We start from the raw sequence: 213,410 nt of genomic DNA on the forward strand, positions 1-213,410 counted from the left end.
GAAAGCTGTTTACCCCCAGTCAGGGGCTGTGGAGGGTGACTAGAGACACCTGAGTGGGAGTGTCCCTCCCACCTAGAGACTTCCAAGTTAAAGAAACTAGAAGACTCAAAAGACTAATTCCAATCCTGCATTCTAAAAGGAAATCTCAGACTAAATTATTATGGAGCATTTTTAGCAACCATTAGCAGAAGAAACAGTATTAAACTGTGGGTACTATGGTTATGTACTCTCATCCCAACTTTGGCATTCCTATCTCTGCATGAGTTGAGGGATTTCATCCCTCAACAGTTAAACAGTGAGTTTACCTGTTATTTCACAAAACACAGAAATATGAACCTTCTTCACTTCCCAAACAGTGGAAAAATAAACTGGAAATGTCAATGAATATTTGAACAGGTCCTCATTTGAATCCCACATTCTTTAGATTTTCTAAGTCTGTTTAAAAAACAACCTCTTTACCAAAAAAAAAAAAAAAGGTGTATTTTCTTAATTCTCCTCAAAGTGTAATGATTGAAAGGACTGGGGACTATCCCTTTTAATGCCCAACCCTGTCAATATCTTTAGGGGTAAATTTAACAGCTAAAAAAAGAAAAATATTCAAACAATTTTACTGAAAATCTGTCTTTTGGGACTTGCAGATATTTTCTTTCCCAGACATGCAGATTATTTTCATTTTTTAAATCTCCATTACAAATGTTTTTGTCCAGGTTTACTACAAGGTAAGAAACAGATAAAGGAGCATTTTATCACAATCAGAAGTTTTATTGTTAATTGTTACTAATAAAATAATGACTACTTTAAAAAGTCAAATAAAACCAATATAAAACCATGGTTATTAAAATATTATATACATAGCAAATCAGCTTAATATCAGTTTTCTATTGTATCAAAGAGCACATACTTTAGTACCTAGCAAATAAAGATTCTGATTTCAACTTCAAATAGTCACTTTATATTTACAAAAATAATAAGATTTTTGAAAAGCAATCCTCAAGTCCAGATATAATCTTAACTGCACAGAAAACAGAACTTTTGGGAGCTACTGTAAACCACAGAAGGAACAAATTCTTTCTGATGCAAATTCTTATCCATCAGAAACAGACTGGCTTCCTAATCTCCAGGTTCCTTTTGAATGCCAAGTACATTTCCTCAGTTTTTCTGGACTTTTTCATCCCCATATCTTGTGCAAATAAATGCCCCAGAAGGTTTCACATGCCATTTCTAAAGCCTCCTGCCTTCAGTGTACCTAACACAGGTATCAGGTGCTGACTTATAATGCTACAGCAGCCTGAGTTTACAATCTTGTGAAAGATATATTTGGTGAAAAGGTATAAGGTCACAGCAGTGAGTCCCATTTGGAACCTCATTCCCAGGACTTCCTACAGCACTTTGTATGGCATAAATACAGTAAGCGTATTGACCTTTCCATACTAATGGCACTGACACAAAAGCACTTCAGAGTTAAACTGTACATCTGGAGAGAGGTATTATTATGATTCAACTGTGGTTCATTAAAAAAAATTAAAAAATACAGGACTTAAGTGCAGCTTCCTTTACATAATGTGCATAGACAATGCAAACCATCCTTCTTCTTTTTGCTTTTCTACCTGCAAAAGAAGAAATCAGTTAAAATTTAAATATCATAAGTTTCCCACAGACTTGCTAGCCAACAAGTAAGATTGCTGTCTGCCATCAGCAACATGGAGGGAGTCATGTCACCTACTTCAGGCACCCAGTTTAAGACACCTAGTTAAGACCCTAAGAATTCCCAATTTCCCTTCTGGTGATGTATACTTTGCTGTCAGGACAGGGAGTCTTGGACCCTTTGTTTCTCTTTATCACTCCTAATTTAGGTTATTTTGGACACCAGGAGTATAGGTTATTAGTGTGTCCTCACGCTTGCTTTCAAGCATATAAACAGATCTATGACTGGATTATCAGACTGTACTACTGCCTGGAGTTCCCCATGAGAGCATCTCACTGCAAGCTATCTTTCTCTTTGCATGTCAGGAATCAGAAATCTAGACTGGGGATATTTCTTCTTGCCCATTGTCCATAATCCAAACTGCCATGAATCAACTACTAACAGCCTCAGTACAGAGCTCTCCCCCCTTCATCTCTCTTGCTTTTTCCTTATATGACAGCATAATCAGATTTTCTGGCTGAAGATTTCAGTCTCACCTTTGGTCTTTGGCTGACAGAAGTTAATTTCACACTTTCTGACGAGGCACTTGGGGGTGAACAAGGTTTGCTTGAGTCTCCTGCAGACCTGGGGATATTCAAAATGAGTCTGAAGGAGTTGAAAATGGAAATGACTACAAGAATCATATCTCAGATCGTGAGCTAGGATTCCTCATCAATAGTCTTCAACAACCCACGTCATCTGCATTGTGTCACATTGCAGATATTTTAAATACAAACAATGGAGGTTGTGAAAAAGCTATTGGACCTTTATCCCACTTCCACATACTTTAATGTGATAAGTCACAGAAAATCCATGAAGCCAAAGAAAAACATGGCAATTTTTCCACTGTGTTCAATTTCTGCTGCATGGGTAATCAAGACACTACAAAAGTGAAACAGTGAAGGGTTAACTTTTACCTTCTTATATTGGTCATACTGGCAGAGGAATCCCCCTTATCCTTGGAGCTGTCCACACTAACTGCCACAGGAACAGACACTTCAACTGTCCTCCTTTCATTTTCTAGGCAATAAATATTAGCTTGATTCTGATGAGAACACAGCAACATTGCACAACATTCATTTCACCTTCCCACTGAGGGAAGGGGCATCACATACCTCTTCACAATTGCATAGAATATACAGACCAGAAATAAAACATCACATTAAACATCAACCTCATACCCACTTTCTTAAAATGACTGGCATTGAAATCAGATGCTCAGAGCAACTCTGGTCAATGCACACACAATATGGAATGATTCTTCCACGGTTAAGTTTTCTGGGCTTTTTTGGCAGTCAGAGGCTTACAGAGTTCTGATTTCTCTACTTTCTTCCTTTAAGATTTTACTTACCATGCTGAATTGATATTACAACAGCCAAAGAAGCATTAAAAGTGTTATGATCCAACCCATGAGTCACTGCATATGCATGCATATGCACGCACAGGTGGTCTCTCCTCCTCCTTCCCCTCTCCTTCAAGTCCTTCCCCCTTTATTCATCATGTGTACAGGGTCACGTGCAGTTCTGCCTGTAATGCTAATGACTCCATGAAAAGATAAAGCAGCCCTCACCCCCTGGAAAGTAACTTTGTTTGTAGTTACACACATTGCAGCTAATCTATGAGTCTTGAATCATCAAGATATTCCTTTAGCTAATTTACCTCTTCAGGTGACTGGAAGCTCCAGTTACTCCTTTCTATTGCCACTGGCAGTGACTGAGCAAAGTAGTCTGATGGAAAGAGCACCCAAAAGACCAAAAACTAGAAGATGGTTGAGAACTGGATAACCACTTTGCCTTGATTTTCAAAAGCCTGATGTAAATACTTTGGTCTTTTTTATAAAAGATTCTGCATGATAGAGGACTGATTAAAAGCCTAGTGCTGCCTACCAGTGACTATCACAGAATCAATTAAGCTGGAAAAGACCTCTGAGATCGAGTCCCACCTATCATCAAACACCACTATGTCAACTAGACCATGGCACTGAGTGCCACGTCCAGTCTTTCCTTAACGTTGTCCAGGGACAGTGACTCCATCACCCTCCTGGGCAGCCTGTTCCAGTGCTTGACAACCCCTTCTGTGAAGACATTCCTCCTAAAATCCAAATATAGCAACTGCTCTTCAGACAAGAACGTAGCAAAGAACAGATTTACCATGAAGCACAATACTTCCAGCAGACTAATTACTAAGAAACTAACTTTAGGAGAGGTTTAGCTGCCATGTTTTAAGCTCTCTGAAGTAAGGAGTGTTTGTACGACACAGTCATTGACAGCAAGTGTACTGCTGACCACAACCACTCATCCAGTAAGATAAGGACACAAAACTCTCAAAAGGAGAAAACCACTGTCTTACTAATTTTTGTTTCCCCTGAAGCTGGGTACTTACCAGTACAATTCATGGATGGGGGAAGAACAGGAGACAGCATTGGAGGGACCATATCAGCAGCAGCTAATTTTTGCTGGTCTATTAACTGCAACAGTTTATCACGTGCTTCTGTACTCTGGCGATTCAGCTCTGCTATTCTTTCCTCCAAGCTCTTTGATACCATGAGATGAGTCTACTTGGATAATGGGATAGTTACTTCCAGCGAAAAACTGGCAATTTGCACCGCCAAGGAGAGCATACAATATATTTCAAGTACTGCTATGCATTTAATTTTCAAACTGAAAGTGAACATAATTATATAGCACCTCCCATGAAAAAATTGATTTTTTCCCTCCCTTTCACTGTCCTGTATCTAAGTCCTTAATTGTCTAGACACTACAATACTTTAAACTGATCTTTCAAATAGGGAAAACACAGCTATTGTCCATATAATTTAAGAAATAAGAAGAACAAATCCCAAAAAATCCCACCAACCATCCAGCAATTTACCATAGTTAAGAAAATACTTAATCAGAGACACGTATTCAGGAGGGTGTGGGGAAGCAAAAGCAGGTTTCTAGCAGAAGTGTCCTGGAACTCATCTTTAAGCTGTTTTCACCTGCTTTGACCTCTTCAACTCCCCCTCACTCATTACTTCCACAAAAACACCACCTTCTAAAAGTTTACATGGTCTTGTACAACTAAATACTGACTAAATATTACACAACATAACACAATGTGGAAAATGACAACACTCTCAGCCTACGTTTACATGAGGAAATTTAAAGTCTTTAGGATCCTTAATTGAACAGTCAATTAGCCACTGTGATGAACTAAAGTAAAAACAGAAGCAAGTGTAGGGATATTTCTCTGTTAACTCCACTCACTTGGGTGTCACTGAATAACTGCTTAGTTTCAGGTTAAAGTTCTTCCATGTGAACTGAAGCCTTCAAGGTCTCTCTTTCCCAAAGATTTTGGGATTTTCAAAGAACAGGACCGATAAGACAGACACAACAAGTACATACGCTGTTGTCAAGTATTTGCAAGAGATAGACCTGCGCTAACTTTAATCTCATGGGCTTCTGGATCACAGTTGCAAAAGAGGGGTATGATGTGGATTTAAATATGCATCTTAAAAGCTTGACAAGAACCTGTGAGTTGGTGCAGTGCTTTCATTGTTAATATTATCCAAGCTACAAGAACAATATCTGATCACATTGCAACCACACCTCTTCTTGCAGAATTACCTTATCCTAAACCTATAAATGTGCTGCACACTTTTCAGCACTCGTATATAACAAAGGCTAATGTGAGAAATCTGCCTAGCGAATGACAAAAATCACAAGTCTCCAAGCAAACAAATTAAAAGAATAACAACTGACAAGAGGAAAGACACAAAAGCAGCAGTAAGCCATGGGAAACCAGATCAGCAAAAGGGGGATTCAGCCTTCTTCTACTAAATTCTCACCTGTCCTTGTGAAGAGTCTGGACTAGGATCTGCATTTTGTATTGGGTCTGGCTGATTTGGGCAGTCACTTGTGTCTCCAGAGGCACCTCTGAATTTGCTCAGTTGAGCTTTGATTAGAGCGTTCTGCCGTGTGAGCTCAGCTATCTGTCCCAGCAGATCACCACTTTGAAATAACTCTTCAGCTGTGCTGTTTTTTCTAGTGTCAGCTGGGCAGGACAGATTGATTTTCTTGTGGGAACCCTCCAAGCCTTTGTCTGCAGAAGGAATTGGTTGCCTTCGAGAGATGAGACAGTTTTCCTCAGTTGTGCTCTGTGCCTTCAGGGAGGAAGGTAAGCTCCTTTCCTTGCATGGTTCTCTTTCAGTGTTTTCAGGAGACTGAGAAATGGCTGTAAACACTATGAACAAGAAATAAAGGAACAGTAAGGACCCAGGCACGGGATCCTCACTGAAGAAACTAACAGCGACTTTGTTGCAACACAGCACTAATAATCAAGAGGGAACTTGAATTGTAACATCTAGCCTGAATGGTGTTACCTTACTGATCAAAACCACTCTATGCAACATCCTGCTACAAGAACTCACCAGGTTTAGGATCTCCTATTGCAAGCAGCCTTACATTTAAATGATTTAATCAGAGATTGAGAGAGAAGTCAGTGAGGAGAAAATAAATTGTTTTGAATTTCTTAGCTGACAGATCAAATACTATTCCTTAGTTAGTCCTCCATTTTCCAAAATCCAGTTACCTTAACAGTGGTATTTATATCGGATTGTTACCAACATTTTCAGGATAATAAAATATTTTATCATAATAATAAACTAGATATTTAGTCAGCCCCCAAAAAGGGGAAGCACTGTGGCCAGCAAAAGTAGTTAGGTATTTTTTTGTGATCATCATCAGCAAATAGATAATGCACCACACAGACATGACTAAATAAGTTACAGCACTGTCAGCTGCTACATGCTAAGTCCAAGTTGAATTTTGTGACCAAAACCTGATTTTCTATGCTTTATATACCAAATAGCCCATTCCTTCCCAAGCTATAGTTTTTGCCTCTTGAGCAGAGAACATTTAAAAATTTACACTCAAGCGTGTTTTATGAATCATTGAGCATAAAGAAAGATTCCATCAGTTTAACATTTGTTGAGCTGTTTAGCATCAGTCTTGAAAGAGTAACAATATATTTATCACATAGCTAAACTGTGGAGAAGTCTAGGAATGTAGTTCTATATTCTTGTTTCTAATGACAGACAACATCTGACAGTTCCCAACGGGACTGAAACAAGTCATTGCTCTTTATAGAACAAGACCTTTAGTTCACTTCCTCCAGATTTATTATGTACCTCCTCACAGCACAGCAGCCCACTAAATGGCTGAACTAGGTATAAACTTCCAATTGCCCTGCCAACTCCTTAAAAATCAAAAGGACTTTTGGTTATTTTTCTGACTTGAAAAAGGCTTACAAAGCAACACAGCTGAAAAGGGAGGAGAAAAGAGCAGGGAAAGCACAAACCCCCACTACTGTACCCTACTTCCTTGTCAGCAGCCATCAAACCAGCCATAGATATAACTATCTGCCTCTTAATAGCAGTGTTATACAGGGTCTGGCACGTAGTTACAGTGACAGTCGCTGGAGGAAACAGCTAATTTTGAGAGTCACAAAGCATCCTCCCTTCTGCTCACTTCAAGAAGTTTAAATAAGAAATACCTTCCCTAATTACTGCTGACGAACTTTCTTCCGCCCAACAACCAGAACTGAGCTACCAACCTATGAAACTCCTAAAGCCTATAGATACTGACATAAGATGGAGTTATCTGGTTATCTGGCACCACATAATTTCACCCAAAACTTCCTCAAACCTTTCCCATGTATTAAGTGAAACTCAATAATGGAAATCTGCCCCTAAAGCCTTCTAAAAAACCCTTTGCTGGGAAGATTGGCTCAAAGCAGGAGTACACAGCCTACAGACATCCTGGTTTGTCTGCAACATGGGCTGCAGAAGCAGTGAATTTCCAGATTTCAGTGGTCCCACCATTACAGGTGATGGAGGCTGGATTATACTATTGGCAGATGGAAATCTGAGATGATGTGCTGTGCATCACTGACAAATAGCTACAGCAGTCATACAGGAAAGTAACAATCAAAAATAGTACAAAATAGAAGTGTCAGTCTGAATTGCCACTGACAGGACTGCTGACCACAGATGGGAAACAGAAAGGCTGAAGGATACCTAGCAACAGGCACAGTAAGAAAAGAAATGTGTATATGGATGCAGCAGTCAGAAATTCCAGGTCTGGGGCCAATGTGCCCAAGCATACAGATTCTTACAGACTGTGAAGTCCACTACTACAGCCAGATGGATCTCACCATTCTGGAGGGAAGACAATTCCTGACTGCTCTTCTGCTGTGGGGGTGACAACAGCACAGCTGGCTGGAAGATGTGAGCTGGCAGGTTTCTATCAGATCCCACACCACATGAGGCACCTGGCCCTGTGGGAAATGTGAAAGGAAGTTCTTCCTGGGGAAATTTCAGCATATTTTCCCTCTTGCCTGCCTCAGTCCTGGGCTCAGAATAGGTCACATCAGGTTTTTCTAAAGGAAAAGACAAAGCAGGGATAAAAGTTAAACAAATGAATAAAAAAAGAGGGAAAAAACCCAAGTTTAGTGCAATAGGAATGTAGGGAAAAATCTCAGTAACAACTCAGATACCTGAAAAGACAAGAGTAAGTTATGTTTCACAAACAATCCTAACATACTTCTGATCCCTAGGTACAGAATTCTTTCACTCAAGCATATTACAAATATTTACTGGCCATAAGAGCAAGAAAAGCTCTTACATGAAGCCTCACAATCTCAGGATATTAGTATGAGATCTGTTTGCAGCTCATGCTCAAGAGTTAGAGACACGACTCATGAAGAACAGATATTTGAGGTGCATTTGGTGACATTCTCTTGAGACAAGAAGACCTACACACTTGTCCTAATGCCCAAGTAGAAAACAATTCAAGGCTTTTTCAAGCTCTTTGATGACTTTTACAATTGTATTCAAATAAGACATCTCTTCAATAAAAAAGTTATTCTCCTGCATTTAACTACAACTAGTTTGTGTGTATGTTGCCATCTATTTTGAACATACCAGAGGCACACAATGAAAAGCATGAAATTCAAGTTGTAGCGAGCCGAGATACCATAGTAATTTTAATATACTTATATGCACTGATCCGTCAATGCCATTTTTGCATTCTCCCTTCACAATTTTGTTCAGGACATTTGTACCAATAAGAGAAGTTAGTGGAAAATTAAGGAGAACATATCTGATCCCAAAATACAGAAAAATACAGAAATCACCTTCAATGACAAAGAGACAGAAGAGACTGCTTGCATAAAATACTGCTTATTGTTTACTTTACTCAGAATTTAAATTTAAAACCTGCCACCTGCTATTCAATGACCCTGGCAAGAAATAAGGTCCTCCTGCTCTGCTTCACTGTACAGAACTGCAAGTATCTCTCCCACTCCCCTCTCACCCTCCTTTCCTTTCTCCAGAGACCTGTATTAGCTTACAAATGCTTTCTGTGCTAAAAACTACCTAGCTCAAATGTTTCACATCCAGACAGATGCATTAAGGGTTCAAGAGATCTCCTTCTGAAGGAGGAGGAGAAAGAAATATTTTTGTACTTTAGGAAGCTTTCTTCCCAGGAAGATGGCTTTTCCTGAGAGCCAACTAAGAAGATTTGAAAATTCTAGTCCTGCAGGAGTGTTGAATGGTAACATTTATTTTTGTTTGGTTGGTTTTTTTCTGTGGGTTTTTTTTGTGTTTTTTCTTTTAAATGAGGGGTGTTTTTCTGATAGTTTGGATTTTATATTTTGGGGTGTGATTTCTTTTTACTTGCTTTTACGAAGCCTGGGTCAATCACAAAAAAAAGAAGTGACCTTGCATGTGGCTTCTTCCTGAGAAGAATATTCTTCCAGAAAGAAAGTTTTTAGCTATAAAAACATCCACAAACCCGACAATTAACTATGAAATACAAATAGCTTAGAGGAATCTTGGGATTCGTAAGGATTTACTGACCTTGACAGCAAAAACAATTAATTTAAACAACCGATCAGGCAAACAGCTGGGAGAAAACTCCACGGTGAAAGAAGGTTAAAAGTACAAGATGAATATTGTTTGGTTACTTTGGCCATCAAAGCTACTGGCTTAGCTTTGCCTATCTCCATATCACTCAATTGGTCACTCACCTCTCACATAACATCACAAATACCAAGTCCCAGACCTCTGCCTGATTGTTTCTGGGCCTCAGCAGCTGCTGTTTTGTTCAGCAGCGACCTCCAGTGCCTTATGGAAGAACCAATCTCACAGTGTCAGGCTGCCTCAGCAACAGGAAGGCAACATCCTGATTCTGTTGGGTTTGGTTTCTTTGGTTGCCTAGGGTTTTTTTAAAACCCTCAGAATAAACCTGACTTTGTAAGCCAACTTAATGGGGAAGGCTACTCCCCTCCTTTTGTGCTTGTGCTCAGGGCAGAACCCATGGCATACGGATTTACTGAAGTGAGATTCATGCTCATGCAAGAGGTATTTATGCAAGCAGACATCTATTAAATACCAGATTTTCCACCACAGGGATAAACTAGCCACAACTCCTGTTTCATCCTTCACACATGCATGTACACACCTTGGCTGTCTGCTGGACCTTTTCTTGCAATTCCAAAATGTTTAGAGCCTTGTTCTCTTTCAGGTTCTACCAAAGGGAGGCCTTTAAATGCTTGTGTGAGAGACATCAGCTTTTCATCTGTTACTGTCATGTACTGCTGAAGCTTCTTCTAAAGGAGGAAGGAAAACAGAGATACAGAAATATGTATTCTAGCAATATGATTTAGAAAATCATATACCACAAGCAGCCCTGAGAAGTAATTTGGCCTCTTAAAAACACTGCATGGTTCTGTAGCATTCCAGGGAGGTATTAAATAATATTGTCTCCATGTTTCTTGTTTATAAATTATTTGTTTTCCCTTTTCCTAACTCAAGACACCAATTCCTGCGTGAGGTTGCTTGATCACTCCATTTCCAAATGTAACCATTGATAAATCTACCTTCACTGAAAACTGAAAAAAAGAAAACACACAGTATTACATCTAGTCTACTCTGTTGCTCCAGCAGAGTTAACAGCATAGAACTGAGAAGGAAGATGCTTAAGCTTTTAGATAGATAAAGGAAAGCCCAGTTTCACTTTCTCAGGCCTTGAAGTTAAAATAAAGATAAACTAACAACCTTCCAAACATTCCTTCCCCGCACCTGCTATCATAATTCTCAAGCTCCTCTTTCAATTTTATCATTTTTTTCTGTTTATTGTTAAAATCTCTAGAACATGAGACAATGCATCCCAGCCTACATTTGGAACAGAACTCAGAATTCTATCAAGTCATCCTGATGGGTAAGAAGCGAGGAGGGCTCAGTACCTGCATAGTAATGTTTTCTTCCCTCACTAGAAGTACTTCTGCAGTCAGAGCATCAATCAGTTCTCTGTGTTCATTCAACATCTCCTCCTGCTGCTGGCTCATCACCTCTTTCTCATGAAGCTGCATTTCAGTCTAAAGAGGGAGAAAAAGTTAAAAACCTACTATAAACTAATACATACTCGCATTTGAAAACAGGAATGAGGCAATATGACATCAAACTGTAACAGCTCTTCCCCCTATTGCTAAATTGACTTCATTACTTTCATGACAAAACCCAATTGTCAGGGCTTGAGAACTGCCAGAGAGCTGTTTTTTCTTTGTTACTCCAGAACACTGTACAGAATTCTACACATCCTTGTTCTCCTGCCTTTAAAACTTTCACAGGTTGTAACTACAACCATTGTCTCTCTGCACAGATACAATTTCTCAAGCCACTGAATCTTCACCGGTAATCAAATAACTCCACATGTGCTAATGCTTGTCAGTATCCCGTGCTACTTATGCCTATTCTTTAGTTTACCTTATTTATTAATGAAGACAAATTTGACTAAACAAAGGAGAGAGTACTTGCTTTCTAATGTTTCCCATCAGAGAAAAACTTCTAGAGGTTTTCAATTATTTTATTTTTTTAAAGAAGACAAAAAAAGTTTATTTGTTAAGTAATCTACTTGAACATGAGGCAAACAACCTTACTGTAAAGAACTTCTTGTCCTCAAAAGATATTGACAGTCTATTAGGATAGACCACTGCAATAGTCTGGTCTCCTGTACAAGACACACAAGAGTCCCTTCCACTTCTAACGGATAAATGGAATACATAACTGCAACTTTTTGGACCACCATAACTAAACAAGGCTACAAATCCACACATATAAATACAAATAAACACATCAATATTAGCAGATGGAACCCTTCCCCAGATGGATGCTTGCACTTACTCAAAGGAATCCCTGAATAAGAGAAATAACATAAGAGACCCTGAAAAGCAACTGAGGTATTTTTTTTTGCTGCCAGACAAAACTAGAGCATGAGCTGCCTATAACATACCTTGAATTATTTTCTGCTGGTATTGAGACCAAAAGTGAAAAAACATTAGGATTTAGATAACATGCTCTATTAAAGAGTGCAGGAACTGTCATAATCCAGTTTATAATGTCACATAGGCCAAATGAATCTGTGAGACATTGCCGCATCTCGATAGCTCTGGGGTACAGATGAAATAAGGCATACTTTTTTTTCCCTTTTTAAAAAAGAAGTTCTATATGGCTTATAGGTAGTGTTTATGGAATTCCATTAATTCCCAACTGTTCACTGCTACAATGAGCACTTCAGGTCATTCTTGCTTAAGGCAGAGTTGCTGTTATGGATAGAAAGAGAGCTAAGGAAACCCACAAAGAAAATTGGGGATTTGGGTCCACTGCTCTAGTGACAATAGTGTTGCTTTTGGGAGGCAAAGGAAGACAAGAAATTTGTAAACAAGATTGTAGTTAATATCCTGCTACAAGTCTGAACATTTTAAATAACAAATTTTAAATTATTTCAATTGGTATTTTCTTCTATTAGACACTGAGAGACTAACTCCTCCATTTTCAATCCGGATAGCAGTTTCTAACAAACTAAAAGTTTTAATTCCTAATTGCAAGCAAATCAAGTAATAAGCAATAATCATGTAAAATGACTGGGAGCCAGAAAAGACCAAAGTTCACATCTGTAAAGTAACTTTATACCCTTCTTCATTCACTCTACAGAAGGAATTCTAAGTCTTCTCACCTCTTTGAGGTATCTCATCAAACGACATAGAGCGTTCACCAGTGACAATGTAAACCCAGAGAGGCCTTCACTTCCCTCTTTTTTTTGAACCTCACGACCTGTACATCGCTCATATTCCTCCAATTCATGCTCCACTTCATGTATCATGTGGTTGAGAACATCTAGGCTGGATTTCTTGTCCCTCTGAAGGTCAATGGGGTTTAAATTAGCTGGAGAATCATCTCTCCTCTGTCTTGCAGAGTTCTGCGCAGCTTGTTTTCTTTTCACTGAGAGGGGAAAAAACTGTCATTGGAATTTCAACTTGTATAGAAAGCTTTGCAGTACCAATGAAATTACACTGTTTATTGAAGTAAACCAAAGGAAAGGCCCTCTCTTCCCGTAAGCTGAAATGGACCATCAAAAAATGCCCCCAGTCATTGCAGCAAGTTTCAGATAATCAAAAAATACATTTTCTGCCACGACATTAGTACCTCTCAAGTATGACTGACTGGTGCTTTCATCTTGGACATCTGTCTGTACTTTCCTCTTTCTAGTCAAAAGCATGGAAACAATTTGCTGGTGAAAAATAAGCTGCTTTCTCATATTCAGTAAGTGACTCTTTTACAACAATGCTTTCATGTTACAGCTTGTATCTACGTCAGTCCCCACACACAAACGTGTAGAACATGCAGACTGAAATGCATCACAAGTCTGTGCAGCACAGAGTACAAAGCTGTATCAGAACTAGAAAAGCCCCACACAGGAGAGAACTCCATGACCTGCAAGGTAATGGATAGCATCAAAGGGTCACATTTATGTTCCCAGATTCCTATGGGCTTGGCTTTGTCAATGAACATGCAGAACACAGGGGAATACACCAGATAAGGAGCTGTGGAATGTCCATCCTTAGATATCCTCAAGATGCAAGAGTCCCCTTATCAAACGTTGGCATTAGCCCTGCAATGACTTCCAAAGATCCCTTCCAACCCACACTTTCTTATGACATGAAGGACCTTGGCCCAAAGGGTATATTATTTTTAAAAGTACTAAACTCTTTGCTGCAATTTGCTTTTGTTTCCTGGAGTTCGGGTTCAGCACTTGTCTCACACTGTCAGTGGAGTCTACAGTTTCTTCATCTTCATTCTGAAGTCTTGAATGGGTTCTCTTGATTACACTGGTAGCATTGAGGGCTGATTTAACACAAAACAAAACAAAAAACACACATCTGAAACACTTTAGGCATGTTATGTGAAGTAATTTTATCAGAAGAGCCAGCTTTTTAGTTTGGAAATTCATCTGAGCCAAATTAGCATACATCTCTGCCTCTCAACCCCCACACAGAAAAGGAATTCCTGACAGGATCCTGTGAACAGCCTCACAACCCTCAAGAGGCTGTGATTTGGCAAATCCAACCTGACTGATCCAATGATGGAGAAACAGTTGTTGGAGTCAAAGGCACATTTGATTCCTGTGATAAGGTGGGTTTTCTCATATGCTTTTCGGCCCATAACTGAGAATTCACCGAGGAATTTTCTTGTCTCAACAACCGAAGTAGCCTACATTGAAATCAAGCAAAACAGTGAATTTTAACAGGACAATAGTATGATTTTAAATTAACTGTTCAGTCTAGATAGAGCTTCTAAAATTATCTGCAATTGCTCAGGTGAGTTCCCTGCTCATGTTCATTCCCAGCCTGAATGTTACAACAAGGCCTGTCCTAGAAATCTGAGATAAGGAAAGAAGGACAAAGGGAAACAGAAAAGCCAACTTAACTATACCGATGCAACACCCTCTTAACTCCATCTATTTCCAGTGATAAGCAGGTAGAAACCAGAATGGATGGATTTGTACTGACCTGTCAGAATTGATGCTGGATTTGAAACCTAAAGAATTAGGGAGTCCATCTTCTAATAATGCTGCTTCTTCGTCTTCATTAAGAGCCTTTCAGGAGACAACAAAGAAAACAAAAGGGACTTCAGAAAAATTGTTTCAAGAAAAAACAAAAACACTTGTTTCAGTCTCCAAAACAAAATTTAAGGAAGAACATACACATTAAAAAATAAAAAACAAAACCACAACCAAATTCACACCCCTTTGTGGGAAGTTTTGGGGCACTTTAGCACCTAAGAAATATTGATACTGACAATTATCTCTGAAAATAACTCAGCAAGTTATTATCCAATATTTTCTTTGGATGACTTACATTAAATAAGAAAGATCACATAAACTGGAGAATAAAATAAAACTTGTAAAGACTATCAAAACAAATGCAGAGATATAGCAGGCAGAACATGGAAAGAGCAACTTGAATCACAGCATTTGTAAACTTTCATCCAGCTGACGTTACAAGGTAAACAACCTTGTAATGAGACCTTACATTTTTGTAAGAATGTAAGAAAATTACATTTATCTTCTGTGTGTAAAATGCAACCTGACCAAAATACAATACTGTGGACCTCATTTATATGAAAACTTAAGCAACCAAATTTGGAATTAGGGTTCCTCAAACTACCAGGTTTCTGAACTTCTATGTAGGTTTCACCAGATAGCCTTTAACTATAATTTTCATAGGCACATAAGAAAAACTCACAGAAGCTTGCCAGACAACTATCAATACATGTTTCTTTTTAAAATTTCAGCCTATCTTGCAAGATGCATCCAGTGACACAGCTTCCAAAGATGCTGCAGTTAATTCTCATATTAAAAAAAAAAAAAACAAAACACCACAGAAACAAATACCACACCGAAATACATGACAGAAGTATTACAACTCAAATTATAAATATTAGTGAAGGATAGTAGGAAACAGGAGTAGAGAAACATGAGAATATGACACCATCACTTTTGCTCCCACAAAGCCCTTCTGATCTTCATTAGTGAGCTGTTTTCTGGGAGCATCATATGCCTGTTCTCAAACCACAGTGAGTATTCCCGGTACAACTTATGTTACGAAAAGAAAACAGAACACAGAGGCTATCTAAATGAAATTTTAAAGAAATTTAAACAATTTAAAAAATTTTAAAACAAATCTGAATAAATGCAGAATAACAGGAAGTATGAAAAGTTAAACTAGTAGGACTAATCAAGGCTATGGAGCGAAATGGTCCCCATATATGCAGACATAATTGGTAAATCAGAGACATATTTTGGAATGTAGCGATTAGTTAAGTAATACAGGAGTTCTTCTCTTAGACCGTAATTACCTTGTTCTCTTCCTGATAATTCCAGAATTTAAAAGGGAGGGCAGGCTACTATGAGAAAGCTTCTACAAGACATATGATGTTTGTTTTTCATATCCGAAGGTTAAGAAATCAAAAAATCATGATTCCCAGAGTCTCACAAAACGAACTCACCTGTTTAACTTTGTCTTCTGTGAATGTCATCAACATGGTATAAAACACACAAACCCCAGGTTTAGGTCTCCCTGGAAACTCTACCTTTAAATATTCTTACTTTGTGCAAACAAAAAAGCCACAGGGTATGTATGGAACAAAATATACATTACCTGGGAATCCATGACAGATTCACTAAGGATGGAAAGCTGACTGGGAGGATCACATTTTTGTACAATGGGTCCTTGAGATGATTCTAGGTCACAGTTAGGAGCCATTGTTACATTAGGGAAACCTAGAGGAATTAGAAAACACAGGGAAGAACACAGAGGACTTGGTCTGTACTCATGTTTCAAGACTTTGTATGGAAATGCAAGTTCCTGTACTTTGCACAAAAAGGGTCACAGGGATGTTATGTCGCTTTAAACAACGACCAAAGACCAACCATAGAGTTATCTTAACACACTTGGCCATGTACTGGGCTTTTGTCCTCCTCACCTGTGCAAATACACTTGTGCAGAAGCAGCATGCACGATTAAACAGTTATTAAGAGCAAAAGAAAATGGCAGCCTACAGAGAAAAAACCTTAAGATTTCATGTGCAAACAGCCAGTCCTGCTTTCCAGCAGCACAAGGATTCACAAGCCAAGCTAAGAAAAGGAAAAGCCTCAATCAGCAATTGCTGATAAATCTTTAACAATATCCAAGAGCAGGCAGTCAGCTCACGTAGTAATGAGAACCAGAACTACTACAGTGGTGTTCTGGTGTTCTGCATAGGCCAGTAGCTTGGCTGTTGAATGGTGAGTGTGAGGTGTTTCACACTACAGGATGTGAAATTCCACAGTGGACCAATACAGTGGAATAACCACTGCCCTGCCATGGGAGGTGTTATCCTCATCTGTGTTCCATCCAACATGAACAGGATAAATTGTACTACATTAGATGATGAGATGAAAACAGTTAGAAAGAATACTCTGCAAAGGAAGACTATTTATGAAAAGCAAGGAGATAACCTTAAAAGTACTACCACGTATAAATGAGATGATCTACCTGTTCGTGTGCGAGGAGCATCCCCAAACAAGTCTTTTGCCACAGCAATAACCTGATCAGATCGATCCAACACATCTTGCAAATGGTATTGATCAGACAGAATCTGAAATTATAGTGTATAAGGAAACACTTCACACTGAGCAAATTGATTTTTCCTTTTTTTTGTGTGTATTGTTCTTCTAACAGTTATTAAGGGAACAGCTCACATGACAACATTTGCAATGTTGGTACTGTGTAATTAGATCCTAATTAAGATAGATCAGAAAACCATACTTCACTCTGAGTCACTAGAATTCACACTGTTTTTCTGAAAAATTAAACAGTTATTACTTCTGGGGTCCCCATCAGTCTGACTCTTTAGAACCAATCGTCTCATTCCCTTCTCCCTTCTCCTCCCAGCCTGACACAAACAAGAAGCTGGGTGTTTATGACACACTTATCAAAACACAGACGTATCTGGCAATTAAAAAAAAATCAGTATGCATTCTCAAATCATTTGATCTCAGTGTTGTTGAGTCATAGAACACTTATCTACATCTGACATCCAAAAAAATGGATCATTAGAAACAAAGCAATTCAGGTAGACTTGTTTCATTCAGCCTTGACTCCTGAAAATCCTACCTAACACTTAAGCCATATACCACCCAAAAAGTTTCAACAGACATAAACACAGCTGACTACATCTGCCATTGGAAGACATTTTGGGAATCTCCACACATTTCTCACAAGACACAGCTTTTGTATTCAAGTCTCTCTCCCCTAGTGTCTGAAGTCCATCGCAACAGCTGAGTCCTAAGGAAGGAGGTCTTGAAGTGCAAAGCAAGAGGCATCCAGCTACTCTGAGCCAAATGGAGCTGACTGGGGATGCAGCTTCGTGAGCAGAACACAATTCAAAACTCCTCACTAACTCCTCAAGTTATTCACAAAGCTGGAAATGGAAAAGCAGTAAAATTATAACCCTCAACCTGCAGAGAAGGTAGTTATTCCTAAACACCAAAGAGGAGACCAGATATATAAGTGACCTCCACTTCATCATGGTTCATCAAATTGATCCAGGGAGACTGTAAGTACTTTAGAAGATCCCACAAAAAAGTCAGGCTCACATATGCCCTCCTACTCAAAATTTAAGAACCGAGTGACAATTTTTGGTCCTCCAGGAATCATAAGAGGGACTGTTTTGCAAGAGTTTCAGAGCACTCTATGCCATTATCTCCACAGAGTTTCTTTCAGTGTCCATTGGTAAGTTTGCTGGCTTACATTCAGCCTCATACAAAAAATTCTAGGCAGTGGCATTTCACCTGTTTCTCCCCAACCCCCTATTTTACTACACACTTTGTTATGTCAAGAAGTTTCCCTACATATCTGGTTTCCATGCCTTTCTAGTTTTCTTTTGAGCTTGAATTACTCTGCAGTAAATTAGGCTTCTCCTCACAATTTATTTAGCAAATCAGCGAATATTCATCTTTCAATCATCTCACGTATCTACTTTTCCAGATCACTATTCAGTTTTCACATTTGATACTAACTAAATCTAGTCTTTCCATTTAGCCATCTGATGTCAAAACAATGCAGGCTTTAGACAAAGCTATGCCAGACCTGCAGAAGAAAAAAAATATAGAAAGAAAAAAGGGAATAAAGAGTTTATGTGATCCCTTTCCCTAAGGCAATTAAAACTAAACTGATGTGTACAATCAGAGAAAAATTACCCTGATTAATTTGTTTTCAACCTCCCTACATTAGAACATTTTCGGCATCAGCAGGTTCCTAAGCTTTGCCCTCCTGCTGAACATGTTATGAACATTTCTAGAGCTTTGCTCCCAAGGTAGATCAGCTCACCCTTGCTTGTGATCAGAAGAAAAAATTATATCAGCTTGTAAACCCCTCTAGGCCCATTTACACGCCCTCAACAAATTCACCAGAGGGTGTACTTTGCTCCAGTTTGCTATCACCTATGAATTTTATTAAAAATCTTTTTTGCTCCTGTTTCAGATTGTTATCAAAGATAAATAAAATGGACTAATCCTAAAATCTCCCCACTACAATAATCCATTCACCACTACCCTTTGGTGCAATACACTAACATTATTTAAAAAATAAGTCGTTACAGGACCCATTAGTGTGGTACCTACACATTCACAGCCTGCAGCTACAGAGGTGAACTTATTATCATTCAGATTTTCAGGCAGAAAAATCATCAGAATAATACAATTTTGCTTGTCCATTTTATAACTTTTGCTCTCTTTCTCTTCAACCTACAACTACAAGAGAAACCACACTAGTAGCAGCACCTTCATAGCTTTTGCCTCTGAGTCTTTGGCAGTTGAGCAGGATTCAAGGGGCTTAGGAAGTTACACTCACAGCAGTAACTAAAAAGATCACCAAGGAAACAGAGACAAGGAGATAATTCACAGTGGTTCTGCTCCACTGGGAGACACAGAGTCCCCCTAGTTACTCTGAATAACAGAATCTGGCAATTAACAAGATTTAAGCTAAGGACAGGTCAAAATGGTAACTCTCTTCCATCTGTTTTATTATTCTCTACACACAAGAAGCTGCCAGTGTTTCAAACAGCAACAGCCAGATGGGTTTCATCTTGCCTGGAATCATTTCCTTTTGTCTTCCTATCTGGAAGCATCTTTTCTCTAATTGAGAAGTAGACTATACCGAATAAAGTAATCTTTTAAATTATAAAGGTAAAGCCATTCAGGAGGAATTGAGATTTGTGCACTGTCATCAGAAACAGCAACAAATATAGAAGACTATTTCCTAAACATGAGTTTCACAAAGCCACAGCATAGGTAGTCCAGCCAAATCTTAGAGAGGGTGGTGTAATGCATCTTTGTGATACATAATTTGTTTCTGCATGGAAGTCTTATTGAAACTAGCCTGCTATTACATTAGTGAAATTCATATAGAAGTCCACAGGTCTTTTGAATACTCTGCTGAAATGCATTTGGCAGGAAAGTATGAAAGTAACAAAAGTAAAAATTAAAGTTTGAGGCTTAATTAGCACAATATCCTTAACACAAAAATTCTACCGTGATTGCAGAGAAACAAGGGTCAAATAGGGAACTAGGCGGTGATCTTCAGTTCTAGGTACTTTGATTTGTGTCTATCTATGGCTGAATGTTCTCAGAGATCAGAAACAGACTTCTGAAAAATTACAAAAGATGAAACAAAGAGGAGGTTTGTGATGGTTAATCCACTGCACATTTATAGGACTACCAGATCATGTTTAACTGCTAGGCGAACATTGTTCATAATCATTCTTTACCTATAATTCTCAGTTTCTTCAAGTACAGAGGTCTGAAAGCTAATTTTCAGATTAGTTTTCATAACATACGGCAAGGAGTGACCTGCCATGTGAAACAAAGGAGATCTACCACTGAAATACCTTTTCAGACAATGACAGCTACTCACTCTGTTGGCTAGGCTTAAATTTACTGCTACAGTTCAATATTCAAAAGCAAATTAAATAATATACTTTCAGTCAGAGTGCTTTAGAATGCTGAGAGAACAAGTTTTTTGATCGTCAGACGACAAGCTTGTCAGTCATAGCTCCAATCACTACATATGTGCAGCACAGTGTGTCTGCATACATGACATCAAGTTATCCAACAAGAAGAGCAAATGTTGCCATATGTGCAAGAGCAGTTTTCCAATACTGCTGCAAATCACCTGCAGGCTGGAAGTACAGATTTAGCTCTCACCTCACGCATCAAAGTCAATTTCATTTTCTCCAAGGAATCAGCATCCAGTTGCTTTTGCTTCTTCCATTTTCTGTTCAGTGCTTTCTCTTGCAGTTCCAGATGTGCCAGTGCTTTGTTTTTTGATTTGTGTATTTCACGGCGACGCAGCTACGCAAATACAAAGGAAACAATTTCAAGATCAAGAGACAATCTAAAGCAAAATTTGCAGGCTAATGCTAACAAGCTCCTCTTGATTTTAACATTCATGTACTGAATATTATTTACGTTAGTTTCATGGTAATACTAAGGACAGTCCCATAAACATCCACAAGTGTAAAATGCCATCACTATCAGCCAGACTTAGAGCAGCTCCGAAGGTGAATGGGGAAAGTCTCACCATTTCCATCTGCCTTACACCACTGACTCAGCAAGAGTTTCTTCAGCTGTAAAGGGAGGCAAAAACTAAACACTACAACCTATAACATGCATAAAAAGACATAAGGCATTTTCCTGTTTTAACACTGTTGGGTCACCACAGATATTCTCTCTCTTCTTCTAACAATGAGATATATAAAAAGATAACAGTCTAAATCCAAATTAAAGAAATTAAATGTGAGGTGCTTGCTAAAGTCTCTGGAAGCTACCAAGTCAAACATTTACAGAATCAAGTCTCTATTGTGCCCATCTGTCTTGACTTCCCTGCCAAAATTTATAAGCAACAATAGCTCATACTGTCTATTCCATCCTGGTAATTAGTGCTATCAGGAAATATTAAATGCAATGCACATATTTTGCAATGAACAGATCCTTTAGCATAAAGAAATTATACTTAAATTGTTTAAATGAAAATTTTTTTCAGAATTGGAGAGACTCCTCAGATAAAGCACTTCTTTCAGTCCTTCCAGCAGAGACTTAACTTCAACCAATCGACTGAGCTTTTACGTATTTACGTTTTTATGCATTTATGATAGCATACAGTTCACTGAAACAAAAACTATGGCTACTGCTTCCCAACGGGAATAGAAAACAGAAGAACACCAACTGCCAGACCTGGGGATGCTCAATATCATAAAGAGCTAACACTAAAAAGCCAACATGTTCAGAAGCTTAAAAGGGAGATTAAACACAAAATATCCCTGTAAGTGTGGTAAACACTAATTTATGTCAGACAGGCAGCTAAATGTCCTTGCAACAGGGAAAGAGAGGTGGTTGCTATCAAACTTACAATATCCTCAGGAGTTGCACGGTGCACTGTCAAGTCATGGACGGTACTCTGTGAACAGGAACCAGGGAATTCATCAAAAGTCATAACTGAGGACAAACCGTTTGGTTTTTAGTTTCGTTTAAAAAATCCCCAAACAACTCAACTCCTAAATTACAATTTAATCAGCATAACACTATTCAGCGGTGCATCCCTATGGCGCTGGGGAGCATTCCACCCCCGGCGGGAGCCAGCCAGCAAAACGGCACCGCCCCCAAGCCCCGGTGCGCTCTATCCCCTGGACAGGGAGGAGGCCTAGCATCCAGCAGGGCCATGGAAGCCAGCGGGGACGTGTCCCCCCCCGCACACGGCGTGTCCGCCCGCCCAAACCCACACGCAGCCCGGGGATCTCCACGGACGAGCCCCTACGAGGACGATGGCCCCCGGGAGCTCCCCCAGCCGTGGGGACGGAGGCTCCCCGGCCCTCCTCCCAGTCGAGGCCGCCGAGAGGAGGGAGCACTTACATCCCAGTCCCGCTTAGCCGCCGCCGCCTTCCTGGAGCCCTTCCTGCCGGCGGCGCGGGGCCGCGGCCCGCGCAGCACCGACATCACCGCCCAGGGAAGAGGCGGGAGCGGCGCCGCGGCCGGGTCCGGCTCTATTCCCCGTTCTCTCCGCCCCTCGGGAGGAGCGCGGCCTCCCCTCCGCCCTCTGCCCTCCCCCGCCCGCCCCTCGGGCCGCGCTCCCGCCGCCGGCCCCGCCACGCGAGGGGTGTAGTGACACCCTCTGTTCTCGGGCTTTCCGTGAGGAAGCAGCCTCTGCCCCCGCCCTCCCTCAGGGCTGCAGACGGGTGTCCCCCCCGCCCCGTCGAAGTAGGTTAGTGCCTTGGCAGCTCCAGCCAGCTCCACAGGGAGATGCACGTGAGCCGCTCCTGGCATTGTGACTGCACGTGTCTTCCATCTCTCCTCGCCTTAATTTTTGCACTTGCTCATTTCATTAATATCCCTCCTCGCTGCACAATGCCCTCCCAAGCCATCTCTCAGTGTCCCTCTGAGGAAGCCTGGGGAATTAAATGTCTTTCAGATCCTATTATGAGTGATTGAGAGCACAAAGTCACACAAACTATGAAATCAAGGCGATATCAAATTAAAGAGTGGCCCTTGTTTAAATTTAACACAGATTTCGTTAGCTGTGCCACTGAGGAGGTGGCACAGCTCCCACGAGGATTTCTGGTTTCCACAAAGCAACTGGAAGTTCTGAAACAAGTAATTTAACTTACACATAGGTGCAATATATTCTCTATAGACTTACTCCACAGATCCTCCACTTCCCTGACACATAGGTGAAGACATTATGTAAATTACTCCGAAAGGTTAAAATCAACATTTTATGTTAGAGAAGGAACATAATATTTTGTCTGTGGGAGCTGGAAAGTGAAAGCAGAGTGTTTATCAGACTTTCATTCAAAACTTTTTCCTTTCTTAAAAAGAAAAATTCTCTTTTACCAAGATTTCCTGTTGCTTAAGTTCCTCATCAATGTAATTCTGGCTTTGTCCAACATCACTGTAAAAAGATTCACGTGAAGGTGCAGGTGGTAATGGTTCATGTATTGAGGGAAGGAATTGTGTTGCATGTGGTACAAAAAGAACATTGAAATCATGAGGGGAGAAAAATGTGATAGAGTAATACTACCACCAATTGCCTCTGATGAAGTGCTGAAAATGTGGAGGTTGTACCCGGAGTTCAGTTTCCATCTAAGCACTCAACAAAAATACCACACGCAACCTGAAAGCGAACATTGGAGTTCAGCCTATGGGAAGAGAAGTTCATGCAAGGCAATGCACTGGATTCATTAATCTCTGTTTATTTGGAAATTTGGAACCCAAAAGTATAAATCAAGGGCACATTTGGAATTATTTCCTAACATGGCTTCAAATTGTCTGGAAGAACAAGGTCTACTGAAGAAGAAAGAAATAAAGGCACAATTGGATCAATACATTATCCACTTTGAAACCTCTTCAACCTCTCTGCTATTATTAATTACAAACAAATATAAATGTTATATACCTAATGCAAGCAAATATAGTAGAAGCCAGAGACACTTCTCATACAAGCAGCCTATTTTCAAATACTTTAGCCACATATGAGAAAAGTGAGAGTAGATTCTATCAGATGTCTTTAAAGCCTGTCTACCTTTCACTTCTTGTTGCTCTTCACACTGCATTTACAGCAGTCTGAAAATGTGACATTATCTCTGCAGAAGCCAGCTGAGCATCTACAGCATCTATTAACTCACAGAGGAGCTTACATAAGACAGAGACTACATCTGCAAACAGCAGTGATTTAAAATCATCAGGTTTCCAAACAATGTGGTTTGTTATACATTTATACTCTTTCCCCTTCTAAGCTAGTATAATTTGGGGAATTCCTTTGTAATTAGATTTCTCCTTTATCCTGGATGTTTTTGCAGCCCTAGTTGCTAGGAGAAATGTAATTTCTTTATGTGTTTTTTTTCCCCACTAGCAATGAGATTTTCTTTGTGCTATAGAGGAAAAAAACCCAAACCCACAACAACCCAAAACCACACTGTTGTGAGCCTGTGGTTCAGCACAGTTCCTCATTCCCCTGAGACACTCACAACCCAAGGCTTTGTTTATACTGGAAAAACAGGTCCTGTTAAGAAATATATGCCCTCCACACAGCCAGAGGCAAGGGCCCCAAGAACATCATCCCCCTTCCTGGAGGTCTGGCACCCTGGGTTTGCAGGCAACCTAGAGATAGCACAGCTGAGGGCTGCCCCCCTTCCCTCTAGTGACCTTGAAGGCAAGTCTGCAGGGAGACTTCAGCATGGGCAGACCTTCCCCTCTCAGGGGAGCTGCATTTCAGGTGAGGCTCCAGTGCTTGGCTATGCTTGAGCTACAGCTACAGCCCTGTCTGTATCCCACTGACCCAGGACCTGCTGAACAGCTTCCAGGCCAGCCCTCACTGTTATAGGGACTTGCCTGCTGATGACAGGACTGTGTCTGTCCCTGATTGCTGTCACCAGACCTGACTCACTGATTTATGTTCTCATCTTGACCTCAGACCTATCCCATTGCCATGGACTTGTCCAGCAATCTAGATTCTCTCTTGGTTCCAGCTGCCACCTCCAGGCCTGCCCTGCTTGCCTTGCTCAGATCCTGTGGGATGGAGCCCTGGCCAGTGAGGTCCCTGCTCTGCTGGCTGTGTTATGGCATTCCCTGTTCTTCAGGGAGCATCCAGCCCCTGCTGGCTCCTGATGCCAGAGACCTGTAGCACATACAAGAATACCAAACCACTTCCACTGATCCAGACCGATAGTCTATCTGGATCAGCATACAGTCTCTTACAGGGACTAATTCTTTCCTCCAGAATACACGCTGCCCTTCAAGAACAAGATCCAGGTGTAATCAAAAGGGAAAATGGGCTACTTATCTTTATCAAAGGGTCTGAGTCAAGTGTTATAAGGCAGCCAACCTCCATTTGTTATCTGGAAAGATAATGAAACAAGCTGTTCGGCAATCAGTGTGCAAGCAACCAAGTGATGAAAAGCAGGCACTGTGCATTTGTCCATAAGAAATCATGTCAAACTAACCTAATTTATTTCTTTGCCAAGATAACTGACTTAGTGAGTGCTGAAAGGAATAGATGAAACATATTTTGACTTCAGTAGGGCTTTTGACATTGCCTTGAACACCACTCTTATAAAGGCAAATCGGTCTCAAATGGTTATTAGCATGAGAGGAGTGTATGATTAAAGAGCAATTCCCAAACTGGTGCAGTGGATGTTTTCCTATCAGTAGGAAGGTATATCAAATTAAGAGATCTGATCTGTCTGCTAGGATTGATTACTTTCATTAGTGACTTGAAAGGTGGAGTTGACTTTTGACTTCAAACTTTGCAAATAACACCAATTGGGCAGTTCTACACTTCAGAAGCAAAGACTGGAACAAAGGTTTAATATTGTTAAACCACAGAAAGAGCCTCAAAATAGTGAGATGAAATTAAGATAAGAACGAAGGATTATACTTAAAAAACTTGAATTCTCAAATTAAAAATCAGGGAAAATGTGTAGCCTTCGGTAAGATACCATAATGTACATCCACTCAGGGAAAGTACTTTAAGAAATCCATAATTCTGCATTGGAAAACGTGGACTATATGAAGATCCACTTCTTTGTCATAAAGACAACACAACTAGGGAGGGACAGTGCACTGATCTCCCAATCTGAAATATGCACAGCACCAAATGACACAAAAATTATTTGCAGCTGCCACACCTACCATGGTTTGCAGAACACCATCTTTGTGCCTTTGGTCACATTGCCCTGACATGCTTTTGCTTTGCCATACCTCTTCCCGTTTGCCTGAAGCTTCTCCTCTCTGGGAGAAGGCGTGTTTCCCAGTCTCCTCCCTCCAGCACATGCTAGAGGGCTGGTGGCCCTGAGAGGGACCTGTGGGTCTAGAGAGGGCAGTGGGTGAGAAAGGAGCTGTAGGATTCAGGAGCCCTGGGCTCTATGGAGTGGTGAAGGGAAGCCACAAGTCTCTCAGTGCCACCACTACTTGAAGTCTCCCAGGACAAGTCACACCATGTCCCATTAAGAGGCAAGATAGAGTCACAAGGTCTCTTGGTCTGTAGACCATGATATTCCAGGCTGACAGGCAAAATCTTGGTGTTGGAGTGTCCATCTTCCAGCAAACCCCTAATGTTTTGAGGTTTTTCATCCTTAATAACACTTCTTGGGACTCTGACAAAAGGTAAGGTGACTTAAACAGCACCCTGCTTCAAGACGAACACAGCAGTCACTGACAATTGTTTTTTTTTCCTCTTGGCAGAGATCACACAAAGGCCCAAAGATCAAAATGGCAGCATAATGCAACACTGGCTCCTTTTGCTGAGCTTTGCAACTTTTCCTCTAAAGACAATGAGTGACCCTCCAGGAAATCTCTCAGCCTTGAAAATAAAACCCACAATTTGGAAACTTTCTGTGGCCAGAGTCACTGCAGTTGGAGACTGCAGGCTGACTTTATAAAACTGTGGCTCCTAAAAGTTCATCCTCATTCTGAAAAACCTCTCTGTTTGCTTTCTAGCGATGCTCTATCTTCTCTGACTTAAAAGTGCATCCTTACACCATGAAATCTGACACATTTCCCAGGCATGTCTTCAACATAAAAACATAGGAGAGTTAAACCATGAGAGATCTCTTGTCTTTTCACAGCCCAACTGTATCGCTCTCACATTTTTTAAAAGGTTAAGAGCATCTCAGTATTGTTTGTAGCCAGTTTCACAAACAACTCAAAGGATCTATTAATGCACCGAGCCATGCTGAAATTAACAAAATGACATTTTGCCTTTCACACCTTTAGGCTGAACTAAAAGACAAACTTATCCCAAAGTTATGAGCAGCCAAAAATAAAGGTTGAGGAGGGCCCTATGGAAGATCGCAGGTGCAAGCTGCCGGTCCAGCAAGCCGGCAGAACACGGAGCAAGGACGCCCCTGACTCGGTGGGCCGGGAGTGTCGAAGCCCTGTGGACGCTGATCCTCACGTGCTTGACGATGCCGGCGTGTCCCTGAGCTCACGGCACCGCTCCTGGAGGAGAAAACCTCGCTTACAACCGTCTGCCAAGACCGGCTCAGAATTCGGGGCCGGGCACAGAGAGGAGACCCTCCTCCCCTGGGCTGGCCAGCCCGCCGACCGGCCTCCCTTCCCCTCCCTTCCCCGCCCCGCCGGCCGGCGGAGGGTCCTTCCCTGGGGAAAGTTGCTCGGCGCCCCCCGGGTGAAGGGCGGGGGTGTGCGGGGCTGACACCCGCTTCCCATCCGCGTCGTCGAGCTATTTATTTAAATCGCAAATAAAGCGCCTCGCCGCCCGCCCTGCCGGGAACACGCAGTCCGGGCGCCCCGCGGGGCCGGCGGGACCGAGCCCATGGCCGGGAGCGGGGCCCCGAACCCCGGGGCTCTGCTCTGCGCCCTGCTCTGGGCGGCGGCGGCAGCAGCGGGGGGCGGCCCTGGGGGCAGCCCCGCTCCTGCCGCCTTCGGCCGCGTCTACCGGGGCGCCGTGAACATCAGCGCGGAGCGAGTCTATGCCTTCGCCTACCGCAGCGAGCCCGGGCAGGTAGGAGCGACCCCGGGAGCGCCGGGTCCCCGTGGCGGGGGAATGCACCGTGTGCCCCTCGCCCTCCTGGGTGTGTGTGTGGGGGTGTGTGTGTGTGGGGGGGGGGGTGTGTGTGCGTGTGCCCGGGAGCTGCCGCCGCCGCTGCGGCTCCGCCGCTGTGCGGGAGCGGGCCGGGCTATCCCTCTGTCCTGCCCGCATCCTCCCGCCGCCGCGAGGGTCGGGATCCGCAGTGCACCTGCGGGCTCCCTTCGCCGTTCCCGGCGCTTCCCTGGCGCGGCCAGGGCGCTCCGCAGCTGCTGGGTGGGAGGGTGGCGGCGTCCCAGAAGGCAGGGGGTGGGCGGGTGGTTTGGTGCCCCCTCCCGAAGGGGCATTTGGTATCCAACGCTTCTAACAGCAAAATGGGTTTGAAGTCTAGAAGAGAATTATGAAGAGATTAGTACTATATGAAAAAATCAAAACTCAAAAAAAATCCATAATAAACCAAAACAAAAAAACAGAAAACCCCCACAAAACCCAGAAAAAAACCCAAACCACCAAAAAAGGTGTGTGTATGTGCGCACTTAATAAGTCTTCTTAAATACCGTTTTTCATGCTGTGTGTTTTTTGTAGCATCAGGGTGCTGTCCCCTGGTAACCTGGGAGGTGAGGCAGGGCTGTGCAGGTGAGTAGGCTGCAGGGCAGCACAGCCAGGGCCATGGCTGTTTGATGGTGGAAGGAAACCTGTCATTTATGTATGCCTAGTTATTGCGGGTTCCCCCCTCCTCCCTTTTTAATGTCGTGTTTATCTCAAGTAGCTGAGTGGTACCTTGGAAACTCTGCCCCCGTTGTTTGGATTGGGCATTAATTGCTGAGTAAGATGTTCTGATGTACCAAAAGATGGTGAACCAAGCAGATGAATCTTCCCTCCTGTCCTCAACTGTGCAGGACAAGAGAAGATGGAAAACATTGCTTTTTTCCACACTATATTACTAAAGCTTCAATATGAAATGGAGGTGGTAGAGAGGATGTTGAGGGGGAGGGTAGGGGCAGGTGGTGTTAATCGTCCCTTGCTTTACTGAGAAATTTCAAAAGATCCAGACTTTTAAAGACTTCTCTTTCTTTTATTATGTGTGTTACTATATAATAAAATGCACCTGGTATTTATGGGGCAGCAGTTGGGTGTTTGGGCTATGATGCAACTGAGCCCAGCATTACTTAACTGTTGGGTGTCACCAATGATCTCAGAAAGTCAAAAGCACACTTTGGTTTTGAGCCTCCCTTTAGAAGCTGGTTGTGGTGTAAGTTAGGCTTCTTCAGGTGTTACGGGGTATTACAATGAAGGCCTGTTGACAGGACCAAATGCTGTCTGGGGCTTGTTAGCAGAGACAACATGAATATCAACTTCAGGCAAAATTAATCTAGTTCCTACAATTTAATGTGCTCTTTGAAGTTGTATGTTTTTGCTGGACACCTTCTACAAAGAATTTTTCTCTCCTGGAGAACTAGGGTGAAAGCAGAGTGGAGGAAGGCAGAGAGGAAGCATACAGCTGCTCAGTGGTGTTTGCGGGTATCTAAAGGCAACTTCTGGGCTACTTTTAGACACTGGGCTGTTCCTGTGGCTGTGAAGAGCACTCGGTACACACTACTTCATTTAAACAGAAACTTTAGCAGACTCGTCTCCATGTTCCTGTGTGCTGGAACATGAAATCTCTGCAGAGATATGGTCAAGAACATACCTAAGAAGGGAAAATTCAGGTTTGAGGCTTAATATTTTTTTTAATGTGGAACTCACCAAACACTGCTATGAATATGCTTAGAGAATCATGCAACCAGTTCCTGCTATGAAAAATAATCTGGACAACAAAACCCATTGAAATGCAGATGGACTGTTATAGGAAGCTTTCTGATGAGGGGTGCCCAGAACAGGTTCTGAGGATAGAGAAGATCCTAAAGAGAAGGCTCCAGGGAGACCTTATTGTGGCCTTTCAATATATAAAGTGAGCTTATAAAAATGATCAAGAGAAGCTTTCTACAGTGTTCTGTAGTGACATGACAAGGGGCAACAGTTCAACAGTTTTAAACTGAAAGAGTGTAGAATTGGGTCAGACATAGGGAAGAAGTTTTTTTTATGGTGAGACACTGGAACAGATCGCCCAGAGAAGTTGTGGATACACATCACTAGGAGCATTCATAGTCAGGTTGGATGGGGCTTTGAGCAACTGGACCTGGGGAAGATGCGTCCCTGCCTGTGGCAGGGTGTTTGGATTAGATGATCTTTAAAGATGATCTTCCAACTCAAACCATTCTATGATTCCTCTGGAGCTCTACAGGTGCCGTTCCTGAGCTGAACCAGTGGAAGCCTGCAAGAAAGTGTCTGATCTAATTGGAGTAGTTGGCTGTGGGTGTGTGTAGCCCCTTCCCCAGCTGCAGCAAACATGAGAAGCAAATATGACGAGATCTCCTCTTGCTGGCTTGGATGGAGGCAAAGGTTGAGCTGTCCTGGTGGTCCTGCATTTTCCTGCAGTTGAGGATTGCTCAAGATTTAGAAGCTTGCTAGTGGAAATCTTGACTTTAATGTGGAACTGAGCACTTGTGGGCAGGGTTTTTCTTATGCAAGAGTTGGGAAGATATTTAGGGACATGCTGTCCTCTGGGTAGTTTTGGGTCTTCTGAAGGAATGCAAGTCCTGCAAAAACTTAGTGTGGTAGTCCTTGCCTTTCACTGCAGTCTTTAGCCTCGAACTCCTAGCGAGTGCAGCATTAGCCAGTGTTTGCCAGTTGCCTGCCACTTGTGAGCTCTCTGCTCTTCCTGGTCTTTTCAGTCTCTTCCTGTCTCTGTGCTGATGGCAGTTCAGCCAGAAGCCTCTGAAACCTCGAGGCAGATACCACATGGACTATTAACCTTAGTTACAGGAAAGTTAATTGAATAAAAAGAGCATTTTCCATGTGGAAGGGCTGCAGTGGGTGAGTTAATTGCTTTCCCTCTGAAGCAAAGTCAAGTCTGGAGTGGTCTGGCTCTGAAGACAGAGAATTTTTTTTTTTTGTGATGCTGTGAATTCTGGTGTTTTCCTCTCTCTGCTACTCTCTCTCATGAGGGCAGACCTACAGAGCAAGGGAAAACTTGGGGCCAAGGACAAGGCATGAGGCTGGCTTGTGACCCGTCAGCCCTCTGTAAGTGTTCTGGTTGCTCACGTTTTATGGCTGCCCAGGCACATCTGGAAATGCAGCTGAATAGAGCAGTGCTTGAATGATGGATGAGGGAAAGGAGGGAGCAAGACTATTACTCATATTAGGTGCTTTAGAGACTTCCTGCTTTCTGAAAAGTGTTGTGCTTGCCTGATCTCAGAGGATGTTCTTCATCCACATAACCTTCCTTAGTCCTTGGGATACAGGGATGCTTGCATGAGGGGAGGGATACAGCAAGTCCTATGAGAGTATTCATAAGCAGCTGTATACAAGATAAAGAAAGTACAACTCAGGCCTCTGGAGCAGAGCTTCTTTGAGATGGGCAAGTGACTTCTCTTCTGTGCAACTGATTGGTAAAATGAAAATAAGGATACTTAAATGCTGACAAAATCATCTAGTTGAAACTCTTATGCGTATATATAATGCCAGGTCTCTTCTCTTTGCCTGTGGAGGGGAAAAAACCCTCTTAAGTGCTGTGCAGAAACACTTCACCTTGTGTTTTGAGGCAGGGGAGCTGTCAGACTTTTATGTGCTAGGATTTAGGCCTTAATTCCTGAGGTGGAACTGTAAAAGTAAAGCTCTGCTGAGGAGAAGCACAGCCACCTCTGCTGCAAGGGTCTTCTAGAGCTGGCCCGTGAACAGAGGGACGTGACAAACTCCCTCCTTGTGTGAAAAGTCTTTGTTTGTAATGGGGTAGTCTTACTGCTTTTTGAATTCCCTTTTCCTCCTTCTAGCTGCTCTTTAAAATTTTCTGCTCTATGCAGCTGTTTGTTTAATGTTTAACTGTGAGTGTAAAAAATATAGAAGAAAACCAGCTGTTGCACTTGTTACTATGCTGTCATGCTCTAACAGCAAAGGCAGATGTGCACTATTAGAAGTCTGGTAAACAATTAGTTGGGCAAACAGGATTATCTTATTTTAGGATTGTTTCAACTGGAGACATCCAGGATGGGTGAAAAAAATGAGCACACTCTTGAGCATCTCCAATTCCACATATTCAATATGTTCCTTCTTGTGAAGGAGAAAGGAAGGAGAATTGATTTGCTGGAGCTAGCTGTGCAGTGTGTTCCTGCTCAGAAGACTTAAAAAGAGTTGTAAAATGTTTCTGCTGGATTTACCATTGACTAGAGAAGGCTTTATGTGTGAAGTGAGAGAACATGCTTAGTTCCGTGATTGCAATAATACAGAGGCTTTCAAACAGAGAAGTGTGTGGGAGTACTGAAGTAATTCAAAGTGAATGACTCCTTCCACCACTGTAAGCTCTGGCAGTTGCTAATGGTTAATTTGCTGAAAACACAAATTACACTAATACTGTGCATGTGGATATGTCCTGTACCAGGTCCTAAGCAGTCCAAGAGAATATCAGGAGGAAGAAGACAACAGAAGTTCTTTTTCCTAATTGGAGCTCAGATCAGCTGAATGTATGATTTGGGAAATACTTGGGCTATATTTATAAAACCAAGTATGTCTCAGGAGAACAAGTTTCCAACTTTCTATTTGTAGGAAAGCTGCTGCAATCCAGACACAGGTCTTGGACATTCATGCAATGCATGTTGGTTGTGATAGGCTCAAAAGCTGAGCAGTGGGATGCACCTATTTCAGGAGAAAGAGTGGGTGATATTTTCCTCCTCCTCCCTTGCCAGGACTAGGAACAGAGCCCCAGTCTCAGTTCCCATATGACCCAGCTTACTGTAAGTTGTGATCGGCAGTAGATTTAGCTGTGGCTTCTCTGCTGAGCAGTTGTGCAGTGTGAGGACGTGTAGCCCTGGAGTGACTGTTTTGTATGTGAAGTTTATCTGAAGGGTGATGAGTAAAAAATTACTCTCAGTCAATGACTGAGAGGGGCTGTGTGCCACCAGGAAGGGTTGCTGCCATCATTACTATTCCTTTTTTCGTAATTGCAGATGGGAGAAAGTTGACTGACCTAAGGGGGGAAGAGGGATATCAACACTAGCAGAATGATCAGAAGTCTTTCAGTTAGATGCTTGTAACCTTGTGACCAAGTGCCTTTTCCAGCCCAAAGAGCATGATGCACTTGTGTTCCTCTGTCCCCTAGTGAACGGGTCTCTTGGATTCTAGGTGTAGATGGCACTTGCACTTGCTTTTTCCGATGCAAGGAGCCAGAACTGGAATTCACCCGTATGTTCCTCTGGCATTCTGTGATGAGTCACTTGCTCAGACCAAAGCCATCTGTCCTGGCTGCAGGGAAACTCCTTGATCTGCTACACAGGGCAACCTGGTTTAATCAGTGGCAGTGATCAAGTCTGTGTTCGCTGTTCTCTGCTGTTTGACATGCGAATGTAGGTTCTGCTCCAGCAGTAACCATGTCTATTTTAACAATTCTAGGAGCAATTTTTTCACCACTTGCTTCTGAGCTGGTTTTGGATTTCACATGTAGGACCCGTCATGCTGGAACTAAGCTGCCTCAAAGTAGTCCCGTGGTCTCCTGCGCATATTCTTCATAGTGTTAGTCTTGGCTTCAGCCCAATTTCCAGTCCACAGCTACACCATGCATGCAATAGAACTATAGTCTACTGTTTAGAGAAGGCTGAACCTGAGCTATAGTGAGCAGAACAGGTTAGGTTCTGTCTTTCCTTAATGCTGAGTGGAAGCCCACCAGTTTAGCCACAAAGATTCAGGTAAAAAACAAAGAAACTGGGAAGACTATTTGGATGAGATCTCCTGAGGTCAGTAGAGCTGCTGTTATTGCAGGATCTCCAGGGCCTCAATATTGTTGCTTTTTGGTTGCTGGCTCTAGTCCGCTCACCACAGTACACTGGAAGGGCCTCAGCATACCATTTCTGGAACCTAATAGTGAGTGCCTTATGGGACAGGAATGTAGGCACAATGTCAAATCCAGAAAAATCAAAGCAAGTTATAGTATATGATGTCTGAAGCCAAGCAAGGTTCAACAGAATCCCTTTGGATTAATTTGTGTATTTAATTTATCTTTTTTAAAGAAAACAACCAACCCTAGGAGGTGACAGTGTAGGCAATGTAGAGCACACAGCACTTGGAATGTGCTTGCTGCTTCTCAGTGGGTTCTCTTGACCACTCCTCACTCTGCCCAGTCACATGGAAAGCCCTTGCTTACAGGGGAAAACAAAAATAAACTGAGAGAAGTGGTGTGGGGATCTGCTGAAAACACAAGCTTGGCCATTGTTTTTTGCATCAGAAAATACAGTATTGAAAACTGTCTCTGACAAAAGTGGGATATCCTAAGTGACAGAATGGTGTGGGAGGTGGCTTTGCTTTGAGCTGGGGTTAGGAACATGTGTTCAACTGAGATCTCTTTGAATTTAAATTATTCTTTATCTTTCTAGGATTTTGCTCTTTGTGGGTTTCCCTTCCTACAGGGGCAAAACAAAGTACATTTTGACACAGGCTATCAGTTTGCAGGCTTTAGGAAGAAAGCCTGAAAGCTGCTCTGGTTTCCTGCAGGGTAACCTGCAGATCTTCAGATGGTGGCTACAGTACTGGCAAGAATTTTATTTTTATTTCTAATGTGTAAGCTAATGCTGTCAAGCTCGATAACTTGTCCTTGAATTAAAGCATCTCTTTTGAATTTGAATGTCGTTCTAAATCTTAAAATCACTCTCTCTTGTTGGGCTGTCCTGTTGTTTAAAATCAAAGCTGATCAGGTTTTGTCGTTCCCCCTGCTGCCCCCTCCCCATCTCCAAGATGTTTAGATTAAAAAAGAAAACAAATTCTGAAGAAGAGTAACTTCATCAAATTGCCTCTCCTCAGTTTGAACTCTTTCCAAGAACAGTGCAACAATTTATCACACATTTGCATTATAAGTAGAGGCTGAAATGTCCTTAAATAACTTGTGCAGAAGTTGTTGGGTAAGGAGGTATGATTTTCCTATATGGACCTCATCTGCTATTTCAGGGGATATTTAAGGAATGAAAATGCAGACTGTAGAAGGTATATTGCAAGGGTGTGCCATCTGCTCAGTTTGAAAATATAGTTTAGTATATTTGCATAAGCAAACATAATTTCCTGCTGTGTATACTTGGAGAACCACAGAGGATTTCAGAAACAGCCTTCCTTACTTTTTTTAAACTGATGTTTTCCTTTGGGCATAGAAATAGCTACTTCAGTGTGGTTTAAAACAAATGAGAAATGGTTAAAAAAAAGACAACATTAATTACAACACGTAATTCAATCCATATCCAAAATGCTACTGAGGTGAAGAACTTGGGAACCAAGAGAGAACCGGGTATCCATGTTCTGACAGCAGTCCCTGGAGTTATTGCTATGAGCTTGGGGTTGCAGAAAATTTGGAAAGGTTATAAATCTGTTTGGTTCAAGGGCTGTCCTGGTTCAGAGTACCAGCTGCTGTGGGTTAGGAAGATGCAATTATTGGAGAGTAGTTTGTTCCTTAACTGCCTGTTAAAAAAGGATTTGTTTATTTTTAACATCTTCCTGAAGCATGAGGGTGTTCAGAAACAGGTACCTATTTCATCTGGCAGGGCAGCTCCTAGTTTTTCTTTCTGGCTATCCTGGAGACTCCCTAGTGACTTTGGTCAGAGGACAAAATTTCAAAAATGGAAAAAGATAAATATTATTATGCTTTGTATTTGTCTTACTTCCATTTATGCTTCACAGATACTGTTGCAAACAAGTGAACTCATGGGAAAATCCATGCCAGACTGTAAGGCCACACAGCATGTTTGCACAAAGTGAAATATTTAAATGAAAAATACTAATTCTGGAACAATTATGTTAATGTGTCTGAGGCTGTGCTTGACATACCCAGAGTCTGTCACTTAATTTATGCTGCTTTGGGTATTTAATACTCCTGGCAGAAATGCTGGAAGAAAACTGCAGGCCAAGATTATTGGACAGATTGCTTTTGGCAATTAAGACTTATTGACATTGGAGCACACAGTTAGACAGAGAGGCTAAAAAGGGAATGATCCTCTGAGCTCCACTTATTTTGTTGTCAGACAGGAGAGCTGCTTATAGCTCATAAGAGGGCAGAAAAGAGAACTCACTGTCTCATAACTATTTTCCGTCAGGGTCTCAGCTTCCCCCAGTTGCATTGTCAGTGGGAAGAGCAGCCGAGTTCAGCAAGGACAGGTATGTGCTTCAGTGTCTCAGTCGCTCTAGCCCATCCAGCTGAATCCTACTTCACTTAATTTCAGGGTTTATATAAATATGAAGCACCTCGTTCTTGTGCAACAGCAGGCAGCAGCAGTTTGGTGGCTTTTGTACACATACCCTGCGCTGAGACCTTTCCTTGTGACTACAGCTGGTGTGTTTGCTTGCCGGATGTGTTCCCTGCCCACTGGCTTGGCTTGGTGCCTCGTCAGGCCCACAACCAAGTGCTGTCGCAACGTGGACTGATAATCCCCAGCGGCCTCACAAGGAGCGGCTTGTGTGTGGGTGTGGTGGAGAACATGGTGGAGCCCTGGTGTGATTCAAAGGCTTTGCCTAGCAAGAAGTTTTGGAAGGGAACCCACAGTGAAGCTCTTGAAAACCTTTGCTTGCAGCAGAAACTGTTGTTGCAACCTCCTGCCTGCCCTTAAATTCACATACCCACAGCCTTAAACTGGTGTGCAATCTCTGTGGGAAATGCAGATTTAATAATCAGTCCAAGGACTCTTTCATGTCAACAAGAGCCTGGTTTGTTTTGCTTAATGTTTGCAGCCATGTTGGTTCTGTCCAGCTGTGTGAATTTGGGACCGGCTCCTTTCTCCTGTTCCCATCTAGAAAATAAAATTCAGTTGTACTTTTTTTCCTTTCTTTTTTTTCCCCTCCCCGTCTCCATGGTGGTGGTGGAGCTGAAGTACAAATATTTGTCTTTCCTGGTGTAACGTTTTTATATAGTGCTGAGAGCTCTCTCTTTATTCAGCTGTTTTAATGCTCTGTCCACCTTGAAATACAGAAGAAACCTCAAGGTCAGTCGTCTGAGAAACAAAACTATCATGATCTTGTTTGGTGAATAGCCTCTGCACATGGCAGAGGCTTGGCGCTGGGAAGGAATGTGAGGAGCAGAAGTCTCTGAAGCAGTCCTGACCCTGCCTCAGCCCCACGGTGCAAAAGGCAGCAGTATGGTTAGTGATGGCAAATATTTGTGCAGGGCCTGGCTGTCAAAGGGAGCATTTGATACACAAGGTTGTTTCCCAAGATCCAGCCTGGACTGTCGAGGCTGCAGGGATTTCAGCTTGGAAGGTACAGATGAAATCTAGCACCATATTATAGTACCAATATAGACAGCCTCCTTCTCTGTGTGTACAAGGAAGGGGAAAGTGCAACTAGCTTTCTATGATGCTGGGAATGGTCTGCTACAAAATGAAGTCCCTCAGCAGTGGTGGAGAGGCAGGAGTGACAACAGCCTGGTTGACCCTCTTACTGCCCAGGCAAAACTTCCTCCTCGTTTCACCAGTGCTAAGTGCATGAGGATGGATGCAGAGGAGGCTCATAGTCTTTGTGATGATTATAATTTTAAATAAAATTATATAATACTTTTTAGCTGGAGTTTCTCTTGTCTCTACATACAATATGAGATCACTCTTATGTGATGAGAGCCATAGTTCTGTAGCAAGGAGGGGTTCTTGCGTTAGAACTGCCTGTTTTTAAAACGAAATAACCTTTGGAAAGGTGTGGAGGGGGAAACATGTTTGAAGTAAATAAATCACCTTTTTTTCCTTCACTTCCTGATTTTTTTCCACTCTTTTAAAAATACTTTGCTTGAGGCAAATGCCAAATGCTGACTTTCAAAGGGGAAGATGGGACTACTAACGCTGGCTTCCTTGTAATTGCACTTAGATTCTGCTGAACTTTGTTGCTCTGAAATCTCTGAGCTCATTTACAAGTGCTGAGAAGGATCTGGAGGGACCATTACTTGGCAGCTTCTTGCGCAGGTTTGGCCAACAGGCAAATCCCACCTGTTTTATTGCTGTGTTTGTAGCTGTGTCAGAAAGAGGCCCATCAACCAAAGCTTTGTGCTGCTGGGAGCTGCTGCTGTATCCCTGAGACCCGAGAGGGGGAGAGTAGAACTGCATCCTAGGACTGGATCTGGCCCCTCCACTGGAAGTGCAGGATCTGCTCACAAGAGGCCCTGTGTTACTGTGGTGATGGCAGCAGGGTAAATAACTGAAGACAATGGAAAAAGATTCCAGTGTCTGCCTTTCTGTCTCAAAGGGGATTTTAATTGAATTATTTATTATTTTATTTTTTGTTGAAGCCTTTTTAATTTTTAGGAAATGGTGGCTGTAGTCTCTGTGTTGTGTTGATAATGGGAGGAAATTTGATAATGATTATGGCTTTGAAGGAGGTGTTTTGTTCTACTAGGCTAAACTCCCATGTGAGCTTAGAATCGTTGAAAATAAATAGGACATTTTCTTTTTGCCTTGTGGTTGCAAATGTAAACCCTTTGTCTGAAATTGGTGTCCTCCGTGTAAGAATAAGCTGCCACCTCAGGTAGCTCCCCTCCTGCTACCTTTCTAACTTTGGATGTTTTATCAGAAGGTGAAAAAACTTCTACCCCTTCTACCTTTATTGTTCTTGGAGGGTATAAAGTCAAAATATCTGTGAAAAGTCTTTCACTAATCTGATGGGAATCTGTTCTAATCTTTCAAGATGTGTTGGGTTTAAAATGTGTGTATCTTACCTGCTTAATATGCTTTCATTACTTAAAGGCATCTAATCAAGATGTACTGTCTCTTACAATGAGTTATGCATTCTCATACTCTGTTTTCTTCATCAATGTCTGCATTCTGGAGGGAGAGCTGAAGGGATGTTCTTTTCAAATGGAAATGGTGACATTTCTATTTGGTGCAGACAAACTGCTTGCTGGCTTCTCAAAAGGTGAACTGAGGGTGTTATACCCCACAGCTCTCCTACCTCTGCTGCCATGTCGTGGCCAGGTAATGTTTCAGTTGCTGGTGCAGTGGGCTGCATTAAAACCCTTGCTCACAAGGCAAAGCGGCCTTCCTTGTCCACTTGAGGGCACTCAGCAGTGTGTTCCTGTTTTGATAGGTGGAGTATATATAGGTTATGGCTAGTTAGGTATCATTTACATCAGAGCCAGGTGCTAGCTGCTATCCTGCTTTTTTGTCCTTGGCTATTGATGTAATCTCCGTCATATTTGTGACTTTCCCAGTAAGTTGATAGAGGAGGGTACATAAGAGTCCAAGCAAGAAAATTTTCAGTTGTAGCTTTGGGTCTACGTTTTGTGTGTGTGTGTTTGATTGATTTTATAGCACAAGTTATTCAGGTTGCTCCTAGCAGAAGCTACTGAACTCTCTTCTTATTATGCCTTGTGTATTGGTCCACTGTATATTATCTGACAGTCACCTCTGACTTGGGTGCAGGGCTGTGGTTCTGGGTTACAGCATCAGCAAAGAGGCACTTCTGTAAATGACCTCTGGATCTGAATAACCAGTCTATTGACAAACACTGTTGATCTCCCTGTGGATATTGTCAGCATCTAGGTTAGACTGAGGAAGGGGGACAAGCTCCTCCCACTTAGATTTGGAGCTGTCTTATTCTTTACCTTCAGCTAATACTTACCTGTGCTCTCCTTTCTCTTCCCACAGGTGGATGCAGTGCGGGTGTATGTGAACAGCAGCTCTGAGAACCTCCGATATCCTGTGCTGTTTGTAGTTCGCCAACAGAAGGGAGTGCTGTCATGGCAGGTCCCACTAATTTTTCGAGGCCTGTAAGTACTGAAGTCTCTTCTTTGTAACATGCTTGTTTGCCAGCTTATCCATCATCAGCTTTCCTCAATTGCTAGGTCTTGTAACCTGTGTAGACTGCAGGGCTTGGTAGCAAAGCGTGCTTGATCACTGTCAACAGGAAGACCAAGATTTGGTTGGTAACCTCTTACTTGGCAGCCTGCTCTTGTCTCTTAGTTTCTCAAATATGTACACAGAGTACCAGGAGGCTTGTCTCCTGGGAATCTACCACATGTCATTGTTGTCATTCCACAGTTGCTTACCATGTGCACAGGTAGTTCTTGGGCTCTAGTTTGGAGCAGGGTTTGAACAAGCTTTTGAAAGAGCACTCTGAACTGTTGTGTTACAGTGCATTTGGGAAATAAGGGCTCTCCTCTGTTTCTCACCCCAGGTACTCCCAAGTGTTAAGTCTATTCTGGGATGGTTGTTTGGGGGGTGTTTTCTTTTCAAAAGGGATGCTGCTTTATACCTTCATCAACCTCAGAGCTCTTTGGGCTGCAGATATGGAGACTTTGCAGGCTCCTTAGACCATCCGAGATATGAGGCTTTGTCCTGTGACTGAATCCTGGTGCTGGGCAGCAGATACCCTGCAGTGTTTTGCGTGACAAAGGGGATGGTTACAGCAGTGGCTGCTCTGGGCTGTCATTGTTCTTTGCCTCCAGTAAATGGCAGATGTTAAAGATCTACAGATGGCATGGGCATCCTCGAGGGAAGTAAAACATTAGGGATGACCAGTCCCTCGTGTGGACCCCAAGAGACAACAGAAGTGGAGTTTGAGCTCTGAATAAAATACTGAATGCCGTTGGCCTTTCAGATTACAATTGCAGTTATGCAAGCAGGGGAAAAATGATGTCATTCTTAGAACTGCTGAACAACTTTTTAACTGCTCTCTCCATCCAACTTTCCCTTCCCTCCTTCCCTTTGCTGTTGTAGCTATCAGAGGACCTACAATTACCAAGAAGTGAGTCGCACCCTCTGTCCCTCTGAGCCGACACCTGAAACAAGACCCTCTGACCAGATTATATTTGTGGATGTTGCTTCCATGGCACCATTTAACATTGCCTATGAGCTGCTAGTCACCAGGCTCGAGAACTTCCAACTTGAGTAAGTTGAGATGTGAGAATACAAATATAATTTCTTCATGGATCTCTTATACAGGGATTTGGTCCATCTGCCTACTTTTCCCTTCTTTTTCCTTCCCAGAAAAAACAAAATTTTTTCTTTTGTTTACTCTGAGGGTACTTTGTGTGTATTCCAGCTCTGAAAGTTTTAGACTTCAACATACTGGCATTTGTTTTCTAGGACCAACAGAGCCTTTAACTTCACTGCCAGCCCTTCCCAGCCCCAGGTAAGGAGGAGTCCTGTGTAGCATTATTGCCTGTATGTTTTACCACATCGAAGTGATTGATGTGATCTTTTCTATCTCTATAGAAATAGAAAAGATCTTACGTGACTAGGTTGTTTCCCTCTTAGGATGCAGGGAACCTTCCTTACTGTTGAATTTTCTGTGGATATAGTGAAGAGGTAACTGTTTCAACCCCTCTAGGGACACATTGGGGTCCTCTTGCAAAGCAGTTAAGTGAACCAAAACCCATGAGCAGAGCAAATGAATGGTATTGGCTCTTCAGGAAATGTCAGAAATGTACATAAGTCCAGAGGCCATTGGTCTACTGCACTTCATGGGAAGTAAGGTGGTGCACACCAGTGTCTTGTTCCAGGCAGTGCTGGTTCAATTGCCTGACTGTGACTTGTCAAGATGCAATCTTTACTGGAAAAAAACCCAAACCCGAAATAAAGAAGCTGTAAAGATGCAGCAGAACTCAGACTGCTATTCCTTGCTCAGGGCAGCAAGTCAAGTTGTGAGGTGATAAATGAAATGCCTGATATGTCTATAAGTTCAGAAGGAAGTACATATGTGCAGCACCTCCAACTGGACAGCCTTGTTTAGAGCCCTGCAAATACAAATCCTCTCTTGAATGAAAATGCTGTTAGCAGTAGCTATAGAGATAAAGAAACTTGTAGAGCTCGAAAGTATGTAATTTACCCAAGCTGCCTGTTACTCTGTTTTTGTTGTTGCTTTCACTGTTAGTAATACCACTTAATTTTAGGTTTCCTATTACCAGGCATCCCAGCTAATCTTTTTTGTTGTGAAATGTCTGAAGCTGGTTTGCAGATACATGCAGGATTTTATACTATAGGAGTGTAGAAAATGGTGGTGACTCTTTAGAAAAAAAACACTCATTACTTAGGATTTTATCTTTTGAATGTAGACTGTTTAAGGTCTGGCCTGGAATTAACTTTGTGACTCTGGTCTGGTTTTTTTGTCACAATTAGTAATAAGAGATTTGGGACTTTTAATTAAAAACCGGCTGTATGGAGTAGAAGATGAGTGCCTCTTAATTGGTATAATGCTGAGATTTTTGTAAATCAAAGTATTAAGTAATCTACAGGAGGAAGAAAAAAAAAAGATGATTCAGGATATAAATGGCTGTTGGAAAAAGACATGCATAACAATTGAAGGAGGTGTTTTGTGGAACACAGCTCGTGCCTGAGGGCAGAAGCAGAAATTGGATATGCTTGTATGGGTCAGAAGTGTTGCTGGATATGTTTATAACACTCACAGTCTCTGCAGCAGAGAACTCTGGGCCTCAGTTCCCCTTGTGTTAATTCTGTGCTCTGGTGTGAGTGTGGCTTAGAGAAAACTATAGAAGAGTCCTCACGGGTGACTTCCTCAAGGACCTGAAACTTTCCAAGGGCAGTGTACCTGGGAAACCCAGGAGCTCAGGCTGCCGGTATCCTTGCCTGGTGGAAATAAACCACGCTTGGCTAAAGAAACCGGCTTGGTGAGTTTTCAGTAAGGACTTGCAGTTGGAGCCAGCGCTCCCTTAGCAGCAAAGGCAACCTGCTTGGAGAGGGTGATGGGAATAATATGCTTTAGTAGAAATGGGCTAACTTGAAAAAAGCTTGCGTGAGTTCTTGCTTTTCCATGCCCTTCCAGTAGGGGGCCTTAATTCCTTGGGAATGGCATGTGGGAAGGGAAAAGGGAAATAGCTGGCCCTTGCTCAGCACTAAGGTTTTATGAGACATAAAGGGAGCTCTACAGTTGGGAAGGTCTTAGGACTTGGGAGCAAGAGCTGTGGTAGCTTCCAGTGTGGTGGCAGTGGCTGCCTAGTGACCATATGGAAGGAAGGAAGGAAGGTGGCTGGTGGCAGTCCTCAGCCTTGTGTCCCCTCTGAGGTGGGGTGAGGTGTCCATCAGCCCCTCTTGGTAGCTGTAACAGCTCTCAGAGTCTGGGCTCCAAGCAGGATAGTGGGACCCCTTGCAACAAGCCTGCCTGCTGGGGCAGGCACAGAAACCCTACTTCTCCAGCAACTGGTTGGGGTAGTACATCAAACTTTTTACTGGAAAAATATACAAATAACGATATTCCCTGAGACATCTTTTGCCCAAATCTGAAAAAGCCCTTGCCAGGACAAGGAGGGCACTTTCTGACCCCACAATCTGTCCTGTGGGCCTGGTCAAAGCATGGAAGCACAAGCACACCATTCCTTGCCCCCAAAGGAAAAGTAGGAATATTGGCAGATGTTAGTGTCTCCCAATGTTTTTCAGAGCTACAGATGAGTTATTTGAAAAGCTGAAGTAAGAAGAGAAACCCCCATTACTGTTTGCATTGGAAACAAAAAAATCCTAAATCCTACAACTAATATCAATCATTTTTTAATGAAACTCTTGACAGAGTTTCAGCCATTTGACCTAATACTTTTCACAGTCTGTCTTGGAGGCAACACATTTGAGGTAAACTCCATTATGTGTTCCATATATAAAGTACAGCCAGCAGTATGGAAACAGGTGGAAATCGCTCATATCAACATAAAATGGAATGGGGTGTAAAATGAAGTCACTTTAGTTTCATCAGGTGGAAAAAAGCTTAAAGAAGCAAAAGCTATGCTGTATTTTGCATGTTGAAGATGTTTATGTCTAATAGCATGACGTGCAAGGGGGAGAGTTGTGTTTAATCTGCTCTTCTGTAGTTTAAGGTCCTAATGTTTGAAATCTGAATTTTTGTGAAGGCCATCCACATTCAACTGCAAAGCCTAGCTAGGCCTGCACAGGCAGTTTAGGAAGGTGCTGAAGCTACTGCCAGGAGTGATTTCTGGATCATAACTCTCAGCTCTCTGCTTTCTCCTCAGTATTTTCTGTACAAATTTCCTCAGGATGTCGATTCAGTCATTATTAATGTGGTGTCTGATGCAGCGTACCCATGCTCGGTTGTCTCCGTCCAGGATATTGTGGTAAGTCTGAGCAGAGGAGGGTAAGGAGCTGCCTGATGGAGTTCTGGATCCTGTTGTGAGGAGTCTGTGCCCTACAGAGAGAAAAGCCCTATGAAGGACTTCACCCTAGTGGTGGTGGTGGTGGTGAAGGGAGCCCCTGAAAGAGGAACGAAAATTCTGTGGGAAGGAGGCAGAGATGCTGCTCATCTGGAGATTTTTGTTGCAAATAGGTGAACAAACTGTTCCTTTCCAGCCTGTCCATAGGGCATTTGTTATGTTCCCCTTGAGATGTTCCCTGCTACCTTGTGATGTAAATCTGTCTCTCCCTGGAGCAGCATTGGATGAGATGCTGGTGGCTGAGAGAGGAAACAGTGCTGTTCCCTTGAGTTTCCCCTGTCTCAAGGCAGCTTGGGGAACTTCTGATTTTCAGCAATAAGGTCTCCTTTCCAATTCAATTTTCTCTCTATGTTATTACTCATCCACTTTCCTGGGAAGGGGAGAATGGCTGTTGCTTGCAGCTGAGAAATAGCATGATATTTATCCTCCTTTCCCACATCCCTGAATGATGCAGGGACCTGCAGTGCAAGAGCAGCAAAATGGCAACAGAGGTACAAGATGCCGTGGGTGCTGGCTCTGAAGCCCTGGAAGTTGCTTTTAATACCTGGGGTGAAGAGAGAAGTGGATGGCATCAACTCTTGCTCACATCCCAATGTTTAAATGGTAGAAGGGCAGGAGGGGAGACTGTGATAGATGATTCAATCTTTCAGGTATTGAAAGTAGTGGGAAAGTAAAATGAGGGCAAGCACTTGGCATATAGCACACACTGTGAAGTGTGTGACACAACCAGTGTACAGCTGAGTGTTTGCACTATCCTGCGGGAATGGTGGAGTGATCAAGCTGGCTGAATCCTCATCTGGCATTAAATTGCAATCCACTTGTGAGAACACCAAGATCAGTGAGTGCAGGCCACAACTGATGTCTTCAGAGAAGTCTAACTTCTTAATGGATTCTAGTTGTTTTGTTCCCTTTTGATACCTCAGCTTGGGCCGCCTTCTGCTGTTCTGCTCTGTGTTCTCCAGCTGGCTTCCTTTGAAATTAGTTTGGATGCTGTCCCTGGTTTAACTCTTAATTGTGTCTGTTTTAGTGCCCAGTGTATGACCTGGACCATAATGTGGAGTTCAATGGTGTTTACCAGTCTATGACTAAGCAAGCAGCCATAACAGTGCAGGTGAGATGCTGATTTTTGTCCCAGTGTTTTTTGTAGGTTTTTTTGCAGTGGCTTTTTCTATGCATTCCTAGTTTTCTTTTGATGATCCTCCTATGGGTACCAGCCTTTGCTTTTATCAGGTCAGCCGACGTAAGTGGAAGAAGTGACATTACTTATTACTACAGAAAACTTGCTTACATTTGCTTAGGCAAATGTTTTGGGTGCTGAGGCTCTAGATCAGAGTAGCTGAAGCCAGGTGTCTTCTGTTTGAACCTTGACTCTTCTACCACTGAGTGGTAGTAGTAGGCCCTCTATAATAAGCAAAGCTGAGGTAGACGGTTTTCACTAAATAAGTAAAAAAATAAATGCATCAGTATTGGTTTGCTTGTACTGGGGTGCTGCTGTACTGCATACTGGTGTATGCAGCTTATTGTCAGCAGGGATGAGGGGAGCATCCCCAGAAGCCAGGCTCTGTCCAGAGTAGGCGGGTCTCTGTAAGGCTGGTGCCTGTATAGCAACTAAAACCTGACCTCTGGCCTTTTGGAGTGCCACTTGTGCTTTGCATTGGAGGGAGAGGCTTCATGTCTTGTGGATTCTGTCTTGTTCCATCCTCTTGTGCAGAGAAAGGACTTCCCAGGTGAGCAGTTCTTCGTTGTGTTCGTCATCAAGCCGGAGGATTATGCCTGTGGGGGTTCTGTGCCTTCTTCAATTCATGGTAAGTTGTTCTGGGAGGTGGATTTGGTGCTGCATCTGTGTGATGAAGTGGGTGTCCTTTGGGACCTTCCTGTGGGATGACAGGGGATGGTCATATAGCTCTGTCTTATCCAGGTAGCTGTGATTCCCACCCCCCACCCGCCCCAATTTCCTCATAAGGGTGTCTTTCTCTTATCCTAAAGCTGTCAGCAGAGCTGTACTGGCCAAGTTTGCTAAGCTGTGGTGAAACATAGCGAGTTTCTAGCATGACATCCTGCACGGAAGTGTTTTACTCACAGAGATTTGTCCGAAGGCAAAAATGGTGTCCCAGTATCTGTAATGAGAGCATCTGTCCTTTGGGGACTAAATGAATAGAAGAGATGCCTTTGCAATTCAGGCACCCAGATTTCAGCAATGTATGGAAGGCTGAAGCAGGGATTTCTAGTCTGAAAAATAGGTTGTGGATAGGGAGGAGGGGGGAAACATTTGGAAAAGTCTGTATATTGACAAGTCTGAGAGCAGTTTAAAGCAAAACCACACAAAGACTGCAATGAAAAGCCAGATCCTGTTGTTTTTGCAAGTTCAGAGAATAAAGATCAGAGCCAGAGGACATTAATGTTTGATTGTTTTTATATTTGCTGTACACTTTGCCTCTCACAGGGAATGCCAACCGTACCTGGAACCTGCAGCGGACAAAGAACCTTCAAGTGACGATTGTGCCCTCTATTAAAAGTCAGTGTCTTTGGGCAGAGCAATGCAACTTTATAGGGGAACTTGGCACTTCTTAATAGAAGGGTATGACTGGGCCAGCAGCCTCTGATGGAATGGTGCTGAAAGCACCAGCAATTGGAGCCCTGGTCCTTTCCAGGAAGTGCTGTGTGGCACAGGGTGATCTCATGGGCACATCAGCTAGCACTGGGGGTGGAGAAATGGAGGGAGATCTGGCAACAGTTCTGGTAACTTCTTTTGAAGAAAGGAGATGGGTTTTGAAGGCTGTTTGGGACTGGGCATTTTCACCAGGTAGTATTGGGAAGAGCAGGACATGAGTGGTGGCCCTGGGAGGTGCTGTCCTGGCTGTGACTGATGTCTTCTTTTTCCTCAGAGTCCGTTTATGTCCAGGCCATGTTCTTCAGCTTCCTGGGTTTCCTCTCCTTTTACCTGGGCTCAGTGATTGTTGCTTTTGTGCACTACGTTAGGTGAGTTGAGGAGCTATACAAGAATAGCCTCTTAGGGATACCTCACCCTGCAGTACATTTGGGGTGACAAGCATCTGAACAGAGCAGCAAAAGAAGTCCGTGACTACCCAGTGGGCTCCTACTGACCATCAGCCAGAAAATTTTTCTTCCTCTGCTCTGGGGACCAATGCAATGATGAAAACCTAAGGGTCTGCCCTTCAGATCTTGTAGTGCCTCAACCCTAGGTTTCCTTATATGAGGACACTGGGGCACAGATGGGAATTGTGATGGCGGCCAGTCTGGGATATGGAATGCCAGAGCATTGAGGAACCAAGGTACTTTCTTGCTGGACTGATTACTGCAATAAGTGGCAGTGACACATATGGGGCCTTGGAGTCCCAAGAGTGCTGGTTTCCTTCCTTACCTGCCTAACCTGCCCCAGACTTTGGTGTCTGGGCTTGTGTTGAGAAGAGTATCTGCATAAGGTGGTGGAGATGGTGGAGTTTGTTGGGATCATTCACTGCTGGCTGCATAAACAGTGAAAATCATTGAGCAAATCCTTTGTCCAGACATGTGGAGGCTTGAGAAGAGGGAGGCCCCTTCAATACTCCTTCCTGCCCCTCTGGACAAAGGTTGGCATGGGAAGAAACATATAAAGCTCTCATCAAGTAGCAGGTTGGTTTTGCGGGAACAGTGCTTGTCAGCCACCTCTTCAGACCCCAGTGTGGGAAAGAGTTCTCAGCCCCTTGAGAACAGGGAATCATCAAGACTCAGTGCTCTGAAACAAATGAATTTCAAGATGGGGACATGGCTTAACTTCAAGACACATCAATCAAACAACATTTCATTGGAACAATTCAGTGAAATTACTTAAGTGTGTGCAAGTGTGCGATCTTCTTTGCTGTTATTTTTTCTTTGTTGTGGGAATATGTCGTTGTTGGTTTTTTCACCATCTCCTGCTTGACATCTGCATTGAAGGAGGTGATATGGGCTTCTTAAGCATCGTGCTGATGAGCACCTCTAGCTCCTGCTGCCCTTTCAGTAGATTCTTATGTGCTTGGTTCTCTAAGTGGTGAAGCTGGGTTTGGGAAGGGGGTGTGAGGGTCTCTCCCAACATGGTGAGCAGTGTAGGATGGGATAGGCATGTAACCGGTTGTCCTGCCTCTGCTGGGTAGGTGAAGGCATAGAAAAGCCCTCTGTTGCTTTGGAAGTCAGAGTGGTGGACAGCAGTTAGTCATGGCTAAGCTGTGTTTCGTGCAAACAGTATTTTTCTTCTTTTGTTGTTATGTGTGTTTCTTTTGTGCTTATTTTTGTTGGGTTTATTTGTTTTTTAGAGCTTGCACCATGTTTACCTATTGGTGTCCTAGATAATCCTGCCATGGCTGGCAGGTGATGGGGTTTGTTGGGTCTCTCATGAGTGCTGTCTGTTCCTTTTCAGGGTTCAAAGGAAGGCTTCTGCTGGGAGATTGAGTCCCGAGCATGGTAAGGTTTCTTTTCTGTTTTGTGACAACTTTAAGCAACTTTAAGTGAACAGCAGAGGTCCTAGGCCAGGCAAGGGACAGGCTGTCAGTCAAGTACCTTCAGTCCCTTCGAGCCATCTTTCATGTACATATACCACAGTCTCTGGTGCTGATGAAAGATGTTAGAGCTTCCTCACTGCCATCATAAGAGAGGGCATTTGAAGCCAGCTCCCCTGAACTTAGTCCTGACCCCTGCCCTGAGGAGCTGGCTTTTAAAGGGGTGGAGGAAGGTCAAGCCTTGCTGAGACCTAGTTACAGGCTAATGTTCCTGATGTCATGTCTGTTGATTTTAAAGCAAGGCACTTCGGGTATATCTTATGCTTTAAGAGCTCCTCTGCATGAGGTATTTTAATACTCTCCTTAAGCATGAGGTATTTAAATTTTTTTAACTGGAAGTTGCAGACAACCAGGTGAATGAATGACTAATAGTTAGGTAGTGGTGTTTGTGATATTTACTTTGGCATTGGATTCAATTTACTTTATGCTGCACCCACATCTCAACATATTACAGCTTTCTGCCTTTTAAAAACATAGCTGCATCTGAGAAGCTACCAGCGAGAGATGGAAATTTTTGTCATGTGGATGGGGAGCACTGGGAGTTTCTGTTTTCTGGTGAAGTGTGGGAGTCTGGCCTTTTCATTTTGATTAAATATTTAGTGCCTGCAAAGTAGTTCAAAGCACTGGTGATGAGGTCATTTGTACCTCTCTCCTGGAGGAAGGGAGGATGTTGTTTTGGCACTATTAAAAGGTTCTTGATGTGTTCCCTTTTTTCATGCCCAGCTTTTTCAGTCTCTCTGGTCTGTACATATCATCAGATAAGCATACTAGTATAATTGAGCTGTGCTTAAAGGATCAGCAGTGGAACTTCACTCTGACCTGGCATTACTTGGATTAATATTTCTGCTGAGGACCTGGGGGCATTTGGATTCTCAGGAGTGGCTTCTTGCTTCTTCAGCCACTAAGATCTACATATGCATCCCTGTGCTTGGAATATGTGTGAAAGATTTTCTTCAGCACATGAACAGGAGACTGTAAAAATGTCCTTAAATATATTCTTATTTTAAATCATTTGGAATAGATCCTTTTGTAAAACAAGAGCAAGTCTTAGGGCACTGGAGAAATGGGAAGGGCCTGTGTACTGGGGAGTTGGGGGAAGCTGAAGAGACCTGGCTGAGGCTGTGGAAGAACTCCAGGGTGGTGACAAAGGATCACTGGCTAAGACAAGGAGGCACAGTCTCAGCCAGGTGAGACCAGAAGTCCTAGGGAGTGCTACTGGTGCTGCAGCTGAGGTTTAATAGGCTGCAGGCAGCTTAGAAGCTGCTTTCTGAGATGCCCTGGTGAGAGGTGGAAGTTAAATTCTGGTGCTTGGGAAGTTCCCAAAGAAGTTGCAGGGCACAGATGCTGTTCTTAGTATGGACCTGGAAGGCAGAGAACTGGGTTGGTGAGTGGGGAGGATTGCTGAACAGCATCTCTGTGAAGGGAAAGAGGAGCACAGTTCCTGCACAGATTTCCTCCCAGAGGCATCTGCTGCTTCTGTGAGCTGTCCTTTCCCTCGTAATCCATGCCACCCTCACGTGTCTGGCACTGCATGTTATTGCTGTGTCCGTTCCTCTGGGGAGGAACCATGTACTGTGTCCTACCCATATACTGTTTCTTTCTCTATTGTGTTTATTCAGGGTGTGTCTGACTGATGCCTATAAAATGGTAATTAGCATCTTCCCTGTCTTCCAAGTCACTCAGGACATGCTGGCTTTTTCTGTTTTTCTTTCTCCTCTTCCCACCCACTGGAATTTCTCTTCCTCCAAAGTAACCCTGGGTCTTACCTTCATCACTCCTCATTCCTTTCCCCTTCCCCACCAAGAAACTGTGGATGGAAGTGCTGAGCAATCTGTCTCTGCCCTTTGTCCTTGAATATCCTGCAATTCCATGTGCCCCTTTGCTCTTGTCATCCATCATATGTCTGGCTTCTGCGGTTCACTTTTTTTTTAATCCTGTGGCACACTTTCCCTTCCACATCATCACTGTCTGGTGGAGGCAATAGCTGGAAGAACCACGCCTGGTACATTTACTTTGCTGACTCACTCACACACTGGGAAGTGGGACTGAAATTAGTGGGTGAGTTGGATCCAAAGTGGCTGTTAGAGACAGGGCAGAATGCCTTTGCTCCCTGGCTTCCCTGCTTTGTCCAGATTTAAATCTTTCTTTGGTTACTTGAGAGAGAAAGTTTGACAGCTCATTTTGAGACAATAAAGCCTGGTCCAAAATTAGGAGAGAGCATCCCTGTGGGACAGGGCTGACAGGACTAGGATTTGTGCATGTGCCTTGGCACGAACATGGGGAAATGCTTCTTCCCAGTGATCTGGATTTCCAAGTGATTTTAAAGCAACAGGAAAAACTGCCATGAGAGAGGGAGTTTGCATGGGAGCTGATGAGTAGAAGCTGGATCTTGTTCCTGCAGTTGACTTACAACATCTTGCTAAGCTCAGCTCAGGGCTCAAGGGGTGGGCTAAGGTGTGCCAGCACTTTCCCTCTGGTGCTCATTCCATGCCATGTTGTTTACTTCTGATGCTCCTCTGAGCTGTTCCTTTGCCGTGTTAGAGGGATAGGGCAGGAGGGTAGAGGAGCTGAAATTGAGACCAAGTATTAGCCCACAGCGCAACAAGCAGAGTGAACATGCCAAAGGAGAGCAGTCACTGGGACTTGAAACATCAGATGTCATTGCTGTAAGGGTGCTTCTTTGATTTGGGCTCGGGCAGGGACAAGTTTTAGGTCCCTTTACATGTGTGGCTAATGGAAGTGGTATAAAAACCTATGCAAGGTGTTACAGAAGTGCCCAGAATTTCCAGCTGGAAAGAGGAGTCTGCCTCTGCTGTCTGAGACAGATCAAGTACTGGGAAGCCAGAGATGCAGCTTGAGAAGCCAGGCCATTTCCAGGCTGCAGTAAGGTTGCTTGGCTCTAAGTACTGTGCCACGTTCATCGCTTTGCTGCTGACTGACCACATGATGTTGTTGCAAGGGTGAAGTTTTAAAGTAACTGAACCTGTCTCATTGTTTGCCACCACTGGAAGACATGGTCCTGCTCCTGCTGCTCTTTCTTCTCTCTGTTTTGGTGGAGATGGGTGTCTCATCTCTCAGTGAAGGGATTCAGCGGGCTCTGTTTCCTGCCATGTTTGTCTGCTGCCAGTTCAGCTGCTGAGCTCCACGATGGGAGGCAAAAAAAGAGGGAATGTGGAGGCAGGAGGGTACAGTCCCAGTGTAACCTGACTGTGAGGTACAGTCCTCATTGCTTCAGATCTGTGGGCAGGAGGCGGGGACTCCCCAGCCCTCGAAATCTTCTGCTCTTATCATCAGCACAAAATTATGGCCACTTTTTGCGTGGAGTATCTTTTGCCTTCTCCTTGCTTGGTTAAAACTATGTAGCAGCTGCCTTTGCTAAAGTCTATGACTCTTCCAGGGGTGTCTGGAGGTAGCAATATTTGGAGAGGTCAGTTGCATGAAGATGGGAAGGAAAAGAATTAGAATTCAGAAGAGTGTTCAGAACATCATGAGACTTGTTCTAAAATTTACTAAGTCCTGCAGCCCTAGTGTGTTCCCTGCACGGTGCTGGAGAGGGGCTCATGCTGCCAGTCTCACTGGCAGCCTTTCTGAGGAGGCTGAAGGGAATGGGTTTGCTTCACACTGCAAAACAAGGGTTTTCCTTTTGCACAGTATGCTCTAGAGACTGCCATCTGTTTAGAGAAATTTTGCTTTTCCCAAGCCCCTCCAGCTCTTCCAGCTGTTTGTATTTACCGCAGAGATGTGTTTTGAAGCACTGACATGAAGCTAATAGTCCCTCTTGGGTCCGTTTGCATTGCAGGATCTGGGATTATGACTTCTTCACACCCCATCTCAGCCAGCACTCCTGAGGGAAGCAGCTATGGTGCTATTGGTACAGTATATTCCAGAACTGGGGACATGGGGAAGGTTCTGCCTGGGGGAGGAGAAGGCACTTTTAAGGTGGTTTAAAGTCAGAAAGGAATAAAGCTGCAAGCTACTTTGGGAGCATCTTGGAAGTACTTGAAACAAAATGATTGCAGTTTGGGAGGTTTAGATTACACTTCAGGGAAAAGCATCTACATGATAAAGGTGGCAAATCTGTGATAGAGGTGCCCAGAGAGACTGCCACAGTCACCTGAGAAGTGTTGGTGACAATGCTGCTTCAGACAGCACATTTACTAGGGACTGACAAAGGTCCCTTCCAAGCAAGCTTCTAGAAGCCTGCTATTAGCTCATCAAGCCTGCCTTTAGACCAAAGCATGCCTTTCCCTGGAAGGCTGAACGGCTGTGTACTGCAGTGCGAAACAGGATTGAAGCTTCTTGCACTCCAGAGGTTTCATTAGGGAAGAAATAATGTCATGCTGTCAAGAGGTGAACCATGCCCTGGCGGCAGAGGAGGAAGAAAGTTCCCAAGGGTCCCGCTAATCTGAGATTATGGGAAATTACTTCCTTTGCCAGAGTATTTCTAAGTCTCCTCCTTACAGCAGTTTTCCCTCCTGTGAGGGTGTTGGCATTGAATAGCTTAGTGGGCTTTGGGACAATCCTTGAATTTGACAGCTTGTGGACCCAGATTGCAGGGTGAGGCTGTGCAGGTACAGGGCAGTGTGAGGCAGCTGCTCAAATGAGAGTAGAGCAGCTCTGTGTAATTTTTGGTCCCTGTTCAGGATGCATTTGCTCACTGTTGTGTAATAACAACCCTGGCTCTCCAAATACCATCCAGTTGTTGGACTGTGAAGGTGTGGTATCTCTCAATGTCTGACAAAGAAACATGGAACTGTTTTTTCGTGAGATTTGGGAAAAATTCAGGAAGATATAAGTCCTGGAGTAGAGTTGAGGGCTTCAGCACCACCCTACCCCCCCCTTCCCCAATTACCAAGGAAATGCTTTAAAAGCATTTGGGAAATCAGGAAGAAACTTGTGTTCTGTCCGTGCCAGCATGGGCAAGGGGCTGGGAGCTTGGCCAGCCTGTGAGAAGTGCAGGCAGATCCTGCTGACCTGCAGGTGACTGATACTGTGAATGCAATGGGAGCAAAGTTGGTGCTCTGCTTGCTTTGAAAAATCAACTTACTTCTTCTTTGGCTTTTGTTCTACAATATTTTTAGAAAAGTGTATATATATAAATCTTACATAAAATCTGAAGGTTGACTAGGTCAGTGTGGTTTTGACCCCTAACAGTCTGCTGCTTTCACTAGAGCTTTTTGGCTTGTCTCAGAATTCCAGATTTCAGAACCCAGAGGGGGAGATGTTGGTTATTGAAAGTGCTCTTAGATTATAATTTGATACTTTTAGAAAGGTTTGGAATCATGGAAAAACTTGTTCTTTGAAATGGCTGTATCAAATTGAGTGCAGCTGGTTCTGGGACAGCTTTATTCTTGCTGTGCATAGAGGGATTCAGCCTTTACCCTGCCTGTTTCCTTCTCCCCACTCTGGTCCAGATGAGTCAAGCTCCAGTGGTGGACGTCAGATGTCCTCCCCTGAGCACAGGCCACCAGCTGGTTCTGACACAGACAGCTCTGTGGAGGAGGAGAGTGACTTCGACACCATGCCAGAAATTGAAAGTGATAAGAACATCATCCGCACCAAGGTATGGCTGGTACTGCAGCTGTGGCCCTGGTACTGGGCCATGGGCATATCCAAGCAAGGACCAGCACTAGTCACCAGGATTTTGAAGTTTCCTTTTCCCTGTTAGGTGGATTTAATCTCCTCAAGCTGAATGTGCTTCTTAGTGTTTTTTCAGTCACTGGAAGTTTTCCTGCAGTACTAAGTGTTCTGCTGAAATGAGTGATTTAATATGGAAAATCAGAATGTATTGGGGACTATTGAGAAAGGAGGAAGAATCCCAGAGAGTGTCCCAGAAAGTCCAAGGAGATATGACAGATAGTGAGAAAATAATCTGCAATAGTAGGTAGTTAATCTGGTACAAGTAGTGTGACTACAGTGGATGTACAGAGGGGCTTTAAGCTAGCAGCTCTCAAGCTGTCTCCTTTTGTCATTCTGCACTGTTTTGTGTGTTTGGAGCCATTCCTGGAGGTCAGAGGATTTTGCAGAACTCAACTCCATAGAATCAAGGGACACAACAATCTCACTGCATGAAACCAGTCCAAATAGCACCAAGCTGTACGTTGTCCAAATAATGTCAGGATCTTCTACTGGCTTCTGTAATCTTCATTAGTTTTCTTCTGTTTTCTTCCCTCTTTCCCCATCCACTAATGTTTTAGGTGTTCCTCTATCTATCAGACTTGTCTAGGAAGGACCGAAGGATTGTCAGCAAAAAGTACAAAATCTATTTCTGGTAAGGAGAAGGCAAACTGGTAAGACACAAGCTCTGGAAACTGTCTCTGGTTGTGGATTTTGTCCACATGCCCTTTTTAACTACACTTTGGACGTGGGGATATTCTTTGAACCATCCTGTTACATTTTCTCACCCTGTTCCAACCAGTAACTGCAAATCCCACATACCTCAAATAATGATATTTGTGGACCAGTGCACACATGATCCTGGCACTGGATTCTGGTTTGCATCATTGCTTTTAAGTGTGGTAACAACTGGTGTGCTGGAACACAGTGGGGAAGGGGAGAAACTGGCACTCAAACACAGGAGCTTGTGGTCAACATCCTGGCTTTTCTTGTGCTCTTAATATTTGCCTCGTTTGCACTAGCACATGTGCTCTTCAGCTTCAGGGGAGCATAAAGAGATCCTAACCCCAGAGAGCAGGATCTGCGCCCTTGGGCACTGAGGTGTACACATTCCTCCACAAGCACCGTGGGCCCCTGTCCCAGGTATGCACTTGTTGTTTTGGTGTGTGTAACTGCTGCTCCTCTCTCCTCTCTGCAGGAACATCATCACCATTGCAGTGTTTTATGCCCTGCCAGTCATCCAGCTTGTCATCACTTACCAGACGGTGCGTTTGACTCTGTGGCTGTCCCCTCTTGCCTTTAAATTTGCTCTGTGGTTGTGCTGTGTAAAGATGACAGTTGCAGTGAAACTGGGATCACCCTGGAATTCTGCTCTGTCTGAGTGATGGTTTACCTTAGCTGCTCTCTCTGTACTGTGTGTTACTGCATGCTTGGCTTGCTCAGCTTGCAATTCTGCTATTTCTGCTGGGGAAGTGGGAGTGCACCTGTTTTCCTGCTCAACTGATGTCTCATTTGGGTCCCGTTTCATTTTAGAGACAGGAAGAATCTGCTGTTATCTGTAAAAGACAACTGAAAGCAAGTAGGGTTTGCTGTGATACAAGTGATCTCTCCTCCCTTCTCCCCACCCTTGCTATCCTGCTGTTAATCAGATGTCTGCAAGAGAATCTATTAGTGGTGGGGTTGAGAGCACACAATGTTACCTTTGAAGACTGTTGTCAGGTTTGTGGCCTTTGCCATCACCTTGTCCCACCCTAAAAGCTTTACTAGCAGATGTCAATACTCCCCTATGCCAGTGCTAGAGCTAGGCTGTGTCCTGGTATACCTTGTGTACATGCAGCGTTTGCATGAAGGAAACCCCCAAGAGAAGGGAGGATTTGCTAATATTGGTTTTCCCACCTCCTCTCTGTCCAGGTAGTAAATGTGACTGGCAATCAGGATATCTGCTACTACAACTTTCTGTGTGCTCATCCCCTTGGGGTGCTGAGGTGAGTGAGCCCTGTGGTCACTGCATTATTGTCTCATGCTTCTTGAGTGTTTGTGCTGTGCCCACGTCAGGATTTTATCCTTGTCAGGCTCATAGTAACTGTGTTGATAGGACCACTGGGAGTTTAGGACTTTGAGCTTTCTGTTTTTCTCAGCAGTGGCACTCTACTGCTGTGAGACACGTGCACCCAGGAACATATGGCACCTGGGTGCCCCTAGCAAATCTATGACACAGCAGTGAGGTGCTCCCGTGCTCTATTGGATGCTCTCACTTGTATCCAAGGAGCAGTAGCTCTGCAAAGAAGTTCAGATCAGTCCTTTCAGTGCAGCATTTCTCTAAATTAATGTGAGAGTGCAAAGAAAGCCCAGAGTTGGGCATCTCTCAGAGGAAGTGCTAAATTCACTGGGGTAAGTGAGCTACTCGACCTACAATTGACGTCCAGAGAGTCAAACTGGCAGTTTGGCAGCTGCTGAGGTGGAGGATGGTGGGGGGGAGCAAAATGGATTCAGCTTATCATGGCCCAGGATTCTGCTTTCTGCTGCTGTGCTGCCTTTGTCTTAAACCTTCTTCTTTCCTGCAGTGCCTTCAACAACATCCTCAGCAATGTGGGCCACATGATGCTGGGCTTTCTCTTCCTCCTCATTGTGTTGCGCAGGGACATTCTCCACCGTCGGGCCATGGAGATGAAAGATATCTATACCCTGGTAGGAAGCATGATTGCGTGGGGCTGAGTGGAGGGAGGGAAGACAGGATGAACTCAAAAAACAGAGTGATACACAATGTGTTTCCATTTGCCTTCCTTGCTGGAGAATTGAATCCTCCTCTTTTTAGCTCCTATGCAAAATGGTGTAGGTGAGATGCTTATGTTCTTGCACACCCCAGTATTTTGCTACGTATAGTATGTCCACACTGCTGTGGTGATCCAGCCTGGGCTTACGAAGACAAGGAGGTTAATAGAGGAACAACTCCAATGGCTGTGGCTTGTCCACTAGTGCTCACTGTGGAGGAACTGGGGCGGTAGGAGTGTCTTAGGATGCTTTAGTTGTAGTGAAGTAGTTGATTTGTCTTATACAATTAAGAGTTATTTCCTGGCACTCTTGTTAGCAAGAGGGGATAGAGATGCCTATGAGAACTCAGAGGAATTTGGTTGCCTCTACTCTGAAGCAGAGCTGCTTGTAGCCAGAGCTTCTGCAGACTCTTCTGGAAGAGGAAGGAGAAATCTGCAGCCTTGTGGGCAGTGGTGCTGGTGGTTCTGGAGACAAACAGCTCTGTTTTCATTGTCTTGGTAGCAAGTAATGGCCTTAGCAGTTGTAAGGGTCTGCTGCTTGTGGTTTTCAGATGATACCTTGGCCAAATTGTGATGGAAGTGCCCTCTGATGGGCTCTGCTCCTCAGGTGCTTCTAACCCTACTGACCGCAAGAACAATTCTGGGTCCCCAGTCTTCTCTCAGTTTTGGGCAGGATGTAGTATGGCATGAGGTACAGGACAGAGATTTTCAGTCTCACGATGTTGGTACCAAGACACTGAGGTCTTCAGACCAGAAGTTTCAGCATGATTAGCTTGAGTTTGCTGCCTGTGGATTCACTGTCTGTGCCATGTGGCTAAATCCAGAGCCTGTGGTTGTGCACAGCACACTGTGCTGCACTGCAGACTAAAGGACATGCGTAGGAGTCAGGAGGGATGAAGTGATGGAGAGTGGAAGCTCACCTGTCATCAGGACAGTGAGGGTACTTACTCTGCAGATCTGTTCTCTTCCAGGACTATGGGATCCCAAAGCATTTTGGTCTTTTTTATGCTATGGGCATCGCTCTGATGATGGAAGGGGTGCTCAGTGCCTGTTATCACGTCTGCCCTAATTACTCCAATTTCCAGTTTGGTAAGCTGAGTTTCCTTTCTCCTTTTGAGCTGGAGCTAGGAATTGCTGTGCTTTGTCTCCTGCTGAGTTACTGACATTTCCCATCCTCTACCCTTGCAAACCTCCCTGGAGACTGCCTGTTTCAAAGCTCAGTCAGGAGGCAGTGAGGCTTTGGATTCTGGGGACTAACACACGTCAGCCTCCTCTCCAGTCCTTAGGACTCTGGTAGTGCAGTGCTGGCAGGAGCTCACATTGCTTTTGCAGCTCAGTGCTTGAAGGTAATAAGTGCGCAGCCTGAGGAGCAAAGTGTTCAAGCCTAGGAAGCCTCTGTGACATCTCAGTGGAAATTTTGCTCTGTGGGCTCCTTCCTGGGGAAAAGGAGACTCAGGCAGAATCTTGTCTATGAGTGTGAATACCTGATGAGAGGGAACAAAAATGAATGAGCCAGGCTCTTTTCAGTGGTTCCCTAGTGACATAACAAGAGGCAATGGGCACAAATTAAACCACAGGAAACTCCATCTGAACACAGGAATTTTTATTTTTTTTCTTCCTTTGAGGGTGATCACAGACTGAACAGATTGCCTAGAGAGGTTGGGAATTCTTCTGTGGAGATATTCGAAGCCTGACTGGACATGGTCCTTGACAACCCTCTCAAAGCTGACTTTGCTTGAGCAGGGGTTGTTGGACTAGATGACCTCCAGAGGTTACTTCCAGCCTGTACCATTCTGTGATTGCCTGCCTGTTTCTGTGCTGCACTGTGGGCACTTATTTTCTGATCCCCTTTAGTTTTTGTTGGCCCAGAGCATGGTACATGTGCTGCAAGATGGCAGAGCATGAAGTGCTGTACAATGTAGTGCAGGATCAGGGATTTGTGCCTGCCAGGCTTGGGTTTGGCCCTGCTGCTGCACTACTTTGTATGCACTCAGAGGAGCTTTCTCAGCCCACTGGCAGTACCTGTTTTCACTGTTTGTTGTGATCCCTCCACAGACACCTCCTTCATGTACATGATCGCAGGACTGTGCATGCTCAAGCTCTACCAGACCCGCCACCCAGACATCAATGCCAGTGCCTACTCTGCCTATGCCTCGTTTGCTGTGGTGATCTGTCTGGCTGTCCTTGGAGTGGTATGGCTCCCTCTTACCTGCTTCTCTGGGAAGGAGATGATGTGGCTGGGAACATAAAGCTTAAGTGGGGAAAGCAGCAGAGTAGGGTAAGAGTGTGTTAAGCAGCTGTCAGCATTTGAATTCTCAGTTCTCTTGGGTTTTCCTCCTCTCTTCCCCTGGGCTTTCAGAGGGGGAAGAGCAGAGCAGTTTCCTCTAGGTAGGGTCTTTTTGGGCTTTCCCTACCACATACCATCCTTCTCAAGAGAAGGAATTCACACATCCAGGTGTATGTCCCAGCATGCAGATGGTCTTCCTGTGTGGTGACTTACATTGTTGAGGACCGGGGTGAGGCTGGATGAGCTTCCAGGACAAGTATCTGATACCTAACTGCTTGTGCCTATTTCTCCCCTTCAGAAAACTCCATGTTGTTGGACACAGGTCCTGCAGTTGGCCTTGCAATCTTTGGAGAGGTGGGGGGCTAGGATAATGTCTGAGGAGCTCCCACGTAAATGTGTGGAGTACCTGCCTATGGAAGGGCACTGTAGCAAAAAGAATCAACCAGAGTCGCTGGACTGGTACAGGGCTTTGCCCGTTAGCTCACAGCATTGCAGATAGGTGAGCCCAGCTCAATGAGTCCCCATCCTGTCCTTTACTTTGGAGGTCTCTGCTTCCCTTCTTTTGAAGGACTCATTTTTGTTCATCAGTAACCAGGCAAAATCCATTGAATTCTTGCTCTGAACTAGCAGCTGGGTCCCACTGGGCTGTCAGCCCCTCACTACCACACATAATGTGGAATACCAATTGATACTGCAAAGGTCTCTGGGTAAGAGACTCTGGGATAAGGCGTGCAGGAGCAGCTGGTGAACTTGGGACTTCCCAAGAATCTCTTGATAGGTGTGGTAGATCTTGACAGCCAGGTTCAAAACACTGGGGCCTTATTATGGATTGCTGTATCTTTTCTTGAGGGATGCTTTGAAGCATATAAGCTACATCTCCCTTGTTTGGTTCATGTAGAGGTGGCTTTTCTGCTTGCTTTTTGGTGTCGGGGCTTTTTTTGTTGGTTTTTTTTTTTTTTCCCCCACACACATAAAGGGGAAAGTTCATGCAAGTGCTTTGCCCCAGGGAAGGGGAGTGCTCACAGCCAGATAGATCGGAGTTTCTGGACTCCTTAATGTATAACTGAAAGCTTAAGGTTTTAATATAGCTTTAACATGCACTTGTAGGTCCCTTCCAGTCCTTAAATAAAATGAAAGTGTACAGTAGAAGCAATTGCCTACAGAGCGGTTTTGTCCTTTTTGTTCTACAGTACGCTTATTAAAGTAATAGTTGGTTCCCTTACTGCCTTTGTGAAAATACAGCTCCTGGCCAGAGAGCTGCTGCCCAGCTCAGCAGAGAGAGCTCACCTGGCCTGGGTGTCCCTGCATTTCTGCTCCCTGGGCCAGCCGCAGCCCTTCCAAGCTGCTGCTTTTATCTGAAGGAGCATTCAGACAGAATGGTCTCTCCAGAATGCTGAGCTCCTCTTGCCTCTCTGGACTTTGTTTTGAATTCATAGATATGTTTTCAAGTGGGAAGGTTTAGGGGGTTCTTTTCCGTATTCAGTGAGGTTATCTAATGACCCATGGTGATATAGGACGGGAAAGGATTGTCCTGCTGCACAGGGCTCAGTTTGCTTTTAACGTGTCTTTGCTTTCAGGTTTTTGGGAAAAATGACATGTGGTTTTGGGTTGTTTTCTCAATAATCCATGTTTTGGCCTCGTTGGCTCTCAGCACCCAGATCTACTACATGGGCCGCTTCAAGATGGGTAAGTGCTGTGACTGATCCATCTTCTCCTGGGTGTGCAGGTGCCTCCTGTCATCACCTGCGTGTCACCTGTGCAACGTGTCTGTCAGCACAATCCTGTGGCCTGTGTTCTGGGTTACCCTGTCCTCTCATCCATCTGATGTCCTTCCTGGCCTCTGAAATCCTTGTGCTACTGCTTCCCAGACCAGTGGGTCTGTGGAGGCAGGAGAGCTGGGCTTTGAGGGAGCCTGTCCTTCAGCTATAGCTCTCCCTAGTGCACGCTCCCTAGTGCTGTGCTCAGAGCAGAGAGCTACACACTCTGTCACAGGGTGAGGGGGAGGGGGTCTGATGGGGAAACTGTGTCTTGTGCTCTGCTCACAAACATATTTCTCCTTCTTCTTCTGTCTGCCTCAGATGGCCCTGACTCAGGTAACTGTCTGCAGCTCTCCTTTATCTCTGCTGAGTTGTGCAGTGGTGTGGCAGCCAGGGGTTGCATGGATGTGTGTGGGGAGGCAGGCTCATGTGCCACCTGGGGTCAGCTCTCCAGAAGTGAAACCACTTTGCCAGCAGCACTGCCAGTCCTGCTCCTTGGCAGGAAAGGGGTGATACAGCACAGGAGAGCTCTGATCTTGGCGCAGGAGTGTTTTCAAGCTCTGCATTTATAGCTAAAGAAGGGCATGTGTGTGCATGTATGTCCATCCATCCCCACTGCCACTGATGGCTCTGCAGGGAAGCTTCTGCAATGATTTTGAGAGCCAGAGTGTCTTGAGTGCACTGTGCCCCTTTAGGACCCTCTGAGGGCTGTGGGATCTGTTTCTGCTGTTTTCCTGCTCTGGCAGCTTGTTCCATGGATGGTGTTTTTCCTGTTCCTGCACACACACATCTTTTTTCCAGAGATGGGGTTGCAAAGTCAGCCTGTTTACATGTACAGACAGGGCCTGTTTGAATTCTGTGTAGTGCTAGTGTTGAGAGGATTTTTGTTTTGATTTTTTTTTAACCTGTTGTTCTGCCAAATGCCATCCACATCCTGTGATGGCTGTTCTGCTCAGCACAGACTGCTCCCAAAGGGCAAGAAATGCATCTGCTGACACCTTGGATTCTCTGTCAGCTGGTGGGTGTCTGTGTCTTTCCCCATTTTGGAGCTCACTCTGCTGGCTGTTCTGGCTTTTTATCCTCTTCTTTGACAGACCTGGGCATATTTCGACGAGCAGTGATGGTGCTATACACAGACTGTATCCAGCAGTGCAGTCGACCAATGTACATGGTAGGTGACTTCTTATCTAAGCAATTGCTCACCCTTCAGGCAATGTGCAGAGGAAAGAGTCTGGTCTATTTGAAAAAACGATGTTCCCTGCTTCCCTTGTTCTCCCTTCCTCAGAATGGTGGGGTAAGTGTAGATCTCTGCTAGAGTGGTTTACCCCCAACCTCCAGACTTCCCCGATCTCAAACTTGGTGAATAAAACATCAAAGCAAAGGTGATACAAGCATGACAGGATTTGCCTTTGCACTTGCTCTCTGGGGCATCTGTTCAGAGGAATGGGTACGAGGCTCTGTGCAGTGCAGCCTCTCTGGGGAAGGCAGCAACTGTTTTGGCTCTGTGGTTTAAGCAAAAGCAATTGCCATTTCTGCAGCACCTCGGGGCAGACAGCAGAAAAGTAAGAAATGGTGGCTGTTACCTTGTGTCCCACTGATGGCTTTCTTCTTGGCGCAGAGTGCTAATTAAGGATTGAAGCCAAATGGGGTTTTTATCCATGAGCATCTTTTTTCTTTCTTTCTTTTTTATTTATTCTCCCACCTCTGAATAAACAAATGCAGTCCACTCAGGCAGGAAGTAAGCCTGGCCAGCCTGAAATAGCTACATCATGAAAGCAGCTGTAAGCATAAATGCACATGTCCCACAGATGTAAACCTCTGCCTGCTGTAGTTACAGGGCTTCCCTAGCTAATGGTGAGATAGGGGGAAAAAAGCGTCTCTAAATACATGTGGGATGCTATCCAAAGCTTCCCCTGCTGCGTCTTTCAAGCAAGTCCTTGCTCTCTGCAGTAATTTTTCTATAAAACGGTGGGAGGGAAGGAATCTAACTAGAAAAACAGTAGAAGCAGTCAAAGGATTTGCAGAACCTCCTGAGGCTGATCCCTTAAGTGCTGAGCTTGTTCTTTTTTAGATGTTCAGTCTCCTTCTTGCAACTCTTTCTTAAAATTTATGAGTCAGAGCAGTTTCCATCTGATAAAGCTCCTACAGAGCAAGCTACAGAGCCAGGTGCGCGTGTGTTTGCAGGAACCAGACTCCAAATCCTCACATAATGATATCCTGAATTTCTGAGGCAAGGGCCTCTTTTAGCATACCCTTCTGATTTTATATGATCATCAGTGCCTTTCCTCCAGGACAGGATGGTGCTGCTCATTGTTGGAAACCTGGTCAACTGGTCCTTGTAAGTAGTTACATCTTGGTGTCCTGTGTATTTGTGCATGTGGGCAGCAGGATTCAGTACTGTAACACAGGGGGCCTGGAGTGATGAGAAAATGCAGCAATGTCTGTGCAATAATCCTGTGCTGGGGCCCTTCTGACATGTTTTGGTGGGGAGCTTGATCTGAGGAGTGCTGACAGTAGGCAGATCCATAGGAGGCAGTGCAGCATTACAGAACTGTGTGAGGCATCCCTAAGTGTTTCAGCTGGGGCTGTCTCATGGCTCGTCTCTAAGCAAGCTTGTGTAGGGCTGGCTTGGTGCTGTGGTGCTGCGTTGTGCTGTACACCTGCTTCCCACGTAGCTGGGAAGTCTCTGGCACAGCCAAGGTGCAGCAGACCTGACAGACACTCATTAGTCACAGAGCCTGGCTGAGCAAGGAGGTATTAGCTCTTAGATGAGACCTAAAATCATTGCCCCAGGCTCTTGCTTTTCACTAAAGCTGCTTCTCAGGGCCATGCTTTCTGCCAAATGTACAGGTCTGGGGCCAGCTCCTACCCAGTGAGATGTGTTTGGCCATGGGTTGGAAGCAACGCAGGGCCCTTTACTGTCCTCTGTGGTCTCAGTTGCTTCAGCAGCTGACCGTGGCTGAGTTTCCTTGGCTGGGGGCAGTGTTGCTGTGTCCTGTGGGGCAGTAGGTGGCTGTACCTTGGCAATTTGGGGATGTACCCTGTCCCCAGTGAAAGAGGCTGTCTGATATCCCTTCTTCCCTCTCTCTCAGTGCTATCTTTGGGCTCGTGTATCGGCCCAGAGACTTTGCCTCCTACATACTGGGAATCTTCATCTGTAACCTGCTGCTGTATCTGGCTTTCTACATCATCATGAAGGTAGAGGGAGGCAGCTGTAGCTGCTTCTGGGGTGCCTATCTCCAAAGGGGAAGGGATGGGCCTCTTTTCTGGATGCAGCTGGGGTTCCTGTGGTGCTGCAGAGGGATGTGGAGGGGCTGTTGTGGGGCTCAGGGTTGGACAAGGTGTTGGGGAGGGATGGTGTGTAGCCATTGCAGGGGTGGCTGGGTTGGGCAGCCCTTCCCAGGTGCAGGTGGTGTGTCAGCCCTGTGTATAGCTCTGTCCCCTGTGAAGAACTCAGGGTGTGTTGTGAGGCTGTGTCCCTGTCTGCAGCTCCGCAGCTCTGAGAAGCTCCTGCCCATCCCCATGTTCTGCATTGTGGCCACAGCAGTGGTGTGGGCAGCTGCGCTCTACTTCTTCTTCCAGACCCTCAGCAGCTGGGAGGTAAAGTTCCCCTTTCCCTGTCCTTCTGTCCATCTCTGTCTCATCCTCTTTCCTTCCTGTTGTTTGTTTTGCACAAAACATACTTTGCAGAAGAGTCTTGGGCTGCTCATGGAGAGCTGCTTATTTTCAGCAGACTGTGAAGGGAATGTGGGAAGCTGTGCTGAGCCAAAAATGACTGTATGCATGTATCTGTGTATAGGCTATTTATGACCCAGGTATCTGGAGGTGACTGGTCCTCACCAGGGGACAGAGGAGGAGCTGGGGATCTGAAAGCAAAACTGGGCAAATCATGACTAGTACTGGATGGAAGACTTATCCCTGGAGCAGATGGCCAATGGGGGGGTAACTTGCCTGGGATTGTGAGGGCTCTCCATGACCTGGGAGACTGGATGTCTTCTAATGGGATATCGCATCCATCTCGATGGAAGTGAGGGGCTTGCTGCAGAGTGGTCTGGTGGAGGCTGTGCAGCTTGTGCTATGCAGGACCTCAGATGTGGAGAGCAGAGGGTTCTCCCCAGCTGTGGGTTATGGCCCCAGATCCATTTTCAGGTCTAAGTATAACATTGCATTCCTGGCCTGCCCTCGCCCCATGTCTGGCCAGCATAGCACCTTTTCCTGGGTTCTGCTTGGAGGGTTAAGATAGGTTGATCTTTAGAGGGTCCAGTGTGATCAGCAAGAGCCCTGTCTGAGTGGGTATCAGGTGCTGACCCTCTGCCTGCTCCCCTAGGAGACTCCAGCAGAGTCCCGGGAAAAGAATCGGCCATGCATCCTGCTGGGTTTCTTTGATGACCATGATGTCTGGCACTTCCTCTCTGCAGCTGCCTTGTTCTTCTCCTTTCTGGTGAGTCTTGCTGAGTCTCCCATTCTGCTGTATGGCCTCACCCTCTCCTCTTCCACCTTGCCCCTCTCCATCATGGACCTGTGACTGCTCCAGGACCCCACAGAGGTGCCCCAACTCCTCTTCTTGGCTCTGTCTCCAGACATCCTTTACAGTGGGATGCTCTTTGTCAGTGGGATCAGGTTTTCTCCTTTGCCTTATTTATCTCCCTATGCCTCTTGGCCTCAAATTCCCTTTGGGGCTGTGGGTCACACAGCTGTTTTGAGACAGCTGAGGGGCTGCTGCTGTGACCAGTGACTCATGGATTTGTGAAGACCTCCCAGGAAAGCAAGACCTGAAGGTCTGAAAGGTAGGCCTGCCTGGCCAGCAAGACCTGAATCTGCCTTGTACTTTCTTCCTCAGGTCCTGCTGACCCTGGATGATGACCTGGATACAGTGCGCAGGGACAAGATCCCGGTGTTCTAAGTCCCCAGGGGACAGGGGCGCAGGGGCGTCCCAAACCGCTCAGCCAATGGCACTGGGCCGCTGGTATCTGTGGGGAATGAGCCTGCTTCCGTGGCCAACAACACAGTAGGAGCAGGGGAGCTGGATCCCACAGCAAGCATGAAGGGGTGCTGTGGTAACTGAGGTGGGACCAGAAGGGAAGATGACGTTTACTCCTTTCCCACCGCATCCTCTGGGGCAGGCACAACCCAGCAGCCAAGGCCAGTGCACAGCCCTCTGGCTCACAGGTGCAGTGGGTGCTGGAGCCAGTGAGGGGGGAGGAAACAGGAGGGAGGTGTGTTTGAGACCTTTGCTTCTCTTCCTTCCTGCTGATGTGCTCCGCTTCCTCTCTGGTGAGCAGGCTTGAGAAGTGCAATGCTGCTCCTCCTGCACTGGGAGCTGATGCCTCTACCCTGCTGGCTGCTGCCCTCAGAGAGTCCCTTCAGCAGCACAGGGAGAGCATTTGGTTCCTGTCCTGCAGCCACCGAGGGAACAAAGGACTCCAAACTGAGGTGGCAGTGGGGGGACTGTTTTCTTCTTTTCTTCTTTTTGTTGGAGAGACTCCTCTGGTAGCTGGTGGGGAGCCATGGTAACAAGACTGTGGTATTGGAGGGGCATGGTGGACTTAGAGCTGCCCATGCGTGCTCTGCCAGAGCCTCCCGCCTTGTTCCTGAAGGCTCTCACTCACTCCTGTTGAACAGCCACACTTCCTCTGGCAGCTCTGATGCTGGCTCTTGTCAGCGTGATGGTCTCTCAGGGCACTAGAAGTGCTGTCCTTAAGCAAACCTAAAAGAGATGGTGCAGCAAAGCCACAACCTTGCATGCTGGGCAGCTCTTTGGCAGCCCCTTGGCTCTTGCTGCCTGCCTTGCCAAAGGGGCAAGGTGGGAGAGGCATGTTGTTCAGCAACCTCAGACTTTCTCCTTCAATGAGTCTGGTTTGGACAAACTTGACAAAGCAGATTCCCTTATGGACTGGGAGTGTGGAAGAGGTTTGGGGACAGTTGGGGTTGAGCTCTTTAGCTAAAGATCTGGGCCAAACTTTGTTGTCAAACTTTGCTGCATCTGAAATAAGTTTTTAAATGGCTTCTGCATTGTTTCTGATTTCTTGGTTATTTAAAAAACAAGAATGAGGTGTGAATTATTTCAGACCTTGCATCTAAATATGGGACCTGTTTTGCTAATTTTGAATTAAAAAGTGTTCTTTCAGGCCTTTTGTCCTTATTCTTGCCATTGTCTGAGCATTTTTGCTTCAGTGTATGTGCATGTACCCAGTGATGCGAAGTTTTCATTCCACTTCTGCTTACTAAAGCAAACAACTACGGTAATGTTTTACTCTGAGAGTCTGTATCTCCTTGAAAAGTTTTGCACCAGCTGATTTTTATTTTTTTCTAAGTTGAAGATTGTCAAGACTGTCAATAAAATTAATGTTCCTGGTTCCCTGCTCTGCAGGTTGATGTGAATTCTTCTTGCTCCAGCTCTCAGCAGGAGCAAGGAGAGCAGCTGGGGCAGAAGGGTGCCCAGTGGTGTCACACAGCTGCTGTTATCCTTGGGACTGTCACAGACGTTTCCTGAGCATAGGTGCAGATGACCTGCTTGTTCTATTACAATTGCCTTTGTAAGACTAAACAGAGTGAAGAACAGACACTCTTGTCAGCGTAGTCCCTTCGGCAGGGTGGGAGAGGGCTGGATGAGGAATGACACAAGTGGCTGCTAGCTGTTACCTTCCCAAGCAGAGCTGTTGCGGCTCTGGAGGTGTTTCAGGCAGGGTGTGCCAGAAATGAAGAAGGTGGAGGTGGTCCTGGTGTGCTGTGTTGTATGACAGTGCTTTGGGCATGACTCACAGGTTTGCCATGCAGATGGAGTTGTGAATGTTTCATCTTGGAAACGGGTAGGTTTCTCAGGCTTGTTGCAAAGCATGAGCTTCTCTTGCTTAACGGTATCAGCAGAGGCTGCAGGGAAGGGGATGATACTTGTTTTTGTCTGAGTAGCATCAGCAGAGAAGTATCAAGGTGAGGATAGTTCACATTTTCCATTCAGCCACCCTGCAGCCCTGCCATATGTTCTTGGTGCGTCTTAAATGTCTGAATCCAATATTAGATACTTGGGCTTGCCTGCAGCTTCCTTTATCTTCCCATAAGGAAGGACTGCCAAGAAGTCTGGGGTGCAAAAAAACCACAAAACAAACAAAACCCAAACAACCCAAATCCTTACTGCTGAGTGCAGCAAGACTGAGCTGCCCCCGTGGGGGACTCTGTGTGGGACTGTGGTGCTCTGCCAGCATGATTAGAAACATGCTGGGCAGATGGAACCACCGGGGCTTCTGTATCCAGGAAACATAGGAATGTTTGACCTGACAATGTTTTTATAACATGTGCTCATGTGCCCTCCTTGCAAATGCAAGGGCCAATATAGGAGGCCCCAGTGCTGTGCCAGACTGAAAAAGGGCTTGTGTGCCCCCAGATTTGTGCAGTGTTGGACACACATTTTCATAAAATATATTATTTCTCCCTGTGTCTTTCATAATCTGTAGTCTCAGACCTTGCTCCAAGCTCGTATTTGTTTCTAGCCAGGAAGCCGGTTATCTTCAAATTGGAATGTGAGAAAAAACTAACACTGAACAGCAGTTGGAAGGCTCAGTGTAGGAGGTAGAACAACATATGGGCTCGCTGAGCTAAGCAGAGATGAGCACAGTATATGAAGGGTAAGGTAGTAACAGTGAGGGAGAGAGAGGTTGGAGAAGGCTGGAGAACAGCACAGAACTAGCAAGAAAACCATGAAAGAAATTAAATACAAGGAAAGGCACCTCAAGCCTGAGAGATGGGAAGAAAGGTTAGAATTGTCTCCCTGCTGCTTCTGTACTTCCAGCATGATGCATCACTTTTTAAAATTTCCTCTTAGCTTTGCCCTGCCTGCTGGTTTCTGTTTGTACTTCAGTTCTCCCACCTAGTGGCTGCAGGGCCCAGCCTCACCCAACGGCTCCAGGGATCCTTCTGGCTGCTGGTGTGTCTGGCTGAGCACCCGGGCAGCTCTATGCCTCCCGGCTGTCCTGGTCACACTTGGCTGTGTAGCCCTTGGACCTGGAATGCAGCTTGTCTTGAATCCTGCTGTCCTTGTCCAGGCTGTTGCCCTTGGAGAGGAAAAACAGCTTGCTGGATAGGTGGGGGACTGTCATTCCATTTGCAGGTCATTGTTTTCTCACCTTTCTCTGCTCACTAAGAAGCAGAAGTGTAAAGGGAGAAAAGCAGAGCAGCATCTTGGAATTGTGTTAGGAAGTAGGGGGGCCTTTCTGCTGCCTGCAGGCCAGTAGTGGTGTCCCTGCTTCCCCCATCATATGCTCAGCATAAACTGCTGTCACAACTCCCGAAGGGAAACAAATGGTTCACTTTTCTGGTAAATCCCCGCCTCAGCTCACGGTAGGGGCCGTGAGGAGCTTGAAGGAAGCAGGAACTGGTCTGGCTGGAAGTGGCTGCCAGAGTACTTCTCCATACATTATGGAAGCTGTACCAGCCCAGGAACACCTGCCCTAAGCTTTCTGCAGTTGGTTATTCAATACTCAGGCTTATTTGCCAAATCATGAGCTTTGTTTGCTGTTTTCGTAAGAAAAAGAGCTGCTAACACTCAGCTCTGTATCATTTGTGTTACACCTTCTGCAACACCTTCCCCAGGCCTCTTAACATTTTCCCAAGTAAAAGCCAGTGCAGTGCTGCGGGTGAGTCAGATGATTTTGGGGGGTGCATGGCCAGAAAGTTGCTGCTGAGCAGCTTCTACTTTACCTCCCCTGTAGCAATGTGACCTGTCTCTTGCCTGTACCCTGCTCTTCTCTTTTCACAGCTCCTGGGCACCTGAAGGGTGTCTCCCCTCTCCCACAGCTCTGTTGCCTTAAGCCACAAAGAGGAGGTGGATAGAACGTTATCACTGAATCATGGAATGGTTTGGGTTGGAAAGGACCTTTAAAAGTCATTTAATTCCAACACCCCTGCCCTGGGCAGGGACACCTCCCACTAGACCAGGTTGCTCAAAGCCAGGTTGCATCCACTCTGCCCTTGAATGTTTCCAGGGACAGGGCATCTGCCACCTTTCTGACCAACTTGTTCCAGTTTTTTACTGCTCTCATTGTAAAAAACTTATATTAAAAACCCTTATATTCCATATATTCCTTGTTTTCTTGGGAAATGTAGATAAAGTTGTTGTTCTATGCAGTAAAACATGAGAGAAAGAAATAGCTTCTATATAACACTAATACCCGCTCAGAGGTTAGGAAAACTAGTGGGGTCAGGTGAGCTGACAATCTTACAATTACCACTCAACCCTCTGGGCTGGCTGAAGAGCAGCCAAGGCAGGGGGAGTACTCTGCATTGTGAAAGGGGAAGGCACAGTTTTAGGAGAAAGGTGAACTTGTCCACAAGTAGATTTTGAGCCTATTAAATCAGCAGCACCTGTGTAGATGCTGGGGCAGGGGGAGTGGAGGGGCAGTTATCAGTGACAGCAAGAGGGGGATACTGAGTTTATCCATGACACTTGCAGGCTCTGTTTGAGACTGAGGTATGCAGCCCCTGGCCATGCTCCACCTCTGGTTTAATATGAGATTAGAAACATTGAGCCAGTTTCACTTGTGCTTTTGTCTGTGGTTTTCCTTATGTGCACGTGGCCACACCAAGTGCTTGTATGAGCCCCTCAGGCCCAAGGACACCCTGGCAGCTCTCAGCGCCAAGGAATGCCAGAGCGTGGCCAAGCGAGACCTCTTTGCCCCAGGGGCATTGCTGGGGCCTCGTGGAGCCCTGCTGCATCTCCCACAAGCAGAAGCACCTGCATCTGTTGCAGCTAGCCAGCAGTGAGGGCACCCACCAGCCCATCCTTGGAGGTATTCACCTGCCTTGTATCCTGTTTCCCCTCCCCTCTGCTCTGAATGAACTACACATACTGGCTGTCACTGAAGTAGCAAAATAGAAGGTCCTCTGTTTTAATACTAAACTTTAATTTAAAAAACCCCTAAGGCCTTCCGTACAGGCATCTTCCGTGTCCGTGAGAATTTTGATCTTTACAAACAAATTTTTCTGGAGCCCCTGAAGACAATTGTTTCATAGTATTTCTGGCAACTTCTGTTGCAGCCTCCCAAAAATGCCTTTACTTTACCTTGCAACATCTCTGTACTGCTTTCATACAAACCACACCCTTTACCTTCAAACTGTGACAAAAGAACTGTCTTAGAGCACTTCAAAACCAGTGCAGCAGGCTGTGATGAGAAACATTATATAAAGCCAAAGTTGTATCTCAACTTGGTAAGCACTGTCACCTGGGCAAGGACAGCACCTGCCATGCACTATTTTGATACTTCATTATCAGTATGTTTCTTCTGAATTGTGTAGTTTTATATCTCCAAATAATGCAGTGCATAACTCTGGTCTACACAGAGAATATACATCACTGGAAAAGTGTAACTGTAAATTCCCAAAACTTTTATTTTTGCCTCTCTTGAAGAGTGAATGGCATGACTTTCCATAGGGAAAGAAGCTGTATCAACAATAAAACAGTATCCAAAGAGTGTTTTTCTTTTTTTTTTAATAAAATACTATTATGTTCATATCTATACAAATAATTATTACAACTATTAAACAAAGTATTACATTTAACAATAGAAATCTCAGAACTCTGAACAAGATCATGGTTTGGGATATTTACACCTGAATGTAACACATTTGTAAAAAGATGTCAAAATAAACAGAGCAAGATCTTATTTACAATTGGAAGATGATGTTCCTGTTCATTCATTATAGATTTCTACTGGAGAGTTCCTTTTTTCCATTACAAAATAGTAAGGACTTTCCACTGGGACTGTATCCAAGTCATTTACAGCTGTATAAAACAGAAGCACAGCAGAAAACTCTGGACTGAATATAAATAATTTACACTGTGGAGGGCAACAGCATCTTTGATTAATCTCCTGTGGCAAAATCCGTATTTGCTTCCCTTCTCACAGTGAGCAGGCAGGAACAGGGCCCAACCCACCATGAGCTCCACTGTTTCATACTTGTGATTGCTGGAACAGCAGCACAAATTGCAAATTTGGAAACCTGCTTGTAGAGATAATTTTGGTGTGGCAGAAAGAAATGCCTTTTTTTTTTTAATTTATCTCATAAAAACTGGTATCAGTATGTAATAAATGGCTTCTGTGTAACTAAGCAGAGTTTGTTTGCAGAGAGAATATGAGTTTGTATTGTCATGACCAAAAAACTCCACTACATCTTTCACCAGTTCATAGAGTAACTTGCTCTCAGTGTAACTAGTGGGAATAAAGTGTTGATGCGCTGAGGTTTTAGATTTACTTGGTATTGCAGAGGCAGTAGAAGTTGAAAACACCTCACACACAAACCTGTCTCTGCACTGGCACTCTTGTCCATGAGACTGCTACCCATGCTGGATCATGGCAGCGGGAGAAAGGGCCAGTGGTGGATGATAACAGGCCAGGTGATGATAAAGAGTGGAGCTCCTTATAGCACTGTATCAGAAAACAACCCAAATTTGACTGATTTGTTATAAATAGACTCAGTGCTATTCTGTCTTGCCAGTTAATGTAGGATCATTAGTAAAGTGATGAGCATGAAACTTATTAGGGGAATGGCAAAAGATCACAGCTCTTAGCACAGCTGACTACACTCAGTCATCCAGAAACAGCATGAGTTTGTGACAGAGTCCTTGAGCCAGGGCTGCACAAGTACCTCAGAATAACGTAAAAAGACAACAGGAGACCAGAAGTAATTAAATGGCCCATTTTCTCCAGCAATGCCCTCTGCTGCTGCCCTGCCACACAATCTGTTTCCTGCAACAGCACTACAGTCACCAACCACAGCAGCACCAGCGCAGCTTTAAAGTGCAGTAGGAAATCTGTGCAAAATTCAGGAGGCTCTGGACTAGCACAGTGTATTTACTTTTTTTCAGAGAGGTGCTCTTCCACCTGGGCAGCAGCATAGTGACTGGAGCTGGGAGCAGGAGCTGGAAAACCCATTCCAGTAAGGCTCAGCCACCAGCTCAAATCACTGCTGTTCTCATTTCCCTTAGCTGTTATTAAATGAGGTCTTTTCTCTCAATGAAAAGGTGTATAAATATTAATGCAGTATTAATACTATTTTATTGCCTGCTTTCAACTTAGCCGGTCTCTGTTCTTATTCTCCTAGGCTGCTTAAGGGATTGATCATGGACTACACGGACATACATGCAATCCAGCCCAATACTATTTGTTGAAGTCATTTAGGCCAAGCTGAAAGCCACAGCCACACAACGCTTGTCAGCTGTGGCAGTCCCACCCCAGAGGTAGTGCCCAACCTTTCCCTTCCACTGCTTATTTTGCTAAATTAAGCAATACTGAGTAGTTTTCCTTCCTTCAAAGCCAAAACAAACCCCATCTTAATATAAGTAACCTTCAAAAACATATTATGGAAGAGAAAATGGCATTCTCAGGCTAACAAATTGCAACTTTTCCAAGTATAGTCCTTTCTAATATATCTTGAAAACCAAGGGAACAGGTAATTCTTAGGAGAAAAAGGTAAATAATTGTTGTCATAGATGTTTGCTGAAGAAAATGTATTTGCTTATCAAATTGTTATCATAACAAGTACAACTGAATCATTCAATCTGCAAAACTTATAGGAGCTCCTTTTTCAAACTACTCTCCCAAGCACAGATTGAGGTAAAATGAGCCTTATCAACCCGATAGCTAAACACAACAGGTTCAACGGTAGGAGAAAGGAAAAATAAAGAAGCAATTGTTTCCACTCCATGGTAAAGATGTTGCAATTGCTCCTCTTCCCGAGAACAGAGCCCCACGAAAGAAACTGAGCCACTGACCTGTCAGTGGCACAAACTGACCTTCACGACTAAGTGCAAGAAGGGTGGTCGATATGGAATGGCAGGTGGGATTAATTTATGGTGACAAGGAAAAAACCCCAAACAATTTAATAATTAAAATCTAACAGAAATTACTTAACATCTAATTCCCTCTCTTTTGATGTGAAATATCCAGTCTCTCCACTGTTCTTCCTGAAGGCAAAAGAGAATGAACATGCGAGAAGCTGAAATGCACAGGCTGATCTCAAACCAGCCGACCAGGTCAGATTCAGCATTCAAAGCCCACCTTGAACAGGCAATTAGACCAAAAGACTGCACAACAGAGCCAATCTTTCTTTAATAAAGTTATGTAAAAGCCAGTCTGCAGCACAAATACCAGAATTTGGACGAATGTGTTCATACAAAGCTCTCAGTGAGTGGTCTGCCTACCTTTCTTTTCACAGCAGTCCTCCTGATCCCACATCAGGGCCACAGGATCATTTAGCATCACTTATGGCATGTAAAAAGACTCACACAGGTATGTGGTTGAACTTCAACAGAAATTGCCATGTTCAAGGAGGGGAATGAAATTATATTTCTCCATCCTGGTCTCGGCAGGGTTCAGAAAAAGCCCTGAGAAGGACAACAAAGTGGTGTGGTGACTACACAGGAATCGCCATGCCCTGTCAACACTGTGAGGTACAATCCTCTGGAGAAGACTGAGGGTCACACAGTAGTTACTTTTGAGCCACACACCACAAAATTGTGCAGTTCCTGCAAAATGGCAATAGTCTTCATGTGGCTGGAATGCCTATGCTGCAACTACCTGCACTACAGGTGTCCCGTGAACAAGGGTGCTATTTTTGGTTGTCTTTGTAAACAGAAAAGGGTGAAAGTTACTGACACAGTTACTGCTTCAGAAATGATGTACAGCATGAAAAAAACGAAACAAAACCACAGTTGACATATTCTATCATGAATACTCAGGATTGCATTTAACCTTGACACACCAGCAGTAAAATTAATAGTGAAATCAACATAAAGGAATAAGAGAATAGAATAGTCCAACTGCCTGATCCCTTCAGGGCTGACCAAAACTTAAAGCATGTTGTTAAGGGCATTGTCCAAATGCCTCTTAAACACTGATGGCTTGGGGCATCGACCACCTCTCCAGGAAGCCTGTTCCACTGTCTGACCACCCTTCCTGATGTCCAGTCTGAACCTCCCTTGGTGCCCCTTTGAGTCATTCCCATGTGTCCTGTCAATAGATCCCAGGGAGAAGGGATCAGCACCTCCCTCTCTTCTCCTCCTCAGGGAGCTGCACAGAGTGATAAGGTTGAGCCTCAGTCTCTGTCTCTCCAAAGCAGACAAGCCCAGAGCCCTCAGCTGCTCCTCACAGGACACACCTGCCAGCCCTTCCACCAGCTTTGTGCTCCTTTGGATTCATTCCAGGACCTTCACACCCCTCTGAAATGGTGGAGCTCAGAACTGCACCCAGCACTCTGTGTGAGGCCACACCAACGCTGAGCACAGTGGGATGTTCCCCTCCCTCTGACCGGCTGATGATGCCGTGTTTGATGCTCCCCAGGATTTGACAGGTTTGCCCTCTGGGTTGCCCAGACACACACTGCTGACTCACACTGAGCTGCTGCCCACCAGCACCCCCAGGGCCCACTCTGCAGGGTGCTCTCCAGCCACTCCTCTCCCTATTTATACTTGTGCCTGGTGTTACTTTGTCCCATGTGCAGAATCTGGCACTTGAACTTATTAAATTGCATCCCATTAGTCACAGTCCGAGGCTCCAATCTATCCAGATCCCTCTGCAAAGCATCTGTCAACAGCTCCTCTCAGTTTGGTATCATCAGCAAACCTGCCAATGGTGTGTTCAACTCCTACATCCAGATCAGTGATAAATACACTGGACAGGACTAGCCCTGGAATTGAGCCCTGAGGAACACTGCTGGTGACTGGTCATCAGGCAGATCTAGCGCCATTCACTACAGCCCTTTGAGCTCTGCCCTTCAGCCCGTTCTTCACCCAGCACACCATGAACCTGCTCATCCCACAGCTGGACAGCTTGTCCAGATGGATGCTGTGAGGGATGGTATCAAAAGCCTTACTAAAATCCAGAAACATTCCATGCCCCACTTTCTGTTCACTCACTAAGCGGGTGACCTTATCATAAAAGGATATCAAATTGGCTGGATTGGACTTTCCCTTTGTGAACCCATGCTGACCGTGCCTGATGATTGCATTATTCTTTAAACTCGTTTCAACAGTACCTGGTATAATCCCTATAATTTTCCCAGGAACTGCAGTTAGACTCACAGTCTGTAGTCCCCTGGGTTCTTCCCTCACACCCTTTCTACACATTAGAATAAGGTTGGCTACTTTCCCGTAAGCAGGGACCTCCCCAGACCTTTGGTAGATGATCAAGTGGGGTCCTGCCATATATCCTGATTGCTTCTTCAGTACTCTGGAATGAATCCTATCCAGCCAAATGGATCTGTGGACATTGAAGTGTTGCAACAGGTATAAGTTGATAAGGTCCCTCCAGTTTTCACAGATATCATGAAGTAATGTAGTTTTCCCAGCAGAGGAAACTAATGTGGTGCTGTGTGAATGTTTGGAATGAGAAGGATTAGCATCTTTATATATAATGAAGCCAGGGCTTAATTTTTCACTAGTTTGTCTTGAAAGCCAAACCCACCACTGCACAAACAATGCCATTTGAAGAGAGCAAGAATGGCGGGTTTGCTTCCCTCCTCAGAGTCCAGACAAACATGTAACGCACAGCGTGGCTGCTGCTTTGATCCCCCTGTCTTTATCATCCAGAAACCATGGAACCACTCACTGTTATGGAACTCATTTCACCAGCTGAGGCAGCCCCTTTGAGAGCTAGTGCATTAAGGAAATCAATTTGATCAAGGGTCTCACCACAGAACACCCAGACCTGCAGTTGGCTTAGTCAGCTTGAGCCTGAGGACTGACTCATTCCTAACCTTCCTGCTCTCTGCACAGCCCAGTGGCTGCCACTCCATTGGTAACTACACTTAGGCAGAGATAAGCTGTGAACTGAAGTAAATATGCAATCTATTATTTTTAAGAAACACAGAGAACTGATGTACCACTTAGATTTAGTGTCCTAAGATAAGCTCCATCTGAATTAAAAAGTGATTCCCAATCAGAATCAGAACCATTTTACTTCACCTTGCAGGAAAACATCAGACCACAGGTTACAAGAGCAGAGACACTCCTAGGACAGACTACAGACAAGGCCCAATTATTTTTCATGTCAAAGCCTCCTTACTTTCCTGGATCAGTGGAAAAGGGCTTAGCAAAAACAATGTCTGGGAAGTCAATCTATGGAAAAATGTTTCAGGTCTGTCTTTGAGTGTCCTGTTCTTGGAGATGGAGGAATAACTTCCTTTCCACCTTTCAAAGAAAAAAAACCCAGACCATAACAAAACAAAATCCCAGGGAGCCTGCTCCTCCCCATGCCCTCACCAGGGGCCTGTGACAGGTCCCAGGAGCAGCAAGACAACGTGCTGGTGGGCAACACACAAGCATTTCAAGCTTACCCTGCCCAGAGGAGAGGCCCTGGAGCAGGTTTTGCCACTCTGCAGCTGGTAGGGGGAGGATTGCATACAAGAGAACCTGAAGTTACTATGTTATTTGAAGAATCAAATGCAGTATGGTATTTCCAAGCACATAAAAATAAAAGACAAATATTTCTGCCTTGTTTGAAGAAAAAGCACAGTGCAGAGCCATTAAATAAATAAAATTTACCTAGCTCTTCCCTTTCTTTTAAAAGAAATGGGACCGAAATTTGTGAAAATACTGGAGACTCAGCCAGTGCACACACATTCACTCTATATCTCACGCATGAACAAACACATCGTCCTTCCTTGTGGTGCTCAAATCCCAGTGTCTTCCTGGTATGTTTCACTCTCGACACATCCATGTTCCTCCTTCAGCCACAATCACACAGGTTTAGATAAAAGGTGCATTCAAGTGCAGAGTACTGATAATAACTCGGGCTCGATCCGGTCAGCAATATCAAGTGAACACTGCCCCCAAGGATTCCCACTCATTTTGTGGGATGCCATAAGCTCAGTCCTCCTCCCATGTGCTGCCTGATACAACAAAGGGCTGTTGGGCTGTCACTCACAGAAACCAGAAAGCTGGTGTTTGAGCATAGGCCAAAGAAAAGGAGAGGGGGAAAAAAAGAAAAGGACATTAAGAAGGTGCTAACCAAGGTACAAAACACACCCTGAGGTAACCTGCAGCAATGAACAATGAAATGGCAACAAACACAGCTGCTGTCTCTGCTGACTGCACCAGAAGGAGTCCTAAGCCACGTTAAAACGTTGACTGAGTTCAGCAGTAACTGAAGCCACTGCTAAAACAGATCCAAGAAAAATTCTTCTTAGAAATGGAAAGTCATGGGTTAAAGAGATCTGCATTTTCTAAAACAGTATTTTTAGCTGCTGACCATGCAAACATGTAGTAATTTTAACCAGGTAAAGTCAGCTTTAAGTCAAGTGCATATGGCAAGCTTAAAACAGACAAAAGCTGCACAACAAATGCCTTTTTCAATTAACAGTGGGTTAACACAGACTTGACTTGTGTTGAGGCTCCTGAAGATATTTTACAAAAGAGAAACCCAAGCCATTTCAAGTTCCTCTGCCGTTTCAGGTAAACATATTAGAAACAAACTGAACCTGTAGCACTTGTTTCCTCTCTCCCGTACGGATGCTCTCACTCCTTTCTTTACATCCTTGTATTACTGAGGGCGGCCCTTACCTTGGAACAATCGGACATCAAACTTGATTGTTGGAAAATCAACAACCAATATTTGCACAGCTCTTGATGTTGCATCCTTACTGTTTACTAGTAAGTAAGCATTGCTTTAGGCACTGGTGCTTTAGAGTTAGTAAGGTGGGTGGAAATACAACATGTATATAAATACAGAAAGTACCCATATACATACATTTAGGCAAATAAACAGTGATGCTGTGAATGGTCTCCACTCTCTTCTTCTTAAATATATAAACAATGCATCAGACTAGAAGTCAGTCTATTGGTTTTCATACAGCTGAGCTGCAGTCATGACCTAAAATATGGCTTATGTTGTGCGCAGGTCGGTTTGAGGACTGCTTGGAAGAATCTGAAGCAGATGTGTTTGCAATGGAAAGCAAAGGCGACATTGCTGAACCATCTGGAGGAAGAGCTGTGGCTATTTCTGGAAACAAAGACGTTAAGTTAAAATTGGATAAGTGCGACGTGTTGGTCATGTGCATTGGCGGCATATCTGGAAGCAAAGGAAAACTTGGCTGAGCAAAACCAACAGGCCTGGGAGGAGACAAAATGGATCCAAATCGATTGTTTAAACTTCCACTACTTGGCTTCTCTGTGCTTGGGTTAGGAAACATTTGATTGGGAAAGTAAGGGATAGAAATGTCATTGGAGAGGGTAGGGTGGGCAGGAGAGTAAGGTGGATAGAAGGATGGCAGTGTATTCTGAGGATCAACTGGGATTAGAGCTGGTGTTCGAGTGGCACTAGGCTGAGTGACCGGTGGGATGAAAGAGGCGTTGGCATTTATTGGTGGATTCATGCCACCCTCTGGAATAAAAGGGAATCCAAAATTCTGAGAGAGAGTATGTTGGTCAGGGGCTGCGTTATCATTAGACACTTGAGGGCCATCAGACATAAATCGGACAATGCTTCCTCTTTTTTCTATTGCGGACTGCTGGCGCCCAAGGATCATACTGCCACTGGTGGACAGGGGAAGATGGGGAAGACTAGGGTCAAAGACATTTCCATGTCTTTGATTTCCAGATCGATTCCTTTCAGGCTGACGTATTTTAGAACCTCCATTGTCTTGCAGAGGATGTCTTGACCGCTGAGTAACTGAAGAATTTGGCTGACGAACAGAAGGCTGCCCTTGCTCGCCATTTCCATGAGAAACTGCAGGGTGAGGGTGAGTTGGCCTCACAACTCCATGCATGTTGCTAGAAACAGGCGTATTCATGTGGCTCTTAGTTCCATGACTGTCCGTCATCCTCATGGGATTGGACTTCTGCACAGAGATGTTTGGGCTTGTATTGCGACCCTGAATATCCCCCGAGGAAGAAGAACTCGAAAAAGGAATAGTCAAAGAACTATTCCTTGTGTTAATTGCCCCAATAGACATGTCACAGCTTTCCCTACTCTGGCCATCACCGTCTCTTCGGATGTGGACACTCTCTCGTGCTGGGGGACAGTTGTACTCTATTGTGGAGGAGGCGCCACACTGTGTGTTCCTTTGATGTTCTGGGATTGATCTTTGGCTTCCACTAACTTGATCTGCAAGGTGAGGGGCGAGCAAACTCTGCATGAAACTTTGGTGGCACGTGTTTTCGTTTTCCCTTGATGGCAGTGTATTCCCTGTTGGAATACCCTGTACTGGCTGGTAGGGCAGTCTCTTCTGTCTCTCTATGGAGGGCCCAGTATTTTGACCGATTCGGAACGCTTGCGACTGCATGCCCCTGAGGGATGACACAGAATTGCCAATTTCACTGTTTCTTGAAGCCTGAACATCGAAATTGCCCGTCGGTTGTTGATTGGGTCCAGTGGGCTTAAATGTTTGGCAATCAGAAAGACGCTGCACATCTGAGCCAACTGTGTGGTCAACAGATAAGCGGCCCTGCATATTATGAATTGTCAACCCCTTATTTCTAGAAACGTCAAGATAACTTCTCATTTCAAGCTGGTCAGAAACCCTAGGGCCTTGAAGAGATATTCCTATTCTCTGCTCTGAATTAGAGGGCGTTTTCCCAATGAGGGCCTCAGCAGAATAGCTGGAAACTCTGTTTCTTTCCTGTCTGTGAGGGGTGCATGTCATATCTGATGGTCTGGTTACGATGCTTGCCTGGGACACCATTTGCTGCTCTAAGCCCCTTGAGGTCATAAGTCTTTGCATCTGATTGTGCCCTGAAACATGTTCAGAAGCAGAACCTTGCTGTCTGCTGCTAACATCTTGTTGCTGCTGATGCATAATATCCTGATTTATATGGCTCTGAGGGTGGTTATGGTGATTTCTGCTTGTTGCAGGATTTTCACAGTTCTTTTCAGGCTGGGAAGCTCCGAAGTGCTGCTGCATCTGCTGCTGCATTTGTTGGTGGTGAGGATGAGGCTGACCACCCTTTTGCCGTGTTTGATCACTTCCGTGGTGTTTCTGCTGTAGGGAAAGCTGTGTGGCTTGCGTTCCCTGGATGAGATTCCTTTTCTTTTGCATCTGCACCTCCTGCTGTATTGTTCGCTGTTGGTGGACACTGTGGGGTTGAGAGTGGACTGAGTTTTCCCCGTGAGTGACGTGGTGCTGCAGCTGGTACAAGTGGTGCCTCTCTCTTAACTGACCAGCCTGCTGTTGCTTTAAGTATGGGTGATTACTGTGAAGGTGAGAGATGCCTTGAGAAGGAACGTGTTGAATTGGCTGCAAGTGCTGCCCTGACTGGCCTGGCTGCTCTGAAATTGGTGGCTGAGAACCACACTGAACCTCAGTTTGCCTCAAAGCTGGTGTTACAAAATTGCTATTGGATGGAAATAACCTATTGAGGCCATCAGCGTGCCCTTGATTGCTTACTGACACCACTGAATTGGAAGAATTAGGAGGAATCTGACTGACCAGCATCTGTGTTTGATCAGCAATACTCTCTGGTGTCCGGTTCATCAATGCCATCCCCTCAAGCCTTATGGGTGCTGTCTGGCACTGCTTTTGCCTCTTTGCTGTAGAAAGCAGAAGCTCATCTTGAACGGCCCGCTTGGCCGAGTCTTTGCGACCTTCGTGACTTTGATGCTTTAAGTGTGACTCCTGCAGCTGGGGAGCCTGCATGGTGCTTGCCCTAATGGCATTCAGTTGTTCCTGAGCATATTCACTCATCATAGCAGGTCCCGGAGACTGATTAATATATGTGCTAGCTGGAAGGGAGAGGCTCACAGTTGCAGGGACACTTGCAGGCTCTGAAGGCTGGGATAAACTTGAGCAACTCACCAGGGGATGGACAATGCGACTCTGGTGTATTAGATTATTGACGCTTAGACTGGTTATGCTTGGTGTCTGGGAGGTGGAAATCTGCAAAGAAGGGTTTGATGTTTCCACACCTCCTACGGAGCAGCTTGGCTTTTCAACCTGCCTATCAACATTTGCTGGTGCTGTATCGTGAGCACCAAATTTGTTTGGTGCCGCTTCCAACGGCCCTGCATTGTTTTCTTTCACTGACTGAGGTTTAAAAGGCTGTTGCTCTCTCTCCAGCGGTGCAACCTCAGCTGACTTAGAGATGGCATCCCTCGTGTTAACCTGTATTCCTCCTCCACCTTTCTCAAGGTTTTCCTGGTCAAAAATAGCTCTGGCTGCAAGAGCTACAATGTCAGTCTGTTCTGAAAATGTGCAGCTGTTACAGGTACTGGTTGAGGTGCTGCTTGTGACATCTTCTCTAGTGGTGTCTGGCAACATAGATGCAACTGAGAAGCCTCGACTGCTGCCAGAGCTGGTTGACATCGGGGAGTCTGCCTGCCTGCTAGCAATAAGGGAAGCACTGACTACTTCTGGATCAGAGATGCACGAGTGATGCTGGGAGAGAGTGTCACCTTCAGAGTTCATTAGCAAGAGTTCCTGCTTCTCGGGCAAATCAACATTTGATTCTGCTGATTTGGAGTTTTCCATAGGAAAATTAGAATGCTCCCCCTGAACAGTAAATGAAGAGGTTTTTTCCACAGCTGTTCTTTCTTTAGTGAGATCAGACAGCATTTTGGTTAGACCTTGTCCTTCTAACAAGTCTGCATCTTGCATTACCACTGAGGAATCCTGCTCAATGTTGCAGGACTCCGAAATCATTCCTGCCTTGGAACTTGCTGTGCTGCTCTGTGCTGCTGATGTCCCAGCAACCTGAGAATGTGTCACCCGTGCTTCGCTACAAGAGGATGTTAAGGTGCTGGGGGGTTCACAAGGTTTGGGAGACTCCGACAAGGCAGAGACAGTTGGTGGGTGGTTCTGAGGTCCAAGTGCCTGCTGGCGAGGAGCAGTACCTTTGGGAGCCGCTGGGACAAGTGGCAGCTGCTCTGGCACCACGGACTCCAGTGGTGAAGAAGCAGGTGCCTCTGCCGAGCTCAGCTCGGGAACAGAGGGCATTTTCACTGCCTGTTCAGAGCTCGCAGTCTCTTTGGAATGAGAGTCAGAAATGCTGACACCACTTGATGCTGCCACACCGCTTGCCTGTGATGTAGTTATAGCTTGAGATACTGCTGGAGTGTTTTTAAGCAGCCCTTCACCATTTGAATGCTTTGCCACTGTTTCCACAGGAGCACAGTCCACCTTCCCTGCATCTTTGCAAGGAACTGCTGGGCAAGACACTTTATTATTGACTGCTTGGTGTTTCTTCGTACTCGGCTTTTTGTTTGTCCTTTTTGATTTTGCACTGGATGGCAAGCCAGCAGATGATTTTTTGGGGGAAGCATTTATTGAATTAGATGCACTGGTTAGTACTGAAACCTCTGCAGGCACTGAAGATGCGACAGAAGTTGATAATGACACACAATTAACTGTGGCAATCTGGTTATTGATGGTTGCGGGATTAGTGGGGTGGCTGAGAGACAAGTGTAAGCAGCTCTGCCCAGCCATCTGCGATATGCTTTGATTGAGGTTGGCTAAAGCACCAAATGTATTGAGGGCAACATTGGTATTTGGGTCTTCGCTGGTGGTGGGTTGAATAATTTGCATAGGGGCTTGATTTGAAGCTCCAGATGAGGACATCACAGGCTGCAATGCAAAAAGCTGCCCATTTAATGAGATAGTCTGAGGATGCTGTTGATTGGACATTGTAACTGAAAATGTTTGCGTAGAGCTAGAAGATGGCAAAGAAGATGGTCTTGGTAATATATGGACAAGGTGTTTCCCTCCAAAAGTCTGTGGAAGAGAAGCATTTTGCATGGAGCTGCTAGAGTTTGCAACTGCAGTCGGCCCGTTTACAGGAACTCTTACAGAAGCAGAAGGCTGAGCTGAGAGGAGGGGAAGAGGATTCTGATTAGCAGCCTGTATAATTACAATTTGCTGACTAACATTTTGGCTGGGAACTTCCGCTCTCACAATCGGAGGGCACGGAGCGGGGTTTGGAGGCTGGAGAATGATGACATTCTGGTTAGCTGGTGCTCCTGTAACAGCTGACGCAACTGGCTGAGCCATCTGAATCACCTGCATAGCTGAATTTAATGGAAGGATATTTCCTGCAGCCTGAGTTTTAACCTGTGGCTGGCTGATTAAAGGCTGCATAGGTAAGGGTGGGCATGAGGGCAAGGTAACTACAATCTGTTCAGCTGCTTGGCCATCCCCAGGCAGAGAAGCATTCAAACTGATACTGGTAGTCAAAGGCCTGCTCTGAGCAGAAGACACAATACCAGTACCATTAACTGGCTCGTTTAGTAGTGCAGTCATTATACCAGATGGTGTTTGGCTTAGTGGCTGGACAGTATTTCCCGCCAGCTGCAAAGTGGTCCACGTGGTCTGTGTGTTTCCAGTTGAAGGCATCCGTGTAAGGCTACTCATGTTTTTCAAGTCTGAAGTGCCAACACCTGAAGAGCCTGAAAAAGACCAGCAGTTCTCTAAGGGACTGGCAGCCAGAGTGCTTATTGCCGTCACAGCCTTAACTCCTTCTGCTGCAGAAGTCGCAGGCGCTCCAGCACTGCTCACTACGTCTGTGCTTTTGAGGACATTTACAGAGGAAAAGCTATCTGCAGTAGACAATCTCACAGGTGGCACACAAGCTGTGTCTGTGGCTGAAATGACACAGCTTTCCTGGAGGTCACTCCTGAAATTGTTTGTATTTGAGCAAGTTGTATTCACCTGTTGAACTTGGGAGGCTTCCACAGAGGCACTGGAAGGAAGGCTGATTCCCTGCAGGAGTGTTTTCTTTGTTGGTTTAGTGACCTCCTCATTATTTCTACTTTTGGGGAGATTTTGATCATTCTGTGGTGCATTACTTGAAGAACACTGTAGTTCCTGTTCTGTCCCAGACTGAGATGAGCTCTGTGAGCTCGCAGCAGCAGTGGTGAGCACACCTTGCTCGTTCTCCGGAGTGGAAAGCTCAAGAACGTGCCCTGCTGGAGCTGTCTGAGCAGATGCCAGCGGAGAAACTGTAGGCTGAGACCATGGCTTATTTTCTGTGGGATAAATACCAGCAATTGTCACAGGAGTCACTATGTTGCAAGTTCTCTGAACTGGCACAACATTGGCTGTTTGCTTTTGTAAATTATGACCAACATTAAACGTTATTCCCTGGACAGGTGCTCCTTGGTTATTTCCATTGGGTTGACTCCCATTAGAATAGACAATGATGTTCTTTTGAACCTGATCACTGGGAATAACAACTGAGACCTTTGCATTTTTGAGATTTCCTTTCCAGTGGATTGTAGGGTCATCATACAGACAAATATCATTTGCTTTCAGTAGTTCGATGTATCTCCCGTTTTCCTTTTGCAGTTCATCCAACTGTTTCCGGAGTTTTTTTATCTCTTCAGCTACAAAACAGTGAGAGCACTCCATTACATCAGCAGCAGAACAAAAAATGAAATAATGTTACCACATGACTTAGAGAGTGAATACTGTGTAGTAATGAAATAAATCGTTGAAATAAATGGAATAAGTTGTTAATAATGTATGCTCTCTTCAGATGGTTAACATAATTTAAGTGAAGACTCTTATCCTGATAAGCCTCTCTACTGAGTGGGAAAGTGAACGAACTCCACAGACTATTCCATTACCAATAGCAGGGTATGTCACATTACTTAGTTAGAAAAAACTTTAGGACTAACTCAGATGAAACTGAACACTAAACAAAATTGTTTAATTGCTGAAGTAAAGACAAGCACATTAATACTTTTCTTTTCCCTACTCTTTTGCAAAGACAAACACTGTTTTTATTTAATTGGTAATCTCATGGCTTTCCAGGAGAATTAATTTCCATTACATCTAAAAATTATAAGCAAAATTTAATACAAAGCACTTGTGTAAATCCACAAAAACTGGCAACACACTTGGGAGACGGCTCACCTAACTAGGAAAACCACCTAGGTTTTTAAAATCTAATTATATTAAAAAGATAAAAATAAACTATTTAGAATTCCATTCTATGGGTAGAAAATAAAAATCACAAACCACAACATTAGCTCTGAGATTATTTCTGTCATACCTTCATCACTGTACTTTTACATATCTGTTAATGAAGATTTTATATGATGCATTGTATTTTTATTAAATGGGCCACTACAACTTCTACAGCTTTTGAAAGAAAACAAAAAAGCTCTATGAACAAAGGAAACTCCACGTTTTGGATGAAAAAAATCTAACAAAGTTTGTCAGAAATCATTCTGGTCACTACAGTAGCATAAACTGGGACAGGAGTTACTAGATGATGTCACATCACCTATAAACTCTGTAATTACTTCACGATGCGATTGCTTCATTATCTCACAGCTACATGCAAGAACAATCACTTGGGCATTCTGTTGGCTTTTTGTTTCAAGATATTCTAAGCAGCTGTTATTTTTCCTGTATGTGCAAAATGTCTTGGGATTCCCGTTTGTTGATCCAGGCTTTGTTAATCAGTACAGATAAACAGTGGAAATGAGTGACAGAAGTTCTAGAGACTCCAGCAGCATCTGTACTTACCCTGTTCATTGTTCCCTCCATTTAATAGAAGTTCATCATTCTGTCTTTTCATTTCTGTTATGTACTTAAAGGCCTGATCCAGGATCATGTTCTTGCTCTTTAAAAGAAAACATACGTATAAAATTAGGAGAAAGGTCTAGAATTGGTAGATCCAATAACAATGAGACTGCATTTGCTCCAAGAGGTCTTTACTTTAAAAATGTGCTACCTTGAATGACTCTTTATGGGTGGGTAGGGTTTGTTTTGTTTTGGGGCTTTTTTGTTTGTTTTTGTTTGGTTTTTTTGGGGGGGTTGTCTTGTTTTGTTGGTTTTTGGTTGTTTTTTTTTTTTAAAGAAGAATTACAGGTTTCATGAGCGACACTGACCCTAAAATGCTGTGAGTTTTTACAGAATAACATTTTCAGTGCTGGAGCTGACATTTTCTTATGCCCAAAGGTAGATACTACAGCCACAGAACCTGAACAGCCAGCAATCACTTCTTGCAGATCAGCCTAAAATTTGTGTTCGCTAATAAATGCATATATCACATGAAATTTCCAGGATACTGTCTTGTAAATATTTTATTAGGAAAGAAACAAACATGGAACAACTACCCAGGGAGATATATGCATAATTTTGAAAGTAATATACTGGAAAATATGGGAAGAGAAAATAACCCCTCCACCATCATCTTTTTATGAAACTATGCTTATTCTGCCTGCAAGGCCTTTGTTCACTCCTTAATTTCTTCTACTGTTCAGTAGGAACAGTCTCTGCTGGAGATAGCTTTGTCTTTGAAATAGATGCTTTTGTGCATCAACCTCAAACCATTTTTCTTGCTTCATCTTTCACAAGGACAGTGTCTTAAATTACTACTATTATTTCAGCTTCTGAATTGCTTTCATCCCATTATATCAAAGATGACAAAAATAAGCATGCATGGAATTCTATTGACATCTTATGACATTAAAGTGATCACCTGCAAAGGGCTGAGCAGGGATTGGAGAATGACCTGAAAAGAGATCTTGCTTAATCCATAGCTTTCACCACTCAGTCATCACACAGACTACATTCAACAGCATCAGTAGAAACTGGCTTTACAAACAGGAGTTGCACAATGTAACCAGCAACCCACTGACCTGATCTAACCCACTTCTGCCCAGCCTGTCACCCCTTCTACAGAGGAAATACTGCATTTATGAGTTGAGGACAAAGTCAGTCACACATCCGTGTCATACTGTTTCGTTCCTTCAGCAGCCATATACAACACTGTCAGATAAAACACTGAAAATCTGTGTAATTACATTAACATGACCTTGCACTTCCAAAAAGGAATTCTATTACAAATAGTTTTTTGAATGTAGCTAGTGAGTTTTTTGAGAATATTAATTCAGACAGTTTTACCTTCTTCATAAGACAAATGGCACAATATGTATTTATAATTTTAAAGACAAAGAAACACTCGAGCATTTTACAGGAAAGCCTGTATGCACCTCTGGGTGGACACTCACCTGCTTAAGTGCTGGAGAGCAGGGAATGAGTTCTCCAATTCTGTTTATCCCAGCATTAATCTTCTTCTTTCGATGTCTCTCCACTAACCAAAAATAATATGTACTGTGTCATCTGGTTGGGCAAGTCAGCACAACAGCAGCACAACAGCAGCACAACTAGTACAATGTTAAGGGCTCATAAATACATTTTTTCATTGCACATTGGAACCTGCAGTAACTTCAGAGGAAAAAAATTCCACTAAAGTAAGCCTCAGTTAATTAATGCTCAGTGGAATTGAGAACCATAACATAAGCAGCAATATCTTTAAAAGGTGGGAACATTCTGGACCCCTTCATGGACAAGAAGAGTTACTGCAACTCAAAATTCAGGTTTTGGTACTGCTTTCTAACTGAGTTTCCTGTCACTTTTTTCACAAGTCAGATTGATTAAATTTAGGCATGCAGAAAGCATATGAACCAAGATTATGGAAAGAATTAGTTTCAGATTTGGGAAGAAAACCCATGTCTCTTAAATACTGAAGTCAAGTTTAACATAGAAAGAGAAATAACTTGGATTTTATTAGTCTTCAGTCTTAATTTTAAATTTATATTGATGGAGCAGCCAACATTAACCATAGCTGAAGCTCTAGGTATATGGACTATCAGTTACTCTACCTAGTTTGGAGAAGGCCAGAAAATGCTTCATCTGTAGTCCTCTAGTGACATCATTTACCTCTTCACAAGTCCTGAACAGTGCCATAAAGTGTCTACACTATAAGTCTAGGAGTGTAGATACCTTTGGGTATGTTTTTTTCAGATAGTATTAATCTTTGTTTTCCATCCACCATAGTCAGCCTCTTCCAAATATAGTTCACTGTCAAGTAGATTTTTTTTTGGACTGAAATGTTTTCATGTTCTACATGAACTAAAACTATTAGATGTCTCTTCCCAAAAAAGCCAGAAAAAAGGTTCTGTTATGGCTTTGTCAAGATTCAAACCAATGTTCATTGTGCTTAACAAACCTCGTGGTTTGTGCAGTTGGGCTGCTCTTGGTGGACCACAGAAACCTGTCACTGTCACACAGTGACCTGCAGGTGACTGTACTTCATTTTGATCCTTTACAAAGGATATATTAATTTAATTTAAACAGTTTTATTTCAGTAGTCTGTCACTTCAGTTTACATTTCTCAAACAATTAAATTATTTTTTTTTGTATTTCAGGACAGACTGATGGCGTTGACAGAGACAGGTCTAAATACACTAAACACAGCAAGACAAAGCCTCTTATGCAAGAAATTTACTGTATAAATTACAGCAGCTATATAAACATTTGAACATATGATACCTGGGACCTAGTTACTATATGTCTTACTAATACATACAGACATCACAGTGCTTGTGAAGTGCTACTCTTCTGTTTTGATATTTGCCATACTCTACTCAGCTTGTCCAGATATTAATGACTAAGCAAGCTATAGGGCTGGAGGGAGCTGGTCCCCGCATCTTGCAGAGTTCAGCCCAGTAAATAAAGATTTTGGAAAGCTATAGGCAAGTAAATCAGGAACTGAGAATTAGAATGAGGCCAGCAAACTCAGAAGTAAACTTGATAAGACTATTTCCTGATACTTATTAATTCTTAAGAAATTGGCCACACCCTGAGCACAGCCTGACAAGCACTATTTTCCACAGCCTTCACATGGAAACTACTCAGTGTTTTTTCCAGCTGAGTTTGTGAAGAACACACAATAATGCTGTTTAGTGAAAGAACTGTGATCAGTTTCTTAGGATAAACCAGGTCCAAATCTGTCAGACTCCTCCCCAGCCCATCTTTCTGTTCATACTCATAAAAGATGCCGCTGTAGCTAAACACTGACTAGTTCCTGCCTGAGGGATGTGACTCCTGCAGAGACAGCCAGCATTTGCACAAATTTTCTGGGATGTCAGCATCCAGGTGGGTGCCTTAGCGACAGGCTACAGGAATACTTTTAATCCAGGGAACCTGCAAAACTCTCAGGTCAGATACATGCCTCTGTTTCGAGAGAGGTGGATATTAGTTGACTGTCAATGCCAATGCATTTATTTTCCTTTAGAATTGAACACAACTGAAATTGTTTACTTCTTAATTTACTGGCATTGGAAAGCCAGAGGCATGGTCCTACCTTTAACATTTTACTATGGAAAACAGTCAACTAGAAACAACCAAGAAGCCCTTCTGCACAGAGATTCTACACAAAGACCCTGAAAGGTGTTTGACAGGGTGTTTTTTTAAGTGTAGCTCCTCCTATAGAGGAACCTTCTCCAAGGAAAATATGTTTTACTAGTTCAAAACATCTGCGCTTATTCCCAGACCAAATAACAAAGTACAATGTTTTCTACCTGCATTATGTGTCTCCCGGTTTTTCTTTCTGTGAAATATAAAGGGAAAACAGTGATGTGAAACAGAAGGGAAAAAATCTACATACAAACAAATATTTACTATTTCCATTACAGCCAAAAATACTAAATATTATAGTCTGCTTTGTGAACAACAAAATAGCAGAAGTTAAAATGATGTTCTTAGGCACTGATATTAAATAATTTCTAACAAAACTTTGTTCATGTTCAGACTTAAATCAATTTCAGTATAACAAGGCACAGCGTAATATTCTATTTGATTATTGGTACATATTTATAGGCAAAGCTGGGTTTTTATGTTTCTGTTCAGCAACAACTGCTATACTATGCAGTGTTCAATAAAGCCAAATATTAAAAAAATTAGTTCTGTTTCTGAGGAACAAGGTAGTTAAGTATTTGTTTGAAATGTTGCTTCTACATTCACTGGATCAATGTTTTTACATTACAGAAAACAGAAAGAGAATGTTACCATGCATATTCATGTTTCTAGCCCTATTATCTTCAAACATCATACCTTCTGGTATCAAAAATGCTTCCTTTGTCAGAGAAACCAGAAATACTGTTCCTCGGCAGCTGTTCTTCTTTACTGTCTCAAAATTCTGTCTAGGTATAATTTGGGCATGTGAGGGTTGTCTTTGGTTTCAGATGTCCACCTGAAGGTCACAATCACTGTGTAATGTTTCAAATTGCTTTGCTGGAAGTCAATAAATCCCAAATGTGTATCCTACTTATATAAATCAGAAGTACTGTATACATGCAAATAAGACAAATACTTTCAGGAAATGTAGTAAAGCAAAGCACCTATTTTCTGGAAAAAGAAACATTCCAGAAAAAAAAATCTTCTAGTAGATTTCTGTCCAGCAGCATACTCTCAGTCTAGATGTGTGCCAAAAGCAGAGATGCATCTTCTGCTCTCCATTTTGACTGTCACAGCACAGTCCAGACATAACAAGGAATCTGAAGTGAGAATGCAAGATACATGTGGATGATGTGTGATTACTATGAGGCACATATCCTTTTTATTTCAAGTAACTCACCAAAAGTAGAGGGCATCCAGAGTAATTTAGACTATGATTACAGGACAGTAGTGTTACTGCAGATGGTCAGACCTGGAGACATCCACTAAGATGATCATATATACTAAATATGCACAAGAATATAAGGATTGAAGAGACCCAGCTGCCCTTTGATTCACATTACCAATACAGAATACAAAATGCTCTATTAGTGGGGTAAGAAAGAGTCACAAAATCCATAAAGACCAAAAAACTTTCTGTAGGACGAATCAGCGTTCTCTCTGAGCTTTTCCTAATCATAAATCATACTCTACATGGTCACCTAGCATAAGATGAATGTTGCATTTAACTGTGGACTGAAGCACTTCCCTACCAATCAGGTATTACTTAGATCAACATGCTACTAAAAGGAATGAAAACCAGGAAAAATTGTAATAAGTGCCAAGTAACTTTGTTACCAATTTTGGTCATAGAGTTGCTGTACAACCTCAAGATGTATTTTGAGTTCCAGCAGAGGTTTGAGTGTAATATCCAGATTCCACTGGGAGCTGAGGAAGAGATCTAAGTTACTCTGTCAAAGTGAGTATAGTTACCCCCTAATATCTACCAGGAGCCTCTGCAATAACACAGGCTGCACTCCAACCGGGGCGGCGACACATCAGAGTAGTCAGTGTAATAATCACAGAATCTCTTTTTTCAGGTGATCCAGGTAGACAAGTCTTCTGCAAATAGTTTGGCATAGCCAGGGCAAGAGAGAAAGGGAGTTTTGCAGCCATAGTTCCCAAACTTTAGGATCAACCCTGGTCAACCTTCAGAACTTCTTGTCAATACCCTTATTGCCAAACTTTCAGCTGGAAACTCCATAAGTGCAACATGATCTCAGACTACCAAACTACAAAACAGTCATTTTCCCCCAGAAACTCACCGATGTTGCTTCTTAGTAGGTGTCTCATTCTCTGTCATCTCTGGCATGGTTCCGGAGAAGAGAGCCTGAGGAAAATCACAGAAGGAATTAACAACTCCTGCACTCTTCTGAATTGTTAGCACATGACATTTGTTACATCACCTTGCCTTTCACCACAAGAAAAGGGCTGTCCTACAACGTACACAAAAGTCCATCACCCTGACTTAGAGCAGCTGATTTCATGAGCATTACAAATGAAGCACATTACCTATCTGGGTGCTTTGTGAAACCTGTTCATGATGAACTGGTTTCCGTTTCCTCAATTACTTTAAATATAAAATGAATTGTAATCCAAACCACTTTAAGGAAACAAGAAGGAAAATTAGAGTATATGATTGTTTTTTGAATGGGAGGAAGAACAGCTGAACTCTCTTTCATCAGCCCTTTCTAACTGAAAATGCTTTCAATTCCCAGTTCTAAATAAAGCATAAATGCTAAGCAAAATACAAGCTACAATGAGGACATTTTATCAACTACAAATTTAGAGTGCTATTAATGTAGGAAATTTGAAAACTTACTTGATATTGAATTGCTGTACAACTTAAAATGGCCAAAATTGACACCCCATGTTCTCAGATATACAAAATTCAGTTAAAAATAAAGTTATGAAATAAAGTTATACATAACAGTCTAATAAGTTGCACCTAACTTGTCCTCAGCTTGAACACATCAGTAGCCTGTATTTAGACAAACAAAACATTATAAAAATAAACAAAAGATGAGACTGAGTCAATGACGAATGAATACATATCTACCAGAGAAATGAATTTTAGAGAGAAAGTAACATGAAGTGTACTGTAGATGACAAGAGGGGAAAAAAAATCTGTTTTTTGATATAGCTGAGCTCCGTATTCAGTTTCACCCTTCCGCTCATTCTCTCACCAACCAACCTGTTCTTGCAACTCTTCCCATGGGCCCTCAGCCTCCTTGTGGCTTCACCTCTCCCTGGCTCCTCCTGGAAAGCTCATCGGCTTGTTTTAACAGGCTTCATATCTTTAGGGTGTATTTTTGTTTGTTTGTACTGTAAGGAAGTGGGGGTGGGTTTTAATATAACTTTCAACACCAAGCAGTTCTTAATGTAAACTGAGCCTACCATGACTGACATCAAAAACAAACCCCAGAAATAACCTCCTTACAAACCAGAAAGCCCCAAAGCTCCCAAAGCAATGAAGCATATACACTTCACAAAGTGCTCTGTGCACACACTGTGTGTATGTGTATGTCAATAATCTGTATTGTACTAGAACTGCGTTCAGATACTGCTTTCAAGTCTTTACACTCTAGAAGTCAATTGGATGTAATGCTCTCATTCAGTAAAGATTAACAGGAGGAGAAACATTAGGGCTGATGCTGTTTACCACTCTAATACTTCTTTAAGTACTTTCTCTATTCCTATGAAGACACGGGAAATGTCGGCAAACCATAAAGTAAAGCAAATAGGCAATAACCTGCAAATAGATCCAGACTGGGGAACTCAAAGTGCCTGAAGTTTTCAGGAACCTAATTCAATTCCACCTGCACAACAGTGTTCACACCATCACAAAACTGGACCCAATCATCTTAGTTACAGCATTATATTGTCCCACTGGATTTTACATACAGCCTACATACAGTCACCTCAGCCCTCCCTAGCCCATCAATGGAAGCACATCACCTTCTATTTACATGCCTCCACAGACTTTGCTTTCTCTGTGCTCACCCACCATCCTCTGCATAAATTATGAAAACACCTGACAGAGTTAACAGTCTTTTACTGTGGGAGAAAGCAGTGGTGCAACTTCAGCACTTTCATGAGCTCTCTTAAAAATTACCTTAATTAGCTCAATTCCCTAACAAATTTGTTTTCATTTATACATAGTAAGACGAATCCAGTAGGTATCCCAGGTCCTCCAAGTTAGTAAAAATTCACAACTCTGAAAGCCAGGGAAGCCAGTTTCCCACGCAAGGCACCTATAACTTATTCCTCCTGTGTATTGAGGTGTAGTGAGGTGACAGTCAGTAGTACTTACTCACTTGTTCTAGCTGCATTCGTTGTATCAGGTGATGAGAGTTTAGCTGCTGTGAGATTCTGATTATAAAAACAAAAATAAGAAAAAAAAATCTGGTTAGAGCCCAGGCATCTTTGATGCTGTTAGCAACCAGAGATGTTCACTTGAACACTGAAAGACTGAGGTCAGCACACCTCAATTCAGCAGGGTTTTTCCAGTTGTGTCAAAGCAGCCCAGCAGAATTTATACCCATTAAGGCTGCCAGAAAAGCCAGGAGCAGCAACCTGGTAACACTACACTCTCGTGTATCCATCATTGAGACAATACCTTGTGTATGGGGTGAAATAGCTATTCAAGGGGGCAATTTTATTTAGTGTATACTAAGTACTGTTTCTATTTAGTGAGGATGTGAGCACAGAGTACATGGACATAGTTCTGGTACAACAAGGCTCACAAACATGCTTAGAAAAAGGAAGATGCTGGATTGCATCTTGTGGCAGTCACACCCCCTGTGTCTTAACTTCTGCACCATCTACATGGTCAGAGTGATGTATCTGTTATTGTGCATCGCCAGACTATGGCAAATATGCTGGAAATCAGAACAAAAAAAAAAAGGAGGTCTTAGTTTTGGGAAACTTAGCATTTTTGAAAGAATAATGTATTCATCAAGCAACCATATTTTTTTAATGTTGCAAATTCATTTGCAATTCAACTTGAGAACCAAATGACTATATCTGTATTACAGTGTATTTAATATAGAAAGCAGTAATGTGAATTTAGATGGCCAGCTACCATGCAGGGGTACCGACAAAGCACAACTGTGTGAAGGTAAAGGGTGTAAAAAGCACCCACCCAAAAATACCCTCTCCCAGAACAGACACAGCTGCTCTGACTCCACTTGCTTCTCCCTGCACAGTCCAGAACACATTCACAATCCCATCTTCCCCCTGCCCTGAGTCACAGCACCCACTTCTCCCTCCTGACATGGGTTCTCCATACTCCTGTATTTAGGCTTCTTCTGCCCACAGTCTGTGTCCCCTCAGCAAAGTTCTTATTCCTCATAGCAGCATCCCTTTCTGCCAAAGTCACGATCTACACAATTTTCCAACTGCCTTATTTCTTCCTCTGAACAGATGCCTAAATGATTCAGCAATACATTGTACATAGTATTTAGGAAGACAGAGAAGTGGAAGTTTATGCAGAAACTTATTAATACAGCTTCTAAACATTTTCTGATCCTGAGAAAGGATGGGCAGTCCTTATTACATGTCAAAGACCCCACTTCTTTCTTTCTCCTCTGCCCTTTTTTTTAAATTATGCCAGTAAGCTTCTTCCAAGTGATGCTGTTCCCTGCACATTTCAAGCTAGTTGCTGACACACCAAGTGTATAAGCCTCACAGATATAAACAACTTAAAGTCTGTATTTTATATGCTTCAGGCCCACTGGGATTACAGCCCATTTCATACAGAAGACAGGGCATAGGAATGCAATGACTGTTATTCTAACTTCACTTTACTGTGGAATTACTTCAAGTCAAGTTTACCAAAGTTTGCCATTCAACCAATGTTTCCACAAAAGTTTCAAAGCACTTTTGTGGGACTGGTAAGAAAAAACAAGGCTACACACATTATCTAATTAACCATTTACTTTATTTCAACTTCCACTGAAAAGAGGTGGTTAAGTTTGTTAAACAACACTTGTATACAGCTCTGGGGTTTCTACTGATAGATTGTACCCTAAGGAATACAGTGAACTTAAGTTGTTTTTTGCTATTCTCATACTGTAAAGACAAAAAGCTTTGCATTTTACTTGATACTCCACAAAACAGTTAGAGCTGGCAACACCAGGAAGGTGGTTTTCTTAAGAGCTGCTAAAAATACGGGCTTTGTGAATTAAAAAGAAAAATGCTGCCTAGGTGGAGACTTCTGAGGGCTGATGAATAATGGTTACACTGTCTCCATTTCTTCCCCTCAGCTGTTGTATCACCAGAGCTTTGACAATGGCTTCTTCACGGCGAGACTCCTTCACCGATTCTCTAAAGTAGAAGACGTTTTTGCTTTATAAGCTCAGAGGCAAGTGTATTTTAAGTTTCCTCATGAAATACGCTCACTTAACTCAGCTGAATGTCTTCTGCAGAGAGTATGTAGCAAATCCCAAATTCTAAAGACAGGTAAAGAGAAGCAAGTCAACACTTATATTTATTTAGTATCAAGGTTTCCTCAAGCTTTATGTAGTTTATAGCACTTACAATGTCAACCTAAAATACTGATTTTAATTTAAATGCAATATCAACCCCAGAAATAAAAAAATACTTTGTGAAGATTTAAGTTTAACATAATTTAATCTCCTCTATAGTTCAGAAACATAGGGTATAAAACTTAAAACCAATTTGTTTAAGTATCTTCTTTTCTACCACCCGTCTTTGCAGGTATTATTCACCAAATTTTATGAAATCTTTTCATCAAAACATGCACTGACCAGATCTAAGAAAAAGTTAATTTAGATTATTTTATTTGGCATTATTTTTTCACTCCTTATTTAGGAACTGTTTCCAAACTTACTATTCATTTTTAAAAAGAAAATAATTATTCCAATCTGTTACCTTTCAGCCCTCCTCAAATTAGCAAAGCTATTCCATTCTTCTGCATGAGGCAGAAAGAACCTTTTTTAATATGCAGCTGCACACATTCTGTAAAAGCACCAGCAGTCCAAATCTTTCTTCCTCCTAAAATACTTCAGGAAGTTTATGCTGTTGCATTGCTACAATCTCACAGTTCTTACTGGTTTGGTATACCTCGTGAAGTTAGCCTTAATTTACAGCTAAGATCAGTTCCAAGACACAGAAAATAACTACTCAAATGCTTTTTTCCTGCAAGACAGTGTCTTCTTCATTCAAGCAGCTCCTGGAGCTCACTTTTCCAATCTTCCATGCATGTTTTAGAACAAGGCTAGCTTCAATCAGGGACTTGATCCAAGCTTTTAATCACAAGCAAGGTGCCCTTGCGATCAAGACACACGATTTACTGCCTTTTTTTTACTCCCCCTTAGAACGCTTCTATTTTAATTTTGTATTTACCTAATAAAATGACTGCAGGAAACATAACCCAAAGCTTACCTTTGTGATTGTTACCTACGTATACCAACTACTGTTGCCTATCACATTAATCTGTTATCACATTTCCTGTTATGACTACCACACAGGAAAATGAAAAGGGCTATTACTCCTGGTGAAAGTCCCTTGGATATCTTTCAGTTTGGTTTCTGAAGAAATCAAGGTTTTCTTGCTACTGTGTCCCTTAATCCACTCACAGCACAGCTGGGCCCACTGACTGACCTAAATTAAACCCCTCAAAGAGATGAAGTCCCAGATGTTTACAAAAACCTGTGACTGAGCAGAGAAGGAGAAGTGAGGTCAGTGCTGACACTGCAGATCTGGATACAGCTGGGTCTGTGACCAACTCTGCAGCACGTGTGCACTGGCTGATCAGCTGGCTCTGATCCAGCACAACATGGTCCACCTTTTGCCGCGGAAAAGGTATGAGGGATTAAAGGGCAGGAGGGAGCCCTCTCGATTTTTCACAGAATCCACTTTCCTGATTCAAACCAGCTGAGAATTTCCCAGGGCAACCAGGCTGTTCTGAGAGCTTCTGCAAAAGTTAGGAAAAGAAAACCAATATAAATAAGCTAAAACTTATTACACAGGGCAATTTTTTTAAAAGATGTTTGCAAATAACAAATAGAAAAAAACTTCACTGCTTTTATAATTTTTTCTCTACTTCTTATGTTTGTATTATCTAAACTCAAAAACATTGGTATTTTTCCTTCTGCTGACTTAAAGCAACAAAGTTTTAGTAAGGCTCACAGGCAAAAGAACTACAAAGAAAATGTCTTTTTTTTTTTTTGGTAACACCATTAAAGGAAGAAGCAGGGTTTTCACTCAAGTGATATTCCCTTATATGTACATTAGGTTTTGTTTTAATTTGTAATTTTCATAATATCAAAGATATAATTGCTGGTGACCATTAACTAACATGCAGTTTCAGGACAGCATATGTGTAGGGTCATTCTGAGAAATCCTGACCAGATCTGCTTAAGAAACCTCAGAAGGAAAAAAAAAGAAACTTCTCTATTAATCACCTGAAGATCCACCTCTCATTTTTATTCTTCTTGGTCTACTGTTGTTGCCCCTCAAGTGTTCCTAAGTAATTTATTTTTAAACCTCAGAGGAGAGGCAGAGAGAGAGAGAGATATCATGCCCACTGAACTAAGTCTCTTACTCACTGATTATGGTCTGGAAAGTATTTAAGGAGAGGTATCTCCAGACATTTTGCACCCAGATGTGAGCTGCTGCCACCCTCACACATTATGCAGATGATCTTGGTACTTACTACCAATAGACTGAAGTGGCACAGTGGAAGCAAAGGAAGATGCCTCAGTGAACTATCTCCTGTGTCATCTGGATGAATTGTTATAGGGAAGCAGGCATTTGGGAGCTAAAGAGCTGTAATTATGCAACCAGTACACAAGCTAGAATCACAAAGACAGAGCTGTCACCCCAAAGAGCGTCTTCAGCCACTTTAGATCAAACTAAGGGGCACATCACTCTTTTCTTTAGGAAATTAAAAATGAATGACCAGGGAAATCCTCATGATCCCCATGTTCTCCATGTAGTGTGTTAAGATTCACAAGTTACCACATGCCAATTCCATGAAGGAAGTGAGAAAGTATGAGGACTGTCTCTACATTGCAAGACAGTGCTCATCTCCCTGGCTTTCTACACCCAGTGATCCACAGTACACTTCAAAATAGAAAATCATTTTCAAAGAGAAGACAGGTATCTAATTATGCTCTGCTTGACAAAGGAGTCACAAGCCTGTTTTGATGGTGAAAGCTAGGGGATACAAGTGAATTGCAGACAAATTCCTCCTAATATGGGTCATCACCTCTGTGTGGGTTAGGTTACCTGCACTAGATGAAAAAGATTGCCTGCACCATGGCTGAGGCTGAGTAAGTGCTCTCACACTGCAAGAGCATCTGTTGGTGAGCCAAACCTCACAGCAGCGTGTTGCCTAAAGAACAAAGAATTCTTTTCCTCAAAAAAAGCTGTAACATGTAAGTCATCGTGGTCTCTCAATACTGCAACCAAGATAATTATTTATAACTGAGGAATTCATCCACATATGAAAGCCGTATTTGAAACACCAAAGACCAACTGTAGAAGCTATAAGCCACAGAATCACAGTACCATAGAATGGTTTGGATTGGAAGTGACCTTAAAAATCATCTAGTTCCAACCCCACTGCCATGGGTAGGGACACCTTCAACTAGACCAGGGTGCTCAGTGCCCCATCCAACCTGACCTTGAACACCTCCAGGGATGGGGCATCCACAACTTCCCTGGGCAACCTGTTCCCGTGGGAGCCAGTCTAATTCTGCCTTCTGACATGACCTTATTTACAGATGAAATCTCTATTCAAAGAACAGTACCTCATCACAGGGCCTGATAACCAATTTAGAACTACAACATAAAAACATTCACTTTGGCTACAATGATATAGCCAGAATACTACTCTTTGCTTCATTGCTTTGGTTTTAAGCTGAGCTCTTTTTGTTCTGCAACTACAAGGGATGCTCACATAGTCTGTTTATAAAACTGCATACAGTCTCGAGGAGGTATCAACTGATCCTCTGACAGCTATGTCAGACACATGCTAAACTGGCTTGCCACTCTCTCCTGAGGATCCTACTAACAAGCAGTGCAAAATATCCTAGAGCTGAAATGTGCAGGGCAGCCAGAGAGTTTGTGTGTCAAATTTTTTAATTCATCTTTTCAGATGTAAGTCATTCAGCACAAAGGACTACACAGGCAAGTTCTTGAATATTTTATAGGACTGGGGTTTGAGAAATATGACACAAAGAACTCGTTGAGGGTTCATGATACAGGAAGCAATATTCTATGGGTCTTTACTACAAAGCTCCTCTCCAATATGAAAAGAGATCGATCCTGAGATTTGGTTACAAACACTGCTCTTCCAGAACGAAGGATTTTCTTATAAATCTTAATGGGGCTAAGGGTAGAAATGGCTGAAGTAGAAGGTAAAATAAAACAGTATTTCAGTTTTAATGTATAAGCTGATCAAATGCACTCCCTAATTCCATATTAATGAGCTTTAAAAAACAAGCACACACACACTCTGCCCCCAAACCCAACAAAACCCCCACGATTCTGCAATGTACATTTTATATCCAGACTATTCACAAAAGGTCTTAGGGGATAGAAGAGGGCTCTTTCTCCTTCACAACCTCAATGAGATAAGAGGTTTTTTTCTATAGACAGTGGGTCCGCTGGGCAATTTACTTCAGTTCCAGGAATAAAGGACTCATGATCTGGATGTTTGACAGTTTTGAATAATAGCAGGGATAAAGCTGCAAACTTTTTCAATTACGTTTAACAGAGAGGTCCAAACTAAAGATAAGTGAGCCCAGATGACCAGCGAAAGCAGGCACTTTCTTAACACTTTCAAAGAGGAAATTTAAAAGCAAGATCAACGTACGTTAGACACAAGAAAATGGAACCACAAGGTGCAAATCCATAGGAAACCTGAATTCAGTAATTCCACCACTTTAGGGACTATTCATTTAGCTTAGCAGAATGACTATACATGAGCTATCAGGGGTAACTAAGTAGTTCTGAAAGTACAATGAAAAACAAATAACACTACTGCAGATATTTAGCACTGACAACGGAGAAGAAACTAAAAACAGATTTCCAACTCACTACTTTGCAGAGGTCTGAAATTAATAGATAAAGGGAAGGAACAGACTGATACCATGATCCTGCAAGTTTTAATTAATTAAAAAATAATTTCACGAAATTAAAATGCCATACCTCAATCTTCTTTTTCCATAACTGTTTGAAATTACCTCCCTATTGCCACCAAAGACTGACTTGGCAAGAATACCTTAAAGTGAAACTAGAAGTGGGAGATCTCCATAGCAAGGGACAGCTCATACAGCTTTCAGACTAGGAAACATAGGGTCCTCCCATCCTCACCCAGAATAAAACAGAAAAATCACAGACAAAGTGAGTAAGATGGACTGTAAAGCCTCGAGACAATTTAGAAGTGGGACTCCCTATAACTTGCCACCCACAGGAAGTATAAAAAAGATGACCTTGACAGACACCACTGCTTCAGATAAGGGCAATACTTAAAAATCCAAATCAGCAGCTGTTGAGATTGAGTATCACTTTTGGTCAGACTTTAACAAAAACAATCCCAAGATGTCCTTGGCTCTTTCATTTAAGTGAACATGGACACTAGGTAAGTACTCAACAGCTCCCTCCAAGAGAAATTTTGAACTTGAATCATGAAGAGCAAGACAGAAGAAAGGGTGTGCAAGAGTTATGGGCACCATTGGTTAGAGGCTCAAAGGCAGAGCTGCTGCCCCCACCTAATACTGCAGAGCAGGGAAACTGCAATTCCAAAGCACAGAGCACATGCATGCTGACTGAGTACAGGCTAATACACTACCAAATAAAAATTACCACTTTTTAAAATAGTTTGGATACAAATGGTAAATGCTGCAGTTGTACCTAAAGACAGCATTGACAGAACAATGGTCATGTAGGCAAGATGTGACTACAGCACCACAAACACTGACTTTTTTGTTTTAGGCACTCTTCTGAGAATTTCTTAGGTTCTGAAGTAGGTTATCAAAGTACAATTGAGATTGAAAGGGGCCTCTGGAGGACATCTGGTCAAGCCAGGCCACCTAGAGCCAGTTGCCCAAGATCACGACCAGACAACTTTTTAGTATCTCCAAGGATGGAGACTCCACAACCTCCTTGCACAACTTGTTCCAGTGCTCAGTCACCCTCACAGTAAGAAAGTGTTTCTTGATGTTCAGATGGAGCCTCTGGTTCTGTCACTGGGCACCACTGAAAAGAGCCTAGCTCCATCCTCTTTTCCTTTTTTCACCTTCCCTTCAGGTGTTTATACATATCAATGAGAATCCCCTGAGCCTTCTGTTCTCCAGGCTGAACAGCCACAGCTCCCTCAGCCTCTCAAGATGACCAACGCTCCAGTACCTAAATTAACTTTGTGGCCCTTCACTGAACTCTCTATAGTATGTCCATGTCTCTCTTGTACTGAGTTACCCAAAACTCACCACAGGACTCCAGGTGTGGCCTCACCAGTGCTGAGTACAGTGGAAGGATCACCTCCCACAGCCTGATGACACTACCGTGTCAAATTCAGCCCAGGACACCATTCACCACCTTTGCCACAAGGGCACATTGTTGGTTCACGTTCAACTTGGTGTCCACCAGGACCTCCAGGTCCTTTTCTGCCAAGTTGCTTTCCAGCTGGATGCCCCCCCCATATATATTGGCAGACTGAGTTGTTCTTCCCCAAGTGCAGGACTTTGCCCTTGTTGAACTGCATGAGATTCCTGCCAGCCCATTTCTCTAGGCTGTCAAGGTCCCCCTGGATGACAGCACGACCCTCTGGCATATCAGCCACTCCTCACAGCTTGGTGTTAACAAACTTGCTGAGGGCATACTCTGCCTCATCATCCAGATAATTTATAAAGATATTCAACAGGACCGGTCCCAGTATTGATCCCTGGCATACACTGCCAGTTACTGGTCTCCAACTAGACTCTGTGCCACTGATCACCACCTCTGGCCCCTGCCATTCAGCCAGGTTTCAACCTAACTCTTCTCATGTTGAAATGTGAGCTGCACAGCTCCGAAAGACAACTGTTGAAACCTGACGCACTGCAAAATAAAATTCTTTGCTTGTATTAATTATTTTACCAAATCTGCATGCTAATGGAGTCAATGAGTTACACTGTAACATATGCTAAACTAGATACCTAACTTTCCTTAGTTAACAAATTGCCCTTATAGCAACAATGGGAAAAATCTGTAAAAAGATGGTTATCCTTGCCTACTGTCCCAGCTCCTTCCAAATAGCCAGCTGAGACACCTAGCTCTCCCTCACTTCACTGGCAGTCCTCACACAGGAAGCCAGACAAGAGCATTACTTCAACTTAAAATTTACTTCATGAAAGGATCACAGACACATCCCACCCTCCTGAACAAATACACTGAAATACACAAGATTATGGATACTCCAACAAGTGAAAAATGAAGTGGTGTACCTTGTTGCTGATTTGGAGTAGGTTGGTGTTGGGCTACCACCATTTTACTATTCTAGTGAATGAGTAAAAGAGCTTCAGTACAAAGCTTTGTACAAGAATTGTGTTCAATTTCTATCTAACAACTTCACTGATGTGTGAAAGCAAAGCAGAGTCCAACTTCAAAGGCTGAAGGCTGACATGAATTGTGTCCCTTAAGCCAACCACACATTACAGATGACAGATGCAGACAGACACTCCAAAAGGACAACATTATTTTCACTTTAAACTTCAGCTACTTGGAGAAGAGCAAAACTTTAGGCTCTCCTCTTCCCACAATACCTTTACACTGCTTTTAAGGGTGTCAGCAGGCTAAAGGACAATGTTTTCAATAATCTTCTCATGGCACTGCCCACCACAGCAATAGCTAGAGGAAAGGATCACAGGATCTGAGAAATCTGCATTAAGACCTGTATGTTAACAGATCCATACTTGGATCATTCCAGCCGCACTAGAGATGGACCACAAAGAACTCATTCTGGTATCAGAGTACCAGCATGACTGAGATGTGCTTTCAGATGGCATTGATCTCATTTCATGATCTTCACCTTGGTCAGTTAACCTGACAGGAGTTCAGGTAACTGAGTGAGAAAGGCACTTGCTAGCAGGAAGCATGAAACATTTTAACAGCCTGTTACTTTCTTCTTATCTGAATCACAAGGGCACACAGCATGGTTGATGTAAGAGATTGTTATCACATGCCATGGTTGCAGAAGTAATTCATTCACCTTAGAAGACTAACGCCATAGCTTTTCATACAGGAAACAATCCTAGTTCACACACAATTTGTCAATCCTGTGCACACAGCCGAACCTCCTTCATGCTTACTCAAAGCATGACAACAGCACTACACTTGTAAGGTAGCAAAGTAAAGTACACTTTGGACACATTATATGCACATATAAAAGCTGGAATTGTATTTTAACCAGCAAGTTAGGTTAGCACTACATAAACTGGTCACTGCACAATGTATCCTAATCAAGGAGTAGAGACCTTTATACATCTTACTGCAACTTGAAACAAAGGAAGCCCTCCTGCTCAAACACACCCTCCATGCCACTGCACATTAAGACACGTACCTTTCAGAATAGGAAGGAAAATGTGTTCCTGAACGATTTAACTCAAATAAAGAAGTCAAACACAACTGCAATGAAGAATGCTAGCACAGAAACTAAATTATAAAATGACCAGTGATACTATGGGTAGACAGTCCACCAGGGTGGAGACAAGTGCTATGCTTCTTCAGAGGCCTGAAGACCATTATGAAACAACTAGGAACATTAAAGCTGTCAGATGTTATGCATGCACATGTTCTACATAAACATTTTCATTTTAACACCTGTTTGTACACACAGCTTTACTGGTATTTTCATCAAGGACAATGCGCAATATTGTCATTTAATTGAAAACTGTCTCAGCTGAAACTCTGGACCGTGATACGTATTCACTGCCCTTCTAAGTGACACAGACTCTGTGGCATTTTTACAAGCTCTTATGATGCAAATAACCATGATTCATTGGGAAACCCTTCATATCAAATGTTACACTACTTATACCTCCCCCAGCCACACGTCATTTACAAAGTTATTTTTAAGACCATAAAACCACAAGCACTACTGTAACAAAAATTAAACCACAGAATGGTTCTTATCAAATCCAGCATCTCACAGCCCTTGACTTTCTTATGTTGTCTATTTATTTCTTCTACCCTGTACAGCATCCATCTTCAACCCATACATTGTAGTAATTCACATCCAAGCCAGACATGGTTGGTTACAATGTCATATATCTTGTATCAAGGCACTTTGCAAATTAAAAGCATGCTTAGATATTTGGAATGCACTATCCCAAATCATTTTGTTGCTTAATTCATTGCACTTCAATATGTGGAAGCCGGAGGTGTTCTTACAACTCCAGCACACAGAGTGTGTAGGGTGAACCAACAACAAACAACGCTCAAAAAACCACAGAGGTGAAAAGCAGCTGGAGTAGCTTGGCCAGCAGCGTCAGCAGAACACATTCACAGAATCTTTGCCTTCTTATTCCCAAGTTGTCTTTGAAATCTCAGACTACGACTAAACCTCAGTTACAAACGAGAACCCACGATGGACATGGCAGGCACATGCCAATCACACATCACAGGGCCACTTGAGCGACAGTCACTTCAATCTATCCCTGGTCAGCTCCTCAGAACACTACTTGGAAAACCACGAATCAAAGCAAAAAAGCCACTATCTAGCACTTACATCCTAATTATCTCTTTGCAGCTGTCAGACTCCTCCAGGACCCACCACCATTTTTCATCTACTCCGTTAAAATCTCCCCATGTATCCATATCCTAAGGGAATAAGTAAGTCTCTAAGGGAATAAGTAACATTAAAATACTTCCAAGTTTGCAATGTTCTCGTACTGTTTCACACAACTGATGTTATTTTGAATGCATGCACCTTAAAAATCGTGCCCAAGACATGAACATTTTCTAAGCTTATTTCCCATTCAGTGGCAAATGTATTTTCATTTGCCAAATCTATTTCATCCCAAAATGTACCCATGAATTATTATTATGGCACTAATTGAAAGAAAAAAAATTAAAAATTCTAAATCCTTATAATAACCATTCCCTCATAGGATGCTTCTTCCTTCCCATTTGTCTGATTACTGCACACAATTAATGAGCGATAAACAACACTCTGCAGTTTGTTACAGTAACGTAATCACACAAATAGGATGGTCCCCATGAATTGTATATGAAAAGCAAAGCTAAAATCATGCTTCCAAAACAAGCTGTTGCACTACCTGACTTCTGGACGCTTAACTGTGCAATCATTAAGTTATGTCTGCTAGAATTATTTAACAATCATATGTCTAGGTAAAATCTAATAGAAGTTCAAGCTATTATGTGGAAAGCAAAAATACATATTTGTGATATTTTACCTCCTTATGGACAGAAACTCAACACAACACTATTCCCTTTGTCTTACTTCCACCTTTTCCCTACAGATTTCCATGGACAATGGGAATCATGTGCCATGGCTATATCCAGCCTTAGGTGTGTTCATGGACTCATTTCAACCCTGCTCTCTGTCACAAGGAGATGGATTCTGGGCCTTAGTGTGAGCAGTAAGTGTGACCTTCTGCGTGTGTCAGATATCAATTTCCACGAAACTAAAGACTTCAATCTCTTGTTGCTGGCAAATGTGACTGAAATTGGACAGAGAGTTAAAATGAGGAGGCAGAGGAGAAGAAAGAAGGAGTCTTCTCTCCTTAGGAGACCAAGCTGAAAACACACTCAACAGGAAAAGTTAGTTTCCACTGACCGAGCTCTAAATAAAAGAGCCGGCCTTGTACAGTGTCCTCTGACGTGGGCCAGCTTCCCGGCTGGGATGTCACACCGCACAGGCACACGGCCGGGATGCACGGGGCGTTCCGCATCCCGGGCTAACGAGACGATGCCACAACGAGGAACAGCGCCCAAAGGAGCTCCCCGAAGGGCGACCGCAGCTCAATTGTCTCACAGCATCAAGGCTGCAAAGCGATAAGGACACCTCGGTCTCCACACCTTCACCGCTGCTTCCCCCGGCCACACACACCAACCTCACCGGGGCAACCCGGGCTCGCAGCGGCAGCAGCGGCACAACTTCCCTGGGCACGGCCCGGGCACCGCCACCGAGCCGGGACCCTCCGGGGCCGCCTCGCAAGGGCCGCCCGCGCCCCCCCAGCTGCGCCCGAGCTCGCCTGGCTGTGCCGCCCCTGCCCGGGCCCCGCTGGCCCGGACAAAGGGGCACCGGCCCCCATACGGCGGGGCTGCCACCGGCGTCCCGGGGCCAGCGCGGCCCCGGCCCAGTGTGGCGCCGCAGCCCCGCTGCCCGTCCCACGCCCTCATCCCGCTCCCCTTGGGAGCACCGCCAGCGGCCCCAGCCCCGCACTCACGGTCGGGCCGGGCGCGCTGCGCGGCGGCCCCAGCGCCGGGACCATCCTCCGCCGGGCGGACACGGACACGGACACCCCGCGCCAGCGCCGCCACCGCCTCCGCGCCACAGCCCGCCCGCGCAGCCCACCCTGCTGCCCGCGCCGAGACCAATCGCCGCGCGCGGGGTGAGTCCCGGAGGCCAATCGGAGGCAGGCAGAGCGGGGAGGACGTCGCTCGCCCTCAACTGGGCGTGGCCGGGCTGGCGCGGGCCAATCGCCGCCACAAACATTGGCGGCGCGGGCCAATCAAAGACCAGGGAGGGCGAGACTGGCGTCAACAAGGTAAGTTGGCCGAAACAGGAACCGGCGGAGAGCGGCACCGCAGGCGGCCAATGAGCGGCGCGGACAGAGCGTGAGGGGGGGCGGGCGGGAGCTCTTAAAGGGGCAGGGCCGACCCCGGGGGGGGAAACTGCTGTGAGTCACTTAATGCGTGGGTGGGTTTTGCCTTCAGATGCAAAAGTGCCGCCCTGCCAGAGCGGCGGCGAGCGGGGACACGGCGCTTCGGAAGAAAACTCCGCGAAGGGGCTGCGGGTAAAGGGGCCAAGAATCACCGGAGCACCGCCCCCCCCGACACTGAAACAGTGCCCTGCGACCCGGCCAGCAGCGATCGGGACAGGAACTGGGAGCTGGGTAAAGATTTTCCAAATCCTGGATGCCAGCGAGCTGTTTTGGTGGGAGCCCAACCACCTCCGGCGACTGGGCTGTTCCAAGGTCTCTGCTGCGGCTGATCCCTTCACAGGTGTTTTTATACAAGGCTTTGTCCCACATCGTGCTCACACTTCGTTCGGGGGAGGAAGGCGCTCCATCCACCTTCCTCGGGAGTTAAATCAGAGTTTAAAGAAAGCGTTGTTTTATAGCCGCTAAATTCGGGACTCTGGGCCACTATCAACTCCCCACTACCTCAATTTGTGCTTCCTGCCGACCCCTGATTCAATCACCAGGCCTAATAAGGGATCTTCCCATTTCCAGCCTCAGCTGTGTGTTTCCACGGATATCCTGACACAGCTATTTTCTGGAACTCTTATCAAAAGTGTTTTACAAGTACAAACTGTATTTTATAAGCACATAATAGAATGATAAAGGGTTGGAATGGACCTTAAAGACCCTCCCATTCCAACTCCCCTGCCAGGGGCAGGGACACCTGCCACTAGACCAGGGTGCTCAGAGCTCCATCCAACCTGACCTTCAATACTTCCAGGGTTGGAGCATCCACAGCCTCTCTGGGCAACCTGTGCCAGTGCTTCACCACCCTCACAGTAAAAAATTTCTTCCTAATATCTAATTTACATTCCCCCTCTTTCAATTTGTACCCATTGCTCCCTTGTCCTGTCACTACAGTTCTTGACAAGAGTCCCTCTCCAGCTTCCTTGTAGCTCCCTTCAGATACTGGAAGGCTGCCATGAGGTCTCCACACATTCTCTTCTCCAGGCTGAACAATCCCACCTTTGTCATGGTACCTCTGCTTACCTGTGGGCGATAATGGAGCTTGCAGGGCCTCTTCTTTCTGAGACAACCTAAAAACGCAGAGCTGTGATGTCTGGGCTTTGTGGAAAACAGATACCTTTTTCCCAGCCATATACCTTACTAAAATACAATACAGAGCATGGACAAGTTTCTGAAGCAGTGTCCAAGAACTATTCTGCTGCTGAAATGAGTCATAGTAGCAATCAGATGTTAAAAAACCCAAACCAGTTTATTTTTAATAGCTGCCTGCTTGCAAAATAACCTTGCAGCTGACACGAAGTGCAAGACCCATTTGCTAGCTGTGAAGAAAGTTAAGGCCCAAGCTGTTTTTGCAGAGAAATTCTAAAGTTACTATAAATAGCAGCTTCACAGTGTAAATTATAAATTTAAATGCACTTTTTTGGTTTTCATAATCTTTAGTTCTGATATGACAAACACAACCAAACTGGAAGACAAAATCTGAAATACCACTGCTCCATCAATGTATTCCAATATAAATTGAAAGTTTTTTCCTCTTTAAAGGGTAGTGTGCTTTTTTGGTGGAAATTTTTAGTAAAAGACACCCCTTGTCCAAAGCAGTAAAACCAAGTTTACCTTCTGCCACCCTGTAATACTCTAGAGTGTTTGAGCTCATAAATTGTCAACACCAGAACACATCTGAAACACGGTGGCAAAAATCCAGCAGCAGGCAAAACTCCACAGGTGAAGTCACATACAACAGGAACCTGCTAAGTATCAGTAGCCTATTTCTGTTGGAGAATATAGACTTGCAATTATATGGCAAGATGCTTAAGCCAAAACAAACAGCACAAATGCTTAGAAAAGCTTTACATTAAATAGGTAACTTGGTGTTAATGTGACAGGTGAAGAGTTTCTGCAGCTGTATTTCAGATAGTCTTAACCAAGAACTTGAGCGCAGTTAGGGTTTTTTTTGTGGTTTTTTTTTGGTTTTGTTTTTTCATTGTTTTTTTTTTTAAATTCTTAGCTGTAGTGAGGTTTGAATTCAGTTCAGTGAGCAGTACTGGCCCCAGTCTGTATGATGTGATACAGCAGCTGACAGGGAATCAGAACACAGGTCAGTATGTCTTTCCCCAGTGCAGGAGTTTCTTGCAGCCTAGAGAGCTTCAGCTTGTGTTGCCACAATGCCTTCAGGCAATATGGTAGTAAAACTGAATGCTTTTGCAGTATTAAAGCACTGGGGAGGAGGAAAGAAAGCAGAATAAAAAGAGAGGGATAGAGTAACCTTTCCATTATCTATTTGAACTGATCCTCTTTAGGGGCAAGGGAAAAAGAGCATAAGGCAAGTCATTTGTCCCATACAAAGCATCTGGATTAGATGGGTTGAATAGGCTTGGAGAACCCCCATGGAAAGGAAAGTTACGCTGCCAGACGCAGATCACAACACTCACCTGACAGCTTGGTTTGGTAGATACTCAAAAGGACTTCAGAGCTTTTGGACAGGGATCTTTTAAGTAATCTAAGATACTGCAGGATCAGAGGATAGTATCCTCACAGGGACAGCAAACTGATTAAAAGACAGATCACAGGGCATAGAGTAAAAGATCAGTTTTCACAGTAATGAAAGGTCAGCAGTGGAGTCAAAGATTTGTTGTGGGGTCTATATTCCTGAACACTGTTTTAAAAAAGGAAATAGTGAGGTGAAAAAGTATTAAGAATGAGGAGTGACAAGTGAACCTTCTAATGCTGAGTGACTGGGCATTGTAATAGCAAATTATTTCCAGCACAGGTAAATATGGTGATATACACATTGGGGGAAAAAAAGCAAGAATCCCAGTTTTTCAAATGAAGGGAGTGACTTGACTTACCACTCACTCACTAGATCCTGGTGTGGTAATTGTTCTTTAAGTAATCGTATCAGTAACAAAGCAAACAGTTGTAACTAAGAGATAATAGCGCGCCTTGATTCATTACAGGGGCCCTGTAAATACCCAAGTTTTGAAAGCAGTGAGGGGAGTGTAACTCCCTGTAGAACCAGCACAGCTTTAGGAACGGGCAACACAAAGGATCAGAGGTATCTGCTAGTTCCCCTGTACAGAAGTAACTGAATTTTCTAAAATTCAACAGGTTGTTTGAGAGGTAACTGGGCTGAGGGCAGAGAACAAAAGAAACAAAAAAAAACAGAGATCAATAAAAGCTGAGTGGTTTGGAGAACAGCTGCAGCAGTTTAAGTACACCAAAAGTTTTGCAGCCTCTGCAGCTGCTGATGAGGCTGGACTGATGAAGGCTGCACTCCTGATAGCAGTTAATCTCCAGCTGTGCCTTCCCGGCCCTCCAGCAGAGGTCAGGGAAGACACGTGGTAGCAGCAGCGCAAGACTACAGACAAGTTTCAGAGCCTAAGCTTTGCTTTTGCACATTATTTTAATGAATGCAGCAACTCCATTACCGGGAAAGAAGTTTCCAAAGGAGCTTAAATTGAATAGAATACAATGTAGAATATTTAGAGAAATATTTCTTTTTCCCCAGAACCTGGGCCAGAGTGCAACTTCATCACTTCATATATGGCACTTCAAAGCAGGAGAGAAGCAGAATGAAACTACAAACAAAAAATGGCTTTAACAGAAGAGATTGGAATAGGTAAAAAGAGAGATGAGTTTTACTTAAAGATCTTTCTGAGAAAAGTCACTATGGAAGAGTACGTGCTGCATCTTAAGACCAGTTACTTTTACAAGTACAGACCGTAGTTTTTCAAAGATTGTTGTCAAGATTTGTAATAACTAGCAGCTAATTTGAATACTTTAAATTATTTAACCTGGAAAGCCCAAAACAGAGTTCTTGACACCTGGTCTGTTTGTTTCAAGACTGCTCACTAATCAATGGGAAAATATTCCAGGACAGTTCCTCTTCCTATGTTCCCCTCTACCCCATAGGACAGGATTTCTGAGGAAAGGCTCATAACTTCAGGGAAAACAAACAAACAGACCTCACTCTCCTCAGTTGTCAGACACCCTTGGCATTCATCACAGCAATCCAACATACAGTTTGTGTTAGAAATCTTCTGTGTTACACAGTTTATGAAACATCTGAGGAGTATTCTGTATCTGATTTCAGAGGGAAACAGCTGGACTGCAAAAAATTGCACATGACAAGTTGTAAATGACATAACTCAAATAGTGCACGTTTATTCTGAACGGTATTTCTAAAGAGTTTGAGAAAAACAAAAACATGCTCCTGATGTACAACAAGGGCAATGATATAGATTAAAAATGGACCATCTTATTGTAAAGAATTTGCTCCCCCTGCAACTTAACTTGTAACATTAAGAATTAATCTGTAAACTGCATAACAGCATACCTTTGACTAAACCTTAAACTCAAGAGACCAGGGGTGGTCTTAGCCAAATTAATCAGGAAGCAGTTGCAGACTCAAAAGAAACATCCAAGTCAGCAAACACTTTACGAAACACAGACTTTGTGCATAGCAGCTGACCCTGGATTACAACATGGGGGAGAATAAAACAATTTGGGGAATCAAATTTTTACTAGACACAGGGCACCATCAAGATTTAACGAAATATCACATAAGTTTGTTTCAATCGTAACAATATGTCATATTTAGTTGGCAGGTTTAACCATTAGCTGCATCATGTAAACTCAGCCAGTTTCTGTATAAACAAAATAAATTCTCTCCCTTCCCCCTCCAAAAAATGAGGGATCTCTCTTCTGGATGATTCTTTTTCTCCTGTACCATGGTTTCCTCTAGTAGGAGTCTTTTTGTAGATAATATCTTCATACTTCAACCGACATAGGACAAAACCAGTTGCAGAGATTCAGGAATAACTTGTATATACACAATTTACACTCTAAAGCTGTTAGTCACCCACATTTTTCTTGCTAGATCTTCATCCAGAACAGGAAGTGCTGGTGTTTTTTTTCCCCACTGAAACTCCCAACTTTTGAAAAATTTACTTGTTCATAAGCTGCTATTTTCAAGCTAAAGGGATGTGCTGCTGCAGCAACAACCAAAGTCGCTGAAGTTCTCTGCAGTAAGCCCATACGTCACACAATTTCAGTGTCTCTGGGTAACACCACTAAGATACAGCATTCTCCTCCCTCCCTCACCATGGTTGATATACTAATAAAATACAACTGTTTGTCATCCAGAACTACTGACCTTCACTTGCCCTTATCCATGTACAGGGAACAAAACTTTCTCTGAGATTCAGATTAAACCTTGTATGCAAGATTCAACAACTGTTTTCCAGGATTAATAGCCTGGGAAAAGGAGTCTTAGATTTGTGATTACTCTCTCTTCCACCTCCTACAAAACATTTTATAAGAAGTTACAGTGAGGCAGGTCTGCTGTGGAATAGGAGCTTTAAGAATTGTTTTCATGGATACATTCATAGAATGATGGCAGCCCAAAGCAAAAAGAGACAGAAACAAAGGTTAATCCAAGTAAGTTCAGACATCAGACTTGTGTTTTTAAACCTGAAGGAAAACCGTCTGTGAAACACACTGATTTGTGGAAGCCTACGACAACAGCAAATCCTAAGAGTTCATATCCCCACACCCATCTACCCAACCCAAACACTTACCACTTAGTTCTAGAAGAATGAAGAGCACTTTGCTTGGCACCAGAGGCAGCTATGGTCTGAGTTACAGCTGTGCTGCACAAACATCCTCAAATACAATACTATCTCTCTCTCCCTCCACATACTTCTCTTGGTTTGGTCTACAGATGGCCAGGGAAACTATGTTGGCATATGACAAGCTAATTGTGCTTCAATACACCCCCTTCTAGAAAGATGCTGGAACGGCCAATATAACCACTGTGAGCAGGTCCTAGCCCCACTGAAAATAAGCTTTTGTCAAAAACTAGGCTGCCTCTGGCCAAGGGAACCATTTGCATCTTTCTAGCCAGAGTCTGCCACTGAGTGTTGCAAACACAGGTGCTCAGGCCACGCAGACAGGCTGTTGTTAATGATCTGCCCATCCCCAAGACTCAATTAGTGCAAACCCAGCAAATTAAGTAGCTGTTTTCCAGCATAGGTCAGTCAAGATGCACTCCAACAAACGCTACATACCTCTGGGAAAGAAGGAGTAATTCCGTAGCAGCTCATGTAGTCACCCCCTGGGTATCAAAGACCACATAGTGTGCAACGAGGGGTGCCATCCCGTGCCTCACCACAACTCTTATCTTGGAATCCTTGGTTCCCAAGTCAACCTCTAATGACTGGACAGCACCTACTAACCAGATGTGTGCTGCAATGATGCGCACTGTAGGTTGGAGGCTTTCAGAGTGGATGAATTCAAGATGCAGATTTAAATTTTAAAAAGCAAACAGGAAAGGAACGCAGCTCAGCATCTACTTGGAGGATGGGGCAGGTTGGTGTTGTCTCAGCTCAGTGCACTTTCCCAGGTGCTTGGAGAAGAGTCCAAGCTCAAGTTGGTATTTATATTGGCATACATAAAATCGCTGGCAACAGTGCATAGGAAAGGAGCATGAAAGGATGCAAAGCAGAGCTTAGTACAGTTCACTGTAGCCTCGAGTTTACAGTACTAGGAAGAAGCCAGTCAGCCTATTTTCCAAACCCATAAAATGCTCTAATATATGCTGCTTTCTCCGGTGCTCCATGAACACCCTCCCACAAGAGGAGAACTGCATTATTACTACTGAACAGGGAAAGGGGAAAATAATCTTCAAAGGAGCAAACTGTGCAGTTCTTCACCACCTCTTCCCGAAGGAGCACATAAACACAGCAAGCCAAGCCAACCCCAAGCAAATCCAGGAGACCCCTGCAAAGCTATGTGACGAGGGTCAGACTCGTGTCTGCCTTCTCAGCCTTGCTGCCTGGTTTCCTCAACCCTTACCTCATCTCTAGATGTGTCACTACAGGTTTAGTAGCTGTAACAAACTGGAGACAGATGCTTGGTTATGTGATCAAAGCTGGTAAGGTGGTCACAGTCACTTTTACCATCCCAACACCACAGGTAAAACTAACTCTCAATGAGCCCTACAGCATTTTGCCCATTTTTAAAGCAAGGGTCTTGCCTCAGGATTCATATTTTTACAAGGTTACTCTTGCCAGCACCAGATCTAGCTTTTACTCTGGCAGAAGTCTGCTGGGAGTTGGGTAAATGAAAATAAGAAAAAAAAAAGACCACTCTAAACTCTCCTCTCAGTCAGTTAAGAAGTGTAGCACCAGCTTGGGTGAGGAGTATTTAAAAAAGCATTCAAAAAGATCAGCCCAGGCAGAGCGAAAAGGTATGGTAAAGTAGCCCACCCTTCTCAGCAAAAGATGGAGGAAAAAGCCATACTCAAAAATACTGGGAAGAACTAAATATACTTTTTTGAGGCGGCGAGGGATTAAGAGTGGGAAGTACTGAAGTAACATTCAAAGGTTGGGGGAGAGTAAAGTACCCTGTAGGTTATAAAAAACACAATAATGTAGGAGTCAAAGGACAAGATATTGCTTTGCCTTTTTTCCCCCCATTGGATTTACATTCTGCTTACTAAAAGAGTAATTCTGAAGGAAACTTGTCATCAGGATAACCTGCTCAAGCCCTCCACACCTCAAACTTAAAAGATATCTGCACACCTTTTCCCACCCCAACAGAAAACAAAAAAACAAGCCCCCTCAAAAAGAACCCTACCAGAAAGGAGAGCTCAAAAAAAAAAAACAAAAACAAAACCAACCAAAACCCAACCCCAAAACATGATTGGACAATCCTTGGAAGAAGCATTACATTTTGTTGGAGAGAGGTCAAGAAAAAAAAATTAAGATGAAGCGGTGGAGTAAAAAACAAAACAAAACAAAAAAAAAAACAAAACAAAAAAAACACCCTAAAAAAAAAATCAAGAGGCCTCTCTTTCCTTATTTGGCGACAAGCAAGTGCAAGAAAGTGTCCGCTGGGGTTTTGTTCAGTTGTCGGTCTTTTGCACATCTGCATTCTGGCCAAGACAAGGGGCTTTGAGGTTTTTCTGCAGCACATGGGCATCTGCGGGCTCTATCCTCTTGTAGTAGTTTTTCTTCGTCTCAATGATCTCAAAGCCAAATTTTCTGTAGAAGTCAATTGCGGACTCATTGCTGATCTGGACATGCCTGGGACAGAAGGGAAGAGAGAGAGACAGGTATCAGTATTCTGCCTCCACACCCAGAACGGTCAAAGATAAGGTAAGAAAAGGAGCTACCCAGCTCCTTCTAGCTGTTCTAGCTGTCTAAAGACAGGAAAAATGGTGTAAATTGAGGATTGGAAATTCTGCTCTTCCCAAATCAGTTCTGAGCTAACACTCAGCTCCTGGATGGCCCATGGTAACCAACAATAGTAAACGTTTCCCCTCAGTAAAGCTCTTTTAAGGAACACAAAATAGCAGAGAGACTCTAAAGCACTACTACCTCAGTAATTACAATTTTTCTTAATCTGGAAATGGCAGATATTTTGTGGAAATACATAACAGAGTTTCACCGTAGGGCCAACTTTAATACCCTGTAGTAAATACTTCTCAGATGACCAAAGGAGTTGTCTAAGTGGTGATCCCAACACACTTGCAACATAAAACTGGCAACTGTGTACACCTTGCTCACTTTTAACTACCCCTCTCTCCTCACAAAAAAGCTATGGCAGCACAAAGAAGCCCTATGGATTTACAAAGTCCTTTCCCCTTTCTTGCCCCTTTCACCTATTTCCCTTGAGTTTTACAGACTTCGCTAGCAAATTTCAAGAGTTCAAGGCCTCCAACACAAACAGGCATCAGTTCTTCATCCTAAGTGACTAGGACATCTATTTGCACAAGTTTCATTAAAAAAGCAAAAAAAAAGAGAAGAAAGAAAGGAAAAAAAAAAGTTTGGCTCAAAAGGTATTCATTAAATACTCCCAAAATTCAGTGGACACCGCACAAATTCGTGAATCACTTTGTCATGACAACACGCTGAATAACCATAGAACCAAAGCAACTCTGGAAGCAACAGCAAAACAAAACAAAAGATCTCAGTGTTAAGCCCAATAAGCATCAAATAGCTAAAAGGAAACTTAATAATAATGACAAATTAAGGCACTGATGTTAAGCTGTATAAATAATATATTCAGATAGAATATGCACAAACATCAGACACAGTAATAAAATCAATGGGCCACTAAAAGAACTTTGTTATGCCCAGTTTTCAGGGTTATTGTTATCCCAGAATCCTTATTCTGGGAAGTGTAATGAAGGATTATGAAGGATTTTGCTTTTTGCATTAAAACCAGCAAACAGCCCCTTCACTGTGCACACAGTAATATGCAAAAACGAAAGCCCCTGTCCCATTAGCAGGCATCTGAGAGAGAGTTCATTACCACTTTTGAGGCAGGAGAGCAGGAATACAAGCCAACAGCAGCTTTACTCAGACTCCTCTTTAAAACACACATTCCTCTTACAGAGATGGCACAAATAAACAACAGTAGAGGACGTGAAAGACTTTGCACCTTCATGGTAGAGGTGGACTAAGCTTGAGGAGAAAGTCACTCCATTTATAGTGGTATTGGTGTATGAAACACTCCTCACTCAGCATCTTCAACAGTCCTGGCAAGAATTCAGGGTGTAGTTCTGTGGCAGCACAAGTCCATCCATACCTGCTGTGGGACTATCCCTAGCAGTGCATTGTGCTTGTAGTGGTGTAAGCAGACAGTGATGGACAAGGAAAAAGCCGGCTCAGAGAAGTGATCAGGCAAAAAACTGCATCAGCTCACTTGGTAATTGCACAGACACCAATGCACAGGAAGAACAAGTGTGAAGCCAGCAGCAGAGAAGCATGGCTTTGGCACCTATGGATATCAGGCTCTATTTCCAGAGGGACCAATTAGGATGGCTGTCCTCTACCCCAGTGCCTGTTCTCTTGTCTGCATCATGCCAAGTGCTTGTGCAGTTGATTGAAAAAAAAAAAAAAAGAAAAACCACAGAAAACCTTCCCCAAAACCACACTAAAACGAAAAACAACACCCAGAAATAAAACTGAAAACAGCTTCCCCAGCTGGGTAAGGGCACTGATCTAGTTTATTGTGTTGCTACACAAATAGCTGACCTGTCAGTGTGCAGGAATGGGAATAGCAGTTTGGCCTTACTACTGAGTGTAAACTCTGAGTGCTTGCAAGCATCTCAGATCTGATGTTCTAACCCACAGAGTGCTGTCACAACAGACAGATGGCAAATGCACCAAAACTGCATGCAAGACTGAAGGCGACATTGTAGGATAAAAATAAAATCCTTTCTAAAAAGATTTTTTGGTAATACAGTGTAATTTTGCTCCAGAACATCATTTTGTAACCAAACTACTTTCGAATTCAGCAAACTTGCAAAAACCCTTGTAAAGCAAGCAAGCTTTTGGTTTTCTCAGCATCACACAACAAGCCCAGAAGCTTTCTTGCTAGAACTTAAAAGATTTTTGCATGACCCCACTGAAATACATACTAAAAATGCTCTTGGATCTCCCTCCCTTTGCTCCTGTATCTACTCAGAAAATGCATGGGTGTACCTTCTTTACTTACAGATAGATGTTGTCAAAAGTGCCGTCTTTTTCACAGATGTTTAAAACGTGATTCAACATTTTAGTTCCTGCCGAAAGGTAAAAAGATACTTCAGAAAACCAGAAGGGCACAATTAAGTACTTAGCTAGGTGCTTTCTTGAGGAGAGGCAGGTTAACTGTAGGTAGACCAAAATGACAGAGCTTGTGAAAAGTAGGAAAGGCAAATAAAACATGATGTGCAGGCATTTCACTGTCTCTCTGACTGCTCACAAACTTTAATTCATTGTTGCTTTGAAGAAAATAAAAAAACCCACAACAGCCCAGAAGCATATTTTAATACTAGCTTCAAGGTCTCAAACTCACCTCAAAAAACGGTCAAAACAATGTATAAAGCAGTGAGAGCACTGGTAAGTTTTTCTACCAAAGACCTAGTAAAATAATTTAAAATAAAGTTATCTTTTCATTCCAGTTTATCAAAGCAAATGGGTTACTGTAAGGTCTTGATTAATCTGGCCTATGTATTTGCAAGGTAGATCAATGAACCAAATGCAGTATAGACAGAAACCAGGTACTACCCATGAGCAGCAATGATCAGTAGTGATAAAGACAAAATAAACAGAAAAATTGTACATTTAGAAGAGTAAAGGAAGAAGCCAATGAAGGAATGTTGTACTCCATTTATGTATGACTTGCATACTGGCTACATACTGCTAACAAATTACTTCATCTCTCTGCATCAATTTTCACATCTATAGAAGCAGAGTATTTACATCATAGTATGATAATATGGTTAAAATTAAAATAATCTGAAATCCTGAATTAAAAAATTCTACAAAAAGTCCATTCCTGAAAGGCAGGGAAAAAAGAGCACATCATAAATCATACTCTTTCCCCCAAGTCCCTTCCAAAGAAACCAGTGGTCTAAAAGTGCACTAACTTTTAAAAATCTGAGAGCGCATCTAGAATGCTGCACAGCAATCTGGTTTCTCTGGTGATTCAGATACAAAAGATCCTCCTTACCTATTCCTAGCCTTCGGTAGGGTGCCAGGCATCCAAGTGTCATGATGTAGAGCCTCTTCTGGTTCTGGGAGTGATCCACCCTACAGCACACTGCTCCCACTGCAATATCATTGAAATAGGCTGCCAGGGAGAGAAACAAAGGGTTATCAGTCACAAATCTCAAACTATACATACAGGTCCTTCATTTACACCCTTGATCTTCCTTCCTCCTTCCCCTCCTGCTAATTCTCCCATCCAGATAAAATATCATATATTGTGGATTCACACTTGAAGTTACCAGTGGAGCTCTAACACAGTGGGTGCTTATTACCATTCAAACCAACCAGCAATGACATCAGGAGGTAAGCTGGCAGCACACAATTGTTTTCTGCTGGAACAGAAAACGTGCCTATTCCCAGTGGGATGTAATCTATTTAGAACACAAACCCTCTGAGGCTGGGACTGCTGCTTTTTTTGAAGTTCCCAAACAGTTATTTTTCATGATGTAAACCAACAAAATAGAAGGAGCTGCTGTTCAAAACCATTACGGACAGCAATGATGAGCACTTCTGCCACCATAGCCCACAGTTACTGGCAAGAACACTTGTACCTAATTTGGCTAGTTCGCCAACCTCCAGTACATCCTTGTAGAACTTGTCATTGTAGCTGACAGGAAAAATGACCTGGTTTAGCCTCTTCAGCTGCTTAATGTTGTGTGGCGTCACATCTCCCAGCTCGATCCGGCTACTGGAACAAATCAAAACATGCTTAACATCTGACACACTGCAAAATTTTTAAGGACATAAAAAATTAATTATTTTATTTATGCTTAGAGAACCGTCCCACCTAATCATCAGTTCAATACACATTTGAACTGCCATGTTCAACCCATACAATTAAGTCTTATGTTGATGGCTGATATAACTCCCAAACCTAATTTCAGTCAGTATTATACAGTCAGAGATTTCTCAGGCCACACTTAACACTAACGTACCGTAGCGCACATGTGGTTTCTTTGGGTGGGACACAGGAGAATACAAATCTCTGCAGAAGTATTAGCTTTAACTTTATACTGCTAATTTTCCCACTGATCATCAAAATCACAAGGGGAAAGAAAAGAAAACCCCAAAGAAAATACCAGAGGAACAGAAAGCTAGAATAGAGACCAAGGAAATGAAGTCCTTATCCATGCTTCATAGACAGCCTTAATTTTACCACCTATCAATATAAAGCATCTGCTTAGACAAAGACTAAGTCACTACTAGGTATATTTCTCTAAAAAGCAACAATACTGTGTGCAGCAAACATATTAAGCCTGTTAATATGCAAGTGTGCCCCTCTCAAGGTGGTATCTGCATCTACTATGATCATCTCTGATGTAATTCTTCCTGCTGACTGAGAGCACAATCACAACTTTAAAATACCAGTACTGAATTATACTGAGAACAAACAGACCAAGCTTCTCTCTTTTCTAATACTAACTTCCTGACAGAAACACTATATACACAGAAGCAAACCTAAACAAACCAAAGAAAAATAAATAAAGAGATCAGCTGCCCCTGGGTGAATGTAAGCAGTTTTAACAAGGACTACAAGAATGAAAAATAAAAAACCCAAGATAATCAAAATCATTTCCCAAATGGTTACCAGAATAAGAAGGCAGGTACAAAGCCAATACACATGGAATTAGAAATGCAAAGAATTCTCAGTTCACCTCGGCCCTGTTTTTACTGAATTCATATGGGCAACTAGATTGTTTTCTGCCCAAACAGCAGGAGAGACACTGCTCGCCTTTTAGAAATAAAATCAAATTCCATTTTCAAAGAAGCAGCTTTGTACATCAGGCTTGAAGTTCATTCTAGTAATGTGCTGCTTTCCATCTCCAATGTCTCTTGTGCCTAGGCAGGTTGTTTTTCAGATAGGTTAATCCCTAGGACACAACAGCACAAGTTAATTTAACTAACACAGTGACACTAAGAAGATATAATAACCAACAACTTATTTTTCTTTAAGAACTGCAACAAGCAATGCAGAGTATAATCTGTCTCTGTTTTATTAACTGACCTTGGTTATACATAAAAACCCCCTTAAATGATTAATACTCCAGATATCAGTTTTAGTTGTCACTACCAATGATGGGTGATAAATGCACAACGCTCTCTGGGCATTGTACTGCAGCCTGAAAAACTATCAGAAAAAGCTACAGGAATGGAGCCTTTAACATTTACTTCAAGAACCATAATTTACCTTCATACCTACTTTCTCTTTTTACAGCAAAGAATACAGTTTTCAGTTCTGCAGAGATATCAAGGCTCACCATTGCCCACTCTCTGGCATGACACAGATCAGACAACCGCTCTAGTGTTCCCTACAGAAGCTAAACAACTTGTAAGTAGGGCCTATTTTTTAGAGGACCACCAAGCATAAATGGATAATTGACAATTTTGTAATTCTCCATGACATTAATATGTTCGAGTTACTACTTTGAATTAACGGATGGCATTTACACATCAACTTTTTACACTCACTCCAAAGTTTAACCTTTTTGTCACACATTTGCCAAAGAGATTAAAAAGCCCCCTGATTTCAAGCATCTCGTGTCAGTACGGGTTCTTGCAAACTCTTCCAGGCAGCTCCTCATCTATCTTCCCCCCACCACACTGCACATGTCAACCTTTTTCTTCCAATTGCAAAGGCAATTGCTAAGCAATGAATCCTTGCAGTTTGTCTCCGAGCTCTGCTCAGTTGTACAGCCATCTCCTGAGAAACATCTCACTACGTGAACAGTATGTTCTCCAACAGTGACTTCAATAATGACAGAAGCAAGAGACTCCATATTCTTACATTTCATCCATGTGAAGATACACAGGCATACTATAGGCAAAACCAAAAGGTTATATGTCTAAAGTTTCTTGCTATAAGCCACTACATTGTGCTGAAATAGTCTGCAGTATCTCTTTTCTGTGAGTCCTACCACAACCAGCCCTTTGTTTCACAGCCTTTTCCATCTTCTAGATTATTTTTGCTCTCAAGATGCCTTTCTTCATGTTTGCCATTTGTGTGAGTCCCTTTGATAATGCTATTCCAACACACAATAACTTCTGAGCTTGTAAGGATGATCTCCTCACACCCAGAAGTTATCAGATGGTGGAGAAACTGTAATGCTTGCTTTATGCCCAGCTGTTCAGCCTAGCATGGCAGGGCTTCTTCAGGCACACAGAAGGCAAGTTTTGCCCTTTTCTAATCCCAGTCAGCAGTGCTGCTACTTCTTCCTCACAAAAGGCAGGAATAAAACTGTGGCATGTCTGTTCCTGGGTATATTTCTGTCTGTTAGAGAGTTTTGCTGGAGCAGACCACCTTAGTAATCTTGTACTAGAAGGGAAGAGAAGACTGAACAGCCTCTTTTGCTGCCATCTGCATCAGAATGGAAACCAAAGGGAGCACCAAAGGGAGACCAAAGGTCTCAACTGCCCAGGTAGGCCAGATTAGCTGCAGTGTAGGTCAGTGAGAGAGGAGACAAATCTCACATTCATATTGAGTCATCAAAAGTCTAGACCTCTTCTCCAAATAATATATTAACCTTGGCGATCCTTTTTTTTATATCAATAGTTCCAAGCTTCCATAGATCAGCAATGCTAGCATGATGAACTCACAGCAAAGTGGTGAACTCACAGCAAAGTTGTTACACAGGAAGTCCCTTTTGATACTTGAGCAAAAATCTCTGACATAGATCATCAGGTACTGCATTTTCAAATACTATTTTAAAATAATTAGTTACTAATGAAACAAATGAGGCATTAGAAGGCAGTCACTGTGAAATATTTATGATGACAGTGCAACAGGACAGAGATATATTATCACAGGCAGCCAGGGTAGGATGTCTAAGAAAAGGACCATGGTCAGAAGGCAGACCTTCACCAAGAAGGTTTCAGACAGACGATAAATAAATAAATAAATGCAGAAGCAGAGTCCAAGGCTGCTGGTAGCTGCTGAGCTGAGACATCACCTCTGAGGCTGGCATCAGGCCAGAGAAACAAGCTGCAGTAGTAGGTGTCTAAAAGGTGCTTGTCGACAGATTTCCTTGAGCCCTTAGACTTCCCCCCTCTATCTCTCACCACTTGCCACATTCACTGCTGCCTCCTGCCATCTCCTGCTGCCTGCCTCCTGTGCTCTGTCACTAGCTGGTTCCTCGCTGCTTGAGAGTTGCACCAGGGCCAATATTTTATCCTGGAGGAAAATATGAAAAGGGTTTGAGAAACACTGCAGGAAGCATAAATCAATATGCTAAATGCATCTGCTTAAACAGTACGCACTAAAACCATAAATTACTTTAATGTATAGTACTAGCTGATTAAATCAGCACCACATCTATTACAAACAAAAACATTTAATAAGCAAACTAAATGAGGATGTGGAAAGGAAGACCCACATCATGAGAGTTCATCATTTTGCCTGAGGACAATGTGGCAAAAGTGCCACTGTGGCCTTGAGTAAAATCATGGGAAAGCTGGCATTGCTGCCAAAAGCAGCAGTCTTGCTGTCCCCAAGCCACACATTCCTGTCTTCTTTTTGGCACAAACATTTGTGCAACAATGTGGTAAACCAACACCAATTAAAACTAACCTAGCCAAAAAAAGAAAAGTTTAGTTTCAACCCACATCAGTCCCCTGACTGGGTTCACCACACAAGTCTTCTGCCAGCATAAAGAGAAAACAAGTTGCCAGAGGCAGAACTTGTTGGTTCTTGAACAGAAGTGCCAGCCTACCCCAGTTTAACCTGGAAGCGCTGTGCAAGAGCAGTATGGGGATGTCAGCACACCTGCGAACACAGTACAATGTCTAGCCAATATGGTGCTACACTTTATCATTTACAGAACAACATACCCTTTAAGGATTTTAAAAAAACTATTCCAAATATCCAAGTCAAAGCACCTGTAACAAAGGACACAAAATGATCACTCCCTTCCTTTCACTGGAGTAAAGCAAATAGCTTTGTGGGACTTTTTGCTTTTTTGGTTGTGGGTTTTTTTTTTTCTGTTAGTTTTTTTTGTTAGTTTTTTTTGTTTTTAACAGCTAGTTACAACTAGACCTGCTTCTTCAAGCTACCTCTCACCCAAATCGGTAACATAACAGACCTTGTCAGCTAAGGTCTGATTAGGCCAGTCCTATGCATTCCCACTCAGTAGAAGGTGTATCAGAAATACCTATCCTCTGCTGTTGCAAAGAAAAAAAAATAAATTATGAGCCCAAATTAGCAGAACATAAAGATGTGTACAGAGCCTGAAGCATCCAGAAGGGACATGCCCTTCCCTAACAGATTATTTGACTCTATGATGCCAATAATATTACTAAGATGATACACACTACTGACACCCTACATCTCAAATGGCACTCCATGGAGCATGCAATAGTCAACTGTACTCCATCTTAACTTCTGGAACAAGTCAACCACCCACCCCAAGCAACTATTTTTAATGTGGCAGATTGAGGGACTCCTGGGTCATCATGTCAGGCCTCTTACTACAACAGCATTCTACAAATCTATACTCTTTCCTTGATGGAATAACAGCCCTCTGAAGCCACTTAAACGCTTTCCACTGTAAGGCTGTTCCCAAGATACCATTACTCTCATAGTTAGGCTTTCTTCCGATTTCCGTCCTAAATGCAGTCAAGTCTACCTATATGATGTCTGTAGACGATGGGTACCAATAATGCCCATCACACGTGCCTTTTCAGAGAGTTATGATCTCTTTATGCTTTCCTTCTTCTAACCAAGCTCCTGGCCTCCTCTAACACTGGCTCTCAAATCCCACTATTCTCATACTAGCTCTTCTTTACATTCCTTCAAATTAAAAGTTAATTTTCCTTAAACACAGCTAACCAAAACTGCTGATAGCACCCCAAACACTTCCTGTTGTCTTGTATAATGGCAATAAGTTTTTTCTGTCTCTACCAGAAGCCTTTTCCTGACATACCACAGAATCACAGAGTATTCTGAGTTGGAAGGGACCCACAAGGATCTTTAAGTTCAACTCTTAAGTGAATGGCCCATACAGGGATTGAACCCACAACCTCGGCATTGTTAGCACCAGGCTCTAACCAATATCCTAGGATCCTTGCATTTCTCACAACTGCAACATTCTGTGACTTGGTTACTGCGGAAAAAACACTGAAAGTTCACTAGTAAAGAGAACTGGTTCCTGCTGCGTAAGGCTGCTATCCGCTGAAAGCTCACAGCAACACTGCCTAGCGATGTTAGAGCAGAAGCGAGGAGTGATCCACAAAATCCAAATGGAAGTGTGACTTTAGTGAGGTGACATGCACCAGTTACTGAAACTGGATGCATGCCCAGAACATTGGCATTAACACTCCTGCTCTTGCATACCAGTGCCCTAGTATCCTTCAGGCACCGGCTAGAAAAAAACCTCACACTTTTTGTAGAAACAAATGCAATTCCAACTAGTCCCAATGCAGTTGCATTCCTCTACCTGCAGCTTACTATAGGCCTGTTATTTAAACACAGTCCATTTTTCCTACAGTGTCTTGAATTTATAATGGTGGAAGTAACACAGGCTAAATGAGACACTAGTGTTACTTACGCTAAGACTGCCTTTTGCTGCTCAACATATCCCAAAGGAGAACTGCTACACAGAATGACAGCTCAAGAAACAGCCAATTTCCAGAGTTACAGTTCAAGAGGAAACACAAATTCAGTTCCAGGGAATATCGAGTGCTGAATACTAGTTTAGAATGAACATCAGGGAGAAAAAAGGGGAATCTTGAGTTTCTTAATGCTGTAAGAATCTCAGTCTCATTCAACTTTAAATAGTGCAAGTCTCTCCCCAGAGGGATGTGCCTGACTGAAACAGATCTCCATGCAACTGATAGCTGGGCTCAGCTTATTGAAGGCATCTGGCGTGCTAAATTTAGCAGAGCTGTATCTGAAACTTGCAAAACTTACTGAGGTACCCTCAGTCAGGAAAGGGAGTGCAGAGAAATGAGCTCTAACAAATTAAGCGGACTTCAGAGGAGGTTTGTCACCTGCTAAGCAGCCAGCTAAGCTTTACTGCTTCTATTCCGGCTTCCAAGTCAAAGCAGAAGTCTAGACAGGATAATCCACTCATAAAATAAAACCAAACCAGAATGATGAAAGCTATAGACCTGAAGGGTGTGGCTTTGCTTAGAGTCAACTCCAAGGCCAAATGAACCTCTCCAGTGTTTTGGGTTCTGGGATCCTTGGGTTTTTTTTGTTGCTTTGTTTTTGTTTGGGGTTTTTTTAATAGATGAGCTGTCTCTAGGCACACAAGTTAGTCTAGTTCTTGTGGGCAGACCTGTATGTTTTCAACTATCTCCAAGATCTGTGGGCTGTATATCTACTCTGCTTCACTTGTCAGAAAACCAGAAGGATATGTACAAACCTAGCATAGAAAAATCTTACCAATTTGCTTCGTTAGCCCCACTTACTACTGAAAACATATATTTACACAACACCTGATACTCTGCTGGAAGTTACTCCTGGCTGTATGCTGGCCTGCAGAAGGGCACAGTGATGTACAGAAGAAAGCCAAGCAATTTTAGAATCAGAATTATCAGAAGACTTCATTCAAGACTTGTAATTCTAATGGATCTCACTGTGAACAGGTTTCACTGTCACGCATCATTATCCCCCAAGACACACTTCAGATCCTCCTTGCCTCCCTCATTTATAACAAAAAAAACCAAACAAACCAACAACAAACCCACAGCACATTACAGTCAAGTTTCTTCATTTTATTTGGATATTTCATTCTGCTTCAACCTAGAAAACCTGACCACTTACAAAATACTGGCCAGTCTCCATATGCAAGAAGCCAAGTTATGCAATAATAGCCTCACAGTTTTTCCAGCTCAAAAAAGTTCTTTAAGAGTTGTACTAGATCTCAAATCTAGGCTCAACCATGATCTCAAAAAAACCAAACCAAACCCTCCCCCGCTAAAAAAAGACAACCCTAAAGCTAAAGTAGCAGCACAATCATGAAGCACCTCAGCTACCTAGATTATGCAAGTGCAAGGGGAGGTAGTGAGGTCACTTCAACAAGTGTCAAATAAAAATAAACTTTCCTAAGAAAAGTAGAAGTTATCTCATTCTGCATCTGGATACAAAAAACAGGAATCACCACGCCCAGCTGACAGAATTTACAAACTCCAAAATATCAGAAATAAATACAGCTGGTCTACAACAGAAAAGCAGCCATACATATATAATTTTGTTGCCTATAGCACTCTGATGCTTCAGAGCACCTCACAAGGTCAAGGCCTAGATTTTAACTCTGCCTATCCCAGGTACATCAAAGTCAGGTGAAAGAGGAAACAACTTGCCTGTGATCATACAGCAGATAAAGAGCTGCCAGAAATCCCAACTCTCCATTGCTCATCTAACCACATTTCCTTATTAGTCAAGTAATCTCACAGGAACATTCAGATTTTGATCCATGATTGCCAAGCAGTACTCACTAGTTTGAAAAAAGCTTTGCTCAAAAATAATTGTGTGTCTCCGTTACCTATATCCTGAGATATCTCATAGATTACTGCCCTTTTCCATACCCTTGGTGTCCCCAGATACAAAAATTATAACCCTCACTTGCCTCCCAGGAGATCACGATCCTTCACTAATTAGTGTTCATGAAGTACCTAATGATCATCAGGTAAGAACACAGGCTCACATTCAAATTCAAAATAGAAGTGATGCTGGGTTTACAAAGTACCTTATTTACATAAATATAGCTCGAAGGCACTTCTAGTACATATATTAGACAACAAACTATAGAATTGACATATCAGGAGAAAATTATTTTCCTGCTTCACACAAACTATTTTGTAGGTCACTGAAACACCTTTTCTCACAAATGCCTGTGACCATTAGAACAATTAAAAATAAAGTCAGGTCATTATGGGTTTCCTGCCTTTGGATGTCAGTCCCAGAGTTGGCGGGTTTTTTAAGGTGTTCAAATCACACATTATATTAATAACATACTGTGAAAAATTAACAGAATGTGCTATCAGTTTTAAGTGCCTACCTTAAAACACTTCTAAAGCAACAATCATTGTAAGCACCTAACCTACAAGCAAAAACAGCTATTTCCCCCCCTTCCCAATTTTCAATAAGAAAGAATTGCTCTCAAATGAAAATTTGTGCTAAAGAGCTAAAACCAAACAAGCCTCCTTTAACTGCAATTTTCAACCTAATTTGTGATCTTTACTGACAAGTAATTTCAAGTACCATGTAGAGAAAACTTTCATAAGCCTTCAATTGCTGCCCGGGGTCTCACCCCACACTCTCAAGAGAACGTAAATACAATGCTCAGATGGTGGAAATCAGAAATTTTTCAGTGTTAGAGATTCTAGTCTGCTAAGGGCCAAAAATCACATGGAGCCTGGAAAAGAACAGGGAAAGGGAGAAGGAAGGCCAAGTGAGCTTAGGAAGTACTTCATGCATGAAGATCTTACCATGCAGCACAGTATTTTATTTTCAATTAACTAAAGAAAAAAAACCTCTGCCCCTAGGAAAATTTAAATATCTTAATCTTAGTCACCTAGTATGGGCACTGTTGTGGAAATGGTTTTAGCTCAGTTTTCTATAAGTTTTTTGTTGAAAAAAGCTTTGCTCAAAAATAATTTTGTGTCTCCGTTACCTATATCCTGAGATATCTTATAGATTATTGCCCTTTTTCATACCCTTGGTGTCCCCAGATACAAACTTTTTCTATAAGTTTTTTCTTGTTAAATGTCCTTTCCGTAATGAATTAATTCAATATGCTTTGACACAAATACACAGTTATCCCATTTCAATGCTGCGCTTCTCCACTCTCAGGTCTTCAAGTCCAAGAGTCTCTAGCTAGTTAGTCCAAGAGTCTAACTAGTTTCACTAGGTATTCTTCTGTGCATAGACTGCTTCCCTCTTCCCCTTTGCTTCCAATCTCAAATCTCCCTCCTGACAAACTTCTGCTCCTTTAGAACTCCACATACACCACTTTTTTCCTTCCCCTCTTTCAGCAGGGAGCAGAAAGTAATCCTGACATTGCCTGCCTCACTTAGAGAAGTAGGGATGCAAGGAAATACTGCACTTCTCTTATTGATTCCCAAACAAAGATCCAACTTCTGTTCTCTCCTTCCCCTCCACTAGGTAAAAATATCCAGCGCCTTCTCAGATTATTGGGCTGAACACCTCCGATGGTTGCCAAATGGGCAGGCTCTTCAAGTTCTGAATAATTTCCACTTGGATAAAGGTATTTTTCTGGCTTAGCGATCACCCATTATTCCCCATTTTAGAAGAGATTTAATGTGGCAAAGGAGGATGCATCATTTCTTGTCCTCAGGAGATGGCAGCAGAGTCTGTGGTATTTGGTGATTAACTAAAGATACTATATTTTTCATAGAAGTGTCCCAAACTAGCAAGCCAATCTATATATTAACAAGCCACATATACATGCAAAAAGAACTGAATGGTCAAACAGCACTCAAAAGCCAACACCGGGTTCTGAAGTGCTTCAATAAAATGGCCACAACCCCTATGTTACCTTCCTACCCTCCCAATCCTTCCTACTTCGTGGAATGTCTTAATCTGGTTATGGAATTAAACTCGAAAAGGGTAAGAGTTATAAATCAGGTTAAAGTACCTATAATAAACCGTACTGGGTTTTTTATAAACTCATTTAGAAGCTATTAAGCCATCTGTAAGCATCCATATAGGCAAGGTCTAAATTTACCATCCATGAAATTAAATGCAGAGAGTATAGCTCACACTTGGACACTTCTAGGTTCAGAAAAAGACTAAAAATAAACAATGAATTTCAAGCTCAATTACCTTTTTTTGTCTCCAGTGCATATGACAATTCAGCAGTTTTCTCATAAACTTGGAACTTCCTCCCATATACATTAAGCTTAGCACTGTGCCTAACGAATGGAAGCAAATCGACAGCTCTGCACAAACTCCATCATACTAACTCAGGAGAGAAAAAACTCTCCCTGTTCTCGTGAGAAACACACACAGCTTCAGGACCTTGAAAGGTTTACTTTGTGAATCCTGGCCAAACAAGCAGAGATACCAGAGTTTACCATAATGATTCCCTGCACTTTAAAAACACTAGCTATGTTTCTGTTATGTTCAGTACTCCTCAGCTCTGATGTCTCTCCTACAAAGGCAGCCAGAATAGCACTAGCCTGGAAAGCCTCTGGGTTAGGAAGGTCTCTGTGTCAGCAGATACCTGCTATGAAACATGCAGCCTTAAGGACTCTTCTGCAGCAACTGAGGACCCTCAGAAATTACAAAACCTGAGACATAACTGTAAACACATAGAAGTGAGAGGCACTCTTCCAGGAATTTCTTACTCAAAAGTAGTGGACCTTACTTTCTGAGGCAGTGCCTTAACACACAGCACTTTGCTCGCTTTTCAATCAGTTCTTCATCACGTGGCTCAGTATGTGCTGCCACATGACAATCCCACAGGTGTTTCCCATCAAAGCTGGAGTCTGGTCAATGTGACAATGCATATGCACAGGATCACAGGCACTGGGCCCTGCTCAGAACACGCACTACGTGCTCAATGTATCTGACAGTCCCAGTCACACAGCGGGTACATGCATGCAATGGAGCATGCAGGTCCTGCAGTACTCTCGTGTAACAAGGTCTTTAGGGAAGGCTGGATGCCTTAGTCTCCCAGGTTTCATCTGAACTGAAACAGCTCAGAAATGTACCCTTACTTTAAGATATCAACAGGTCACAGACAGCAATAAGCAAATGCTTGAGAATCAATGCAAGATTTTGTCTTCTCCTTAAAACCAGTAGCTTAAGGACTGTAATGAAAATACAAAACCACTGAACAACAAGTGAATCAACATCCTGAAAGCAGCAAAGTGCAGGGAGTATTATTTACATCTGCTCTACAAAAACAGCCAAATTACTACACACAGTAGAACCCAAGTCCCTCCCACTGGTATTTTTCCTCATGCAAACCCAGTTCTAAAATAGATTTTCAAATTCCAGAACTAACAATAACAACATTTAGGAATACAATAAATGAAAAAAGAAATGAATCTCTAGAGAATCATGACGCTCACCAACAGAACAGTGAATTACCTCAGTTCTCAAGCCACGTTTCAGAAAAAGAGGGAAACATATGAGACTCTACACTATTAAAATCATTCAGAAGGTGAAGATAGAGCGAACATAAAGCCAAGTATCACCAGTAAAACCAGGTGAGAGCTAATAGCAGTTACCAGTTCAGAAGCTGTTTAACTCACCAAATAAGAGAAAACCCACAAAATTTTAAGCAGCTGAGAAAGCAAAAAACTATCTCTGAAACAAGAGGTCCTTAGTAGAGGAGGTCACAGACATTACAACCTGCTATCCATTATTAACACATATCTATGTGCTATTTTGAATTCAGAGAGCTAAGAAAGAGGGCTGCAAGTAACACGTTTAGATCTGAATCCTTTAGACCTGAAATTTCAAAACGTCAGTGAACTTGACAGTTTCTTCTTTAATTCTTTCTCTGCCCAAGCAGACTCTTCATAATTAGAGCTGACATTATGTGTCTTAGCGCTCCCCAAAATCATCTCTGTCCTTTGCGGTGTGGGTTACAACACAACACATACACTCCCAGAAAAAGTACTCAGATGGAGTCAGTTTGTTCAAAAGGACTTATTCACAATTTTGGATTCAATACTAAAGACAGACCAGATCCCTTCGAGCACATCAGTTTCTGTATGTGGGGAATTGAAGCTTTAGATCTATTTTTAGAGCCATCTTCTGACAGTACTTTAGGGATCTTCACCGATCTTTGTAACTTGACAAACAATTTGGATTTGTTTCAAAGTACCCCTGTATAATTTATATATTCCTTTTGAAATATTCTCTAGTCCTTTGAGTCTCTCATTGTATTTAAATGGGGTTATTTTTCAATTTGAGTTCTGTTGGCGTATTTGCCTCTATTTGAAATTTCAGAAAACACCTGGATTCAATATGAGAATCTGCACAAGAATATGAATTTATTCTGCACAAGAACTTGCTGCGTGGTGCTAACAGTGTTTTGGCAAGACAGGAATATCTCTTCAAAGAGATGAAGGAGTACCAGAAAAGCACAGAGTCCAAAGAATAAGTCTTGAAGTTGAACCAGTGATAAAACTGCCTCCAAGTGAAAGTAAAGTAACAGAAATAAAGTTTGGTGCTCTAAAAGCAGAAGAGGGGTATGTAGGTTTTTACTCCATAGCTTTTTATTTAAAAAGTTACAAAAGGTAAAAATCTCCACAAAATGAGAACTCCTGAGCAGTGCAAGCACAGCCAGGCTCAGCCCCTTGAGGGGCACCACAGCACAGTGCACAGCCAGGCTCAGCCCCTTGAGGAGCACCACAGCACAGCGCACAGTTCTGGCTGTGACCTGCCAGGAGACCCCCACGGTTTCAGCTGGACACGCCCGGACAACCCTCACACATTCAGGTCCCAGTAACCCTGTCCCACAACTGACACACAGCCAAGGCAAGGCTAAGCTGTAGCAAACAGCAGGATGGTCAACAAAGGATAAAAGGAAACCCAGTTCTGTCAGGAGTGCCGCAGAACAACAATCACATCAACTGCCACCTCGCCTGGGCTGATCCTATTGCTGCTCTCCTCGCAAACTCCACCGTCCTCATTACAAGGTGACTAAGAGTGGGGGTGCCCCGTTCCATGCAGGTGGATAAAGAGCTGTCCAATACCCCAAACACACCTATTTAGTGTCAGCTGAGAGTCAATTTATTTGCAATCATCGCTGAGCCTCTTTCTACAGACACCTGCCAGCCCTCCACGATGTCTGAAGCTGCTTACATGCTGTAAGAAACAGCTAAGAGTCTGTTATCAAGCAGTCTTGTGTGACCTCACCCCAATTGCTAATAAGCTAAACCCCTTACCATTTCTTAGTAAAAGCTTAAGTGCTTCAGCTTCCATTCACTCTGCCTTAAGCTGCCAAACTGGAATAATAATACCCATCATTGCATAACACCAGTTTCAAGGGGACTGGTTTAATGCTCTTTTGAGAAGCAGCTGTGGAAAGCTTCCTTTGTGAGAATGAAGAAAGTGAGGTACAGGAGTGGAACGATCACATTTCATGGAGCTGAAAGTGATGCTGAAATTAATAAACATTAGGAGATTTAACCAACATTGAAAAACCTGTCCCAAAGTGACCCGCACAAGGTCAGACAGGTCATCTGACACCAAAGCAGAACGGAAAGTCTAAAGGCCTCCAGTCTCCTGCTCAAACACGGCACCTCGTTGCCCCCACTGAGCAGGAAATCAGTGTTTCAGCCAACCACGCCTGAAATCTCCGGTTTCCAAGAGCCACAGAGAAGCGATGGCAGGCCGAAAGCAGCGTGCTACAGAAACGTGACACAGAACATAGCTCGTTTGTCATCCATCCACGCCGCACAGCCTCCACATAGCAATTAAAGACTTAAAACCCGAGAAAAAGAGCTAAGAGGACATTACACACAACAGCGCTGCGAAACCACACACACCCGAGTCTGGCAGCCTTTTCGCACAGACCGAGCGGCGCTTCTTCGCTACTGCCACACAACGACGGCAGCCCGGCCGGGCAGGGGAGAGAGCTGGGCCCGCATCCCCGTCCGCTGTGCGGATTCCCGGACACTGCAGGGCGGGATCCCCCCGAGCACGCGGAGTCGCCGCGTTCCGCGGCCCCGGCGAGGCGCGCCCGAAGCCCCCGCTCCGGCGGCGGCACAGCCGGGAGGGCGCGGGGGCTCCCGCGGGGCGCTCCTGCTCAGCCCCAAGGGCTCCCGCGGCAGCACCGGCGGCTCTTCTCTCTCGAGAGGGGCTCTCCCTGCACTCGCCCCCCGCGAGCCCCGTCCCCGAGGGCGGGAGGGACGCGGCGACACCCCTCAAGTCTCGAGGCGGCGGCACCGCTCGGTGCCCCGCGCCTCCCACCCGCCGCGCCTGGCCCGCAGCGCCCGGGCCCGCCCCGCTCCCGCTCTCCGCTCCTCTGTCGGGCGCCCCGGGCGGGCGCGGCCCGGGCCGAGTCCCGCACTCACCCCTTCATGGTGCGTCCGCGGCCTGCCTGGCCTCCGCGTTGGCTGCGTGCAGGGCCCGGCAGTGCGGGTGCGGCTCCGGCCTCGCCGTGCTCAGCGCGGGCGCCTCAGTCTCCTCCCGATCCCACTCCTGATTCCGATCCCGCTCCCGCTCCACATGGGCCTCCGCCCGCCCCGCTCCGCCCCGCTGACCCCTCACCTCACGCAGCGCGCGCACCCCCGCCCCGCCCGCCATGACCCCCCCCGCGCGCCCCCACCGCGCACGCGCCTCGCCCTCCCCCGAGGAGGAGAAGAAGGGGGAGGGCCCCGCGTGACTCGAGGGCGGGGCGACGAGTCTGCCACGTGGTGCAGGACGGCCAATCGCCGCGCCCCGCTGCGCCCGGCTCGCCTTTGCTCGGAAGCGGCCTGGGCTGGGCAGGTGAAGCCCCGCCCCGAGTTGGGCAAGGCTTGCGCCGGGCACTTCCGGTGCGCGGCGCGGTCCAGCGCGGCGCATGCGCGCGGGGCCCGGCGTCAGCTGATCGAGCGCTGCCTTTGCCGCCGTCGCTGCCGGGGGGACTCGGGCGCATCGGGCGGATCGGGCGCGCCGGGCCGGCCCAGGTGAGGCGCTCGGGCCCTTCCCTCGCCCTGCACCGCTCCCCTCGCCTCTCCCGAGGCGTGCCCTCAGGGCGTCCTTCCCTCCGGTGAAGCGGGGGCTCGGCTCCCGCCATCCCGCTCGGTCCCTGCCCGGGAGCGGCGCGGGGTCCCCGCGGAGCCGCTTCCTGAGGCAGCGCGGCCTCGGCCCTGCGGAGCGGGTGTCGCCGGGGCCCCCGGGCAGCCGACCTTTACGGAGCCGCCGTGTCCCAGCGGGAAGGCGGCCGTGCGCTTCCCGGTCCTGCTGCTCAGGGAGATGAGATCTGGAAGCGAAGCAGCTCCTGAGTGAGAAACCTGCTGAGACATCTCGCAGACGCCGAGTGAGATACCCCAGGGTTATTCCGGAATCCCTTATAAAAAAGGGAAGGGGTGATAGTGGCCGGGTTTCAGTGCCGGGTCATCCCACCATCTTGAGTGGGTGGAACTGAATCTTTCTATGCCTTGACCGCAGCCCAGCAGAGACAGAGCATCAAGGTTGTGGAGCAGGAATGCTGCTGCGGGTTTCTGACTGCAGCCCATTCCTAGCCGAGAAGCCCACCTGTTGTTTTGCGGTTGAATATACTGATGGCACATCAAATGGGATTCCAAATGCGATTTCCTGTAGCCAGTGAAAAAATTCCAGTTTAGGTGAGGTGTTCCAAATGGAACACTTATCATTCACTTAGAGGCAAGGAAGAAATGATACATGACTGGATGATATTGTGCATGTTACAGTTGGCAGTGACATTGCAGTATGTGATGTGTCAAGATCCATCCACTCAATGCAGTTGCCCAAAGTGATGTGCTTTCTTAGGAAGAAGTAAAAGAAAGTAAAACCTCTCTTCCTAAGGCTTTACTGGCTTCCCTCAGAGAACTTGCACTCCTGCTGGGCATAAAAGCAATTTGGTGATACTTTTATTCATTGTAATGCAATACTTCAGCAAAGTACACTGGCTATTTGATCTAGCGCGATATTTGAAATGCTAATACCACTTGATGAAGTGCAGAGGGGCTGGACAAGGAGGAAAGCCTGCTGACAGACTGCTGGAGGTAATTTACTAGCCCACCCCTTGGTAGCACTTCAGCAAGAACGTGCCAAATACAAGTTGGCATTTGGTAGTGGAAGTTTGAGTAGCTGAGGCAGATCCTCAGTATACTGTAAGTTGCTGTATTTGTGCTGACTTCGACACTGCAGATCTGCAGTAGCTAATGTTTGGCTTTTCTGTGCAGTATTTTTAAAGGCCTTTAAACGACCAGCAAACATAAATATTTAATTGTATCAACATTTTATTATTTTCTACTTAAGAGTGTGTGAAGTGAGGTCAGAGTCTACAGGTCTTTAAATTACCAAAAATAATGGAACTTATTTTTTCTCTACCTGTTAGTTTCTTATGTGAAGTCTTCTGGAAAAGTTTTATTCTTTTATGTGGGAAACAAACTAGTTTTAATTTTGTAATCGGGTGGCAAAGCGTGGCATTCAGAAATACTAAATCACCATGGTCATCAACTTGAGAGTACAGGGAAGGAGAGATTAAGGCAACAGTGGAAAATGACTGCTGGCATCAGCTGACTGCTCGGATGGAGGTTGAAGTCTTGTGTTGCAATAGTAACATGCGATCTGTTTCCTGTGAATGCAGCCTTTTCATTTTCCAAATCAAGAATTATTTTCTACAGATAGTGATAATATAAGGGTGGAGCCATGAACAGTTAGTACTGTTTGCTTAACTCTTCTAGAGCATTAGATTAAATTTAGCCTTTATTTTGGTCTAAGTATATATTAGCAGTTTTATACCTCATTAATCTTGTCTTAAAGTCTGTAGGCCTCACTGTGCTTTTGTTATCTAAATTTTTTTCCCAGTATGACTTTGTGGATTTATCTTCCAGACTCACATGGGTGCTGGAACTGCCTGTTGTCATCCAAAGCTGCTACAGACCAGCAGGTTACTAAATGATTTCCCTGAAGAGACATTTAGAGGCACTACACTTTACCTCTTGTGTTGAGATACCATGATAGTGTCTCTTAGGATTACTGAGCCCTGAAAATTCCAATTGATGGTTTTCCCTTGTGGTTTTAAATTGCATGTTTGTGAGCTAAGGCCATGTTCCTGGTTACTCTTCTAGAAAGAGTAAAGGGATGGTGTTGACCATAAAATGTTGAATGCTATTACTGGCCAAGTAGTAGTTCCCCTTTTTCTTTCTCTGTCTTTTTAAAAAAACCCTACGAAACACAAGCCATGCAATAACCCAACACTACTTTGCCTGAAATAGTTTCTTTCCTCCATACTTGTTTCATTGGTTAAAAAGTAGGGGATTTTAGACTTGGAAATATTGAGGTATTGTTGAACAATGGTATCCACATGATTTTTTTTTTTAGGCTGGAATTATACCAAGGAAAACAGACCATTTAGTCAACTGGAATATCATGCTCATTCATTCTTATTCAACATCTTAAAACATGTGACTTCTTTAACCTTCCATCTGGGCAGAGAGAAATGGGGACCTACTCTAGAAGAGGAAGTAGAATGAATCTAAACTTTTAAACCTTTGTTTCCTGTATGGATTACAGTAGTCACCTAAAGGTCCAACATGCAAAACTGGCTTAGACTGGATATTCTGGTTGTCATTGTTGTACCTTCTTTTATGTTATGAAAAGGTTTTTTGTTCCTCTTTGATATTTCTACTGCCTTCTCCCCTTTGAGAGTGGACAGCTAAGCTTATACTAAATTCTGGGGTTTGGTTATCTCTCATGGCAGTAAGTTCTACAGTCTCAAAGATATGTTTTGTTTGGCTACTTTATTTCATCTATGCATTTATTTCTTCTATTTTTGCCAAGCTCTCAAGTTCAGCACCTCTGTGCCTTGGAAAGGATGACCCTTTGCTGCCAGCTTTCTAGACTTCCATATATTATATGGCTTCTCTAGCAGACTTTACCTTCCAAGGCTTGGCTTTACTGAAATGATACACTTACTTTGAAAACCTTTAAGATGTATATGGCTAAATCCTGAAAGTCTTGGCCTAACAGACCTTATTACTATCACTTAACCAGATGGCAGAAGATTATCAGTTTTAGGTGAATTTATTTTCTTGCTTCATCAGCTTGAGTACTCCTCTGAGTTTGTGTAACAGTAAATTTCAGTGTCACTGCTTACTCTCTTCAGAAATCATTTGTCTGACAGTGGTCTAATACATGCATGGTGCCTCTGGACAGTTCTATTTTGCCATAGTTATGCTTGTTTACCAGAGTGGTTTGTGGTTGTTCATGGAAAAGAGAGGTGGTCTGGATGTCAGTTGTGATGCTGGTCTGTGTTCTGTACCTTAAGCATGAAGAGCAGTCCTGTTGTGGTTGGGATGTCACGTGTGAGGAGGTATGGAAAGGTTATGGGAAAAGCCATTGACTTTATAGAGAGAAAACTGTGCCTGTATTGGAATAGCTTACTATAGCTGGACAAAAGCTTTTGGGTTTGCAAGTTTCATGTAACAGCCTGCATTGACAGCTTTTTAAAACTGAACAATGAAATTGCATCTTCCAAGAAGTTCAGTTAGTGGGGCAAACCTGTGTCATTGTTACACTGTATCATTACTCCATTTCCCGCTATGAAAGTAATACCTTAAAAAGCAGCTCTCTAGAAAAAAATTAGAACGGTGTTTTTGGCTAAATGCAGATAACATTGGTAAGGATGTCTAACAAGGCAGTTCTATTATGTGGATTTCCTGTAAATCCTTGAAATTTTGAGGTTTTTGTTATCATGAGATAAATTTGCATCACCACAATATGTAGTTTAACAATGTTAAAATTTAATATGTTGGAGGGGTGCTGGCTGTTCTAAAGAAGCTGTAAATACTTCATTGTATACTTTTATTGAACATAAAATCGCCAAATGTGACTTCGCTTGCTTTAAAATATAAAGGTGAAGTTTTCCATTACCGGAAAAGTCAACCTCAACGAAATATCCTTTTACTAGAATCCAGTGCCAGTATGTGTGTTGTGATTCCAACCAGGTGTTTCATTATACCAAAGGTGCTATAAAAGAGTACTTCTCTCTGTTAGGGGCATTGGATCTTTCTCAAAGACTTTCATGCAATCTTAATCCTGGTTCAGGTCTTCAAACTAGCTGCCAAATACCTTGCATAATAAACTGAAGATTCCACAATATCCCAACTTTAAAGATTATCTGAAAGTTAAGTGTAATGATGAAATACTTATTCTAAACTAGTGCTCAGTACTTCAGCTGTTACACCCGGGGAAAGGAAGTTAAGCAGTGGTGACACTTGAAGGGGAGCCCCCATCTGTTTTAATGAGCCCAAACTATTAGTATGTTTCTGTATGTAAAACTGAGCTTGACTTAAAAATCTAGCAACAGTTGTTTTGTGAAATTGCACACCTTATGTCTGTTGAGGTAAGATCTTCAGCTGTACTGAACTTTACTTAAGTTTTCTGCTGTAGTTGCTTACAGCTTTGCATTCTTCTCGTTTGAATGTTTCTTGTCTTAAAGGTTAGAACTATAAAAAGTATTTCAAGTTACAGTGCCCAATACACCTCAAAGAAGAGTGACTTTTACTTAATATAAGCAAGGATGGATTTTAGTTTGGCAGTAATGTTAGGTTAAAGAAAATTGCTCATGTAGAGGAAATGACTGAGCATTACACAGAGCAGATGGCTGCAGAACTTTTCAGCTGTAGCAGCTAGATGACAGGATCAGGATAAGAAAAGAAGGTCACTGCAGAACACCAAAATGAATATTGTGTTAGTATTCTATATTGTGATTTGGATTTCAGTTGCATTAGATCTTTCTTTTGTGTAAAAGTCAATCAAGTCAAAGAAAGGGCAGAATGTGTAGCAGGCTGAAAGGCATGTCAGATTTTTCACAGTAGTAAAATTGTGAAGCAGTGTAGCAAGTAAGAACTAAGGGGATGGTCATCTATTTCTTCCTCTGGAGAAGCCTTTTGGGTTGAGAGGAAAGAATTGTTGTAGAAAGCCCTATTATGGGAAACTATAGTTTATAACCAGTCATCTGATGAAGATGTTTTTTTTTTCCACATGAACAGTGTGGTTTTCTCTAGTAACAAGAGTATTTGATTTTATTAAACTAGAGTCTTTAGCAATTCTAGATATAGCACGACAGCTGCGTTTGATGTCCGAAGGCCAGTTATCTACTGAGCTGATCAGATCTTTAGTGGGTCAGAGCAGTTATGCAATGAATACCTTGCCAGCCTTTCTATCTAGTTTTATTTGAGCTGCAAGCTTCTTGGTCACATTCAAACACAGCTTTGTTCTGGTCCTGTTCCGGGCTAACTGAAGCTTCTGGGCCCAGCTAACTGGGCTTCTGAATAAAAGCTTGGGTACTTGACTAACAGCTTGTGATGGTAGTACGTCTTGCATGAACAGACTTCACATCTCTCCTTTGTTTTAGGAATATATGCTTATGTTGTATATATGTATTGAATATTTTTATATGTTTAGCTTGTGTGCAAGGCATGATGTTTGTTTGAAGCATCAGGCTGGTATGTATTGGCATACCCACAGGTAAATCCTTACCTGTTTTGAGGAAGAGGACAGTAGGAGCTCGTGATGGGCTTCATGAATTCCCTGTTGCGCAGTCTCACTTTGTAGCCACTTTGTACTGCGATGACAGTGGCAGCATGATTCTCTTCCCTGTCTTTTTTATTCAATACACCTGGATTTATGTGTAGATGTGCTGAGTAGAGCAAGCCTCATGTGAGAGTAAGGGGCTTTATAGTACCCAAGAAACAAGTTGCGTGAAAGACGAATTGTCTTGTAGGATTGCAGATGGGTCCACAATATGTAACTGAGCATCACTTAAGCGGGTTCCAGATCTACCCAGTGCAGAGGTGGCCTCAAAGTGCCCTGTGGCAACTGGAATAATTAATGGATGAATATCCATATGTTGAGTTTAAGAAATAATACTTCTAGCTCAGAGCTTGTGGCAAGAAGGTTGGTGCAATTAGCTTCACAGTGTCTGTGTCATGAGAAGACTGAGCCGCATCATAGTGTTGAGCACAGGAGGTGACTCCTGCCTGGTTCCATTAGAGTGCAGGTGACATAACTGGGACATGTTTGATATAGCAGAGGGCTGTGCTGCTGTACAGAGGGACCCTGACAGACTGAAAAAATAGGCTGATGGGAATCCCATGAAGTTTGACAAAGGAAAATGCCAAGTCCTGCACCTGAGGACTGATTGACTGCAAAGTGGCTTTGTTGAAAAGGACTAGAGGTCCTCAAGGGGAACATCAGCTGCCAACGTGTCCTCATGGCAAAGGCAGCCAGCACTATCCTGGGCTGCATTTGGGAGAATCCTGCCAACAGGTTCAGGGAGGTGGTTTTTCGCCTCGGTTAAGCTCGGTGGAAACCACATCTGGAGCACTGTGTCTGTTTCTGGATTCTCCAGTAGAAGACATGGCTTAATGGTGGGAGTCCAGAAGAGGACCACAAGACAGTTAAGCATTTGGAGCTAGCAGAAGAGGATGAGAGAGCTGGGATTAGGTAGCCTTGGGAAGAGAAGGCTCTGAGGATCTTAGTGTAAAGTATGTAAACATCTAATGGGAGGGAACATAGAGGATAGAGCCAGACTCTTCTCAGTGGTAAATGCTGAAGTAACAAAAAACAATGGACACAAACTGAATTACCAGGAATTCCCTTAAAATGTAAGAAAATACTTTTTACTATGAGGGTGTCTGAACACTGGAACAGATTGCCCAGAGATGTGATGTCTTCATCCTTGGAGGTGATCAAAACCCCTCTGGACATGGCCCTGAGCAGCCTACATTAGTTTGCTTTGAGCAAGGTGTTGGAAGTAGACAATTGCCAGAGGTGCCTTCCAACCTCAGCAGTTTTGCTGTTTGGTGACTGAGAAATCTGGAGTAATTTTCCCTGCTGTTTTATAGTAAAATTATAACCCTGCATAGTGTGAAGGAACAGATTTCCTGAGAATACTGTTTGACTTCCTTTCCCAGTGACCTGTGTTACTGCTCTGGGCATGTTGGTTTTTTTCTGGGGCAATATCCCAAATTCTAGATACGGAAATGTTGCTGAACTTCTGCATTTGTCTTGTAACTTAGGCGTTGACTTTTTTTTTTAATACTTCCTCTTAAAAATATCATCTGTTGGAAGGGGAAGTATAAACCATCCAAATTACAGGAAATCTGTGGTAGTGGTTATTGTATTATTTATGAGGCCCTTGCAGCAGATCTTCATGCAGCTGGGCACTGGATTTATGCACTGTGCCAGAGTCTGCTCAGGTGAACACATAGGTGTTGGGAGTCTTGATTCTGAAGCATGACTCAAGTGTGACACTAAGCTGATTGTCCAGTGTGGGTTGTAATCTTTACTATCCTGTAATGTCCAGGCTTTTATTAAGAAAAGGAGGAGGCAGGATTTTCTTTGGGAAACTTTATTTGGCTACATTTTACTGTGTATGCCTATTAAGCTTGCCCAGAAATTGAAAGCAAGGGCTTATATTCTGACTCCCATTTTTCTACACTAGGAAGTAAGCACACATTAGTCTGTTTCAGATATAGTAAAATCTATTACCTTAGTTCAAAATTACTCCAGCAGAATGAGTCTTAGCACTGGTAACTTGTTAATGGACTGCTGCTGCTTCTGAATTACTGATATTGTGCTGTTAACTACAATTTTGGTTAGTGTTTTTGAGCTTTTGTGCCAGTTTGAAGTGTTGCTAATCCTAGAACTTGTGCAGATAGTCTTGAGAAATTGTGAAGACTGCAGGGAACTCTTCAACTCAGGCAGTTTCTTGGGGAGAGATCACAAAGCTGCTCATGTTCTGTACAGCACACAGGACAATGTCAGTGCCTGTTGATCTCTGAAAACAAATTCCAGCTGTCACTCAGGCTGGCACATCACTCTGCTGAGGTGCTGGATGTTGTGCAGTTGCATCAATGCTGCTGCTAGCTAGGGGAAGGGCCTCAGCATAAGCCCCACAAGACTCTTGGACACAATCAATACTGTTCTACATGCTCAGGCAATTAGTATTACTGTGTCTTCAGTGCCTCCCTGTGCAGTCTGTTGTTAACCAGTTGTTCTGTTAAGCTCTTCCAGAGCAGAGCACACACTGACACGGCTATATTATACTGGAGGGCTGGCAAGTAAATGGATTCCAGCAGAAAGCACACATCTCCCTTTCAAGGATCTTTATGTAGTAGTATGCACCACTTGGGACATTGGGATTATTGGCTTTGTAGGAGGCCCTTAATGCAAATGCTGAATCCTTTTAATTTCTTCTGCTCGGTCCCGTGCAGTAAGGAGGGCACAGACGGGAGTTCAGCTGGGCTCTAGGTGGCTTGATTTGCTATTGCGGCATTCCTCGGTGCTGGTGGGAGAGAGGGAGAGACTGATGACTCATCAAGTCAGGTGGTTATGCCTCTGCTGTGTGGCAGAAATTTCTTTCCCCTCTGCAGCAGGCTTTCTCATCCTTCTGTGTAGGGGCACTAGAAGGACAATTATTTCGTAAGTGGTGATGCTTAGCTGCTGAATTCCTGCTTTTGAATTGGGCCTGTGGATTTTTGTTACTCCCTGTTTCTGCAAAATAAGGTAAGAATCGGTGTTTATGTGATAAAATTGTCATGGATTTTCTTCCTTGCTGCAAGAAGGCTCCTTCTGAAAATCTCACCCAAGTCTTAATTTTGAAAAGATCTTTCTGGTAAGGCAGTTCATTGTGTAGATTTTGGGTCTGATGAAATGCTTGAACCAAAACCAAGGAACCGTGGTAGAAAACAGGTTTCTCCAGCATTGAGAGCAGGGCAGTTACATTTTTGGGGTTATTGTGTAGCCAGATTGCTGTGCTGGGGAGAAACCAAGGTAGAAAGCTCAGGTTATAGGCCCTTTATTATTTAATTATGACTATAAAATTAGTGTAATAGATCACCTTTAGTCAGAGGAGATTCTGCTGCAAGTAATATTTGGGTTTCTGACACTGTTAATCAGAATATAACTGCTAGAGCTTTGGATCATGCTTAAAATAATTGGTGAACTGTTTTAGGCAGGGGAGATTCCTGTATATAAGTTGTAAAGGATACAAGATGCATCTTTTCTCAGAAGGGAATTAAAATTAAGCTAATACCCTGTGTATGTGTGCAAGTGGACTTTCGTGGAAGGGAATTGCACATAGTGCCTAATATACAGTGGCAAGAGGCCTCTGAAAGGCTGTAGGAGCTCGGTAGATTTCTAAAATGGCCAGCTACCGTTATTTCTGGGTTAAGTACATACTGTCTCCATACACATGATGATGTGTTTAGCAAATCCTGACATGCTTTACAGAATTTCATTTTCTCTGAGTACTGGCAATGAAAACATTTAACACTGTAGGTATTTAAGGCAACATTTTGGCCCTCAAGGACTTTTCCATTTAAAATGAAAATCTGTAGTGCTAATATACGAGCACAAGAAAATGATGCAGAGAAGATAACAGCTCTTTTTTTTTTCTTCATTTGTTTCTTCAGTGTTAAAAGTTGTGTAGCCTTTTAAAAAAAGGGGTCAGCTTGACTGGGTGAGCACTGGCTTTGTGGAAATTGTACTTTGGAGGTAGAGAGGAGGTGAAACAAAGGTGAGGAAGAAATCACCGCATCTTTTACACTTGGAATAATTAATAGGTATGTGTTTAAAAGCAGGTGGTGCAGGTTCTAGGGATCATAACAAGACAGGGTTTATTGGTGTGTTGCTAGGTGGTCTAGTGGAGGAATCCCCTTCTCTTTTACTTGGCTTCACCAGCAATTTGGAAAGGTAACTGTTGGAAGAGAGAGGGAACAGAGCAGCCATAGGAGCCGGAGAGGAAGGTGTGTTGAGTGTCAGGATGTTGCCACTTAACCTGCAGAATGACTACCTGAGGTTTCTACTTGCCTCCCTAAAAGATAAACAGTCTCTTCAAGCAGGCTTTGTTTAGGAAGAAAAGGTAATTTAAATTGAAACAGGCCAGTGTTCTTCCTGATTTCTTGCTTTTGTAATCTGACTCTTTCATATGGGACCCTGTCTAATTGCCAGGCAGCATCACTAATTCAGTTATGAGAGTTTATTGTGCTTCTATAGAAGATTTTGATAGTGGGACTCTAGAGATTGTTCTCTATGGTATGTTGAAGCAAATGTTTTAAGTAGATTTATAAGAACAACTGCTTTTTTCAGTAGGAACAGTAATTGTGCTTGAGTTTTGCAGTGTCTTAGTTGTTCAAAGCAAAAAAGATGAGATGGTTATGTTAGTTTGATCAGAACCAGCTCTTAGCAGCTGCTCAGGAACTGCAGATTGCTTTGTGAGGACCTCCCCTCTGCCATTTGTCAGAGGAGGCTTTTGAGAAAAAAGCAGGGAAATTAAAATTGTATTCTGGGCCTAAACAACAGGCAGTGTGAAAAATAAACTACGGTTATGGAGAGGAGAGGGATCTAAGGGATATATGACTTAGCCTTTGGTCTTGAGACCAGTCTGCTTCAGACTGGTGGTGACTGAGTCATCATCAACTGTTGGAGTGGCTGCTGTGAAATGAATCAATGGCAGCCATGATACAGAAACCACTCCAGAGAGACATGGAGCCTGGAAGAAGCTATTCCTTCAGGCTTAATAAGGGGTTGGAGTCGTGGGAGATCTTTTTCTTACAGAGCAGAGCCACTGGTTTAAAATATTTATATTGGTAAAGAGGCTGAGGGGCAGAGGACTTGTAGTGTAGTATTAAAAAGTTGGAAAACAGTTGTAAGATATTAAGAATAGCCGATGTCAGCTGCTGCTCCTGAAGAACAGGCACAAAAGTATCCTTTAATGGTGGTGGAAGGGGTGGCATGTGGTTGTTGTCTTGCTTATTGTACGTGGGGCTGTTTTTCCAGCCTGGATATGCCTTTTTATTTGCTGCCTTGCAGAAGATGTGCGTTAGATCAAGCTTCTCAAGAGACTGTGAGTGTCAACAGATGCCTCACATAGTTCACGTCCCTGAACCATGGGCCTGTGCTGGATAGGCCCTGTTGATCAGCACTGGGTGCTGGGGCTGCCAGAGCACACCTTTCACCAGGGCTGTGTCCTAAGTGTGTTAATCCGGTAGAAATGGGTAGAGAGTGACCTGACAGTTCTCTAATACTAATCAGTTTCCAAGGTAACAGCACGGTAAGGGCTCACAAAGCAAAACCATTAAATACTCATATCCAGACCAGACGCAGGACAGTCCAACTGTCGATCACAGGACAAACACGGATGGAGGAAGACTGTTTATGAAATCGTGTTACCTGTGACAGTTGTTTAGATTCTCCAAACAGGTACTGGCCTGTTGTTTAACTGTTGCAAGTTAGGGGTTTTAGTCAAGCTCAGTTCTTCTATAATGCTCCATGGGTTTCACTGGCAGCAAAGTCTGCATAACATGTAGCTGTGAGGCACATAGAAAGGACTCACGTGTTTGTGTGCTGGTGCTTGTGAAAGTGTGTGTTTCTTCCTCTGAAAACTGATTCAGCAGCTTAAGATAGCAAAAATAGAATTTTCACAATTAATATTTGTAGTATTGCTTTTTAGAGACTGGTGGCAGTAAAGCAGACCCAGAACATTCTCTTGCTCACTCAGAATTGTGGAAAACTCCATATTTTGAAGGAGGGTAGATGAGATGTGGAAGACAAGAGATATTTTCTATTGTTTAAATATCCTGTTACCAAGCTTAGATACAGTGGGCAGTGTTAGGGCAATTTTGGAGCGCAGCTCTTTCACTTAACAGCAGTTTTTGGAGCATATTATGGAGTGATGTTTTACCCCTGTGTTTCTGCAATAAGGAATCTTAGTTCTTTTGTTTAAGTTAGTTACTTTATAACTTTTTACAGCTTTAAAATCAGCGTGGTTAACGTGCTTCAGGTTATGAGTTCAAAATTCTTTCAAACTGGAAACAAGGAGAGAGCAGAGGGGAGGAAGAGAAGGAATGTATTACATACGTGTTCTTCAGGACTGACTCTCATTTTTTCCTTCTGTACAGCTGAACAGGCAAAATGGACTTCTCCAAGCTCCCCAAAATCCGTGATGAGGACAGAGAGGCTTTTGTCGGCTATGTTCATGGAGTCTCAGGACCTGGTAGGTATTATTTTGTAAAGGAAATCATAGAGTTTGTTTCATCTAGTGTCTTGTTAATCTTGTTCACTTGAAAGTGGAGAAGTATCGTAGAGCTCTGGTTGGTGCTTTTTATCTATTTTGGGGGGGGAACTTTAAGGAGGACCACTGGCTTATAGTCTGATAAAACATTAAAAATATGCTAATAAGATGTTATTAATAATTAATCTTTTTAAAAAATGTAATGAGCAGAAACATGCAGTTGAATAAGAACAACAATAATAAAAAGAAAAGATACACTTTCTGTATGAGATAAAGCTGCTTGTTCAGAAATCTGCGGGCTCAGTGTGTTAACCTTCTCTGAAAGGGTGTGAGATACATAGTCCATTCTCACTAAAATGCAGTTTGCACCTGTGCTTTCTGAAATATTTAGCTCCTGTCAGTGTCAAGCTGTTTTGTGTTACTGCACCATGGGCTGGAGGGGCTCAGCAAGGAGCTGCAAGAATCAGGGAAGGTGGCAGAGTGTGGTAGTACTGCAACTGGGAGAAGGAGCACTCTTCCTTCATCTTTATCAGCTTAAATACTTTCTTTAGGGTCTGATGGAAACAGCTTTTGAATACATGCAGACTCTGCTGGCTTTTCTGCTCCCTCCTGCATTCTCTTCAAGAGGTGGAGGAAAGAATGAGAATGTGAGAACAAAAGAATAACAAGTATTTTTGTTAATGCAGCTTATTTAGTGAATAAGAAACTCCCTTGGCTTATATCTACCTGAATAGACACAGGTTCTTTAACTGCCAATTCCTTAACTGCAGAAGTGATACTTAAAAGCCATTTTAAACTGATACAACTTTCTTTCCCAAGGAGTGAAAAATGTATTTTTGTGTAAATACGTGAATCCTGTGTGCATTACTGAGATCATAGTGTACAAGACATAATAAATTTGGTTCTAAAGCAGCTAGGCCCTCATGTATGACTGCTGAAATCTGACTCAAAGCAGCTGGAAGTTTCAAGCCCAAAACATGCTGTAAAATAGTCTACATCTTTGGAAGATATCCTAAGATAGACATCACTTTTCTACAAAATAAAATAAAAAATAGTGTTTTCTTGAAAGCTTTGTAGTCGTCTGCATTTAGCAGGTGCCTTGTCTTGATCTATCCATGGAAATAGTTTATGTCAGCATCCAGATGCCACCAAGGAAAACAGAAGTCTGAGTAACATGAAAATGCTGGTCCCCATCCACAGGTTTATGTAACTACCAGGTATCAGGCGAGTTTTGCCATTTTCCTGTGTGTTTTAATTTAGCCAGATGGGAATGTGGCCCAGCTCACTGCAAGGGAGAAGTGCCTGTGTAACCGGTCTGTCAGAGTTCACTGCCTCTCTAAACCCCTTAACATTTGCCATCTGTCAAAACAGATAAGAGAAATTATGGCATGAATTGTCTATGAGCTACTACATCTGATGGTGTCCTCTCACTGTGCTTAAAGAACATTGTGAAAAGTCCAGGGAAACTTATTCTTTTGACTTTTGAGCTAGAAATACCAGGAGTTGAGGCAGCCATTTGTGAAATGGAGAATGTGTGTCTGATTTGGGTGAATATCAGGCTTATGCTGTGCGGTTCTTACTGACTTCTGGTGAGTAAATTTCCTGAACTACAGGAGAAACATTCACCTGTGTGCCCGTCTTTTACAGTGGTCACTGCATGTAACATGGCAGGTGCTGCTATGTATGAGCTGGTACGAGTAGGACACAGTGAACTAGTGGGGGAGATTATCCGACTGGAAGGTGATTTGGCAACTGTCCAGGTGTATGAAGAAACATGTATCCTTTTCACTGATCCCTCCAAGCATATTAGACTGCACAGTCCAGAACACAGTGGTGATTATGGTGAAGATGATGAAAAAAAACTGACTGGGACCAGCCCTTGATACTTCAGGTTCCAGCAGGACATCTGTTCTGCAGGTCTTTTGTAAATTCTGGTGGTTTTGAGGTAAATCTTACCTTGTGTGGCTGTGCAGCAAAGAGACTTTTTTTTTTAACAGTTTTAAGTGGAAATGTAATAATGCATGCCTTTGGATGTAAGTTCATTTTAATTTAAATGTGATAGCTCTTTGTTAGGAAAGTTTTTTGACAAATACCAACCATAAATGGCAAAACTACCAAGCAGTATTTGTTGCATTTTTCTCTTTGCTTTTGATAAGTATAACACTTAAATAAGAAATATAAAGTGGGCAGGATGCCTTCTTCTAGGCAGAGTATTTTACCAGACGTAATAGATTACATTTTTGCTTCCGCAGTGTGCTTACAGAATCTTGGTCCAGCTATGATGCAGCATGTATTCTAAAATCTAGTTGATTTAAAATGTATTTTCTATTACATATGCATATATATGAGAAAATGTCAGAAAAGAAGCCATAAAACTTGAAGCCAGTCTGTTGTTTTTTTTTTTCACAGAGTTGGTTCTGTGTATCTGTAGAGGCTAGGAAAAAGGCTGTGGTGGCTCCTAAAGTTTTATTCTGAAGAGGTCATTGGTAAACTGGTGACTAGCTCTTGTCTCTACCTAGAAATTTATAATTTTGGATGGCATCATCTACTAGCCTTCCATCAGTACCTGGAACAAGTTTGAGTATAGTTTCCTCTTAGGTTCCTGATGAGAGGGCTCTGTTGTAGGGCTCTCTGAAGTCAACCTGCATTTAATCTCTAGTTTTGTATAGATTTTAGAGGTTTCTTTTGTATTCTCACAGGGCCTTTTGCCCAGCTGCTGGCCCTTTGCAGAGAAAAATCCATTGTGCATCTCGGAGCTTAGACAGTGGATAGACCTGACAACTTGATACCAGAGGAGGGCAATAATGCTGGTCTTAGACAAACTACCTTTAAAACTAGGCTGCTGTCAAACAGGGTGTGCAAGGCACAAGGTCAAATCAGTTGTGCTCTCTAAACAAATTCTGAAGCAAAAAATTACATATTTCATAACATTATCTGACTTTAACAGTCAAACCTGTTTTCTAGGTTTGAACACGTAAGAAACGTCTCATATTTTGTCATCCCACTGCCTGGCACTCCAGTGAACTCATCCATAAAGTTGACCTCAACAAATGATTGTAAAGCAGAATATTTGTCACTTCTTTGCCTCTCTGGAGGATGATGAACTTTGTTGCTTTAGCAAATTCCATGTTTAGTATTAAGCCTACGTGCTTCTCAAATGGTGATGTGTAACACAGTAATAGTATTACTCTAAAGTCAGAAAAGGGGTTTAAGAGTATAGTGTTGTGAATGTGATGCTTTCTGCCCTATTTCTTTCCCTTGTTCTGGAAGAACTTTTCCTCAGCAAATCTTCAGCTGGTGTCTCTGTAGGAGATCCTGTACTCCGTACCGGGAAGCCCTTATCAGTGGAACTAGGGCCTGGCATTATGGGAGCTATTTTTGATGGTATACAGAGACCTCTCTCGGACATCAGCACTCTGACTAAAAGTATCTATATCCCTAGAGGTGTCAACGTGTCAGCTTTGAGCCGAGATGTCAAATGGGACTTCACACCTTCCAAAAGTCTGCGGGTAGGTTCTGCCGAGCCTGTCTTCCCCTCTTGCTCCTCTACCACCAGGACTTGAGGCTGGAGCTGTGTGCTAAGGCTGTGACTGCTGGGAGCTGTGGTTAATGCTGTATTTAAGTTTGCAAAAAGGGATGCTAGGAGGTGGTATGATGTATGAGACTGGATGTGGATCACCAGAACTTACTTGATGTGACTTACCGTGTGTTGCTGCTGTATATGAGACATTTACAAATTTTTAATGTATTTCCCAAGCTGTAAAGAAGCTCATGGAATTGCAGGAAGCATTAGCAGGAGCAGGTGTTACCTGAGCAAAAAGAATGACTGCAGCACACATTTTGCAAATGGTGAAGATAGCCTTAGAGCTGGACAATATCATGGCCTTAGCCCTCGGTGGCATCTTTTTTTTCAACCCTGCAGGTTAGCATATGCTATCCTTTCTCTACTTAGGACATTAAATTGAGAGGTAAAAAAGAAAGGAGGAAAATTTCTTGCATCTGTCAGTAATTGCTACTGTCTGAGTCTTGAAAGGTGCTTGAGCACCGATAGTGTTGCTAGCAATGTGCTGTTATAGTAATGAGTTATGTAAATGGGCTGCTGTGCTGTAACAAAGCATTTATAAAGGGAGTAATCACAGTGCTAGACTTAATAGCTATAGTATGTTTTATGCTTCTTTGTCAAGATTCTTTTTTAAAACTTATGACTAATAGACCTGTTCTGATTTTAGGTTGGCAGCCACATCACTGGTGGAGATATTTATGGTGTGGTGAATGAAAACTCCCTGATCAAACACAAAATCATGCTTCCCCCACGGAACAGGGGTACAGTTACATACATTGCTCCTCCAGGAAACTATGACACTTCAGTAAGTCTCCCAAACAGCAGTTGCTGATATATTCCATGTCTGTTTTATGAGATGGTTGTACTCTTTCTGTTCTGCATGAGGCCAGCTAGAAAGTGTTTCATGCAACAAGGTGTCTGAGTTAATGACTGCTTCTGCTACCCTGCCTGGAGAGATTGCATGATTATCTTCTGCAGTTACATTCTGTGCCCATGGCTTCCCGATGGCACTTCAGTGTGCCATGTTTGTTGACCTCTGTGGGGATCTACAGTATCTTATGAATATATAAAATTCAGTAGCTCTTCAAAAGAATATTTTTAATGTATGCTGCATCTTGTGCTATTTTCCCCTGGTGGTATTGTAGATATGGGAAAGAGACTTCCCTTGGGAGGGGATGGTAGTGTGTTGAGGTTCCAAGAGGTCAAAGACTTAGCTGTATGGAGCAGTTGAAATGAGAATTTGTGTGCTGGTCCAGCGTGCAGCTGTTCACCTACTCCAGATGTCTGGTGTTCTCTGTTAGGATGTTGTCTTAGAGCTGGAATTTGAAGGTGTGAAGGAGAAGTTCACCATGGTCCAGGTCTGGCCTGTACGTCAAGTCCGTCCTGTTACTGAGAAGTTACCTGCCAATCACCCTTTATTAACTGGCCAACGGGTCCTGGATGCCCTCTTCCCGTGAGTACTACCTTTTATTTTCTGCTATATAAGAAATCTCTCTCCTAGGGGTAAGCAGAGGCAGGAGGCCTTAGAGCCTTAGGTATTTTTAAGGGCAAACAGACACCAAGCTTTCGCTGTGTGTCACAGCATAATCTCAAAAATATTTAGCTGAATATTGCATATTTCTGTATTTGGCAGGTGAATCCACTAGTGGAAAAAAAGAAGATTAACAAAATAGTTCTAGTGCATTGATCTAGAAAAGAATGGACATGCATGAGCTTAACATAATCACATCAAATCTGAAGAAAGGCTAGAACTTTCAGACTTGATATCGCTATTTGAATGCATGAGTAGGATCTCTTTTCATGGTCTTGAGGATGAGTAGTTCCCAATGATTTTGAAGTTGCCACTTATGAAAACCATTGCACTTAACTGTAACACAAAATGCTCACTTAAGCAGCTAAGGTGTAAGACTCTAGATTCAGTTATTTTGGTCCTAAAATATTGTGTTGCTTGTTCTTGTAATGCGCAGCTAAGTACAATTGTTCTTTTCTTAGCATTTGCATTCTGTCACTGCTTCCAGCTGTGAAAACTTCTGTGTTTCAAGCCCAAAAGTCAAGCTGTACCAGCATAAGTCACATACTTCAAGGACAGTGGGAGAAAAGGATAGTTTATTCCCTCGATTTTTTGCTTTAGTGGAATATGTCTGTGCTTCTCACCCCGAACACTGAATGTCACTCCTGTCCTTGTGCTTTTAATTAGGGAGTTCTATTAGAAAACAAATTCTAAGATGGAAGAGAGCTGTTTTTGAGTTCCTTGCAAATCAGAATTCTTTTTCTTCACTCAGGTGTGTACAAGGGGGTACAACAGCAATTCCTGGGGCATTTGGTTGTGGAAAGACTGTGATTTCACAGTCTCTCTCAAAGTATTCCAACAGTGATGTCATCATTTATGTAGGCTGTGGAGAACGAGGAAATGAAATGTCTGAAGTACTGAGAGATTTCCCTGAGGTTAGTATGGAGATTTCAAGGAGAGTGAGCCTTCTTGGAAAGACTTGCTATTGGACTTGTGTTGTAACTGAATAAAATATCTTATTGGTAAAGTGACTTGAAAAAGATCATCTTGTCTGTCTTGAAACCCTGGCAGAAATCCTACCTGTTACTATATATTAGGGAACTTGTAGCATCACAGTCATCTATAGAATAGGAGAGAAAAGCCAGATAGTGTGAACTGTTGAGTTGAAACTTCACAGTCAGAAATAAGGAGTAAAAGGCTTGGGTGTGTTGGTTGATTACAAGGTGGGAAAGTCAAGCTGAGGTGGCCTTGAAGAATGTAAATCCCAGGGGATTCATAAATGGAATTCTACACAAATGTCAGGATATACATTCTGTTGTTCAGGTGTTCATGAGGCTTCATTGGGGTTATAAAAGCAACAAAAAATTAACAAAAAAACTTACTACTGTTACAGTTTGGTTTTTTCCTTTTCTTGTGTTTTAGTTAACAATGGAAGTTGATGGCAAGGTAGAAAGCATCATGAAGAGAACAGCTCTGGTAGCAAATACTTCCAACATGCCTGTGGCTGCCAGAGAAGCCTCCATCTATACTGGTAAGATTTACAGGAGGATGAAAAAGGCTGTGTGTGTAGAGCAAGCCATCATGCTGTAGTATTTTTAGTTCCTGAGATGGCCAGTACCAAGAAACCTGCTTAGTTTCAGAAGTCAACCCTTTCAGATCTTGTCTGCACCAAGTTTTATTATCTTAATTGAGTCTGGCTTGCTTGCATATGATTACTGTTTCCAAATATCGAGTAAATTTTGTTTATAAGGTGAACTTACTGCAGCAGCTTGCATAGTTTTTCTCCATGTGTTAATTCTGTAACCTTTTGTTTGTGACTAGCTTTTTGCTGACGAGTACAGTCACTTAATGGGCAGGAATAGTACTCTCTGAGTTGGCAAGTTAGTTGTCTTTCCTTTGCAGCCTTTTAGAGTTTTTTTTTAAATTCTTTTATGCAAAGAGTTGACAGATAATTAAGATAAAACATGACCTTTTCTCACTGTTGTATTCTACTAGTTTGAAAGGGAAGGAGACATTTTACAGGAAGAAGAGTCTTTGTTCATGGTTTCAATGTGGCAAAGAGTAGCATCAGTGACATCGCTGTGTCTCTTCAAAGAAATACATGGGAATGTGAGATGAGTCAGAGTGGTTCATAAACAAAAATGGGGAGAGTGAGAAGAAATGAACAGTAGCAACAAAAAGACAGCAGGGACATGATCAAGTGGGAAGAAAGAGTAACTTCCGTTATCTGTTTCCATCAAAATGTAAACTCAAATAATTTGGCTTATTTGCATCTTACTGACAACCTGCAAACATATAGTTCCTTTCTGAACTGTATCCTGCAGCATGCTGTTGTCTTTGTTACAGGAATCACCCTGTCTGAGTATTTCCGGGATATGGGCTACCATGTCAGTATGATGGCAGACTCCACCTCCCGATGGGCTGAGGCCCTCAGAGAAATTTCAGGGCGATTGGCTGAAATGCCAGCTGGTGAGTAGTCTTTCCTCAATCTAGTCTTGTAAATGCAATCCTTTAAACTCTGAGCCCTTAACTCAATTCCTGTGTGTTGGTGTTTGCAGACAGTGGTTATCCAGCCTACCTTGGTGCCCGTCTAGCCTCTTTCTATGAGCGAGCTGGCAGAGTGAAGTGTCTGGGAAATCCTGAAAGGGAAGGCAGCGTCAGCATTGTTGGAGCGTGAGTGTTGCATTGCTTTGCCTTTGTGTTGGCGGCAGTTTGTGTTTCTGTATGTCAGAGTACCTGTTTTTCAGACAGAAAGGTCTTGTTCTGTGCAGCTGCAGAACTTAAAAATATGGGAATGAGTAGGTAGATACTTCGTCTCATTTCACTCAGAACTGGTGGTAAATTGTGCGTGGGGGCAGAAGGAATGAATGTGGACAGGTAGTTCTTTGTGGTGTGGAATCACAGTCACTTGAAGCAATCGGAGCAAATGGCTCAGGAAAGAATGTCATTAGAGCTGTCTGAAAAGAATGTCAAACCATGCTCAGAGCAGGAAAGAAGGGGCAGTGAGAGCAGCAGTGTGTGCACTTGGGGGCATAATGAATGGTGATTCTCTTGCTCAAATACAGTAGAATTACATGGAGCAGCATATTTCAGGCTGTGATGGGCTGTGAAAAGCATTTGGTCCCCAGGCATTCTCCTAGGTGATACTGGTTTGTATATCATTCCATGGACAAAGTGAATTTCCCACTTTTCAGAAGGACCTCTGGAAGAACACCTGGAGTCCATTCTTTGCTCTGCTTAGTTCTGCTGTTCACAACATATGCTACCCAGGGGCATTGTGCTTTTGAGACTGGAAGATGTTTTTTTTCATTTCTGGGAAGGCATATATTGGAATGTCAAACACCCGTGAAGTTGAGGTAGTTATTGTATAGGTGAATATCTGAAATAATTTCAAACTGGGATATTGTTTTCTGTAAAATAATCACTGCACTGTGTTTCATGATGTTCTATCAGCACACTTGCTGAATCTGTTCTAATTGAGACAGGTTTGATAATCCAAGCTGGAGTTACTACCTGGAGATAAAGTGACTGAAATCACCTTGATACTGTCAATCAGTCACTGATGTATCTATATTTCGTGGTATGCTTGATGTTACACCTGTGTGGGTATGCATCAAACACTTTCTGCAAACACATTACAATCTGTTACTTATTTGAATTTCTGTTGACTTTTCTGGTTTCTCTGATCACTGAGCTGTGCAGTCATGTGTTCAGGACTTCACTTTGAACTGTGAAGAGAAACTGATAACTTTTCCTTATCTCTTCCTGCTCAGTGTCTCACCCCCAGGAGGTGACTTCTCTGATCCTGTCACATCTGCTACGCTGGGTATTGTTCAGGTACGTTCCAGAACGTTGCAGCTGCTCTGTCCACTTTGTTAGAGTCAAAATGGTTGTGCTTCAGGACATTTGTGCCAGTGGCTGGGGTGAGAGAGCTTTGATTTGACACAGGTGCAGCTTTGTAGGGTGCTTTGGAAAACGTTCTAACGGGTGACCTTATGAGATGGTTTCTGAACTGATGTGTTTGAGATCCCTTTGGAAGAGGGAGCGAAGGTAGCAATTCATTCCAATGCCGACTGCTCAGGAATATCTGTGTGCTTCCTGATTGCTGCCAATTGAGCTGCACTTCAGATGTGTCTCTCAGCTGAGATAGAAAGCAAGCCATTCTTAATACAGGTGCACTGAAACCACAAAATATCCTCAGAGAAGCTGACGGGGAGATGAATGTCTTGCAACTGTTTGCAGTCCTGTTTTGGGAAAATCAGTTACATCTAATAGGTCTCCGCTTTAATTACATGCCATCATCGACGGTGTTTTTGATGTGGTTGACTACTCCCTCACGAGCAGTCTCGAGAAAGTCTGAACTCAGCTGAAAAGATGCACTCATTTTTGAGAAGAGTATTTGAAAGTCACTGCTATAGTTAAATTAACATAAGGCAGGTTTGCTTTTTCTCTCTTGGGCTTTCATTTGTGATAGCTTTTGCCATGTTGTGTTCGCTCAGACTTGCTTTCTGTATTTTTTTTTTAATTGCCTTTAATTACTTTGGTTCACTTTTGATTTGGAACACTGATTGATCTTTCTGGCTTCTGACAGGTTTTCTGGGGCCTGGATAAGAAGCTGGCACAACGCAAGCACTTCCCGTCCGTCAACTGGCTGATCAGTTACAGCAAATACACACGTGCCCTGGACGAGTACTACGACAAGCATTTCACAGAGTTTGTCCCTCTCAGGACAAAGGCCAAAGAGATCCTACAGGAGGAAGAGGACCTTGCAGAGATTGTGCAGCTTGTGGGGAAGGTGAGTAAGCAGCTGTGAGGAAATGTGGTGTCTGTGAGCCATCCTCCATTTTCTTACGGCTAGCACAGGCTTTTGACCATGTCTTAGACCAGACCCTATGGATACTGCATAGTGTGAAAAAGCCACTGGGAGATTGTCACTCTCCTGCCTCAAACTATGTTTTATTCCAGCTTTATTACGTGTTGTTTGTCTTTTAATGGAAAATACTTTTTTTAGATTTGCTAAACCTTGGCTTGATGATACTTTTCTTTTGTAAATTCTCGCTTAAATTCACTTACTTCAGTGTTCTAGTGTAGCTGAAATGCTCTCTCTGTTCATGGATATTCTAGCCCAACCAAGATGAGGCCTTTCACCAGATCTTGCCTAGTAGAGTTCTCTTCTCTAAATGTGTCTTTGAAGAAAAGGAAATGGGGTCATAGGCCCTTCTGCAGTTTTCTATTTACAGAACCATGTTCTAAAAGACCAGTTTACAGAGCAGGGTAGAATTGATTCCTTGGTGTGGAAGGGATATTGATAAGCCAGTCTTGTGACTAGGCATTTATTCCCATGATAGAAGTGTTGGAAGTGGTGATTCTCAGAGATGTTGTCTTTGACAGTTTCTTTTGGTCTAGGCTTGGCTAAAAACTGCAACAAACCTTTAGAAAGGGGGAATTGTGGAAAAACAGTTAGATACTTTTTTCTTTTTTTTTTATCTCAGAATTCTGTTAGTCTCCTTGTGAAATAAGGTCTAAACTTCCTGTCTAGAAAGCAAGCTGGGGTACTTAAAACTCGATTGGCCCAGTTTAGCTGAAGGACGATGAAGGTGGAGAAACGTGACCTGTGATGCCAAGAGCAACAGTGTGCAGCAGGGTTGTGGCTGTCCTGTGTTGTATGACAGGCATTGTCATCAACTCCTTTTCTTTCCTTGAATGCCAGACAAGAAAAGGCCATTGGTGACTGTGCAGGCTAGTACAAATCCTTAATATTACTTCTTGATCTAGCATGCTGAGATCTAGTTTTTCTTCCATAGGGATTGAGGAAGGTAAGAATGAATTTATCTCTTTACATAGGAAGGTGATGTTTCAACATATCTCATAGCAAAGCCATGTAAACCTTCTGTGTCTGGTGGCTTTTCCATTATCTTAAAGGAAACTTTCTTTCCATTGTTTCTCATCAGGTAAAATTAAAGCAGAATTACTGAATGTTTGGCCCATCTTAATTTCGCCAATCAGTTAACTCGGCTGTTCTATAGCAGGGAGTGAGAAATACCCAAAAGACATAGTTTTGCTTGATGCCTTCTTAAGAGGGTGCAAAGGACACAGGTACTGAAAGATAGCTCTTCTTGGCCAGGACATACTGTGTCTTCATGGACTTGAGTACTAAACTAACTGTTTACCTTACTTTTCTAGGCTTCCTTGGCAGAAACGGATAAAATTACCTTGGAGGTTGCCAAGCTGATAAAAGATGACTTTTTGCAACAGAATGGTTATACACCTTATGACAGGTGAGATCTGACTGGGCACTGTGCCCTCTTAGTCCTGTGCAGTCTGGACTTAGACAGTTATTTTACTTGCAAACTGACCAGTGCTGAAATGAATGTTACTCTCTGTAAAGAAATGGAAGAACTGTGCTTAGGCAGGCCATCGAACGATGCATTCACATTGTCTTGCCCAAGGCATGCAGACCTCTACTGAATGCACTACACACCATTTGGGGTTCTCATCTATTGTTCAGTTAGCCAATGTTTCTGCAATGTCTCTCTTCTGAGGAGGACAGGACTGCTTAATTTCAAAGACAACATCCAAAGTTGTCCTGTTTGTTCCATCAATGCATAGGGGACTGCAAGAGTCTGCTTTCAGTTACTATTGCATAATTCTTGAGTAAGTTTGAGCTATCAAAAGAAACTTACTCTTATCTTTTTCTGTAGTGTAGTGCTTATTATTCCAGTCTGTTTTTCTTCTTTCCATGCTATCCTTGTGTTTTCACAGCCTGGCAAGGGGTCTTTTTGTACTTCATCTCACTCCCCAGCTCAGGTAGATCGGGAAGTCCCGAGTACTTTTATCACTAAGAATGTAGACATACATCATTTTGTAATGGTGTGTGCCTTTGATCAGGTTACTAGGGCAGGTGTGCGTGTGTGCAATAGGGAAGTACAGGAAGTAGCACATAAATAATAATGAGGTGCCTTTCATGGCAATCATCTACCCATTAAAAACAGAGCTTTTTGCATGTGAAGTGCTTGTTATAGAAACACTCCCTTTCCTGTGAGCAAAGAAACCTGCAGAGCTGTCAAGTTATTCTAGGCTGTTAGGAAGAAGCCTGCTCCCTTGATGGACAAAACTGGAAGAAGGAATTCCAATGGCTGCTCAGTTGTTTTCCTTTCCTTGTTAGCATTGGCACAGTCTGAAATGTGAGACTTCAAGAGCAGTGGTTCCTGCTTTCTCCTGTTTTGCCCAGTGTTTGGGTGCTACTTCAGAAACCTCACTTCAAGATGATTGGCCTTGGCCTGTTTAAAAATATGGGACCTATCTGAGGCAGCTCCTCTCCTTTGACACTATATATTAAAAATACCAGGAGTAAAGCAGGCTAGTACTCTTGCTGTCAGGTGAGAATGCAGAGGAGCAAAGACTAGTCCTGTTAACTGTTCCGAGATGCCTGATGGGTCCTCTTCTTTTCCATCAGGTTCTGCCCCTTCTATAAAACAGTGGGAATGCTTTCCAATATGATTGCATTTTATGACATGGCACGCCGTGCTGTAGAAACCACAGCTCAGAGCGACAATAAGATCACGTGGTCCATCATCCGAGAGAACATGAGCGAAATCCTCTACAGACTTACCTCCATGAAGTTCAAGGTATGTTTGTAAGGAAGTGGGCTGCTCTGCTTTCTAGGAGCTTCCAGGGCCTCTGAAAGGCTGTGGTTCAATGGTGATGGTCCAAGACCTTAGATAAAGGTCTGTGAACAAAGACTCTTTGCCATCATTTGAATACACTAAAGAGTTGTTTGTGGGTACAGGAACAGTTGGTACAGAAATCTGGTCTGGTGGTGCTGCTTGCACAGCCTTGGCAACCCCACCTTCAGCATCCTCTTTTATGTTACATATAGTAATGGTAACAGTACAAGCTTTGGGGTTTTTAAGATAAAATTCTGTAAAAATATATAACATGTTTTAAGGAGACTATTATCAGATAAAAGCAGCCTGAATTTTAAATCCAGGAATGTGCTAAAAAGTGAATGATAGAAATGTTAAACAAGCTATTTTAAATGGAAGTTAAGGAAAGAAATGCTAGTCTCCTGCAATAATACATGATGTGCCCTGTGTTTGGCTTCAGGACTGAAGGCAGGCAACTAGGAGGAGAGAAAGGGAGGAGTAACTTCAACATGGGCTAAAGAGAAAACAAGTGGATTGGAGCACCTGCTCTGGGTAACTTCAGTAGCATTGTTTTAGGGTACAGCTTTCCTAAAACTCTTCCAGAGCATGCTGGTGTAGCAATTACTGGTAGGACAGTAGTAACTTGTGATATTGGCTGATGTCAAAGTAGCTAAGAAATATCATCTATGCTTACTCTGTTATAACTCGCATAAGTCAGTATTGCAAATCTTTCAAGAACAAGTACCTTAGGATAAAATTGTTTAGAATTAAGTGTTCTGGCACGCCAGTCTTCCTGCAGGGTACTGGCTTGTTTCTGCAGTAGGCAGATCCCTGGAATATATTCTCAAAGCATCAAGAACATAACAAGATACACTTGGGGACATGAACTTCTTTGAGAGCTGGTTAGGTAGAGATAGGGGAATTAAAACACTCTACAAACCCTGGCCACCAGCAGCCATCTGGCACACAGCAGAGTGCTGGGCAGCATGGCTGAGAAAGTGACCCAGAGGGTGAATATATGATAAGTGGAGCTGGCCCTTTAATAGTTATGAAAGGAAAATTATATTCCCTGGATAAGTCTAAAAGGTATGAGAGTTTAGATGTTCTGTATCTGGCGATCTGGGTACTTTAGAGAGTCAATTTAAGAAGTAGTGCATCCACACATGTAAGTCCTCTGTGTTTCCCAAGAGATGCACTGGTCCAGAGGAACTTATCACTTGAGAGGGTAATGGTGAAGACACTGAACAGATTTCAAAGCCTGGCAGTTAATGCTTCTTGAAGACAAAACTTTGCATCCTCAGAGCAAAGCTGATTGTTGCATTTTTTGCCTTTGTCTTTCATGAAAAGTATTCTGAGAAAATGAAGCTGTACAAAGATAGTTTTGAGCTTCTTATGATTACATGATAGATTTTAATTTTGAACCAACCAACCTCTGAGTGATGGCAGAGTAACTCTTGCACTTATTGGGGATGCACCCCTAAGAAAGTACAGCAGAGCATTTGAGTCACAAAGATCCTCACTGTATTTGGTGTGGGGATAGGAGCTGGTATTAATCACTGCAGCTCTTGAATCACACAGCATTAACAAAGACCCTCAGTATTACTGATTCCTCTCCAAATCAGTTGCTTTTCAATGCAGTAACCACTGCTCACAAAAAAAAAAATTTCTGTCCAATATCCATTCTGTCTGCTTACTGAATGTGGGAAGAGAATGAGATTTAAACCTTGTGTTTAAATCTTGTGAGACAGATGGGAGCAAAGACAGAGCTACAATGCTTGCTCTGCAGTTAGCAAGTGTTAATCCCGAGGTCGAGAGGTTACAGCACTGGCAAAGCGGGGTTGTCTTAAGTACACAAGGCTTTTCCTGACTGACCTGTTTATTTGCTGTGTTCTTTCAGGACCCTGTCAAAGACGGTGAAACAAAAATCAAGGCGGACTATGCTCAGCTGTTTGAGGATATGCAGAATGCATTTCGCAGTCTGGAAGACTAGACTCGACCTCTGTGACCACTCCACTTTGTCCTCTCAGTTCCTCATCTCAGCTCCTCTGCTTCCCTACCTTACAAGAATGATGCAACAGTACTTGAGTTGATAAATTACCCTATGTTTTCCCTGTTCATACTCAGAGAGTGTCTTTACAAAACATTCCTCTTAGTTTGTATTTGGCATTGCTTTGTGTGTCTGAAATGGTGAGTGATGTGTGAATGAGTCTGGTTGAGTGAGGAAATGCTGTTGTACACTTCTAGGGTGGGAAAAATCTAACCTTTCCTCTCCCAGCTCTCTTGGTAACCAGTCTTTCATCTTGGGATGGAACCAGTTGAGCTGTACTGGCAGAGGAGGTGTAGGTCTTCATGCAGCCATGCGGTACATTGCGAGCTGGCAGTGGTAAGGGCATTTACACCTGGCACTTTGCTAAGTGACTATCAGATGTAGAACTCCCTGTTCTCAAACAGAATTTTTGACCATACTCTGATGACATGTCGATCAACCAAAAATTCTTCACTACTCTGTAACTTCTCTCAGTTGAGTCTGTTGGTATTGAAATGTGGTGGTAGTTGTGGTTCTCCCCAAGAAGGGACTAACTAGAAGACGAGCACATACAAGCGACCAGTATAATTTTGTGCACTGGAGAAATACAATTTTATCTTCCTACTTAGTGCAGATAGTACTGTTGGACTTGGAATCAGCTAAAATCAAAGCCATAGGTGCTTAGCTTCCAGCAGGATTTTACCTTCTTGGCTCCCACTCACCCCATAAAACTTCATGACACTCAGCTGCTGTAGTTTGTGAAGCTTGTGACTGCTGCCATGTACTGCAGGACGCAGATGGCAAGTCACGGTGATGCCACATGTGTGGACCAGAACGCAGTCCTTCCTTGGTGATGCTCTGTCTGCCAGTGCAGCTGCCCCCCCAGTGCAATGCCTGGGTCATGCCAAGGAAAGGAAAGCACGTGCTTAGCCTTCCTCCTCCACCTGTGCTCACAGGGCCTGATGGGTGGTGGCACAGAAGGTCCCCAGTTCCTGTGTAAGAGGAATGTATGATGCTAAACTGGGGATGGGGGATGAACAGGGGAAGGTTGACGAGTACAAAATGTATTTACTCCTGCCTTGTTGATTACGATGCAAGAGAAACCAGTGACTCTGGTCTTCTGCTCTGTGCTCTGGAAGCACTGTCAAGCAGCTGAAAACTGCTGTCTCTTGAGCTTGTTTTTTGGCAAAATTAGAATGAGGTGAGGAATGAGCAGAGGACAGCCTTTCTGTCAAAGTCCCTGAGCCCAGCACTCATCCCATTGCTGTAGAGCGAGAGAGAGAAATGCTGGCATCCTCTCCAGTCTCTCCCTCTTGCTCGTGTCAGGTGGCATCCAGTGCTACTTGGCTGTGCAGCACCCTGTGCCCAGCTGGGTTCCAGCTGCCATCTGCTGCTTTGTTACAGTCCCGAGACAGTACCTGTTGTTGGTGACACTGTGCCTCCATACATGTTCAATTCTGCACTGAAGTATTTCCACCGGCCGCCAGCTTTGAACAGTAGTGACGCAAAGGGATCTTGTGCTATGGACCAAATGCTGCCACTTCCATTATGGTATCAACCCACTGTTTGTCAGGGGAGAGCCCAGCTGAAACTTAAAGGGATTAACTGTTTTTGGTTCTCCCAAAAGAAACTGCTCCTCCAGCTGATGTTCTGGTAGTGAACGCTTAAGTTTACAGCTCACTAAACTTTTGGTGTATGCTGCTTATTTTATCAATGAGCATGTGTGAATGAGTGGTCACCATCCAAGCCCTTGCTGGGCTCCTCATCATTTGTACCCTTCACCACTGTACAATGTAGCATTTCATGCTAGAAACCAGATGTTCTTATCTCTTTAAATAGAAGATGTTATAAACTTTACAGAAGATGTCTGAGATAATGCAGTTCTAATATTTATTGTGCTGTACCTGGCCCTGAAGTGTGACCAGTTCAAACAGTTTCATATATATTTTTGTCTTTTTTGTTTTGTGTCTGTTTTCAGTGTTGAGATTCTGATGTTCACTGTGTCCTGCAAGTCTTCCCTCCACAGCTGTGGGAGGAATTACAAGATGGGCAGAACCCCACCACCTACTTTATCTTGTATATTTCATAATGTATGTTGCTGGAAATTGTGTAAAAAAAATAAATTTAAAAAAATTGTTGAAGTCAATGAAAATAAAATTGATTTAAAGTAGGTCTTATTTGTCCTGTTTTCTTATGTCAAACCAAACCTGTGCCACAGTGGTGTACGTAGCAGACCATCAGGAAAGCTCACAGCTTGCTTAAAAAAATTACTTCATCAGTTTAGGGATTTCTCTAAACCTTTAAGCAGCAGTGGGGCAGGGATGCTTTACTTCAGTTCTCCCATTCCAGTACAGCTTGCAGAATCACAGAAGTATGAGGGTGGGAAGGGACCTCTGGAGATCTAGTCCAACCCCCCTGCTGAGGCAGGATCACCTAGAGCAGGTGACACAGAAACTCATCCAGGTGGGTTTTGAATGTCTCCAGAGAGGGAGCCTCCGCAGCCTCCCTGAGCAGCCCGTTCCAGTGCTCTGCCACCCTTCATGTGGCAATTTATTCCTCATATTGAGATGGAACTTCCTGTGTTTTAGTTTATGGCCATTGCTCCTCATCCTGTCACTGGAAACCACTGAGACTGGCACTGTCTTCTTGGCACCACCACTATTTATATGCAGTGATGAGATTCCCTCTCAGTCTTCTCTAAACAGGCCTGCAGTCTCTCCTCATAAGACAAATGCTCCGAACCTTTAATCATCTTTACAGCCCTCCACTGGACCCTCTCCAGTAGCTCCTTGTCTTTATTGTACTGAGGAGCCCAGAACTGGACACAGTACTCCAGATGCGGCCTCACTAGGGGCAAGTAGAGGGGGAGGATCACCTCTCGTGACCTGCTGGCCACACTCTTCCCGATGCACCCCAGGACACTATTTGCCCTCCTCACCACAAGGGCACACTGCTGGCTCATGGTCAACTTGGTCAACACCAAGACTCCCAGGTCCTTCTCAGCCGAGCTGCTCTCTAGCAAGGCAGCCCCCAGCCTGTACTGGTACTTGGGGTTATTCCTCCAGGAATCTCCTCAGACATTACATGAAAGAGTTATAATGCAGTAAGTACTCTTGGGGGAGATATTTTTAGAATTACTTTTATTACAATAAAGGTGTAACTGTAAGCTTGCCTTTTGCTGCTAGTACCTGCCATGCATGCTAATGCAACAATTGCAATTGAACCACTTTATGGTACTTTGCTAAGCCTTAAAATTTTTCCCTGCTGCATACCTCATGCTGTGGAATATACCCCCTAAAATATCAGCTGAGTGTTTCAGACAAACCAATTGGAGCTTTGGGATCAGAAGACGAGCAGCACTGCCCCCCACAGCAACACCTTTTAAATAAGGAGTTGAGGCCTTCTGTAAACAGCAACAGATAAATTAAGAATATACTAAAAGCACCACATTTGGGCATTTTTGTACATTGACCACTATGTAACACCTCTTTGAAGAAAGTGTTCTGATATTTTATATAATATATTAAGAGATACAGCAAGCTGAAGGTGTTCAAGTAATTCTACCACCTCACAAAGGGGTAGAAGTCACAAGCTCATTCCTGGCAACCACAGACTAGCCAGTAGTTCTCTGTGGATATGAAGAAATCCATCAAGTGAAGTGATAATTTCAGGTTTTGGCAGTTTGGAAGTTAGCAACTGGCAGCGTCCTCACTTCATCCACTCGGCTTTTGTGGATCTGGAAGGCTGGTGTCACCCAGCGGCCACAGGAACACTGCTCACCCCTCCAGCTGAAGGAGCCCAGCTTCGATGCACATTTGGGACACAGAAGCTGCAAGAAAAACACAGGACTCGGTCTAAGGCACGTGAGATGTAGATCTCGTTAAAAACAGACCAAAAAGGTAGACTGGGATGGCTGTACTGCTGTTTAGCCCTGGGGTGTAGCAGGCAGCTGTGCTGGCAGAAGGGATGGTGTGGAAATGCAGCTGCTGGGAACTGGTGTGGTTCCAGGACAGTTTTACCAGTGTCGAGAAAGACTCAGTCAGCCTGAGACCACAATGGGTTTTTTAAGTCCCACAAATGTTTCTCATACTAAAACAAACAGCAGATAAACCCTGTCCAATACCCTGGTGTTCTCAGTCCAACCCAAGCAACAGCTCATTTCCTTGTAAAAGGGTATTTTACATTTAAGAATCTGTCCATAAGCTGCAAAGTTCATGCCAGAAAGGCTGGGAGACCCAGGTCCCTGTGGAGGGGGGCTTTTCTTTCAGGGAACAGACAGAGTGTGCTCTGCCTTTGAAAACAAACAAACAAACAAACAAAAAAAAATAAAGCGCATGCTCCACCTGTCCTTCCATTACTCCAAGCAATGCTGGCTCCATCCACTGCACAGGTTCAATGAAGTAAGAGGTGCACTTTTCATGGCCATTGCCACAAAGCCGTGCAGAGTCCGTTATCCTCTTGTGGGCAAAGGCTGTTGGTCCGCTTCCCTCCATGTGGGACAAAATGCTGGAACTACGGAACAGAGCACGTCTGCCGTCCATGACACAGGGGGGGAAAAAAGAAACAAAATATATGTCACTTTTTAAAATGGAGAAATCTACAGACAATAGAAAACAGGGATATGAACCTCCTGACAGTAAGTAATTACACAGGAGGTTCGACATTTTTAAAAATTAGTGTAGAAGGCTTGCATGCACTGACTCCATTCAAGGTTGCTGTTCAACAAATCTAGGATTTGTGTAGGCTGGGACTCTGTCCCAGAGCTGTATGCTGTCTTTTATATTTTTAAACAATTCCTCTCTAGTAGAACCTAAAATCTACAGTCATACGCTTGAATAAACCTACATCCAGGCCATAGCAGGATTATTCAATTTCCCTTTAAGCAATCCATAAAAAGTAGTTATAATTAACTGAACCCCCAAATCTACCAGAAGTTTCTTCTGGAGAAACCGATTGTCAAAACCCAAACTCTAAGTTAAGGTTTGGGAGCAAAGATTCCATAAAGCTAAGTGGAATCATGCTTGCCTACAGAACATGGCAGGTGAGGCTGCAGCAGTGCTGCATCACAAGTTGCAAAAAGGTTTGCATTTTGTACTTTGATTTGATTTCTTTTTGGCACACACAGTATGGAAACTTAGGCAACAGCTCATCCTTGACTTTACAATAATGACATGCCCATTGATCTACATGGGCTCTTCTTCTCTTGAGTGGATTCCACAATGACATTTTAAGGAGGAATACAAAGTATTTTTCATATATATATATGAATACGTATTTACATATATAAAGTACCTGCATTTCCTGCACCTGTAGAGAACCTCTGTGTTTGGAGTTTGACATATACTGGTTGGATCAACAGCAAAGACTTCTTGGGGCAAGTCTTGAGGTTCTGCAGAGGGGTCAGTAACAAGTTGTGGATCAGATCAAATCAGCCACACTGCATTCCTGGGAACAAGACAGGACTGTGCCTCTGCCCCAGCCCCAGCATGCAGGACCCACCTTTTTCTCTTTCATTTTCCTCTCACCAATTCCAGTAGATTAAGCTAAAAATGAAAGAGCCTCATCTCACCACACTTAAGACTGGGATTTGCTTAATGAAAGAAACTGATATCTAGATTATGGCCTTAACAATGATAACATAGCTGTAATTTGCTTTATTTTATTACTTAAACAAAAAGTAAAGGCAAAGGAGGTGTTGGAACAGTTCTGCCAATGTTTTAGTGCACACAGTACAGAAAGTCAGCTTACAAATGGGAACTGCAAAAGACAATGACACTTAAAGGGTGACAGCACTGTCATGCTGAGTATGCAACACCAATATCTTGCAAGAAAAGCTACAGATTATTATCTTATTATAAAATTACACATATGCACACACATTTATTACAGTTACCCTCTGGCAAATTGAAGTATAAAAGTTGACTTCAGATTTCAACTTCATCTCAAGTTTTGTGTGTTATTTTTAATTTTTTAATCTCATTGACTTCTTTTCTGAGGATGTTGTTTGCTTTGCCAGAGACACAAAAATCACGAAATGTATCAAACTGACCTTTGCCATTTTTGCACTTTGCTAAATTTAGAGCACAGCACCTTACGGATCTTATTTCTCAGGCATCTCTCAAAGGCACATTTTTTCTCCACTGACGCTGGGGCTCTCTAGGGTCAGCACGATGTAAATGCTTGCCTGGCCAACTCCCGGCTCGGCTGCTTTGAGGGCAAAACTCGAAGCCAACCCTCTTTGACACGGCCTTCTGCGTTCATTTCCGGACAGACAGGCCCCACTTTGGAGATTGCCCCAGGCTTCGCTCCGCGCACCCGCCGCTGCTCCCACTCACCGGAGAGCCTCTCGCTGAGCATCTCCAGCCGGTACTGCTTGTAGAGGACGCTGCTGCTGTCCACGGCGCAGCCCATGGCCTCGTACAGCTTCAGCTGCCCCTGGAAACCCGGGTTCACCCTGCGGCGGAGGCGAGAGGAGAGCGGGGTGAGGGGGCGCCGGGCGGGCACGGCGCGGGGGGCGCGGGCAGGGCACCCACTCTGCGTCCGGCTTGGCGGCCCTGACGGCGGCGAGCGCCTCCTCCCAGCCGAGCCCCTGCGTCTTCATCAGGTAGGCGGCGACCACGGCCACGCTGCGGCTCACCCCGGCATGGCTGCAAGGCAAGGGCAGGCCGTCAGCAGCGCGACCCGCGGGCAGCGCTCGGCCCCGCCGCCGCCGCCGCCCCGGAGCTCACCAGCGGACGAGCGCGGCCCCGCCGCCCGCCCGCGCCGCGCCCAGGAACGCGGCGCATTCGTCCAGCCTGCTCAGCAGGTCCGCGCCGGGCTCGTCCCGCGCCCTGACGTGCATGGCCCGCACTCCCGGCACGGCCGGCGGCTCCTCCGCGTCCACCGTCAGCACCGCCACCACCCCTGCCGCCGACAGCGCCTCTGGGCACGAGCACGACTCCGCGCCGCCCACGTAGAGCCCCGGCAACACCGCCACCATCCCGCCGGGAGCCGCCGCCGCCGCCGCCGCCATGGCTACGACGGGCGTGAGGGGAAGCGCCGCCCCCGGCGTGGCGCGGCTGCGGCTGCGCTCCCGGCACCGGGGTCAGGGCGCTGCTTTCATTTTTCCCCGCCAGCATTTAACGACTAACTTCCATAGTAATCCTTACGCGTCTGTGCGTTCCGGTGCAGTTCTCTCCTCCGTCCTTTTCAAAATCAAGGTGTCTCCTACCTCCCCATCTCCTTACAAATCCTCAGAAAACACATATCACAGAGTTCCCACAGAATCACAGAATGGGTCAGGTTGGAAGGGGCACAGTGGGTCATCTGGTGCAACCTCCCTGCTCAAGCAGGGTCATCCTAGAGCACATGGCACAGGATTGCAATCAGGTGGTTCTGGAATATCTCCAGTGAGGGAAACTCCACACCCTCTCTGGTCAGTCTGTTCCAGTCACCTGCACAGTAAAGAAATTGTTCCTCATATTCAGGTGGAACTTCCTGTGCATCATTTTCTGCGCATTGCCTCATGTGCTAGTGGCTGGCAGCACTGAGAAGAGCCTGGCTCCATCCTCTTGGCACTTGGCACACTCCCCCTCCCTTTTTTATGTCATTACAGAATCTCCCAGTATGTTGTTATTAAAATTCCATTATTTTTAAATTAATTTTGTGGGTTTGAGGCCTCCATTTGCTACTGTTAGTGTGTTTTCTCTTGAATTTTTTTTTTTTTTTTTTTTTTTTACTTTGGAGGTGGGGTAGAAACAACTCTTCGACACTCTTAGAGTCGTTTTCTGGTAACTGGTTTCTTCCGAGTGGAGTTGGTGGGCTGCTCTTTCGAGATGAGTGCCTGGATTTTGCTTCACTGCAACTTCCAGTGGGGGTCTGAATAGATAAAAGCAGATCAGAGGTGAGCACCGCAGGAAAACCCAGTGTCTGAACTTCCAATTCTCATTTCTGCTATCCTTACTACTCAGAGAAATCTTGTGATGCCAATGGCAAACGTGGTGTGAAAAGGAGCAGTTATCTGGGAAGCTTATGGAAGCCACATTGGGATCCAGACTTGTGATTGTGAACAGTGGCTTGGAGATTAAAACCAAAGAGCAGGGATGTGAAGAGCCTTCACTTGCTGATCCCTGGCTGCTTTATAGGATGGTAACTGCTAGCAGGATTTCTCCATCTGAGCTGAGTTTGCCTACAGGAAAACAAGTATACGGAAAGTTTGCTGGGAAATATATCAGCTTATTGCTAAGGTCTGTTACATGGTCACATTTATCTAAGTGGGAGGGCAGTCAAAAGGTCACAGCATTTGACTTTAACTCTTTCTAGATGGAGGCTTCTCATTCAGGACTCAAACTTCAAGCACCTTTTTAATGTCACAGGTTTTCCATCCCTGTGAACCTTTTTTGTCACGCACCTTATGAACTGGTTATGCTTCCCATTGCAGCCTAACTGGAAGCCAGACCAAATAATTCCTCATTGGCCTTGTTGGAAACATATGAATGGTTCTTGCCATTGAAAATCAAATGTCTGGTCCAGCTTGAAAACTGCCTCACCACTCTGTTTTATAGTAGCCCACATGCAACAAGTAGATTTTGAAGTCTTAAACAGGAACTGTAAATAAATCCAGATTTTTATTCTGATCTCTTACTGTTAACTGAGCTATTACTTGTATACAGCACTGAAATCCACAGAATCATAGAATATGCTGAGTTGGAAGAGACTCACAAGGATCATCAAGTCCAACTCCTGTCCCTGCACAGGACAGTCCCAAGAATTACACCATGTGCCTGAGTGCATTGTCCAAACTCTGTCAGGCTCAGTGCTGTGACTACTTCCCTGAGGAGCCTGTTCCAGTGCCTGACCACCCTCTGGATTAAGAACACAGTGTAGACAATCCAATGCAGCATAGACAAGAGGCATCACATCCTCTGGAAATCTTTGGTTCCAAAGCTTGCCACTGAATACACAGGTGCCGCCACCTTTTTTCTACCCATCATAGGGTCCAGGTCTGGTCTATGGCAAAAGGAGACAGAGCACTCACTTTTCCTCCTGTAGATAAGGATATTCTCCCTTAGCTCTTAGCAGGATGTCTGTGCAAAGCACTACCACCCAGTGCATTGACAGATTTAGCTTTTCTTTCTTGTCTCCAGAGATCCCAATTCTTCACTTAGTCCTCAAGATTTTTTGTCCAGAGATCTCATAGCTGCAAGTTTTACCCAGCATAGGCCAGACTTTGCAAGTTTCTGAAGAGAGGCAAAATGTCAGATTTCATTATAAAGGGCTATACTAAGGCTCTCCCCATGTGGGACACGGAACCTTACCCTGTCTCCACTATATGGGGTAGGAGAGCCTGAAAGCCCTAATTACCTGTCGCTGGAAGCATTGTTCCAGCACAGATCTATACAAGACAGCTGTAGGCAGAGCTGTTGCAAAAACATCTGCAAGGGCCTCCTGGATCCTTGTGGGATGCTGACTAGCCATGGAGGAGGTGAGAACGGCAGTCCCCTCAGACCTGATAGGGTCAGACTGAAACCTGTTGTGAAGGGAGACTGAAGCCTGTTGTTATCCCTTTCCCGCAGGAGAGCCACATGGATCTGGGGTACTGCGGAGCAGCTGTCACACTACAGGAGTGATGTGCCACCACAGAGATGCTGTTGGGGGTGCTACCCGTGAAGCATCATCAAGGACACCTCCTCACCAGTGCCAGCAGTTGTCAGTCTTGCTGGGAGATGAACAGTGGGACAACGGCTTCCAGAGCTGTAGAGTTTCCATGTGCTGCTGGTGGCCCACAGAACAGACTGAGACGGCTCTTTGTAGTTCAAATGGGCCCCAAGGTTTCTGTGAGTGCCAGTCCGTAGCACCAAGTTTGCTGCCATTCTGCTTCTCCTCCCGTGCTTATCCTAGTGCCTGTGTGATTCTGCAGCAGCCCAGCTTGCAAGCTGCCCCAGGCAAAGAGAAATCTCCTCTTTGGATGCATCTGTTCTAAATCTGCATAAACCTGACCCAAAGGAAAGGGTGTGACTGTGTATCTGAGGATGGAGTGTCTCTGACAGCTCCCATGTAGATTATTTTACGCTACATAACTGTGCAAAATGTCTCTTTCCAGTTGCTATTGCCATCAGTGAGAAATGAAAGGTTTAATGAAAAAGCATTAAAAAATGCAGACAACTTTTCAATAACAGCCCCTATAATCTAGCATGTGAAAAAAACACAATGAAAAGAAAGACTGGTGGAAATTAAAACTGGATCAAACTGTGTTTGGACCTTTACTTGTGAAAGCAGATAACAATTGCAGCAAAATATCATGGAAAAAAACCAGATTATCCCTCTCTTGAGCAATCTGAAGGAAGTCTGCAGACAAGTGCAAGTTATTGAAGGGGCTATGAGTTTTACTGTGGGATTATATCATCCAGGGCTATATAAGTACTAAGAGGTAGTTAATCATCTTTGTTAACCTCCAAATCTGTGAATTTGCAGGGACAAACAGTATCATCTGCAACGAAAACCAGGCAGGGCTTGCAGATGCAGAATCCCAAGGGGCTGATATAGCCATTGTGTGACCACTACACTTCTCTGTACCGGTTCCTAAAGCCATGGATGAAGAAGGAACGTGAAAAAGATGCGATTTCAAAGTGAAAAGCTATAGTGGGGGAAAGTACAAAATCCATTGGGCAGAGCCCACAGACCGATCGGTACCCAAGGGCTTCACACTACACAGTCTTTGCTGTTTCTCTGTACCCCCCCTTTGTTGTGTTTACCACCTGCAGCCTGAGGTGGTGTGGCCTGAATTTGCTCATGACTCCCAAATTGGAGTAAATATTTTTTTCAGTCTGATTAGCAAATGCTTGTTCTCCCCCCGCCTCTGCCTCCCTCCCATCATCTCCTCTACCACCGAAAATTTTGATGGTTTGTCCTCCCCTGGGTTCCAGGAAACCGTGTGACTAATTAAGCAGTTGGGGCGAGCTCAGGTGCAAGGAAAAAACAAGTCAGATGATGGGCTGCTGCCCACTCGCTCCAGCAAGTGCATTCCATCTCTGCATGTGTCTGCCCTGCTGCTTCATAAGGCAAAAGAAAATGCCAGGCTTCTCTGGGCTGCCCACTCTGCATCCTCACAGCACAACCATATCAGCAAAACCGAGTCTCTTGCTGCAGAAGCAAAAGTGTCGGGGTCTGGGGAGAGATGTAACCACCTCTTCCCTCCTTGAAAAATTTGGCCTGTGTACTTCGTCACACAGCAGGGTGGCTCTGCTCCTTCAGGTTTTTAGGCAGTTTGGGGAATGTATATCAGAGGATTTTTGAGAAGAGTCTGCAGCCCACAGACCAAGTTGCCAGAGGTGACATGCAGCAAAGTAGTGAAAGGGCTAATGGGTGGGGACAACTTCAAAAAGACATATGTGAGAGACAGCAACTCTGGGTCTCTGTGTCCTCCTCGCATGTAATTGGAGCAGGAGTTTGGAGCTCCCACTTTGCACGAGTCCTGCTGGTGAAGGAGCCTGGTGGCATTTCTTGCCTCTTAGAGAAGGAGTGTCTCTCACCTCTTGCTGAGCTCAGAACTGTGTGGAAGCTGGGAAGTCCCACATGGTAGCATCTCATCCCTTGGAGCAGGGAATTCCCAGAAGTCACGGTGCTTCTAGCAGCAAATTTAACCTCAGATTTTTAAAAGGCTGCTGCTTCCTGCCATTAGTACTGTCTGTGCATCTATACTGGACTCCACATCCATGTATCAGAAGAAAGGATTGCTGCATCTCCCAGCAGGAAACCTCAAAGACAGAGGAAGCTAGCAACAGAGAAAGGAGCTCACTCTTGATTCTCTGCAGGAAGATTTCATCATAACCCCGTGTGGGTGGGATGTTCCTAACCGTCTCCACGCTCTAAGCATCTGCAGACATGCAGTTACTCCACATGTCAGACAAAAAAGAAGAGTTTTCCAACTGCAGATTTGATGCTCAATTACAGAATGGAGCCTGACAGCTACTACTACTGGGTATTAATAACTCTGCTTCACTTTATGCCTTTAACAGCTGTAGCAACCAAGATTTATGATGACACATTATGTTCAGCAATGCATCACATAAGGAAACTAATCTGACAGTGCCAGGTCACTGAGCTGACTTACAAGCTTTTAAGTGGGCTTCTTCTGCCAGATTTGCTGCCCTATTCACTGGATAAAAATGAACAACTTGCACAGTGTTAATAAAACTCTGTACTTGCCTCTGTTTTGGCAGTTCACAGACTCTTTTCCCCCATCACACTGCCATCCCAGGAGCCAATTGGTCCTTCTTTATTCCCCATCCTCTTTCTGAAAACTCTTTGAAACAGGTCCAGTGCTGTGTATCCTGAAGACGGGTACACCACAGGACAGGAGGGGAGGGATGAAGCTGGGAGGAAACACTGGGACCACAGACAGAGATAAGATGGAACAGCTATGAGAGAAGGGTGAGATGATAGTTGAACAAGGGTAGAGGGGGGACTGTGGCTGCCACTGCTCACTGTCTTGCAGCAGGAATTTATCTATATCCCAGTCACTCTTAGAGAAAGGATGGCTTGCAAAGATTGGGATCTCCCCAGACTTGGAGTTACAACTGGCAGAGGGAAATTCAGTCCTAAATAGAAGTTGAACATTAAGATTGTACATTGGAGCTGAGTCTGGGTCTGTGTCAGCTACCTCGGCAGCCGCAACACTTGAGCAGTAACCCATGGTTTTCAATCTCTCATCTCAGCAGTGGGCTGTATATTTCCATGTTTTCCATCCTCACAGCACTGTAATCCGCTGCACAGACACAGGTGGATGGATAGCAGAAGGCAGCTTCTCATCAGTTGTAAATGGGCTCATTCTCCCAGGCGTTCATTACTCAGAGATGCATTCCTCATTAATCTGGCAATTTACCCAGGAGTCTGGTTCAGCTGTCTTTAATGGCATCTCCAATTCCTACCCCGTGGACCCTTTCTGTGGGACCCATGAAAAGCAATTAGAAAGAACAAGTGTATGGTCAGGAGGTCTAAGTTTATTGCAGAGAGTGCTGCACTTCCCCTGACAGATACTCAAGGTCTGCAAGTCGAGGATGCAGAAAACACCCTATGACAGAGTTGAAATACCTCTTTGTGTTTACAAACTTTTTTGTGTGAAACAAGAAATTGTGAACAAATAATGTAAAATATGAACCTTTGATTAACACTTTAACATCTGTAATAGCAGTATGTGCTGCAGTTTATCTTTGCCTATATTGGTATCTAATTACTTTTTTTCAAAAAGGAATTTAATTGCTGTTTGCCTGTAGGGCAACAGAAAATATGCTGTTCAAAGTCATCAGTTATTGTCATAAGAAAATAATATTTGATGCAGAAATTTTGCTGAAGAAATATTCTTAAAAGGTGAGATTATTCACTGTTTTAACCTCCAAGTGAGACTTTCCTCACTGGTGGTTATGCCTCTCTCATTTCTGGTACTACTTCTCTTTGAGTTCCCTACTTCTCTGTCTAATTTTAGAAACACAGGGGAAAAAATATTGAGAGAGATCTGGATCCTCATATCCAGCTCTGTACCATCACAGACACTCATATTACATATTTTCTTTTCTAGCTCTGTCTTGAAACTAATTTTATTCCACTCCCTCTGTCCTGTGATGCTCTGAATTAATGATTATCTCATCTGACAAAAAAGATTATAACTTGCCTTGATTCTTGTGTCAATGTTATACTTCAACTTAAATAGTTCCTTTTGTTTCCTGTTATTTATCCCAATGGTTGGCTATTGCAGAAAAATAAATAATTTAATTAACTAACCCACCCCTATATTTCTGCTCAGCTTTGGCTTTCTTGGTGCAGCAAGGCAAGTCTGTTTTGTTTGCTGGGCAAAGAAGAATTTTCCAATTTTCCCTTACAAGGTCAGCTTTTCTCTGTGTGTGTGCAGGTTTTAACTCATTTTTCTTGACTGTACATGACCAAACAGTGTAACAGATGTTGTGGTAGGGGGGTGGTTTTGCCATTGCTTTGTAAGTACTTTTTAAAACTCTACTAGAATTATGTCAGCTGGCCATCCTAAGTTAAGTTTTGCTTCCTCTCGCCCCCCAGCAAGTCTTGATTATCCTACAAAAGGCAAATACCTTGGGTCCTTTCTCCCCCGTGTTGCTGAAATGTTGTGTTCTCAGTAGAAATCCTAACTTTTGCCCCCAGAGTGCACAATCTTGCACCTTGCGCTATTGAACATTAGCCGATTTTTATGATGCCGCATCTCCAAGCTGCTTCTGTCCAATTGTTTCATCATCCTCCTCCATGTCTCCAGAACCTCCCACAGCTCATCAACTGCGATTTCCAGTAGCACACTGTGTCAACACATGCACGCTGTCATGTCCTTGCAAGCACATCCTTGTAGGTTCTGTATGAACTCCTAGTTTGGCTGTTTCTGGTGGGGCACCACAGTGAACTGTTTGGCAGAGCTTGGACATTTGGGACCTATGCTGATAGTTGTTCTGTTTGGGATGGGGTGCCTTTGGGAAAGCCATGCTGTGTTTCAGTCAGCTCTTCATCATAGTCCACTGAATCTCAGAATCACAGAATCAATTAGGTTGGAAAAGACCTCTGAGATCATCGAGTCCAACTCTATGACCGCACACCACCATGTCAACTAGACCATGGCACTAAAGTGCCACATCTGGTCTTTCCTCAAACACCTCCAGGGACAGTGACTAATCACCCTTTCTGTGAGGAAATTCTTCCTAATGTCCAACCTAAACTTCCCCTTGCTCACCATAAGACTATGTCCTCTCATCCTGTCACTCGTTGCCTGGGAGAAGAGGCCGCCCCCACCTGGCTACAACCTTCTTTCAGGTAGTAGTAGAGAGCCTCCCCTTCTCCAGGCTAAACAACCCCAACTCTCAGCCGGTCCTTATAGGATATGTGCTCCAGACCCTTCACAGCTGCACTGCGCTTCTTTGGACTTCCTCCAGCACCTCAAATGTCCTTCCTGAATTGAGGGGCTCTTGAAAAGTTTCCCCCTGTGCGGGGAGGCTGAGGGGCGAGTCCCTGAGGTGGGGACTGAGGGTTCCAGGGTGCGGGCGACCCCCCCCGTCCTCTCCCCATCCCGACCGCCGCGGGGCTCCCCGGGCCGAGTGCCCGGCGGCCGGACCGACGGCCAGAACCGCCCCCGCTGCGGCGGGAGGGCCGGGGCGGGCCGGGCCGAGCGGGGCGGGCCGGGGCGGGGCGGCCATAAAGGGCCATAAAGGGCGGGCGCGGGCAGTGGCGGGGCTGGCGCGGTCGCTCGGGGTGCGCGGCGCGGCTGAGGTGAGCGGGGCTCCGGGCTCCTCTAGGGGCGGAGCGGGCGGGGTTACGGTCACTTTCGTGCGGGCTTTCCTGGGAGCGAGCGCTCGGTAACGCTTTTGTAATGGTGGTTGATATTTAAAACGGCAGAACGCGGGTTCCGTTGAATCCCGGTGAAGGGAGGAACGTCCCACGGAGGGAGCCGGACCTCCCTGCCCTCAGCGCCTCTGGGGTCCGAGGGGGACCTGTGACCCTGAGGGGACGGGCGCCTGCAGTTTTTTGGGTGTTCTGTCAAGTTATGTCTTATAGTGGCAAATTGCTGCTGCAGAATAACGCACCTCATCGTGACAAAGGCGAAGGTGTGTTGTCTTTGCTCCTTCTGCCTCTGATTAATACTCTTTACACTGGTAAAGATACTTAGTGTCTCTTGCTTCCATAGTGGTTTCATTCCCAGGGAATGAGTATCTTTAGGTGTCAGATTTTCTTATGTTGGGAATGGTTGGTGGTGAAACAAGAAGTATGTAAACTACTAACATCCCAAATACACTGAAGTCACTAAGATACTGTTGTCACTAATTAAACCTTGCTGAGTAGGCAAATGCGAGTGATTTGGGGATGGAAGGCTTTGGAGGTTGACTGCTTGAGAATTAAATTCTCTGCTGAACTGGAAATGAAAGAACTTTGTCTTCCTCCCCCAAGGGCAGCAATGTGCGTTATTCTCCTAGGTGAGGATCACCAAGCAGAACTAACTGTGTGTGGGTGGGAAGCACTGGTCCAAGTCCTTTCTGGTTACTGGGTGAGCTGTGTGTGTTGCCTAAGCTGCGGAGAGGGCTACAATCAGGAAGGAGGAGAAGGAACATTTTCAGAGGTAGTAGCTGGAAGCACTTGCAGCTTTAGTTAGAAGACTTTTGTGTTCTTTAGTGATCTGAAGGATATAATGGAAATACAGGGAGTTTACAATGGAAATATACTTTAATGCACTTGAAGTGTCTGAGAAACTTCTGGCAGGCTTGATGCCTTTGGGTTTATGCTGTGTTGGAGCATTAAGGATTGAGCTTGGAGAACTTTTTGATTTATCCTAGTTTAATCATCTTGTGAGTCACAGTTTTGTATTGTACCTGCTGGTGCTGATGAAACCCAAAGCAGCACAGTTCGTAATGCAGCAGCTCATACTCAAGGACAGAAGAAAGTTCCCCAGGAGCATTTTAACCTTACTGTGTATTTGATCTAGGATGTGACTCTCCTGCAGAGGTGGTGACAGGTCAAGTGAGCTGCTCAAAAATTAAAAGCTGGAAAGAGGAGGGGCATGAGATGACAATAGCTATTCTTTGATACTTGATTTAAAAATATTCTATGTTGTTGCATGTTAGGAAACTATATGGTTGGGTTTTAAAACATTCTTGGTAGGCAAGAGTTAATTTGCTTAAGTTTGATTAGTCTGACCTTGGCAGCTGCAGTCTTCACAAGTACTTGGGGCAGAAGAAGGTGAGGCTTCAATTAGTCTTTAGCTGTCAGGAAGCACCTGGCTACAATAGAAACCTGGAACACTTAAAAAAAGAATATTGATACCAGTTGGAGTTTCGTGACTGTAGAATATATGTAAGTATCTACATGCTTACATGTAAAAGACAAGCAACTTGAGGAATCTTGCCACATCTGAGCAGGTCACTCTCTTGTGCTTAAAATGTTCACATAAGGCTGTGATCAAGTCTGGTTAGTGAGATTCTCAGTGTTAAAAGAGTAGCACTAACTTGATAGACACCATCTGAATGTAATGCTAACTCTTATAAACTTGTTTGCCCTTCACAAATGAGCAAAAGTTGAGGCGGGTATGAATATTTCCATAGAGGTGATTTGGTTAGGCAATGTCTCTGAAGAAGAGTAAAGAGTTGCTTACAAAGACTAGAGTCCAAGTTGAATGTTGTTACCTGATTTTGCAGCTGAAGTTCTGCCCAGGATGCTGAAGTGCTGCAGCTTTTTGCAGGAGCAAGATGTACTTGGTCTTTATCCTATAAGGCATAGATGCTGGATGGAACAGAAAGAAAAGTCTTTTATGAAAAGGAAGAAATCTTCTATTTCTGGCATAATTTAAGTGCTTTCAGTGGACTAGATGTCTAAACCCTGAAACTAACACCTGAGTGTCTTCTACTGTTGTGTTAGTTGGAGAGAGTAATTTGAGCTTTATATGTATAATGAAACAACTTCAAAGCTTTACTTTCAAAAGTGCTTTGCAGGTCATCTGGCTTCAGCTGGTGTTGTAGATGACTTTAAACTTGGGTAAAGCTTTTGTGTTATCTTTGTTGATAATTTCCATTTCATATAAAGTGCTTTTCTGAAGTAACTCTAACTTGCCAAAAAACAAAGACAATGACAATTAAATTTTTTTTCTGCTTGCACCAATAGAGAAGCTATGTATCATGTCAGGTGGAAGGCTTGCTGATAATCATTAGTACACAGAATTACTTCCTTCTAATTTGTCCGTGTGAATAGACGGAAAGACAGAACCTAGGAATGTGCCTAGGAAGCATAAACAGAAAGTCTGACTTGTCTTTTCTTTTTATATTTTACCTCCCTACAGTTTCTTTGGAGAAGAAAAGCCTTAAGATGGCAGGCAAAGGAAGTAACACAGCAGACTGCATGTCATGCAGTGTACTGAACTGGGAGCAGGTCAGCCGTCTGCATGAGGTTCTTACAGAGGTGGTTCCAATCCATGGACGAGGTAACTTCCCAACACTGAAGATAACTCTGAAGGACATTGTTCAGACAGTTCGGAGTAGGCTGAGTGAAGCAGGCATTGTGGTACGTGATGCCCGACTGAATGGCTCTGCAGCTGGTCACGTCCTGGTCAAGGATAATGGGCTGGGATGCAAAGACCTGGATCTCATTTTTCAAGTTTCTCTTCCAAGTGAGGCAGAGTTTCAGTTAGTTCGAGATGTGGTCTTGCGATCCCTCTTGAATTTCTTGCCGGAAGGAGTAAGCAAGCTAAAAATCAGTCCTGTAACACTGAAGGAAGCCTACATCCAAAAGCTAGTGAAAGTGTACACGGGGACTGACCGTTGGAGCTTGATATCACTTTCCAACAAGCATGGCAGAAATGTGGAGCTGAAGTTTGTAGACTGTATACGACGGCAGTTTGAGTTCAGTGTGGACTCATTCCAAATCATACTGGACTCCCTGCTCTTTTACTACGACTACTCAGAAACCCCCATGTCAGAGCACTTCCATCCAACTGTGATCGGGGAGAGCATGTATGGAGACTTTGAAGCAGCTTTTGACCACCTCCAGAACAAACTGATAGCTACCAAAAACCCTGAAGAGATCCGAGGTGGTGGGCTTCTGAAGTACAGTAACCTCTTAGTACGAGACTTCAAGCCCATGGATAAGGATGAGATCAAAACCTTAGAGCGCTACATGTGCTCCCGATTCTTCATAGACTTCCCAGACATCCTGGACCAGCAGCGCAAGCTAGAGACCTACCTCCAGAACCACTTCTCCAAAGAAGAGAGGAGCAAATATGACTACCTCATGATTCTGCGCAGGGTGGTGAATGAGAGCACAGTCTGTCTCATGGGACATGAGCGAAGGCAGACTCTCAACTTGATTTCTCTGCTGGCACTCAAAGTACTGGCAGAACAAAATGTCATCCCTAATGCCACTAATGTTACCTGTTACTACCAGCCAGCACCTTATGTTAGTGATGTAAACTTCAGCAACTACTATCTCGCAAGTGCTCCTGTGCTGTACAGCCAGTCCTACCCCACTTGGTTGCCTTGCAATTGATGGCTTCACTCGAGTGTTCCTGAATGGAGGCTACTGAATGCCAAGATCCTGAGTGTGTGTATATAGATAAGTAATAACTGCCAGTTGGATGTTTTCTAATGGAAGCATGACTGCATTGAACTGTCCATTTCTGGTGTGCAGTGGGATTATGCAGCCAGATGACCTGCTATGAACCTTTCAGTGTATCTCTACAAATGCCAAGAAGCCTTATTATCTCTTCACTGGGAGAAGAGAACCAGCAGCCAAATGTTAAGAGGAATTGTTAAGAAACTCTGTACTAGTTCTGGATGTGTCTATTCAGATGTGATTTAAGTGGAGTATCCAGTAAACTGGGTTAGTTAATGACAGTAAAATGCCTTGTGCGGAAGCTGCACCTGGAGTAGCAGCAAAACTCTGCTTTCTATTGCATAACCTAGTTATTCTTCCTCAGTTCAAGTTCTGACCAAACTTCTATTGAACTAATAGACTAAACTAAAAGAATGGGTGCATGTCATGCTTGGGTTGCTTTTACTTTCTGGCTGTGTAGAGGTGGTAACAGTATGGGTACTGTCTGTCTTGTAGAGGGCCTAAATGTTGTTTCCTGTAGTACCTATGGATATGTGGTCCCACCTCAAGTTCAAGATTAATTTCTTGGAAGTTGACGATGGATTCCTAAGTCTATCTCTAAAGCATATGCTGGCTAAATTTTTCTTGAGTACCAAAATCTGGGAGGTGGCATCTCTAAACATGTACCAAAACACAATCTAAAACTTGGCAATGCAAAAAGTCCTTGAAATTATGAATTGAAGCTTTAAATAGAGTTGAAACCACAGTTTGAATATTTATGATGGAAAAGTACTCTTGAGTCCAGGATCAAGCTAAAGCCTTTCTGACTGTATCCTTCAAAACAGTTTTTAGCACAGTTGGAAAGTAACACAGCTCTTATACTGAGTTTGGCCCAATTTTCTTCTTCACAGGTCCACAGAAAAAAAAAACAAACAAAAAACCAAACCAAACAAACAAACAAAAAACCCACAAACCTCAAAAAACCCAACCAAAACAAAACCCAGCAAAAAACCACCCCAACCCCAAAACACTGTGAGCTGCAGGGTTATGTGCATTCCTGCCACAGTATGAATTCCAAAAGTGCCTCCTAAAATGAATTTCTTACTGTACAACTTCAGGCAGGTCCTGAAGGCTTGTCTTTCTGTCACCACCTAAAGTTTATCACTATCACCTGGTCACTGCATGAGATGGTATTTTGAGCAGTTAGAGTTAAATTTTTGCTTTTTGCTGGTCTTAAACCTCACTTGAAGGGATAAATAAACCCTAAGCAGAGCTCACCACAGAAGCTGTATATGTTGAAAGTCTGGGCCTGTTTTCAAAGTAGTCTCTGGAAGAGTATACACTCCCTTGGAGGGATAGAGGGCTGACCTTCCTGAAGGGTATGTGCTGAACTTGCTGCTTTGAGACTCCTGTGCTTTATAAAGAAGCCTAAAAGTTCCCCAGTTATTTATATAGTGGTGTTAGAAAGTGGTATATTAACTGGATGATTTTCACTGAATTACAATGGTAAAATTCATATAGCAAATGATTTTGAACTTCCTTTGCTTAACCAGAGAGGTAGACTAGAAAGGCAAATTTTAGAGCTATTTACTGGTGCAATGTTGAAGAATGCTTGCTTGCTGAATCTTTATTACCTCTAGCTGTTTCTGCAAGCTTGTGAGACCAAAGTGCCTGATGAAACAAATTATTTAAGCTTAAAAGGTAAAGCAGAAAGCAGCATCAATGTTGGATTGCTGTACAAGGTGGAAACACCAGCAGCGCATCACTTAAATGGCTGTAAAAACTGCTGGTTCATCATAGGACCAAAAGTTTCTAGTTACATTGCAAGTTCTCTCACTTTTCATAACTACTTCATAAGCACTGCCTCAATAGAGCAGCGAGGCTACTCTTGCGTTCAGACTTTCACTTAGCTTAGGAAGGCAGGGAGGGATGCAATCTACAAAGCAGACTATATGTAACGGTTTTGTAAGCAACTTCAGTAGCAAATATACAAATAATTTGGTGAAATATGTTGTGGCTTTTTTTCATTAAAGGTTTCCCCATTTGTCAGCCGAAGTAGCTAAACTTGAAAGCAAACCCAGGCTTGGACTTGGTGTAGCTTGCAGACAAGATATCTCTCACCCAAGACTTTGACTTTTTAAAAACTAACATGATGCCAGTGTTGTCATGTGCGTTAAATTTGGTGCAAGCTTACCGCTGGAATGCAGTCCTAGCAAGAATAACTTCTGCATGCAAAGCAATACTTGGTCTAGTATAGAGTGTCACTAGAAAGAAGATTTAAGAGTTTGTAATTGCTCCATCTCTTGTGTAGATGTTTTTAAAGCTAGCCTATGCTATAGCCATTGCAGAAGTAAATCATTGCCTAGAGAGGTGTTTGATTTGCATATCAGATAACTTAGGCTCAGGTATCTATCTTGTGTGATCTCCTGGCTGATCTTTAGAAACTGTTTCTGTGCATAATCTCATGTGGAAGAAGTGGTGAGATGCTCAGGAGGAGTCCTCCCAAGCTGGAAACACAGACTTATGTTTTACTGGTCATTGAAGGCCTTGGCTGCTGAACATTAGGCCAGATGCATCTCCTAGAAAAGGAAATGCTATGAAAAAGGCTGTAATGGATTCCTAGTGAGATAGAGCTATGGAGAAGTTAAGCTTCCTGCCACTGTGCTTTTGGTGATGTGACTTGATGCCGAGGCCTCTAAGGAAGCTTCACAGTGAGTGGCTGCTCTCTGAACAGCTGACTGCCTGGGCTTAAGCTTTGCAGAACTGCTGTGTTCCCTGTCTGTTTCTTAAAATGCTCTGGCATATTAGAAATACTGATCAATTACTTAATAGCTGTTAGCTATTAAGCTCTTGAATAGCTAAGTTGTATCCTGAACCTGCACACTACCTATTGCATTGCCCCCTGAGTACAAAGGATTGCTGGAACACTGTCTCCTTGCCTTCAAAATAATCCTGGTTTGGCAGGCAGTGCTGGTGTACTCGATAGCTCTTCATCACTGTGTTGCAAGCAGTCTACCCCTTTCTGTTTCAGGTTGTCCTAGTGGCTTGATGGTACATGTGGCAGTGGCTTAGTTTGCTGTGCATTAGCTGGTTTGGGTTCAGGTTTACGGTGACCCCTGTAGCAAGGGTAACTTGACAATGAGCACTAGGTAAATGATGACCTCAGTCATGACAGTCTAGGCTGCCTGCTTGATTCAGTCACCCTTCAGCACTTAATGACACCTCTGCAAACCTGTTCTAAGCTCTTTTGCCCCCTTGTGCGTCAAGTGGAGGTTAGAGAAAGACTACTATACTTCAGACTATTACCTTGATACATTCCTTCTGGGCACTGACCTTAAAACAAAGGTGCAGTAACACTGGACTGCAAGTCTTGTATCAGTGCATCATTCCTCAGGACCAGGCTTCTAAACTAGACTGTTATAAAATAGCTGTTTTTCTTTGCATAGCTTATAAGCACTGCTGGACAAAGCCAGTTTGAGGTTTAAGCATCTGTTGTCAGCACTTGTTGCCAAGTTCCCTTTGACTTGCAGTTTATTTGTGTGACTTCTTCACCATAAGATAGACTTTTATTTCATAGAGATGCTATCAAGGAGACCTAGTAGCAGACTGGCTCTTAGTCACTTTAGTAAGATCCCTGTGCTGATCCACGGTCACTCTGACAATTTGTAAGGTAAAGCATACTTTATACTCCCTAAGCTCAAGATTTAGTTGTTTCTGTGTTTGTAGTCAACTAGTTCAATCAATCACTAAGTTGGAGGTTGAAGACTACTGCTTGCTTCTAAATAACCATTTTTCGAAAGATCCTTGTGCTTTAACATTAATCATCTCTTCTACAAAGCAGTAGGTAGTATTTAAATCTAGTCCAAATATCTGACGTTTTCATTGAAACTGAAAACAGATATTTTGGACTTGAGTTCTGAGGTTAAGCATTCGGTATTTTTTGTGCCTAGGCTTTGTGGATTTCTGATTGCTAGAATCACCATTGATGTTGGAAGTGATCTCTGCTTATCGCTATATGAATAGTTGGGAAAAGGCCTCTTAGAAGAGAACCTGGGCAAATTGCTTTAATTTTAAGCTGTCAGTGTACTGATGGTACTTGTTTCCTATCCCTCTCACTCAGCTTAGTCAGGGTGCCATAACTGTTAGGCACAGGAATAAGCAGTAAGTTGACCACGGTCACTGGCAGCCTGGTCTGATTTGGGCATTGGGAGAACCAAATGAGTAGTAAAACTTCTAGCCTTTGCATCTAAGTCTTACTCAACATGGTTAAATGTACTTCATATATGTTCTTTAATTTTGGTGAAACTAGAGATAAGGTGGGATGCTGGGCTATAGCTGTAGAAGCCTTGGGAATGGTTGGAGCACTCTAATTTTTCTCACTTGTATTGGAAGAGGCAGCCACTCACTGAAGTGTCTGGATTGGGCTTGTCTCTCCGACTAAAAATGCACTTTCTGTTGAAACTTAGAAGGTCTTTGTCCTTTGTTTTTCCTTATATTAATTTTTACTATTATTAAAAGAAGTCAGCTCTTGGAAAATCTGTCTCATATCTCTTTGGAAGAAGTGAGTACCTTTTTTTTTTTTTTTTTTTTTCCCCAAGCTGGCAAAACAAGGTACGACAAATACTTGGATGAGCCCAAATGTGAGACTGGTCACAGTAGCTTTGTCTACTGTTCTGCACTGTGGTGTTCACTTGTCACTCTTGGAAATTGGGTTTTGGACTTAAATGATGCTGAAATTCTTGTGCAAATAAACTTATGCTAAACATCGCTTGCGTTGAGCAGTTTTTGTATCTGAACAGTGCTGACAAAGTATTTGTAGAGCTTATTGGTCAATGTGTGTGCAAGTGCACTTGCAGGGGGAGTAAGAGTGTGGGATACACAGTAGCGCTTGCTTTAGATGTTATTCAAGGTACTCTTTTTATTCATGGGTGTACACATCTGCCTCAGCTTCCTGAAGATTAGTCAGTTAAGGAGATGCGATTAATCTCTCACTTAGATTATACTGACAGTTTCTAGAGAGCCATTTTTCCCTCTCTGACCATCATCTGGTCTCAAGTTGACTTTAAAACATGCTGAGGCACAAAGCTAGACCTGTTAGGTAGTGTCTGCTCTGAACTAGAGCCTACCAGTCTCTTCTGTGATGCACTCCATTTTATATGCTGCTGCATACCTCAACTCATGAGCCAAGGATATGAGAAACAAAGTCAGCAATTTTTCATCAAGTTATTTACAGGTTGAAAGTCTTAGCTTTCACTCTGTCCTAAAAGAGGATGCTACTACTAACCAATGATCAATGGGAGTTGAGCAGGTCAAAGCTTAATAAAAGTTAGTATTGTGTGGCAGTCTACTTGCTGCTCCTCCTGCTCTAGAATAAACGCTCTGTAAAAAGTGTGCTTGCTTCTATCCCCTCCAGAGCTCAAACTCTAGCCTCTCAGTTAAGTAATGCTGGAGAAATTCCAGTGTCCAGGACCTTGTAACACTTGCAGTGGAAACTTTTGTGGAGATTAGCAGATGCTGGGTGATCCCATGGAAATAATCATGCTGCTTGTGTAGTCCCTTTTCAATATCTAATTGCTTACCTCTGAATTTAAATGCAGAACTGATAATGCAGCTGGGCAACATAAACCATCTGCTTGTCACCTGAAACTCACTTACCTCAGCTCCTGTTTATCACATCATAAAAGCTTCAGAGTTATTTTGAGTACCATTCTTAAGTTTCTAGAATACCAAACTTAGCTTTGCAGGGTCGGATACTGAAACATGAAAATAGCTATGCTTAGGCAAGTGGTGCTAGAGCACTCTGTAAGTTCCACGTGGAGCTTATATAATGGTAAATATTGAGAGGAACTACAGAAAGATATTTTTGTTCTATTGCTGTTGTATTGCTAGTGAAAATACAATTATAAGCATCCTGTTCTGTTGTAACTGCTGGAGTTCTGCCACTTCCATGCTGTGCAAGATAAACTCAGTCTTGTCATGGGGTGTGAGAGACATTAGATAAATGGTATTCTAAATCATTACCATTAATCTGTCAGGTGTACTTGTTTTCCTCCTTCCTTGCATGACAGAATATGGAATATTTAATACTTTTAAAATCACAGTATTCAAAATGATCTTACACAGACAGAGTAGTTGGTCCTATGAGAGGGAAAAAAATTACATTAATTCCTGTTTATTTTAGATGTTTCTTGCTACTTATTAGTATACTTAGTTCGCTAATACACTAAATACATGAAGTTGCTATTTTCAGTAATAAAATATTACTTTTATTTATCCGGCACATACTACTTGAGTATGGATGTTAAACATAGCAGTCATGTTTTGCTGCAGTAGCAGTGCTGCCATTTGTTCTGCTTCATCTCCATGAGAAAAAGAATAGTTCAATATCCTATAGGCAAGACTGCCCAGCTAAGGGAGTACTTAACCTGCCAAACCTTAGTAATTTTCCTAGTAGGAAAGAGTTGAGTCATACTGCTGGAAAAAGTGAGTCTTGCCAAAAACTATGTGCAAAGTGGCTACTTGAGCCTAAAGTGGTAGTTTGCATGTACATTAAGGAAACCTATACATTAACAGTGTTATCCCACTGACTTTTGGGTAGGTGATTTAGTAAATCAGCAGGAACTAGTTGCCTAGGCTGTGCTGCAAAATGCTGTGCTGAGTTTTTGTCACTGGTGAGTACATCAGGGATAATCCCCCACTGCTTGGAAAATGGAGAAGTGCAAACTCTGGGAGAAGTCAGGCCAAGACAGGACAAGGAAGCTGGCTGGTCTAATCTGTGGCAATAACCTTTGGTCACTGAGAAATTCCTGCACACTTCAGGAGACTCCCAAGGCTTGACTGCACCTCAGGCAAAGTGCAAATGGTCACCCTTGCAAGAGAATGGTTGAAGTATGACATTTATGATTCACTGTCCCAATACAGCAAGGCAGGCCTTCTGAGTGTTTCAAATAAGTAGCATGTGAATTACACCCGCAAGCTGGTCCCTTCCTGGGTACCCTTCTTGCTTCAGAATTGACTGTCCACCTGCAACACTTCCCTTCTCCACTGCTTCTCTCTTGCTTATCTGAAAAACTTATTCTGAAAGCTATATCTGAGTGTGCCTCCTGGAAAGTTATTCAGGCTTGCCCTAAAGGTAGTGGCAATTCATTGTGTACTTGGAGAACTTGTTCTAATATTTGATTGTGGTCATTAGTGAGAAATGCGTTTGCATTTCCACATTGGCCTTTGCGCTTCATCTTCAGCCTGTGGATTGCTGCATCCTTATCAGCCAGGCTGAAAAGTCCCAGACTGTCTCATGCTATCTGCTAATCTCTTCAATTCTTGGATGAACTGCAGAAAATGGACACTTGAAGCTTTATATTGCATATATTGGATTCAGAGACTGGAAATATTTTCTTCTGGGACTTTATGGTTTCCATGTCTCATAACCCAGGACCAGTTGCAAGTCTGGTGCTGTACATACCACAGATAAAGAACAGTGCTAAGATTGCTTTTCAACCTCTTGATGTTTGTGTCCACAAACTCTGCCCGCCATTTCTACTACGGCATTGTGGCATGCCAAAGTCAGATATTCATGGTGATTTCAAAGTCCATCTGTTGTTTTTGAGGCAGCCTCTCCCTTCTGATATCGACAACATCTGTGCTCCTTGTTTCCAGATGTGGTATTTTGCACTTGGCAGTATTAGAAAAACATCTTGTCTGAATTCTAAGGGCAAATAGTTACAATGTGGCTGGACAGAGTAGCTCATCCTCTTCAATTTTACTACCACACTGACTGCAGTGTTGCATAGTGGTGACAGATTTTCTTTGTTCTTGCATACCGAAGGGTAAGAAATGGTTGTGGGCACTTTGAAACCTGCAGGTGGTTTAAAACCAGCGTCAGCACAAAGTCCACAAAGGTACTGGATGCGGGTTATTTTAGGAGTATTTATTTGTTCTGCAAATATAGAGTAGACACAGCAAAGAAAGCTTATATTCTGTCAGTGCCTAAGAGCAGTTCCTCAGTCCTTTCCCCTGCACCCCCACTCTGCAGTGACAAGTATCCCTGTGGCACAAATTTGCAACACAACCAAAGCAAAGAGCTCCATGTTTCTGCTCTTACCATCGTATCTGTTAGTAATCACAGCCATCTACCTGTCTGTTTTGCTGATCATGTGGGGCTCCCCACATGTTGCCTAGCCCTGACTAATTGCCAGGCCTGATGTAGCTCTCTAGATCTCATGAGTTCCCTTCCACTTTCTCCTCCTGGGCAGCTTTTTATAAGACTGTGAGAAAATAAGTTATTTTTGGGATGAGAGCCTGCCATTGATCCCACTGCCCAAAGTCCCTGTGACAGCAATGGGGGTTTGTCAAATGCTGTGAGGGATTTGCAAACAGCCTGGCAGACATGAGTGACGTGGGCTCCTGTGTTACGGCTGTCCTGCTGCCCAGCTGTACCGGACTGTGTTTCCTCAGCCCTGTTTGATCACTGGGAGAAACACGTGCAGATGGGCCTCTGCCTCTGGCAGCAAATTCATGGACTTACTCCAGAGAAATCCTGCTCGTAAAAAAAAACAATGTCTGTTTTGGAGCAGAGGAAAATTTGAACGTGAAGTAATATTCCAGCTAAGGATATGCATGCCTTAAATTGGTGGTTAGCCTCCTTCCTTGCAGCACTTCTCTGATAGACAGAGGATTCCTATTTACTACCATTTCCTCGACCAAAGAAATTAGCCCTGAAGAGGGGAAGCAGCACACTTTGGTAACGGAGACTTGCTGGCAGGACCAGGAGTAGATATTTTGGAAACCCTGCCTATTGGTGGGGTGAGAAGGGAAAGGGGGGCTGGATGGTACTGGGGCATTTCAGAAGTCAAATAGAAAGATGCAGGTGTTTAAAAAAACACACAGATGAAGGGGTGAACCACAGTTTTGATGTAGAGGTGTACCATCTTTTTACAGGCAGGTCTGACTTAAAGCTGCAGTAGCATGCCAGCAGAACTTGCGGGGGGCTGTGTCATGCCCACATTTATGATGTTGTACATGTATAATTTGAAACTTCTTGCAATACTCAATTCAAATATAAAAATCAAGGTGGTAAACGTGCTCTTCTGTTACTGTGTGTTGCACGTGGCTCTCCTCAGATGTTATGATGTGAACTATGGCCTTCAGAATTCTCAGCCAGATTTTTGTTGTCTGGTTAGAAATAAAAGATTGCTGTATGGGTATAATTGCAACTATGGTTGGGGGGTTTAGTTGACCAGAACTTGAATGTTTGTTTTCCTTGAAGTACCAGGCAAAAACATGCATTTAGTTAAAAAATTTCTTTCATAAATAAGAGTTCTTTAACTAGCAATGTGATATTTGACAGAAGTGTCTTGCCTTTAACTGTAAAACCGCTTGTGAAGTTATGACTTTTAATTCCACAACAGCAGCTTTTACTTTGAAGGTGTTGACTGTCTGATTACTGATTTTACTTACTGCTAATAAGGAATATATAAGTAGTAAAAGGGTCTTTACTTCATCTTAGGGATTGTTTGACTCACTTGCAGTATTATAATACCAGATCATCGTCAGAGAGTTTATGTCCACTACTGCCAAAATGTCCACATCCCAGACCTCGTGGAAAAGTACTGTTACAATGCGTTACACGGGTCTATACTTGAATAAGAGAAAAACTGCAGAAAAAACAATTTAAAGCTGGTTTCTTGATGATGACTGTTCTTCAGGCTGTTTCATGCATGCTTGATAGATTGCAAGCAATATTTAATTTGCAAGAGGGACCATCTCAGAAGAGGAGATTCATTGCTATATATATTGCATTGTAATATATCACAAATAGGCTGCAGTGTAATAGCACTGGCTCATGAAACTATTTGAAACAATCTGACCTAAGTGACTGAATTTTATACCCATTGGGTGACACTACTTTTAAAAATGATATCACAGAACTGAGAAACTGCAGAAAGATGTTTAAGATTCGTGTGACCAGAGCTGCCTGGAAGATGGCAGTGCCCACTCTGCATCTTGAGGAGAGGATTTCTGCCATTTTAGAGAGGACCTGGGATGCTGCTGAGCACTGAGCAGCAGCATGGGACCCTTCAATCTCCTCTCATATTCACTGCAGAATGATGTGAATTAAGCACCAAGTTAAATCTTACCGTCAAGTGAGGTGAATTAAGTGGCAAGTTAAACCTTACCTCCAATTTAATCGGGCTCCATAGCAACCTAACATACTTTTTTAATTCTTCCACTGGTTTAATTTCCTTTTTATTTCCGTAGCAATGGATTCTTGAGAATCCAGACATGCCAGAGTGCTGGCAGACTACCTAGACTTTAACCAAATCTTCATTCTCACAGTATAGAGTGAGCAGAGAACTCAAGCACTGAGAAAACAAAGCGTAACTGCTCTATTAATGGTGTAAACAAACATTTAAAGAGCTGGTTTTAATGTGTAGAGGACCCTTATTAATGAAAATATTTTTAGAGAGCTAAAATCTTACTTTTATTATATATAGTTTCCATTTTAATTTTTCTTTGGGTAAGTGCTGATTGTAGCCTGGCTCCCAGATATCACCTGGAGATTCCTGTCGCAGGTGACAAGAACAGCAAAAAGTAGGAATGACTGTTACTCAGGCTAATGTTTTACTTCCTATGCTTCAGAGCGAAGGTAATTTTTTCTTTAAGAAATCATGGTGAAATATTGCACAGGCTCACAAGAATGTTTTCCTTTCACAAAAGAGTATTTATACAAATTCTTTTCCTCAAAAAGATGCATTGAAGTAAGCCTAGGGGTTTATTTTGGCTGAGGGTTCCTGACATACAGCCACCTACAATAAGCTGCTTATGGCATTTCAGGGAGTGTTTTGTCCTGTGCTGGGGGGTTACTGTGAGACAAGGCAGCCCATGGTGTCAGTGCCTGGCTGCAAAACCTATCTGGTGCTTTTTTAGCTTGTTGACACTTTGGCTTCGGGTTATCTGGAGTCTGAACTCAGCCTCTGAATAACCTTTACAGCATTGCTTCTTATCCCAAACTGCTAGAAATATGACAAAAATACCAGGAATTTTCTTCCAAGTCCACTGGAAGGCATTTCATCCTTTCTGTGATGATGACATGGGTCCATTCTTACTGGGTTACCTGAGTCTCCTCCTCCATTCTATGTCTGGATGGGTGTTAGCAACTTTTCCAACCAAAGGTCTGCAGGGATCAGGGTGGAGACGTCCCCTGTAGAGAAGTCAAGTCTTTGCATCATCTGTCTTCCACTCTCCCTTGAAGCTGAGTGACCCTCTTGTCCTGGCTTTTGTTTTTCCATGCCTGTGCATGTGCCAGAAAGCCCTGATGTGATGGCCAGAGCACAGCTTTATCAGAGAACAATTTACATCTTTTGAGCATGTTTAGCCCGTGCTCTTAACCATTTTTCTCCAAATATCTTTAGTCCACACTTGTGTCAAGGCATTGTCAACCCCATGGACTTCAAGGGCTCCTTCATTTACAAGTGAAAATGGCTACAAAACATTTAGGAGCCACCAGGAGAAAAACAGTCAGTGCTGAGAAGGGGCTGGTGACCATACACGAGACTGATTCAGCTGGGAGGCATTCAGGGATATGGAAGCTGGTTTTGGACTATCCAAATGATAGCCTTTAGGGTATGAAACAGTGTTCCTGCTAGTGGTTTGGTATGCTACAGCGTGTCTCTAAAAGCCTAATACCTCAACAGGAGGAAATTCTGAGGAAGACACCTAGAAAAAAACCTTTGTGGAGAAAAAACACATTTTCACGTGCGAAAAGTTCTCTAGGAGGAATCTATTAGATAGACGAAGAGCTATATTTCTAAATGCAAGAGAGATGATAGCTTTAGCTAAAAGCCACTGTAATAAGCTCACCCTAAATAAATATTGCAAACAAGGAAAACTTCTGTTCTCAGTTTCTCATTTTAGAGAAACATGGGCTCTACAGGTAAGAGACAAGAGAGGCAGGTATTTAAAAGCCCATTTTAAGGCTTAGATAAGTCATCATCCTCTGATTTTTGTCTCTGATTAATTGTCCCAATGAATGAACAGTGAATCATTCTGCTTGTGCATGCCTGCTGTGTTCTTTGGGGGAATCCCTGAGTCATTTTCTATTCCTGCCTTTTATACTCATCACACACCCATTCAGCAGCTGCATGTGCCTGTTGGACCAGTGATGAATGTGCCACTCCTGCCATGAATCTTATTTTACAAATGGTATTAATTTTAGGGCAGAGAGAGTCCTGGAGGGACTCAAATTGTAAGTATCCATAAGGAGGGCAGCTTGGTGAAAGCTATAAGGGTAGTTAACTGCTTATTTTTACAGAAGTGTTTTTTCCAAAACTCTTAACCTCTACACTTTCCACTCCTTGCTCTTCAGTCTGCTGCAAAGTTCAGCAAGGCTGGCCAGTGAACTTTTTCATACTCAACCCATATTCTGAAGCAAATTTCCCAGCCACTGAGGGAATTTGCTTCAGAGTATGGATTGAGTGTGTCATGAAGTGAGGACCCAGAGGACTGGGTCTGACAAGTTTGTACTTTAGCGTTGGAAGATTCTGATACCCTGGAGCTGATAGGGGGTGGAGAAAGTGAAGCAGCAAACTCGTTTTTCAATGTTAAATTCCAATGTAGATTTTTTTCACTTTTTTTTTTCTTGGTTGGTTGGTTGGGTTTTTTCCCATGTCACTCAGCTTCCCCCAAGCAGCAAACACATCCCTGTTGCCCGGGAGTGCCCCCGCTGCCCCTCCATGGCCCCGGAAAGCCCCCGGGAGCAGCGCGGGGTGCTCAGGACCGCGGACAGCGCCCGGACCCGCCCAGCTCTCGCCCGCCCGGGTCCCGGCGGGGACCGCCCGTCACCCCCGGGGCGCCGGCCGGGAGCCGGAGAGGGCCCGCGGAACCTGGCGCGGTCACACGGGCGGGTCTGGGAGGTGTGTGTGTGCGTGTGTGTGTGTGAAGTTTGGGTGTTGTGCTCATCCTTTAATTGAGTTAATTAACTCTCTTAAGAGCTTCCTCATTTGGTGGGGAAATCTCAAAGAAATGAGGCAGAGATGCTCCCCAAGAAGATGGGGAGGGAGTACACCAAAGTTATTTTCCAGGAGCTCTTCCCCCCAGTCTTTCTGAAGACAGGCTCTTTCTTGAGCTTGGGGAGGGCACTGACCAGGCAGCAAGTGACTGCATCTGTGTCCTTGCTAACAGAGCAAGTACCAGCTTACAGATAATGGAAGGACTGAAGTTAGAATTGCAGAATCATTTAGGTTGGAAAAGACCTCTAAGGTCATTGAGTCCAACTGTTAACCCAGCACTGCAAATATACCACTAAACCATGTCCCTCAGTGTCACATCTACGCATTGGAGCCTACAAGTTGGAGAGATTACCTTCAAAGCCTGTCTGCAACAGAACTTCTCCTGAGTTTTGCAGGTCATCCTCACATTCTGTTGTGATTAGAAGCATGAAGAGAAGATGAAGCCTCATTTCCAACCTTCTCGGAGCTTTTCTTGTACCTGTCACCTGTACAAATACTGTGCATCCACCTATTCAATGATCCTTGTGGCTTCCTTCCAGCTCAGGATATTCTATGATACTCACAGTTATGGTACATGCATAGCAGTCTCTCAGCCACAAATGGTTAATACAATTTTGCATAATCCTTTCAATGTGAGAGTCTTATAAGGACTTTGCCTTTCAACACAAGAGAAGAAAGTAATCCCAGTTTTATTTGGCAGAGACCTAAAAAGAGAAGGAAAGAGGAGAAAATTGAAATAGTCACGCAGTAAAGTCCCTTTTTTTGGATCTTACTATTCTATGTCCATTCAGGCTCTCCTCCACACTTCCTGTGAAGCAGTGTTTCCTGCAGCATGGGCTCGCAAGGATTTTTTTGCTTCTTCAAAAAGCACAAACAAACAAAGTCTCAAGGCAAATCCTCTTTAGTAGGCAGCTGCATAGAAAAGATAACTCAGGTCTAGGACTATAATAGAACAAATATGAGAATAAGAGCTTTCCCACCTCTCACTCAGTGTATGCTGATCAAAACCCGTCAGGGACTTGTTTCCAGATAGCTGAGAACCCTTAAAAGGCAAGACTTGCCTGAGTGTTGGTTTTGCATAGTAGATTCCCCCTTCTTCTTCTGTGTTAGTGTAAGCTCCCTGTCCTGTTTCAGTCTGCTTGCTCTCTGAGGCCAGACACCACATTATTAGCTTGTAGCACTGTTTGGGCAGTACTTCAACATGTAACTTATAATCCCTTTGACATGTGGCAGAAAAAAATGGGTAGGCCATGCTGTATGGATTCCTGTGTAGATGTTTGTATGGAAGAGTGTAACATCAGCGTGTGAAAGACAGATAATATAAGAAGGCAGAATGTGTAACTAAGGATAGGGAGGTTAGGACTAGATTAGCCTGACCAGGAAAATGTCAGTGGAAGAAAGGAGCTGGATACACAGAGGACTTTCCTTGATCTGCCTGTAAAAACCCTGACTGATATGTGCCCTACTTTGCTAGTCAAAGAGGACTCAGCTGCCTCCTTCCAGCGTGACCCCTCTGGCTGGGGAGAAAAAGGGTGAGGGGTTTGGAGATTGGCTTGAAAGCCTCAGTTGTTTTGAGTGATTTTTGACTCCTAGAAAAATTAAAGATGTCTTCAATGGTAGAAAAATAGATGGAGAGGAAAAGCTGCCATGGGGTGGGATTGAAAAGAAGAGGGATCATGCTATGGAACAGCACTCTCCAGGCTGGCAGGTCTCCTAGAGTGGAAAAGTGATTGTTATCATCCTCAGGAACAGGAAGGTGCTGCTGATGGGGAAAAACAGAGCATTCAGGAGTCCACCCACCCAGGGTGGCCTGGGGCTTAGTGGCCATCCTTTATTCTCCCTCCTCTCCCACAGACCCCAACCCTTACAGCCTCTGCTTTCTCCCTCCCCATTCACCCCAATAGCCTCTCCTTTGCAGGGGCTGCTCTGCAGCTGTACTGGTTTTATCCCCATCTTCTCCCTCTTAAAATGCAGAGCCCTCATGGCATCTGTCCTGTCTTTTCTAGAGGGCTGCTCTGCCCTGCAGGACAAGGGCCAGCACCCACCATTTCTGGGCACTTCTTGCCATTCAGCTTGGAAGGGTCAAACTGATGCCTGTGCCCAGCCTGGGCTTTCAGCAGCTTCTCTCCAGTTTCACACATGCACTGGGATGTTGGTGGTATAGAAGACCTGGGGACAGCATTTCCACCCTCCCCAGGAGCCCGTGTCCCTGTGGTGGAGGGAGGGAACCCCAGCCAGCTGTGAGTGCTCCCTGGCAGCCAGAGGGTGGCACATTGTGTACGTGAGTGTGTGAACTCAGTCAAACTTCACAAACAATGATAAGAACGGAGCCAGGGCATAATCAGTGCTCAAATATAGCAACTCAAGGTTTCCTGAGAGAGAGACAAGTGAAACAGCAAGGCAGAGCAGGTGTCACAGTCCCTGTGGCTTTCACTTCCCCTTACCTTGGCTTCTCAGCAGTGAAGCTGGTGCTGGCCACAGGGCCCAATTTGGTCTATAAGAAGCAAAACAGCCCATCACAGGCAGCCTTGTTGCTACGCACGACAGGAGACTTACAGTGCCCTGCATGGTGGCATGTCCAGTGCCATGCAAGTCCCTCACCTCTGGTGGAGCCCCCATCTCCTCCCCAGCTCCCCTGCTATCTCTGCTGCTGCTACAAAAATAACCAAGCCTGATCCCAACTGGCAGTTCAGAGCAGCCTTGCAGCTGGCTCATGAACCAAGAGTTGAGGTACTCTCTTCTTGGCCTCTCTGACAGGTCTGGCCACAGCTTTCCCATGGTGGAAAGATTGGCTTGGTGAAGCATGACATGGGCCAAGGTGGCTCTAGTCTCTCTCAGTCCCTAGAAGATGCTACAAGGAGGGTTGCAGTGCCCATCAGCCTCCTCCTCAGCACCGCAATGAGAAGTGTGCTGCTCCAGCTCTCCCTGGGGAGAACATCCACACTATGGAAAAGTGAAGCAGAGAAACATCTCCCCTGCCTAGTGTGGTTTGGCTTTCTGAGATAACACAGGACTAACACAGAGTTATGCTCATAAATTGCTGCCCCTCTAAGCCTGTAGGGAGCTACTCTAAAAGTTGAGCTCATGCACCCTGCGTGTCCCAGACATGGCTCTACATGAGGAGAGCCATGTGTAGCTCTCTGTAGGCTTGGGCATGGCTTGGGATGAGGTACCTGTATGTCAGACATGGCCTGAGAAAATGGTAAGGGGGAACTCTGAACATCTGGCCAGATGTAGAACTGTCCTAGGGCTGAATCTGGCAAAAGCCAGCTTGTGCTCAAGTAGGGACCACCAGAATATCAGCAGTCCCAGAAGACTGTTTCTGTTGAGGCTTTCCCATTGGCACAACAGCAGTGTAGGTGGCAGCTACTGTGGCCCTCATGGCCATGCCATTGCCCTGGAGGAGAGGTCAGGTTTCCTGGGGAGTCAGAGCCAAAAGGGAAAATGTTCAGAAACAGGAGCCTCCTGGTTACACTGAGCCAGGACACTTGGGAGCTGTCAGTGTCCTGTGAAGCGCATGCCTCTCCTAATCTGCTTAATCATCTGGGCTGGCTGCTTTTAACCCTGGGTGGTGGTACAGCAGGGCTTGTGGCTGGAAACAGTTGGTCTCTCCCTGCCCTTTTCTGAGTCAAAACAACATCTCTGCAAGAGGACACGGCAGCTAAAATAAGATGAAGTCAGAGATTCAGGTGCAGGCTGCGTGAAAGCTTTCATTGCGTTCCAGGTGCTGATAATGTACTTAACAGGACAAGGGAAAAGGGAGAGAGAAACCAGCTGCAAACTCCTGTCCATACACAGTGGCTCAGACTTCTGCCTGAAGCCTAAACAAGGTGTTTCCTGAGGTGTGTGAGTGCGTGGGCCCTGTAGCTACCTCTGCAAGGTGCTTTGGTCCCAATCTTCCTCCTCCTTTCCCCTTATGCCTATAGACAGCATGGAAAGTGAAGCTTCCTCTCTGCACCTGAGATAAGGAATTTGTCTTGCTGCTTTCCTGTATTCCTACACCCCACAAAACAACTCCTGCCCCTGTTTTTGTGCCCTGACCTGAGCACCAGCAGGTAGATGGGGCCCATAGACAACATGGAGCCCATAGCAGTGGGACTGTGTCCATCTCCCTCCACTGCTGTGTGTGGGGACCTGCAGCCACAGGGTGTGACAGAGGCAGGCGGAGGAGATCCACATGCAGGCAACTGGCTGAGTGGGGTGAGGGTTTCTAAGGAGAGGTGTTATATGATGCCTTCAAATCCCCCAGCTCTCTGGGGAGCTGGTGGGTGACTTGCAAGCAAAATGCCACACCCCAGCAAAATCCTATATGTGCTGCAAAACCCTAGTTCAGCCCAGTGATGGACTGAGCCACTGTCTCAACATCAGCTAGGCACCTGCTGCCAGAAGGGTGTCCTGCAAGGAGGTCCGTGGCTCACGCAGCACCTGCTCCGTGCCTTGGCTCTTTGGTGGTCTGGCTGTGCTGTTTCCTAACCCTGAGTCCAGTCCTCTGAGTGCTAAGTGCTGCCTGCAGCCTGCACTGCCTGTGGGGAGCCTGGGGCTGGTGGATGGCTGGGTGTTCCAGTTCACCCTGGTGGGTGTGGATGAACCTAGTTACCAGCTTAGGAAGCTTCTGAGCTGTCCATAGTCCATCCCAGTTACTGATCTGAAAAATCAGTAAGCGTGGTCCACAGAGGTGCTTGTTTCTTTGGGAATGCAGAACAGCCCAATTCATGGTCCTACCAAAAGATCTCTGTGATACTAGGAGGGTTTGTGCTCCCATGTCTCAGTGACATGGCACAGCAGATGGAATGAGCAACTTGCTCCCTTGGCCAATGCCTCCATTTTGCAACAGGAAGGGACTCTTTGAAGGATAGTCAGGGCTTCTTATGATGTTTGGCAGCTGTGGATGGCAGCGATGGTACATTTGATGGAGTTCATGGTGCTGGCTGAGCCTCTTGACTACTCTGCCCTACTATGCTGGGTGCCAGGGCTCTGGTGTTCCCAGCTAGAGCAGCACACAGGACCCTGGGAGCTGCCTCTTAGGAGGGAGCCAGCACTAGTACTGAGGAGATGCTGTAACCCCACTGCTCAGTCGCTCTTTGCGAGCTCTGCAGTGCAAAATGCCTGAGAGCCAGCGATCCCTGCGAGGCAGCAACACGCTGGAGACGCAGCAGCAAGGTCAGACTAAACATCAGCTCTGTGCCAGGTTGTTGACGTTTTTTCCTGGAGGAAAAGATCCTGAAAAGACCTTAAGGAGGCAGTGAGGTGAGGCTCCATGCCAGGATGGGACCCTTTCCCCAGGCACAGCTCTTCTGGAAAGACCCGGAGTGTGTGCATCCAGCTACTGGCAATGCTCACTGCCCCGGCACGTGTTCCCAGGCTTGCGTGACTTGGGCGTTTAGCCCAGAAAGAGGAAAAAAAATTAGAGCTTGTGTTGTAGCTCAAGAATCACAGCGTAGTTCAGGGTACTGCAGAAGCTGCATCACCAAGGAGGCAATAACAGCACTAATCCCTCTTCTGAGTGCTGGCATCCCGGGTTTGGGCCACGGATTTGGCTCTATTGGCATCACTCCTGTGGCAGAGCCTGCTGGGTCAATCTCTGGACCAGGTGCTGCTGGCCTGGACATTTAGGACCATCAGTTGAAGTAGGCCAAAAATAACTAAAAACAGGATCTGCTGAGGTGCTGTGTGCTGTTCCCAGGCAGGAAGAGGTTAGTACCGTTGTGAAAACATGGCAAATGCTGGAGTGCCGAAGAGAAACTGCACGTGATGCTTTCACAAAAGATGCATGTCCCTCCAGCCATGCTCATTACCAACCTAAACCCAAATTAACCTCATCTTTAGCTCACTAATCTTAATCACTGCCCTGCAAGCCTGATCAAATATTCCTGTCCGTGTTTCTATCCCTTTTCCCAGTCTTGAGCCACGGAAGAACTTCTCCCCTTGTTCCACGGGAAGCAGAACTCACCAGGCTTTGCTCCTTTTTAAACATACGGTACAGAAACCAACAAGTAAAGTCCATATGGCCTTGTACTAGCAAGTAAGGTTCTAGTATCTGTTTTAATAACCACACCACAAGGCAGAATGGCTAGAAAGAAAAAAAATACCCCCAAGTGCACTGTGTCTGCAAACTACTTTACAAAAGACCTTTTAAAACACCTTCAGGAGTCCAAATCAGTTTGTTCTCTTTTACTGCCTTTTTGTCTGACTCAGCTGAACACTCTGTTGGGCTTGTGAGATGATGGCATTTGGCCTGCAGCAGGCATCCCTTGGCTGCAGTCAGTGGGTTTATGAATTCTCGAAATGCGTCTTTGTTTATCCTTTATTTTTTGCCTCTGGAGATTTGCCAGGTAGGTATAAGCCCTATAGTTCTGCAGTTCTCTAAGATGGTGGGCAAGGTTTTTTGAAGTCTCAGTGTAAATTGCTGGCATAAATTAGCCCTTTTCATTCTGTCTCTAAGTTGAAAACTTTTTTCTTGGAAAAGCAGCATTAAACCAGAAAGGAGAGTTGACTTTCTAGGCCATCATGTTAGGGGGAGGAGGGAGGACAGTTGCTTCGTTTGGGGGATGGTTTTGGTTGTCTGTTTCTTAAGAAGAAGACAGAAACTTTTTTTTTAATTGATTTTTATTATATTTAGGAAATTAGGTCTTGATTGTTCTCTTCTTCCTGGAAGACTTTTGACACAATTCAAGCAAGAGGGAAAAACAAGAACAACCAGGAGGCTCAAAAATATTTTAGTCAAACAAACAATTCAAAACAGCCATGTTTTATGTTGGTTCCTTTTAGCAGCTGTTTGTCTCCAGATGTCTGGCAATTGGTCACAAGAAGTACTTTATGTGAAAATTCAGAGTGGTCACTGCTTCAGAGAGCAATGGAGAAGGTTTCCTTCTCTGTTTATCCTTATCTGACCATCTTCCTGCACAAAACACGAGTAAGAGAGGAGATCTTAGGGAAAGCAGGTTATGCAAGGAGAACACAAAACAGGATTAAAAAAAAATCTAAATTAAAAAAAAAACCAAACCAAAACAACAACAAACCCCAAGCCCTTCCTTGGCAAAAACCCTACAACTAAAACTCGCCAGAGGCACAAATTGCTGTGACCTTTTGGAGATCACAAGAGACTGTCATCCCCTGTCTTTGCCTCTGGGGAGTAATGTTGCAAAGGCCTGACTCACTCCACAAGAAGAGCCCTTTTTCTACCTGGGGAGGACATTTCGGACATGGCACTTAGTGCCATAGTCTAGCAACCATGGCAGTGTTGGATCAAGGGTTGGACTTGATGATCTCGGAGGTCTTTTCCAACCCCATTAATTCAATGATTCTATGATTCAGCTTAGCTGATATGGCTTGTCTCTTAGGAAAGATTGAAACTTGCTATGGAAAACATTCTGGCTGTTTGACGCTGGCTTTGCCCAGCTGAGGAGCTTTTGCGAAATGTGAATGGAGTTTTAGATGCTAAAATTTTGTGGGGAAAAGGGAGATATCTGCATTGCTGCTCTTGGTCTTGGAAAAAACGGGCAATCGCATTTGGGTGCCACCAGGCTCAGGGTGGCCTCTATCAGCACTAACTCCCCAGAGCAGCACTGCAGCGGCAGATGCTCATCTTTTGTGTGCCTTAGCCCTGGGACTCTCCACCCCGAGGCCCAGCTGCACCAAAGCCCATTCCTGGTGGGTGCCACGGTTCTCCGTGACCAGCGAGCTTAGTGATGGGGGTGCAGATGAGGGACATAATTTGGGACCTGTGTAGATTCAGACACAGTTCCCCTTTCACTGTGCTGCCACTCCTGGCATGTGGTGACCTTAACAAAACAGATGGGTCTGTGACAATTTCTTTTTTCGGAATAAAAAGTCAAATATGCCTTACTTGGCTTGAAAAGTGGTAAGAATAGGATGGACGGAAGTGAACTGGATGTAACCTCTCAAAAAATTGTCTGCCAGCAGGAAAGCAAATGCGAAAGGAAAAACAGTAAGGTTTAAAAAAGTGAAATACTTAAAATGAAAAAAGAAAAATGGAAATACCATGAGTAACATAGTTGGAGCCATCAAATAACATCCTCAAAATTTATTCTTTGGTTGAAGATGACCCTGTTCTTTCTGGGTCAGTTTCTGGGTACTCACAAGAAGATGGCCAGGACTGTCTGGTTGTGCTGCAGCAGCACTGCCAGCAATGTGCCTGACCACACTGTGCCTGCCCACTCTGGGCCAGGTGGGTATCTGTCCTGGGGCAATCAGTCTGTATGAGCCAGAACTGAGCCCAGGTTAAAAAAACACCTGCAGCTTTTTTGACCTTGAGAAACAGAGCACCTCACTCCCGTGACCCCCTTCCTGCATCTTTCCAAAGGGATGGAGAGATTTTCTGGGGCTGTGCAGGCACCCTGTTGCATTTCCTGATCCTTGGGGGAGCAGCTCCAACACTGCCCCCAATCTCCCTGCCAGTCCTCGCTATGTGAGGTTACTCGACTGTGCATATGAAAATAACTTGCACGTCCCAGTTTGTTATTTCTCCTAAGCAGATGAGAGGGTTGGAGGCTGATCAGAGCAGAGGAGTCTCCTGGTGAGTTCATTCTTCAAAAGCTCGTGTGGGCTGCTTCTCATTAGGGCTTGCTATAGTGCCAGGAGAATAGAATAATTCTCTCTGGATTCATGTGCACGTCCCTTTACTGCTGTCCTGGAGTGGCTACAGCTGCTCCGCTCTTGGGATTTGCCAGACACAGCAAACTCTGTGCTGTTTAGACTGCAAGGGCTGCTGGCATCTAGAGATGGAGGTCTGGGAGCAGCATGAGCTCCCAGCTGTGCAGTGCAGCCATGGGCATGGCACTGGTCTCCCCAGCAGTCCCTAGGTACAGTCACACGCTCCATTCACAGATGCATCAAAGAGTGATTGGAGAGTCCAGGGGGCTCCTAAAGAGCTTTGCTCTTCCTCACCCAAAAAGACCCAACAAAAAGCCTCCAAACCTCTAGAAGTGTCTGGAGTCACTGTAAATTGTTAATTTAACAATGAGGGTTTAAAACTGGAGCGAGCTGTGCTGTGGGGTGGGGTGACACTGGAACTGCTCACTGCCCATGTCCTCACTGGTTGCTCCACAGTTGCAGTGTACTTCCTCGGGCTGGATGATGAGCATTGCAAGACCAGGCTAAGAAAGTGGCCCTCCATCAGAAAACCTTTCTGCTGGCTGCAGTGCATTTTCCCCAGATGTAAGGACTATTTCTAGTTGTACTGATTGCTGCCTCTCCGAATAGTTAACGTAACTTGCACTCATCAGCAAACACTCACATGCTTTTCCAAAACAGGTGTTGAAAAGCTGTTGCACCTTGAGCCCCTTGGAAATGGGCCACTGGAGGACAGGGCAGGAGGTAGCAATGGGTTTTTTAGTGGGATAGCCCCAAAGTCTGTTTTTAGCAACTCACTTTTAAGGTTCATTGCTAATTGTGAAATGTTTCTGCACTTTTGCTTCTGTAATGACTACGTGACCAGTTTTGCTAACTAACAATAACAGTGATGATGATCACAGTGTATAGAGTGAGACATCTAAATGTGATGCCCAGGAGGAGAATTTGCCTAACTGCATCATTGGCTCTGAAAATGTCTAAAAGGGCATCTTATTCATGACCACTCCACCTGCACAAACGCCACCATCTTCTTCGGGTCTCAGTATGTGCTGCTGGACTGAGCATCCATCCCACACCCCAGTGCTCTGCTGTCCCAAGGTGGCACATCAGCAGGTCCCGCTGATGGCTGCTACTGCACCAGTCAGGCTGCAGAACATTTCTACATATTCTGCTTCATGGTTGTCTGTTGTTGGGATTTAACATTTTATTATTATTTTTTAAAAGCTCTTGGATCAGCACCTCGAAAATGCTTTGGTGTACTGCTGTAACAGAGTTCAGTTCAAAGAGATGCTCAAGAGCAAACAAAGCTACCACAACAGGACATGGAGCATTTCCCTTCAAAGTAATTACTTCACTGGGATCTGCCAAAAGAAGCTATTTGACCATTACCATAAAATATGTTTGCATTTTTCAAATGCTCTTGTCTGGTCTCACAAAAGAACAGCTCTTCTGCTTAGCGTTCTCTGTCTTACGGCTCTGGCCTTACAGAAATTCTTGTTTAATGTTATTGTTCAAACTGTGATGTTGACCATCAGTTGGTCTCTGCTCAGTAGCCTCTCACTAAGTTCATATTTCATACTGTGTGTACAAGCTTCTGGATGCATTTGTATAATAAACCAAGAGAGGCTCATGTTACTGAAATGTTGTACTGTCCAGCCACCTTTGGAAGGACCCTCTGAAGTCTACTGGGACCAGAAAAAGGGGATTGCTCCTTGTCTGCAATGCAGAGCACCGTTAGGAAGAGTTTTAGTTCTGTCAGTTTTCCCCCCGTTGCAGACTCAAAGGCTTGGATGGGCTGGACTGATTAGGTCTGAAGGTTTTTTCTCCACTCTTCTCTGCTTGGGTGAGCACTTGCCAGACCAGTTCAGTAACTCTCTTTTGGTATCTGCTGTTACTGGCTCATCTCTGGGCCTTGCAGCTTACTGAAGAGGCAGCCCAAAAACTTTTAGGAACTCCTAAATCCACATAGGATGTATATGCCTTTGAGGTTACACTTAGCTTGTTGTCGCTGCTGGCTGCTACTGAGAAGAGCAGGTTCAAGTGCTATGGATACACCTGCCAAAACTGCACACTTTGTTTGCAGTGAAGAAGATGCTAATGGATCAATCACCCAGAGAACCAGCAGAGCTAATCAATGCCAGCCAAGCATTTCCTTTATTACCACTATTAATTCAGTCAAGCAGCCACACTGCACCTTCCCTGTGCAGTTCATTTATGTTCACTAGCACTAGTCTCCAATATGCAAAGCCACCTTTGAAATGTCCTTTCTGGGCAAACAGGGTAACATCTTACTTGCCAATATGCAAACCTGTTCAGATGATGTAAAAATGGCTTTTCCAGCCAAACTATTAGCAAGCCTAAATGTGTCCAAGTTGTTACAACAGCCAGCTGCTGCTATTAACCTCTAAACCACATGAGTTATGAGCTCCTTGTTCTACAAAAATTCTGGTGAGAATGAGAAACGGGGTTTGCAACCATCTCTTTCAAGGATATAAGCATAGATGGAAAACACTGGGCATGTTCAGTGGGACGAGCATCTAACCCCAGGGCAGGACACCTGCACTGATGTATGTGTTTGCTTTCATGCAGTGTTGCTTTATGGTAGATGTGAGTTTGTTACAGCGTCATGCTAGAAACCAAAGAGATCCTGCTAATGTGACTCAATTGCAAATGATTCTATTGACAAAGTAGTTCTACTTAGCACTACAACCATGTTTGAAACTTCACCTCCACCCTTTCCTCAAGCAGAAGGCCAGATTACAGCCCAGTTGCACTGACCTCACAGTATCCATGTGCCAGGCAAGAACTATAGCTTGGGTAGTAGCTCATTATTATGGCAACCATGAAGACTCTCTCTCCTCAAGCATTCCTCAGACACACCCGGGATACTTTCCTGAAAGTACCAGGCACACAGTTCTTTTTAGGAAAAGATGGACAACACAGGACACCTACTGCTCTGTGACAGGCCACATAGTTGGTCCTATTAAAGGGGTTTCATTAAAAGGTCAACGATTAAATAATTTTCCTCATCAACTACTTAAAAACTGCTTTTGCTTTCTGGAAAAAAAACAACTAACAACAACGCAGCAACAGCAAAATGATCATGCTGAGCCTTTCTTCTTAGTGTTTGTCATTCATGTCAGTTCTCAGCACGTTGCAGGACCTTCCCCACAGACTGAGGTTAAGCTCATCACATTTTCCCACAGTTTCCTTACTGGTTGATCTGAAAGTCACATATACAGACAAGAGCTGAGCTGCAGGTACCACGCAGATATGTGCCAGGAGCACACTAATACAGACACAGTGCAGAACTGCTGTGTACACTGGCTTAGGTCTCTAGTCCAGGAACAGTCTATCCAGACCATTTCCAGAGGACATGGCTCATGCTACTCATGCCATTACTAACTGGATACAAAGCCAGATGTCATTCCCAAAAACAGTTCCACCCAGAAGCATCAGTATTAGAGGACACTGGATGCTTCAGGCAGGCCTCCTTCCAGAGCACAGGGGTGGGCATTTAACAACCTTCCTTGCTACCCCCCAAAAAGGAGAGAATAAACTCCTACAGTAGATGGGAAGAATGGAGAAGAGGCTCTGTTATCTACACCTTCCCTGGAGCAAGCACTTCTCATAACATCTTGGTGAAGGTGTTGAGTAACATTTTGAGTTTTGCTGCTCTAGTGCTAACCACACTGTAATGGCAAGCAGTCCTGCCACATCTGGATGAGGAATCTGGTTTTCAAGGGAAGCACAGCTGAGAAAGGCTTCAAACAGGATTTGATTAGCTGATTAAAAGCAGATGCTGTGCTGGCAGACAGGCTGCTGTGGATCATCTGATACAATCCCCTTCCCCTCGTTTTTGTACATAATGTCCTTCCAAGCAAAGCCACCTCCTCCATAGCTATGTCAAAATTGCATTAGGAATCTTGGCTTTCTTTCAGTTATACATGATGTGAATGGTTTTGCCATTTAAAATATTTTAGGGGGATTGTAGAGTCAAGTAGTTTCTGGTATTCAAAGAGGGAGCGGCTGTGCTGCAGAGGGCCTAGAGCTGCAGCATTTTAGTCCCTGCAGTCCTTAACCTTAACACAGCCCTTTCCCACCTTCTCCTGGAGGAGAGAGCTCCATCAACTCTGGGACCAGAGGAGCAACACCCTCCCCACACACTTTACTTTAGTATTAAGCATATGAGCTAAGAGGGCTCTGTATCCCAATACTGAGGCGTAGAACATCTTTCTCCCATTCCACTTCAGAAGGAAACAGCACCTTGCAGCAAATTTGCTTGCCTTCACTTGCTCCAGTAGGGCTCAGGGCTGCTTTAGCTCATCCACATCCTCAGCCTAATGCAGAGACTGGACACTGGATGTTGCTTGTCTCTGTGCTCAGTTGTTCATCCTTCTAACTCAGGTATTATTATTTTCCCATGGGAGACTGAAGATAATCCAGTGGGCCAGTTGCCTTTGGAGTACAGGCTATGTATTGGTGTTAGTCCTCCTTGGAGCTGGAGGATCACAAATTGAGTTGCTACAGGTAGTTTTCTTCTTACTTTCTTCCTCAAATACAGCTGAAACAATTCACTTACTCTCCCAAGACTGCACTTGCTAACAGAAGTCACTGGGATCAGTTCCTATTTAGCCAGAATCAACATAGTCAGGAATTCCTGTAAAACACTTAGAGGTGCAAACAAGTTTCAGATTGGGACTATTCATTTGGTTGCTTGGTCACAGATGTAACAGGACATTCACCCCAGAGAGGCCAGGGAAAGGGGATAAGTCGTTTTCCTCTTGTTTTTCAGTTTGACAAAGGAGAAGGGCTGAATAGCAGAACCATCTAAATTAATTTCACATGGAGTGTCTGGTCTCAGCAGCAGGATGCTAATCCTTTGCAGCACTGCAGCCACAGAAGTGCTCAGGGACAGACTGGGGAGAAGGCCTCCAGTGCAGTGTTGAGGCAATACAGGCATATGAGATAGGAAAAACAGGGGTTTAAGCGACCACTGGGGAAGAGAAGATGCCAGAGAAACTCATCAGCTCTGTTTTCATCCTAGGATTTTGTGAGCAGGAGACAACAGGAAAAGAATAGCTCAGCTCTAAGTGTACACACAGCAAAGAAGGCACTAGAACAGGTTGCCCAGAGAAGCTGCCCCATCTCTGTAAGTGTTCAAGACCAGGCTGGATGGGGTGCTGAAAGGTGTCCCTGCCCAGGGCAGGGGTGTTGGAACTAGATGATCTTCAAGGTCCCTTCCAACCAAACCATTCTATGATTCTATAAATTCACAGTCGCCCAACAGCCTCTAGACATTCTGACTCTGCCCACAACTTTTTGCCACTTCCTACTCCCAACAGTGTCCAGTTAAGAAATCAGCACAACACAGCACAGGAGCAGCTGCCACCAGATACTCCACCTTTCACTGCCTTGACAATTGCTACAAACTCAGCTTGGCCAAATGACAACAGGTAAGCCCAGATACTATGAGTCACCTGCCACGGTCAGACTCTATCTAATGGCAGTGTCACCAAGAGAACACAGCATCTGTCAGAAGAGGTGTGGCTAATGAGTGCCCCAGCACCACATCTGGGTTTCACCAACAACAATGCTGTCACTCTATCACTGTAACGCCCTGTATGATGCTGAGGGTAATAATGATACTCATAATGAGACTAATACAATTCTCTAAGGAGACTCCCCTTTTGAGCCTGCAGATGGTGTGAAATAGCTTTAGGCAAGGCCATAAACCCTTCAACAAAACTTTTAATCCTGCAGTGACTGCACTGGGTAGAGGTGGTAAAATGCATTATGACACATACAGACAGCCTCCCTGGCCTCTTCAAGAGGAAAGCATTGTGTCCACCCTTAACTAGGGCAAGCCAGTGTTTATCTCTGCCTAAACCAAATGCAGCTCAGCTGGTTTAATGCAATTTTTTTTTGCATATTAGATTTAAACAATTAAACATTTTAATAGCAATGAATATCCTGAGCATTTCAAAGATTTTGGTTTTTTTTTTCACTGTCACATTACATTTTTAAATGTCTCCATTAAAAAAATGAAATTGGTAAATTGCCACAACTCCAGACTCACTGGAAAATGCAAGATCTTTGCAGCACAATGCAGGTTTGTCTTGCCACTGAGATTTGTGTGACTTGGGTAAGAAATGAGATTTAAAGCAAAGTTTTTCACAGGAAAAATATACACAATAAGATGCACAGTGCCAAGATCTCCTTTTTGCTTTGCAAATGCTCTGGAGGCACATTCACACTTCACTGAGCCAAGTAATTTCTTAAAATGACTGGATGAGGGCTTGAAAAACGTGCAGACTGAGTCCTAACAAGAACAGTTTAGGTTTTATGACTGTGAGCCACCTGTGAACTAAAGGGACAGAAACCATCTAAAAACTGTCAAGCTGAGAGTTCGGTTTCCACAATAAGCTCTGAATTACCTTTAATCAGCCTCTTAACGCACATTGGCAATTCTGCAGCAGCCCCACTGAAAATGCCATGGGTGTGAAAAACACCAGATGGTTAACGGGGGTGGAAAGCTATACACATCGTCAGAGAAGCATGGAAAATTCAGTGCTGGCTATAAAAGTCACTAGACAAGGGCAGCTGTAAACAGCTAGGTGAAAAGAGGCGGGAGGGACATGTGGTAGCTGCTCTGTATAAAATGCTGCTATTTCCTTCTCAAAAACCACCAGAAAAGTGCTGAATCAATCACATGTGAACTGACCATATGGTCTAGAGTTTCCAGCTTTTAGCAGCACCTTGGATCTGATAAAGGAATCACGTAAGGACCCTGAGGGAGACTTAAAAAAGCAAATCCACTTGCTTTTTATGTGTTGTATATGCATGACTGTTAAACCCCAGCTGAGTGATTACCTGTATCTATAACTGACACACCAATATGCTGAGGATATGTGGAGTATAAATGCAGTGTTAAGCCAGGCTGAGGTAGGAAAGAAAGGAAAGTCATTATGGCCCATCTTTCACTGCACTTCTGACAAAACTTCAAAAAACCTCTGACTGCAAACAAAAATCATGACATGCAATTAGATGACCAAGAGAGGACTTTTTTCCTGTTTATCCCAACAATTTACAGTATCTTTAAACAGGAGAGGGGTGTCATTTCCAACCAACTCAATGGGCACAAATAACTACACCTCCTAAGATATCTCACAATGACTTTTGCTTATGGTTAAACGAGGTAGTTATTGCAGAATTGCCAGAACAAGGAAAACTGAATTTTGGTAAAGAGTGAGTAGCAGATGCAACTCGGGGCAGGAAAGCAGCTAGAATCAAATCATGAAAAATCATACCATCATTTCCATATTCAGTAGTGCTGTGAGTCGTTCCATCAGGGATTCCATCCTTCTGTACTTGGGACACCCACACCAATTATGTTTTACAAGGGAGCCTTCTCTCTCCTCTTTTAGCTTTCCATGGGCAGGCTGAAACACTTTTCACCTCCAAGTCAAGTAACCTGTGGCTAAGCTCTCTTGCATGTATCACGTCCGTCACAAATCAGCGAGTGTCAGTGTAACAGCAAATAAAAGGGACTATGACACCGCTAATAAGCAATCTCTGCCACCAGAGGTTTGGGTTGGAGACTCCATTTCCCCCTCCCCTCCATACACAGTTTAGGCAGATGGCATTCACTTACCATACAAACACACCTGGCCGTGTCAAAGGAGAACATAAACGGCTATAGTTAGAGAAAAGAAACCACAAATGCTTTTCAATTTTATTCTTACTGGGAGGGTAGTGGCATCCTGACATGTCACATCATCCAATGAAAACTGACAGGGACTTTTTCAAGGCTCCTAGCTCACCTAGCAGTTATGGTACTAAGTCTTGGAGTAATCTTGGCTTGGCTGTAGTACTTTGTTCAGCCTGCAGACATGGCATTCCCAATTCCAGATAGTTTCGCTGGGTCAAGACTAAAGTAATCAGTACTAACAGAAAGGGAAAGTAATGAGATGTGAAACATAGACCATATGATGAGTGATGTGTCAGGCTGGTACTACACAATATTTGTACAGACCAGTCAGAAATGGGTATTACAAACAGAGCTGGAAAATAGTCATAGTTAAAAACACGATTGAATGCTTTGAATGGGTTTCCCAGAAAAGAGGAAATCTGTACAGAAAAATAATGTAACAGGTTCAAAAAACAACAACAACAACCAACCAAACAAAAAATGCCTCTAGTGATCTTTAAATCAGCTTTTCCATTGGATAAATATATTTGAAATAGTTGTACAGTTCACAGTGGCATAAAGTTCTCTGATTGCTTGAGTGCTTGAAAATATCTCATCAGTAAAAAAATACCAGAGCTGGGGAAGGAAAACCCTCTCTCTGAATTCTGTACATGGGCAAATGCACAGGTTTTGGCAGGCATCAGGTCATTGGATCCATGGGAAACTGGCATCATCACAGGACTGTAGATCACAAGTCAGGGGATGGAGGATAAGAAGAGTAGTAAGGCCCATTTTCCTGCAATGAGAATAGAATAAGTAGTTGAACAAAAGTCTTCTCCAATACACTTTGGTGCAATAATGGTGACAAAGAGGCAGAAATAATTAGGTACTCATGGCTTTGTCTTTCATAAGCTAGTGACTGCCACAATTCACCCAAGAGAGGACTGTGCTGGTAAACAGGCAGAAATAGGCCTTAGTTTTGCCTCAGTTTTGAGCAAAAAGCACAAGTTAAACTTTTGCCATGAAACCAAAGCTGTGATACAAGGGAGCCATGAATGCTGGCATAGCCAATAACTTAAGACAAAACTGCTAATGTACACACACAGGTCTGGCTATTGCTTTATAGTTATATCACATCCTCTTTGGAATGATTTTGCCAATGCAAACCATATTCATTCCACCATTTGGTCAGAGACCTGGGGTAGAGAGGGGAAGAGGTGGAGGGTTCAACACAAAGGCAGGGCATCCTTCTATGGTTCCATTTTTCCCAGGTGGTTTTTTTTTTTTCCTTTTCCTGCATGCTTGTTAATATGTGGGACGGAGAAGATGAAACACAGATACTAATTCTTTTTTCCAGTCAATGTAAGGAATATGGCAGGTATGTAACACGAATATTATATTATCCACAGACTCTTAGTGTGTTATGTTACAGTCCTTGGCTGAGGAAAGGAACTCTGCCTCTTATGCACATAGAAGACTGCTTTAATGGGAAAGTATCCTGCTTCTTAGCCAAGGCCCCTGCTTGGGCTGATGTAGACGAAAAAATAAGAGAATCAATCATTACTCACAGAATAACAATTAGACTCTCCAGGAACCTTCCCCCTGTCTTCTCCCCATTCTTACAATGTGGAAGTCAGTCCTTTGAAGGCTCTCACAGAGCAGAATGGGAGAGCACAAGAGCTGCACTTAGGAGCATAGACTCATGTTGGCCACATGCAATCACTTACCCTGGCATCATACTCGAGGACAAAAGGGGGGAGATCGATCTGTTCTGGGGGTATGGCTGCAAATAACTGCTGAAGGCTTTCCACATAGTGGATTTTGTCCTTTAGCCCTGAGACTGTAAAGGTTGTGAAAAACCATGCTGAAACCTGAAAATAAATCCCAACAAAAACAAATTAACATGGTGCTGTTTCAAAACCTTCAAGATCAAAATAACACTCCATTGTTAAACAGGCTTGAGTTAAACTTGAAACACTAATTTCATCCCAATAACACAACTAGGTCAGGAAGTATGCACCACTTGACTGCTAGTAAGCACCGTATTCTGAGCTTTCAAGCTAGTGTTTTCTGCCCAGCTGCCAGTTTAAGGTCCCTTTCTATTGTTCAAGAGTGACAGCTATTCTGCTATTTGACTTCAAAAACCCATCAGTATAGTGGCATGTTTTCACTTCCAGTTTAGCCAGCTTTTTGACTCTGTCAGAAGCATTTTCAACCCTTTACATTCAAGTTTTCACAGAAAGGCAATGAGAGGGAGAGAAAGCTGTTCAGCTGTTCAAATGTTCTATTGAAATCTCCCTTCTTCTTTGGATTGGCTGAGTGAGTGTGTCCTTTTGTTTTATCACCTTTTTTATCAAAGTCTTATCAATTTACCTCTACGAGAATAAGCCTAACTTATTCTACAAGATTTTACTTTAAGTATTCACACCTCTCTCTCTTTTGGATATAAATAGGATATGGGATTTTTGTTTTGCAAAGACCACTAAGACATCACTGATACTTCTAAAACTTATTAAATATTCCTGTTTAGATTGACTGCATGAACTTTACCATTTCAACCTACCTCCTCCAAAATTAAGCACTGTATTACTTCTTGTTTATTTTTTATCTTGTCTTTTCCAGGCAGAATGAAGGGAAAGAAAAAAACTGCTCCATAGGTTACAAATGCTCCTATTAGGGACTACTCACATGGTCCTAGGCGCCCAGCTCTTGCTGACCCATCTTGAGCAGAGGGGGCTGGACCAAGGGACCTCCCTTACAACCTTGACCATTCTGCCACTCTGTTGGATAGTTTAGTTTGAGTGCAGTAAGTTAACAGAAAAGAAGCAAAACCACAAGAAAAGCCTTGAGGGAAAGCAAGAGTTTAAAATAAACCAAAACGTTAGGTCAATA

The 213,410-nt window shown here is 43.6% G+C and overlaps 8 protein-coding genes across 27 annotated transcripts in view; 3 read left to right on the plus strand and 5 right to left on the minus strand.

The window, feature by feature from the left end:
* Positions 1 to 746: 746 nt before the first annotated feature.
* SPICE1 (spindle and centriole associated protein 1) lies at positions 747 to 22,676 on the minus strand. 3 transcript variants are annotated; one of them, XM_027681368.1, is made up of 17 exons: positions 22,516 to 22,676; positions 22,016 to 22,063; positions 20,812 to 20,958; positions 17,102 to 17,204; positions 16,226 to 16,347; positions 14,576 to 14,661; positions 14,134 to 14,276; positions 13,773 to 13,910; positions 12,742 to 13,007; positions 10,973 to 11,104; positions 10,189 to 10,336; positions 7,880 to 8,104; positions 5,514 to 5,908; positions 4,067 to 4,238; positions 2,602 to 2,704; positions 2,182 to 2,269; positions 747 to 1,607 (listed from the first exon to the last, which is right to left on the minus strand). In XM_027681368.1, the coding sequence occupies exons 1-17, from the start codon at positions 22,597 to 22,599 to the stop codon at positions 1,554 to 1,556; spliced, it is 2,454 nt and encodes an 817-aa protein (XP_027537169.1). In that variant the 5' UTR covers positions 22,600 to 22,676; the 3' UTR covers positions 747 to 1,553. The 3 variants fall into 3 exon arrangements, with proteins under 3 accessions (XP_027537169.1, XP_027537170.1, XP_027537171.1); XM_027681369.1 differs by lacking the exons at positions 16,226 to 16,347; positions 17,102 to 17,204 and having other exon boundaries at positions 22,516 to 22,675; XM_027681370.1 differs by lacking the exons at positions 17,102 to 17,204; positions 22,016 to 22,063; positions 22,516 to 22,676 and having other exon boundaries at positions 20,812 to 20,915.
* A 4,978-nt stretch (positions 22,677 to 27,654) lies between these two features.
* On the plus strand, positions 27,655 to 67,680 carry SIDT1 (SID1 transmembrane family member 1). Of its 3 annotated transcripts, XM_027681286.1 has the most exons (26): positions 27,944 to 28,120; positions 39,832 to 39,953; positions 40,903 to 41,073; positions 41,272 to 41,317; positions 44,160 to 44,261; positions 45,385 to 45,468; positions 46,069 to 46,162; positions 46,801 to 46,872; positions 47,243 to 47,336; positions 48,754 to 48,797; positions 52,692 to 52,763; positions 54,307 to 54,455; positions 55,090 to 55,163; positions 55,707 to 55,773; positions 56,420 to 56,493; positions 57,073 to 57,196; positions 58,251 to 58,368; positions 59,335 to 59,471; positions 61,144 to 61,252; positions 61,645 to 61,659; positions 62,418 to 62,494; positions 63,615 to 63,661; positions 64,416 to 64,521; positions 64,813 to 64,923; positions 65,651 to 65,764; positions 66,164 to 67,680. In XM_027681286.1, the coding sequence occupies exons 3-26, from the start codon at positions 41,012 to 41,014 to the stop codon at positions 66,224 to 66,226; spliced, it is 2,055 nt and encodes a 684-aa protein (XP_027537087.1). In that variant the 5' UTR covers positions 27,944 to 28,120; positions 39,832 to 39,953; positions 40,903 to 41,011; the 3' UTR covers positions 66,227 to 67,680. The 3 variants fall into 3 exon arrangements, with proteins under 3 accessions (XP_027537086.1, XP_027537088.1, XP_027537087.1); XM_027681285.1 differs by having other exon boundaries at positions 27,655 to 28,120; positions 65,651 to 67,680; XM_027681287.1 differs by lacking the exon at positions 61,645 to 61,659 and having other exon boundaries at positions 27,655 to 28,120.
* A 4,634-nt stretch (positions 67,681 to 72,314) lies between these two features.
* USF3 (upstream transcription factor family member 3) lies at positions 72,315 to 107,824 on the minus strand. 8 transcript variants are annotated; one of them, XR_003533849.1, is made up of 7 exons: positions 107,733 to 107,805; positions 92,574 to 92,638; positions 90,615 to 90,643; positions 88,260 to 88,342; positions 86,770 to 86,866; positions 79,059 to 85,619; positions 72,315 to 74,698 (listed from the first exon to the last, which is right to left on the minus strand). XR_003533849.1 is itself a non-coding variant. In XM_027681278.1 (7 exons), exons 2-7 carry the CDS (start codon positions 94,638 to 94,640, stop codon positions 79,156 to 79,158), a joined length of 6,753 nt encoding a protein of 2,250 aa, XP_027537079.1. In that variant the 5' UTR covers positions 94,641 to 94,680; positions 107,733 to 107,824; the 3' UTR covers positions 72,315 to 79,155. The 8 variants fall into 8 exon arrangements, 7 of the variants coding, with proteins under 7 accessions (XP_027537079.1, XP_027537082.1, XP_027537085.1 ...); XM_027681278.1 differs by adding an exon at positions 94,626 to 94,680 and having other exon boundaries at positions 72,315 to 85,619; positions 107,733 to 107,824; XM_027681281.1 differs by lacking the exon at positions 107,733 to 107,805 and adding exons at positions 93,503 to 93,633; positions 94,626 to 94,670 and having other exon boundaries at positions 72,315 to 85,619.
* A 4,523-nt stretch (positions 107,825 to 112,347) lies between these two features.
* Positions 112,348 to 134,907, minus strand: NAA50 (N(alpha)-acetyltransferase 50, NatE catalytic subunit). 3 transcript variants are annotated; one of them, XM_027681290.1, is made up of 5 exons: positions 134,750 to 134,907; positions 120,307 to 120,440; positions 119,718 to 119,837; positions 118,719 to 118,785; positions 112,348 to 116,299 (listed from the first exon to the last, which is right to left on the minus strand). In XM_027681290.1, exons 1-5 carry the CDS (start codon positions 134,755 to 134,757, stop codon positions 116,119 to 116,121), a joined length of 510 nt encoding a protein of 169 aa, XP_027537091.1. In that variant the 5' UTR covers positions 134,758 to 134,907; the 3' UTR covers positions 112,348 to 116,118. The 3 variants fall into 3 exon arrangements, with proteins under 3 accessions (XP_027537091.1, XP_027537090.1, XP_027537089.1); XM_027681289.1 differs by having other exon boundaries at positions 120,307 to 120,443; positions 134,750 to 134,906; XM_027681288.1 differs by lacking the exon at positions 134,750 to 134,907 and adding an exon at positions 123,812 to 123,908 and having other exon boundaries at positions 120,307 to 120,443.
* Positions 134,908 to 135,244: 337 nt separating this feature from the next.
* On the plus strand, positions 135,245 to 164,343 carry ATP6V1A (ATPase H+ transporting V1 subunit A). Of its 2 annotated transcripts, none has more exons than XM_027681293.1 (15): positions 135,245 to 135,343; positions 147,317 to 147,411; positions 149,077 to 149,205; positions 150,724 to 150,938; positions 151,659 to 151,796; positions 152,293 to 152,444; positions 153,274 to 153,436; positions 153,924 to 154,032; positions 154,848 to 154,970; positions 155,060 to 155,174; positions 156,275 to 156,338; positions 157,093 to 157,296; positions 158,685 to 158,779; positions 159,958 to 160,129; positions 162,045 to 164,343. In XM_027681293.1, the coding sequence occupies exons 2-15, from the start codon at positions 147,330 to 147,332 to the stop codon at positions 162,135 to 162,137; spliced, it is 1,854 nt and encodes a 617-aa protein (XP_027537094.1). In that variant the 5' UTR covers positions 135,245 to 135,343; positions 147,317 to 147,329; the 3' UTR covers positions 162,138 to 164,343. The 2 variants fall into 2 exon arrangements, with proteins under 2 accessions (XP_027537094.1, XP_027537092.1); XM_027681291.1 differs by lacking the exon at positions 135,245 to 135,343 and adding an exon at positions 143,720 to 143,921.
* A 955-nt stretch (positions 164,344 to 165,298) lies between these two features.
* On the minus strand, positions 165,299 to 169,194 carry DUSP12 (dual specificity phosphatase 12). Its single transcript, XM_027681581.1, has 6 exons — positions 168,902 to 169,194; positions 168,707 to 168,820; positions 168,509 to 168,627; positions 167,466 to 167,562; positions 166,517 to 166,703; positions 165,299 to 166,002 (listed from the first exon to the last, which is right to left on the minus strand). The coding sequence occupies exons 1-6, from the start codon at positions 169,183 to 169,185 to the stop codon at positions 165,841 to 165,843; spliced, it is 963 nt and encodes a 320-aa protein (XP_027537382.1). The 5' UTR covers positions 169,186 to 169,194; the 3' UTR covers positions 165,299 to 165,840.
* A 7,760-nt stretch (positions 169,195 to 176,954) lies between these two features.
* On the plus strand, positions 176,955 to 182,179 carry TENT5C (terminal nucleotidyltransferase 5C). 4 transcript variants are annotated; one of them, XM_027681519.1, is made up of 2 exons: positions 176,955 to 176,975; positions 179,983 to 182,179. In XM_027681519.1, exon 2 carries the CDS (start codon positions 180,009 to 180,011, stop codon positions 181,182 to 181,184), a length of 1,176 nt encoding a protein of 391 aa, XP_027537320.1. In that variant the 5' UTR covers positions 176,955 to 176,975; positions 179,983 to 180,008; the 3' UTR covers positions 181,185 to 182,179. The 4 variants fall into 4 exon arrangements, with proteins under 4 accessions (XP_027537320.1, XP_027537319.1, XP_027537317.1 ...); XM_027681518.1 differs by lacking the exon at positions 176,955 to 176,975 and adding an exon at positions 177,396 to 177,428; XM_027681516.1 differs by lacking the exon at positions 176,955 to 176,975 and adding an exon at positions 177,584 to 177,763.
* Positions 182,180 to 210,530: 28,351 nt separating this feature from the next.
* The window catches only part of GDAP2 (ganglioside induced differentiation associated protein 2), a 22,777-nt gene continuing 19,897 nt past the window's right edge, over positions 210,531 to 213,410 (minus strand). For all 3 annotated transcript variants that reach the window (XM_027681305.1, XM_027681307.1, XM_027681308.1), the window contains exons 13-14: positions 212,246 to 212,389; positions 210,531 to 211,314 (exon numbers count right to left, since the gene is read on the minus strand). In XM_027681305.1, the coding sequence (XP_027537106.1) occupies positions 211,267 to 211,314; positions 212,246 to 212,389 (192 nt within the window). In that variant the 3' untranslated portion in view covers positions 210,531 to 211,266. The remainder of the gene's footprint in view (positions 211,315 to 212,245; positions 212,390 to 213,410) is intronic.

The sequence above is a fragment of the Neopelma chrysocephalum genome, unplaced genomic scaffold, assembly GCF_003984885.1.
Source record: "Neopelma chrysocephalum unplaced genomic scaffold, ASM398488v2 Primary Assembly neopelma1_60, whole genome shotgun sequence".
Lineage (NCBI taxonomy): Eukaryota > Metazoa > Chordata > Aves > Passeriformes > Pipridae > Neopelma > Neopelma chrysocephalum.

Coding starts and splice junctions, on each gene's coding strand:
- USF3 (XM_027681277.1), bottom strand. CDS start 107,777: ATGGTCCCGGCGCTGGGGCCGCCGCGCAGCGCGCCCGGCCCGACC. Junction 92,639..107,732: donor GCAGCGCGCCCGGCCCGACC/GTGAGTGCGGGG, acceptor GATTTTCCTCAG/GCTCTCTTCTCCGGAACCAT. Junction 88,343..90,614: donor CCGGGAGACACATAATGCAG/GTAGAAAACATT, acceptor ATTTTTGGTTAG/TGGAGAGACATCGAAAGAAG.
- NAA50 (XM_027681288.1), bottom strand. CDS start 123,843: ATGGCAGGAGGCAGCAGTGAATGTGGCAAGTG. Junction 119,838..120,306: donor TGGCGAACTAGCCAAATTAG/GTACAAGTGTTC, acceptor TCTCCCTGGCAG/CCTATTTCAATGATATTGCA. Junction 118,786..119,717: donor CTACCGAAGGCTAGGAATAG/GTAAGGAGGATC, acceptor ACCTTTCGGCAG/GAACTAAAATGTTGAATCAC.
- SIDT1 (XM_027681285.1), top strand. CDS start 27,932: ATGGCCGGGAGCGGGGCCCCGAACCCCGGGGCTCTGCTCTGCGCCCTG. Junction 45,469..46,068: donor AAGCAGCCATAACAGTGCAG/GTGAGATGCTGA, acceptor CCTCTTGTGCAG/AGAAAGGACTTCCCAGGTGA. Junction 47,337..48,753: donor GCTTTTGTGCACTACGTTAG/GTGAGTTGAGGA, acceptor GTTCCTTTTCAG/GGTTCAAAGGAAGGCTTCTG.
- SPICE1 (XM_027681368.1), bottom strand. CDS start 22,599: ATGTCGGTGCTGCGCGGGCCGCGGCCCCGCGCCGCCGGCAGGAAGGGC. Junction 4,239..5,513: donor CAGACTCTTCACAAGGACAG/GTGAGAATTTAG, acceptor TTATCCAAGTAG/ACTCATCTCATGGTATCAAA. Junction 2,705..4,066: donor CCCATCCATGAATTGTACTG/GTAAGTACCCAG, acceptor TTTATTGCCTAG/AAAATGAAAGGAGGACAGTT.
- ATP6V1A (XM_027681293.1), top strand. CDS start 147,330: ATGGACTTCTCCAAGCTCCCCAAAATCCGTGATGAGGACAGAGAGGCT. Junction 153,437..153,923: donor TACTGAGAGATTTCCCTGAG/GTTAGTATGGAG, acceptor CTTGTGTTTTAG/TTAACAATGGAAGTTGATGG. Junction 154,033..154,847: donor AGAAGCCTCCATCTATACTG/GTAAGATTTACA, acceptor TCTTTGTTACAG/GAATCACCCTGTCTGAGTAT.
- TENT5C (XM_027681516.1), top strand. CDS start 177,703: ATGTCTTATAGTGGCAAATTGCTGCTGCAGAATAACGCACCTCATCGT. Junction 177,764..179,982: donor TCATCGTGACAAAGGCGAAG/GTGTGTTGTCTT, acceptor ACCTCCCTACAG/TTTCTTTGGAGAAGAAAAGC.
- DUSP12 (XM_027681581.1), bottom strand. CDS start 169,185: ATGGCGGCGGCGGCGGCGGCGGCTCCCGGCGGGATGGTGGCGGTGTTG. Junction 167,563..168,508: donor GCTCAGCGAGAGGCTCTCCG/GTGAGTGGGAGC, acceptor ACCCCTCTGCAG/AACCTCAAGACTTGCCCCAA. Junction 166,704..167,465: donor TACAGGTGCAGGAAATGCAG/GTACTTTATATA, acceptor CATGGACGGCAG/ACGTGCTCTGTTCCGTAGTT.